The sequence below is a fragment of the Canis lupus genome, chromosome 8 (assembly GCF_003254725.2).
Source record: "Canis lupus dingo isolate Sandy chromosome 8, ASM325472v2, whole genome shotgun sequence".
NCBI classification, from domain to species: Eukaryota; Metazoa; Chordata; class Mammalia; order Carnivora; family Canidae; genus Canis; species Canis lupus.
In genome coordinates, this window is record NC_064250.1 from 72,514,002 (window position 1) to 72,743,270 (window position 229,269).

At 63.8% G+C, this 229,269-nt stretch overlaps 7 protein-coding genes across 22 annotated transcripts; 3 read left to right on the forward strand and 4 right to left on the reverse strand.

Moving 5' to 3' along the window:
* Positions 1 to 11,046: 11,046 nt before the first annotated feature.
* GPR132 (G protein-coupled receptor 132) lies at positions 11,047 to 160,700 on the reverse strand. Of its 4 annotated transcripts, none has more exons than XR_007412601.1 (4): positions 158,968 to 160,444; positions 154,334 to 154,443; positions 145,138 to 148,614; positions 11,047 to 12,138 (listed from the first exon to the last, which is right to left on the reverse strand). XR_007412601.1 is itself a non-coding variant. In XM_025443555.3 (4 exons), the coding sequence occupies exons 3-4, from the start codon at positions 154,338 to 154,340 to the stop codon at positions 147,485 to 147,487; spliced, it is 1,137 nt and encodes a 378-aa protein (XP_025299340.1). In that variant the 5' UTR covers positions 154,341 to 154,443; positions 158,968 to 159,161; positions 160,499 to 160,700; the 3' UTR covers positions 145,046 to 147,484. The 4 variants fall into 4 exon arrangements, 3 of the variants coding, with proteins under 3 accessions (XP_025299340.1, XP_025299342.1, XP_048969505.1); XM_025443555.3 differs by lacking the exon at positions 11,047 to 12,138 and adding an exon at positions 160,499 to 160,700 and having other exon boundaries at positions 145,046 to 148,614; positions 158,968 to 159,161; XM_025443557.3 differs by lacking the exons at positions 11,047 to 12,138; positions 158,968 to 160,444 and adding an exon at positions 160,499 to 160,700 and having other exon boundaries at positions 145,046 to 148,614.
* CEP170B (centrosomal protein 170B) lies at positions 26,931 to 52,879 on the forward strand. Its single transcript, XM_025442934.3, is given in 20 exon segments — positions 26,931 to 27,110; positions 29,781 to 29,912; positions 37,142 to 37,231; positions 38,824 to 38,902; positions 39,615 to 39,673; positions 40,717 to 40,855; positions 41,572 to 41,676; positions 41,823 to 42,305; positions 42,597 to 43,321; positions 43,401 to 43,571; positions 44,040 to 44,130; positions 44,309 to 45,528; positions 45,531 to 46,011; positions 47,184 to 47,427; positions 49,378 to 49,537; positions 49,836 to 49,979; positions 50,116 to 50,204; positions 50,559 to 50,652; positions 50,755 to 50,806; positions 50,936 to 52,879. Coding segments are annotated over 19 exon segments (4,767 nt in total). The 5' UTR covers positions 26,931 to 27,110; positions 29,781 to 29,807; the 3' UTR covers positions 51,172 to 52,879.
* On the forward strand, positions 63,470 to 70,890 carry PLD4 (phospholipase D family member 4). 2 transcript variants are annotated; one of them, XM_025443562.3, is made up of 10 exons: positions 63,470 to 63,626; positions 66,070 to 66,269; positions 66,737 to 66,920; positions 67,092 to 67,212; positions 67,740 to 67,867; positions 68,442 to 68,642; positions 69,280 to 69,419; positions 69,531 to 69,696; positions 69,777 to 69,873; positions 70,391 to 70,890. In XM_025443562.3, the coding sequence occupies exons 1-10, from the start codon at positions 63,600 to 63,602 to the stop codon at positions 70,591 to 70,593; spliced, it is 1,467 nt and encodes a 488-aa protein (XP_025299347.1). In that variant the 5' UTR covers positions 63,470 to 63,599; the 3' UTR covers positions 70,594 to 70,890. The 2 variants fall into 2 exon arrangements, with proteins under 2 accessions (XP_025299347.1, XP_025299348.1); XM_025443563.3 differs by having other exon boundaries at positions 63,478 to 63,626; positions 66,076 to 66,269.
* Positions 73,241 to 96,928, reverse strand: AHNAK2 (AHNAK nucleoprotein 2). Its single transcript, XM_049113555.1, has 11 exons — positions 96,333 to 96,928; positions 95,909 to 95,967; positions 95,698 to 95,796; positions 95,026 to 95,130; positions 94,258 to 94,399; positions 93,769 to 93,953; positions 90,285 to 93,613; positions 84,551 to 89,752; positions 83,501 to 84,019; positions 79,868 to 82,990; positions 73,241 to 79,357 (listed from the first exon to the last, which is right to left on the reverse strand). The coding sequence occupies exons 1-11, from the start codon at positions 96,625 to 96,627 to the stop codon at positions 73,630 to 73,632; spliced, it is 18,786 nt and encodes a 6,261-aa protein (XP_048969512.1). The 5' UTR covers positions 96,628 to 96,928; the 3' UTR covers positions 73,241 to 73,629.
* On the forward strand, positions 116,302 to 122,560 carry CLBA1 (clathrin binding box of aftiphilin containing 1). Its single transcript, XM_025443461.3, has 5 exons — positions 116,302 to 116,592; positions 117,723 to 117,868; positions 119,474 to 119,603; positions 120,719 to 120,829; positions 121,871 to 122,560. The coding sequence occupies exons 1-5, from the start codon at positions 116,317 to 116,319 to the stop codon at positions 122,033 to 122,035; spliced, it is 828 nt and encodes a 275-aa protein (XP_025299246.3). The 5' UTR covers positions 116,302 to 116,316; the 3' UTR covers positions 122,036 to 122,560.
* CDCA4 (cell division cycle associated 4) lies at positions 125,335 to 133,633 on the reverse strand. Of its 10 annotated transcripts, XM_049113550.1 has the most exons (5): positions 133,543 to 133,625; positions 132,928 to 133,124; positions 129,210 to 129,446; positions 128,376 to 128,686; positions 125,335 to 127,727 (listed from the first exon to the last, which is right to left on the reverse strand). In XM_049113550.1, exons 4-5 carry the CDS (start codon positions 128,595 to 128,597, stop codon positions 126,993 to 126,995), a joined length of 957 nt encoding a protein of 318 aa, XP_048969507.1. In that variant the 5' UTR covers positions 128,598 to 128,686; positions 129,210 to 129,446; positions 132,928 to 133,124; positions 133,543 to 133,625; the 3' UTR covers positions 125,335 to 126,992. The 10 variants fall into 10 exon arrangements, with proteins under 10 accessions (XP_048969507.1, XP_035575526.1, XP_035575527.1 ...); XM_035719633.2 differs by lacking the exon at positions 132,928 to 133,124; XM_035719634.2 differs by lacking the exons at positions 132,928 to 133,124; positions 133,543 to 133,625 and adding an exon at positions 132,582 to 132,919.
* A 42,305-nt stretch (positions 160,701 to 203,005) lies between the features above and the next one.
* JAG2 (jagged canonical Notch ligand 2) lies at positions 203,006 to 224,540 on the reverse strand. 3 transcript variants are annotated; one of them, XM_049113556.1, is made up of 26 exons: positions 224,343 to 224,540; positions 223,847 to 224,206; positions 217,300 to 217,357; positions 216,037 to 216,288; positions 215,875 to 215,935; positions 212,607 to 212,737; positions 212,412 to 212,531; positions 212,085 to 212,198; positions 211,763 to 211,876; positions 211,507 to 211,620; positions 211,376 to 211,422; positions 211,081 to 211,251; positions 210,036 to 210,186; positions 209,767 to 209,925; positions 209,549 to 209,662; positions 209,243 to 209,356; positions 209,048 to 209,161; positions 208,770 to 208,886; positions 208,338 to 208,365; positions 208,167 to 208,252; positions 207,638 to 207,751; positions 207,413 to 207,528; positions 206,768 to 207,016; positions 206,158 to 206,289; positions 204,470 to 204,626; positions 203,006 to 204,298 (listed from the first exon to the last, which is right to left on the reverse strand). In XM_049113556.1, exons 1-26 carry the CDS (start codon positions 224,418 to 224,420, stop codon positions 203,805 to 203,807), a joined length of 3,765 nt encoding a protein of 1,254 aa, XP_048969513.1. In that variant the 5' UTR covers positions 224,421 to 224,540; the 3' UTR covers positions 203,006 to 203,804. The 3 variants fall into 3 exon arrangements, with proteins under 3 accessions (XP_048969513.1, XP_048969514.1, XP_048969515.1); XM_049113557.1 differs by lacking the exon at positions 211,507 to 211,620; XM_049113558.1 differs by lacking the exons at positions 223,847 to 224,206; positions 224,343 to 224,540 and adding an exon at positions 220,579 to 220,731.
* Positions 224,541 to 229,269: the final 4,729 nt, after the last annotated feature.

The window sequence follows — 229,269 nt, forward strand, 5'->3', positions numbered from 1 at the left end:
GACATGAAGCTGGTGGCCCTCTGGGCACTCCCTTGAACTGTGCCTTTTTCACCTGGTCCTGGCCAAAGTGTCCTCCAGAAGAGCCAAAGCAGACCGAAGGGCAAGCCAAGGGGTCCCCAAAGGTGGTGCTAAAAAGGCTGCCACGCTTGGGCTATACTTTGAGGCCTTGACCCGTCCTGACCCCAATGTAGGTCACTGCTTCTGGAAGGTCGCGCCCGACACCTCCCCTCCCCCACGCAGCCTGCATCCCACTGAGCCTTCCTCCTGGACCAGGGCCACTGTCCTGCAGGGAGACCCTGTCATGTTCCCAGTTGGGCCTGTGACTCAGCCTTCTCAGAACCAGGGGAGGAGGCTGTTGCCATGCCAACCAGGCAGGGGAGGAGGGCGCCGAGAGGCCCCCTTGGGGGAGGACTGAGCTGGGACGGGGCTTCCCGGGGCTCCTCTCAGCCGCCCGGCACACTCAGCTCCCTGCCCCCTCCATCACCCAAGCCATCAGCCCCGTTCCTCGAGGGCTGGAGCCATCCGGCCAGACCCACTGGCTGGATGGTAAACTGAGGCGCGTGGAAGGGTCTGGGGCCTCCTCCTCCCTCCTATCCCCCGTGCCCCGCCAGCACTATCTCTACAGTAGATCCCCACAGAAACGGACCCTAAAATCTGGGCCAACTTTCAAGTGGGGGAAGACCTAGTGCTTGACTGCCTGCACGCTGACAAGGGGTGGGGAAGGGGTGAGCCGAGCCTGTGCCATTCCTCCTTCCCCTGCGGGCCCGCTTCCCGATGTTTCCATCCCACCGCACCTCCTTTGTCCATATCGAAGGGAAAGTGGGTCTGGGCCTCCCGTGCCCACCTGACCTCCCCAACACCGTGGGCAGCAGCCCTCCTTTGCCTGTCACAGAACCCTGCGGGGAGGGCCACCAGGTGCTCGTCCTCGTCCCCGTCCCCAGGGCACTTCCGTCCCTCAGTCTTCTCACGTGTCAGACGGGAATCACGGCCCAGCACTGCAGAGGGGCGTCGGGGTCGCGCCCGGTGGGCACACACGGGGGCAGCGGCCACTAGGTGCTGGCCAGCGCTGCCCCACGGATGATGACAAGGATGACACAGCTGGGTCCCCGCGGGCCGTCCCCAGCCCAGAGGGGCACCCGGGGCAGAGGGCTTTGGCAAGCGGGCCCCAAAGAGCAAGCCGAGCTCGTCCTGGGGGTGCTGGGTGCGCTGGCTTTCGGGGACCAGTGCCGGTCCCATTGGGCCCTGGGCTTTCTCGTGGAGTCACCAGCCCTGGTCATCCCTGCTGTGTGCCCCTGCAGCTGTCCGGGCAGAACCCCCTGCAGGGTTCTCCACGCACGGGGCGCTGTGGGAGGAGTACGGGGACAGCTGGCCGGGCCCTGGGGCGGGCGGGGTGGGAGGCCGTGTCCAGGCACGCATACCGCGCCCCCCGGCTCCAGCCTGGCTGCTGCTGGCCCTGCAGACCTGGTGGGTCTGGGGCATCCCCGGAAATCTAGGGGCGTGGGGACTCCCTGGAGCCAAATGGCTTTGTTTTCAGCAATTTGAACTGAAGCCTGTGTGCGGGGAAACCCACTGTGGGGGAGTCCGGTGCGCGCTGGCCGCAGCTCACAGCGCAGGTGGTTACACCCCCGACGCTCCAGGGGCTGGACGTGTGAGATCCAGGTGCTGCAGGGCTGCTCCTGGGCCTCTCCGGGCGTGTAGACGGCCACCCTCTCTGTGTCCGTGTCCTGATCGCTGCTCTTCTAAGGACACCAGTCCTAGTGCACTAGGGTCACCCTGGGAACCTCATTTTAACTTGATCACCCCTCCAAAGACCCGACTTCCAAATACAGTCACACTTCAAGGTGCTGGGGGGTGAGGCCCCCGACACAAATTCTGGAGACAGACGATCCAACCCCTGACAATCAACCCCTGGGGCTCAGAGGGACCCGGAGGCCCAGGTCTGAGCCGGCCACTGCGGTTTTCCCGTCGGCGAGGTTTGCGGAGGATCCAGCTCGCCCTCCGGGGCGCCGGGCAACCCACGGGCCGCTGGGCGCAGCTGCCTGCCGTCGTCCCGAGGCCAGAGCCACAGCTCGGGGAGGACTGTCCTCAGTGGGCCCGAGCCCGTCCTGCCCACACCTTCACGGGGCCCACACTGGAGTCTCACCCCCCAGCCTGGGTCGCACAACAGCCGCACCCCCTCTGGAACCCCAGGTCCAGCCCCTGCACCGCAGCACGAGCTCCGTTTCCCCGTCTGCCTGACGGAGCGGCTTCTCTGTCACGAGTCCTGGCCCGTGTCTGGAACCGCCGGCGTGGCCACCTCACCATGTCTGGCCCCTCCCTCTACCCGGCTCCCCTGCCCAGGCCTCAGTCTTCGGCGGCCTCTAACTCCTCGGGGACTCAAGCCTGAGTGGCCGCAGCCGCCCCCGACGCTGCGCAACCCGCAGGGAAGGATGGCGCGTCCGCTGAGCACATGCCCCCATCCTGGGCCGAGTGCGGGACGCACCGCCCGCGGCAGAGCCCAAGTGTTTGCAAGGCGGCGTGCAGGCCTGCGGAGCCAGGGAGGGAGGCCGGGCCGCCTCAGAAGCTCCCGAGGCCCCGGGCGGACCAGTAGCCACGAGGGGCACCGCGGTGGGGCTCAGTACGCGCCCATTCTGAAACCCAAAGCCCGACGCCCCGGGGCACGGGTGGGATGCGGCGCCCTGGACCCTCACACCACCGGCGGGAACTCAGGAACCGCACGCCACGTGGAGAAAGGAGGCCGGTTCCCGGGGAAGTGAAACATGCACCTGTCACGGGACCTTCCCCAGGGGTCCCTGGTAGTGATAGCCACGGTACCGGAGAGCTACGCAGCCCGAATGTCCACCAGCTGGAGCGTGGACGCACCCCTTGCGGAAGCCTCATCCCCCCTCGGGACGCCGTGTGACAATGAAGGGGGGTGGCTGGTGAAACGAGAGGACGAAGGTCCCTGTTCTGCTGGAGAGCCGGCAGGCGGGGGGGCTGCAGTGCCACCTGCGTGAAGCCCCGGGGCAGGCGAGGAGTGTCCACGGGAAAGATCGGACATTCGCCCCTGCGAGGGGAACGGGGATCGACTGGGGATGCGAGGGGACTCTTGGGGGCTGGTGGACAGTTCTTGAGGTTTATGGGGCGAGATGCCATGTAGCTACCAAAATGTACCCAATTTAACCGTCCATTTTGATGCATGTACATTTAAAACACCCGATAAAACGGCGAAAGGGCCCGAACAGAAGAGCTGACGGGACACGAGCCGCTGTGGGGGCGGGGCTGGGCGCGGGGAGCCTGTCGCTCCCACTACCGGCACCGAGAAACTTCCCGTAATAAAATGCTTAGAGGGATCCCTGGGTGGCGCAGCGGTTTGGCGCCTGCCTTTGGGCCAGGGCGCGATCCTGGAGACCCGGGATCGAATCCCACGTCGGGCTCCCGGTGCATGGAGCCTGCTTCTCCCTCTGCCTGTGTCTCGTCTCTGCCTCTCTCTCTCTCTCTCTCTCTCTCTGACTATCATAAATAAATAAATAATTAAAAAAAATAAATAAAATGCTTAGAGACACCATGCTACAGGCTGGCGACGATGGCAGCTTGGTCACACCCTTCATCCGTGAGGCCACAGGGCGGCGGCGCCGGGACCCGAGCCCGGACCCGAGCCCGGCGGCCCTGAGCTGGGGCCCTCTGATTCTGAGGGCACGACGGCCGCGCCACGGCCTGCACCCGGCAGGTCCAGGGGTCCGTCCCACAGAGAAGCTCGGGCGCGTGCGTGACGACGCGTCAGGCTGTCGTTCAACGCGGCAAAACGTCGGTGAGGGCTTAAGTGCCCAGCGGCAGGGGACCAAGCGGAGCGGCCGCCGTGCGGGTGTGGACGGGGCGCCACTCGGCCACCGTGTCCCCAGGCCACCGCTGAGAGCCACTTACAACGTCCCCCGGAGGCCTGCAGTTGTGCCCTCCCTCCAGGGACAGGGGAGGTGGGGAGACCTTGTTTTTGTTTGTTTTTAAAGATTTTATTTATTTATTCATGAGAGACACAGAGAGGCAGAGCCACAGGCAGAGGGAGAAGTAGGCTCCATGCTGGGAGCCGGCCGCAGGACTGGATCTCAGGACCCTGGGGTCATGCCCTGGGCTGAAGGTGGCGCTAAACCGCTGAGCCCCCCAGGCCGCCCGAGAACCTTGATTTGTTTTTGTTTTTTGTTTTTTGTTTTTTTTTAAATTATTTTTATTTATTTATGATAGTCACAGAGAGAGAGAGAGAGGCAGAGACACAGGCAGAGGGAGAAGCAGGCTCCATACACCGGGAGCCCGACGTGGGATTCGATTCCGGGTCTCCAGGATCGCGCCCTGGGCCAAAGGCAGCCGCTAAACCGCTGCGCCACCCATGAATCCCTTGTTTTTGTTTTTGTATTTTAGGTTTTCCAAGCGAACATTTTTTAATTGTTTTAAAAGATTTTATTTATTCATGAGAGACACAGAGAGAGAGAGGGAGAGAGGCAGGGACGCAGGCAGAGGGGGAAGCAGATGCGGGACTCGATCCCGGGACCCTGGCATGATGCCCTGAGCTGAAGGCAGACGCTCAACTGCTGAGCCGCCCAGGCGTCCCCGGGTTTTATTTCGAACCACACGACAGGTCATCAGTCCCCAACGTACAGGAGTTGGGTTAAACTTGGAACCCTCACCCCTTCCATTGTCACACGACTGCCTGAGCCCGCAACCGTCTCCCCTCCCTTGCTCCCTCCGTGGCGCCGTCCTTAAAAGCCAGACACCGGAGCTGCTTCCTCCGGCGCGTGCCCCGCGCCACCCCACGCGCCCCTGCCTTTGGGCTCCTGCTCCTACTCACTTCTTGGGCGTCTCCCAGTGTTCCCGTCAATACAGATGCTCCTTTCCCCCCGCCCTGTGTCGCCCAGAGAGGCCTCACACGGGAGGAGCCGTTCTCAACGGTGTTTTTCTTTTGAAAACAGAGGGTAGAGATCTTCCCGGAGCAGCTCATACGCTTCCCCGACGCCGTAACTTGTAAGAAGGGCCACGCCGTGTCGCATCGTGTGGTTGTCAGCACCTGATCTCCTGGTGTGGACACCTGGGTGGTTTCCAGAGGTTTTTAAACTTTATTTATTCATGAGCCGCACAGAGCGAGGTTTCCAGGGCTTTGCTCTTCTAAGCGCCGCTCTGTCAAGCAGCCGCGGTGGTGCAGGCTGGGCACGTGGAGGCATCAGGCGCCCGTCCTGGGCAGGTGGACGCCCTCGCAGTCCCGACAGGTGCCCGCTCACCGGCACAGCAGCGTCCTCACCTCCCTGGCCACGTGCCAACCACAGTGAGTTCCCACCCTGTGATTTTTTCCCCAAATCTAGTAGGTAAGGAGTCGCAACTCCGTGCGACTTTGTTTTTTTTTTTTTTTTTTTAATTTTTATTTATTTATGATAGTCACAGAGAGAGAGAGAGGCAGAGACACAGGCAGAGGGAGAAGCAGGCTCCATGCACCGGGAGCCCGACGTGGGACTCGATGCCGGGTCTCCAGGATCGCGCCCTGGGCCGAAGGCAGGCGCCAAACCGCCGCGCCACCCAGGGATCCCCAGATGCCTCCTGTGGCCGGTGCCGCCCGGCCGATGCCCTGGACCCGCCGCGCCCTCTCCGCCGCCCCTCCCCGCGGCCCGGCCCCAGGGCGCTGCCCCCACAGCGCCCCGCCCCCGCCCCCGCCCGCAGCCCACCCGGAAGCGCCGGCCTCGCCGCGCACGCTCGCCCCGCCCCCCGCGCGCTCCCCCGTCACGTGGGCAGCGTGCGCCGCGCCCGGAAGTCAGTCCCCCGGGGAACGCGAGCCGCGCGGCCGCGGGTTCCGCCCGGGCGCTCGGCCGTCGAGGGGCGCGGGGGCGCGGGGGCGCGGCGCAGCCGTGGGCGGAGCCGCCTTCCCACCCGCGGGAGGCCGGGGCGCGGCTCCCTGCACCGCAGCCCCCGCAGCCCCCAGAGCTCCAGGCCCGGCACCGCCCGCGCTGCGTGGCCGCGTCCTGTGCCCCCGGGTCCCGCCCAGGCCCTGCGCATCCCGACGCATCCAGTAGCCCAGGAGCTCCGCGGGCGCCGAGAGCCGCCGGCCCCCAGCACGGTCGGGGTCGCTCAGCGATGAGGCTCCGGCGGCCCAGAGCCCTCCCCGCGGGGGGCAGCCGCAGGACGGGAGGAGGCCTGGGGGGCCTGACCTCGGAGGGCCTGACCTTGGGGGGCCTGACCTCGGGGGGCCTGACCTCCCTGGGGGCCCTGACCTTGGGGGCCTGACCTCCCTGGGGGCCCTGACCTCGGGGGGCCTGACCTTGGGGACCTGACCTCCCTGGGGGCCCTGACCTCGGGGGGCCTGACCTTGGGGGGCCTGACCTCCCTGGGGGCCCTGACCTCGGGGGGCCTGACCTCGGGGGGCCTGACCTCCCTGGGGGCCCTGACCTCAGGGGCCCTGCTCGCGGTGGCTCAGCTGATTCCCCCCAGGCCCGAGCCAGGCGCTGGCCTCGCCCCTGCCCTCCCCTCCCCGCAGAGCGCATCACCCCCACCCTCCGCCCGCGCTCCTCCAGGGTGACCCCCAGACCGCGAGGCCTCTCAGGGCCGCCGGCACCAAACCCCGAGAGCTGCGTGTCCAGGCCTGGGCGGGGGGCAGGAGGCCGCTGGCATCGCAGCTCAGATGCACACGTGGGTGCCAGAGGGCGGGAGCAAGGGCACTACCGCCCTCAGAGCCGGGCCAGCCCAGGGGCCCCACCCGTCAGCCCTTCCAGCACCCCAGGGTGCGGGGACCCCAGAGGCACATGCACAGAGTCACAGGGTTTGGAAAATTGGTAAAAAGTTGTACAGAAAATAAATATAGACATAAAATGTAGGGTACATGGGAGAAGGGAAAGATGTGAAAGATAGAGACACACGTATGCACACGTACGCGTACACGCGCTCGAGCTGCCAACACAGACTAAGCGGTGTCAGCGACGGATACTTAGGGCCCCCGGGCGGCGCAGCGGTCGAGCATCTGCCCTCGGCTCAGATCATGATCCCGGGGGCCTGGGATCGAGGCCTGCTCACTGGGGCCCTGCTTCTGCCTCCGCCCCTCCCCATCCCCACTCCTGTGCTCTCTCTGTCTGTTTCTCAAATAAGTAAAATAAAGAACAACAAAAGTTCAAACGTCAGGAGCACACGTCAGCACGAGCTATACCCGCACGTACGCCGTATGCATGAAGCCGTACCCGTGTGCAGATGTATCTATGTCTACGCACACCTTTTTTTTTTCTCCTGAAAGACAAGCCCAGAAGTGTGTGCGTTTGGGGCCATACAGCCGTGCGGTGTCTGCGTCTGGACCCGGGTGAGGACTGAGGCCTGGAGAGCTGTGGGTGCGGAGGTTGGGCTGTGGGCCCAGCGCCAAAGCAGAGGGGTGGGCAGGGACGGCCCCGGGCCTGTTCTCACCCCACCCCACCCCCGACTCCTGCCTGTGACTCCCATGGCCTCCCCCCATGCAAATCCCGCCGGCCAAGGAGCCAGACCATGTGACATTCTGAGCCAGTGGTCTGGGGGTCGGGGGGAGACACAGAGCACCCGGCCAGGGCACACCTCTGAGCTCCGCGTGCACACCTGTCCTTCGCTGGAATGTGATCCTCGTACCCAAGAAGAAAGAAACGAAGTCAGAGAGGAGGGTCGGCGTGGGCCGTGCTTCCAGGTGAGCTCCAGGTTGTGTGTTAGCCCCAGCAAGCCTCGTCTTAGGAAGCAGAGGGAAGGAGAAGGTAAAAGAGGCCAGTGAACCTCAGGACATGCATCGCTGCTACCAGACTCACCCCAGCACCGCTGAGCGCCGGGCTAGGGCACGGATGGGAGTCTCCCCTGCACGTGGCCCATCCTGCACCCCTGACTTTGAGGGACCAAGACCCAGGAGAAGGAGGTAATCGCTGGTCCCAGCGGCGGCTCCACCTCGCTCCTCCTCGGCCCCAGGGGCTGGAGTGTGTGAGCGCCGGGACCACACCTCTGCCCGGGGTCAGCTGCCTTGAGTCGCGGGTAGGGCCCGCGGGGAGGACTAGCGGGCACGGTGGTGCTTACACTGGCTGTGAGACGGCTGCTTGTAACGAGCCGGGTTACTTTGCTGCCTGACCCGGCACACTCTGCCTGAGTCTGAGAGTAATACAGGTGGGAAAGGTGGGATCAGATGGGGCACACGGGGCTATCCCCCCCCCACGAGCTGAGGTGCCTCCAAACAGCAGGCATAGCTGGATGACCGGACGGGTTGAGAACGGGTGGTGGTGGAGGATGGAAGGATGGACGGACACGTGGATGGACCGAGATTGGTTGATGGACGCGTGGAGAGTTGTTCGGATGGAAGTGTGCACGGGTGTCCAGGGGCAGGTGCGTGGATTGGTGCCTGGGGGTGGACGCGTAGGAGAAGATGAACAGACGGAGGGAGGGATGTCGCCTGAGAACTCTGGAAGGTTTGGAAACTCCGCCTGCGTCCGTGGAACCCTGACTCAGCGTCCCGTCCTGCGTGCTGGGGGTGCAGGAGGGAGGAAGCCTTTCTCCTGGGCGAGGTCAGGGGGCCGTGGCCGGCGTGGAGCAGAGGCAGGAACGGGGTGAGGTATGCTCTGGGGCCTGGTCCGGGGGAGGTGGGGGGTTAATAACAGCAGGTGGCAGATTCCTGTGGCCCAATAAGGAAAGAGGAAAGGAAGTCTTTGGGGTGCCAGACGCTGACGGTGTGAGGTCGTGGCAGCGATGGCCTGGCTGCCTTGAGCAGAGGCTGAGGAGATTCAGGCCGAGCCTGCTGGGGCGCGGGGGTGCAGCAAGCTGGCCAGTATGTCTGGAGCTGGAGGAGGAAGGCGAGGGGGGCAGGGGACGGGAGAGGCTGCGGCCATTGGAGACATTTCGACTTTGACCTTGAGTGAGTGGGAGCCACTGAAGGGTTGGGTCCCTGAGTGACAAGCTCAGACTTGGCTTCTGGCCGCATCTCCCTCGCTGCCGTGTGCAAAGCCGAAGGAGTGGGGCCAGGGAGGGGGCTGCAGTAGTGCAAGACGGTAGTGCAGGGGGCAGGCGCCGGGGCTGAGGGGAGATGCCAAGGCAGGAGGCCCTTGGTCCTTGTGCTCAGGCTGCGTGGGCGCTGCCCCTGGGAGGGTGGCCACGCAGCTCACTCAACCAGGCCCTGCCGGGTAGGGTCGAGTGCTCTGCGGTTCCCAGTGAGGGCTCCCGGGGGAGAGGTTTGGTCCACTTGGAAAGCTGTGGGACTGGGTCAGCCAGGGGGCGGCTGGGGGACGGGGTCCTCAGTCATCCTCAGGTCCCGGGGGCCAGCCCTGTACCCTTGCTCTGCGGCAGCGTGGAACCAGGTATCTGCGGGGAGAGCCCCCCTTCCTGCAGGAGCTCGGGGCTGCATCCGGGGCGTTCCCAGCCTCCCGCGGCCCTCAGGATTGGGGGCTCTCTGCATCTGGGATTGGGGGGCTTCCGACCTCCTCGCAGCATCCTGGGACCTCCGGGGAGGCCTCGGACCTCGTCCCCGCGACCAGCGCGCCATCTGGCGGCCCGCGCAGGACCCGCCTGTCCCAGGGATGCGCTGCGGGTCCGCGCAAACCCCCTCCGCACCGAGCGCGGCTGCAGACAGCGCCCTCCGCCCTCCCAGTGCAGCTGGTGCGGGTGGAGGTTGGGGTCCCGCCCCGCTGGGTGGGGACTGGGGAGACCCGGCCGCGGGGGCTCCCAGGAGAAGGGCAGGCACGGGGGCTTTAGGCGACGCTTAGGCAGGTGGCTCTGCAGGCAGGGCGGGGGGGGGGGGGCGGGGGGCGCACTGGTCGGGGCAGGTGAGGCCTGGAATCCCCTCACCACTTCCACCAAGTAGGCGGTAACGGCCTTGCTGGGCTGCCAGTGTGGACGGGAGGCGGAGAGGCAGGTGGCCAGGGCCGGGATCTTACAGACAGGGACGGAGGGGGATGCGGGGGCACCAGGGTGGTGACCTGGGCTCTGACCTGGCCGGAAGAGAGAGGCGTGGGTGGGTCCTGGGAGTTGAGGGGGGGCCAGCACAGGCCTGGGTATTGAGGTTATGGGGGCCCGTGAGGGTGGGGGAGCCAGGGGGTCGGTGGGAGAGAAGTGGGCCCTGGAGAGGTGGTCTCGGTGGAGGAAGCAGCCGAGGGTCCCGGAGCCCACCGGGGGTCTCTGGGCAGCTTGGGGGCAGCAGTCCCAGGAGGGTGGGAGCTGGAGGGGCTCCAGGACCCCCAGGACCGCGGAGGGTCCACACCCAGCCGCCCTCTGCCCTGCAGGCCTGTCCCTCTGCTCAATTCTCCCCTACGGTCACTGCAGCCTGTCCCCCAAGCTGCTCCATCTGGGGCCTCTGGAGGGGGCCCCTCTGTGGGAACCCAGTCTACGTGCCTAGGATGCTGTCTCGGGGTGCCCTCAGGTGCCCTCAGAATCCCTCCTGGGATGCAGATCACTGCCTGCATCCTCCCCAGGGACCCAGCAAGCTGACCGGCTGCCCAGGGCCGGTGACCACAGGGCTTGCTGCCCCTCCCTGGGCCCTGGCGGGAGAGGTTTGGGGACGCGGAGGAGGGGAGAGAAGGGGCCACCAGGGCTCAGGGGCGGCAGGGCCAGGATGAGCTCCCCTTACACACCACCTCCCCGCCGTCCCTTCACCCCGACCTGTGATGGGGGGTGGGGGGCGGCGCTCCTGGCCGCGCCCGCTTGGGATAAAGTGATTATGTTTGTCTGAACAAGTGTTCAAGCTGGTTTCACGTGTGTGTTTTAAACTTACACGAATGGCACAGTGTTCAGAATCATGCTGGTCCTGTACTTCCCATTTGCCTTGAGGTGTGCCTGACACACGGTGCGGAGCCCCGAAGCTAGGCGTACAGTAGACGGCCCTGCGGACTCCAAGTGCATGGGCGCAGCGGGCACCCTTGTGTCCATTCTGGGGGCGCCCCGACCTTAACCGCACACACAGGCTCTGACTGGTTTGGAGCCTCATCCGAAGGGACTCGGGCAACATGCCCTCTTCTGCATCTCACTTGTTTTCACTTAGGAAGATGTCCACGAGATCCATCCATGTGTTGGATGGAGCAATAGTGGTTTTTTTTTTTTTTAAGATTTTATTCATTTATTTGAGAGAGAGAGAGAGAGAGAGCAGAGGGGCGGGGCAGAGGGAGAGGGAGGGAATCTCCAGCTGACGCCCCGCTGAGCACAGAGCCCGATGCGGGGATCGATCTCTCGGCCCTGAGATGGTGACCTGAGCCGAAACCAAGAGCCAGCTGACCGAGCCCCCCAAGCACCCCACGTAAGATACTGCTTGTAGGCAAAGCCTCTAATTCTCACTTTTCATTCTTTTTAAGAACGTAAAAAATTGAGATAGAATCCACATACCATAAAATTCACCCTTTCGGAGGGTACAGTTTAGGGGCTGCTAGTGTTCACAGAGTTGTGCCAACATCATCCATCACCATCATCTAATTTTGGAGCGTTTCGTCACCCCAAAAAGAAGCCCGGTCCCCATGTGCAGTCCCTCCCCCTCCGCACGGGCCGCCCCAGCTCTGCTCTCTGTGTCCCAGGACTTAACCTTTCATGTAAACGGAGTCACACAACAGGTGGCCTGTGGCGACTGGCTCCTTTCACGGCGCCAGTGCCTCGTTCCTTGTCATGTGTGAGTATGTTCGCCGCGCGCGGGGGCGGGGGGTACCGCACGTTGTTCATGCGCTCAGCTGCGGCGGGCATTTGGGCTGGTTGTCCCTTGGGTTATTGTGAATGCTGCTGCCGTGGACACACATGCACGTGCTTGTGCGGATGTATGTTTTTCAGTCTCGTGACTAGGTGTCTGGAAGCTGAATCTCTGGGTCGCACGGGAGCTGCTAGGCCTAAATTGTTGAGGGAGTGGTAAAGTGTCTCCAAAACGCCTGCACCGTGTGCTTTCCCAGCAGTGACATACGAGGGCCCCTGGGTCTACATCCTCACCGACACTTGTTACTGGGTGTCTTGGATGACAGCCGTGCCAGTAGGGGTGAAATGGCATCGCCTTGCGCTTTTATTTTTTATTTATTTATTTATTTATTTATTTATTTATTTATTTATTCATCTATTTATTTATTTAAAGGTTTCATTTATTTATTCATGAGAGACACACAGAGAGAGGCAGAGCCACAGGCAGAGGGAGAAGCAGGCTCCATGCAGGGAGCCCGACGTGGGACTCGGTCCCGGGACCTCATACACTTAGGGGTCCCAGGAGGTCACGCCCTGAGCCAAAGGCAGATGCTCAACCGCTGAGTCACCCAGGCGTCCCATTCTGTGTTTTCTTCTTAGGGTTTTATGGCTCTAGTCCGTACGTTTAGGTCTGTGATTTTTTTTTTCCTTTAAGAGAGAGAGGAAGAGAGAGCACAAGCGGTGGGGGAGGGGCAGAGCGAGAGGAGAGAGAGACTCCCCAGCAGGCTCCACGCCCAACACGGAGCCCGATGCAGGGCTTGATCTCATGACCCTGAGATGGTGACCTGAGCCGAAACCAAGAGTCAGAGGCTTAACCGACTGAGCCGCCCCAGGGGCCCTTAAGATACATTTTGGGGTAATTTTGTACATATTGGGAGATAGTGGTTCAAGTTCACTCCTTTGGTGCAGAACCCCAGTTGCCCCGGCGGCACTCGCAGAAGACCGCTCTCGTCCCACTTCTTGGCGCTCTCGCTGGAAATCAGTTCAGGATAAGTGTCTGGGTTCACATCTGGACTCTCGGTTCTGCTCTGGGGGTCCGGTCTGCGCATCGTCACGCCGGTGCCACACTGTCTGAATTACTGTCGCTTTGCATACATCTTGAAATCAGAAAGTGTGACTTCCCTTTGTTCGTTTTAAAGATTGGTTATTTGGGGGTCTTTTGCATTTCCACGAGAATTTTAGGATCAACTTGACTGTTTCTCCACATCTTCGCCAATATTTGTGGTTTTCCATTTCTAAATCATAGTCATCCTTGTGGGTGCATAGTGATGACTCATTGTGGTTTCACTGGCATTTCCCTAGTGACTAATGATGTTGAGCATCTTTTCATGTGCTCATTGGCCATCTGTATGTCTTCTTTGAGAAATGTTTGTTTAAATATTTTGCTTTTTTTTTTTTTTTTTTTTTAAAAAAAAAAGCAGGCTCCATACTCAGCATGGAGCCCAACATTGGGCTTGAACTCATGACCCTGAGATCAAGACCCGAACTGAGATCAAGAGTCAGATGTTCAACCAACTGAGCCACCTGGGTCCCCCTCTTTTGCTTATTTTTTAGTTGTCTTTTTAGTTTTGTTTTGTTGCTGCTGTCGAGTTGTACGAGTTCTTTATATACTCTGAATATTAATCTTTTTTTTTTAATTTTTATTTATCTATGATAGTCACAGAGAGAGAAAGAGAGAGAGGCAGAGACACAGGCAGAGGGAAAAGCAGGCTCCATGCACCGGGAGCCCGACGTGGGATTCGATCCCGGGTCTCCAGGATCGTGCCCTGGGCCAAAGGCAGGCGCCAAACCGCTGCGCCACCCAGGGATCCCTGAATATTAATCTCTTATCTGATGTAGGATTTGCAAATACTTTGCCCCATTATGTGGATTGCCTTGTCCTTTGATTTAGAAGGTTTTCTAATTCTTTTAAAAAGATTTTATTTATTTATTCATGAGAGGCACAGAGAGAGAGGCAGGGACACAGGCAGAGGGAGAAGCAGGCTCCGCGCAGGGAGCCCGACGCAGGACTCGATCCCGGGACCGCAGGATCACGACCTGAGCCAAAGGCAGATGCTTAACCGCTGAGCCATCCAGGCATCCCTTTACCCCATATTTTATTCTGAACTTTATAGCTTTAGTTCTTACGTTTAGGTCTTCGATTTATTTTGAGCCAATTAATTAATTATTTATTTAAAAAATAAGCTCTATGCCCAACGCGGGGCTTGAACTCATGACCCCAAGATCCAGAGTCGCATGCTGAGCCAGCCAGGGGCCCCCTGAGTTAATTTTTGATTATGACATGAGGTAAGGGTCCAACGTCATTCTTTTGCCTGTCAGTGGCCGGTTTTCCCAGCACCATTTGCTGAAGAGACTGTCCTTTCCCCACTGAGTGGTCTTGGCACCTTCGTCAAAAACCGAGAGGCCTACGTGTGAAGGTTTGTTTCTGGGCTCTCTGTCCTATCCCGTTGGTCTCTACACCCATCCTCGTGCCAGCGCTATGCTGTTCTAATCACTGTAGCTTTGCAGTAAGTTTCGAAGTCAGGAAGTGTGAGTCCTCCCACTTTATTGTTTTTCAAGACCGCGGGGGCTACTTCGGGCCCCTTGCAATTCCACGTGAATTTGAGGATGGGCCTTCCTATTTCTGTGGGAGAGGCTTCTGGAAGTTTCATGGAGACAGTGTTGATTGCTTTGGGTAGTCCTGACCCTGGACAATGTTGAGTCTTCTTTTTTTTTTGTTTTTTTTTTTTGTTGTTTTTGTTTGTTTGTTTTAATGTTGAGTCTTCAGATCAGTGGGCACAGGTGTCTGTTTATGCAGGTCCTCTGAAATTCCTTTCAGCCGTGCTTTATAGTTCTCAGCATTCAAGGCTTTCGCCTACTTGGGTAGGTTTATTCTTAAATAGTTAATCCTTTTTTTTTTCTTTCTATCAACTTGATGGATTTATTCCTAAATATTTAATTCTTTTCTTTCTTTCTTTCTTTCTTTCTTTCTTTCTTTCTTTCTTTCTTTCTTTCTTTCTTCTTTCTTTCTTTCTTCTCTCTCTCTCTTTTTATTTTTGAGAGAAAAAAATATTTTATTTTATTTATTTTTTTTATTTATTTATTTTTTTTATTTTGAGAGAGAGAGGATGGGTGCATGCACGCGGGAGGGGGGTGGTGCTGGTGGTAGTGGAGGGGAGCGGGGCAGAGGGAGAGGGAGAGAGAATCCTGAGCAGACGCCCTGCTGAGCTCAGAGCCCCAAGTGGGGCTCCATCTCACACCCTGGGATCGTGACCTGTGCGGTAAGGAAGAGTCAGACACGGAACGGCCTGAGCCAGCCAGTCAATATTTAAAAATAAATATTTAATTTGTTGACATGCTGTTGAGGATGGAATTGCTTTCTTAATTTCTTTTTGTCTCTTGAATTATTTTTTTGATCTTAGCACTTGCTACTAACATTTAAATATATATTTTCTCTCTCTCTCTCTCTCTCTCTCTCTCTCTCTCTCTTTTTTTACTAGAATAAAACTTCCATAAGGGCTGGAGCTTTGATTTGTTTACTGCCATAGTCTTGGATCTTAAAACAGTGTCCCGCCCAGAGTTCCGCACGTAACTGCTGAGTGCACGAATGGCCAGAGGACATGTCTGCCTATGTTGGCGTTCGCTCTACTGACCAGAGTTTTCCCCCTTGTGCCACCGTGAAGGCCGCTACACTAGGCGTCGGTCAACATGCTTTGTGCAATGGAGGTTTTATTTTTATGGCAGAAATTCTCAATCGGGGGAGTGATATCTATTTGTCTTTTTGATGTTATTTGTGGTTGACAGGCTGCTTTGCGAGGCGCCTCCACCGGCGTGAGGGTCCCTGACCCCTGCACCCCCAGAACCACGAGGCACTAGCCCCCGTCCAGTGTCTGGCGGCCTGAGGGTGGAGGCCTGTGTCACTGGTGCTGTACTGGGCATCTCCCCAACAGGGAGAGAATGCATGTGTGTAGTGACCACTTGTCTTTGTCTAACCTGAATTGCTTATTTATACCCTTTGTCCATCTTTCTTTCTTTCTTTTACATTTTATTTATTTATTCACAGAGAGAGGCAGAGACACAGGCAGAGGAAGAAGCAGGCTCCATGCAGGGAGCCTGATGTGGACTCGATCCCGGGACACCGCAATAGCGACCTGAGCCAGAGGCAGACGCTCAACTGCCGAGCCACCCAGGTGTCCCTTTCTTAAAAAAGTTCTTAAAAATCATTTCTTGGGGGCACATGGCTGGCTTAGTCGGAAGAGTATGCATCTCTCGATCTCAGGGTTGTGAGTTCGAATCCCACATCAGTTAAGTGATGACTTAAACAAATAAAACTTTAAAAAAAATTTGTTTCTTTTCACTTTCTCAAAGCCTTTTCTGATCTGAGTATCATAGATATTCATCATTTGTCTGTTGTCTGCTTTACAAATATATGTTTTTTTCCAAAGTTACCATATTTTAAAAAGTAATCTCTAATTCTAATGTGGGGCTTGAACTCACAGCCCTGAGATCAAGAGTCCCATCTCCACTGACTGAGCCAGCCGGGTGCCCCCCCCCCCCCGCCGTTTACCACTTTTTTTTTTCATTTACCATTTTTATATTGAACTTGTTTACTGTTTCCTGTTCTGTACAAAATGCAGTATTTCCATGGAGCAAATAATGTCTACCTTTCTTTTATAGTTTTAGGGGACCTTGCTTGGATTAATATGTTTTTTTCAACCTGAGTCACATATATGCTGATCTGTTTTCTTTCCCCTCCAATTTTTCAATTTCTATATTTAATGATTTAGTCAATCTGGTTTTGGCACTGACACGCTACAGGAGATTTTCCTACGGATGGTTGTCTCGTGCCAACACCACTTATGGAGCAGTTGGGCATTTCCCCCTGAAGCCACCTTCCTCTGCTGTCCTGGCTGAAATTCACCTGTAGATTGGTGACGATTTCTAGAATTTCCACTCTGGTAGGGGATTTGTCTGTCTATTCCTAAAACGGTTCCACATTTACTGGGTTACAGTAGCGTTAGAGGTTGGCCTAGTATCTGGGAAGGCAGACTGTCCTTTGCCCTTTTGCATCTTTTATACTTTATCCCCTTTTGCTCTTTTCTCAGCTATTGTGGGCATTTACTTGCATGCATCTTTATTTTTAAGATTTTATTTATTTATTCATGAGAGATAGAGATAGAGATAGAGATAGAGAGAGAGAGAGAGAGGCAGAGACACAGGAGGAGGGAGAAGCAGGCTCCACGCCGGGAGCCCGATGTGGGACTCGATCCCGGGGCTCCAGGATCGTACCCTGGGCCAAAGGCAGGCGCTAAACCGCTGAGCCACCCGGGGACCCCAGATTTTCTAGTTTAAAATCTCATTACTGGAATAGAAAAAAAGGGGCACCTGGGTAGCTCAGTGGTTGAGTGTCTGCCTTCAACTCAGGGCGTGATCCCGGGGTCCTGGATCGAGTCCCACGTGGGGCTCCCTGCATGGAGCCTGCTTCTCCCTCTGCCTGTGTCTCTGCCTCTCTCTCTCTCTCTGTGTCATGAATAAATAAATAAAATCTTTTAAGAAAATAAATAAAAGACTGATCATTCCATATGCTTCTCTTCTTGCCAATTCACCAGATTATTCTATTAATCCCAGTAGTTTTTACTAGAGTGTCTCAGGTTGTCCAGGTAGTCAAGCATCTCATCCTCCCATCGAGGTGGCTTTGTAATTTGCAATATTTATGCTAATTACCCTACTTCCATCTATATTCATAAGTGGGATGGCTATCTTCTTTTTCTTGTACCATCTGTTACCAGCGGGCTGGGGGGAGGGGGAGGCCCACCTTTCCCTGTGGGATGGAATAGGGTCAGTACTGCTCCTCCTGCATTTTTCCAGCCTCCTTTGCTCACCACCTGCTGTGGTCCCCGCAGGACAAGCCGTCTGCTCCCTGCCCACCCAGGGTGGTTGGGGGGAGGTGAGACTGGTCCCTGCTCGCCTGGATCCAAGAGTACTGTGTGGGACACCCGGCCCTTTCGCCGATCCCTCCCGTCAGCCTGGGGTGTGAGTGTGAGCCCCCAGTCATAGGCCTGAAGGCTGAGAAGGGGAAGCCTAGAGCCCCCTGCGCAGGGCCGTGAGGAGCCAGGCCGGTGCAGCTGTTGGGTGCACTGTCACCTACCCCAGCCCCCACCCCCCTTAGTGCAGGTGGTATGTGCCACCCCCGGGCATAAGGCAAGGCCAGGGCTTCCCAGAAGCAGGCATACAGTGGTGCTCAGTCTTGGAAGTGTCCCCCCCTCCTGAGCCGGCCCTCTCGGGCTCTCCTGTGCCTCCCTGCCACGCTCCCACGGAGTCCATCATCCTGCCCACCATCCGCACCTGTCAGGCTCCCCATCCTGAGAAACCAGTGAAGCCAGTGACATCCTGCCCCTCCCACCTTCCTGGCCATCGCCACCTCGTCCCAGCCTGCCCCCACACCTCCCTGACTTCCTTGGCCCCCCACGGTGGGCTGTCTGGAACCTCCTGCTGGCCCCCACTTGCTCTCTGTAGTCTGTGGTCTTTGGCTCTTCTGAGCTACCCAGGCTGGGCCAGGGGTGCCCACGACGCAGCATAGCGGGTACGTTCCTGGAACCTCTGTCCTTGGTGCATCGGGGCAGAGCTGGCGGGGTCCCCATTGGGAGAGTCAGGGGCTCACAGCCGGGTAGGGCTCGGGAGTCTTGCCGGAGCAGACTGGGCCGTGGCCTTGGCGCAGAGCTTTCAGGCAGGTTCCCTGACACCTCGGCTCTCTGCCACCGTGGGGATGCTGCAGTGCCCCCTCCCCTGGTGACCCGGCGCCTTCATGCCTGTCCACACCCCAGTTCTCCCCCCACTCCAGGGAAAAGCTCCCAGCTGAAAAGGATGAGCATGTTGGCTTTGGGACCAGGGTTTCCCTGTGGCTTTGGAAAGTCAGAAAAAGGTGACAGTTGTCCCTGGGGCCCCCCCGAGGTAGAGGGGCTGCATCTCAAATATGGTTCTTGGCCCCTCTCTTATAGGAAAAGAAAGCACATATCTAAAAACCTCAGCTGGGACGCCTGGGTGGCTCAGTGGTTGAACATCTACCTTCCACTCGGATCCTGATTCCTGGGGTCCCGGGATAGAGTCCCACGTCGGGCTACCTGCATGGAGCCTGCTTCTCCCTCTCCTGTGTCTCTGTCTCTCTCTGTGTCTCTCATGAATAAATAAATAAAATCTTTAAAAAAGAAACACAAAAATCTCATCTGTCCCCCTTCTGGGGCCAGTTCACAGCTCGCCCCTCCCCCAACCCCCAACTTAGGTGGCCGGGGCTCCTCTTGGCTCCTGTGGTTGCCAACCCTGCCAGGCGGGGGCTCTTTCCGGCCCCTCCCGCCCCCTCTTCCTTCGGCCCGGCCGCTGGCGCAGGGGCACCACGTCCAGTCTTCCTGATGGCAGGGTAAGGAAACTGAGTCCCAGAGAAGCCACGGGACTCCTCGCTGCAAACCACTAGCTGCTGGGTGGAGCACGAGTGCCTCTGGGACAGCAGGACCTGTGTCTGCGCACCAGGCTGGACGGTGGCTCCTCTGTCCCTCTGTGTTGGGGGGGGGGGCGGCCTCCAGGGTAGCTCTGTGAGCTCAGGCCCCTTCCCCACGCCTGTATTTCTGGCCGTGGGTTGGTCCGGCGGAGAGGTCTCTGATGCCGCAGGTCAGGACATCAGGTCAGGACACCGGCTCAGAGCGCAGTGGGTGCAGAGGGGACCTTGTGGCGCCCGGAGTCTGGGTGGGAAGGTGAAGGCGGTGACCCAGCGGCGGGACCCGCAGCCCCGGCCTCGGGCCTCCTCACCCAGCCAGCCGGGCCCTCGCGGGGTTTAACTGGGGGGTGGATGCAGTGTGACACACGTGCGACAGCAGGGCACGTCCGGGGCAGAGCGAGGCGGGTGGGCGAGTGCCCGCGGGAGGGGCCTTCTGCCAGGACAAGGGTGGGGGTGGCCGCCGCCAGCAGCAGAGGCCCGAGTGCGGAGGGGTGGCCCCGGCACTCACAGACTGGGGACGGGGCTGGAGGGGAGAGGCTCCCGCAGGCCCGGGTCTGCGGTGTGGCCCCGAAGGCCACGGGGAGTTAGGTTGTGTCTGCCGGGCAGGGACGGGGCCAGAGCCCAGGCCAGGCAGGGGCCGCCCCGGCCTCTGCTCACCCTGGGCCCCAGGATCCGGGGGAAGAGCCCCTCACCTCGGGAATGTTCTCTGGCGAGCTGGGGGGCTCGGAGGCCACGAAGGGGGGCTATGGGTCTTCTGCAGAAGGCCGGGCTCCTCCTTCCCCACCCAGAGACCCCCTCTTCCGGAGGCTGCCTCCCTCCCACAAGCCAGGCCTGTCCAGGCCCCTTGCCCACAGCCCTGCAGTGGCCGCCTCTCACCCCACCCTGCCCGGAGCGAGGGCTCCCTGATGCCGGGACGCCCCTGTCCGTACGGTGTCCCCGCAGCAGACCCTGAGGTGAAGGCCAGCGTGTGCGGTGAGGGAGGTGGGGTGGGGGGGTGAGCAGCCCCGGTGGGCCACGGGAACCCCTCTACCTGCACGGCTGTGCCACGGAGCTGGGGGCTAGCCTCCCAGGAGCAGGGGCGGGCTGGGGTGACTCCTTTGGCGTGGGGCTGACAGCCTCTCCTCCAGGGGGAGTCCACGGCTAACTGGCCATGGGACTTAGCCATCAAGCTCTTGGTTGCAGTTACTTGATTTTTTTGCATTTTTAAAGATTTTATTTATTTACTCATGAGAGACACAGAGAGGGGCAGAGACACAGGCAGAGGGAGAAGCAGGCTCCATGCAGGGAGCCCGACGTGGGACTCGATCCCGGGTCTCCAGGATCACGCCTTGGGCTGAAGGCGGCACTAAACCGCTGAGCCACCCAGGCTGCCCTACTATGTGCTTTTAAATGAAGCTTTTAGACTTGTTGTAGGCAGGTTTGTCTGGTATTTGCTATTCATCACAGCTCGAAGCCGAAGTTTGTGCTTTGTGCTGAGACTTTACTTTCGGGTGCATGGAGTTTCATGATTGTGATTAAAAATTAAATGGTCTAGGGACTCCTGGGTGACTCAGCAGTTGAGCGTGTTGCCTTCGGCTCAGGGCATGATCCTGGGGTCCCGGGATCGAGTCCTGCATCAGGCTTCCTGCATGGAGCCTGCTTCTCCCTCTGCCTGTGTCTCTGCCTCTCTCTGTGTCTCTCATGAATAAATAAAATAAAATAAAATAAAATAAAATAAAATAAAATAAAATAAAATAAAATAAAATAAAATAAAATCAAAAAATAAAAATTAAATGGTGTAATAAAGTATAATGAGTGCCATACATTTGACAGGGAGATGGTAAAATCAACCTACTAGATGACTTCATGTAAGAAATTATTAAAATTATATACATATTGTGTTTTAACTGTATAACAGAATAATGAGAGAAGTAGGTTGCATTCATTTTAGGTAAGAAACACATTAAGAAAGAAAACATGTCAAGATAGAGTATTTTTCTTTTTTTTTTCCTCCTTATACACTTGGACCTGAGAGCAAAACCCTTCATCAGGATTGTCTGACTCCCCTGGTACGTGGTTTCTCCGTGGGAATCTTGGACTCCGCTCAGCACTAGCACAATTCCAGAATAGTCCGAAAACTCCGGTTTATCTACTGCAAAGGAGAGCAGCAGGCACGCGTACATCTTGTTCTGATACTTGGGAGTTGGGCCTTTCGGTTCTGCCTGCGTCTGGGAGGCTGCAATCACTTATCTTCACTTGGAAGCACTTGGATTTCTGCCTCATTTGATTTGGGTCCAGTGTGAGGCCACAAAACCTTGCTACATTTTGTTCAGTACTCCCCTGTTGGAGCCATAGAACCAGGAAAACAGTGTGCGTGGCCTACGTGTTCGGGATGCAGCCAACACCCACGGGCTTTGTGATGTGTGTTGAAACTGTAGAGCGGGATGCCTGATTTGGGGCAGGAAGCACGCAGAGCTGGCAGGTGCTGCAAGGACAGGGCCCGAGGAGGTGCGGGCCCCAGGCCCCGGGAGTGGGGTGGGCTCACAGGGACGTCATGCCTAACGACATCCACATCTGCCAGTGTGATGCATTTTAAAAACATGTCGGCTTCCATTAGAAGTTTAAAACTGTACAAAGAGGGGTTCCCTGGTGGCTCAGCGGTTTAGCGTCTGCCTTCAGCTCAGCGTGATCCTGGGGTTCCAGGATCGAGTCCCACATCGGGCTCCCTGCGTGGAGCCTGCTTCTCCTCCTGCCTGTGTCTCTGCCTCTCTCTCTCTCTCTCTCTGTGTGTGTCTCTCATGGATGAATAAATAAAATCTTTAAAAAGAAAAACTGTACAAAGAACCCCTGTGCATGCGTCAAAATACACAAATCAATGTAGAGTGTCAAAATAAACATAAGTATCTAAAGCGTATAGAAGTAAAATGTAAATCTGAGACATGGAACCAAAAATTCCGTCATGTGAATCACGATAGAAAGGCATTTTGCTTAATAAAAAGTGACATTTCAATATCTTAAGAAGCCTTTGATGAGAGCTACAGCGGAAGCCTTCTCTGCCACCGTTCAGTAAGGGATGAGATGGGGCCTTCTGGACTATAGGACTGTAGAGGGGACATGGGCTATCCCACAGCGCCCTGCACCTGCCACGGAGGCCTGAGCTGCCGCAGGTGAGCAGCCCTCCTTGGTCCGGGACGGCCGCCCTGAGAGGACCCCGCGGCCTTGTCTGCCAGGGGAGCTGCAGGGCTGTGCTCAAGTGTCGGGGTGTGATGAGCCCGGGCTCTCAGCAGAGGGGCTCTGCGCTCCACCATGACGGCGCACGAGAGCAACGGGGCCTCCTGACCGGACCTTCTCCTAGCCCCTCACTGTCCTACTCTGTCCTATAGCCAGGAGCACGGGGGGGAGGGGCAGTGGGGACAGGGGTGTGGGGGGACAGTGGGACATGGACGCTGCCTTCACCTGTGGGTCACCTGTGCAGGGTCATGTCTGGGAGGGGTCCCAGCAGATTCTTTATTTTTTATTTTTTTAAGATTTATTTATTTAATTAATTAATTAATTAATTAATTTATTTATTTATTTATTTATTTATTTATTTATTCATGAGAGACACAGAAGGGAGAGAAGCAGGCTCCATGCAGGGAGCCTGACATGGGACTCGATCCCGGGACACCAGGGTCACGCCCTGAGCCATAGGCAGGCACTCAAGTGCTGAGCTGCCCAGGCATCCCTTTTTTCCTTCTTTAAAGATTTTATTTATTTATTCATGAGAGACAGAGAGAGAGAGAGAGAGAGAGAGGCAGAGACACAGGCAGAGGGAGAAGGTCCCAGATACACTGTCCTTATGGAAGGAGGCTCCGAGAGGGCCTCGTGGACACCACGTGGACACCGCCGCACAGCGCCCCCCCCTCCTCGGGTGTACCAGTCCTGGGGCTCATGCCATTTTGCTCCAGCCCAGCGCCCGCTGCTCCCAAGCTGGGCCCGGGAGGGCGGGTGCCCCCCCCCCAGCAGAGTGGTCTCAGCTGGCGTGAATAATTAACCGTGGACTCAATGCAGCTCTCCTGCTGCGTGCAGATAATTACCTTCAGCCCTGAGGCTGAGTCCAGAGGACTGGTGTCTAGGAGGCCAGCAAGCCTGGGTTGTGGGGGGAGTGGGGGGCTCCAGGCCTCTGTGGCGAGCGAGGCCAGTGTGGAGGCTCTGCCGGGGTCACCGTCTCCAGTCCCCGAGCATGGCCGCTGTCCCAGTGCTCAGGCCACAGGCAAGCCCAGAGGGTTCCCTAGCTGGGGACCCGTGGGCCCAGGGCCTGCAGACAAGTGTGGCCCCTGTCCCCTCCCGGGCCAGACAGGCCCATGGAGACCGGGCAGCCACACGGTGGATGCAAACAAGGAGGTGCCCCTGGCCCCACCTCCGGGGGACCCAGCGCCTGGCTACAGCTGACCTTTGGCTTCTGGTCACCAGCAGGGATGTGCCAGGCCCAGACAGACCGCTGGGCAGGGAAGAGCCGGTGGGGTCCGTCTGCTAAGTCTCCTGTGTTTTCTTGGAATGTTTTTGTGGGGTTTTTTTTCTTCTTCTTATGTTTCTGGACCACAAGGATTTTATTATGGAGATAGGAGCCCAATGCTTTTTTTTGCAGATGGCTGCCAGTTGTCCCAATACGCTTAATTAAATAATGACCTTTTCCTCATGGATTGTAAATGCCAAATAATCAAATGCTAAATGATGACACAAACCTCTGATCTGTGTGGCCAGTGAACTGCCCCTAACGAAATGTTCCGGTTGGTTCTAAGAGAGAGTCTGCCCTCCAGCACAACTAGAGCCTTCTGTTACAGAATTTTACAGGATTTTCTGCGGCTTTCTTTTTTCTTTTTTTGTTGTGGTAAATATATATGACATAAAATTTACCATCTGACCCGTTTTTACGGGTACGGTTCAGTGGCATTCAGTACATTCACATCACTGCGCAACCACCACCACCACCCTTTTCCTGAACCTTTTTCATCTCCCCAAACTGAAACTGTCCACTGAACACTCCCCGCCCCATCCCTCCACCCCCAGTAGGGATGGGTCCCCTTTTGCTCCTCCATCTGTCCATCAAGGGGCATTGGGCGCTGCCACCTCTTGGCTGCCGTGAGTAATGCTACTGAGCATAGAGACAGACGTCTGTCCCTGTCCCCGCTTTCAGCTCTTGGGTGAACACTCAGATGTGGAATGGCTGGATCATATAATAATTCTATTTTTAAGTTTTCAAAGAACTGCCATACTGTTCCCCGGAGCAGTTGTACCATTTTATATTCCTACTGACAGTGCACAGGGCTCCAATTTCTTCACATCCTTGCCAGTACTTATTTTATCTGTCTGTTTATCTATCTACCTACATTTCTTTTTTTTTTTTTTCTACCTACATTTCTTGATAGTAACGATCCTAATGGGTGTGGGAGGTTTTGCACCGCCCTAGAAGGGATGGTGTTGAGCCCCTTTCCATGTGCTGTGGCTCTCTGCGCATCTTCTTTGGGAACACGTCCGGTTCAGCACTTTTAGTCTATTTATTCTTTTTATTTTTTTAAATATATATATATTTTTAGATTTTATTTATTTATTCATGAGAGACACACAGGGAAAGAGAGAGAGAGGCAGAGACACAGGCAGAGGGAGAAGCAGGCTCCCTGTGGGGAGCCGGATGTGGAACTCGATCCTGGGACCCCGGGGTCATGGCCCAGGCTAAGGGCTAAGGCAGGGGCTCAACTGCTGAGCCCCCTGGGTGGCCCTATTTTTTTGAAAGATTTATTCATTTGAGGGAGAGAGAGCAGGGGGAGGGGTGGAGGGAGAGGGAGAAGCAGACTCCTCGCTGAGCATAGAGCCTGAGGACAAGGACGCAGGGCCTGATCCCACCACCCTGAGATCAGGACCGGAGCCAAAACCAAGAGTCGGACGCTCAACCCACTGAGCCACCCGGGCGCCCCTCAGCCTGTTTATTCTTGTACCTTTACTCTCCACATGAACTTTAGAACTCCTTTATGCAGTTGTAAAAAAAATATCTTGTAGCTACTTCTACTGGGTTGTATTCAGTGTACAAATCAGTTTGGGGGGGCTGTGGCCCCACTTGCCCTGTTTTCCTTTCCGTTGCTCCTCTGTGGGTTCCTGGCTGGTGCGCCTCATTCTTTCCAGGCCCTCCCTGTGGCTCTAGGTCTTCCCCCATTCCTGATGGCGCCTAGAGCTGCTCCCCAGTTCTGTCCTGGCCTCCCAGATGTTATTGGCTCACCTGCTTGTCCTCCGGGTCCTCACCCCGTGCCAGACTCTCAGCGGCTGACCCCTGCACACCTGATCACCTGTTTCCCAGGGACAGCAGGCTGTCCAGGTCACTGCTGGGAACCGTACTTGCCTCCCCTCTCCCTCTGCTTGGGAGAAGTCAGGATCCTGGCAGGAAAAAGACACAAAGAGAGAAAAGGACTTTTATTTAGGGCCATTTACCAAGGTGGGTGAAGCTCTGGGTGAGGGCTGGCCCCAGAGCCCTGAGAGGGTAGGAAAGGGCCACTGGGCAAGGGCTGGGGCCTCAGGGAGAGGGTTGGTCTGTGTCCAGCAGGTAGTTGGGGAAATTCCCCAACCTCTGGGCTGGAGGCCAAACTCACCCGGAAGCCGGGGGGTGGGGGATGGGGCCACCAGTGTAGTCGGGAGCTCAGGGCAGGGTGTAGGGGGGGCAAGCCGGGAATGCCCAGTCCAACCTCTTCCCTCTCCTCAGTCTCCACCTTGTCCAGCCCAGGGCCTCTGGCTGGATACCTGACCCTCCCCGCCCCCACCCACTCTCCCGGGCACCCAGAGCTCTCTAATACCCTCGTCAGGGCAGGTCTTGGCTGGCATCAAACCCTCCTGCGGCGCCACGTTGTCCTTGGGATGAAGTCCAAACGTCTTGATCACCCCTGCAGGTCCCTCCCCGGGCCTGCTCCGCCCACCCCCTCAAGCCCGGTTCCCACCGGGGGCCCGGCTGCCCGAGCTGGCACAGGGGGGCCTCAGGCCAGGCTCAGCGGCTCCCAGGCCTTCCCTCCACTGCGCACCCGGCCCTCGGCCAGGCCTTCCCCATACCTGGGAGGCATCGCCCCGCCAGGCGTCACCCACGCGGCCCCCGCCCCAGCGTCAGTCCTTCCCCCTCCCACTCCCGGTGCCCCTGAGCCCTAACCCCGGGAGGGGTGAGCACCCGAGTCCCGACCCACCCCGCCCCTCGACCCCCACCCCGGGCCTGGACCGCGGGGGTCGGCAGCATCCGGGCGGGCCTCTGGGACTCCCCCCCTTACCCCAGGCTCCCCCCTCACTCGGGCGGGCGGGGCTCAAGGTTAGGGGCTGGGGAAGGCTCCCGAGTCGGGTTAAGCGATAACCCGCCGGCCCGGGGCCAGGACGCGGGGGCAGCTCCCGGCCCTAGGTTCCTCCCCGCAAGCGGGGGCGGGTCCCCCAGCCAGGCCGTGGCGGGGCGGAGACCGGGAGGGGAGGGGGGCACGGGGGGCTCCGGGCGGGGAGGGAGCTAGTGTGGGGGGGCGGGCCGGGGACCCCGACCCAGACAGCCAGGGAGGCGTGCGGGGGCCGGGGGTGAGGGGTGAGGGTGGGGGCGGCCAGGCGGGGAGGGGGGCTCCGGCGGGCAGGGAGCTAGCGTGGGGGGCCGGGGACCCCGACCCCGACCCCGACCCCGACCGCGAGGGGGCCTGGGGCGGGCGCGGGCGGCCAGGCGGGGAGGGACCCGGCCCGGGCGGCGGGGGCAGGGCGGCGTGCACCTGGCGGCGGGGCGCGCCCTAACCTGGCTTCCGGGGGCGGGGCGGGGCGGGGCGGGGCGGGGCGGGGCGGGCGCCCGCAGACGTCAGGGACCCGCGCGCCAGGCCGGGGCCGCCGCTCGCCGTGGGCTCGGCCGGGGCTGCCGCGAGCGTGCTGGCCGCGCCGGGCATGTCCTAGGCGGCGGCCCCGCCCAGCGCTCGGCCGGCGGGCGGGAGGGCCGGGGCCGGGGCCGGGGCCGGGGCCGGGCCGAGCGGGGCCGCGCCGGGCCGAGCCGCAGGTAAGAGCGCGCCCCGCGCCCCGCGCCCCGAGCCCCGAGCCCCGCGCCCCGCGCCCGCCGGGGCCTCCTGCGCCCGCACCTGCGCCTGCGGGGCCGCGCGGGGGGCGGGCGGGGCGCGGGCCCTCGGGGCCGGACAAAGGCGTGGGCCGCGGCGCACCTGGCGGGGGGGGGGTCCCCGCCGGCGGGAGGGGCCGGGGCGCGGGTTCGCGGCCCGCGGGGGGCGCAGGCCGGGCGCCGGCGGATCCAGAGGGCGCCCCCGCCCCGCGGTCCCCCCCGCGGCCTCCCGTCGCCGTGTCGCCGCCGCCCCTGCCTCCTGGCGCGGCCCGGCCCGGCCTCCGTGGCGGTGCCCCCGCCGCCCGCCGCCCGCCGCCCGCCGCCCGCCGCCCGGCCCCGGCCCCATCCCGCTCCCCCCTCCCTCGGGCCGGGGCGCGGGGGCAGCTTGGGGTGTTGCCGCTCCCCCTCGCAGCGCCGGCCGCAGGCGGTGTGGGAACAGCCCAGCTCGCGGCCGAGCCGGTCGGGAAGGGCTGCTGGTGGCGGCGGGCCCGGCCCTGGCAGCGCCGCAGAGCCGGCTCGGGCCTGGGCCTCCCCGGGCTGTAAGGCGGCGCCCTCCGCCGGGTGGGGTCGCGGCCCGTGGGGGTGGCAGGTGATGGAGGAGGGGCGTGGGGGCTGGGAAGTGCGGTGATGGGGCAGGAGCTGGGCCCAGGCTTCCCCTCCCCCCACCGCGGGAGGAGGGGCCTTAGAGGAGGTTGGGGCTGCGGAGGCCTCCGGAGCCCTGGGGGGGGCAGGTCCCCACCCCCTCGGCCTCCAGGGCCCAGCGCTCCGGGTGGACTCTGAGGCCGCGCCTGGGCTCCGGGGAGGGGGTTCCGGCCGCCCTGTCCTGGGGCGCTGGGGCGGGGCTTTCCTGGTGTTCCCACCTGCTCCCCCAGGTGCCCTGTGGGTGTGCTGAGGGATACGCGGGCACTTGGACCGTCATGGACCGTGGTCCTGGTGGTGGCCTCGCTCACCGCCGCCCGGGAAGGGGGCTGAGGCTGGGCCTCTGGGGTGGGAACCGCAGGGGCGGGGGATTCCCCCCACTGCTCCCGCTGTCACTTCTCTCCCTCATCGTCTGACCTCCCTCTGTGCTCTGTCCTCGGAGTCCCATTGTGACCCCAGGACCTCCCCGGCTGGCCACCGCACCCACCCACGCCCTTGCGCCATGTGCTCTGCCCAGTGCTCCGTGCCCGGCATCTTTGAAGTTGTTCATGACTTATAGGCGAGGCGGCCACGTTTTCATTTTGTGCTGAGCCTCCCAGAGATGAGGCAGGTCCTGGAACTACCCTTTGGCTCCAGCACACGCCCAGGACTCCCCGAGCCTTGTGACCCCTGCATCTGCACCGGTTACTTCCTCTGCTTGCAGCGCAGTCCCCAGATGTTGACAAGCCCGCTTCCATCCATCTGCTTCCTCTCCTGCTCCTGCTCCTGGTGGGCATTGCTCAGATGATGCCTTCCCCAGGAGCCTTCCCAGACACCCCGCCCCGTCCCATCCCCCCACACCCACTGCTTCATTTTTCCTCTGGGACACTCACACCTTCTCAGAGCCTCTCACCTTTGCTGTCTGCCTCCCCAGCTGGCGGGAAGGCAGGTGATGCAGGTCACAGGGGGCTCAGAGCCCAGGGCACCCCTTGGCACACATGCAGTGCTCGGGGTGGGATCTATCCTGTGTGTGTGTTTGTGCAGAGAAGAGTGGCCAGGACGCCTGTGGGCGGTGCTCTGGGTATGCATGGAGGCCCTGTGCACACGTGTGTCCTGTGAGCGTGTGCATATTTGGTGCCCGTGCACCTGTGCTGCTGGAGCCACACAGCTCTGCCCTGGGTGAGCGGGGCGCCTATGTGAGAGCACGGGCAGGCTGGCTGCCCCAGAGCCTGGTGTCGAGGTGGCATCGGCCCTTGCTGTCACTCAGATTGCCCCCACCGTGCCTCGCCAGCTACCATGGCACTTGCCTGCCCGTCTTGACCATACCAGCCCTTCCTACCTCTCCTTCACTGATGCCCGCAGGGCCTTGTAGGCCCCGGAGCCTGATGCCTCCGTTACCTGGTGCTGTCCTGGCCTGGGGACCTCTGCGGGATGGCCACGGTGGCAATACAGGGATGTTGGATCTCCTGTAAGCGATCGCTGTATTGATGGCTCAGAGTTCCTGTCTTCAGCTGTCCCCCACCCCCTGGCCCTCCTGCCAGGCCCACCCCAGAGTGTCTGGTGGGGCAAATAGGTCCTCTGATTCAGAGTTTGTGTCCAGGGCGGGGTCAGGCCCTGTACACCTGGCATTGTGGGGACCCTGATGGCCATGGCAAGTCCCACTCGAGAGCTGTTCTTCGTTGGGTCATGAGGAAGTGTGCGGCTCCACACGTGGACAGTGTGGCCCGTGCCTCATGGACTCAACGCCGGGTACCTGGGTTGGGGGGACAGAGCACAAGGGAAGGCCAGGAGAACTTAGCTGGGGAAGGCGTCCACAGGGGCAGGCGCACTCCAGGGAGGGCGGTGGCCTCGTGCGGCTGGGCCCAGTGTCTCCAGTGGCGGCCGCTGTGCTGCCACGGGGGTGCTTGGACGTCAGGGGGCGGATCTGCGCCGGGCCTTTCGCGTCCAGGGGCTGGGACCCAGGAAGGGAAGCCTGCTCTGACGCCTCCTTCCCCTCAGGGCCAGACGGGCCTTGCCAGCGCCAAGATGAGTGTCACCTCCTGGTTCCTGGTGAGCAGCAGCGGCACCCGCCACCGGCTCCCGCGAGAGCTCATCTTCGTGGGGCGTGATGAGTGTGAGCTCATGCTGCAGGTGAGTGTGAGCATCTCTGGGGCAGAGAAGGCAGGGGCGGGCCCAGGGCAGGACAGCGCCCGTCCTCCCTGCTGCAGGAGCCTGCTGAGAGCCCTGGAGGCAGCCGAGTGCTGCGTGCCTCCGCCTGGGCCTCCGCCTCGCCTGGGACCCACGGGGGGCGAGTGCAGGCCTGCGTGTGCGCTCACAGGCCAGTCCCGCCTCCGCGTGTCGGGGCTTTCCTGACAGGAGGTCGTTCAGGCTTCTGTCAGGTTCTCAAGGCATCGGGCACCCACCTTTGGAAGGTGCTGGAAAGTGGACCTATCCGTGGTTTTGTTGTCTGGGGCCCCCCTGGGCCATGGCAGACTGGGGAACCGTGAGGCCCACTCTGGCCGTCAGAGCTGTCCGAGGGGAGGCTGGCGCCCCTTGAGGCACCCAGGTAGAAAAGGGTGGTGGCGCCAGCACCCCGTGCACTTGGCAAGCAGGACCTTTAAGCCCTGGTCTCAGAGTCTGGGTCTGGCTGTTTGGGAACGAGGATGGAGGGGAGGTGGACTGACCCTACAGGGTTCCCCTTAGTTCAGCCGTCCTTTGCGCTGCTCCCCATGGGGGTGGTCCAGCCGGGCCTCCTACAGCCCTGGCCCCTGCCCCCACGCTCACGCCCCCCATTATGGGACCCCCAGAAGGAGACACGTGTCCTGGGTGCAGGGTGAGGCCTCGCTCAGGCCCTGGTTCCCTGTGCCAGCCGGGCTGCTACTGCCCACTCCTGGGACGCGAGGGGCTCAGGCTGCAGACGGGGGGCTCAGGCCCCCCACACGCAGATGGCAGATGTCGTCTGTCTCCCTCTCCTGAGGGCGAGCCTGTCCCTGTCTGGACCCCCTGGCTTCTCCGCAAAGGTCCTCAGACTTGGTTGACTAGACCGGCCAAGCTCCCGCATCTGTCTGCTTGCTGGGCCGCCTGGTGTCTGCGGCTTGGCACAGCCTGTCCCCTTATTTCTCTTCCCGCTGTTGGACGCTGGAGAGGCCGCGTCAGGGACTGTCCGGGGACGGGCAGGTGTCTCTGTGAAGCCTGAGGTGTATCTCTGAGGCCTGTTGGGCACCCACCTCCTCGGTCACCGCTCAGGTTTGCCGGTGTTGGGAAGCAGTGGCCTGAGGACAGGGGAGCAGCAGGCGGGTGGCGCCAGTCAGGCTTCTTCACGGTGTCAAAACGTCCCTCTTCCTCTTCCGTTGTCGCCTGGCAAGAAGTAGTCTTGATTTAAAGACCGTTTACAAATATGAAGAGCAGGTGCAGGCTGCGGGGTGCACCCCTGGCACCCCGAGCCCCCAGAGCACGCGGTCCACACGGAGCAGGTGCAGGCTGCGGGGTGCACCCCTGGCCCCCCGAGCCCCCAGAGCACACGGTCCACACGGAGCAGCTGCAGACTGCGGGGTGCACCCCTGGCCCCCTGAGCCCCCGGAACACGCAGTCCACACAGAGCAGCTGCAGGCTGAGGGGTGCACCCCTGTCCCCCGAGGCCCCAGAGTAGCAGTCTACACAGCAGGTGCAGGCTGCGGGTTGTACCCCAGGCCCCCCGAGCGGCCCAGGTGAGGCCTGGATGTGGCCAGCTGCTCCCTCATGGTGTCGTGTAACATGACCCCCGTTCTCTGTCATTGGAAGCAGACCCGAAAGTGTGCTGGGTCCCTGACCCCTGGCAAGGTGCTGTGGCTGTGAGGCATGTTGATGCCTTCTCCGGTCTCCCTAGGGTGGCCAGGAGGACCTCTTGGAGGCGGCACTTGACAGGGGCCTGCAGATCCTGGAAGGCTGTGGGTGCCCGGGGCCCAGCGTGCGTGGTCTTCCCGCCCTGTCCTGCCCTTCCTGCTCTGTCCCCCCGCACCAGGCCCTCACTCTGTTTGCCGCCCTTCGCAGGTGCCGGTGGAGAGGCCTCTGGCTCGGGAGGCAGGGGTCAGGGCGCTCAGAGCGAGTTTGGGTCCAGTTCCTGGTTCTGGTTCGTCAGTGGTGGAGCCTTGAGCGGGGCAGGAGCAGCAGGGGCTTCTCAGCCCTTTATGCGGGGCAGCCCTTGGCTCGGCTGCACCCGTGTTCCTGCCCTGGCTGTCCTCCAGCAGTTGGGGAAACTGAGGCCCCAGGAGATCGTGTGGGTGTAGAGTGAGCACCAGGATGCTGTCCAGCCCCTGCAGCCTCCCGCTCTGCCTGGGCCCTGAGCATACTGGGCGGTCCCCCCCTGTGTCTCCTGGAGGTTCCGTCACACCCTTGCCTTAGATTCCACATCTGCTCAGGTGGCTCACACGGTGTCCTCGCCTGTCCTGTCCCCAGCCTCCAGCTCCCTGTGCCCAAGCTCTGTGCTACCGAGCAAAACCCATCAGCCCCCGTCCTCTGCAGCAGGGTCCCCGCCAGTGGTCCAGGGACGAGGCCTGACTTTCCCTCTCCCTTACCTGTGCTTGGGCATCCCCTGGTGGCGCTGCTGCCATACCCTGGGTCAGGGACACACACCAGTGGATCCCGGCCTCGTCCTACAGCTGCCTCATCGCAGCCCCTCTGCCGGGCGCCCTCCCCTGCGCGTCCTCACCAGCCCGCTCCTCCTCACCCCCTCCCTGCCTCGTGCTCCCGGAGGGCCCGGGCCTCCCCTCTGCGGGGTCCATGCTTCATACCCGTGTTGTCACTCAGCAGTTGTGATGGAGCACCACACTGTCCTGCCACCGGGAGGGCCACGCAGAGACCCTGCCCCTGGGGTCACCACGCCAGGGGTGGGGCCGGCCACACACATGTGAGCAGGGACCTGATGATTCCCCGGGGGAGAAGGTGAAGGAGGTGGCGCTGGGAACGGGATGGGGGACGAGGGGCCGACTGGACGCTCAGGAGGACAAGGGGCCCAGGGGGCCCGCAGGGGTGAGGCTGGGGAGCAGAGGCCTGTCCAGGGGGCCCGTGCCGCGAATTAGGCAAGAGGGGCTGTGGCTTGGACCTCAGGGGGCAGAGGGAGTGTGGGGGGCATCCTGGAGGCAGAGCCGGCCAGCCTGGCCCCGTGCCCCCCAGGCTCTCCAGCAGCCACCGTGTCCCGTGCAGTGCCAGCCTGGCCCCGAGCTGGTGCCCTGCCGGGGTGCTAGACGCCGCACATGTGCGTGGGTGCAGGCCCAGGTCTGCTGGGTGCAGAGCCGAGGCCACCTGCCGTGGGTCTTGCCCTGGGGTGGGGGGGCGCTCCGGGGCACGGCGGGTGCCTGTGCATGTGTGTGTGCGCCCACGTGCCATTGTGTGCTTGTGCACAGATGCCTGCCCTGCGACTGCCCAGTTCGCCCCGTAGGAGTGTGTGGCAGCCGGGCTCCGTCTGGAGACCCCCACCCCGAGAGGGCAGGCGGGGAGCCCCCTGGGTGCTTGCAGCCCCGCCAGGGCGATGTCGGGGTGCGCTGGCAGGAGGCTGTGCCCAGAGCCCCGGCTTCTGGCCGCTGCCGGGATCAGGCTGTTCCGGGCAGGGCCCTTTTTCCACACAGGGTCACATAAAGTTTGGAAACATGTCTTTATTCTTTTTAAAGTGAGTATAATTAGACCTTTTCCCAAAAATCTATGTTGGGAGCTTCTCAGGGCCCTTTTATTAGCCTGTTTCACAATATTTCCCATCACGCGTGGCACAGCTGCTTTCTGCATCTGTATCCTATTTTTTTTTTTTTAAGATTTTATTTATTTATTCATGAGAGACAGAGAGAGAGGCAGACACCCAGGCAGAGGGGGAAGCAGGTTTCCCACAGGAGCCCGATGTGGGACTCGATCCCAGGAGCCGGGATCACGCCCTGGGCTGAGGCAGACGCTCACCCGCTGAACCACGGGGCGTCCCCTGGTTTGTGTCCTGTTAAGTCTCTGATCCAGGACAAGGGGCTGCTCTGCCTTCTGTGCTGGGCTGCCCAGCCTCCGAGGTGTGGATCTGGGGCCGGCTGCTGGCTCGGGGCCCGGCGCTGGGAGGGTGGCTTCTGGAGCTGGGGCCCCTCTCTGCCTGTTCCCCACCGGGCCTGGTGCTACCTGCAGCCTGGGAGGGGGGCTTTGCAGGAGATGTGCCTGGTGCTGGAGCCCCAGTCATGGGTGGAGGGTAGGTCTGGGGACTAGATGGGGCAGCCCAGGCTCTGGGTGCAAATGGTGGGGGGCACTGCAGGGTCCAAGGAGCCAGAAGGCAGGGCGGGTGGGAAGGTGGGCACAGGCAGGGTGGCAGTCCTGGGCAAAGGACCCAGGTCCAAGAATGGGCATGGCCTCTCCAGAGCCCACAGGGCGGTCTGGCCAGAAGGCAGGGCAGGGCAGGGCAGGGAGGAGGTTTGGAGAGGCCTCTGGGACCTGTGGCTCATGGACGAGGCCAGCCTTTCCTCCCGGGCTGGCCGGGGGCCTCAGAAGTTTCTGCAGAAGAACGATGGGCTGGACCAAGGGCTGGGAGGATGGGAGAAAGGGGGCCGCAGGGGGTGATAGGTTGCAGAGGAGGGCCGGTGGGTGCCCGGGGCAAGGGGCTGTGTGGGAGCAGCCGGACGCCCGGCTACTGGCATTCCTAGGGGAAGGCTGCAGGGCCAGGGGGGCGGGGAGGGGGGTCTGGTTTGGCCCGGCCAGGCTTGAGCTGCCCAGAAGGTGCTGGGGTGTGTCCAGGGGCTGGAGGTCTGAGGCTCGGGGAGAGAAGGGAGTTGTTCAGGCTGGGAGGTCAGCCCGGAGGCCCCTGGAGGGGGTTCCTCCTTGGCAGAGGTGGCGTCCGAGCCTGAGGGATGGCGCGCCCTCCTGCTGCCCGCCCGGTCCGCCTTGGGCCAGCCTGTGTCACCCCGCGTGCTGGTGTGGAGCTGGCAAGAGCCCCGTGGCCACCCCTTCCCAGGCCTGCAGCACCCCCGAGCGCTGATACCTGGCGGCAAGGAGGCCAGGGCCCGCCCTCAGACAGGGCTGAGGTGGGCAGCTGGGCTGTTCTCGAGAAAGGGTGCAGAACCCCAGACCCCTCACCAGTTCTCTCAGCTGCCGGGCTGGACTGTAGGAGTCGCGGTCGCTGACTCACAGGGCGCCCAGAGGGGTGGTTCACTGGCTTGGGGGGAGACGAGCCCGAGCGCTCAGGCTCCCCCACGTGGCTGCTGGTTCTTGCCAACCCCACTGCAGCCAGGAGACCGAGGCCCAGGTAAGGGATGCCGGGGGCCCCCTGCACCCCAACCCCCGCCTGTGCCAGGTGGCGGGCCTGCCGTACAGAGTCACCCTTTGGGGGTAGGTGAGCACTGGGCGGAGCCACACCCGGCACAGGCAGGGGAGTCTGATGGAGGAGGGGGTGCCTGGCATCCAGGGAAGAGGCTGTGGCCGGAGTGGCCAGGAGCTGTCTGACCGTGAGCGCCAACTTTGGGTGAGGAGTTCGGGATGGGGGCAGAGGTGAGGTCTGGGGGGAGAGGCAGTAGGTCTCACGGTTGGACACGGGTCAGATACCCACTGCTGTGGGAGCAGATGAGTTGGCACCAGGACCCCCACCAGGCTATCCTGGGGGCTTCGTAGGGCAGATGCTTGCAGCGGGCTGTGCTGCTGACCCGTGCTTCCCTGGCTCCCTTGGGCAGCACTGGGGCACATGGCCCAGGGGTGGCCTCTGTGTCAGGGAGGCTCCGGCTGGCCCCACTGACCGCTCTACCCACTGGATCGCCCCTGCACCTCTGCTTCCTTCCAGAGGACTGAAGGTCCACGCAGGATGAGGTATGGGTCCTGCGTCCCATTCCCTCCTCGTGCCACCCCCCTCCAGCTCCCCCACTGCGGCAGCATCCCTGTGGGCCCAGCTGGCCACCTGGGGAGTGCAGGCAGGGCTGGAGCATGTTGCCTACTGCTTGGGCTGAGGGCCACAGCCCCTACAAGCCCTGCCCGCTGCGGGCTGCCCTCCAGGGCACCTGGCACGTCGGCCAAGCTGAGTGACCCGGGACAGGGCAGGGCTAGGCCACAGCCTATGCTCACGCCCACCGCAACCTTGCTGTGCCCTAGGGGTGTCTAGGCCTTGGGAGGGTGCTGGGGCCTCCCCTGGAAACCAGGGAGCAAGTGGGCTGTGTGGAGGGCTGGCCGCCTCAGGGAGGGAGGGTCTGGGCACACAGCTGTGAGCTGAGAGCCCTGGTGGTATGGTGACGCAGGGACTCAGGTGTTGGGCCACCCTCTCGCGGGTTAGGGGCCATCCTGTCCCTCGCCGTGGAGAGCTGGTGTGCAGCCCTGTCCCCATGCATGTGACCTGGAGGTAGGTCTGGGTGTCCTGTGGAGGCCCCGTCTGGCAGGACCACAGGGTCCCGTACTGTCATCCTGGCAGGTCTGGACATCTCCTAGGTTGGCCATTTCTGCTGGACTCTCCAGGGCCTGGTCCCCAGGCCTGTGTCTCCTTTGGTGGCGGAAGAGGGTTGCAGGGGCCACCCAGGGATGCCCAGGGCCTCCAGCAGAGTGGATGTGGGGTGGGCAGTGGTGCTGCGCTCTGTGCCAAGACCGCGGGCCTCGTGGCTGCGCTGGCCATGCCTGAGCAAACAATGTGACCCCATGAGCCCGTCCCTGTCTCTGCACCGCGAGCCTGGCAGTGGAGAGGTGTGGTGGGGACTTGCGTGTGCTCTTCTGACTGAGGGGGCGGGGTGCGTCCTGGGAGCTGTCATGGGAGGTCTGGTGGCCAGGGAAAGTTGGAAGTGCTCAGCTCTTATGTGTGCGCGCTTGCACGTGTGCACGCGCGCTTGCACGTGGGCGGCAGGGTGTGCTTAGGACATGTGTGAGCCCTGTGCATGCAGGCACATAGCTGTAGGGTCTGAGACCCATCCTGCATGTGTGTGACCATCGCTTGGAGAGGCTGTGCCCCTGAGGGGCTGCCCAGGAGTGGGGGGGCCTCTCCCTGAGCCCCCAGCCTCTCCAGCCCCCCTGTGGTCTCTGCCTGCCCTCACCCGCCCTTGGGAGTGAGCAGCATGTCCCAGATGAGCAGAGGTTCTCAGCCCTGCCCCGGCTGACCCAGGGATCTGGCCCACGGGTGCCACAGAGGGCTGCACAGAAGAGGAGGGGCTTGGGTGGCAGTGGGGCGGGAGCACCTGCCCTTGGCATCTCAGCAAGTCCCTGTGGCCTGTTCCAGCGGCTGAGACAGCTGGCGCAGTCAAGCCTGGGTGGGCTGTCCGGGTGTCGGGGCGCGGGCCGGGTGCTGCGGGCTCCCAGGCCCCGTGGCCAGTGTCGGCATTGCCGGGCGGTGGAGGAGGCGGCTCCCGTGGGGTGTTCCCCCGCCTCCTGGGCCTCACCTCGCCAGGAAGGCCAGCTGACGGCCGTCTGTGTGTCCCCAGTCCCGCAGCGTGGACAAGCAGCATGCCGTCATCAACTACGACCAGGACAGGGACGAGCACTGGGTGAAGGACCTGGGAAGCCTGAACGGGGTGAGTGCGAGAGGTGCTGGTGCTGCCCCCGCCCCCTGTGCCGGCCCCGCCCCTCTCGGGACCTGCCCCTTGCTGGCCCCGCCCCCTCCGCCTCTCTTCCCTGTGCCGGCCCCGCCCCTCTTCAGGGCCCCGCCCCTTGCTGGCTCCACCCCTCTCCTGGCCCCGCCCCCTTACTGGCCCCGCCCCCTCCGCAGCTCCCTTCCCTGTGCCGGCCCCGCCCCTTACTGGCCCCGCCCCTCGCTGGCCCCGCCCCCTCCACGGTCTCCATTCCCTGTGCCGGCCCCGCCCCCAGGACCCGCCCTTCTTTGGCTCCGCCCCTCCAGGACCCGCCCCCTTGCTGGCCCCGCCCCCTCCAGCACATCTCCATTCCCTTGCTGGCCCCGCCCCTCTCACGCCCTTTCTGCCTCCCTCCCTCTCCTGCGGGCCCCGCCCTCCCTTCGTGTTTCCCCCGTTCAGAACACCCTGTCCCCCATAGTAGCCCCGCCTGTGTTCCTCACCCCAGCTTCTTCCCCACCCTGCCCCTCACATCATGACCTACTCCTCCGCCTTGGCCCCCCCCCTCCTCGTGACCTCCTCCCTGTGCTGGCCTCCCCTCTCCGCCCCCCTGCAGCTCTGCCCACCTGCTCTGGTCCTTTCCCCTTGGGGACCGCATCCCTCTGCTCTGTCCCCACCTGGCCTCCTCCCGGATCTCGTGCTCAGGTGGGGGGAAGCCACCTTCAGGTGCAGTGGCTCCATGGCCTCCTTGGGAGGGCTTCCCGCAGGGCAGGGTTGTTCTGGGGGGAGGGCCCTAGGGTGTGCAGGGGAGGCGGGCCTCCTGCGGACTGGGATACCCCGTCCTGGGGGATGCGGGACCCCTGAGCAGGGAGGGGTCCAGTGTGGCGGTGCTCGGGTCTGCCTGCTGCCCTGTCCCGCCCAGCTCGGGCCGCCAGCCGTCTCCATCCCGAGCTCGCCTCCACTCGGGGCCCCCGGGCGGCGTCTGCCCCCCCCAGCCCCTCCTCTGTGGGCCCTCCTGTCAGATACAGTAGCCCGACCTGAGTGGGGCTGCGGGGGCAGTGAGCGTCCGTGTTGCCCATCCCTGCACACCACGGCCCTGGCCCGGGACACCGCCCTGTGCACCCACCTCCTGCTCGGCTCCCGGGACCCTCCTCTGTCCCGTCCCCAGTCCTCCACGCTTCTGGTTTCTTCCACTAAACTCTGGCACAGTGGCCCTGCCTGAGCCATATCTGTCTTCCCGCTGTCACCTGGGCTGCCGCAGAGGCCTCAGGCGTGTTGGGCGCTCACACATCTGGCCACAGCGTGGTGTCAGTGGCCAGTTAGAGCCCCTGGTGCAGGGAAGAGGATCTCTGGGGAGCAGGCATCACCTAGCCCAGCCAGCCCTGCCGCGGGGCCACTGCCACCCCAGGGTCCCGGGGTGCTGGGTGAGTCCAGTCCTTCAGCGGCCGCCTGTCCTGTGGTCCCTTCGGGGTGTGAGGCTGGGTGCACGTGCATCAGAGAGACAGTGCCTGGCCCAGAGCAGCTTGGAGGGAGGGGGACCCCAGAGCCGTTGCCCTGCCCGTTGCTGGCCTGGCCCTCTCAGCCGTCTCCCCCCGCAGACGTTCGTGAATGATGTGCGCATCCCGGACCAGAAGTACATCACGCTGAAGCTCCATGACGTCATCCGATTCGGCTACGATATCCTTTCCTGGCAGTGGTGGGGGCCTCAGTGGGCGCAGCAGGGGCCCGCCGGTGTGCGAGGGTAGTGGGCATGACCCCAGGCGGGGCTCCAGCCCCTTCCCCCGACAGAAGCCCCCCATCACAGGCACCTGCTTCCTGCCTCCTGGTCTGAGCTCACACAGGACTTCAGGAAAAGTGAGCCCTCCCTGGGACCCAGGGTCCCCAGTGACCTGGGGGCTGCCCGGATGTGGCATTCTGTGCTTCCGCCCCGAGGAGCATGCTTCCCCTGGGGCCCCACACGCATGGCGGGAGCGTGTCCTCTTCTCTGCCTGCCTCGGCTGCCACTCGTGGGCCCAGACACCATCTGAAGCCCCCCCCAACGCCTAGAACCTGGGGAGGCCAGGGCTGAGGGGTGGTTTGGGATGGGAGCTGGGGCCCCACCTGGCTTCGGGCACATCCCCTGCCTGCCCTGCCCTGTTCTGCCCTTGCGGTGAGGGGCTAAAGGACACAGTCATGCGCGTGTGTGCTGCTTGTCCGAGCAGGTGCAGTGTGGACACACGCTAGGTGCACAGGTGGGTGTGGGGGGCAGCGCGGTCCCCCCAGGCCTCCCCTCTCCGTCGGACTCGATCAGGAGCTGTCTGGTCTCTCCCTGCGGAGAAGGCCCGCCCCACGTGACCCCATGCCCCCGTCCAAGCTCTTCTGCTCCTGGTTCGCCTTAACTCGCTGTCACATTCCAACATGTACGTACTGGAGCGTGTGCAGCACCGGGTCCCCGAGGAGGCGCTCAGGGTCAGTGCCCGCACTCAGCCCAGGGCCCCGCGGCCCCGCACCCCGCCGCCCCGCCCCCGCCCGGCGCTCCCATATCTCTTGGCTGCCTCGGCCTGGCTGTGGTGCCATGAGTCAGCCTGGCCCGGCCTGTCCTGCAGGATGGCCCGGTCTAGCAGGTGGGGGAGATAGTCGCTCCCCGCCCTCCCGGCCGTCGCGGCTGGCGGGCGTGGAGAGGAGACTGCGGTACCTGGCTGGGGGCGGGGAGGACCGCGGCGAGGCTATCACAGGTGGTAGCCGGGAACCGGCAGGAGGGGAAGCCTCTGGGGACAGCCCTGGGGGGACTCCTGGGTGATGAGTGCCTTCGGGTACTCCCCGTTGGGGCTTGAGGGACCTGGGTCGGGGGCCATGGTGGGAGGACTCCGCTCTGGCTCGTTTGGTGGGAGTCATGGAGCATCGACCTGGGGCCACTGCCCAGAGCTTTGCCCAGGAACCCTGCGTGGAACCCTGCGTGGGGGAGACTAGCCTTGGCCCCGAGCTGTGGGCAGCACGGGCAGTGTGGGCGGCCTGCCCAGAGTCACAGGGCCAGTGTGACCCTGGCCCTGACAGCTGCAGAGCTCAGCCAGGTGGGGCCGCTGCACGCACACGCCCTCACAGGTGTGCACACACAGGCACACACACAGAGCTACACGGTGTGCCCACATAGACCACTGCTGCCCGCCTCTCGTGGCCCCTGAGCCGCTGACCCCATGGCCTGGGGCCTGTCCCCACCCCTCTGTGTCTCCTGAGTGGGGGTTATGAACCACCTTCCGATAGCTGCTGCCCACTCCAGGCTCCTTCCTGGAAGCTTTGTGTTCCTGAGGACCTCCCCCCCCCCTGCCCCCCGCCCAGGCTGGGGCAAGGACCCCTGGCTTTGAGCCTCAGGATGTCACCTCCACGGGAGTCATGAAGGAGACCTCCTGGCGTGAGGGGCAGTGCAGGCCGTCTCTGGACCAAGAGGGAGGCGGGCTGCCCTGGGTGTCCTCCTGGAGTGGGCCCTGCCCTCACCCCTGCCTCACTGCCCACAGCACGAGAAGTATACCAGCCAGCTGCAGGTGAGCATCAAGGGCCCGGCACCCAGGAAGGGCGAAGCGCTGCCCCAGCACCCCCCGTACTGCGAGTCCTTGGGTCCCAGGCCAGAGAGGGGGGACCGGAGGCCAGGAACAGGTAGGGCAGCATGGCATAGGGCCTGGGAGGGAGGTGCACACGGGCCTGCCCCCCACGGGCCTCCCCGTGACCTGCCTCATCTGGGTCACGCTCCCCTCCCAGCACAGCCCCTCCACCCGCCAGCCTCCTGGGCTCATGGCATCCCGGCGGGCACAGCACAAAGCTGCCCTCGGGTGAGCTCAGGCACCCATGCACCCACACCTCTGCACCCCAAGACACACCCACCTGTGCACACAGCACCCCTGAGACCCGTGTGGTCTGGTCAGCCTGCGGGGGGCCCAGCCTTCAGGGTCGGCCCTCTGTGACTTGAGTCGTTTACAGACCCTGGAGAGAGACCCGCCCTGGCTGTGGACTCTGCTGTCCTGTCCTTCTGGCAGGCAGGCTCTGGGGGCAGAGGGCTCAGGCAGGGCTGGGGGGTTGCCTGCCTCAGGATGGGGCAGCTGAGGACTGTCTGCCCCAGGTGAGCCTCCTCCACAGGGAGGCCTGGGCGGGGCTGGGGACAGCGAGGGTCACAGACTCACAGCGGTCGCTCACCACAGATGTGGAAACGGGCCTCAGGGTGATGACGCTGGAGCACTGGGGCAGGGGGGCCTGGGCTGAGATGGGAGGTGAAGCCAGGGCCTCTCCAGGACCCAGGGCTTGCCCAGCCCCGGGTCTCCCCTCCTGGTCTGCGTTGGGGCCACAGCGAGCCAGGGTCAAACGCTCTCCTTGTGCAGAGGCAGCGGCCTACCGCACCCCCCTGTACGGGCAGCCCTCCTGGTGGGGAGAAGATGATGGTGGCACCCCGCCCGAGGAGCGGCGCCAGGAGGAGCCCTACGCAGGTGGGTCCCAGAGGTCGCTAGAGCTCCTGAAGGCGGCCTGGCCTGGAAATGCCCGCTGGGGGAGACCGAGCGGACAGTCCTGGCGGGGCAGGTGGGCGGGCGTTGCCACCCTGGGGCCCCCAAGGACATGTTCCTCCCTCCCCCAGAGCGGCCCAAGGAGCTGGCGCAGCAGGACGGGGAGCTCCCCGGGACGATGCCTGGCTTCCGGGCCTCGGTGGAGCCTCAGAGCTACGCATTCAGGCGGGAGCCCAGTTACTTTGAGATCCCCACGAAGGAGGCCCCGCCGCCGCCGCCACGGCCCCCCGAGGTGCCGGCGCAGGAGGCACCCACCAAGGAAGGGGAGCCGGGCGGGGCGGCCCCCGTAGTGCAGAGCCACGCCTCCTTCACCATCGAGTTTGACGACTGCAGCCCCGGCAAGGTGAAGATCAAGGACCACGTGACCAAGTTCTCCCTGCGCCAGAGGAGGCCGCCGGGCAAGGAGGCCGCACCTGCGGAGGCCGTGTCCGCGGAGACCAAGGTGGCCGACTGGCTGGTGCAGAATGACCCGAGCCTGCTGTGCCGGGCCGGCCCCGGCGACGACCGTCACAGCACCAAGAGCGACCTGCCGGTCCACACCCGCACCCTCAAGGGTGAGTGCTGGGCTGGCGGGCCCAGCGTGGGGCTCCGGACCTGCCGCGGGGCGTCCCCACTGGCCTCAGTGCTTGCCCGCTGGCGGTTCCTTGCTGAAGACCTGCCTCCGCGAGGGGGCAGTCCCTCGTGTTCCCCTTGCTCATCTTGGCCACGCGTGGTGGCTTCCGTGAGATGGGCGCTGTGTCCCCAGCCACACGTGACAGCTTGGGCATGGGGTGAAGAGCCCCCCACCCCTCAGATCGCTGCATCCTTTCTCTTGGCCTGACGAGTTGCGGTTCCCCCACCCCCAGGCCACAAGCATGAGGACGGCACCCAGAGCGACTCGGAGGACCCCGCGGCCAAGGCGGCGGCGGCGGTGGTGGCCGGGGTCCCTGCGGAGGGCAGCGGGGCGCAGGTGCGGCTGCAGAGGCAAATGAAGCGAGATCCCCAGGAGCTGCTGCACAACCAGCAGGCCTTTGTCATCGAGTTCTTTGACCAGGACACGCCGCGCAAGAAGCGCTCCCAGTCCTTCACGCACACCCCTCCCGGGGACCCCAAGGCCGACAAGCGCCGAGGCCCCGGGCCAGCCGACAAAGACCGCTCGGGCGTCCCTGCCCCGGCGCGGGGCACAGGCGGCAGCTCGGGGCCACAGCGGGCCAGCTCGCTCAAGCGGGAGAGGACAGAGGAGCGGCTGGGGGGGCCCTCGCCCACGCCCCGGGGCTCCGCGCGGCCCTTCGGCAGTGTGGGACGCCGCTCCCGTCTGGCCCAGGACTTCATGGCGCAGTGCCTGCGGGAGGGCTCCCCGGCCGCCCGGCCCGGCCCTGACAAGGCACCCCCAGCATCACCGGCCCCCGAGACACCCCGTGGGGCCAGCCCCGTGGCCCCGGCGACCCCGCCACCACCCCCCGCCGACCCCCAGCTGACCAAGGCGCGCAAACAGGACGAGGACGACAGCCTGAGTGATGCAGGGACCTACACCATCGAGACAGAGGTGCAGGACCCGGAGGTGGAGGAGGCCCGCCAGATGATCGACCAGGTCAGCACGGCAGGGCGGTGGGGGCCGGGCCGGGGGTGGGCCGGCACTGACCCGGGGGCCTGGCCATCCCTCCTGGCAGGTCTTTGGGGTACTCGAGTCTCCTGAGCTCTCCAGGGTGTCCTCCGCCACCTTCCGTCCCGTCATCAGAGGGGACAGAGACGAGGCCGGCGACGGGGTAGCCCAGCGAATGGCCCTACTGCAGGAGTTTGCCTCCCGGTCAGCGGGCATGGCACCCCAAGGGGAGCTCCAGGTACCTGGGTCGCACGCTGCCTGGGGAGGGGCGGGGGCTCCTGCATCGGGGCCTGTGTGAGCTCGGAGGTCTTGCCTGTGTTGGATTCCAGGCCCCAGGGGAGGCTGGGTCCAACCTCCTGGGTAGTGTGCCCTGGCAGGTGGGCTGGGGCCCCCGTGTGGAGGGCTCAAGGGCGGGCCCGGAGGCCCCAAGTCAGGCTGGGCCCCTGGGTGTGTCCCGTGTACCCACAGGCAAGGCTGCGCTGAGTCACAGCGGCTGGCCTGTGAGCCCCTGAACCGGGCTCAGGTTAGGTAGTTGTGTTGGGGGCAAACGCAGGAGCGCATTGGGGTTTCCTGGCTGCGTCCGTGGGGGAGTGTGCCACGGGTAGAGATGGCATGGGTAGGGCCAGGTGTCAGGCGAGCTGCTGTGGCTGCCCGGGCACCTCCTGCCTCCCCTGCGGGAGACACACGCTTGCCCTTTGCTCTGCAGGGCCTCACGGTGCCGGGCTCTCCCGGGAGTCAGAAGTGGGTGTCCCGCTGGGCCAGCCTGGCCGACAGCTACTCAGACCCAGGCCTGGCAGGTGAGTGGTTCAGGCTCAGCGGTGGGCTGGGGCTGGGGCTGGGGCTGGGCTCAGGCCTTTTACTGGACCTGCTGGCGCGAGCGTGCCGGCCGAGTCTGGCGGAGGGCCGGGCGTCCCGTAGGCACCCAGGGCCCGCAGCCAGCGACCGCTCCCTACCAGGCTGCCCTTGTCTTTGCAGAGGAGAGCCCTGGGCGCAGAGCCGGGGAGCTCGAGGGGACCCTGCCTGTGCGCCAGCGACGGCTGCTCCCACAGCTGCCCAGCGACCGCGCAGACAGCCCTGGGGGCCCCGAGGCCACCAGGAGGAGCGGCCCCGGGCCACCAGAGCCAGGCAGTGAGCAGGCCGGCTGCTTCTTGGGCCAGGAGGACTTGGAGCCTGACAGCCTCAGCGATGCCAGCGGGTCGGACGGTGGGCGGGGCTCCGAGCGGGGTGGCGGCCCGCAAGAGGAGAGACGCCGGAGCCCCCAGGAGGGACTGGCATGGACAAAGGGCCGGCGCTCGCCGAGGGCCCCTGGAGAGCCAGCCCCCACCTCTTTCTTCATTGGGGACCAGAACGGGGAGACGGCCTTCCCCAGGAAACCTCTGGCTCCAGGGGAGGTGGAGGGCCCGGGGCGGGTGGCCCAGGCCAGCCCACCGGCGAGGGACAGCCTCTCCGTCGGCACCAGCGGGAGGATGGTGATCCAGCTGCGGACAGGGCGGTCCCCGGAGCCCGAGAGCCCCGCCCCGGCCTTGGTCCGGCAGGACAGCTTCAGCAAGGAGCCGGCTGGCGGCCCCCCAGCGCACGGCCAGCTGCCGCACATCTCCAGCCACCCCCTCCTGCAGGACCTGGCTGCCGCCCGGGCCTCGCGCATGGACCTGCACCCCCAGGACACCCACCTGATCCTGAAGGAGACAGAGACGGCCCTGGCCGCCCTGGAGGCCCGGCTGCTGTCCAGATCCGCGGAGGAGGCAGAGGGCCCCACGGGCAGTGCCCCCAGGCCGCCGGAGGACTCGCTGTCCGGGGACTCTGACGTGGACACGGCCAGCACTGTCAGTCTGCTCAGCGGGAAGAACGGGCCCAGCCCAACCAGCCCGCAGCCCGCGGGACCGCAGAGGGACAAGCCACCGTCCCCGCAGGCAGCACAGGACCCGGGGGGTGTCGCCTTGAACAGCGCCCGTGAGCGGCTCTCGGACAAGCAGCGGCGCCCGCTGGGCCCGAGCGACGTGGGCCGCGTGGAGCCGGGGAGGCGCCTGGCCGTGCGGCGTGGCCCCGGGCCCCGGGGCTCCTCGGACTGGCCTGACGACGATCGGGGCTGTGGCCTGGCGCCCCCGCCTGGCGCCGACGCGGTCACCTCTGACCACGAGGCCCCCGGGGCCGCTGGGGCGGGGAGGCCAGGCCCTCGGCGGAAACCCACCGCCCCCGCCCGCCGCCGCCAGCTGCCCGGGAGGAGCAGAGCCGCGGCCCCGCCGGCTCCCAGAAGGCCCAGCAGGTGCTGACCCGCTCCAACAGCCTGTCCACCCCGCGGCCCACGCGGGCCTCCCGGCTGAGACGGGCCCGGCTGGGGGAGGCCTCGGACACGGAGGCTGCCGACGGGGAGCGGGGGCCCCCCGCCACCCCGGAGCCGGCGGGGCGGCCCGCCCCCGAGCAGGCCAAGAAGCTGTCGCGCCTGGACATCCTGGCCATGCCCCGGAAGCGGGCCGGCTCCTTCACAGGGCCCAGCGACTCCGAGGCGGCCCCCGCGCGGGCTGGCTTCTCCGGCCGCAGCGTCGAGTTGTACTGCTCGGGCCGCAAGCCCGTCATGGCCGAGGCTCGGGCCGCCGCCAAGAAGGCCGCCAGCGCCACCGCGGTCCCCCGCCAGCCCTTTAGCAGGGCGCGCCCGGGCAGTGCCCGATACTCGTCACCCAGTGAGTGCCGGGAGCAGGCGGGTGGCCCCGGGCCCAGGCAGCCGGGGCGGAGGGTGCGCAGCTTGCCCCGTTCCCGTAGGCGGGCCCGTCTCCACGGATGCACACACCAACCGTGTGCATGTGTGACCACCCTCGGGGAGCCAGGATGGAGGGCTCCGCGGCTGCGCGCCAGGCCTCGGGCTTGGGGTGCTCTGCCCTCGGCTGCCCTGCCAGGGCGTGCGGGATGCCGTGGCGGGGGAGGGCTGTGTCCACCCCCCACACCCCCCAGGCAGAGGCCCCGTGCAGCCTGTGGCCTGTGCACGTGCGTGGCCAGCAGGGACAGTGCTGTGGCCGCGGGTGCTTCGCTGCTGCCCCGGGGGGCTGCGTGTGTGTGCGTGTGTGTGCGTGTGTGTGCGTGTGTGTGCGTGTGTGTGCGTGTGTGCATGTCTGCTCGTGTGCTCAGCCAGGCCGGTCGTCCGAGTGAGCTGAACATAGGCTCTGCTGGCCCAGCTCCTCAGGGCTCCTGAGGCTGCCGGGGTGGGGCTCCCCCTGCCTCCTGGGTCCACTAGGGGCGCCGAGTGCTGAGGGGCAGGGTCCGCTGCAGGCAGGGATGGGCGGGGACGGTGGTGGCAGGCCGAGGACCCCTGCTGGTGGGAGCCCGCTGCCCCTCCACTGCTTTTTTGGCTGCGTGTGTTTGCTGCCACTGCGGGGCCCCAGAGCAGGGTGGGTGAGGAGCCAGGTCCGAGGGGCAGGCGGGCAAGGGAGGGGGCTGCGGGGGCCGAGCTCAGTCACCCTCGGGTCCCACCCAGGCCTGGGGCCAGTCCACGTGGGGAGGGCTGCCCTGATTTGGGGCATCTCTGGGTGTAACGCTGCCCTGCCACCACGCCTGCCACCTCCCATCTGATGGGTACAGACCGTCCCCGTGGCCTCTGCCCATAGGCCGACCAGCCCCAGGCCCATGGAAATGCCAGGCTGCCCCCGCCCCCCGCCTCTGGGCCACTGGTGGCCTCCAGGCCCTGGAGCTCTGCAGCTGCTGGCGCTTCAGCTAAAGGGCCTCTGGGCATGGGTGGGGGGCCGGCGGCAGCGTGGCTTTGCGCAGCGTTGGGCCCTTGCCTGGGACCCCGGGGCTGCCACGGGGTGCTGAGCTGCCACTCTGTTCTGTTCTTGCTTCTGGAACCGATTCGCGCTCCCAGGCGCGCGCCGCCGGCAGCAGGGCTCGGATTGCACGTCCACGTCCGAGGAGGAGTACGGCTCCCACCACGGCTCCCCCAAACACACACGCTCCCATGCCTCTACAGCCACGCAGACCCCGCGGGCTGGCGGCTCTGGCCGCGCGCGACCCCGGGCGCCCGGCCTCCGGGACACGGATGACGAGGAGGAAGACCCTGACCCCTACGGCTTTATCGTGCAGACGGCGGAGATCGCCGAGATCGCCAGGTGAGCGGTGCAAGCGGAGCCGCTGAGCGGGCCGCGCCTCCCTTAGGGCCAGAGCGCCCCTTGGGCCGGGACTGGGCTGGAGGCTCTGTCCGCCTGAGCTCTGCTTGTCGGGGGGTGGGTGCGGTTATTGGGGGCTTGGATCCTGGGTGGGCGGATGGGTCCCAGGAGGGCGGATGAGTACTGGGTGTGTGGATGGATCCGGGAGGGCGGATGGATACTGGGTATGTGGATGGATCCGGGTGGGCAGATGGGTCCTGGGAGGGCAGATGGATACTGGGTGCGTGGATGGGTCCCGGGTGCATGGATGGATCCCGGGTGGGCGGATGGGTACCAGGTGTGTGGATGGATCCTGGGTGCGTAGATGGATCCTGGGTGGGTGGATGGGTACTGGGTGCGTGGATGGATCCCGGGTGTGTGGATGGATCCTGGGTGGGTGGATGGGTCCCAGGTAAGCAGTTGGGTCCTGGGAGGGCAGATGGGTACCAGGTGCGTAGATGGATCCTGGGTGGGCGGATGGGTCCCCGATGCGTGGATGGATATCAGGTGGGCGGGCAGGTGGGTGGAGGCAGATCTCAGAAGAATGCCGGACCTCTGGTATGAGGAAGAACTGTATTATTTTTGTTAAAGATCATGTTTCTCGTGTGGTCGTTCCCTGGGTCAGCTCCAGGGCAGGAGCTGGGAGGCTGGTGCAGAGGCGGTGGGACTAGAGGGCAGTGCTTGGCTGAGCAATGGTCAGTGCCACGGTGGTTGGGCTCTGCGGGGCTCGTGCAGGGGCAGGAGGAGTCCGGGGCTTTAGGGTGAACGGCGGGTGTTTGGTGCTGAGGCTGCTGAGCTTCTAGAAAGAGGTGACCAGAGGCAGGTGGTTCCTGGGCGAATGGCCCGTGGGGATGCAGGCACAGAGAGGACACAGGCCACGGTGGCTCAAGGTTGAGCGGGGAGGGCCTGCGGGGCATGAGGGGGGCCAGGGATGGCGGCTCCCAGGACACGGAGGGAGGGCAGCGGCTGACGATGGGGCGGACTGCCGAGGTGGGCTCCTCAGAGGTGAGGGGCGTGCAGAGGAGGGGGGGTGGGCGGCCCCTGTGGGCCTCGGGGTCTCTGCTTCCCGAGTGGGCAAGCTTGGGCATCCTGCCCGGCTGGGGGCTGGCACTAAGGCAGGGGTGCACGCCCATGTGGCATCACTGTGACTTTAGGGATGTCCTGTGTTTTTCAGTGTAGGGAGAGTGGGTGCAGTTGGGGGACCCCCATCTCGAGGGGTCTAGGTCAGCCATGCTGGGGGTAGGTGGCGGTTGGAACGGTTTTCTCCAGCCGTGCTCGGCATTTCTGGGAGGGACTGAGCATGGTGGCCGTGCCAGGCAGGGGTGCAGGTGCCATTCGGAGTGGATGGGCCCTCAGGGCCGGTTGGGAGGCGCCCTGGGCAGTGCTGGGACGATGGAGGCTGGAGGTCGGGGCCTTGTGGGCCTCGGAGGCCCCGTTGCTGGGGCAACTGCAGGCATCCATGTGCCAAGGAAGCTTCCAGGTGGAGCTCGTAACCCCTGTCGAGTGAAGGAGGTGGTGGTGCACAGTGACAGGGGACTCCTGTACCCCAGCCTGGGCCGAGGGCTCAGGTGACACAGGACAGGCTGGTTGTGGGACCTCTGTGCCTGCCCGCCCTTCCTGCCTGGCCCCAGCCCCACCCCTGCCACACTTCCTGGGACCTCCCTTCGGGGCCCTGTGAGGTCTGGCATTGCCAGTGGCCGGGTGGGCGCAGTTGGGGTCAGGCTGGAGGCTGCACACCCCCGACCCCTAACCCTCACCCAGCACCTGCCTCTGGGGCAGGACGCCTGCCTGCACCTGCGAGGGGAGGTCGGCCCGGGGAGGGATCCATCAGGCCGCTGCTTCCCGACCTCCCCAACACGGGCGCTCGGCCCAGGGGGACCCGACAGGACCTGCCTTCTTTCCTGCGGGCTGCAGGCTGAGCCAGACACTGGTGAAGGACGTGGCCATCCTCGCCCGGGAGATCCACGACGTGGCTGGGGACGGTGACTCGCTGGGCTCACCGGGGCCCGCCCGCAGCCCCTCTCTCAGCAACGTGCCCAGCACACCTGCTTCGACCATCTCTGCCCGTGAGGAGGTGAGCCCGGCCGCCACCCTGCTGAGGTCTGGCCCACCCCCGGCCTTCAGGCAGCTCCTTGCACAGGCAGTCTCAGCCAGGGGTACTCGCCGAGGCCGTGTGTCCTGTGCTCGGCTCCCCACACGGCCACCCCGGAGCACAGGATCCAGGACCCCCTGTGTTTGGGGGTAGGGGCATCCCGGGGCCCGAGTCTGCTCAGTCCCCCTACTGTCACGGCAGGGGAGGGACATGGTCTGCCCCTGTGGGTGGATGCCCCCTGCCCCCAGGAGGGCTGACACCACCCTGCCCCTGTCTACAGCTGGTACAACGCATCCCCGAGGCCAGCCTCAACTTCCAGAAGGTGCCACCCGGCTCCCTGAGCTCTCGAGACGTGGACCAGAACATGAACGACCGCTGTGAGGACCCCCTTGCCAGCAAGATGCGGCCCCGGAGCCGCGAGGAGGCAGGTCACCCCACCTACCCCGCAGAAAGCTGGCCTGGCTGCGCGCACAGGGCCCTCCAGGCTGGGTGTTGGGGTGCACCAGGGAGCAGGGCCTTCCGGGGGTCCCGGGTGCCACGCTAACGCCTGGTCCTTGCAGGTGATCTTTGACAACCTGATGCTGAACCCAGTGTCCCAGCTGTCTCACGCCATCCGGGAGAACACGGAGCACCTGGCCGAGAAGATGAAGTGCGTGGGGCCCCCGGGCTCTGAAGGGCGGTGGGAGCTGCCCCACCAGCCTCCCCTCAGACGCAGACGCTAACATGCGCCCAAAGCCAGGACCTCCCGGGGGGTGCTCATGCGCACGCGCGCACCTGGGCCTGGCAGCCGGCACCCCCTGCGCCCACCCCAGAGCCCCCGGGACGACCCCAGTACTCCCCATGTCAGGCCCAGAGATGGAGACTCTGCTTCTGGCCAGCCCACTCCTGCCCTGGGCCTCTGTTCCCCCGTGGGCACGGACGGGGAGGGGTGGGGGCAGCGGGCTGGGTGCGCTTGTGTAGGTTCCAACCTCCCTGTCCTGTTTGCTCCCCCCCTCGGTGGCAGGATCCTCTTTCAGAACACAGGGCGAGCCTGGGAGGAGCTAGAAGCCAGAATCAACTCGGAGAACGAGGTGCCCATCCTGAAGACGTCCAACAAGGTGAGGGCCGCCCCCGCCGCCGCCAAACAGCCTCCTGGCTGCAGGGAGTGGGGGGTCCCCGTGGCAGTCCTGCTCCATGCACCCCCTCCCACCCACTTCCAGGAGATCAGCTCCATCCTGAAAGAACTGAGACGCGTGCAGAAGCAGCTGGAAGGTGGGTATGGTCCAGATGTGCGGGCGAGGCCGCCGGTGCTGCTCGCCGTGGCGCCCGCAGAGGGAGGCCGGGTGGGTGTGGGAGGCAGGGCAGGACCCACCGGCCGGCCTGACCCTGCACCCCCCGCAGTCATCAACGCCATCGTGGACCCCAGCGGGAACCTGGACCTGCTGACCGGGAACCGCGGCTCCGGAGGCTCGGCCCAGCTTGGGAAGGGCCGGCCGGCTGCCCAGAGTCCGTCCTCGCCCCCCTTGGCCCTGCCTCTGAGGAGCTTCCCGCAGCGGGGCACCTGCGGGTCCCCTGGCCTCCCGGACCCCGCCTTCCTCCCCGACTTCCTCCCCGACGCAGAGAGGTTCCTGATCTAGGCGCGGGCCGGGGCGGCCTCCCCGTGGCCCCGGGTCTGGCGCCTCCAGCCTCTCTGCCGGCCGCTGCGGCCCCTCCCGGCTGCGGACGGGTCGCCACAGAGACCCCCCACATGCCAGGACCCCGTGGGCAGGGCCTCCGTGCCCAGACTCCCTCCCTCGCTCCCGGCCAGCACCCCAGCGGGATGGCCCAGCCCCTGGGCTGCCCCTGCTGGCCTTCCGGCCCAGCTCCTGTCGTGGCCACTGCCGAGGGCTGGCGTCACAGGTGTGTACCCCGCGTCCTCTCCACTGCTGTTATTTCTGTCTGTAGCTTTTAAGGAAAGGCTGGTCTGTGCCACGGCAGCAGCCCCCTGGGCCTGGAAGGCCCTCCTCCCGCCTCTCGCGCTGGGGTGCGTGCTCACCTGTCCCTCCCTGGGGGCTGGCCCGGGCCAGGCAGGGGAAGAGGGGCTGGGCCAGGGGTGGGGGGCGTCATTCAGTGCCAAACACGGAGCCGGGAGGGGCCCGTGAAGCCCCAGGACTCGAGGGCTCGGTGCGCCTGGCCAGGGCCCTCCAGCGGCCTCTGCCGCCTGGGCCCGGGCTGTGGCCCGTGGAGACGTTTGGGGCCGGAACCCCAGTACTTCAAGCCTTTGGTGCCAATGCAATTGCCAAACCTGCTGAGTGTGCAGGCTGCTGCCACACCGCTGTGCACACGGGCGCACACATGCCAGACACACGCGCCCACGCCCAGGCACACGTCCACACCGTGGGGCAGGTCTTCCCAACGAGGGCTGCGGGGCATCTGCACTTGGCTTCCTGCGGCTTTAGGCTGGGGGGGGGGGCAGCGAGCACTGGACCGCAGGGGCTGGAAACCAGGCTTCCGGCAGCTCCCTGGGCTGCACCCCTCCCCCAGCCCCCGTACCCCCTGACGCTGTGGGCATTACGTGGGTGCCTGCAGCCAGCTCTGAGCCCTGCAGGCTGCTGTGCTCCTGGTCCCGTGGGGGGTGGAGGGCAGGGAGAGGCCCCCAGGGACAGTTCTGCCTTCTCAGGGTTCTTTAAGCTGGGAACATGCCGGGTGGGCAGGGCACGCCTCCCCGGGGCAAGAGGAGGCTGCTTCTGGAGCCTCTAAGCCAAAGAGCCCGTGGGCTGGGGCAGGTGGGGGCGGGGCTGGCCCACCCCGGCCGTTCCGGGGGGTCACTCCGCACCGTGCCCGGCGCCTGTGTGAGTGGCGATTGCGGGATGGGGCCCGGGGGCCAGTGGGTGTGAGTCCGGGCCGCCACGGGTGATGCGTGTGTCCGTGTTTACATTTAGCTGACTTGGAGTTGCGTGCATGGGTCCTGTCCCCCCCCACCGCCCCCGTGATGTTTACGTATGTGTGTGAGTGGGGACGGGGTTCCTGCCAGGACCCCGCCCCCCGGGCCTGCTGTGTCCACACGGAGGAGGCCTCCTGCATGCCCCGCACAGTCCCCTCCAGCCTGTCCCCTGGAGACCAACAGTGGCCATTCTCATCCACACGCACCCTCAGTGATCGCTGTACACTTTTTTTTATTCACAAATTCCCGTTCCTCCCCCTCCAGCCTTTGACTTGGGATCGGTAACTTATTTGTCTGGCTTCTTGGAGGTACTTCTGTATGTTTGTCCTCAGGCGGTCTTACGGATGTCTTTCAGAAAATGGTTATTTTATATGAGTTGTCATGGAATTTGTTCTAATAAATCATTCTATCACATGGCGAGACCCCGGCGCCTGTTGCCTCGGCCTCTTTTCTCCACCCGAGGTGTCCGAGTGGGGGCGCCTGGCCCTGTGCTCTGGGTCGCCGCCGCCTGGAACACCCGATTTGACCCGAGGCCAGGGATGCTGCAGTGCGGAGACGCTGCCGCCAGGGAGCAGCGTAGGCGAGAAAGAAAACCCGGAAATTTCAGGTGTTTCCTCCTCAGAAAGGAGTTATTTAAAAAAAAGAAAAAAGAAAAAAAAGGCTATTTCATTCTAGCCACTGAAGGGTACGGCGACCAGAAGCACGCTCAGGGAGGCAGTCCTGCGGACAGGGGGGATGCGGGGGGTACAGGCACCGAGTGCCGAGCTCCAGCTTCAGGTGCCTTCACGCTTTTCGCAGCTTTGGAGCATCTCTGACTTTGCACCGCGACCGTGGTGACGTCACACTGCCGAGCACCTAGAGCCCTGGGTCTTCAGACCCGGGAAGGGGGGGGTCACATCCCCCAACTCTGGCTACAGGGAGGACCTAGGGGAGGTGGACGATGGGGCTGGAGCAAGCATTCACCCGCCGTCAGCCCTCCGGCTGGCTGCCAGCGACCCTGCGCACCAGTCACTCGACCCGGCTCGGGAGTCACCAGTGTCCCAGCCGTTCCCACGCCAGCTCTGTTCCCCACACGTGCATATTACACCTGCAGTAAGAATTCAGAGCAGCGAAGAGCAATAGGGAAAATGACTCTATTAACACAAAATTGTCGGGGCGCCGAGATTGCTCTTCACATCCTCTGGCTTCCGTGCTCTTGTTCCAGCCCATCTAGAGGGTTCCTTCCTTCACTCTCTCATGCTTGGTCCTGCTGGGGTCCCATCAGTTTTTTTTTTTTTTTAAGATTTTTTTATTTATTCATGAGAGACACACAGAGGCAGAGACACAGGCAGAGGGAGAAGCAGGCTCCATGCAGGGAGCCCGACGTGGGACTTGATCCTGGGACTCCAGGATCATGCCCTGGGCCAAAGGCAGGCACTAAACCGCTGAGCCACCTGGGCTGCCCTACTATTCTTTGTCTTATTATTCCATATTTCCCCATTTGCTTGTTAGTAATACTTTCATTATACTCTTAGTGGTCACCCTAACAATTATAAAATTCATCCTTCAGTTATTATGGTCTAATGTAAATTGTTTTTCCTAATTCCTGGCAATTACAAAATCATTCACAATTCTAAAATTCAATTATAAGGCAGCCCCGGTGGTGCAGCGTTTAGCGCTGCCTGCAGCCCAGGGTGTGATCCTGGAGACCCAGGATCAAGTCTGCATCGGGCTCCCTGCGTGGAGCCTGCTTCTCCCTCTGCCTGTGTCTCTGCCTCTGTGTGTGTGTGTGTGTGTGTGTCTCATGAATAAATAAGTAAAAAAATCTTTAAAAAAAATAAAATTCGGGCAGCCCTGGTGGCTCAGCGGTTTAGTGCCGCCTTCAGCCCAGGGCCTGACCCTGGAGACCCCGGATCAAGTCCCACATCGGGCTCCCTGCATGGAGCCTGCTTCTCCCTGCCTGTGTCTCTGCGTCTCTCTCTCGCTCTGTGTGTCTCTCATGAATAAATAAATAAAATCTTTAAAAAAAAAAAAGAATGCAATGCATGGGTTCACGGCCAATTGGACAAAGCTGAGGGAGGCCTAGTGAGCTGTAATGTCAGTCACTGGAGAATAAAAGATGGGACACAGGAAGAAAATGCATAGAAAACACAGAAAACAGCATGAGAGACACATGGGGCATACACGAAGGTTTAACACATGTATAAATGGAGTCCAAGCACGGAAAAGTTGGGAATGGGACAGAATTGTGTCTGAAGAGCAAGGAGACAAGGCTCTCCCCAAACTCCCAAACTAGTGAAAGCTGGACAACACCACTTTTAGAACAGCTACAAACCTCAACACAGATGAGTACAAAGATGCTCCTTATTATAGTAAAGCCACTGGAAAACTAAAAACAAAGAGAAAATCTAAAACAGTCAGAAAAAAGGACATCATTTAGAAAGGCAACAATAACACGTCTGACTGCTCTGTGGAAGCACTGAGATCCAGGAGACAATGGAACGATATGTTTTAAGTGCCAAAAAACAGTGACTGCCAACTTAGAATACTGTATCAATCTACCAGGTGAAAGGAAAAGGCAAAATAAAAACATTTCCCGACACCCCCTACTCAAGACATTGAGAGGTTTTATTGCAGCAAACCTATACCGAAAATAAACTCAGTGACAATCTGCTGGAAAATGATTCCAGATGGAAACGTAGAAATGCAGAGTGAAAGAAGAGGGTACCAGAGATGAAATATGTCAATACATTTAGGGCATGTTGACAACAGAAAGTAATAAAATAGTTCGTTGTGGGGTTTACAACATTTGCAGAATTAAAATGCCCGATCATGATAGCACAAAGGTGCAAGAGGCAATCAGATTTAAAGTGTTGGCAGGTCTTTACATGGTCTAGGAAGTGGTAAAACTGTAAACTTACATTAGGCCTTAATAAGTGAGAGAGAAATTTTATAATTGGATTTTATTTTTTTATTTTTTAAGATTTTATTTATTTGTGAGAGACACAGAGAGAAAGGCAGAGACATAGAGGGAGAAGCAGGTTCCTCACAGGGAGCCTGATGTGGGACTCAATCCCAGGACCCCGGGATCAGGACCTCAGCCAAAGGCAGATGCTCAACTGCTGAGCCACCCAGGCATCCATATAATTGAATTTTATTTTATTTTTTTAACATTTTATTTATTTATTCATGAGAGACACATACAGAGAGAGAGAGAGAGAGAGAGAGAGGCAGAGACACAGGCAGAGGGAGAAGCAGGCTCCACGCAGGGAGCCTGATGTGGGACTTGATCCCGGGTCTCCAGGATCAGACCCTGGGCCGAAGGCAGGTGCTAAACCGCTGCGCCACCCAGGGATCCCCCCATTGCATTCTTTATTGTATTTTTAGTTCCAGAATTTCTTTGACTTAAAAAAATATTTCAGAGACGCCTGGGTGGCTCAGTGGTTGAGCATCTGCCTTTGGCTCAGGGCATGATCCTGTGGGATCGAGTCCCACATCAGGCTCCCCGTGGGGAGCCTGCTTCTCCCTCTGCCTGTGTCTCTGCCTCTCTCTCTCTCTATGTCTCATGAATAAATAAAAATGTTTTTAAAAAACTTCATTTCTCTAAGTGAAAATTTCCATCCTGTCATTTGTTGTTCTGAGCATAGTCATCACAGCCATTTTCAAAGCTTGTTTGAGCCCCAATACCTGGATCCTTGTTTCTGCTCTTGGCTCAATGGTTTGATGTCTGGTGACTCTTGACTTATTTTTCAAAAATTTTTAGAGATTTTATTTGTCTATCTGACAGATCAGTGTAGGAGCAGGGAGAGGGGCAGAAGGAGAAGCAGACTCCCCGCTGAGCAGGGGGCCTGACATGGGGCTCCATCCCAGGACCCTGGGATCATGACCCAAGACGAAGGCAGATTCTTCACCAACTGAGCCACCCAGGTGCCTCTGGTGACTCTTGGTTTAAAGTGACTGACATTGAGAATGGAGAAGAACAGAGCTGGCCTGGATGAAGCCATATTTCAACAGAGAGGATCACCCAGCAGGGATAGGTCCCTTCAATGCAGCCAGGGACTGAGCTTTAGACATGATGGGGCTTGTTCTACCTCTGTGTCTTGTCTGCCCATCCTTGTAGGGCTCTGCTCTCCTGGAGTCCGCAAGAGCCCCACCTGTGAGTCAGGTGGGCTTACCAACACCCTCCTCCTTTGAAAGAGAGTCTGACCTCAATTTTGTGTCCCCAGAACCATATTATGGAGCTTTGTTTAGGTTTTCGGCCACTCTGCTCAGCCTCCTGTTCCTGCACAGCACACAAGTTGGCAAGTGCCCCGCTGTCCGCTCTGCTCTCTTTCTCCACAGCGCCTCGACCCCTCCAGTCCTAGAGGCCCTGGACCACGGGAATGCCCGCGTGTTCCTCTCCGGCTTCGTGAGTCTGCCAAAACTGGCTCTGTCTGCTTGCCTGGCTTCTCAGCCTCTCACACTTCTGCTTCATCTCTGCCAACCGGAACAGCTACAATTGTTGGCTGAAAGTAAAATTGAAACCAGATGCAAATGTGAGATTTTGGTAAAGAAAGGGAAGTGCCCGGTACTAGACGTGCAGCAGGAGCTGGGTCCTGGGAGCCGGAGTATGGAGCCTGCGGGGGCAGCTACAGGCCCAGAAACCTCCTCGTGGCTGAGCACTCGTGGTTTCTGTCCACACTCGCCCAGTAAGAGCGGAGGTGAAATTAGGAATCCTGCTCAGAGCCGAGTGTCCCAAGGCTGGTCGCACAGGGCAAGGGGTCAGAGCACCCCACCCAGGGCCTGGTGACAGGGCAGGGAAGGTCCTCTGCTGCCTGGCTCTGGGCAGGAGAAAAAAATCTGAGGTAAGAAGTGGGAACCTCAGGAATGCAGAGCAGCCGGTAAACCGCCAAAGATGCAGCTGGGTGGCCCGACGTCAGCCCGACCCGAAGGTTGAGGCGAAGACGTGCCACTGTGGAAGGAGTCTGTGGTGTGGGGTGTGGATGTGAAGGCTCCGTGCACACCTAACCCGAGTTCCACGCTGAGGGTACGGAAAATAGGCAGGGGCCGTCTCCAAAGAGATAATGGCTGAGAATGTTCTAGAAATGATTGCAGGCACAAATCCTCCAATTTAAGAGCTCCGAGCCCCAAGGGGGAGGGCGGTGGATGAGAACCGGCCTCACCTGGGCACAGCCACGCTGAAACACGGAGGACCCAAGATAAAGAGCAAACCTTCAGAGGAGACAGGTAGGAGAGCAGCCTCCAGGGGAGCAGCAGGTGGACGGACGCTCGTCCCCCCGGAGAGCCGTCGGAGGCCGGCCCTTCAGGCGCCAGGAGAGAATCGTCACCCGGCGAAACCGTCGTTCCAGAGTGACGGGGGAGAGACGTTTTCCACCGATGACGCCTGCAGCTTTACTGCTCTTCAGGAAGGAGCGGAGCTCTGCAGACTGCGCGTGCGAGCGGGTGCAGAGGCTGGTAACTATGTGGCAGATCCCCGTGCCCGTGATGGTGGCTGGGACCCGTCACCCCCCAAAAAACGTGGGGCTGGCACCCTGGAGAGGAATAAACGGAATCCCCAAGGCAGTTGGAAGCCAAGTTCCTTTCGTTGTTCAGAAGTGCGGGGAGAGCGGTTAGCAGCGGCCTCTGAAGTGCGGGGGGGCCCTGAGATGCCAGGTGCTGGCCAAGGGCAGGAAGGGGGGGCTCGCTTCCAGCCAGGGGGGATGACGGCTCCGCCGAGCAAGATGTGCCTGAAGGATGAGAGCGCGGGCCAACTCCGCGGAGCACGCCTCGGCTGGGGCTGCGGTGGCTGACGCCGGCTTGGCCGGTCCGCCCGGCGCTGGGGTCTGCCAGATGCTGGGGGGTCTGCCCAACATTGGGGGGTCTGCCTGATGCTGGGGTGTCTCCCCAACGCTGGGGTGTCTCCCCGATGCTGGGGTGTCTCCTGACACTGGGGGGTCCGCCCGACACTGGGGGATCCCCGTTGCTGGGTGTGTGTGAGCCTGTTGAGGGCTATTCTCCCCTCCGGGGCCAAAAGGCAAAAGCCCCACCAGCCCACGAATGAACTCAAAGAAGCCTGTTTGTGTCCACTCATGCTTTGGGTAAGACACCACTCGAAACAAACTGTGTTGTGTGAAGGGGGCAGGTAGACGTGGGTGGAGGCGGGTGACAGCTCCTGGGGCGTCCCCACATGCACCGCAGACTGACTGTTAGCCGCCCCCGGGAGGTGGCCTCCTCGTAGACCCCTGGAGCCCTCAGGGAGTCCCACCGTGGGGGACACGGCCTCAGGCTGCTCCCTCCCAGCTCCCCTTCCCGCAGGCAGCAGAGCCAGGCAGTGCTCCCCGCTGCCCGCTCCGCCCGTGGCCGGGTGCTGTGCTGCCTGGGGGGGTCTGGGGGAACCGTGGGGGTAATGAACCTTCAAACTTCCCCACCTGTGGGGGCTCCCGCCAGCCTCACCCGCAGGAACACGATTAAAGCAGCAAGTCAGACTGCACCCTTGAAGATGTGAGAGGATCAGGGCCCCTGGGTGGCCCTGCCAGTGGGGCCCCAGCCGGGTGACGGCCTCCTCATGAAGGGGACCTTCTGGGCCTTGGGACTCCGTACTCCGCTCCTTTCCTCGGCCTAACTCAGAGGCACTGAGCCAGCATCCTTCTAAGTTCTAGGAAGAAGGGATGAAGAGTCGTCGAGGCCGCCGGGTGTGCCAGGGGCTCAGAGGGACCCCGTGCCCACGCCTGGATTCAGGCCTTCCAGCCTCCAGTCGGTAGAGCAGGAGACTTGTTTTTTTAAGATTTTATTTATTTATTCATGAGAGACCCACAGAGAGAGAGGCAGAGACACAGGCGGAGGGAGAAGCAGGCTCAACGCAGGGAGCCCGACGCGGGACCCGATCCCCGGACCTGGGATCACGCCCTGGGCTGAAGGCAGATCCTCGCCGCTGAGTCACCCAGGGGCCCCGAGCATGAGATTCTTGATCTCGGGGTTGTGAGTTCCAGCCCTGCGTTGGGTGTAGAGATGACTTCAATAAGTGAACTTTAAAGGGGATCCCTGGGTGGCTCAGCAGTTCAGCGCCTGCCTTTGGCCCAGGGCGTGATCCTGGAGTCCCGGGATCGAGTCCCGCATCGGGCTCCCTGCATGGAGCCTGCTTCTCCCTCTGCCTGTGTCTCTGCCTCTCTCTCTCTCTCTCTATCATAAATAAATCTTTAAAAAATAAATAAATAAATAAAAAATAAAAAATAAAAAAGGAAACTGCACCTGGCTACACCCTGTAACACTGAAGAATGCCACGGACAAGTGGAATATTTAAAAACCAGCCACAGAAGAAAGAAATGCCTTAGAAAGGACTGAGGGCAGGTGTCTCAGCAATAACAGAGCCCTAAGGACCTCGGGATTCCAGGGAGAACAACTGTCTATCAAGAATCCTGTGGCTGGAAAGCTGTCCTTCAGTAACGGAGGGAAATTAGAGACATTTGCATGTCGCTAAGGACTGGGCGTCCCTCAGCACATTCCCACTGAAGGAAAATAACTGGCGGCCAAGAATGTTATAACCAGCGGAATTCCTATTAGGTGGGTCGTAGAGGACGTATTCAGGAGGCGGGACGCTGGGGGGGTCTGGAATAAGAGAAGGAAGGCTGAGCAGACAGAGACACAAGCAGATCAGTCTCACACAGCCTGACTGGAAAAACTGATGATAAGATGTGTAATGTATGGGGTTTAAAATCATAACATGACAAGACAGGACAGACGTGAGAGACAACATGCACTGCAGATCATCGGAGGTCGTGCCGATGTACCCCAAGGTCCTTGCGTCACCCAGGAGAGGGAAAGATGTTAAATATGTCCCTGCCTCCTTACGGGTGCAGGGGAGAAAGGCAAAGACAAGCTAGCGACAACGCTGGGGCCGCGGAGGTGAGTGCCTCAACACAACAAAAGAGTATTTATTGTGAAAAAAAAAAAAAAAGAATATTTACTGTGGAAGTAAAATGTGCCGTGGGTCCGAGTGGCCCTTTGGGGAAACCGTCCTTCAGGTGGGAAGCTGGTGCCCCCCGCTTCTGCGTCCATAGGAGCCCAGGATGTGGCAGGAGGAAGCGATGGAGGCCCCTTGACCAGACGTCTCCACTCGCGGTGCGTGGGTCGGAACGTGCCCTGGGGCCACCACGTGGACCACGGACGGCCAGGAAGGATGACCCTGTCTGCTCACGGAAAGGATAAGGGGGGCGTGGGTGGGCATCGGAACCAGACCACCAAGACAGGGGATAGCTGGACCGGGAGGGGGAAGCCGGAGAAAACTCAGGGGACCCGGGAGAGGCGCACAGAACCAAACGATGTGGGCCAAGCACACAATACAAGGAATGAAAAATAAATAACAATGTAGCTGTTATCACAATAAATGTAAATAGACTAAACTCAGCTGGAACAGGCAGAGATGGTCGGGTTAGATATGTTTTAAATTCCAACTCTGGGGGCGCCACTCAGGTGGTGAAGCGTCTGCCTCGGGCTCAGGTCACCATCCTGGGGTCCTGGGATCGGGTCCCGCGTCGGGCTCCCTGCTCAGCGGGGGAGTCGGCTTCTCCCTCTGCCCCTGCCCTCACTCGTGCCCTCTCATGCGCGTCCGCTCTCTCTCTCAAATCAATAAATAAGACCTTTAAAAAAAAAATAAATTCCAGCTCTGTTACTTACGAGACACAGATCTGAAGAGCAGACACATACCAACCTCAGGGAGAAGGATATTTTTAAAAGTCATGTGAGTGTTCATCGAGGCACAGCTAGCGCAGGGAAATTAAAGTCAGACAACGCAGGTTTTAAGACAGGAGCTGTTATTAGGGAAAGTGAGGGTCGTGCACGGTGGCACGTGGTTTAGTCAGGGGGGTAAAGAGACACCTGGCGTGCGGCCCTCCCTGCAGGAGGCAAGCATCCGCCCACAGACCAGCACAGACCTCCCAGCGACTCCGGGCCAGGGAGAGAAAATGTTAATAAATGATTTATAAGGGGCATGGGCGTGGCAAGACTTCACGTTCAAGTCATTGCTATTCTGTTGGAGCACCTGAGATTTCTACTAGGAATTATCAACATTCCAATAATTCTTTTCAGATGCCCTTAAGGTCTGGGGATGATTAAGACGCCTGGGTGGAAAAAAAAAAAAAAAAAAAAAAAAGACGCCTGGGTGGGTCAGTGGTTGAGCGCCTGCCTTCAGCCCGGGGCATGACACCGGGATCCGGATTGAGTCCCACATCAATCGGGCTCCCTGCATGGGGCCTGCTTCTCCCTCTGCCTGTGTCTCTGCCTCTCTCTCTCTCACTGTGTGCCTATCATAAATAAATAAATAAAGATTTTATTTATTTATTCATAGAGACAGAGAGAGGCAGAGACACAGGCAGAGGGAGAAGCAGGCTCCATGCACCGGGAGCCCGAAGTGGGACTCGATCCCGGATCTCCAGGATCGTGCCCTGGGCCAAAGGCAGGCGCTAAACCGCTGCACCACCCAGGGATCCCTAAATAAAATCTTTAAAAAAAAAAAAAAAAAAAAAGAAAAAAAAGAAAAAAAGAAAAAAAAAAGAAAGACTGACTTTAGAACACGGTGCTTGCTGTTTACATCCTTGGTCAGACATAATCGTTAGAAAGACCTTGCAGAGAAATCTTAAATTCCAGTTCGTAGTGTCATTGTTTGTAGTGGCGTTAGGACTGTTACTCTGTGGGACGCCGCTCAACCATGAGATAGAGGGGATCCCGCCCCCGTTGGACCTGGAGGGCGCACTGTGCAGGGAGCTGAGCCCCGCAGACTGGGAGGCGCCCAGGTGTGGAGTCTGCAAAACCCGAGCTCGTGGACAGAGCCAGGCGTGGCGGGCGCAGGGGCGGGGAGCGGGGACACACATCGGGCGTCCGGGGATCCCCGGGCGGGGGTGGCAGCGCAGGGCCGTGTGCTAGGAGGTGGCCAGGACGGCATGTCTTCCCCGTCCTCGCCACGACGAACAGTACCGGACCTGGAGATGACAGGTGCCACCCGAACCCATCGTGGTGGGCATTTTGCAGCATCTCCAAGTATCAACCGTGATGTCGTAGCCGGAAACGGACGTGCACATGGCAGGTGGGTCGCGATAAAACGGTGGGGCTGGGGGCTGGGGGAGTGGATAATAAAATTAAAAGCAAGAGAAGCAAGATAGCCCTTGCCACGTTTCGGCTGAGCTGGAACCTTCTTTCGGAAGGCGTTGGCGGCGCGGGCACCAGCGGGTGCAGGTCGGTAAGGGTCCGGGCGCCGGCAAGGCAGCGAGCGCGTTGTACTAACAAGCAGACTTAGCGTCACTAGTGGGGGAGCTGAGATCCAGCGGAACCCGTGGCTGTCGGGGCAGCCCCCCCCCCCCGACCGCACCCCTGCCAGGACGAGCGCCCCCCCCTCACTCGCAGGGCCCAGGTAGCAGGAAGAGGAGCCGAGACTCCGCGGGGAGGGAGGAGGTCAGGCGGGGAGGGTGGAGCCCCTGCCATGGGATTCGTGCCCTTAGGAAGGAGCCTGCAGCCCTTCGCCTCGGGAGGACGGGAACCAGACCATGACTGGCCATATCAAGGCACCACTGACTGTCAGGGCTGGTACTGGTGTTGCGACCCTGTAGGGAAGGTATTTGTTAAGTCCTGATGCCCGAGCGGGAGTGCCCCGTGGGACTTCCGGAATGTCTCCTCCGGGACGTCCCTTATGCTCCTAGGAACACGGAGGTGACGGCTGAACTCCAGCAGCCACTGTGGGCCCTCGAGGCTACAGGCCAACCCTAGGGATTGGGAGCGGGGATTCCCTAGGAGCGGCCTGGAGGACCTGGCACCCCATGGCCGTGGAGCCCACACAGCTCTAGGCCACCAGCCCCTAAACCTGGTTAGTGTGAGAGAGAAATGAACAATCTCGCTCCAGCCGGGCCTCCTTGGCTCTGTGTGGGGGGCACCGGGCCTAACCCACACCCGGGCCTGCGCTGGAGAACGCCTCTGCCTGGGCCATGGGGCCGGGGGAGAGAATCTGGAGGTGAACGTGCCCAGGCCTACGCTCCCGCTGGCCCACCAGGCTCCAGATGTGTGTCGGGGGAGCAGAAGGAGGTGCTCGGGGCCAAGAGGAAGTGGCAGAAGGGGAAGCAGCAGGCTGCAGAGAGGAGGCAGGTGGGCTCAGGCGGAGGCAGCCTGCCCGACCGGAGCTGCAGTCTGCGCTGCAGCGAGATGGACGCCAAGGCACGACCCCCCGAGGTGAGTCCAGGGGGCCCAGCGCAGGGGCAGAGCCAGCCCGAAGGCCGGGGAAGCCGGCTGCCAGCACCCCGGGCCCAGGGGATCACAGAGCCTCTGCGGGGCCTGCCGACCACCGTCCCTCCTCTAGTCTGCGCAGCAGGGACCACCGGGCCGGGAGCCTCCCCTCGAGCTGACAGCTGCACCCCACGTTCTGCAGGCAGGAAGCGCCACACCTGCCATGACCTCTGATGGCCGGGGGCCCCACGGCTGCCCCACCGGGTCCCCCAGCCCGCCACAGCTCTGAGACACGATCCCTAGTGGGCCACCCTCTCCCCACCGCGGGCCCCCCAGCCCAGGGACATGGGCTCCCCAGCGCTGCAGTGAGTGAGCGGGTCTGCAGCCAGGGCGGCCGGCCTCCCGGGCCCCCGTGCTGTTCCCAGAGGCCGAGAGAGGAGAGGATGTGCCCGGGCCTCGGTGGTCGGGGAGGTGCTAGGACAGCTCCAAGTCCCAGTGGGGCCGCAGGGCTCTCACCTGCCCTCTGCAGGGGACGTCTGGGTCTGGGGGATGGGCGCCTTTCCTCTGTGGTGCAGCAGGGGAGCAGCCAGTCCCAGGAGGCCCTGGTGCCCCCGCTTCACACCCACTGTCTCTCTTGAGGGTCAGGGAGGGCCTGATGAACCCGCGGAGGGGGTGGTGAGGCGGGGCGGCCCCCCGAGCCTGGCTCTGCCGGTGCAGGAGCACCTTGAGGCCCTGAGGCCTTGCTCTGGTCCCTGTTCTGGCTTCTGAGGCCCCCACCATCCTATAATGTTCTGGCTGAGGGCAGACACAGCCCCTCCAGCCTCCGTCTCCCACCCCGAGGCAGGCAGGGTGTCCCACGGGAGGGAGGACAGTCCTAGAGCAAAGCCCAGGGGCCTGGACACTAACCACAGATCCCACGGGGCCGGTGCTGACAGTCTGGGTGCACGTGCCTGGCCTAGCTGCCCACGAGGCCTGCAGCGTGGCCCCGGGCCCCGAGGTCCCCTCCCCACCACGGCCCAGGCCTGTGGACATCTGGACGGTGCGTGGCTAGCCAGGTGACCCAGTCACTGCATAGGGGGGCGTGCTGAACTCGGGGGCGCCCGGCTCGTGGTGGCATCGGAGGTCACGGCGGGGAGGGTCCAGCAGCGGCCCAGCCCAGCTGGCTCCCCGGTCTTTCTGGGAGTAGCTGCCCTGGGGGGACGTGCCCCGGCGGGTGACAGAGTCCTGCTGTGCGGGGGGAGCCCCCACACGGTGCCACGGGGTCCTCACTCAGCTCCCCCGACCCCCCGGGACAGCAGCGAAGGGCCCCAAGTCAGCCGCCCCACGCCCTCCCAGCCATGGGAAGGGTGGGGTGCTACCCGGGTCCCAGGAGGGCCTGCAGAGAGCGGGGCCGGGGCCCGGCCCTGGGAAGGGAAGCCGCGACTTACAGGCCCATCCGCTGAAAGCAGAAATGGCTCCGGGCCTCGCCACACGCGTGGCTGAAAGAAGGAAGCGAGATTCAGACACGCAGACGCCCCCGGGGACGGAGACGGAGAGGGGGGAGCAGCCCGAGGGCCAGGTGGGGTCGCAGGCACAGATGGGGACACACGTACACACGCGTGTGCGCACACGTGCACCCATGCACACACATGTACATGCACATGTACATATGCACACACCTGCATGCACACATGTACACGTGCACGCGCAAGGCACAGGTGGGGTCATACCTACACACATGCATGCACATGCACACATGCACACACCTGCGTGCATGCACACACACGCACACATGCACACACAGGGCACAGGTGGGGTCATATGTACACACGTGTGCGCACATGCACACACATGCACACATATGCACACACAATGTACACATGCACACGCCTGCACACACGCACACATGCACACACGCACACACACCCGTATACCAGCCTCAGGCTGCAGGCAGAGGGCCCCACCCGCAGCCGAGGGAAGCCTGGCACTGGCCTCACAGCCCAGGCACCACCTCGGGCAGCAGGCTCTGCGGGGTCCCGGCCCAGGCGGGGCTGGGCTGCGGGTGACGCCCGGTCGCCCCGTCAGGTGCTGAGGCCTCCACAGAGAGCGCCGGGGCCCCTGCCTGGCCGCTCCACACGCCCCACAGCCCGCAGGACAGAGAGGCCAGTGCGGGGGACCCGGGGGCAGGTGAGCAGAGCGGCCACGACGACAGCAGCCAGACTGGTGGGCTGCCCTCGCCTGTTCACGTCCCTGCTCAGGGGGAGCCGAGGGACGGCCCCAGGCCACCCGAGCCCCCCGACATGGGCAGCTTGGGCCCTGCTCCGTCCACCCTGCCCTCGCCCCGCTGCGGGCCTGGTCCCCTCGGGGAGCCGGGGACAGTCTCTGTCAGCACTGGAGGGGCTGTGTCAGCCCACCCCGAAGTAGGGCGCACCCGCGGCGTCCAGGGGCCCCGTGGTGACGCCTTCTCCAGTTGCAGGTGCTGGGAATGCTGGCCTCGCTGTGGCTCGGCGCCATGGCTCTTGCCTACGTCCTGTGGCAGGTGCACCTTCCTCCCACCTGCGGCCAGGTGTGCCCCGAGGAAGGGCCCAGCAGGTCCAGGGGCCACGGGGCCAGCCGGGCCTGGGAGCCCCCGAGAGGGGAGGCCCCAAAGCTGCCGCAGGACTCTTGCCGGTGAGTGAGCCTGCGATGCAAGGATGGGGGGGCGGGGGCGGCTCTCAGCGCTGCGCCTCTGGGTGCCTCCCGCTGTCCCTCCGCGGGAGGACACGGGCCTCTGGAAGATGCAGCTGCTGGTCCAGCCCTTCCTCGGGCTCAGCTTGGGCCGCCTCCAAGGGCCTGCCCCCCAGTAAATCTCCGCTCGGAGCCACAGCTCCCCAGGCTCCCAGGCTCTCCAAGGCGGTGCCTGGGATTGGCCCTCACCCGCCCTGCTCCCTCCTGGCTGTTGCCGCCCCCCGCCGGCTTGCTGGGCTCAGGCCTGCCCTGTCCAGTCTATTTGCCCCCCCCCACGCACCCTCGGCCTGGGCTCGGGCCCCATGTTGGCAGTGAGCCCCCCCGGTTTGGCCAGCAGGGACGGAACGGGTGATGCGAGGCAGGTTGGTGGCACCTGGGCTCCGCTCAGGCCCCATGTGCCCCTTCTGCAGGCTTGTCCTCGTGGAAAGCATCCCCCAGGACCTGCCCTCTGCAGCCGGCAGCCCGTCTGCCCAGCCCCTGGCCCAGGCCTGGCTGCAGCTGCTGGACGCCGCCCAGGAGAGCATCCACGTGGCCTCCTTCTACTGGTCCCTCACGGGGGCTGACATCGGGGTCAACGACTCGTCGTCCCAGCTGGTATGCCCGGGCCTCCCCACCCCGCTCGGAGGCTGCAGGCCGTCCCGCCCGGCCGGGTGCCAGGGCACAGCTCCCTGCCTCTGCGTGGGGGGGGCAGGGTGGCCTCCCGGGAGAGGTCTGGGCTCTTCCTAGCGGGCAGGGAGTCCGCTCACGGCTGGCCCCGCCTCACAGGGGGAGGCCCTTCTGCAGAAGCTGGAGCAGCTGCTGGACAAGAACATCTCCCTGGTGGTGGCTACCAGCAGCCGGTCGCTGGCCAAGAAGTCCACGGACCTGCAGGTCCTGGCGGCCCGAGGTAGGTGCCCGGCCGTCCTGGGCGCCTCTGCCCCGGGGGTAAGCATGTGCCTCCGGACAGGGACAGGGATGAGCAGAGCAGGGCGGCCTGGGGGAGGTGGGGAAAGGCTCCCCGCGCTTCCCTAGTTCCCCGGGACAGAGGGGACCCAGGGCGGCATGCTTGGGTCAGCTTCCCCCGGGGCCGGGGCTGGTTCCAGGGAGCCCGAGGGCCGTATTCCACGGGGCAGAGCCTGGCGTGGCCTTGGGGCGCCCCTGAGCCCCGCTGCTTAGACCTGCGGGTGGGCTCAGGCTGGAAGCTCAGCCGGGGAGCAGCCCTTGGTGACCCGGGCTCCGGAGCCGGGCTGCCCGGGGGGATCTGGGGCCAGTTGGGGCGTCAGGGCCTGCGTTTCCCCGCCCGTCAAGTGGGGACGATGATGGCATGAGCCCAGCAGCACTGCCGTGAGGGTCGTCGGCGCGAGAGTCGGGCTCGGCCCGTGAAGGCGACCCTGACACGAGCCGGTGGACCACGGGGTCCTGAACTCTCGCCAGGTGCGCAGGTGCGCTACGTGCCCATGGAGAAGCTCACCGGCGGTGTTCTGCACTCCAAATTCTGGGTCGTGGACGGGCGGCACATCTACCTGGGCAGTGCCAACATGGACTGGCGGTCCCTGACGCAGGTGAGTGCCGAGCCCCGGGAAGGGAGGCGCACCTGGCCCCGTCCCCGCCCGCGCCCCCGGGGGCTGGGCCTGGCGTCCCGTGCACCTCTGGGGCCTTCACCCCGGTGGCACTGGTTACGGAGTCACGCTCGGCTGTCGCGCCCGCCCCGTGGAACGTCACGTCAACCCCGTAGACGGACGTCCCAGTGTCTTTATCCGGGGAAACCTGCCGACCGCACAGCACCATCCCTTTAGGAGAAGCAACGCGATAAAAACCAGCTCAAGGACGGTGGCGGGAAAGGCAGCCGCGTCTGTCGCCAGACAGGGACGCAAAGAAGGAAATTTCTGGCTTTCTGGGGCTTTTATGCATTTTCTATCTTTTCACAAACACGTGTCTCTGTGCTCATTGGAAGGCAATGTTGAAGGCCGGCGGGGCACCCCGGGCCCCCACCTCCCAGCTCCGCCGAGCACCCTGTCTGCTGGGACTCCTGCGGGAGACGAGGTCCCGGGCCGGCGCGGTGGGGGGGGGGGGCGGGGGGCTACGCTCTGCCTGGGGGGCGGGGGGGGTCACACAGCCGCTGCCCCGTCCCTGCAGGTGAAGGAGCTCGGCGTCATCATCTACAACTGCAGCCACCTGGCCCTCGACCTGGAGAAGACCTTCCAGACCTACTGGGTGCTGGGGGCGCCGAAGGCTGTCCTCCCCAAAGCCTGGCCTCACAACTTCTGGTCCCACATCAACCGCTTCCAGCCCCTCCGGGGCCGCTTCGACGGGGTGCCCACCACGGCCTACCTCTCCGTAAGAGGGGCTGAGGGGCCGTCATGCCCCTGCTCTCCCGGCTGCCCGGGCCCTCGGGGAACCCGTCCTGCCGTCGTGCCCGCCGGGGCCTCCGGGCAGCGGCTGGGGAGCCAGTGCCCAGGACGGGGCCGTGGTCCCCTGGAGAGCGGCAGGCTGACGTGGGCAGGCCCAGCTCCAGGGGAGGACGCGGCCATGGCCATCGGGGGGACGGGGCTGGCAGGGCATCCTGCGGCCCGGGGCGGGGAGTCTCCTAGCGCGCTGCCCGGTGGGGCCGAGGTGGCTTCAGCTGGGGGCCAGGAAGTCGGGGAGGGCCGGCTCATCGAGTGGCTCTGTCCCTCCGCGGGGAAGGAAGGGCCAAGCGTCTCCGCGGCTGCCCCGCTGGCTGGTCTGGGCCCGGCACGGAGGGGGGTGCTCCTCCACCAGGCCCCGCTGAGCCCCCTTGTTCCGGGAAGTCCGACCAACCAGGAGTGGGGGTGGGGAGCGGGGGGGGGTCCAGTTTAGGCCCCCTCCTCCCTGCCCTCCTCTCCAGGTGGCGTCTCTTGCCTTCCCCCGGCTCCCAAACGCTGGAGGGTGGGCGCCCAGTAGGGCCGCAGTCGGGGGGCGCTCGGTGCCCTCAGTGACCGCTGCCCGTGCACAGGCGTCGCCGCCGGTGCTGTGCCCTCACGGCCGCACCAGGGACCTGGAAGCGCTGCTGGCAGTGATGGGGGGCGCCCAGGACTTCATCTACGCCTCGGTCATGGAGTACTTCCCCACCACGCGCTTCGTCCACCCCGCCAGGTGCGTGTGGGGCGGCCCGCCCTGCTGCTGGGGCCCGGGGCGTCCCCTGTCCCGCCGAGACCCCGCCCCCCACGGCTGCAGCCCCGGGGACCCTGAGCCTCCGTCCCGCAGGTACTGGCCGGTGCTGGACACGGCGCTGCGGGCGGCGGCCTTCAACAGGGGTGTGCGCGTGCGCCTGCTGGTCAGCTGCTGGCCCCACACGGACCCCAGCATGTTCCCCAGCCTGCGGTCCCTGCAGGCCTTCAGCAACCCCGCGGCCGGCGTCTCGGTGGATGTGGTGAGGACCCGCTCCCAGGGCCGGCTGGGGGAGGGCGCGCCCCGCTTTCCCACACGCTCCCCCCTCTCTGTTCCCCCAAGAAAGTCTTCATCGTGCCCGTGAGGAATCACACCAACATCCCGTTCAGCAGAGTGAACCACAGCAAGTTCGTGGTCACAGAGAAGGCGGCCTACGTAGGTGAGCAGCCGCGGGCGGTGGGCTCAGGCCCGCGGCCCCGGACCCTGGAGTCTGGGAGGGGGCCCAGCAAGTGCGCACAACCCGAGGCCTCACAAACCCGCAGGACGGGGACGTGAGCCCCGAGTGGAGGCCAGGCCGGGGTGCGGAAGGGGACGCTGCCCTCACAGGCCGCAGGGACCCCTCACGGCCCAGGGCAGCCGAGGGGGATTGGGATCTCCAGCGGGGCTCTAGGGACCAGGCCAGCAGCGCAGCCCCCACCCGGGCCCACGGGGAGGGCGGCAAGGCCTGAGCACTGGGTTTTCAGGCCCTCCGTCCCAGGATGGTGCGGATGGAGCCCCACGCGTGGCGAGCTCAGCGCCCCCCTGCGACCAAGGGGCTGCCCCGGCCGCAGCGTCCAAGCGCCGAGTGGCCGCTGTGCCCCCTCTGTCCCCAGAGCACGACGGGGCCGCACGGCTGCCCTGCAGAGGGGCCGCGTGAGCCCAGTCATCCAGGGACTCTCTCCCATCTCCGCCCCCAGGCACCTCCAACTGGTCGGAAGATTACTTCAGCAGCACCTCGGGGGTGAGCCTGGTGGTCAGCCAGAGGCCGCCCGGCGCCCGGCCAGGGGTGCGCACCGTGCAGGAGCAGCTGCGCCGCCTGTTTGAACGGGACTGGGATTCCCAGTACGCCGTGGGCCTGGACGGGCAAGCCCAGGGCCAGGACTGTGCTTGGCAGGGCTGAGGTCCAGCTCCGCACGGCGCCCCGGCCCCACGGCTCCCGGTGGACGCTGCTTCCCCCCGCACCTCCGCACTCGTCCTCGTCGGGGCTCCGAGCGGCCCATCCTCCCAGCCCTGCTCGGGGCCAGGACTTCCCGACCCCTGGCAGGTGGAGACTGCTTCCTCGCCCTCAGCTCTCCGCACCAGCCTCTCTTAAACCCCACCTCCTCGGAGAGCCCTCCGGGACGCTCCTCCCTGACCCACAGAGCCACCGTCCCCACCCGCAAAGGGGGGCCTCAGAATACAGACGCACCTCCCTGCCTCTCTGTGTGAGTCCCGCGTGGGCTGCAGGCCCCCAGCCCCAGCTTGGAGCTCAGCACCCCGACCGTGTGCGGGGCCCGTGTCCGCACGGCTGCCGGGCGCGGCTGCTCTGCCTGTCTGACAGTGCCCAGTGGCCACCCGCAGGAACCGGGGCAGGGGCAGGGGCAGGGGCAGGGACCCAGCCCGGTGGGGACGCGTCCTGGAGAGGGGAGGGTGTGCAGGGCTGCTGCCCGGCCCCTGGGACCTCGTGGTGGGTCTGGTGGGTAGTGGGCAGCACTGTGGGCACGGGATACCGCGCCCAGAGGGGAGGCAGCACAGGGGTCCTGATGGGGGCCCACCTCGGGGAGCCTCCTCCTCCTCCTCCTGCGGCAGCGCCGGGGAACAAACCCAGGTGGGGCAGCGGAGTGAGGCTCCCGGGTGTCCCACCGCCGCCCAGCTACCCAGCGTCCCTCTCCGCGGCTGGGGCGCTCTCCTGGCAGACCCCAGCGCGGCCTGCCCCACCCCTGCCAGGCCCGGGGCTCCTGCTCACCCGCCCCGAGGAGAATGGCTGCTCCCAGCTGTGGGGCAGCAGCAAGAGCTGGGCAGTGAGCCCCCCGCCCGCGGCTGGAGGGGAGGGTCACCCGAGGTAGGGGGTGGGGCAGGGATCCCCTGGAGAACGGGCAGTTCATGAACGAGGGCAGGAAGGAAGCCGCGGGGTTTGTCATGCGAAGCTGTGGGTGTCCTGCGAACACCGGTGGGGGTCAGCCTCCTCCTCCTCCGAAGCTCCAGTCGAGGCCTGAGCTCCCGGGCCTTGGTGCCCGAGGCAGGGGCCATAGTCTTCCCACGCGGCGTCCGTTCCCTGCATGACTTTTCCACACGTGATGGCGTTGCCACACATCGCGGCCGACGACAGCGCACGTTACGACCTCCCGGCCCCTCCGGACCCCTTCTCTGGGGCCTGTGCTCAGCGCCCCGCAGGCTGCAGTGGGGGTGTGAGTGGGGCTGGGGTCTCATCACCTGTCCCACCAGCTCCGTTCGGCCCTCGCAGGCCGGGTGACCCAGGGCTGCTTGTCCTGCTGGGCCCCCCTCTGTGCCCTGTCACAGGGGCTTCTCTGAAGGACCTGCCACGGCCGAGGAGCTTGCTTCATCAGCCAGCGAGGACACCGCGACAGACATCCGTCACATAATCACAGAAGGACGCATGTCACCTTTGTGCAAGCAAAGACGGGCTGTGCCCGCTCCCGAGGGGACGGGATCACACGGCGTGGGCTCCAGGGGGCAGGGGCAGGAGGGCCACGTTAGAGTCTGTCCACCGCGGCCACAGAAGGAGCCACGTGGAGGCATCCTGGGGGGGTGGGGGGGCTCTTGAGCCTCATCAAGCTAGGTCTCCCGCTGTGGAGCAGGCCTCCCGGGCTGCCGCTGAGGTGTGATGGCCCCTGGGCTGCTGGGTGGCCTCCACACCTGTCGTCGCAGCGTGGCCGGGAGCCCGGAGCCCTGCGAGCTCGGGGCTGACCCGCCCGGGACAAGGCGGCGGTGAGGCCAGGACCAGAGCGCCAACCCCCCAGGCAGCCCTGGAGAGCAGGGGGGGTCTGCGCGTATCTGCTCCTACGGGGCTCCCGCGCGGGACACGGGCAGCAGCCACGGCGGCCCCCGGGCCTTGGCTTGGGCCAGTGCCGCTCACGCACAGACGGGACCGGGAGGCTGTGGACGCCTTGCAGGGCTGCGTGCATCGCTGGCACCGTCCCGGGACCCTCGCAGGTCTGGGCAGGGCAGCAGGCTGAGCTCGGGGACCTTCTTCACCAGCGAGGATGCTGACGTGTAAGGGGCCGGCCGCAGCCTGTCGGCTCACCCGGGAGCAGAGAGAACGGGGGGACAGGGAGGGGCACCCCAGGGTGTGGGACAGCAGGACCCAGGTGTCCCACTCTGCTGTCCCTTGGGCCGCTGGCCAGCCCTGAGCGCCAGCGTAGGGGGCTCCCGCAGGGCAGGTGGGCTCCGAAGCTTTGGTCAGAAGCCAGGGGTCGAGAGAGGCCAGGGCCGCAGAGACAGGCTTCTGATCCAGCAGACGGGCCAGAACCCGGGGTCCACGCGGATTCCGATCCTGCCTCTGCAGGGCAGGTGCCTGGGTGGCTCCAAGTCCCCGTCCCAGCCCACTGCCAGCACCCAACCCGCTGCCAGCACCCTGCCCCGGCCCCGGCTCACGGCAGGCTCTCTCAGCTATGCCCACAGTGCGCCCACTACCCGCCCGGCCCACACGAGGTCCCAGGGGCCGTGCAGCAGCCCTGCTCTTCTAGGGCAGCCCGTAGAGATGAGTTCGGGGGGAGCACAAGCAGGGGTGTTCCGACCCGGAACAAAAGACCTCGCAGTCGGTGTGGTGGGATGCATCTTGTCCTTTATTGCCCGTCCAGGGGACAGCCGAGGAGGCTCCGCCCGCAGCCTGGCTGCATTGTGTACACTGCGGGGGGGGTGGGGGCTCAGGGACCACGCGCGGGGCTGCACGGGCACTGGGATGCACCAGACTTTAGCAACCCGACGTCTGCACCCGCGGACATTAGCAAGCCTCCGTCGAGGGGCTCTGCAGGGATGGGTCTCTGGAAGCGTGGGTAATGGAGACAGCACCCCAGCAGCCGGCACGGCCCCCGCCCCCCGGCCCCACGTGGGAGGGGTCCGGCGGCTGGCGTGGGGCCTACTCTGGGAGCGGGGTGGACGCGGGGTCGGGACTGCGAGCGGCGGGGCCTCCCCGGAGGACTCCGCCAGCCGGTGCTCACTTGCTGGCGGGCCTGGGCGCGGACGGCTGGCGGGCGGCCCCGTCAGGCTCCAGCAGGATGAGCTCGGTTCTCGCCGCCGAGGCCACCATGCTCCCCGGGGCCCGCTCCCCGGCGCCCCGCTCTTCGGGGGAGAAGCTTTCTTGGGCGTCATAGAAGGTACCCGCCTCGTCTTGGGGAGTTTGCTCGGTCGGACTCGCCTCTTCTTCTGCACTTTTGCTTTTCTTGGCAGGGGAGGAAGAGAACCCCAACTTGGGGAATCGGAACCAGCCCCCCTTCTCCTGGGAGGGAGGCGGCCGCGCCGCGGGCTGGGTCTGCACCGGGGCCGCGCTCGGGGCTTCCGCGAAGGCATCGGGGCTCGCCTCGGCCACGGAGGAAGAGAAGCCGACGCTCGGGAGCCAGAATCGGAACAAACCCGAGGCCCGTTTACCTTCCGGCCTTGCCCTGGGAGCCCTGCCCTCCCCTCCCAGGCCGGCGGCCGCCTCCTGGCCCTCCTCAGACGGGAATTCCAGAATTTCCGCGGGCTCCTCGTCGGAACAGCTGTCAGCAGGGACGAGGCCAGAGTGAAGGTCGGAGGAGCACTCTGGGGGTCCTGACAGGTCTACACTGGTGGAGATGATTTCAAATGGCTCTCCGGTGTCGGGCTGGAGGTCTCCAGAGACGGGGTCAGCTCCCGGGACCACTGGTTCAGGGGCCTCCGGAAGGCGCCCCCTCGGCCCGGAGTCGGCGGTCACCACGTGCACCCGCGCCCGAGCCGGGGCCTCTGGGACCCTCCCCTTCAGCAAGGAGAACCCATAAGAGGGTGTTTGGGTCTCAGACGCGGGGACCTCTGACTCCCGCACGATCTGGGTGGGAAAAGCCTCGGGCCCTGAGAGCTCAGTGTACACGGCCGTCACTGTGCTGTGCACGGTGACCTGGCGGCTCTCGGCCTCCGCGCCCTGGATGTGCACCCGGACCTTGCAGATGGGGGCGGCCTCCGAGGGGCCTCGGGCCTCGGCGGCTGTCGGGCTGCCGGGGGCCCGCACACCAGGGTCTTGCTCGTGCAGGGCCGTGTCAGGCCCGCTCTGCGCGCAGGGCAGCTCTCTGAGGCTGGGCACGAAAACATCAGCCTCCGAGCCGGGGGCCGGGAAGCTGAACCGCGGCACGGTTAAGGTGGGGAACTGCACGCTTAGCACAGAGTCTTCCCAGACTTGACCCACGTTGACCACGGAGACCTGAGACAGCACATCGGTGCTGGAAGCCCTCAGTCTGAGGGGGCCCTCCGGCTGGGAAGGCGGCTCCTCGGCACCCCCCGCCCCCCTGACCGGGCCCTGGCCTGCTGGCCCAGGAACAGGGGGCCGGCCTGCATCTCCCCGAGGGGCGCAGGGCTCTGCGGGTGCCCCGTGCACCTGGAGGGGCAGGGAGCCTGCGCCGGGCCGGACCCTGGCCTCGGAGGCCAATACCTCTGCCGCAGGGGCGTGAAGGTCCAGGTGCCTCTGTAGAACATCCGAGTAGGAGGGAGCCGGGCTGCCAGCAGCCGCCCCGTCTGCACCGGCCTCCAGGGGCTGCGGGGACTTAGGGGCGTCCACCTCTGACCCGGGTACACGGTCGTCCTGACCCTGCACTGCAGCCGGTGCCTCTCCTTCCCCTGGAGCGCTGGCAGCAGATGTGGGGCTCTGGGCCCCCAGTCCCGCAGACCCGGCTCTCTCCTTGGAGGGGCGTCTGAAGCCGGGCAGGCGGAGCGAGGGCATCCTAAACCAGCTCTCCCTGGACCCCGCCGGCGCCCCTCCTGCGGCCGCGGCCCGCTCCGGGCTCCCCACTGTCGGGGATAGCAGAAGGGGGTCTTCTGCTGAGGGGGCTGTCCCCTCCCCACAAAGCTGGCTTGTTGAGCTGTCCCCGAGCCCGGATTCCTTGGCGCTGCCTCCGAAAGACAGGCCGTGTTTGGAAACAGGAAGGTCACCCGTAGACAGGCTCCCCTCCACTGTGGCACCGCCGGGTCTGAGGTCAGAACTGGGAACACGGGCCGGTGGCAGGTGGAGGTTCATGTCCGCCCCTTCTGGGGGACCCGCGGCGGCGCCAGCACCCCCAATTCCACCCTCCCCGCTGGCCGTGTGGGCCCGGTCGGGGTCTCCCGGTAGCAGGCCGGCCCCTCCCGTGGAAGCCTTCACTCCAGGAGGGGCGACCGTCTGCAGGACCAGGGCCTGCGTTCTCACCCCTCCAGCCTCTCCCTCCTTCCCAAGAGCCACATCCCCATGCGCTTCTGTGGGTGGAACACGAACCCCAGGCGGGGCACCCAGAGCACCTGCATCTATAACCACGCTGACGCCAGGGTCGGCTTTGGACTCCGCCCCCTTCTTTGGGGACCAGCTGAAAGAGGGGAGCTTCAGCCTTGGTGCTTTTACGGGACTGCCTCTCCCCTTGCGCTCTGTACTGTCACCTGGGGCTTCCACGAGGGGCTCTGCTGAGGTGCCCGCGGTGGCGGCAGAGACAACTGCAGGTGGCAACTGGCTGCCTGGCATTGGGAACGCCGTGGCTTCCGTGGAGGAGGAGTCCGGCCCCTGCACAGGGAGGGGAGGAGACGTGGGGGACGCAAACTCTGCACCTCCAGGCTCCACTCCTCCAGGGTCCGATTTGGGGAGTGACACCCGGAACTTCGGTCGATGAAACTTCGGGAAAGTTACCCGGCCTAAAGATTCAGTAAGTGCAGTGTCCACTGGGGCCGTGGGACCTTCAGACTGGGACAGGAGAAGGCTCTCTCTGCAGGTGAGGTCAACATCACCGGCCGCGCTGGGCGGCTCAGATGCCGCTTGAGACACAGACGGAGTTTCACAAGGCAGCTCGGGGGAGATGGGGCCTCTGGGGACAGTGACCTGGAACTTCGTAAGAGTGACACCATCACAAGGAGCAAGGCTCGAGATCTCGACCTCAGATTCCCGGACAGAGGTTATGGAGCTTTTAGCTGTTTTACCAGTTGGAGAGAAGACTTTGGGCATTTTAAAAAGAGATTTTTTACTTTTACTTTTTTCGTCACTTTTTCCACCTGACAAAGAAATATCACTTTCCACGTGGAAACTGTGATGATCATGATGACTGACGGAGATTCCCTTGTCTCCCAGGGACAGGTCGGCCTCCAGCTTGGCGCCGGGCACCTGGGTGTCCACCTCCACGCTGGGCAGGGTCACGTCCACGTCGGGGCCGCTCACCTCGGCTTTGGGGCCCTTCACGTCCAGTTTGGGCGCCTTGATGTCCACCTGCGGCGCCTTGATGTCCACCTGGGGCGCCTTGATGTCCACCTGCGGGGCCGTGATGTCCACTTTGGGCATCTTGAGGCTGGGCATGTGGACCTTGGGCAGCTGTCCCTTGATCTTGACTCCTTCTGCTTTGCCCTTGAGCCCGGACACAGACACCTCTCCCTCGGGCAGGGACACCTCCAGCTCTCCCCCAGGGAGGTCCACATCGGCAGTGGGCAGTTGGACGGCAGCCTCGGGAGCTCGCATCTCCCCTCCCACGGAGGGCAGGGTGGCCTCCACTCCGACCTTGGGCACGGACACGTCCACGGAAGTTCCCAAATCCTTGCTCGGCGTCGACGCGCCAAAGGACGGCATCTTGAACTTTGGCATTTTGAACTTGCTGTCTCTGGCGGCCACCCCCTTGTCTCCCAGGGACAGGTCGGCCTCCAGCTTGGCGCCGGGCACCTGGGTGTCCACCTCCACGCTGGGCAGGGTCACGTCCACGTCGGGGCCGCTCACCTCGGCTTTGGGGCCCTTCAGGTCCAGTTTGGGCGCCTTGATGTCCACCTGCGGCGCCTTGATGTCCACTTTGGGCATCTTGAGGCTGGGCATCTGTACCTTGGGCAGGTGGCCCTTGAGTCCGGCTGCGGCCGAGGGCTCCTGGGGCTCCCCCTCGGGCACTTGGCCCTCAGGGAGCTTCAGGCCCGCCGCGGGGGTTGTGAGCTCTAGGTCGGCAGGTGGGAGCTCAACGGTCACATCAGTGGTCTTGACATCGGCCTCTACGGAGGGCACGGACACTTCGGCCTGGATCTTGGGCACGGACACGTCCACGGACGCCTCCAAGGACTTGCTCGGCGTCGACGCGCCAAAGGACGGCATCTTGAACTTTGGCATTTTGAACTTGCTGTCTCTGGCGGCCACCCCCTTGTCTCCCAGGGACAGGTCGGCCTCCAGCTTGGCGCCGGGCACCTGGGTGTCCACCTCCACGCTGGGCAGGGTCACGTCCACGTCGGGGCCGCTCACCTCGGCTTTGGGGCCCTTCACGTCCAGTTTGGGCGCCTTGATGTCCACCTGCGGCGCCTTGATGTCCACCTGGGGCGCCTTGATGTCCACCTGCGGGGCCGTGATGTCCACTTTGGGCATCTTGAGGCTGGGCATGTGGACCTTGGGCAGCTGTCCCTTGATCTTGACTCCTTCTGCTTTGCCCTTGAGCCCGGACACAGACACCTCTCCCTCGGGCAGGGACACCTCCAGCTCTCCCCCAGGGAGGTCCACATCGGCAGTGGGCAGTTGGACGGCAGCCTCGGGAGCTCGCATCTCCCCTCCCACGGAGGGCAGGGTGGCCTCCACTCCGACCTTGGGCACGGACACGTCCACGGAAGTTCCCAAATCCTTGCTCGGCGTCGACGCGCCAAAGGACGGCATCTTGAACTTTGGCATTTTGAACTTGCTGTCTCTGGCGGCCACCCCCTTGTCTCCCAGGGACAGGTCGGCCTCCAGCTTGGCGCCGGGCACCTGGGTGTCCACCTCCACGCTGGGCAGGGTCACGTCCACGTCGGGGCCGCTCACCTCGGCTTTGGGGCCCTTCAGGTCCAGTTTGGGCGCCTTGATGTCCACCTGCGGCGCCTTGATGTCCACTTTGGGCATCTTGAGGCTGGGCATCTGTACCTTGGGCAGGTGGCCCTTGAGTCCGGCTGCGGCCGAGGGCTCCTGGGGCTCCCCCTCGGGCACTTGGCCCTCAGGGAGCTTCAGGCCCGCCGCGGGGGTTGTGAGCTCTAGGTCGGCAGGTGGGAGCTCAACGGTCACATCAGTGGTCTTGACGTCGGCCTCTACGGAGGGCACGGACACTTCGGCCTGGATCTTGGGCACGGACACGTCCACGGACGCCTCCAAGGACTTGCTCGGCGTCGACGCGCCAAAGGACGGCATCTTGAACTTTGGCATTTTGAACTTGCTGTCTCTGGCGGCCACCCCCTTGTCTCCCAGGGACAGGTCGGCCTCCAGCTTGGCGCCGGGCACCTGGGTGTCCACCTCCACGCTGGGCAGGGTCACGTCCACGTCGGGGGCGCTCACCTCGGCTTTGGGGCCCTTCACGTCCAGTTTGGGCGCCTTGATGTCCACCTGCGGCGCCTTGATGTCCACTTTGGGCATCTTGAGGCTGGGCATCTGTACCTTGGGCAGGTGGCCCTTGAGTCCGGCTGCGGCCGAGGGCTCCTGGGGCTCCCCCTCGGGCACTTGGCCCTCAGGGAGCTTCAGGCCCGCCGCGGGGGTTGTGAGCTCTAGGTCGGCAGGTGGGAGCTCAACGGTCACATCAGTGGTCTTGACGTCGGCCTCTACGGAGGGCACGGACACTTCGGCCTGGATCTTGGGCACGGACACGTCCACGGACGCCTCCAAGGACTTGCTCGGCGTCGACGCGCCAAAGGACGGCATCTTGAACTTTGGCATTTTGAACTTGCTGTCTCTGGCGGCCACCCCCTTGTCTCCCAGGGACAGGTCGGCCTCCAGCTTGGCGCCGGGCACCTGGGTGTCCACCTCCACGCTGGGCAGGGTCACGTCCACGTCGGGGGCGCTCACCTCGGCTTTGGGGCCCTTCACGTCCAGTTTGGGCGCCTTGATGTCCACCTGGGGCGCCTTGATGTCCACCTGCGGGGCCGTGATGTCCACTTTGGGCATCTTGAGGCTGGGCATGTGGACCTTGGGCAGCTGTCCCTTGATCTTGACTCCTTCTGCTTTGCCCTTGAGCCCGGACACAGACACCTCTCCCTCGGGCAGGGACACCTCCAGCTCTCCCCCAGGGAGGTCCACATCGGCAGTGGGCAGTTGGACGGCAGCCTCGGGAGCTCGCATCTCCCCTCCCACGGAGGGCAGGGTGGCCTCCACTCTGACCTTGGGCACGGACACGTCCACGGAAGTTCCCAAATCCTTGCTCGGCGTCGACGCGCCAAAGGACGGCATCTTGAACTTTGGCATTTTGAACTTGCTGTCTCTGGCGGCCACCCCCTTGTCTCCCAGGGACAGGTCAGCCTCCAGCTTGGCGCCGGGCACCTGGGTGTCCACCTCCACGCTGGGCAGGGTCACGTCCACGTCGGGGCCGCTCACCTCGGCTTTGGGGCCCTTCAGGTCCAGTTTGGGCGCCTTGATGTCCACCTGCGGCGCCTTGATGTCCACTTTGGGCATCTTGAGGCTGGGCATCTGTACCTTGGGCAGGTGGCCCTTGAGTCCGGCTGCGGCCGAGGGCTCCTGGGGCTCCCCCTCGGGCACTTGGCCCTCAGGGAGCTTCAGGCCCGCCGCGGGGGTTGTGAGCTCTAGGTCGGCAGGTGGGAGCTCAACGGTCACATCAGTGGTCTTGACGTCGGCCTCTACGGAGGGCACGGACACTTCGGCCTGGATCTTGGGCACGGACACGTCCACGGACGCCTCCAAGGACTTGCTCGGCGTCGACGCGCCAAAGGACGGCATCTTGAACTTTGGCATTTTGAACTTGCTGTCTCTGGCGGCCACCCCCTTGTCTCCCAGGGACAGGTCGGCCTCCAGCTTGGCGCCGGGCACCTGGGTGTCCACCTCCACGCTGGGCAGGGTCACGTCCACGTCGGGGGCGCTCACCTCGGCTTTGGGGCCCTTCACGTCCAGTTTGGGCGCCTTGATGTCCACCTGCGGCGCCTTGATGTCCACCTGGGGCGCCTTGATGTCCACCTGCGGGGCCGTGATGTCCACTTTGGGCATCTTGAGGCTGGGCATGTGGACCTTGGGCAGCTGTCCCTTGATCTTGACTCCTTCTGCTTTGCCCTTGAGCCCGGACACAGACACCTCTCCCTCGGGCAGGGACACCTCCAGCTCTCCCCCAGGGAGGTCCACATCGGCAGTGGGCAGTTGGACGGCAGCCTCGGGAGCTCGCATCTCCCCTCCCACGGAGGGCAGGGTGGCCTCCACTCCGACCTTGGGCACGGACACGTCCACGGAAGTTCCCAAATCCTTGCTCGGCGTCGACGCGCCAAAGGACGGCATCTTGAACTTTGGCATTTTGAACTTGCTGTCTCTGGCGGCCACCCCCTTGTCTCCCAGGGACAGGTCGGCCTCCAGCTTGGCGCCGGGCACCTGGGTGTCCACCTCCACGCTGGGCAGGGTCACGTCCACGTCGGGGCCGCTCACCTCGGCTTTGGGGCCCTTCAGGTCCAGTTTGGGCGCCTTGATGTCCACCTGCGGCGCCTTGATGTCCACTTTGGGCATCTTGAGGCTGGGCATCTGTACCTTGGGCAGGTGGCCCTTGAGTCCGGCTGCGGCCGAGGGCTCCTGGGGCTCCCCCTCGGGCACTTGGCCCTCAGGGAGCTTCAGGCCCGCCGCGGGGGTTGTGAGCTCTAGGTCGGCAGGTGGGAGCTCAACGGTCACATCAGTGGTCTTGACGTCGGCCTCTACGGAGGGCACGGACACTTCGGCCTGGATCTTGGGCACGGACACGTCCACGGACGCCTCCAAGGACTTGCTCGGCGTCGACGCGCCAAAGGACGGCATCTTGAACTTTGGCATTTTGAACTTGCTGTCTCTGGCGGCCACCCCCTTGTCTCCCAGGGACAGGTCGGCCTCCAGCTTGGCGCCGGGCACCTGGGTGTCCACCTCCACGCTGGGCAGGGTCACGTCCACGTCGGGGCCGCTCACCTCGGCTTTGGGGCCCTTCACGTCCAGTTTGGGCGCCTTGATGTCCACCTGCGGCGCCTTGATGTCCACCTGGGGCGCCTTGATGTCCACCTGCGGGGCCGTGATGTCCACTTTGGGCATCTTGAGGCTGGGCATGTGGACCTTGGGCAGCTGTCCCTTGATCTTGACTCCTTCTGCTTTGCCCTTGAGCCCGGACACAGACACCTCTCCCTCGGGCAGGGACACCTCCAGCTCTCCCCCAGGGAGGTCCACATCGGCAGTGGGCAGTTGGACGGCAGCCTCGGGAGCTCGCATCTCCCCTCCCACGGAGGGCAGGGTGGCCTCCACTCCGACCTTGGGCACGGACACGTCCACGGAAGTTCCCAAATCCTTGCTCGGCGTCGACGCGCCAAAGGACGGCATCTTGAACTTTGGCATTTTGAACTTGCTGTCTCTGGCGGCCACCCCCTTGTCTCCCAGGGACAGGTCGGCCTCCAGCTTGGCGCCGGGCACCTGGGTGTCCACCTCCACGCTGGGCAGGGTCACGTCCACGTCGGGGCCGCTCACCTCGGCTTTGGGGCCCTTCAGGTCCAGTTTGGGCGCCTTGATGTCCACCTGCGGCGCCTTGATGTCCACTTTGGGCATCTTGAGGCTGGGCATCTGTACCTTGGGCAGGTGGCCCTTGAGTCCGGCTGCGGCCGAGGGCTCCTGGGGCTCCCCCTCGGGCACTTGGCCCTCAGGGAGCTTCAGGCCCGCCGCGGGGGTTGTGAGCTCTAGGTCGGCAGGTGGGAGCTCAACGGTCACATCAGTGGTCTTGACGTCGGCCTCTACGGAGGGCACGGACACTTCGGCCTGGATCTTGGGCACGGACACGTCCACGGACGCCTCCAAGGACTTGCTCGGCGTCGACGCGCCAAAGGACGGCATCTTGAACTTTGGCATTTTGAACTTGCTGTCTCTGGCGGCCACCCCCTTGTCTCCCAGGGACAGGTCGGCCTCCAGCTTGGCGCCGGGCACCTGGGTGTCCACCTCCACGCTGGGCAGGGTCACGTCCACGTCGGGGGCGCTCACCTCGGCTTTGGGGCCCTTCACGTCCAGTTTGGGCGCCTTGATGTCCACCTGCGGCGCCTTGATGTCCACTTTGGGCATCTTGAGGCTGGGCATCTGTACCTTGGGCAGGTGGCCCTTGAGTCCGGCTGCGGCCGAGGGCTCCTGGGGCTCCCCCTCGGGCACTTGGCCCTCAGGGAGCTTCAGGCCCGCCGCGGGGGTTGTGAGCTCTAGGTCGGCAGGTGGGAGCTCAACGGTCACATCAGTGGTCTTGACGTCGGCCTCTACGGAGGGCACGGACACTTCGGCCTGGATCTTGGGCACGGACACGTCCACGGACGCCTCCAAGGACTTGCTCGGCGTCGACGCGCCAAAGGACGGCATCTTGAACTTTGGCATTTTGAACTTGCTGTCTCTGGCGGCCACCCCCTTGTCTCCCAGGGACAGGTCGGCCTCCAGCTTGGCGCCGGGCACCTGGGTGTCCACCTCCACGCTGGGCAGGGTCACGTCCACGTCGGGGGCGCTCACCTCGGCTTTGGGGCCCTTCACGTCCAGTTTGGGCGCCTTGATGTCCACCTGGGGCGCCTTGATGTCCACCTGCGGGGCCGTGATGTCCACTTTGGGCATCTTGAGGCTGGGCATGTGGACCTTGGGCAGCTGTCCCTTGATCTTGACTCCTTCTGCTTTGCCCTTGAGCCCGGACACAGACACCTCTCCCTCGGGCAGGGACACCTCCAGCTCTCCCCCAGGGAGGTCCACATCGGCAGTGGGCAGTTGGACGGCAGCCTCGGGAGCTCGCATCTCCCCTCCCACGGAGGGCAGGGTGGCCTCCACTCTGACCTTGGGCACGGACACGTCCACGGAAGTTCCCAAATCCTTGCTCGGCGTCGACGCGCCAAAGGACGGCATCTTGAACTTTGGCATTTTGAACTTGCTGTCTCTGGCGGCCACCCCCTTGTCTCCCAGGGACAGGTCAGCCTCCAGCTTGGCGCCGGGCACCTGGGTGTCCACCTCCACGCTGGGCAGGGTCACGTCCACGTCGGGGCCGCTCACCTCGGCTTTGGGGCCCTTCAGGTCCAGTTTGGGCGCCTTGATGTCCACCTGCGGCGCCTTGATGTCCACTTTGGGCATCTTGAGGCTGGGCATCTGTACCTTGGGCAGGTGGCCCTTGAGTCCGGCTGCGGCCGAGGGCTCCTGGGGCTCCCCCTCGGGCACTTGGCCCTCAGGGAGCTTCAGGCCCGCCGCGGGGGTTGTGAGCTCTAGGTCGGCAGGTGGGAGCTCAACGGTCACATCAGTGGTCTTGACGTCGGCCTCTACGGAGGGCACGGACACTTCGGCCTGGATCTTGGGCACGGACACGTCCACGGACGCCTCCAAGGACTTGCTCGGCGTCGACGCGCCAAAGGACGGCATCTTGAACTTTGGCATTTTGAACTTGCTGTCTCTGGCGGCCACCCCCTTGTCTCCCAGGGACAGGTCGGCCTCCAGCTTGGCGCCGGGCACCTGGGTGTCCACCTCCACGCTGGGCAGGGTCACGTCCACGTCGGGGGCGCTCACCTCGGCTTTGGGGCCCTTCACGTCCAGTTTGGGCGCCTTGATGTCCACCTGCGGCGCCTTGATGTCCACCTGGGGCGCCTTGATGTCCACCTGCGGGGCCGTGATGTCCACTTTGGGCATCTTGAGGCTGGGCATGTGGACCTTGGGCAGCTGTCCCTTGATCTTGACTCCTTCTGCTTTGCCCTTGAGCCCGGACACAGACACCTCTCCCTCGGGCAGGGACACCTCCAGCTCTCCCCCAGGGAGGTCCACATCGGCAGTGGGCAGTTGGACGGCAGCCTCGGGAGCTCGCATCTCCCCTCCCACGGAGGGCAGGGTGGCCTCCACTCCGACCTTGGGCACGGACACGTCCACGGAAGTTCCCAAATCCTTGCTCGGCGTCGACGCGCCAAAGGACGGCATCTTGAACTTTGGCATTTTGAACTTGCTGTCTCTGGCGGCCACCCCCTTGTCTCCCAGGGACAGGTCGGCCTCCAGCTTGGCGCCGGGCACCTGGGTGTCCACCTCCACGCTGGGCAGGGTCACGTCCACGTCGGGGCCGCTCACCTCGGCTTTGGGGCCCTTCAGGTCCAGTTTGGGCGCCTTGATGTCCACCTGCGGCGCCTTGATGTCCACTTTGGGCATCTTGAGGCTGGGCATCTGTACCTTGGGCAGGTGGCCCTTGAGTCCGGCTGCGGCCGAGGGCTCCTGGGGCTCCCCCTCGGGCACTTGGCCCTCAGGGAGCTTCAGGCCCGCCGCGGGGGTTGTGAGCTCTAGGTCGGCAGGTGGGAGCTCAACGGTCACATCAGTGGTCTTGACGTCGGCCTCTACGGAGGGCACGGACACTTCGGCCTGGATCTTGGGCACGGACACGTCCACGGACGCCTCCAAGGACTTGCTCGGCGTCGACGCGCCAAAGGACGGCATCTTGAACTTTGGCATTTTGAACTTGCTGTCTCTGGCGGCCACCCCCTTGTCTCCCAGGGACAGGTCGGCCTCCAGCTTGGCGCCGGGCACCTGGGTGTCCACCTCCACGCTGGGCAGGGTCACGTCCACGTCGGGGGCGCTCACCTCGGCTTTGGGGCCCTTCACGTCCAGTTTGGGCGCCTTGATGTCCACCTGCGGCGCCTTGATGTCCACTTTGGGCATCTTGAGGCTGGGCATCTGTACCTTGGGCAGGTGGCCCTTGAGTCCGGCTGCGGCCGAGGGCTCCTGGGGCTCCCCCTCGGGCACTTGGCCCTCAGGGAGCTTCAGGCCCGCCGCGGGGGTTGTGAGCTCTAGGTCGGCAGGTGGGAGCTCAACGGTCACATCAGTGGTCTTGACGTCGGCCTCTACGGAGGGCACGGACACTTCGGCCTGGATCTTGGGCACGGACACGTCCACGGACGCCTCCAAGGACTTGCTCGGCGTCGACGCGCCAAAGGACGGCATCTTGAACTTTGGCATTTTGAACTTGCTGTCTCTGGCGGCCACCCCCTTGTCTCCCAGGGACAGGTCGGCCTCCAGCTTGGCGCCGGGCACCTGGGTGTCCACCTCCACGCTGGGCAGGGTCACGTCCACGTCGGGGGCGCTCACCTCGGCTTTGGGGCCCTTCACGTCCAGTTTGGGCGCCTTGATGTCCACCTGGGGCGCCTTGATGTCCACCTGCGGGGCCGTGATGTCCACTTTGGGCATCTTGAGGCTGGGCATGTGGACCTTGGGCAGCTGTCCCTTGATCTTGACTCCTTCTGCTTTGCCCTTGAGCCCGGACACAGACACCTCTCCCTCGGGCAGGGACACCTCCAGCTCTCCCCCAGGGAGGTCCACATCGGCAGTGTGCAGTTGGACGGCAGCCTCGGGAGCTCGCATCTCCCCTCCCACGGAGGGCAGGGTGGCCTCCACTCCGACCTTGGGCACGGACACGTCCACGGAAGTTCCCAAATCCTTGCTCGGCGTCGACGCGCCAAAGGACGGCATCTTGAACTTTGGCATTTTGAACTTGCTGTCTCTGGCGGCCACCCCCTTGTCTCCCAGGGACAGGTCAGCCTCCAGCTTGGCGCCGGGCACCTGGGTGTCCACCTCCACGCTGGGCAGGGTCACGTCCACGTCGGGGCCGCTCACCTCGGCTTTGGGGCCCTTCAGGTCCAGTTTGGGCGCCTTGATGTCCACCTGCGGCGCCTTGATGTCCACTTTGGGCATCTTGAGGCTGGGCATCTGTACCTTGGGCAGGTGGCCCTTGAGTCCGGCTGCGGCCGAGGGCTCCTGGGGCTCCCCCTCGGGCACTTGGCCCTCAGGGAGCTTCAGGCCCGCCGCGGGGGTTGTGAGCTCTAGGTCGGCAGGTGGGAGCTCAACGGTCACATCAGTGGTCTTGACGTCGGCCTCTACGGAGGGCACGGACACTTCGGCCTGGATCTTGGGCACGGACACGTCCACGGACGCCTCCAAGGACTTGCTCGGCGTCGACGCGCCAAAGGACGGCATCTTGAACTTTGGCATTTTGAACTTGCTGTCTCTGGCGGCCACCCCCTTGTCTCCCAGGGACAGGTCGGCCTCCAGCTTGGCGCCGGGCACCTGGGTGTCCACCTCCACGCTGGGCAGGGTCACGTCCACGTCGGGGGCGCTCACCTCGGCTTTGGGGCCCTTCACGTCCAGTTTGGGCACCTTGATGTCCACCTGCGGCGCCTTGATGTCCACCTGGGGCGCCTTGATGTCCACCTGCGGGGCCGTGATGTCCACTTTGGGCATCTTGAGGCTGGGCATGTGGACCTTGGGCAGCTGTCCCTTGATCTTGACTCCTTCTGCTTTGCCCTTGAGCCCGGACACAGACACCTCTCCCTCGGGCAGGGACACCTCCAGCTCTCCCCCAGGGAGGTCCACATCGGCAGTGGGCAGTTGGACGGCAGCCTCGGGAGCTCGCATCTCCCCTCCCACGGAGGGCAGGGTGGCCTCCACTCCGACCTTGGGCACGGACACGTCCACGGAAGTTCCCAAATCCTTGCTCGGCGTCGACGCGCCAAAGGACGGCATCTTGAACTTTGGCATTTTGAACTTGCTGTCTCTGGCGGCCACCCCCTTGTCTCCCAGGGACAGGTCGGCCTCCAGCTTGGCGCCGGGCACCTGGGTGTCCACCTCCACGCTGGGCAGGGTCACGTCCACGTCGGGGCCGCTCACCTCGGCTTTGGGGCCCTTCAGGTCCAGTTTGGGCGCCTTGATGTCCACCTGCGGCGCCTTGATGTCCACTTTGGGCATCTTGAGGCTGGGCATCTGTACCTTGGGCAGGTGGCCCTTGAGTCCGGCTGCGGCCGAGGGCTCCTGGGGCTCCCCCTCGGGCACTTGGCCCTCAGGGAGCTTCAGGCCCGCCGCGGGGGTTGTGAGCTCTAGGTCGGCAGGTGGGAGCTCAACGGTCACATCAGTGGTCTTGACGTCGGCCTCTACGGAGGGCACGGACACTTCGGCCTGGATCTTGGGCACGGACACGTCCACGGACGCCTCCAAGGACTTGCTCGGCGTCGACGCGCCAAAGGACGGCATCTTGAACTTTGGCATTTTGAACTTGCTGTCTCTGGCGGCCACCCCCTTGTCTCCCAGGGACAGGTCGGCCTCCAGCTTGGCGCCGGGCACCTGGGTGTCCACCTCCACGCTGGGCAGGGTCACGTCCACGTCGGGGGCGCTCACCTCGGCTTTGGGGCCCTTCACGTCCAGTTTGGGCGCCTTGATGTCCACCTGCGGCGCCTTGATGTCCACCTGGGGCGCCTTGATGTCCACCTGCGGGGCCGTGATGTCCACTTTGGGCATCTTGAGGCTGGGCATGTGGACCTTGGGCAGCTGTCCCTTGATCTTGACTCCTTCTGCTTTGCCCTTGAGCCCGGACACAGACACCTCTCCCTCGGGCAGGGACACCTCCAGCTCTCCCCCAGGGAGGTCCACATCGGCAGTGGGCAGTTGGACGGCAGCCTCGGGAGCTCGCATCTCCCCTCCCACGGAGGGCAGGGTGGCCTCCACTCCGACCTTGGGCACGGACACGTCCACGGAAGTTCCCAAATCCTTGCTCGGCGTCGACGCGCCAAAGGACGGCATCTTGAACTTTGGCATTTTGAACTTGCTGTCTCTGGCGGCCACCCCCTTGTCTCCCAGGGACAGGTCGGCCTCCAGCTTGGCGCCGGGCACCTGGGTGTCCACCTCCACGCTGGGCAGGGTCACGTCCACGTCGGGGCCGCTCACCTCGGCTTTGGGGCCCTTCAGGTCCAGTTTGGGCGCCTTGATGTCCACCTGCGGCGCCTTGATGTCCACTTTGGGCATCTTGAGGCTGGGCATCTGTACCTTGGGCAGGTGGCCCTTGAGTCCGGCTGCGGCCGAGGGCTCCTGGGGCTCCCCCTCGGGCACTTGGCCCTCAGGGAGCTTCAGGCCCGCCGCGGGGGTTGTGAGCTCTAGGTCGGCAGGTGGGAGCTCAACGGTCACATCAGTGGTCTTGACGTCGGCCTCTACGGAGGGCACGGACACTTCGGCCTGGATCTTGGGCACGGACACGTCCACGGACGCCTCCAAGGACTTGCTCGGCGTCGACGCGCCAAAGGACGGCATCTTGAACTTTGGCATTTTGAACTTGCTGTCTCTGGCGGCCACCCCCTTGTCTCCCAGGGACAGGTCGGCCTCCAGCTTGGCGCCGGGCACCTGGGTGTCCACCTCCACGCTGGGCAGGGTCACGTCCACGTCGGGGGCGCTCACCTCGGCTTTGGGGCCCTTCACGTCCAGTTTGGGCGCCTTGATGTCCACCTGCGGCGCCTTGATGTCCACCTGGGGCGCCTTGATGTCCACCTGCGGGGCCGTGATGTCCACTTTGGGCATCTTGAGGCTGGGCATGTGGACCTTGGGCAGCTGTCCCTTGATCTTGACTCCTTCTGCTTTGCCCTTGAGCCCGGACACAGACACCTCTCCCTCGGGCAGGGACACCTCCAGCTCTCCCCCAGGGAGGTCCACATCGGCAGTGGGCAGTTGGACGGCAGCCTCGGGAGCTCGCATCTCCCCTCCCACGGAGGGCAGGGTGGCCTCCACTCCGACCTTGGGCACGGACACGTCCACGGAAGTTCCCAAATCCTTGCTCGGCGTCGACGCGCCAAAGGACGGCATCTTGAACTTTGGCATTTTGAACTTGCTGTCTCTGGCGGCCACCCCCTTGTCTCCCAGGGACAGGTCGGCCTCCAGCTTGGCGCCGGGCACCTGGGTGTCCACCTCCACGCTGGGCAGGGTCACGTCCACGTCGGGGCCGCTCACCTCGGCTTTGGGGCCCTTCAGGTCCAGTTTGGGCGCCTTGATGTCCACCTGCGGCGCCTTGATGTCCACTTTGGGCATCTTGAGGCTGGGCATCTGTACCTTGGGCAGGTGGCCCTTGAGTCCGGCTGCGGCCGAGGGCTCCTGGGGCTCCCCCTCGGGCACTTGGCCCTCAGGGAGCTTCAGGCCCGCCGCGGGGGTTGTGAGCTCTAGGTCGGCAGGTGGGAGCTCAACGGTCACATCAGTGGTCTTGACGTCGGCCTCTACGGAGGGCACGGACACTTCGGCCTGGATCTTGGGCACGGACACGTCCACGGACGCCTCCAAGGACTTGCTCGGCGTCGACGCGCCAAAGGACGGCATCTTGAACTTTGGCAGTTTGAACTTGCTGTCTCTGGCGGCCACCCCCTTGTCTCCCAGGGACAGGTCGGCCTCCAGCTTGGCGCCGGGCACCTGGGTGTCCACCTCCACGCTGGGCAGGGACACGTCCACGTCGGGGGCGCTCACCTCGGCTTTGGGGCCCTTCACGTCCAGTTTGGGCGCCTTGATGTCCACCTGCGGCGCCTTGATGTCCACCTGGGGCGCCTTGATGTCCACCTGCGGGGCCGTGATGTCCACTTTGGGCATCTTGAGGCTGGGCATGTGGACCTTGGGCAGCTGTCCCTTGATCTTGACTCCTTCTGCTTTGCCCTTGAGCCCGGACACAGACACCTCTCCCTCGGGCAGGGACACCTCCAGCTCTCCCCCAGGGAGGTCCACATCGGCAGTGGGCAGTTGGACGGCAGCCTCGGGAGCTCGCATCTCCCCTCCCACGGAGGGCAGGGTGGCCTCCACTCTGACCTTGGGCACGGACACGTCCACGGAAGTTCCCAAATCCTTGCTCGGCGTCGACGCGCCAAAGGACGGCATCTTGAACTTTGGCATTTTGAACTTGCTGTCTCTGGCGGCCACCCCCCTTGTCTCCCAGGGACAGGTCGGCCTCCAGCTTGGCGCCGGGCACCTGGGTGTCCACCTCCACGCTGGGCAGGGTCACGTCCACGTCGGGGCCGCTCACCTCGGCTTTGGGGCCCTTCAGGTCCAGTTTGGGCGCCTTGATGTCCACCTGCGGCGCCTTGATGTCCACTTTGGGCATCTTGAGGCTGGGCATCTGTACCTTGGGCAGGTGGCCCTTGAGTCCGGCTGCGGCCGAGGGCTCCTGGGGCTCCCCCTCGGGCACTTGGCCCTCAGGGAGCTTCAGGCCCGCCGCGGGGGTTGTGAGCTCTAGGTCGGCAGGTGGGAGCTCAACGGTCACATCAGTGGTCTTGACGTCGGCCTCTACGGAGGGCACGGACACTTCGGCCTGGATCTTGGGCACGGACACGTCCACGGACGCCTCCAAGGACTTGCTCGGCGTCGACGCGCCAAAGGACGGCATCTTGAACTTTGGCAGTTTGAACTTGCTGTCTCTGGCGGCCACCCCCTTGTCTCCCAGGGACAGGTCGGCCTCCAGCTTGGCGCCGGGCACCTGGGTGTCCACCTCCACGCTGGGCAGGGACACGTCCACGTCGGGGGCGCTCACCTCGGCTTTGGGGCCCTTCACGTCCAGTTTGGGCGCCTTGATGTCCACCTGCGGCGCCTTGATGTCCACCTGGGGCGCCTTGATGTCCACCTGCGGGGCCGTGATGTCCACTTTGGGCATCTTGAGGCTGGGCATGTGGACCTTGGGCAGCTGTCCCTTGATCTTGACTCCTTCTGCTTTGCCCTTGAGCCCGGACACAGACACCTCTCCCTCGGGCAGGGACACCTCCAGCTCTCCCCCAGGGAGGTCCACATCGGCAGTGGGCAGTTGGACGGCAGCCTCGGGAGCTCGCATCTCCCCTCCCACGGAGGGCAGGGTGGCCTCCACTCCGACCTTGGGCACGGACACGTCCACGGAAGTTCCCAAATCCTTGCTCGGCGTCGACGCGCCAAAGGACGGCATCTTGAACTTTGGCATTTTGAACTTGCTGTCTCTGGCGGCCACCCCCTTGTCTCCCAGGGACAGGTCGGCCTCCAGCTTGGCGCCGGGCACCTGGGTGTCCACCTCCACGCTGGGCAGGGTCACGTCCACGTCGGGGCCGCTCACCTCGGCTTTGGGGCCCTTCAGGTCCAGTTTGGGCGCCTTGATGTCCACCTGCGGCGCCTTGATGTCCACTTTGGGCATCTTGAGGCTGGGCATCTGTACCTTGGGCAGGTGGCCCTTGAGTCCGGCTGCGGCCGAGGGCTCCTGGGGCTCCCCCTCGGGCACTTGGCCCTCAGGGAGCTTCAGGCCCGCCGCGGGGGTTGTGAGCTCTAGGTCGGCAGGTGGGAGCTCAACGGTCACATCAGTGGTCTTGACGCCGGCCTCTACGGAGGGCACGGACACTTCGGCCTGGATCTTGGGCACGGACACGTCCACGGACGCCTCCAAGGACTTGCTCGGCGTCGACGCGCCAAAGGACGGCATCTTGAACTTTGGCAGTTTGAACTTGCTGTCTCTGGCGGCCACCCCCTTGTCTCCCAGGGACAGGTCGGCCTCCAGCTTGGCGCCGGGCACCTGGGTGTCCACCTCCACGCTGGGCAGGGTCACGTCCACGTCGGGGCCGCTCACCTCGGCTTTGGGGCCCTTCACGTCCAGTTTGGGCGCCTTGATGTCCACCTGCGGCGCCTTGATGTCCACTTTGGGCATCTTGAGGCTGGGCATCTGTACCTTGGGCAGGTGGCCCTTGAGTCCGGCTGCGGCCGTGGGCTCCTGGGGCTCCCCCTCGGGCACTTGGCCCTTAGGGAGCTTCAGGCCCGCCGCGGGGGTTGTGAGCTCTAGGTCGGCAGGTGGGAGCTCAACGGTCACATCAGTGGTCTTGACGTCGGCCTCTACGGAGGGCACGGACACTTCGGCCTGGATCTTGGGCACGGACACGTCCACGGACGCCTCCAAGGACTTGCTCGGCGTCGACGCGCCAAAGGACGGCATCTTGAACTTTGGCAGTTTGAACTTGCTGTCTCTGGCGGCCACCCCCTTGTCTCCCAGGGACAGGTCGGCCTGCTTCCTTTGTCCGTCGGATCTTAGGTCCTCACCCACTGTTGGGTGTATCCCTGGGGTGTCAGGTTTTCTTTCCTCATCCTCTATCCGTGTTGTTCTTTCCTCAGTGTGCAGCGTGGACACTGTAATGGTGCTTCTTCCTTTTCTGTCCAGTTCCAGCTCTGGTTTTTCTCCTGCTGGTTTCCCATCCTTCCTGGGTGACCACCCAAAAGAGGGAATTTTGAACCTGAGCGTTGTAGTCCGGTCCTCCTTCCCATCTCTGTCCTTTTCTCCTTCTTTCTGGTGTCCATCCCCGTGAGCTGCTGCGGCTCCCTCAGCTCCTCCCTCTTGTTCTAGCAGGTGTACTGAGGGTCTCCTGGGTGCAGGTGCCTCGGGTTCCTGCCGCCCCTCCTCTGTGAAGAGGGCCTTCTCTGCCAGGGTCCCTGCCTGCCCGTGCACCTGTCCCTGCACTGCTGTGGCATCCTCTGTATCTTGTATTCTTTCCTTGGCAAATTTAAACCGCGGTGTTTTTAAGGTGGTGGGGATTTGGATTTGGAATTCTGGTTGGCGGCCCTGTGTGTCTCCTTTGCTCTGCAGAGCCGATCTGGCAATCCCAATTTCTATGCCGTGGTGTACCCCACCTTGTCGTGGGGCTGAGCCCGGCCCCGGCCTTCCTTCGGACACAGCGTCCTCCTGGTCCTTCGCCTCCTTTGTCTTCCTCCGGTGCCTGGATGCCTCGCTCGCGCCTTCCCCCAGGGCTCCCTGGCTGGGCAGAGCCAGTGGCCCCTCTGGCACCTCTGCCGTCCTGTCCTCTCTCCTGCTGTCCATGGTGGCCTCACTGGCCTTTTGGCTGTCCTCGTGGGATCCGGCCTCCTCCACAGCGCCGGCCGCGAGTGGTCCGACTTGGCCTGCCGTGCCCGGTCGCCCCTCCAGCGTGGGAGCCTTCCCTGAGCGCACCCTGAATCTCAGGTTCAGGAAGCTCCTCCTCCGCTGGTCGTCGGGGTCTGCCTTCTGCTCCTGCTCCTCTGCTGGCAGCTGTGCCTCCGTGTCTGTGCTTGTGGGGGACACTTCGGGGGCACCTCCCCGCCCATAGGCCTCGGAGGAGCTGTGTGACCTCCGCGGGCCTGGCCTGCGCTTGCTCGTTATTGATTGGAATTTGGGCCAGGAGAGCCTCTCCTTCTGGGGACGCCTGCCTCTGCCCTCCCTGGGCTTGGCGAGCAGTCTCTCCCGGTCTCCGCTCCCCTCCAGGGTCTGCGGGGGGGTCTCTCTGCACCCATCGGCAACATCTTTGTCCTGAAACACAAGGACAGTGAAGTTGGCGCTGCTGGAACAAGACATCTGAGCCCTGGGCTCAGAGCACAGAGGACGGTTTGGTGGCGCCCCCCAGCCCCAGTCCCGGGGGCGGGGAGGCCCGACGGGGCCCAGCCTCCGCGCCCGTGCTGCCTCACCTGCCCCTCGCTGCCCTCCGGGCCAAGCTGAGCCCCGCTCGAGGCCCCTTCCTCGTCCTCTGCGGCAGGATGTTTCCGTTTGATTTGGAACTGAACCTTGTAGGGCTCTGAGTACTGGAGAATTTTGAGAGCGTCTTCATATTTAATGTTGTCAAAGAATATGGTCGCGCTGAGCAGCTGATCGCCTAGAGAAAGACAGGGTGGGTCCTGGGCGTCAGCTCCCGGTCCCGCCATGACCTGGACAGATGCGACTCCAGGGGCACGTGAGACAGGCCCCCCTGACAGGGAGCCCACCCCGGCCTCCAGGGGCCCTGCTGGGAAGGAGGCCACCCCGCGGCCCCGGCGAGGAAGCCCTGCACGGCCGGTGGCCGCCGCCTGGACTTGTCTGGGCAGCGTCAACAGGGGCACCCCGAGGTATAGGTATGGCCCATTTCCCCCCAGGTCCCTCCCGTCCCGTCGGGGACCCCGAGGTGGGGGTGGTCAGCACACCTTCTCTTAGGCTGAAGAGCTTGGCAGCTGAGGAGTCCTTCAGCACTTGCTTAACAAAAATGCCCTGGTCCCCGCCACCTGTGACGCTGTAGCCGCTGGCCCCAGCTTCCACCTCGGTCTGCAGCGTCACCTCTGTTGCCTCCTGCGTGGACCGGAGCAGAAGCAGGTCAGGGCTATCGTGAGCTTCTTCCTATGCCATCGTGGGCATCGGTGTGGGGCCCTACCTCCCATGAGCACGGGGACCCCAGAGTCCCGCCCATCATCCGGGGGACACAGGGCACGAGTGGGAGCCCCCAGCCAGGGCCCAGGCCGCACCCCTCCTGCCAGCACTAGGGAGCCGAGTCCGGGCCCAGGAGGCTCGGTGAGCAAACAGGGGGGCCTTCAGCGGCCAAAGGCTTGTTCATTCTTCACACGCACTCCGAGCGTCAAAGGCACGCAAGGAGGCTGGTGTTCAAACACAGGAGGGTCACGAGGGCAAGTCTGACGCAGCAGACAGTGCGACCAGCGCTTTGGGTCCAGCAGAGCTTTAGAACTGAGGGAGCCACCGATGACAGCACATGCTGCCTCGGGGCAGGGCACCCTCCTCACTGGGAGGCCCCAGAATCTAGCACCTTCCACGCTTTGTGTAGGAAGCGGGCAGCACTTTGCCCATTGTAGAGCCGAGAACACTGAGGTCTGTGTGCCTGGGTCTGCCCGGCCGGGGGTCTGGCCTCCAGGGGCCCCTGCAGAGACCCCAGCTCCCTGACCCTCAGGCACTGCCTCACCCACCTGCCTACGACTCATCCTGGAGAACGTCCGTGAGTCCCCTGAGTCTCGCTTCCACCAGGATCTCCGTCCTCCAGAGCCCGAGGAAGCCCGCCTGCTTGGTGTGTCCTGCGGCCACAGATGCCAGAGGTCACCCCCTACCCGGCCCAGGGAAGGACTCGGGAGGCCAGGAGGCCCCAGAGCAGTGCTGCGTGCACAGGGCGCTGGTCTCATGGGAAGGGGGCTCGGTGACTCTCGGTCCTGCTGCTTCCTGCAGGGCCCGGCCTCGGGCCCCGCACCCACGCCCAGGGAAACCCCACAGGAACTGGGGTTTTGTGTGCAAGGTAAGAAGGAAACACGGCAAGAACAAGTCCTTTAGTAAATTCACCTGCTCCCATGCCCGCCCCCCGCCCCCGGGCCTCGTCTCCAGAGACACGCGAGTGCGCACACATCCAGAGCACTGAGCCTCTCTCCCACACGCGTGCACTACCTCAGCTGCGTCTTGGCCCACTGATCGGAGGGGTCCTGGGGGACGGAGGGGTCAGAGAGGATGGCGGGAGGGGTATAACTGTGGCCCAGTGGGCAGCAGGCAGGGCAGCGTGGCTGCACAAATGGGGGGGTGATGAAGGAGGCGCGGCTGCCCATGGCCCCAGCTGCCTGTCCCTCAGCCTGGGGGTCCCTGTCCAGCAGCCTTACCGGGAGTCCAAAGCTGGCACCCTCAGCGGCGTATTCATACACAGGTGAGGACCCCTGTGGGCGTGGCCGAATGATCTCGTCCACGGGTCCTTCCGTCACCTGGTGGGAGACAAAAACCAGGTAACCCTCAGCCACCTGGGCTCTGCCCGGGGCCCAGGAGAGGCTGGGGGCTGAGTGGCGAGGGCGTGCATGCTCCCGGGGCCTCGCTTACAGACTGGTCCTCTTCCGTTTCTGCATCTGGCTCCTCGGGCTGCAGCTGCCGGCCAGACACTGCAAAGAGAGAGGCTGAGTCAGTGGAGCCTTGTAGGTGGGGAGACCAGATGGTGGACCCCGGCGGGACGGGGGACGGGGCCCGGGCGAGGCCGTGCACTGTGTTTGTGCCCGCATTGCCCCATCCTGGACCCTGGGTCTGAGAGCACATGCAGGGGTGGGGAGGTTGTGACGTGAGGCCAGATGGCAGTGAGCCCGCACAAAGTGGACTTCACAGATGGAGGCCAAGGAAGTCGCTAACAAACCCAGGGTAACAACGATGACAGCCCTGGGGCGGCCAGAGTCCGCGGCGGCTGCGGAATCTCACCCGGTGTCCAGCACTCAGCCAAAAGTTACACGACACGCCAAGAGCCTGTGATGCATACCAGGGAACAGAACTCCCGGGAGCTCTCTGAATGCCCACGGAGGGGGCTGCGCACACTTCACGGCAACTGCTGTAGGTGGAAAATACCACCGCTCAGTGAAGGGAGGTTGTCGTCGAGGAAGAGCAACTGTAACAGGCTCCATGGATATTCTGGAGTCGACGGGACGCCTGGGTGGCTCAGCGGTTGAGCATCTGCCTTCAGCCCAGGGCGTGATCCCAGGTCCCGGGATCGAGTCCCCCGTCGAGGGAGCCTGCTTCTCCCTCTGCCTGTGTCTCTGCCTCTCTGTGTGTCTCATGAATAAATAATTAAAATCTTTAAAAAAAAAAAAAAACAGGCACGAGGTTGTAGGAAGCAGGGGTTGGGCAACTTTTCTCTAGAAGCCCAGACAGTGACTAGTCTAGGCTTTGCAGGCCACGTGAGCCGGGGCAGAGGAGCCACGTGAGCGCGGCAACAGCCTCAACTCCCCAGACCGGCAGGCGGGGTTAGTGCACAGGCCAGTCTGTCCACTCCCCAGATGGGAGGCGCTCATCCCGGGGCCGTCTCGTTGGAATCGCAGCATATACAGATGCGGCCCATATGTGACCACCACGGGAGGGGGCGGGGGCCAGCGCACACGCTGGATTGAAGTTTCTGTACTTTGCCAGAAGGAAGTCAACATTACTAGGGCTATGCGTGGACACAGGCGTGGACCGTAAACAGGCTCACGAGTCTGGGGCGACGGAAACGTCCCAGAACGGATCGTGGTGATGGTCGCACAACTCCATAAAGTCACTAAAAACGATTGAATTGTACATTCACAACTGGGGGGAGGGTTTATGGCGTGTAAGTTATCCCTCCACTGCGCCGTGAAAGAAAAACATAATCTGGGCAGCCCGGGTGGCGCAGCGGTTTAGCGCTGCCTTCAGCTCGGGGCGTGATCCTGGAGGCCCGGGATAGAGTCCCACGTCCCACGTCGGGCTCCCTGCATGGGGCCTGCTCCTCCCTCTGCCTGTGTCTCTGCCTCTCTCTCTGTCTCTCTCTCTCTCTCTCTCTCTCTGTCTGTCATGAATAAATAAAATTTAAAAATCTTTAAAAGAAAAAAGAAAAACATAATTGCACAAAATGAAAACGACAAAATGTGAAATTTACCACATGTAGACGTGAAGCAAATGACAACTGTAGCTTGAAGGATGGGGATGGGGAACGGAAGTTCCTGGTGAGTTCTAAGGTTCTCACGTTATACACGAGGCCAGTGCACTGCGACGGGTACAGAATACACCATATGAGCCACAAAGGAGGCATTACCGAAGACGCGGCGCTAATAAGCCAGGAGTGGAAATGACATGGAATCCTAAAACTACGTTATCTATAAATACCTACAATGCGTGTGTGGGTATATATATAACATATATTACTGCGCAGTTATATATGCGTAAATGTATTTAGTCAATCCCAAAATATAGTAAGGAAGAAGGGGGAACAGAGCAAGGATAAAATAGGAAGCCATTAGCAAGACGGTGGGATTTCAACCAACCACACGGACAATCACATTAACTATAAAGGGACTTAATAATTCTAACCAAAAGGTAGAGATTGTCAGAGGAGATTTAAAATAGCAAGACCTGGGATGCCTGGGTGGCTCAGCGGTTTAGCACCTGCCTTCGGCCGGGGGCGGGATCCCGGGGTCCCCAGATCGAGACCCACGTCGGGCTCCCTGCGTGGAGCCTGCTTCTCCCTCTGCTTGTGTCTCTGCCTCTCTCTCTCTCTGTGTCTTATGAATAAATAAATAAAATCTTATTTATTTAAAAAAAAAAGAAAGACCTATCCATATGCTATTTACAAGCACTGGGTTATAAACATGAAGCTTTAGATCGGCTAAAAAGTGAAAGGAAAGAAAAACATACACGATGCACTTACTATCCTCACATGTCATAGCAATGAAAAGTATAGGGGCCCCGGGTGGCTCAGTTGGTCAAGCGTCTGACTCTTGGTTTCGGCTTCGGTCACAATCTCAGGTTCCGCGTTGAGCACAGTCTGCTTCGGTTTCTCTCTCCCTCTCCCTCCGCCCCTTGCCACTACTCACTCTCTCGCTCTCAAATAAACAAATCTTTTTAAAAAGGGAATAATTCGGGGATCCCTCGGTGGCTCAGCGGTTTAGCGCCTGCCTTCGGCCCAGGGCATGATCTTGGAGTCGCGGGATCAAGTCCCACGTCAGGTTCCTTGCATGGAGCTTGCTTCTCCCTCTGCCTGTGTCTCCACCTCTCTGTGTGTGTGTCTATCATGAATAAATAAATAAATCTTAAAAAAAAGGGGAATAATTCTTAAAAAAAAAAAAACCAATGAACTTAATGTCTGTATCCACCTAATAACAGAGGGTATAAACACAGAAGAGAAAACTGGCAACCCTGACAGGACACTTAAATCCACAATTTGGACAGGAGATCCTAGTCCTCCTCTGGGTACAAAACAGGACACGTGGGATCCCTGGGTGGCGCAGCGGTTTGGCGCCTGCCTTTGGCCTAGGGCGCGATCCTGGAGACCCAGGATCGAATCCCACATCAGGCTCCCGGTGCATGGAGCCTGCTTCTCCCTCTGCCTGTGTCTCTGCCTCTCTCTCTCTCTCTCTCTCTCTCTCTCTCTCTCTGTGACTATCATAAATAAATAAAATTAAAAAAAAAAACAAAAAACAGGACACATAACAACAGGTGAACCACCTGTGAACCGGTGAGACCACACTGGCACTAAGAGACCACTCCACCTTCGGACAACAAAATACACCTCCCTCCTATGTGCACGTGGGACATTCACCAAGATAGACTATGTGCCGAAATGACTATGTGTCATTGAAAATGTCTCAGTAAGTTTAGGGGCAAAGGGGGGCCAGGGAGCACAGTGGTTTGAGCATCCGACTTTTCGTTTCAGCTCAGGTCGCGATCCCCCCTCCGTGCTCAACGGGGAGTCTGCTTGAGAGTCTCTCCTTCCCTCTGGCTCTCTCCCAGGCGAGGCCGTGCACTCCATTTCTTTCCCTCAAAAATAAATCTTTAAAAAAAAACTGAAATAAATAAAATGTTTCACTAAGTTTAAGAGAATTTGAATCACGCCCAGTGGAATCAACACAGTCTGATATAAATATAAAAGATCAATGAAACAGAATAGAAAGTCCAGAATTGGTCGATTGATTTTTGACAAAGTGGCCAGGTTATTTCAATAGGGAAATCACAGTCTTTGCAACAATGGTGCTGGGACAACTGGATGTGTGTTTGGAAAACAAAACAAAACAAAACAAAAAACCTGGACTCTTACATAAGACATAAAAATGAATTCAAAATGAATCATAGAGCTAAATGTAAAACCTAAAACTATAAACCTTGCAGAGGAAAACACAGGACATTCTGTGCCACCCTGGGGAGGCGATGTTTTCTTAGAACAGCAAAGGTGTGACTCACAAAAGAAAATGCGATAAATTATATTTCATCATAATTAAGTACGTCCGGTCTTGAAAGGCATTCTTAAGGAAATGCAAAGGCAACGTGTAGATCTGACAAAGGACTCGCATCCAGATAAACTCTGACAAATCAATACAAAAACACCAAACAAAAACAACCCCACCTCAGTTAAATATGGGCGAAAGCTCTGAACAGACCCTTGACAAAAGAAGCTGCACCGATGCCCACGAGAAAAGACGATCAACTTCCTTAGCCAGGCAGGAAAACGCCAATTAAAACCAACAGAACAGAACAAAGACCCCAGAACCAAACTCACAGATGCAAAGCTGCGGGAAATGGACGGTCTTTTCCGTCGCCCGTGTGGGGCCGTTGGCTATCCCCGGGAAAAACGTTAATCTCAACATTATGGCAGCCCCAGAAAGTAGTGATTCCGCGTGGGCTGTAGAACCCGAGCAGAAGGTCTCACGGCAAAGCTTCCAGCAGATAAATAGGAATGACTTTGGGGGAAGGGAAACAAATCCTAAGCAGCACAGCGAAGGCGCTGGGCCCACGGGGTATGGCTGAGAAAGTGGTCTAGGTCACGGCGAAGAGCCTCCGCTCCCCAGAAGACCCCGCGAGGGAGCCAGCCGTCAGGCCACGAACCGGGCGGAGATGTGCAACGCGCTGGCCGAACCAAGGCCTCCTCCCCAGAACGCACGAAGAATTCTTGCAGACCAGAAGGAAAAGACAGACAACCCAGTAGAAAAACGGGCAAGACTGGAGGGCGCAGTCTGTCAAGCACGACTCTTGATTTTGGCTCAGCTCACGATATCAGGGTCATGGGATCGATCCCTTCCTCAGGCTCCGCGCTCAGCGGGGAGTCTCCTTGGGATTCTTTCTCCCTCTGCCCTTCCCCCCACTCCTGCCTGCTCTCTCTCTCTCTCTCTCTCTTTCTCGCACGGCCAGCTCAGCTGCAGGCACAGACCCTCGGGGAGCGGAGGGGCTGCGCCTCGTCCCGGGGACACGTGTGTGGCCACCTGGGGAAAATGCCTCAAGCCGCACACTTACAACTTGCACTCCTTCTCGAGAGAGACTTTAAAAAATTCTCCATGAAACTGAAATGAGGAAATGGCAGACTTCATGGCCACAGGTTTGAACCTTCAGACGGGCAGGACCCACGTGCAGAGGAGCGCCGTGCCAACGCCGCACAAGGAGAAGCGGACTCTCCATGGTTGTGTCGTGGTTGAACAATGAAAGCCGTATTCACGGCCTTTCCAGCAACATGACTCCAGCCCCCCACCCCCGGGACCGTACTACGCATTCCAGGAAGAGACAGCGCTGGGGACACCCTGGCATGCCTGCCTGGGCCTGGGGACACCCCTTCTCCAGACGCCCACACTGCCGGGGACCAGGGGGACAAGCCCCCCCTGCCAACCACACAGGCGCCCGCCCACCCCCGCCAGCCCCGTGGGGTGGGCACCCCGCTTCGGGGACCGGGCAGGTCCTTGTCCCTGTGGAGCACATGGGGGCCCAGTCCCTGCAGGAGCGTGGGTTGGGCTACTGCACTCTGGCCAAGCTGCTATGTGGCCCTGAGCAAGGCCGTCCCTTCTCCGGGCCCTGATTTCCCCGTGGGCGTCTGAGGGCTGCTGCGTGTGCCCAGGAGAACCAGAGGGCCTGCCAGGGCGGGGGCACAGGGTGGGGACACAGAGTGGGGACAGCCCTGCCTCCGACTCCCGGCCTCGCCTCTTCTCCACGAGCCTGCTGCCCCCGCACAGCAGCTGACGCCGACGGCGGCTGACCCTACTCTCCGGCCTCAGTTTACCACCCAGGCCCCCCCAGGCCCTTACCCCCAACCCTGGGGTGGGGGGTCGCCGTGTGTTAGCAACAAGGAATGAGAATGCCCAGCCTGGAAGAGGGAGCCGCTTGCCCAGGGCGGCCACCTGGGGCGGGGCGCAGGGGCCGGCTGAGTCCCAGGGAGGCAGCACTCACACCACGGCCAGCCCAGCACACAGGGGACCCACAGGGGCGAGAGGAGGGTGTGCCCCGGGGAGGGGCCAGGGGCTTGGGGAGCCTGCCAAGCTCACCGCCGCCCAGCGCCTCCGCGGCCGCAGCCCTTTCTGTGAGTCAGACAACAAAACAAGATCCCGGTGGCCGCCCTCTCCCGGCAGGCGACCCGGAGAGGTGGGGGGGGGGGGGGAGTCCCACAGGCCTGGGACAGGACCCCCAGGCAGGGCCTCCAGCCGGCAGCCAGGCCGGGGGAGGGGGCCCACCGCAGGGAAGGCTCCCGGGCAGGGCAGGGATCGCCGGCCCTGAGAAGCTGCACCCCCAGATCGACCCCGGGGTGTCTCACGGGCGCGAGGGCCAGGGCGTAGGGAGCGGCGGTGTGGAGGTGGGCGCACACCTGCACCGGGATCCTGGGGACCCAGGCAGGCCCAGAAGCCCACTGCCCTGCTCCTGCGGGCCAGCGGGCCAGCTGCAGTGCTCGTACCCGCACCCGCACCCGCAGCCGCTGGGCGGTGAGGAGCAGGCCCTGGAGGGGCGGGCCCAGCCCGAGGCCACCGGCTGGAAGGTGGGGCTGCAGGGTTAAGCCCCGGGTCCCTGGGCGCCCCTCAGAGCCACCAGCTGGCCCCAGCCTGGCCCAGGGTCACACAAACAGGAAGGAGGAAATCCTGCCTGCTGCGGGGCAGAGCTGCCAGGGGCCTGCCGGCCTCGGACCTGCACCCCGGGGCGGGAGGCCAAGGCACCCCAGGATCCCCCAGAGCATCGTCCTGCCGGGCCCTGCGACCGGAGGGCCCCCCTCGGCCGTGAGTGCAGGGGCAGCGTCCTGTCAGCCTGACCCGGGCCCTGCCCCCTATGGCCCCACAGATGGGCTCTGTGGGGACTCGGCTCAGCAGCCACATCGAATAATGACTACTAATACTTCGGGGCGAGCCAGGGACTCTCAGGCAGCCCCCCACCAAGTGGGGGTTCTCAGCGGCAAGTGTGCTTAACCAAAGCCCAGTTTGCATGGAAACTGGCCGCCCTCCAGAGGGGCCAGGGACGGTGGGCGCATTTGCATGTCACCAGGGCAGTGGTGGGCCTGGGAACGAGGACACTGGCAGGAAGGGGAGCTGCAACCTGGACCGGCCGTGGCCTCAGAGATCCAGTGGGGCGTGTGTGCCTGCGCCTGGGACCCTCCCCAAGCACAGCGCACAGTCCCCCAGCCACCCAGGGTGCCGCGGGGCAGGACCCCACGAGGCAGGCTCACCCTCGGGCCTGGAGCCCAGTGGCCACACAGGCGCACGGCACGCTCAGGCCTCACCCCAGCCTGGAACTGCGCGAGGAAAGTGCTGGGCTGGGCTGACTGGTCATGAGACCTGCAGCCTTCCCACAGCAACAGCCGGCAGCGAGGCCCTCCCAAGGTAACTGCGCGGGGAGGCCAGCTCGGCTCCCGCTTCTGCCCCCAAGGCCCTCGCCTGGCCCTCGCCTGGGCGGCTGGGCCTGGGAGTGAGGGCTGGCACCCCCCGCAGCCACACCCCTCCCGCTGCTGCCTGGACTTTCCAGGACTTTTGGGTCACCCTGCAGCGCCCCCAGACCGTGCACAGCCCCCCCACCGCTGCCTGGGCCCAGACCTTCCAAACTGCGCTGCAGACCAGCAGCCTCCCCAGCCCCGGCACCTCGCTCTTCCACCCCGGCCAACTCTCAGACCAAGCCTGGCCACTGCCCCCCTTCCTCTCTGGTCCCCAGCACTCAGAGCCCTGCACACAGTAGGTGCATAATAAGTGCCAGTGCAGAGAGGAGATGGGGAAAGAAAGAGGAGGCGCGGGGCAGCTCTCCTGGGAAGGGGCAAGTCCACGGGCCTGAGGGTGCCGCCGAGCTGTGGGGCTGGGAGGATCCTTCTGAACCTGGAGAAACCGAGGCAGGCACGCCGGCCTCCGACTCCAGAGGGCCCAGCAGCCAGGACGGGAGTGGGCCTGAGCCTGTTTCTCTCTCTGAGCTGAAAGGCCGGTACCCTGGAGGTCCTGCCCACCGCTGCCCACCTGCCCCGCTGCAGGGGAGCCTGCACTCGCTGGAAGCGCCCGCCCCAAACTCCTGGGGTCTCCAGTGCACCAAACAAGGATGGTGGACGTCACCTGAGGAATCCTCCCCGGCCACATGGTCCCACCTTGGGGACCTGCCCTGGGATGGCGATGGCTGTGTTGGTGCCCTCGGCCACCACGACCTGGTGGCCCGTCCCACCAACGTGGGCTTGGGATGAGGCAGGGCAGGGGCTCTGGGAGATGACAGCCCGCAGCCCGCAGCCCGAGCCCCCACCCGGCCCCCACAGGCCTACTGGGTGGTGAGGGGTGCAGGTACCCTAGGGCTGAACCCCGGGAAGGGGGCTGGAGGCTGGGAACAGGGGGCAGGGGGCAGGGACAGGGGCAGGGGCAGGTACAGAAGACAGCTGCAGTGGCTTACCCAGGTCGACGTCCTCCCAACTTGCCCAGAGTGAAGATCCCAGCTGGCGCTCCCTCCGCTGCCCTCCTGGGTCCCTCCCCTCCAGAGCCCCGGCTCCGGCTCCGCTGCCCCGCCCTGGCCTCCTCCTCGCTGGCCTGGAGCCCCACCAGGGGGCTGGGCGGCCCCCTCACAGGCCCGGAGCCGGGCCAGGCCCCTCCCCCAGAGTGCCCCCCCCCCCCCCCAGCCCAAGCAGCTGACTGGGAAAGGAAACGCCCGCCTGGGGATGTCTGAGTCACTACCACCCGCCAGCGCAGTCCAGTCCGGTCCTGCTGTGTAGACAGGTAGGCAGCCGCAGATGTCAGATAGGATTCCCCCACCCCCGCCAGGCTGTTCGTTGGCCCCGTGCCTCAGTTTCCCTGTACGTGCAGGGACAGAGGCTGGAAGCTGGCCAGGCTGGGGGCACAGAGAAGGGGAGGCACAGCCCGAGGGGTACCCAGGCCCTTCCAAGAGAGCCCCACGCGGGGTGCTAACGCCTGCTCCACCTGCGACGTCGGGGCGACACGGCGCGTCAGGCTGTACTGAGACCCCTGCCCAGGGCACAGCCAGCCCCTTCCCCGGCAGAGACCACCGAGGCCGGAGCAGGACGAGCCCGAGCTCGCCGCGGCCCGGGCCAGTGAGTGACCTTAGGTCTGCCCGTGCCCCTCGGCGTGCACCCCGCCACCCTTGCAGCCCCTCAGCCAAAGCTCCGCAGCAGCCTCCGCCCAAAGCGGGGGCCTCCGACGAGCTGGGCGCCGCCGGGCCCTGGACCCCGCGTGTATGACCCGCGCCCGCGTCACCGGGGCCTGAGGGGGAGCTGAGACGCAGCCTCTCTGAGCCTGAAGACCCCAGCTCTGCCCTCCCCGAAGCGCCAACTGCCTGGCCTACCACCTCCTGTCACCTCCCGGGACCCCCAGGACCCAGCCCCCAGCCCAGGGGCCCAGGGGGCGGGTGGGAGGACGCAGTCTGGCTCCCCGGCCCCTCCAGCTCCCGGAGCCCTGGCAGGCCTGGGCAGGACCGCGCAGCCTGTGCCATCAGCAGATCTCTTGCTGGATCCCGAAGCCGCCCCGCCCTGCCCCAGGGCCCTGCGGGGTGGGGCTCAGCTGGCTGCTGGCACCTGCACCCAACAAGCAGGTCAGAGCAGGCCCGCCCAGCTGAGGGACCCAGCCTGGGGTTCCAGGGCAGTGAGGGGTCAGGCCCAGCCCTGGGGAGGTGGTGGTGGGATGGCTTCACCCCCACCCCTGCCCGCCACCCCAGGCCCGATCGGCAAGACAGCCACTAACTGGGGGCTCTGGGGACAGCCGAGGGCAGCGAGCCCCCCATGGGGACACGGAGGGGGTGACAGTAAGGGAAGGCACCTGGCCGCTCAGGGGGATCCCAGGTACACAGAAGGCTCTAGCCCGTCCCGGGGCCAGGGGTGCTCTTGGGTCAGGGTGGGCGAGAGGCCCAGGGTGGGCCCCCAGTCCAAGAAGGAGGTGCCGTACCCAGGCCTCTCCCAGCCTCCCCCTCTCTAAAAATTTAACGGTCACAAATGACTCTATTTACAGTGAGCCGGGAAAGCTGGCCAGGCCGGCTGGCGGTGACCTCACCCCTCCCACAGCCCCAGACAGTTCTCACCTGGGAACTCGCTGCCTGGCACCCCACGGCTCTCTCATCGCCCCCAGGCCAGGGCTGAGCCCAGCCGGAAGGAGGCTGCTGCGGGTTCAGAACGGGCCACGCACTCCTCTCTCCAGCCCGGGACCCCAAGCCCACAGAGCCACTCGTCCCCCTCCTCGGGAACCCCACTGCCCCCCAGCCATCTGGCCCTGGAGCACATGGGCCCCCACCTCGGCAGCCAGAGGGAGATGTGGCCAGGTCGCCCCACGCTGCGTGGCCTGCAGGCTGGGCCCGCCCCCGCCCCCTGACACCCTGTGCTCTGCTCCCCCCGCCCCCACATTGCCACCCCTCACCCCCCACCCCTGCCGCACCCAGGCTCCCTGCAGACTCCCAGTGAGCACATGCAGCTTGCTCTGCCCAAAGCGCTTTCCCAGCTCGGACCCTGGACTCCCTCCCCACAGGCAGCTGCCCGCAGCCCTTGGCAAGCGCTGTGTCCGGGTGAGGCCCCTGCAGACGGGAGGTGGGTGCCAGCAGGACCTGCAGATGTGGGGGCCAGCCGGGGGCACCGGTCAGGCAGGGACTCAGGCTGGAGGCTCAGGGCTCTGGGTCCAGGCCACCGTGACCTTGTAGGGCCAAGCGTCAGGGGCCGCCCTCCATACCTTGCCCCTGTGCTGGTGTCCAGTCCCACAGGGGTCATACCTGGCTCTCCTGCAGGTAAGGGGCCCCGAGTAGGGCCCCGCCCCATTGCCTCAGCAACCAAGGACCCCACCCGCCTGGTCCCCGGCCCCAGGTGGTGCTGGGCCAGCTGAAGGGTGTCTGCTGACCTGCCACACCAAGGGTCCTGAGATCCAGGCCGTCCAGCACACGCCTGCCAATGCCCACCTCACAGGCAGTCCTCGCTCAAAGCCCCCTGCACCCTGGGCTGCTGCTCAGTGTCACCACAGGAATTTGGGGGCTGGCAAGAGCTGGGCAGGGGCTGGGCAGGCCCACGGGCAGCTGATAGTGAATCAGCTGGGGAGGTGGCCAGGGCCAAGCACGGCATTCTCAGGAGATGTGTCACAGAGGAGCCCCCGGGGGCTGGTGCCACCCAGGAGTAAGGCCTGCCGGGGAGGGAGCTGCTCCTCCAGGGGTCCCGCACGTGGCCTAGTGCCCTGTGGGAGTGGGAGGCCATCCTCTGCCCCACCCAGGAGGGACCTCGAGCATGCATGGGAGACAGAGGTGCAGGGCCGGTGGGGGCGGGGGATGCAGAGCGCCCACACCTGATGCAGGCAGCCCATGGTCTGACCCCCACCAGGGGCTTGACCCCCAAACAAAGGGGACACGACCTGGCCCAGCGGGCCTGAGCCCCGGGCCTCCCGCCCAGCAGACAGCAGTGCCCACCAGTGCGGGGGCAGCCCCTCCAGCAGAAGCGGGTGTTGGCAGGGCAGGGAGGCCCGCACAAGGGCCCCAGGGCTCCTGTCCCCAGCCGCTCCTTTCTGAACCTCCACTGTCCCTTCAGCACCGGGCACCCGCATCCGGGGCTGTGTCCAGGCAGGCGCGCCGAAGGGCCCTTCTCAGGACTCCTGCCCTGGACCCCAGCGTCCACCCCGCAGGCAGGGGCGGCTGGCTGGGAGCCAGTCACCTGAGGGGGTTCCTCTCGACAACGGGGAGGGGGGCCCATGGCACCCCCCCACCCACACGGGTCAGCACAGGGCGGGAAGCGGGGTGGGAAGAGGGGGCTAGTGGGCTGGGCGTGGGCGGGGCCACCACTTGCCGCCCCCCTGCCCCAGCTCCTGGGACCTTTCCATTAGAGAAAGTGTCTCTAACTATTAAATATTTACCCCAGTGAGCTGGACCCTTGGCTCCCAGCGGCCGCGGCTTCCAAAAAAAGATAAACAAAGGGAAGCCTGGAGGTAGAAGCAGGAGCTGGGCGGGGCCCGGCCCATGGGGAGGCTCCGGGGAGGTCGGGCGCACACGGGGTCCCACCGTGCACCCAGCTAAGAGCCCCCCAGCTCTCCCCACTTCCCTGCTGGGCCCCTCTGCCTCTCCATTTCCCCTTCCTCTGCCCGGCCTCACCTCTTCCCATGGGGACTGCCCCGAACCCGTGTGGAGCCCCGAGCGCCCTGGGAACAAACCCCCCCAACCGCTGGCCCCTGCCCTCTCTACCCTTCTTCACCCCTACGCCTATCCCCAGACCCACCCTGTAAATCTGCTTGTTGTCCCCCGGCCAAGGCTCTCCAGGCCACACGCACGTTCCTCCAGGAAGCCCTCTCTGACTCCTCAGTGCAGCCGAGAGGTGCCTGACTCACCTTAGCCGAATAAACAATGGTACAGTGTTCCCTGATGTGTGACCTCCCAGGTCCCAGGGCCCCTGCCAGAGCCCGGGGTGCTCGGTCGCCTCCTCCTGCCTCCACCCAGAGGGCTGTGCTGGGGAGATCTGGGCTTTCATGCCTGGAGCGAGTGGCAGGGCCACCTGCTGGGTCCTTCCCCCTCACACTGACACTTCCTCACCCCCGGGCAGGCCAGCCCCAGGCTCAACCTGAAACAGAAGCCTTCAGCAAAAGGCAGTCATGGGAGAAAGGACTCAGCGAGGGCTGGAGCCTGAGGGTGAGACAGGGTTGGGCCCAGCAATCCTGGGGGCTTCCTGGAAGAGGCAGCTTCTAGCAAGTCCAGGGTAGGAGAGCTCAACCAGATGGAGAGAAGACCCCGCACTCACCACTCCTGGCACACGGGGAGGCAGGGGCTCCTGGGCCCTCCCCCCCCCCACTCTCCTGAGACCCTGGAGCAGTGGCAGAATGTCCAGCTTGAGTTTTCCTACAGGGAGAAGAGCTGGGGTGCTGTCAGGGACACATCTGCCAGCAGCACCTGCGGCGGCTGGGAGAACCCGCCTCACTAAAGCACAGGGAGGGGGGGGAGGCCCAGCCCAAGATGACCTTCACTCCTCCTCCTTGCTGCCGGCTCCTGCCACGGACACTCTGGGCAGGAGGGGGCACTCCAGAGCCCTGCCTGGTGGGGCGGCCAGGCCAGCACCTGCCGGACATCACCGCCCTCGGCCTGCGGTTTGGCCACTCCAGCCGCTGTAGAAGCCAGAAGGCTCGACCTCGACCTCGGTGCAAGGCCCTACCTCACTGCTCCAAGACTCAGCGTCCCTGTCTGCAAAATGGGGACACATCCCTGTGCCACTGGACAACCCAGGGCAAGCTGCCAGCACGGACACTGGAGACACTTGCCACCCGCGCCGGCACTTGGCCTCTCCGCCCGGCCTCTGCTGTGGGCGGCCGTGCTCACTCCCGTTCACAGGTGCTAGTCGCAGCCCACAGACCCCTGCAGCCCCAAGCCCAGGGCCCTGCAGAGGCCACCAGCCCCGTTCAGAGGAGGGAGGCCACTGCAGGGAGGCCCCACATTGCGATGAGCCTGGGAAGGGCCCCAGACTTACCACGGCCCCCCACAAGAAGAGACCACACAGACTCTCCTTCATGGTGGGCCCTCCCTGGACCTCGTGGGGGCTTATCAGAGTGGGGATGGGAGGGGGGCTCAGGCCAAGTCAGGGGCCTCAGGGGCAGGGCAGGGGCCCGGGGCAGGAGCTGGGGGCTCCCTGTCAGTCCAGCTGCCCAGGACCCACCTCTGCCTTGGGAAGAAACTGGCTGCCTCTGAGGGATGGTGGGGAGGCGCAGCCGCCAGGCCCAGCCTCCCAGTGCGGGTGGGGCAGGGCCTGGGGACCCGCACGCTGGACGGAACCCCCAGGGGCTCTGATGCACTAGGTCTCCTACCCACGCCCCGTGACAGCCCCTGACATTCCCTACGGGCTGCCCCACAGGCCGGCCCCAGGTCAAAGCAGAGAATAAGGGTCTCAACGGGGGAGGGCTGTCCCGACCAGGCCGTCTCGAGGCAGACGGGTGGAGGGGGTGGTCTTGCACCCTGTATCCCGGGCGCCTCTGGGCAGCCTGGGAGTGAGGGTATAGGCCGGTGGGAGATGCTGGAGGCAGAGCAATGGCCCCACGTCCCTCTGCCCCTCTCCTTTCCCTGTGATACAGCAGATCCCCAGGGATGCGGGCCAGGGCCGCCACGGTCAGGAGGAGGGGGCTGGGGACCCACAGCATCTATCATCCTCCCAAGCAAGCTTGTTCAGGGAACATCCCTGGGCCGAGGGAGGCCCTGACAGGAGGCCAGCTGGTGTTCAGCAGACAGACGGGCAACAGAAGGGACCATGGGGACTCCCGCTGCGGCTGCAGGGGCGTGCCCAGGCCAAGGGGCAGCCCTCCCCCTCTGCATCGGCAGCACCATCATCATCTTCCTCCTCTGCGTTCCTCAAGGAGTGGGGTCCGGTCTGCGCCACTGCAGCAAGGCCCAACCCTCCTTGCTGGCAACCGGCCAGATGCCCTGGGCGTGGCTGCCGCATCCCTGACCCAGAGCTGGGATAACTGCCCCTGCCTCACCCCACCTGCCCCCCAAGACTCTGAGACACGCAGACGCGGGAACCAGACCTCGAGCGGGGACAGACAGATGACAAAGCACCTGCTTCCCATTCTGCGGGCAGAGGCGAGGGCAACACCCACCTTCCCTTGCCCGGCACCGGGGACTCCGTGGCCCCTCACCCAGCCGCAGCCCTCGGGGCCAGCCCTGCCTGCCCCGCCGCGCCAGGGAGCCAGCCACACTGTGGACCCACCCAGCCCTAAGTCCGTGGTCCTCCGGCCCCAGAGCAGGGCCCCGGGCAAGCCTGGCTGCAGGTCCCCGTGCCAGGTGACCCACGGCCCCCACGCCCCACTCACACGCGCCGCCTCGCCGAGCGGCGCCTCTAGGGACACGGGGCAGTGACAGGGAGGGAAAGCCAGGCAGGGAGAGTGACAGAGGCGGGAGCGACAGAGGGAGTGGCAGGGATGAGTCAGCGACCCCGAGACGGTGAGCGGCAGAGATGGGAGAGCGAGGCAGGGCCAGGTGAGAGGCGCGTGCGGGGGGCAGCAGGCGGGAGGAGGCGCACCGCTGCCGGGGGCTCCGGGCCAGGAGGGCAGCACCACGTGGAAACAGTCGCACATCGCGGCGCCGGGCGGTGCGGGCCGGCGGGCCCGGCGCGTCCGGTCGCGGGTCTGGGCTCGGCGCGCGGGCGGCCGGGGAGCCGGGAGGGCGCTGCCGCGGGCGGCCGGCCTCGACTGCGGACCCCGCCGGCGCCCGGGACCCGCCGCCGCCCCGCCCCGCCCCCTCCAGCCCATTGGCTGCCGCGCCCCGGCCCCGCCCCCCGGCCCCGCCCCCGGCCCCGCCCCCTCCGCCCTCCGCCCCCCGCCCGGACCGCGCGCCTCGGGCCGCTGCCGGGCAGGGGTCCCCGCGGGGGCGGGGCCCGGGGTCACAGGGGCAGAGGGAGCCCGAGGGGCGACGGGCCGGAGAGCCGACCTCCCGGCCCCGCCCAGGGGCTCGCAGTCTAGACGCTGCTCTGCCCGGGAGCGCGCCGCCGCGGTTGGGGTGCGCGGGGGGTCCCAAGGGGCCGTCCAAGCTGGGACCCCAGGAGTGTGCGGGAAGAGTGTTCCCTCGAGGCCACAGAGGGCCCAGGCCGAGAATTAGGTGCAGCGGGGCGGGGGGCAGCGAGACCGGGCGGTGGGAGCTGAGGAAAGACCCTCCCCGGGGCGGCGGCGGGGGGCAGGGTGCGTGGGCCCTGCTGGAAGTCGGGAGCCCTGCAAGAGGGAGGGTGGGGCTGGGCCCGGGCAGCAATATGAGGAGGGAGACAAGGCCACAAGGCCCCGGATGCTCCAGAGGGCCTTGGTAAGGACTGGAGTGGGGATGGCTGGGGCCGCTGAGCTCCAGCCTGGGTGTTGTGCAGAACACCACACTCCTTGGGGAACCGGCAGGGAGTGGGAAGGCCCAGGAGAATTCTGTTAACACCAGAATTCGTAGGAGTTCGCTGAGGCCCAGCCTGGCGTAGACCTGAGGAAGGGCACCTTGGAGGTGTGGGTCCCACTGGGGCTGCGGGCGGGGAGCCTGGGCCAGAACAGACCCAGGAATGCATCGCTGTGCCAAGGAGGACCACGCCTGGGCGCCACCTAGGCATGGTGCCCGTGGTGCTGGGACGGACAGGTGGACACACACACATACCTGCTCCTGGAGCAGAGAGAGACGGGGAGCCACTCAGACACAGGGACGCACCTGAGACACACCCAAGACACACAGGTAGACGAGATGACGCACATGTTCACACCAATACACAGATGGGCTTGGATATGTCTCCGTGCACGGAGAGGCGCACACACAGTCCCACCCATGCTGACACAAGTGCACCCGTTGGACCCAAGAGCCCAGGTATGCACAACCGGACACAGACACACACATGCACACACAGGTGCACTCTCCTCCTGGGCCTCCTTGGGGATGCCGGCAGGGCCCAGGTGAGCCTGCCCAGCAGGATGACTCATGTGTGCCAGTTCCCGTTAGCTGGGCTGCAGCCAGGCAGCCTGCCAGCAGCAGGTCCCACAGACATGCACATCACTGCTGGGAAGAGGCTCTGCAGCCTCTCCTCCACGGGGCCCATGGACAACGGGGCACAGCTCTGTCCTTCAGGTGGGGACAATGGGGTGTGGGGTTTTCCCCATGGGCTGGGCAGCATTGCCCTGGAGCCACAGACCCTGCGCCCTCCTCCTTCCCTGGAGTCCTGCCCTGCTCTCTTCTTCTGGGAGTCAGCTGCTCATGGGTGCAGGGAGGGAGCACTTTTTGTGTCCCTGGGTGTGTCCCACATCTGTCCAGATCTGTTGGGATCCCAGCCTGCCCATCCGTGTATGTGAGTCTGGCATTGGGGGCCAGGGAAGAAGGGGCACTTGTCCAAGCGGGGACCTTGGGACACAGACCCAGTTCTGTGTCCCCCCGCCCCATTACATGAGTGACCTTGGCAAAGTGTGTGTCCAAATGAAGCGGTCTCTTTCCATGTGACATATCCTGATCGTCTAGCATGATGCACGTGGGGCTCTGAAGGGCAGAGGGGGATGGGTGGGGAGGCCAGGGAGCCGCCCCACCTAAGCAGAGGTCAGGAGGAGGGGTCTCACATGGCTGCTGACGGAGCAGCCCCCAGCGGGCCCGTGTGCAGCTGGGCGGTCCCTGGGACCCTGACTGGCCAGGGCCTGGGGGGCACCAGGGCAGGGACCCTCCCTGCAGCCACTTCTGCACCCGTCCTTGGTGACGCCTCGGTGGGCTTGCACTGCCCTGCTGGAGCCTCGCTTACCCTGCAGCAAGCGAGTTGGCTCGGCACTGACCCAGGGCCCTAGATCCAGGGCACTCCTGCCCCAGAGGCTGCCCCTCCCGTCTCCTGCAGAAGGCTGGCATCACCTGTTCTGCTCACCCCTGCACACTCCCCGGGGGACCCTGTGGGCCTCATTTCATCTCTAGGAGGGCCTGGCCCCTGTGTAGAGGAAGACGGCCCCTAAGTCGGCCCTCTCCGCCCTGGGCCAGCCAGACTGGGCCCTGCCTCCTGTGTCCACTCCCTCCTCCCACATACGGGGGCCTCAGAAGCCCCAGCCTGGCCCCAGGATCACAGGGTGGGCCCAGGGAGAAAGCTGCTCAGGTGGAGCCTGTGAAGCGCATCCAGGCCTCCCCACTCCCCGCCCGGCCCTCCCGCGAGCCGAAGCCTGGCAGTGAGCCTGCCGCAGAGCCCTGAGCTGCCAGAGCTGCTGTCGTCATGCCCCGAGACAGCCCGGTCCCCGTGGCCCCTCCGGGCACAGATGCCTGCTGGGGAAGGTGACAACAGTTGGACGGCTGAGGAGTCACTGTTCCCCCACAAGCACGGAGCCCTGGGCCCAGCCCGCCCACCCCTGGCCCCCACACGGCCCCCACCACTGAGCGCCGGGAGGGCCGTGGCGGTCGTGCAGTGCCCGGGCTCTCTCCCGTTGGCAGGCACAGGCTTCACCGCCTCCCTGGGACCACCGCGCCGCGGACCCCACGGCCCTCGTGATGCTCGGGGGTCTCCCGAGGCGGACTGCCTGGGAACTGGTGGGGCCAGGGTGACGGGTGGTGGCTGCCGACTCCACAGGCCGGGGTTCCCCAGCAGAGCCCCCCACCCCCACCCCGCGCCCGCTGGTCGCTCTCGGGCCTCTCCGGGCGGGCAGGGATGCCCGGAGCATCAATGATTCATGTCTCCATGCGGCAGCCGCAGCACCATAAGCAAAAATAGCTCTGCCATTGTACCGGCTGCGGCCTGGCCCAGCGCAGAGTCACAACGCAGGACCCCATCAGCCGCCATCTGCCCCCCACCGATCCTCACACAGCAGGCGGAGGGGTTTGCGGCAGCTTCAGGTCTCCTGACCCCTGGCTTCTGACTGCCTCAGTCTCCCCCGAACTGGGTGCCTGCTCCACGCCTGGGGGCAGCGGCCTCCTTGACGTACCCCAATGATCTGGGGCTGAGAACCCCAGAGGAGCAGGATACCTAGATGCTTCTGAGGGCTAAGGACACCTCCTCATCCCTCACCAGGCAATGGCCAGGGGGTGCCAGGCTACTGTGGGGCTCTGGGCCAAGTGGAGGCCGGCCCCTTCCTCCTGTTCAGAGGCTGGGACGTGGAGGCTCAGCTTGGCGGCAGAGAAGCTGTCCCCACCCATGTTGGGCAGGCTGGGGACCAGGGATGGACCAAGGTGTCCCAGGAGGAGTCGGGTGGGGGCATATGGACTCTTCCTCCTGACTACACTGCCTGCACCCCCTCCACGGCCCCTCAGGGCGTCCTGCATGTGTCCCCTGAACTCCTGCCTGGATGGCGCCATGCTCCCCACTGGCCAGTCTCCCCCAGCAGGTGAAGCCTTTTAAATTTGAACAGCTATGTGCCCCGCTGCCCCAGCTGGAGGCCTGGCCCTCGGCTGGTGGCCCCTCTCCTGCCCAGTCTGCCCAGTTGCTGGCTGGAGGAGCCAGGGGCCGCCTGTCGGCTATGTGGGTTACCCCCCTTCACCTGCAGCCAGGGCTGAGCACCCTATGTTGGGTCACCTCTGCCACTTCCTCTGAGTCTGGGCTCCCCCAAGGCAGCACCTTCCTAGTAGCCAAGGGCCACTGGCTTCTACTGGCTTCACATGGCCGCTAACAAATAACCACACAGTGGCTTAAACACACATTCAGTCCCTGCGGTGCTGGGTGCTGGGTGCTGGTAGGGCTGTTTTCCTTCTGGGGTTTCAGGGGAGGTGTACTTCCTCGCCCTTTTCAGATTCTAGGGGCTGCCCCATCCCCTGCTTCCTAGCCCTGCATCACCCTGACCTCTGCTTCTGTCTGTCCGTCTCCTCAGACTCTGACCCTCCTGCCTCCTCCTTGTAAGGGCATCGGGCCCAACAGCATGACCCAGGACTTACTTCTCAAAAGCCTTAATGCAATCATGTCTGTAAAGTCCCCTGTAAGGTGTCGCAGCCACGGGTTCTGGGGATCGGGGCGTGGACATCTCTGGGTGGCCTTGTTCAGCTGCCACAGCTGTAATGCAGACCAGCCCACCTGCACCCTGACACAAGGCCATCCTCACTCTCCACTGCGGCCCAGACAGGGCGTGGGAGACTGCTGAGCTCAGAAGACCTGGTTCCAGCCCAGCAACACCCCCTCTGGGCCCGGGCCTCAGTTTCCCCACCTGCGCACGAGTGCAACACTTCTCGTACCCCTTTCCAGCTCCCTGGACTATGAGGGCAGCAAGGACGATGGATGAGGAGGTCCAAGCAGTGGGCACACAGCAGAACTGCCTGGGACCCACAGTGTCCCTGGGGTGACATCCAGGCAGGAGAGCCGGCATCTGGTCACCTTCCCGCAGGGTCACCCAGGTGTCTGCCGGAGCTGGGTGCTCGCACACTGCCTGATGCACCCCTCGGGAAACAGGGCGGGGGGCCGGACTCTGCTGTCCCGCGGCCGGGGATGATCTCATCTGCTAATTTTCAAAATTAAAATGGTCAGTAGCGGGGAGGGCAGGTGACTCATGCCAGCGGGACAGGGCCCAGGGAGGTCGCGGGGCGGAGACGTGGGAGCACGGAGGGGGGCGGGGGAGCGGGCCGTGCATCCGGGCAGGATGGAGTCCAGTGCACGCATCAGGCTGGATTTCCCGGGCCTGGGGGCGGGCGCGCAGGGAAGGGTCTGGAAGGGCCTGGAAGGGCCGGCAGGGAGGCCCCGGGCGGGTGGCGGCGGCAGGTCCCCCCCAGCTGGCAGCAGCGCGCCCCGGGGCTCGCGGGGGCGGCGGGCGGCTCGGGGCAGCCCCTCCGCAGAGGCCGCGCGGGGGCGGGGCCTGAGGGCGGGGGCGGGGCCTGAGGGCGGGGGCGGGGCCGCGGGCGGGGGCGGGGCACACGCAGCACGCGGCGGGCGGGCGGGGCCGGCGCGCTGACGTCACGACGGCCGCCGCGGCGGGGTTGGCGCGCTCCGTTGCCGGGCAACGGGCAGGCGTGGGGACCGCGGCTCGCGCAGGCCGCGGCGGGAGCGGGCGGCCCGGCCCCCGGCTGCCGTCTGCCCCGCCCGGGGCGCCCCCGCCCCCGCCCCCGCCCCCGCCCCGCCCGTGCGGCCCCCGAGGCCCCCGCGCGGCGCTGCGGTGCACCTCCCCGGCTCCCCGGCGCGTGGACGCGGGCCCGGCGGCGCGGCCATGCAGGGCCAGCGGCAGCGGGGGGCAGGCCCTGGCCGCTCGCGCCCTCCCGGCCGGTGTCCCCGCGACCCCGCGGAGGGGCTGAGGACCGGCCCCCGCCCCCCGGGCGGCCCGGAGCCCGCGGAGCACGGCAGCGCCTGGGGCGAGTTCGAAGGCTTTCAGGAGGCCCCGGCCAAGGCTGGACAGTTCGCGGCAAACTCGGAGGCCCCGGAGAGCCCCCCGCATCCAGGGCGCCAGGCTGGGGGGACGGGAGCCGCGGGCAGCTCGCCTCGAGAGGTATCTGCGGGCCGACCCGGGCTCCCGGGAGGGCTCGGCTCTGCGTCTCCCCCGGGCCGTCCCTGCTGCCCTCCTGACGGGGCGGGGGTCCTCAGGGGCGGGGGCCCTGTGCCCGCTGCTCCCGCCCCCCCGGGCGCCCAGTCCGCCGCCCACTTTGCCCGCCGCAGTTCAGGGCACACTGGAAAGAGCTTTTCGTCCGAATTGTCACTCTGCTTCCTTAGAAAGCCTCCCCGAGAGTCCCTTCCAGCCTGCGGCCCATGCCGGGCTGGGCCCCTTGGCCCCTGGCTCTGCCCCTCCCGACCTCACAGCAGTTCCACCTGTCTTGTGACTGCACCTGATCCCTCCGTTTCTCCGCTTCTCTTCCTCCACCATCTGCTCCCAAGGGCTCCCCCCTCCCCCAGCACCAGGAGAACAAAAGCAGTCAGATGGGGAAGGGCCGGGAACAGGTTTCTCTGGTTCTAGGGGTGAGCTGTTTGCTTCCTGAGCCAGGCGGTGACCCCTGGACCTCGGCGGGGCGCCCTCTTCATCAGTCCACCCTGCTAGGACGCTTGTCTCGGAAACAGGACTTGTCAGGGAACAGTCTGAGGATAATGGGAGCTTTGCAGGAGACACTAGGGGAATAAGGAAGCCGCCCCCCGCTGCCGTGGATGCAGCTCTGCACACACGCACACCTCCAGCGCTCTCGGGGCCCCCAGGACCTCAGCTTGCACAGCCGCCCTCACCTCCACCTGCCCAGTGCTCACCCGCCCTCACCTCCAGCCCCCCGGTTTGCACTCCTGCACTTGCTGTCAGACTTTACACAGCCCTCATTCCAGCACTTCACACTAACTCCCACTTTCCGACCTCAGGTCTCCGTCAGGGAACGGCCACCCTTACTGTCGTGTGGCTAGATTTCCCAGACAGTTGACACGGGCGCCTCTTTCTCGTGAGTCACTGACGAGGCTTATGAGTATTGTGCCCTAACCCACTTTGCCTGCGCGTCTCATCGGGAGTGTGCATGGCGGAGACTTGTAGGAGCGAGCGTGTCCCGCCGTGGCAGCAGTAACGATGTGGTTGTTCACACGCTTCGTTTGCACCAAGACTGCGTGTTGGGTACAAGGTGACGTAGTGTGTGTGTTTCTCTCTTTCAGCTCGCGCTCAGCTACGCGGACGTTTTCAGGTTTGCATTTCAAGAAGTCCTGGTCCCGCAGGCCGCTGAGGGCATCTCTCCCTTAGACCACGTCTTAGACGCAAGCGGCGAAGGGAAGCCTGGCTGTGAACCTGTACACACACTGTGGTAATGAACTTACACGGGAACTGACATTTCTTTTTTTTTTTTTTTTTTTTAAAGATTTTTTTATTTATTTATTCATGATAGTCACAGAGAGAGAGAGAGAGGCAGAGACACAGGCAGAGGGAGAAGCAGGCTCCATGCACCGGGAGCCCAATGTGGGATTCGATCCCGGGTCTCCAGGATCGTGCCCTGGGCCAAAGGCAGGCGCCAAACCGCTGCGCCACCCAGGGATCCCGGGAACTGACATTTCTTACGGCGAATCTGAGTTTATACTTTTGGTTGATAAGTGGACCTTTCCCAAGAGCCTGTCTCTCCTGAAGTCCCCACAGCCTTGGAGTCAGGGGGTCCTCACACAGGGACTGGGTGCCACGGAGTGATGCCCACGGTCTGGCCATGGTTGCCCGCTGAGAGCCGCGTTCACCTGGAGCAAGGCAGACCGGGGGCGTCAGCTCCTTGTGTCTTAATGCGAGTGCTGGGGCTGTGGAAGGGCCTGGGGGCCTGGGCTGCGGCACAGCGCTGCCCCGGGGGACCTGACCCGCTGATCCTCAGCCACAGAGAAGACACGCCAATGCCCCGCAGGGACAGTCTGCACCCACAGGGTCAGCCAGCCTGAGCGCTCCGGGTGCTGCCAGCAAGGCTGGCGGTCCCCGGGACTAGTCCTATGGCCTGTCACAAACACAGCTGTTCCAGATGGCCATGTTCTCAGACACGCTTTCACTGGGCACCCGGGGAACCCACGTTTAGCTCACTGGATCCTGTGTAGTGGTCGAAAAGCCCGAGGTCCTCTGGGTCCAGGCCACAGGAGGAGGAGAGGGCTGGTGTGAGCTGGCTTCCCTGGCCCCTGTGCTTGACCTCTTTGTCAGGGAGTTCTGCAGACTGGCCCTTCTGGGCTCTGGCTTCGGCCCCAGTCAGGGCCACCGCTGGGGTCCAAGCCAGTGCCTGCCCCAGGAAACCCCCAGCAGGGACCTGGGGACAGGCCTGAAGCCCAGGAGGCTGTCACCACCTTAGCCCAGAGGACCATGTGCCCTCCAGATGTGGCGCTTCCCCAAGGTGTGGTCCAGGCCAGCAGGCAGGTGGAAGGACCTTCGGGGGCAGCATGAGCCTCAGACACCCAGAGACAGGGGCCCCCGGTGTCAGGTCTGGCGGGGCCAGACGGGACATTGCTGTTACTCTGGGGTGTAAATGCGTGAGGACGGCTTGGAAAGGAAGCAGGTGCTTAGCATGACTGCCCTACTGTGGTCCGTGGGCACCCCTCTCTTCCCTCGGAGGCACTGGGCTGGCAACTGTGGCCGCTGCGTGACGGACACCCAGCGGTCATCCTCTCGGCACCCCTCCAGCCCGAGTTGATGAGCATCTCTGGTACCCGAGATCATCAGGAACAAAAGTCATACCAGGCCTCCAGGAGCTTGTGCCCTTGGAGGAGCCGTTCAGCCATGACCATGAGCCTGGCGGTGCCAGGGGCAGAGGGTGGCGGTGCCACAAGTGCTGGGGTGTTCGCTGTCCCGGAGGAGGCGTGCTCTGTTCTCGCGGCCTCCGAGGGCAGGTACCCTCCGGCTGCTGTTCTGAAGGCTTCTCTGTCACCTCTTAACTAACGTATGTCTCTTCCAGTTCTGAATCTAGAGAACTCTGGAGAGCCCTTCAGAACACAACTGGCATGTCGGCCTCTCGATGCCTCTGGAGCAAGTCCCGTTGCCAGGAAAACTTCTTTCTTGTTCTTGGGATAGATGCTGCTCAGAAGGTGATTCAGGTGTACACGGGGCTCCTGGGGGTGCAGCTGGACTCCGCAGCGACTTTGCCGGCCACCCTGCGGCCGCAGGGAGCTGTCTACACAGCATGAGGGTAGGGGGGCCTTGCTGCCAGAAAACAGAGGTGGGGAGAAAATGCACAGGTTTCTGGGGAGGGGGGTGATGAGGCAACACAGGCAGGGAAGGGGTGAGACGGGTCAGCTCATCAGAGTCAGGCCCCTGCTCTGTGCCAGGCTGACAGATGTCCAAGTGCAGGCCAGTCCCCAGCACCCAGTGGAGGAGGTGTCCTGGCAGGACATTGGCAGACTGCAGGGATGGACACAGCATTGGCGGGGGCAGTGGGGGTGGTGGCAGGAGTGGTCTCTGCTCAGGGGCTGCAGGGGTGAGGGGGCACAGGAGTGGCCTCTGCTCAGAGGCTACAGGGGTGGGGAGGCAGGAGTGGCCTCTGCTCAGGGGCTGCAGGGGTGGGGAGGCAGGAGTGGCCTCTGCTCAGGGGCTGCAGGGGGGGGTGCGGGGAGGGGCACAGGTTCAGCAGAGCCACAAGTGCAGGCAGAGGTGGGTCCTAGCGCCTGAGGTGGAGCCAGTGGAGCTGGAGCAGAGGGGTGAGGGGTGGCCGAGGAGGGGCCACCGTGACATCAGAGACCCCACCAGTCGTATCCAGAACAGTCTCTGCGATCCAGTTGGCAAAGACCCTCCTGTGTCCCAAGTATTAAGGACATATTCAGATACGGGACACAAGAACGGGCTGGCGGCCTCGTGAACGGGGCCCTGGGACTGGCTGCTGCGTTGGCCTCGGGCCAGAGGGACCACGAGCAGTGGGGGCCCGGGGGCCCCGTGAGCCCACCCACGCGTTGCCTTTGTGCAAGGAGCACAGCCGGGAGGACGGGGAAGGGACAGGCTGCAGGGTGCGGCCGGGCTGGGGGTGCAGGGCTCACCCTGGAGCGGGGAGGACTTGAGGCAGAGGGCACTGGGGCCTGGCGGGAGGGGGGACGGTGGGACCAGCCCTGGTGCGGTTTCCCAGTGGCTGCGCAGAGGGGCGGGGGCGGGGAAAACCGGGGAAAGCGGCCCTTTAGCTTCCTTCCCGCTGGGTGACGGCTCGCCTCACTAGGACCTTTCCGGAGACCTGGGTCACATTCCCGAATGCTCCGACCTCAAAGAGCCTGAAGAAGCGGGCGCGCCCTCCCGTCTGCAGCCCTGCAGAGCCCTGATCCAGACCAAGGTGAGCCGCCCCCCGGGACAGGCGCGTGGGCCTCCGTGGTGGCACCTCCGACCTGAGGCTCATGGGCTCGGGACAAACGGGCACTGCCGCTGTCCGGGGGCAGCCGAGCACCTGGAGGGGAGCCGCTGTCACAGGACTGCTGGGCGGCAGCAGGGGCTGCAGGGAAGCCGAGGGGCCGGCGCACCTGAGGCTCAAGGGAGGGGCGCGCGGCCAGGGGCCCCTCCCACCCCCTTCTGAGGGCCGGCACAGCCTTTCCTGGGGCTGGGGCGGCCTGCACACTCGGGCCAGGCATTGCGGGGCCTGTTCCCCCAGGGCCCCGGGGCACAGGTGGGGTTCCCTCTGCCCGCACCCCTGCCCCGGAGAACACTGGCACCCAGGGGCGCCCACCGCAGGGTCTGCCCTGATGGTGCTTGGTGTGGAGAGCGTGTGCCGGGGAGGGGCCGGGCTGCTGCTGCGGCCGCTGGGAACACACAGGGCAGCAGGGCAGACGGAGCACAGGAGAGGCCCTTTGTCGTCCGGTCACACAGGCCGGGGCCCTCTCCAGGGATGCCCAAGCACGCTGCTCCATCTGCTCTTTGGGAACCCCAACAGGTGGGAGAGAGAAGCTTCTAGACGTGCAAGCAGGGGCCCCTTAGAGCAGCCAGTCTAGAAACGTCCACAGCGGCATCACTCAGAGTAGCCCACACGTCCCAGCAGCTGGTAGGCGGAAATCCGTGGATGCTGCGGACGAGAGCAGGACAGGCCAGGCCCCCAGCACCGGGGCCCTGTGACCCCACCTAGGCCCTCAGGCCAGCGTCCTAGCATCACTTGGGACCAGGAGGCCTGCGTGGCCCTGGGCCCGGGGACACAGCCCGCCGTCCTCCCAGCGTGGTGCCCCGTGCGCCGGGGGAAGCCGCGGAGCTAGCTGTGCGCTCCATCCCGCACACGTCCGGGGTGACGGCCCGAGGACAGCAGCTTGAGGCGGGGGGGGGGGCCCACGGGGCCGGGGGGCGGCGGCCGCTGGCGTCTGCGGGCCCTGACCGCGCCCTGCCCTTCCGTCAGCTCTCGGGGCCGTCCGGCGGCGGCCAGGGGAGCCTGCTTGCCTGCAGCCTCTTTCTGAGGACGCCCTTACGCAGAAGCGGGCAGTACGTCCCAATCCCGTGGAAAAAGAAGATTTTCAATCCACGTAACCTGAAGATCACCTTGTTTAATAGTGACGTCTGCTGAAACAGGAGCACTTGGTATTTTTATGAGGAATTTTATGTTTTCTTACTGGCTCAGCGGGGTAGCTGGAGCCCGGGACCGCGCCGTGGGCATGTTTCCTGGGACGCCCGGGGCAAACCTGTCCTGCGCCAACGGGCAGGGGTCTGACCGCTTTAGAAGACTGTGTCCTCGGGCAGAGCCGTCTCCACAGGAAGGGGCCGCCCAGGGTCCCAGGAGCTCCGCCCCCCCGACACGGACCACGGTGGCATGAGGGGCCTGGCTGCCAGCGTGGCACCGCCCGGGGCACACCAGGCTGGACCGTCACGGAAGGCAGCCGTTTGCAGCTCAGGAAGTCCCACGTGCATTGCTGTCACCTGGGGCAGGGCACCTGGTGGGTCAGAGCGAAGCGTGAGCACCTGCCTGCGGCTCTGCCCAGCCCGCGGCCTGGTCTGCGTCCGGACGTCCCCCCGACTCTGCGCAAGCTTCGCTGGTTCTGGCTGAGGCACGGGTTTTTGTAAAATTTTATTAAATAAAGTGGCCTGGATAAGCCCACGTTGTTGGCGACTCGTCTGCCGTCGAGGGACCGTGCCAGCAGTCCCGTTCCAGCCCGCCCCTGCCCGGGAGCCCGCCCGGCCCTCCGGGGGCGGCCTGGGGACCTGAGGCTGGCGGAGTGCCTGGCGCACGTCGCTGTCCTACCCGGGCCACGGTGCAGCTGGGAGGAAGCAGCTCCGCCAAGCCAGGGGTCAGACCCAGAGTGGCCAGCAGAGGGCACCGGCCTCAGCCCCCTCTGCCAGACCCGCCTGGTTTTGAGGCTCTCGTTGAAGGGTGACCAGATGATTTAGTGCCGGGTGTTTGGGAAACGTGCCCTAAGTCTTCACTTTCAGGCACAGAGAGATGGACACTTGGAAACTGCTTTTCTTCTACGCTTTCCCCAAAGGGCAGCATCCCCCCTGGGGACCCCTGGGGCCCCGCCAGCAGACCCGCTGCGCATCGTGTCCCAGTCTTTCCTTAAAGTCAGACGTGAACTCAAAATAGGCCATTCCATGGTCTGCTTCCTCCCACCAGTCACCCTGACCCGGCGCTGAACTCCCCCAGCTGCCCTCCCTGACCTCTCCTGACCCCCAGCCGGCCCAGCACCCCCCACCCTGCCCCCCAAGCCCCAGGCCAGGCCTGCCCCTCACTCCGCGTCCACGCAGACATCAAGTGTGGTTCTGATTCTGCGTCCTGATGTCTGGCCAGTCTGCTCAAGGAGGGCTTCTGAGCCGGGCGGGTGAGTGCCGACAGGTGCCCCGGCCAGAACGTGCCCCGTCAGCTGCCAGGGCAGCTCCAGAATAATCACAGAGCCGCGGATCCCAAGGAACCTACATTGATTAAATTCAGTGCCCCAGGGGCGGAGCGGGGGACCCCAGGGCGGCTCCATGCCCCTGGCAGGTCCAGAGTGGGGCCCGGAGAAGCACGAGACCCCCCGGGGGAAGCTCAAGGTCCTGCTGCTCGCTCCAGGGGCCCCGCAGGGCAGCTGGACCCTCGCCCCGGGCGCTCCCAGCCACGGCCTGGCCTCTGCCCTGCTCTCGGGCCTGTCATCCATCCGACGGGGGGACCTCCGTGGGGCGGCCCCTCCTTGGGCCCAGCGCCCCGCCAGCGGCTGCGGTCTTCCTGAGACCCCAGCCCCCAGGTCAGCTGGCCCGGCTGCCTCCCACGGCCTCATACTTGCACCAACGTGCCAGCAGGTGCCGGGAGAGCGCGCCCGTGCAGACGGTGGCCCCGGGCGGGCCCCATGCTCGGTGCTCCCGGGAGGACGCGCCGGTGCGGGGAGAGGAGGCCGCACGCCTCCCTGGGCGAGCTGGCTCCTGGGGCGGGCGGCAGCAGGCCTCCCCAAGGAGCGCTGGGCTGCAGTTTATACCTTCTGGGGCCTTTTCCCCAAAGACTACAAAAGTACAAGAACAAAATTAGCAACAGAAAGCAACTTGGAGCATGAGAAAAGGAAAAATGTAAAGAGGCCAGATCCAGAAACGTCACAGAGCGCAGGGCAGCAGCTCTCTGCGTAACGGCCGCCTGCCTCCGTCCACGCCTCTCCCGGGCTTCCTGACCGACGTCACCGCCTCCCTGCGACAGTACTTCCACCCTGTCACCTGCTCCCGGGAAGAACTCCCGGGAGACATCCGCAGCAGGTGCCTCAGGAGGCTCTTCCAACCACAGGCCCGTCTGGGGGCGGCGCTGTGACCTCGGGGCTGTGGGTCAGGGCGGTGGTCAGGGTCCCCTGCCACAGCCCGGACAGCAGGGGAGGTGGGGCGTTGGGGCCGGGGTATCAGGGAGCGGGGCGGGGGGGGGTCGGGGGGGGGTTGGGGAGTGGGGGAGGTGGGGGGTCAGGGGGCCGGGACCTCCTGCCCTCCAGCCCGAGTCCCCGGTCCAGGTGTGGTGGAGGCATGGCCGTCCTCAGCCCCGCTCCGGGGACTCTGCACGTGCCGCCCGCCTGGGGTGGCAGAGGGGCCTGCAGAGGGGCCCCAGGAGGGAGCTCTGGGTGGGTGCAGCAGGGGGGGCGGCACAGCCTTGGAACTGCCCTACCGACCACAGCCAGGTGGGCGCCCAGATGTTGACACAGAATGTGACCCTGAAAGACATGAAGTCTGTCCCCCAGATGGTAAGCCCACGCTTCTCCCTCGGGCAGGTGGATGCATCTGGGAATAACAGAACTCCCATCCAGGACGAGCCCCAGGAAGGCCACCCACAGTCCTGAGAGCAAAGCAGAGGCTCTTTGATGGGGCGGGTGGGGGCGTGTTGTAAACAGCAAGTCCATTGGAGGAAACTGGGAGCTTGGAGTGTAGACATTTCTCATTGCCTGGGGCGAGACAGTCTCCCATTGGCTGGGCTGTTGCCAGGGCAGGAGGAAACCTTCCTTCCTCCTGCTGGGATGGTAGCAGTGTGTCCAGGAGCAAGGGGCGCATCTTCCTGTGGGGTCTGCAGTGGTCAGTGAGTGGTGGGGCTGAGTGCTCCCCCTGATGCCATTCTAGAGGGTGTCCTGATTTTCACACCACTTCAGGTTATACCTTATAAAAAATACTTTATTTTCCACAAGAAAAACCTATGGAACCTGAAGGAGGCAGTGGGTGGAAGTCTCAGCCTGGTCCTGGCTCCTCCAAGGGCACCGTCCCCAAATCCAGCCCAAGACCTGGGGCAGGGAGGTGGGTGCAGAACCACAAAGTGTGGGTGGTCGGCAAAATGCTGACTTAACACACCCAAGTGCAATGGGTAATGCGGCCGCACTGAACTAGGAAAAAGAGATCCCCTGGAGAATTATGATGCAGCTGATAAAGAACACATTTCCATTTGGTTTGATGGATAATTTTTAATAAAGAGACGCATACATGGCTGATGTTAAAGAAAGGTCACATGTTGGAAAGAAACAGGTCTTTTTGGCCAAGGGCTGGGTAAGGAAGGAAAGGCAGAAGCAGGAGTGGGGCAGGAGTGGGGAGAGAGTGCGGTCTTACATGTAAACCAGTGAAACAAATAAAGGTCTGAGTGTTCCTAGCGTCCAGGACAGCGTCACGGGGTCACGCGCGCAGGTACCCCAGAGCCCACTTAGGTGGCCCTGCCCCACCAACCCCACCAACGGCCCCCAGGATTGGGAGGTCACATGTAGTGAGTGTCCAAATTTAATTCTAGACTTAACCTTGAAGTTCTGCCCAGCACCAGCGTCCCAGAGCAAGCGTGGCACTCTGCAGGCCCGCGGTACCCAGACAGCACCCTTCCCATGCACACCGGGCACCCAGCAGCCTGTGCACGCCAGCCCAGTAAACGTGGGTCCAGCAGCCAGGCGAGTGTTGACCGTTTTACCAGCAGAATGGGTTTATTCAGGAATAAGAGAATCGCAACCCACTATGGCAGAACCAGAGGCAAGGCCAACAAATGAGAGGAACGTTATTTATGGAGGAGGGAGGAAGTTGGAAGGGCTGTTCTGAACAGAAGTCCACAGGCGAGAAGTGGGAGTCCAGGATGACAGGGACTCGTCTCTGGCCGTTTCTGGTGGGTTTCTTCCCGTGGGGCCTGGAACCAACTCTCCGGCCGAAGCTTCTCCTGCTGGGCCAGTGACTTACGATCCTTGATGTCCAGTGGGACAGCGGGAGAGCCCCCCGGACTCCTCACTGCATTTTAATGACGCTTCCCTTGATCAATGTCCACGCCAGTCAGGGGCCTCCACGGTGGCAGGGCACGTACAGGAGGGGGCCCGGGAGTCAAGAGCCCCTGAAGGCACCGCCTGACGCCCCCGGGGGCCGGAGACCCTCGCCTCCAACACTGACACATAAATAGGCATAAATAAAACCCTCCGAGATCCACACTGGAGACATGGCTGGCACAGCAGATCTGGTAATGACACTCAAGAATAAGAGGTGGGGCAGCGCAAGGTGCTCTAATTGTAACAGGACGTGGAGAAGGCTCACGCCAACATAAAGAGAAAATTCATGATCCAGGTACGCTACACAGAACGTAGTGAAGCCTCGTGTAAAAAAGTCCTTATTTAAACCTTATAAAAAGAAATACACCGACTGCAACTGTTTAGGTTATAAGTTTCTAATGTAGCAGCAGAAAATGTTTATAGAAAAAATATACTTTTAAGAAAATAGCTGAAAAAATCTAAAAAGATAAAAGTATAAAAAGTTTAAAAAATATATCTTAAGACAAAATATTGCCCAAAACATATAAAACTTAATTTAAAAAAATTCACCTATCTAAAGTTAAACCAGGCTGGTCACGGAGCTGCAGCAGGACACCAGCGGCCGGCCTGGGTGACCAGCCCAATGGAAAACCACGCAGCCCCTTCAGGAAGAAAGGGGAGAGGGCGACTAGATGTTGTTCTGGAAGGTTCTCCTCATCACAGACAAACCAGGCGCTGAGCTCGCAGATGCACGGCAGCGAGCACTCCCGGCCACTCTGGACGCCTTACGAACCCATCCGTGAAGTGTCCCATCGGGGCACAGGGGCCCTCTCAGGTCTCCACCAGGATCTCCACCGCGTGGTCCAGCTCGCCCAGATCCGACCTGCAGCTGGAGCCGGGAGGCGGGGTGGCCGCAGCGGTGAAGGCCTGGAGCCCACTGCCGTGGCCCGACTGGGTGCTGCCCACCATCCCCGTGAGCACCGCGTCCAGGTCGTAGTAGGAGCTGTCCACGTCTGAAAACAGCTCCTCCACAGAGCCAGGGGTCTTACTCTCCAGCGTTTCAAAGATCTGATCTAGTGACTTCTGAAAGCCTCCTCTGTTCTCTCGAGAGCTGTCCACTTCCCAGAGGCTGCTCTGCGGGCTCCGCAGGGCCTGTGCAGATGGGACCGCGGAAAGTCCCGGGACCAGGCCTGGCGTGCGGCCATCTCCCACGTCAGCGGCAGGGCGCTCCCCCTCCTGCTCCCGCACCGAGCGACACAGGATCTCAGTGGACACGAGGCGGTCCAGCGGCGCCCGCCCTGCCGCCTGGGGTGCCAGCACCCGCCAGGTCCCGTCCTGGGTCATCTCTTCTTGGATCTGCCGGACCGTGTTGGCTATGAGGACCGAGCGACAGAGGTTGGGCTCGACCAGCATGTGGCACAACTGGAGTTTGACCAGGGACATGTCCAGGAGCGACTGGCGCTGCAGGCTGTAGGAAGGCGTGGCCTGGGTGCCCGCCAGGCCTCCTTCCACGTCCTCCCCGTCCTCGGCGCTTTTTCTCTTTAACCCTCGTGCAAACATCGTGCCCTGTGGAAAGCAAGGAGATGCCGTTTAGCACACTGCAGAGTCCCCAGCAGACGCTGCCCTGAGACTCAGTCTGCAACTGTCAAAGACGGGGTTCCTGGGAGGGGACGGCTGCAGTTACACGACCGCTGTGGCCCCGTGGGCATGTGTCCAAGCAGGGCCCAGCTCCTGGGACAGCCCTGACACAGAACAGAGGTCAAAACCACCACACGGCCCCCCCCCACCCTCTGCCTCCATCAGAAAAAAGAGAAAAGGACTGTAAGTAAGGGAACACACTCGCCGGGAACAAGGCTGGAACGCTACACCCGGATTCTGGGCACTGGTGCCCACTGGGCCCACAAGGGAGAAGAGTGGAGGAAGCGGGACAGGTGCCTGCCTGCCTGCTGCCACCTGCCTGTGCCCAAGCTGACAACTGTGAGTCCTGGGCACTGGCAGCCGCTCTTCCCTCAGGGCTCACGGCAAGAGGGCTACAAGGGCTCCCGCGGCCCAGAGCCCTGGCGGTGCCCCAGCAGCACCTGGGCGGCTTCCCGACAACCGTGTGCCCTCCCCCAAGGTACAGATGGGACTCAACCTCACCGGGTACCGGTGGGGCCAGGCACCTTGCGTAGGCTCTGGGGTGGCACTGGTGTCACTCACACAGCAGGCCATTACCTCTGCTCGCAGAAGCCAAAATACGAGCAAACTGTCCTTCGAACTGATTCTAGGCGGAGAGCTCCGGAGAATCACAAGGCAGAGCAGGACGGGTCTGGGGCTGCAGTGTGGCACCTGCACCCCCAGCCTGGCACCAGGAGGCTCCAGAGCCAGCGCGGGGCACACGGCGAGCAGCCTGAGGACCACCCTCTCTGGACCAGAGGCGGGGTAGGCATCAAGCATCTCTCTTCTCAGGTTTGTAGGTAGCTAACCGTGTTGGTTTCCAATAATTCATTTGAGTTATTCACGAAGAGGATTACGGTCTTTCAAATCTGCAAATTTTTGTATTTCCTTTTTTAGAAAGATCAATGCAGTGGCTCTCTGGGGCTGCTGCTGGCCGGACTTTGGCAAGCCCGGGGCCCCTGGAGACCCGGGTGGGGTGGGGCGGCGCCGGTGCTGTCTGCACTCAGGCCCCCAAGTTCGGCACCCCTGCCAGGAGCCCCTCTGAGAACCCCCTCCTGCCAGCCCCACCCTTCAACAGGGAGGAGGAGGAGCCCCGTCCCCTGGGTTTCCTTTCAGTGTCGTGGATCTCATCTCCTGGATGCTTAACATTTTAAGACATTTTTAAAATGAGGTGTTTTGGGGGCACTTATCCCAAACAAAGGAAAGCCAACATTCATGCAATAACCTGCACAGGAATGTTCACGGTGGCTCTACCCGTAAAGCCCTGCTCCAGGGAGTGGCTGACACCCGAGGGCACCGGCCGCACGCGGCCACTGGGCAGAGGGCAGAGGGCCCTAGGGACACCAGACTTGGAGGGATCTTAGGGGAGTTATGCTCCAAGAGAAAGCCAACCTCAAACTGTTGTGCGTGGTACGCATATTTGTGGAACAGGACATAGAGATGTGGTGGGTGTAGCGGGTCCAGGAGGCCGTGCATGTGCTCTAAGGGTGCAGAACCCGGTGTGAGCACGCAGGATCGCGACCGGCTCTGTGGTCACACACAGGACATGCTGCCTGGGCATCTTGCTGAAGCTCCGACACCAGGGAGGCAGGTGTTCTCCAGGCCGGTTCTTTACAGCGGCCCGTGCACCTGCATGTATGTATGTATTTATGTATTTATTTTAAAAGATTTATTCATGAGACACACAGAGAGGCAAAGACACAGGCAGAGGGAGAAGCAGGCTCCCCTGAGACCCGATCCCAGGGCCACGGGGTGGGACCCGATCCCAGGGCCAGGGGTCACGCCCTGAGCCGAGGGCAGATGCTCAACCGCGGAGCCACCCGGGTGTCCCACCTGTAATTATTTAAAACTAAGTTTACGATACGAAGCGCCTGTAGCTTGTTCCCTCCTGGAGCAGCAGACCGGTCTGACCTACCAACTCTGAGGCCGCTGAAGCCACCTGCCATTTCCACCACGACACCTGCCACACACTGACTTGTTGCCTATTTTTAAACAAACGAATGAAAGAGCTACTACCAACCACGTGAAGATTTCACTCACTACGACAGTAAAGGATCCGAATGTTTCATGGCTTCAAACTCAACTCTTACAGGTTTTTTCTGTCAATCTTTGTGTAAAGGTCACTTGCTTAACACTGATGAGCACATGGAGAATCTCGGTGAGATGATGGGGTACTAGTGCCGCCTGGGGAAGGACATGCAGGGTGCGGGGTGCCTGTCTCCAGGGTCTCAGATCCCAAGTCTGTAGGCAGCCCATTTCATATAGGCCCACTGAAGGCCCCGGAATCACAGGATGAGCCTGAGCCTCCGCTTCCGCCCCCGGCAAGACGAGTCAGCAGCAGGGCCCGGCTGTGGCCGCGGGGGCTCCTCGGACAGCATCCCTGTCCTCCGGACGGCCGTCGGGGCAGGGAGCCCGCGGGAGCCGGTGCACCCACAGCCGGGGCGGCCAACGCGGCCTGCGGAGCGGGAGCATCACGTTCCACCCAGAAGCCGGGATGGGGGGTGGGGTGGGTTACAGTCCGCTTCCAGAGCCCGAGTGCGCACCGGGCACCGGCTACACCCGCAGCCGCAGCAACAGCCGCGGGAGCCCAGAGGAGAGGCGGGGGCCACAGCGAGCACCAGAATGTGCCCAGGGTACCCCCGGCTCCCCCCCGCCCTCGCCACCCTCCGCTTCCTCGGATCCACAGCAGCCTCACGCCGGTTTACCATCTGTCATTGGCTGGGCCGGGACAGTCTCCCATTGGCTGGGCTGTTGCCAGGGCAGGAGAAAACCTTCCTTTGTCCTGCTGGGAAGGTAGCAGTGTGTTCAGGAGCAAGGGGCGCACCTTCCTGTGGGGTCTGCAGCGGTCAGTGAGTGGTGGGAGTGAGTGCTCCTCCTGCCCGCCTCCTGATGCCATTCTAAAAGGCATCGTTTTACTAATTTTTACGCCCTGAACTGCTATTGTTATTCCCAAATAAACCCATTTTTTGCTAGTGAAATAACAAACTTTCATTTTCAAGGTTAACACGGCCCAGGAAGTCAAACTTCTATCTCCATGACAGGCCAGGAAACCAATGACTTTTGTAACAATCACCCTCAAGGGTCTGGACTTCATCAATAACAGACAGCTTTCCTAGTATCTGTCCCCACCTCCTAGAGAAATCCAAACGTGCTCCCCCCACAAAGCCACCAGGGCGGCTGGCTCCTCAGGCTGCAACCCCATCAGGGGCCCTGGAAGCCCTTCCAGTCCGACTCCCCTGCCTGTCCCCAAGTGTCTTTCTGCAAGCCAGAAGGTGGTCCAATCCCTGGTGGCAGCCACTTCCAATAACAGCCTTTGCTCTTCTCATGCAGGCGCCTTCCCCTGTTTCCGCAGCTTACTGTACATAATTGGGAAGAACATCAGAAAGTACAAGACAAAAATCACCGTGGCCGACTCATCAGAGAAGCAGTCACCACACAGGTTCTTCCCAGCATCTCCCTAAGCAGCCTCCTCTCTGCATGAGAGCTCACTGCGAGCTGTTCTTGGTTACCGCATTTTCCATGTCAGCAAAAGCCGACCCTCAGGATAAACACAGCGCAGGAACTGAGCCTTACTCCCTGCATTTGTACCACTCACAATCTCCTCAGTTACAGTGATGCTCGGTTCCGACCTGGGGCTTTATTGACAGGCACATGATCCACATTATCAAGCTGCTTTCTAAGAAGCAGAATCAATTCACTCTCCACCAGGATTTTCTGTATGGACTTCCTCACATTTGCTGGCAAGTCCCCCCAACCACCACCACTTCACCCATTATCCCTGCTCCATACTCCTGCCACAAACCCAGTTCACCACCCCGGGTGTAAACATTATTTTCAGATTCAAAATAAGCAAGTCAAACATGTAAGCTGTGGTATGTCTGACAACCAAACACGATCCAGCAACAAAGTTCACGCTGATCTACGGAACGAGAGCAAACCTCGGACACCACGCCTAATCACAAAGCAAGAACAAAGAAACAGGTACCCTATAATTCTGTTCACATGAACTTCGAGAAGAGGTAAAGCTAACCTAAGGTGTAAAATAGCAGAATGGTTGCCAACGGAGGGGCAGGGATGGTCTGGAGGTCTCCAGGATGATGGAAATGCACCCTATCTAGACAGGTGCATGGTCCTGGTCAGATTCACACAACTGCACAACTACTAACTGCCCACTGCATTGTATTAACTAAATGATACCTTGGTTACAAAGAAAAATACAGAATCCAGTTGACGGGGGAGGCTACCACATTCATTTAAATTGAAACCATTTTAGGTAGTGCCTCCCGCGCATCACTAAGCGCTGGATCTCACTCGGCATGCCAGGACAAGTATGTGTTCAAAGTCACTCTAATTATTCCCTTCTGATGTTCCAACCCCTGAACAACTGTTAATTTTTGTTACGCTCGGGACCAGCCAGCGCTAGCCGATTAGGATTTCAGAAGGAGTAGCCGGAGGGCAGCACATCCAATTCCAGGAGCCGATGGAGGGTCCCAGAGCCTGTGTGGAGGTGATGCGTCAGGCTGAAGGGGGCCGGAGAGCCTCACCCTCCCCACACAGTCGTGTTCACAACAAAGTCAGCACGAGGTGGGCACACAGACCCCCGGGGCCCGGCTGGTCCAAGTTACAGCTCCTGGGGCAGCCTGTGACAGTGGCCTGGGGCTGGACGTTTCGAAATCAGCACACAAGACCCCACGCTTCCCAGGCTGCCCTAACTGCAGACCCAGACTCACCATTCAGTTCTGAACAAGAAAGCGCTGGTATTACCTCCATCCCCCCACACGCGGCCAGAGGGTCCTGCGGAGTTCAATCCCATCACCTCCTCAAGGTTAAGGGTGTTTTGCTCCAAACCCTCCAACGTCAGGGGACAAGCAGGCCATGGGTGTTCAGCCCTAGGTCAGAGCACAGCAGCCTCCAGACCAAGGGCTGATGGAGCAGAGATCACGGGAGGGGTCCCGCGTGGCGGGTGGGGCCTGGGGGGTGCTGTGCCCATCCGTCAGGGCGCCCCCAAGACAAAGGGGACCTCCCCGTCCTGCAGCGGCTCTCCCGTATGTGCCCAGCAGCCCAGGCTGCCGGCAGAGCCTGGGGGGCCTGGGGCAGCCTCGGCCCTGACCTGGCGCATCCCTACGACCTTCAGCCACCCGCAAGCTCGCTCCTGACTCAGGTCTTTCAGGCAAAATAACGTGAACGCTTCGGTCACACGCTCAGGCGGTCTCCGAGATATGTCATCCCAGAAGACCGGCAGGCAGGGCGGCTGCAGAAGGGCCTGGGGTCCCCGCGGGGCGTCTGCCGCGGCTGCTGCTCCTGGGCCTGGGGTGAAATACAGTGTCTGGGCCTGGAAACCCGGTCCGGACGCTGGGGGACACTTCCTGGCCCTTCCGAGACACGGTTCCTTCTCGGGAGATGCTAAAGCGGGACTTTGCATCCTGCATTTCCGCTTCGGGTGGAAAACACGGCAAAACTTGCCCAGAAAGTCCGTGCCCCGGGCCGCTGACCGCCCCCGCCCCGCCCCGGCCCGGCCCGGCCCGGCCCGGCCCGGCCCGCAGCACCCGCGCCCCGAGGCCCCTCGAAGCGGTGAGGCCGGGACACAAAGGACAAGGAGCCGGCGCGCAGGTGGGCTCGGCGGGAGGGCAGGGCCGGGCCGCGCGGCGACCCCCGGGCCGCGGGCCCCCCCGACCCGCCCCCGACCCGCCCCCGACCCGACCCGGGGCGCCCGCCCGCCGCTCACCTGGCCGCCGCCGTCCCCGCCGTCCCCGCCCGAGCCCGAGCCCGAGCCCGAGCCCGAGCCCGCCGCCGACCGAGGGGCGGGGCCGCGGGGGGCGGGGTCGCTCCGCGCCCACAAAGGGTCGCCAGGCGCCGGCCGCCCCGCACGCTGATTGGCCGAGCGCGGGGGCGGGGCCTCCGGTTCAAACCGCGGGCGGGGCCTGGCGCGAGACTTCCCGCGCGGACGCGTCGGCCGTTGGGGCCCGGCGCTGGCCACACCCCCGCCCGCCCCGCCCGCTCCCAGGTCTCCGCGCGCGGCCCCGGCGCGCCTGCGCAGGAGCGGGGGGGGGGGGGAGGGGGGAGGGGGGAGGGGAGGGGGAAAGGGAAGGGAAGGGGCAGAGGGCAGGGGAAGGGAGAGGAGGGGAGAGGACGGGGAGGGAAGGAGGGGGAAAGGGAGGAGAGGGGAGGACGAGGAGGGGGGGGAGGGCAAGGAGGGAAGGGGAGGGAGGGGGAGGGGGAAACGGAGGGGAGGGGAGGGGAGAGGATGGGGAGGGAGGAGGGGGAAAGGGAGGAGAGGAAGGGAAAAGGGGAGGGGGGGAGGGAGAGAGGGGAAAGGAGGAGGAGGGGAGGGCAGGAGGGGGAGGGTAAGGCAGGGGAGGGCAGGGAGGGGGAAAGGGGGAGGGGAGGGGAGGAGAGGGAAAGGACAGGGAGGGGAGAGGACGGGAGGGAGGGGAAGGGAGGGCAGGAGAGGAGGGGGATGGAGGGGAGGAAATGAGATGGAGGGGCGAGGAGGAGGGGAGAGGGGCCCTGAGAAGAGGGGTGCAGGTAGGAGTCAGAGCGGTGGGCGGGAGGGAAGAGGAGGGGGGGCAGCGGCTCGCGGACAGCCTAGGACCACAAGTACTTCCTAGTTTGTTTTGTTTATTCATGAGAGACAGAGGGAGAAGCAGGCTCCAAGCCAGGAGCCCGATGTGGGACTCGATCCGGGGCTCCAGGATCACGCCCTGGGCCGAAGGCAGGTGCCCAACTGCTGAGCCACCAGGCGTCCCAGTACTTCCTAGTTTACATGCAAGAAATGAAACCCTAAAAGTGCAAAGCAGGGGAGGTTTTGTAAAAATAATTTCTTAGCGGAAAAACGTCTTAAATAGAGTACGAGATCCTGACGGCATGAATTGACGCAACGTTGCCTGAGCGCAGGCTGGGCCGCAGTCCTGGGTGAGGGCCCCTGCGCCCTGCTGTCTGCTGATGGGGCTGAAGACATCAGGCCCCTGCACCCCACCCAGGGTGGGAAGTGCGGGGCACCCTGTGCAGACAGCGAAGTGGGGGGAGTCCCAGGCTGGAGACAAGGAGCCCTGGGGTTCCCGGGGAATGTGCAGTGGGGGGGTTGGAGACCCCAGAACCTGCTGTGGAGGCCGAGAAAATTAAGGCCACTCCACCTCAAGTTTAGCGTTAGCACAAGTATCGCCATCTCAGGCCCCTGTGAATAAGAGCTGAACTTTACAGGAAAAACCGCAGAGCACCCTTGACAGAGTCAGTCCCATAACATAATGAGAACAGAGCTTAATGCCCTTGACAGAAAATCCCGTATCAGAATGAAAACAGAGCTCAGAACGCCCTTGACAGAGACAGAAAGTCCCATATTGGAATGAAAACAGAGCTTAAGAAATTCCTCCACCCCTTCCAAAAATCCCCTAGACCAGCCCATAAAAACCCAGCTGCGACCCCCCCCTCCCCGGGGTCCAAGTCCCTGCTCCGCTGTGTCGGGTACACGTGGCCCCAGGCTCCAGCTTGTTAATAAACCCTCGTGTGTTTGCATCGGCGCCGGCTCCTCGGTGGTTTCTGGGATTCGCGATCTTGGGCACAACACTGCGTGTGCCTGGGGGCGGAGGGGCGCGTTCTCCGGGGGCTTGGAGAGCCTTGCTGTGGAGAACAGGGGTGCGGGGGATGACGGGAGAAGGAGAAAGGCCGCCCAGGTTACCGCCATGTGCTCTGACACATGGGACTTGCACACGTGTAGATGTTGGCGCATCCAACGGTGGAAAAGCTGGGGGAGCCCTTGTCCTAGCCATATGCCACACAAGGGATTAGATTCCCTGATACGGGATCCCTGGGGGGCGCAGCGGTTTAGCGCCTGCCTTTGGCCCGGGGCGCGATCCTGGAGACCCGGGATCGAATCCACGTCGGGCTCTCGGTGCATGGAGCCTGCTTCTCCCTCTGCCTGTGTCTCTGCCTCTCTCTCTCTCACTGTGACTATCATAAATAAATAAAAATTTAAAAAAAAAAAGATTCCCTGATACGCAGATACCCTCCCAACGAAAGCAAGATGAACAAACCAGTAGAAAGTGGGCAAAGGATATTAACACGCAGGTCAGAGCACAGGAGACAAGACTTCCCTTCTTGGTGGAAGGGCCTTGGCCTGGGAAGGAGAGCCGCGGTGTTACCGCTGAGCTAGGTGCGCGCCAGGCCCGCAGAGTGCCAGAAACCCAGAATCCTCTGCAGCATGTCTGTCTGCCACAGCCACCAGTCTTTTTGACCCCAAATGTCCAGCATCAAATGAAAAATTAATAGGCATCCTGGGACCCAAGCCCAGAAAATGGAAAAAACAAGGCAAAAAGACAAACAAAAACATACAGAGTATATAGTAATGGACTCACGGGGGATCCTGACATTGGAGCTTTCAGACTTTTTAAAATAGTGATCATTGGGCAGCCCAGGTGGCTCAGTGGCTTAGCGTCGCCGTCAGCCCGGGGCCTGATCCTGGAGACCCAGGATCGAGTCCCACGTCGGGCTCCCTGCATGGAGCCTGCTTCTCCCTCTGCCTGTGTCTCTGCCTCTCTCTGTGTGTCTTCCATGAATAAATAAATAATATATTTTTAAATAAAAACAGCAATCATTTTATTCACAAAAATTAGTGACAAGTGGAACGGGAATGTACTAAAATGACTCAAATGTAAAAAAAAATAAAATGACTCAAGGGGAGGAAATAACATCGATCTTACACAAAGTTTTCTGGATGAGAAAGAAGGAACTCTTCTCAATGAAAGGCCAGCAAGACCCCAACGCTAAAACCCCGAAAAGGAGGCCAGAAAGGACGAATCGTAGGCTGATGGCTCTCGGGGCCACACCGGGAACTTCCAACAGTATTAGCAGCTCAAAGTCCCAAGACACACAGAAAAGACGACGCAGCACAACCGAGTGAGGGTTGCTCCGGGAAAGAAGGTTAACCTTCCAGCTCAAACCAAGTAACTCATGACGTTAACGTGAAGGAGGCAAAATGGAACAGCCTGGTGGAGAAGAGTCCCCTGAAAACACGCAACCTGGGACTCCCGGGGGGCTCAGCGGGGGAGCGTCTGCCTTCGGCTCAGGGCCTCATCCTGGGATCTGGGATCGAGTCCCACATCGGGCTCTCTGCAGGGAGCCTGCTTCTCCCTCTGCGGCTCTCTATCTGTCTCATGAATAAATACATAAATCTTAAAAATAAAAAAACATGCAGCCCACGTTCATGATAAAATACTGAGCAAACTGAATATACGCAAGCGCAAGGTTAGGAGCAGCCCCCGCTCCCCCCTGACCTCGACACCCGCGGCAGGTTTGCGCCCACCAGGGCCGCCCTCGGTGCGGTGATGCACAAGGCCTCACTGGACAGACCCCTGCCCGGCGGGGGGAGGCCCAGGAGGGCCCAGACCCGGGGCTTCCAAGCACGTGGCCCCAGGCCCCCACATGGAATCACGCTCCCTGCGGCTGCCAACGGACGGGCACGTGGGTGTCCGTGCTCCCGGGGTCCTGGGCTCCCTGCAGTGCGGAGTGCCCCCCTCTGCCCCCGCCCCCATACTCTCTCTCTCTCTGTGTCAAATAAATAAATAAAATCTTTTCCGAAAGGGGGGGAGGGATACTCCATGAACAGCCCCAGGGTGAGAACAAGCCGAGCGCCGCGGCAGGAGAGCGGGCAGGCCGCCAGCTAAGAGCAAGCCAGGTCTACACCCGGCGGGTGGATCTCAGAACACAACAGACAGGGAAGCCTGACCGGTGGAAAGCTCAGAGCAGATGGAGCTGTTCTGTGGGAGGGGAACTGGGGGGGGGCAGGGAGATGTCTGGGACCCCGGACCCTCCATGCTCCATCTGAGTGCAGGGCCTTGACCTTAGGTTGACCCGTTCCCACGGGGAGCACCCTCCATCCGTGCTCTGATAGATAAGCTGATTAGGCATCTAAGGCCAGCCCCAGGCCCCAGGGTCGGGCGTCACACTGGCTGTGGGGCCCAGGCCGTCCGGGCGCCTCGTGTGTCTCTTAGACCCTTGGAATTACTGGCCCCACCCGTGTGCGACCTGGTCCAAGCGTCCAGTGTTTTCTGTAATACAGGAAACCATGCGTGTGGCTCCAGCCTCACAGCAGAGCCCCTTCCTACAGCCTCAGGGAGCACGTGCCGGCCTCTCCAGGCGGAGGAGGGGGGCCACAGCCCCCACCTGCCCCAGTCTCCGGGGTAGAGGCGGGCGGCGGGCGGTGACAGGCCCAGGCACGGAGGAGACTCGGAGGTCGTGGGCCAGGTGGCCCTGCCGCAGAGATGCTCCAGGCCCGCCCGCTGCCCTGGACCCTCGCCAGACCCCGGCACCCTTCCCGGGATCTCCTGTCCGCTCTTGGAGGGGGTCCCACGGAGCAGGGGACACGTTTGCTGCCACAAAGAATAGGTCGGGGGCTTATGGCCTCACGCATCTGGTTTCATTCCCCCCAGTCCTTTGGATGCGGCCGGACGTAGAATCACACTCTGAGAGGCCGACTTGATTTAAATAATGTCGTCGGGAACCTTGTACCTGTAGACGTAGACGCGTGCCCGGTTTTGGTGAACTTCCCGCCTGACACATCCTTGGGTAGCCTGGAAGGTTCTTCATTGCTCTCCGTGTTGTTTACAGGATAATGGAATGACGTTAAGAGATGTTCTCCTCTACGCGTCTGCTGTTTGCCTGGTTAGGGCCGAGCTGCCCCGTGAAGGGTGACCCACCTGGCAGCCGCTGGGTGGGCTGCAGAAACCCGCCCAGACCCCGGGCCCGGGAGGGGCAGCAGGTCTGCGGGGCGGGAGCCCGCGGACAGGAGGCACGTCCGGCCTTCCCCCTGCACCCGCCGCGGCCCTGCTCCTGCGCCCGGGGCTGTGCGGGGACCGTGCTGTCCTCTCCTGTACACACCCCGCTCCCAGCTCCCCGGCTTTCGCGTTCCTGCCCCGGTGAACAGCCCAGGCCCTCTCGGTGCCCCAAGAAATAGGTCTGCCGGGGCCAGCTGAGCAGCGGGCCCCCTCTGTGTGGGTCCAGGCCGCGGGGACGGGCAGGGGGTCATGGGCTGGCACCCCAACACTGCCCATGGCGGCCCAGCCCACCAGACAGCCTTGGGGTGCCCACAGGCAACACGGTGCTTGAACCGCAGATGCCACTGGGACTCGGGGTCCCCCGGCCACCGTCCCCCCACATCTCTGGGTGAGCCCTGTGGCTGGGCACCCTTGCGGGGCTGGGATGTGATGTTGTTGGAGGAGCCCTCCGTTTCCGAACACGGGTAGCTATTTCCGTGTGCACCTCCCCTGTCCGCATCCGCCGCCTGGTGGGCCCTCGGGACCCCCTAGAGGCCTGGTGGGCCCCCTCACTGGTGCCTCCTCTTCTCCCCCCTCCAGATGTTGGGGTATCCCAGGGCCCAGCCCCTAAACCCCTTCTGTCTACACCCACTCCCTGGGCTGCCTCAGCCCGCCCCCCGCTGAAGCACCAACTACCCCACACCGGAGACCTCACCCGCCCGGTAGCCTGGTCACCCCCGTTCCGCTCACGCACTGCAGAGCAGACGGGATCCTACGGGTGGTGCCCCTGAATCCCTGCACCCCAGGCCCTGCGACTGCCACCAGACGCCAGCCGGAGGCTGTGTTGTTGCGCAGCAGGGTGACCGAGTACCCAGACTTCGGGGGGGTGGCCCCCGACCTGGTCACAGGAGCCCTTGGGGAAAGCTGGGCGAAGCGGCAGAGGCCCAAGCAAGAGGAGGACGGGGGCGCCTGCCCCTGCTGGTTTGGGGGGGGCGTGTGAAGGCAGGTGGACCGCCCGCAGAGCAGGGAGCACCCGGCAGGGGAGCCGCAGGACCCACGGGCCTCCATCCAGTCCTACAACCTCAGGTGCCAAGCCCTGCCCCCAGTGAGCCAGCAGGACCCCGGCTACCTGGAGGCCCGCAGCGCCCCCAGCGCCCCCTCCTCTCCCGCCCTGAGCTCTCCTCACTCCCTCCGCGGCTCTCCGCCCAAACTAATGTCTGAAACAGAAGTCACACCCCGGCCCCGAAGTGTCCCGTTTCCATCGTCGGTTCACTCAGTCACTTGCAGCTCAGCCACGGACCTTTGGGTCCTCCTGCCCCCCACCCCCCACTTTGCTCATCTCCACCTCCAATCTGCCCCGGCTGTCCCGCTGGGACCTGGGCCGGGACCCTCCAGCCACTCCAGAGAGCCCCTCCCACACCCGGCCAAGCAGGCGGCGACCGGCCTCAGAACCCGGTGACGCGGGCCACCTGGTGTTCCAGGCCCTGGAGGGTACGGGCGGGGCTGCAGGGATGGAGCGCGCCTGGGACGGCTCCACCGCGGGGACAGCGCCGCCTGCTGCTCCCCCAGCACCTGGACCAGAGCTCAGTCGAGTTGCTGCCCCGGAGGCTGAATGAAGATCCAGTTTGAGCGCCGTCCGTGCCGTCCGTGCCGAGGCCGTTGGAAGCCGCAGCCAGTTCAGTGCGCGGGGAGCCAGCAGGTCCTGGAGGACCCGGTATGGACCCCTGGGCGGTCAGGTAGGGCCGGGAGGATTAGGGGGAGCAGCGGGCAGCAACACACGGAGTGTGCAGTTACCCCTGAGAATGAAACAGCGCAGAGGTGCCGGGGGGCTCAGTGCTGAGCGTCTGCCTTGGGCCCAGGGCGTGATCCCGGGGTCCCGGGATCGAGTCCCACGTCGGGCTCCCCGCATGGAGCCTGCTTCTCCCTCTGCCTGTGTCTCTGCCTCTCTTTCTGGGTCTCTCATGAATAAATGCATAAACTCTTAAAAAGAATGAAAGAGCACAGACGTGCATGGGCCCTGCGATCCACTGTCTTCCGAGCAGAGGCCCTGACAGCTCTTTCCAGGGGTGTTGTGAGCAGACCAACGGGGAGAAGAGAGAGCTGCGTCTCCCTGGAGGCGGAGGACGGATTTGCTGTCCCGGATCCCGACGACGCCTCTGTCCGGGGCCAGGATGGACAGGTGGGGCCACCAGCGCCCTGGGACAGTTGGTGTTTCCCAGACGCAGGCAGGCTTCCACCCTGTGTGCACCGCACCCACCTGGGCCGGAGGGCTGGCTCCCGTGTCCCAGGTCTTGGGCCGGTGCATCCGTCACTTGCAAGCAGGGTGAAATCTCAGACCCTTGGGGGTTTGACCCTCAGCTCCCCCTTTCCTCCTTCCCCTTCTCCCTGTGGGAACCTGCCCTGGGCCACCGTTGGGGAGCAAACAGGTGAATCCCGACCACATGCCGCAGGGCTCTGAGTCTCGTGGGGGTGAGTGGGTGCAAGGGAGAAGCCAGGGCCCCTTGGAGAAAAGGCTGAGCCCAGTAAACTCAGCATCCTGTGCCAGAAGGGGAGGCCGTGTCTAAACAAAACAAGGCGTGTCAGAAGGGACCCCGCAGGGGATCCCTGGGTGGCGCAGCGGTTTGGCGCCTGCCTTTGGACCAGGGCGCGATCCTGGAGTCCCGGGATCGAATTCCATGTTAGACTCCCTGCATGGAGCCTGCTTCTCCCTCTGCCTGTGTCTCTGCCTCTCTCTCTCTCTCTGTGTCTCTCATGACTAAATATAAAATCTTAAAAAAAAAAAAAAAAAGAAGGGCCCCCGCAGCCCACTGGAAGTTACAGGCGGTGGCGTCGAGTGAGCAGCAGTGCAGCGTCCGTGCTGACACAAATCCAGGCGTAGGAGCGTCCGTACCCATGACGGAAGGGAATGCCAGGCTGGAGGAAGAAATGTCAAGCTCTCCCCTCACAAACTGCTTAATAATGACTTATTAAGTAACGCATGGGAAGTGCTCACCGGCCGGGTTCACGGTGGGGGCTGCCGGCAGGTGCCATCCGACCCAAGCGACGAGAGGCCGCCGCCGCGGTGCTGCGCTGGATCGGCACTCGGGGCCTCCCCTCCCAGGGGCCCTGCAGAAAGGCAGAAAGTGCGGGAGGCAGACGTGGCTGAGGAGAGACCCCAGAGGCTGTCATCAGGACGGTGGCACGTCAGATCAGAGGGGATTTCCTGATCTTTGAGGTCACACCGTGGTTATGTAGGACACAGTCCCATGGCTCCAAAATCTCTCCGGTGTTAAGGGCAACAGGCATCACGTCTGCAACGTATTGTCAAATGGTGCAGACATAAAGAGTCACGGAAGAGAGAGCGAACAACAAGGCAAATGCCATAAAGTGCCGACAATCGGGGGACCTACAGAAAGAGAGAAAATATCCAGACTCTTTCTGTACTAAGTGTGAATTAGAAGCTGTTTCAAAATAAAAAGTCGGGTAAAAGGGGCACTCGGAGGGCTCAGCGGTTTAGCGCCACCTTCAGCCCAGGGCATGACCCTGAGGTCCCGGGATCGAGTCCCATGTCGGGCTCCCTGCATGGAGCCTGCTTCTCCCTCTGCCTGTGTCTCTCTCTCTCATAAATAAATAAAATCTTAAAAAAAAAAAAAAGTCGGGTAAAAGAAAACGATTCCACATGGTCTCTACAGGGGCCGACACAGACAGGTCAACGCTCAGGGGTAGTCGGGAGGGTGTGCAGAAGCACGGAACGGGCGGCCTCAGAGGAGGAGAGAGCGGGATGGCGGGCCGTGGTCGGAAGAGCTTCAGCAGGGCCCGTTGTCTGCAAGGAGGAATCACGGGCAGGGCAGCTCGTGTGAGCACACGTGGGCGTGACAGTAGGAGAGGAATCGCAGACACAGTGGGGGTGCCGGTGTGGGAGAGCCGAAGGAGGGGAGGGCTGGACGGGGACGGCTGCCCCGCCTTCCGAGGGGAGCAGCCCTGGGCACGGGAGCAGAGGTGGAGTTCAGGGGAGCATCACTTGCCCTGACGGGGCCAAGGAGTGGGATGGCAGGTGCGGGATGCAGAGGCTTTGTGCAGGCTTTCTGCTCCGACGGCTTTGCCCACAGCGTGGCAGAGTGGCTGCCGCAGCTCCGGACCTTACACCTGGCCTCGAAGTCCGTCCAAGGAGAGGGAGAGCCTTTCCTCCAGGACGCAGGAAGCCCCAGCCTTTCTCTGACACAGAAAGCATAGAGCTGCCCCCACCCCCCCACTGCCGTGCCTTCACAGGCCCCCTGCGTGATTTGGATGCAGGCTGCCCGGCCAGAAGCAATCAGAGCCCACCCCAGGCCCACCCCCAGGGGCGGAAGGGCAGCTCGTCCCAGGCCGGGCAGGAGTGCTCGTGATGGAGGAAGGTGGCTTCTGAGCCGCAGGAACAACGGGTGCCCCGCTGACCTCCACACCTGACCACCCCAGGCTGACCCCCACCCCCTGCTCGCTCTGCCTCCCTGTTGCCTCAGACGACACGGGGGGGGGGGGGCTCTCCCTGCCCCGGGGGCCAAGCTGTGGTGGCCCGGACTGTCGCCTCGGGGGCTTTAGGGCTGCAGTCTGATGTGTCTTGTTTTTGAACTCGTGGAGCCATACTCGCTCGCACACAGACTTCTCACTCTCTTAAAAAGCACAAGTCGGTGTTTCCAGCGAACCCACAGGAGGAACCCGGGCCCTCCATCTGCTCCATCCTGAGCAAATCCTACCCGCGGTGGCCTCCCGTGTCGCCTGTGTCGCTCGGGCTGTTTTCGGGTCGCTGGCGATGCCGCCTGGGTCGGGCTTCACTCCAGAGCATGGCTCGGTACTTCCCACGGTGGGAGAGACCACATCTTGTTCGGCCTGTCTCCAGCCTCCGGCCGTGGCCAGGGTGCCGCTGTGGACCTGTGTGTCCGTGTTCCCGCGTCGACCTGTGCTTTGGGCCCCAGGTGGCCCGAGGAGTGGTGCCACTGGGGCCCCGGTGACCCCCGCTGGGGTCGTTTCCACTACGTTCCCACCAGCGCCCCACAAGGGCTCAGGGCTCGGACTTTGCTCTCAGCAACACCTGTTACCACCTGACTTTCTGGTTCGGGTGCGCGAGGAGGCCGCCCCGTCCTGGAGGAGGCCCGCAGGGGGGCTGCCCATGCCCTGCCGCTGTTGTTCAGGGGGCACTAGGCACCCCTGGGGAGGGCTCCCCGCAGCTACCGCTCGGCCTCCACCAGGCTGCCCTGCCCCGGAGCTGAGTCTCTGCCCGGTGGCCTCCACCCACTCCCGGATGGGCCAGCGGGCTCCCTGCTGGCCTCTGGGCCCGCTCCCTCCGGAGCCCAGTCCTGAGGCCGCCCCTGGCCCAGCGGTGTCTCACCAGCCAGGTGGAGGAGGGCGGCACCGATGTCACTATCAATAATGCTGTGGCTGTCACTTGTCCCCAGGGCTCCAGGCTGCTCACCGGTCCTCTTCTCAGACCCCGCTCTGGCCCCCGGGGTTTGGAGGGGGCACTGGGCTCCGCCTGCCTGTCTGTGGGCCTTGAGCCGCTTCCTCCCTGAGGGTGGGGATGGGGATGGGGGGACCACTGGGGTGGTGCTGCCCCCTGGTGTCCGCGCACGGCACCTCCTGGCCGCCACTGGGCCACGTGGGCCTTTGTCAGGAATGAGCTTGGCATCCTTGCAGGACCTGAGAGTGTCTAGTGTACTTGGAGGGCACACTCGGTGTCGGGACAGCTTGAGCCAGGGACGCGATCATCTCAGCGTCCCCACCAGCCTGGCAGGCAGACAGGTGAAGACACGAGGGTGAAGTGACCTCTCCACAGTGAGCTGTCCTCAGGAGCCCTGTGGGTCGTGTTGGTGCACATCCCACAGCCAGCGCGCTCACTGCCCGTGCATCACTCCAGAGGGCGTGCGCACGTGCTGCCCCAAGGCCCTCCCCTGCAACAGCCCTTCCCGGGGGATTGGGGTCCGGAGGCCTTGGGGTGGGGGACGTGTCACCCAGCAGAACACCCAGCCACACCATCCTGAGCCCACCTCTCCTGAGGGGTCCACCCAGGGTGCGACTTGTGGACCGCAGCCACCTGCAGCCAGGACACTGCGGTGGGGGTGGGAGGTGCGTTTGTGGGGTCAGGAAGCTGCAGGGTGTCTGTGCACTGGTCAGTGAGTGAAGACAGCATCACGTCACTGGTCATCAAGGAGAGGAGCACAGCCTGGCAGGGGGGGACCGATGCAGGCTGGGCCTTGGGTCCAGCTGGGGTTCGGGCCTGGTACCCTCTGCCTGCTCCCCCCAGGCTCTCAGACTCAAGGCCATGTTGGTGTCTTAGAGCGGACACCGAGCTGGTTGGGCATCAGCACAGAGCTTGTCCTTGTCCCCCGTGGTCACTGTCCCTCCTCACGCATTTTCCAATCTCATGAGGCCCCAGCCGTCACTGCAGACACCCTCTGAGACGCCCCAGGGAAAGGAAGCCTCTAGGTCACCCCTTCTTTTTTTTTTTAAGATTTTATTTATTCATGAGAGACACACAGAGAGAGAGAGAGGCAGAGACACAGGCAGAGGGAGAAGCAGGCTCCCCGCAGGGAGCCCGATGTGGGACTCGATCCCGGGACTCCAGGATCACGCCCTGGGCTGAAGGCGGCGCTGAACCGCTGCAACACCGGGGCTGCCGTAGGTCACCCCTTCTGACCCTGGATCCCGGTTCACCCTGGTTCCAGCCACGGAATCCTGCCCCATATCTGGCCCCTTCCGCAGGCCCCGCCCCCACAGGCCCCGCCCATGGGCCTCCGTCCTGGGGCCCCTCCAGCGGGACCAGCGGGGAGGCTCATCCCAGCATCTCTGCGGCCGCAGCAGGCTCTGCGACTGGCTACCGCGGAGGCCTCCATCCAACATCACCCAGAGCTCAGGCCGCCAGCGCCCGCGAAGCTCAGCCCACCTGTCGTCTGAAAACGCTGGTCCTGGGGCAGTGCCGAGGCACCGGGACCAGGTGGCTTGTGGCGGTTTCTCAGGCTGAAGACCCCTCTCCCCTCTCCCCCGTGGGACACTTGTGCACCTGCCAGGGCCTTCAGGCAGCCTGGTCACCCTGGTGCCCGAGGGGCAGTGGGCCACGGCAGAGCACGCTGGGTCTGACGCTGCGCCCGGTGTCCAGGTGGCCACTGGAGGCCAGGGTGTGGCCGTGAGACAGAGGAGATGCAGAGAGGCTCCCAGAGGAGGGCACGAGAAGAGGGAGGCAGTGACGGCCGGCCAGGGATGGCCCCCTACGCCCGAAGCTGAGGGACGAGCCCGGACTGGGTCCTCCTGCAGAGCCCCCAGGAGGAGCCAGCGCTGCCCACGCCCTGGATCCTGGACTTCAGCCCCCAGAACCAGAACGAGGAGAGAACAAGCTTCGTTTCAAGCCCTGCCTCCCCGGCCCCGGTCTGTGCTAATGCGTTACAGCAGCTCCCCACAAACTGGCACGGGGGGGGGGGGGACACCATGGAAGCCCGACGGGCCCCTCCCGCCGCACCCAGCTCTCCTCCCAGTGCTGAGCATTCCCGACGGTTCCCAGAAGCCAAGCCCATCACTTCCGGAGCCCAGGGGCCCACACGCCTCCAGGAGAGCCCGAGAGGAAGACCCCGGCCCGGAGAGGGGCATGACGTTGTTTCATGAGAAGGAACTGGGGCCTGGCTTGCGTGTGTGCGCTCCATTTCTACTGACTTCTTAAACGTATCTTTTCAATGTCTCTTGCTCCAGGGAAGGGCGAAGGACAGCTAGCTGCCTCACAACTACCAGAATGCAACCTGGCACGACCTGGCGCGGCTCCTGTGAAGAGCAGGTGCCTGGGGCGCCTGGGCCCCTCCGCGGGCGAGCAGCCTGCTGGGCTCCTGTCTCAGGAGCCTGAAGCAGAGGCAGCGGGTCAGCCCCCACACTGACCCTCGAGGTACATGTCATTGACCCTGTTACAGACAGGAAACCAAGGCCTCCCAGGCTGGTCGGGGCAGAGCCAGGCCCTGGCCCAGGGCTATGGGGCTGCCAGGGAACCCACCTTCCAGGCCCCACGGGGACCTGGTTCCATGCCCCACCCATATTCCGTCCACACCTCCCAGGAGGCTGGAGGCCTGGGGCGTCACCTGCTCACTCCTGATCCCCCTATTCGAGCCTCAGGCGGCTTCTCCCCTGACCCTGAAGCCAGGAAGCCTTGATGAGAGGAATTCCAACTATCCTCTGAACCTCTCAGGCAGCCGTGTCACCTTCCTGGGGTGTCCACCAGCCTTTCCCGACCTGGGCACCCTACAGAGGATACGTCGGCTGCCCCGCTGGAAGCCAGAGCAGCCGGTCGCCCACCTCACGGCTGCCCTGTGGGGCTCACAGCAGCCTGCCGCGTCAGACGTGCTGGGCACAGAGCCAGCCCAGCCAGGGGCCGCCCCTCCATAGGCATTGGCTGTCCTGCTGCGACCTGGCACTGTGCGAAGGTGCCCGCTTTGCATGGGCATTTCGAGGCAGAACACGGTCGTGTTGTACTATCACAGTTATCCAAGCAAGGCTTGCAGAAAAGCACAGAAAATAAAGTCATCACTGTGGACAGTGACCAGGCACCTACCCCGTGTGTGGCGTGTGCCAGCTGCCGGCAGCACCAGGCAGGCACGAGGCCTCTGCCAGCAGCCCTGCTGTTTGCTAATAGCCGAGTGAGCCAGCCAGCACCAGTGCAGAGCAAGAGGCCGTCCTGCCTGCCCGCTGCCGGGGCACCTGTGCCTGGAAGCATCGCCCTTCCCGTGGGCTGTGTGGGACCCAGTGGGACAGCCTAGGAGGGCTGGGACCCCGAGGGGCAGGGGCTTACAGGGAACATGTCTCCAGCATGAGAAATCGGTGGCATGTTTTCAGGGCCAGGGTTGTGGACACCGGCCAGCAGGCTCAGTGGATGGGGAAGCCCCTGGCCCCTGGGCTCCCACGCCGGCCACCCTGCCCTGCAGGACCGTGGGCTCAGTGGGGCTCTTCACTCAGCCTCTCCAAAGTGCCCTGTGAGCTCCACGTAGCCAGCTCTGACTCTGGCGGGTGGACAGTCCTGGGCCACGTGGAGCCGTTTGTGAGTGACATGGGCAGTGGCACCTCCTCGGAGTCCTTCGAACTTGTGTGAAGCTTGGAGACGTCTGTTTTTGCGGAGCACTTTTTCCATTCCTTGTGGATTCTGGACACTTCCTGCCGCGAATGGTCCGTGGCCAGCACGTAGATGATGGGGTCAGCCACGCTGTTCACCGTGGACAGGCACAGAAACACCGCGGAGAGCGTGCACAGCCTGGCTTCATAGGTCCTCAGGGTGCCCGGGTCTCCCTTATAGTAGGAAAAGGCGACGGCTTTGGCGAGGAGCACCAGGTGGTAGGGGGCGAAGCACACCAGGAAGATGGTCACGACCGCGATGGCCGAGTGCTTCACCTTGGCCTTCTGGGCGGCGCTCAGGCCGGTGCTCAGCTTGATGCTCCTGAAGATACGCTGGTTGGTGAACGCGATGATGAAGAGGGGGACAGCGAACCCCAGGGCGAAGCGCAAGTAGTAGAACCCGGCGATCCTGGTGTTCATCGACCCCTCGAAGCACGTCCCCCTCTCTTCCATTTCAAACACCGGGTAGTGAACGAGCCCGACAACAACGAAGACGGACACGGAGATGAGGATGGCGGTCCTCTGGTGGCGGCGGCCGCGGCTCTCCAGGGCGTACACCACCGCTAGGAAGCGGTCACAGGAGATGCAGCACAGAAAGAGGATGCTCACGTACAGGTTGCAGAAAAAGATGTAGCCCGTCACCTTGCAGCCCCCGAGGCCCAGCGTCCAGCGGTGGTGGTTCTGGATGTACTTGATCCAGAGGGGCAGGGTGCTGATGTAGAGCATCTCGCAGAGCGACAGGCAGAAGAGGTAGACGGCCAGCACGTTGCCCTGGAGCACCTGGAGCAGCGTGAGCCAGGCGGTCAGGCAGTTGGCCGGCAGGCCCAGCACACACACCGCGCTGTACACCAACACCAGGGCCAGTCTGCTGTCCTCAAAGGACTCGTTGCAGTTTGAGGTGCTCATGCTAGGATCCAGGGTCACCAGGACGGGGCTGGTGACCGCGGTGGCGTTTCCTGTGGGACAGAGACAAGTGTGAGGACAGGCGTCCCTGGGAGCGACTTTCTGGCACTAAGAAAGGAGAAGGTTCAGGCTAACTCCAGATTCAACACACCAGAGGCTCACAAATAAACTTCCAAGTGGGTTTCTAAACCTTTTTTTGTTTTTGCTTTTAATTTTTATTTATTTATTTGAGAAAGAGAGCGAGCATGAGTGGGCTGGGGGGGGTGAGGAGGGGCAAAGAGAGCAGCAGACTCCCCGCTGAGCAGGGAACCCGATGTGGGACTCGATCCCAGAACCCTGAGATCATGACCTGGGCCAAAAGCAGACGCTTCCCCGACTGAGCCCCCCCAAGTGGGTTCCTAAACATGACCCTCAGATCTTTGGTCTCCAACCGACGACATCGTGGCCGGAGCCTGCGGGCTGGGGCAGTACCCAGTCCGCGCGACTCCCGAGGCCGGTCCTCAAACGGTCGTTTGTGGGCTTGGAAAGCAAGTTCCTTCTTTCATTGCTGAGTGAGTGTCGGCGTCCGCACATTTCCCACCATCTAGGTGCTCCACCCTGTCCCCTAGGGCCTGGCCTGTCTAACCTGTCACCTGTTTTGACTCTCAATTACTGAGAAAAATGATTAATCGCCCCTGTCGTGATGCTCCACTTGTCCACGTCTCCTCATGGCTCTTGCAAAGTTTGCTTTCCATACTGCATCTTACCGGTCAGGTGTCCAGGCTCTGGCTGTGCTTCCTGATGCACCCACCCCCGTATCATCGTGTCGCGATGCTCTCTATCTCCGTGGTAGGCAGAGTTCCCGCCCCCGCAGGGATGTGCCCGGGAGGTGGCAGCCTGATGGGCTTCCCTGTAACTCTGGCTACACGGCAAAGGGGACGTAAGGTCGCAGAAGGAGTTAAGTTTGCTAAATAGTGGACAGTAGAGAAAGACGGAGATGATCATGGATTATCACAGGGCCCTTGCCTGCAGAGGAGGGAGGAGGACGGACAGACAGGTGGAGGGACGTGACAACTCAGGCAGCCCCGGGCAGCTTCGACGACGGAGGAAGGGGCCGCGAGCCCCGGGATGCAGGGGAGCCCCGGGATGCTGGCTGGCCCCGGGATGCAGGGGAGCCCCGGGATGCATGCTGGCCCCGGGGTGCAGGGGAGCCCCGGGATGCATGCTGGCCCCGGGGTGCAGGGGAGCCCCGGGATGCATGCTGGCCCCGGGGTGCAGGGGAGCCCTGGGATGCTGGCTGGCCCTGGGATGCAAGCTGGTCCCAGGGTGCAGGGGAGCCCTGGGATGCAGGCTGGCCCAGGATGCAGGGGAGCCCTGGGATTCAGGAGGGCCCTGGGATGCAAGCTGGTTCTGGGATGCAGGCTGGCCCCAGGATGCAGGTGGCTTCCGGAGCCCAGAGCCCAAACCGGCGCGGAAACGGATCCTCCCCCAGAGCCTCCAGAAGGAGCGTAGCCAGCGCCACCCATCGAGCCCACCTCTCGCGGCTCGCCCCAGGACAATGATCCTAAGTCTGCACTTTGGAGTCTCTAAGCGCGCAGTAATCTGTAGCAGCACCGTAGGGAGGCGCTATAATCTCTATTAGTGCTTTTCGTATAAAGTCTCTTTTGATTCGTATCCATTTGGTGTATTTTCCCCGGCTGTCCACCTGCGAGGTCCCTGCAACCCAGGGCTTTAGCCGTGACACATACAAATCCTTCCACACTCTGGGCTCTCGGTTACCGAGCGGGTCCGTTTACACTGAGGCGGTTTGTTTCCCACACCTCCCGTTCTCCTCTGCCCTGTTTCTCTTCCCCTTTTGTCTTCTCTTAAGGGTTGAACTGTGTCCCCTATGCCCCCTCCACCCCCCCGCCAAAAGCCATGACGAAGCCCTGTCTCCCGCAGCTCAGAGCGTGGCTGTGTTTGGGGCTGGTCTTGACAGAGCTGGTAGGTGAGACGAGGGATCCGGGTGACGGCCCGGGACGTGCGCACACGGGGCAGCACACAGGGCAGCCGCAGGCCCCGGACAGCGTCTGGAACAGAGGCTCCCTGCCACGGAGCAAGTAAACACAACTTCTGGATTTGTTCCGCTCTTAAATTCTGTTCCCCCTCGTTGGTTTTGAAATGATTATTAGGTCCATTTTTTTGGTCTCTCGGAGATGACCCTAGAAATTTACTGTAGCAGCTGGAGCTCCTCAGAGCCTGCACCCTCCTGACCTGCGAGCGCCCCGACGGCCCCTGGGCCACTCCGGCTCAGTGCGCCACTCGTGTGGGGGCTCCTCCGTTTGTAGCCTCACATGAGGAGCCCAGAGGCAGCCAGTCTCCCCTCCCTTCCCCTCCAGCCCCGGGAGACCCCGCTCCTCCTGCCTCAGGACCTCCTCCGCCCGCACGTGTGCAGAACAGGAGCTGCCGGGACGCGCTGTTCACCCGGCAGGCGGACTCCCGGGGCTCTGCTTTAGCCTTCCCTGTCCTCCGTCCCCCGGAGCCCTGAGGAGCCCCGCGGGTCTGACTCTCATGCCTTTGGACCTTCTGCATCGAGAGCATATGGGTTCCGCCGTCGCACACGGACCCACGTTGGGCCTGTCAGGATTCTGCTGGTTGCATCAGCCGCCCCAGGCTTCCCCTCCCGCCATGGGAGCTCGGGGCCTCCACCCTGACCTCGACCCGCACGGCCGTCCGAGGAGTCTGGATGGATGCCCACCTACAGCCTGTGGCCTCTTGGTCCAAGTCGTGCTTTTTAAACACTCATTCACTGGAAAGTCAGTGATCCAGCTTTCCTTTGTGAAGGACCCCATCTGGGTCCTTCTCAGGTGTGTCTGGATGGCCTGCGGTGCGGTCCCCACCCTGACCATCCATGTTGCCCACGTGCCCGTGGCACCGCGTGAGGCCATCGGAGTGGCTGGCGCCGCGGAGCCAGGTCTCTACCCCCCCCCCCCACCCCCCCCCCCCCCGCGCTAGCTCTCTGTGCCCTGCCGTGCACCGCAGGGCCGGCTCCCTCGTAGCTGGGGTGGCGGTTCTGAGACCCCGTTTGGTGGGATGTGACCTGTGAGCATTGCCCGATGGAAGGGGCCATCCTCAGAGAGGGTTTGGGCTTGCTGCCACCAGTCACCGGGGTCCCCCACCTGAGCGGGGGCAGCCAGTGGGCAGGAGTCCTTGGACTCGTCCCAGAGCTGGTTTTCTAGCAGCCCTCACACTTGGGGCTGCTCTTTGGGGTGCACGGGGGACAAGTCCCACGCCAAGCCCCATGCCCACCCCTAGGCGAGAGCCTGGGGCTTGCCTGCTGTCCCCATCATGTGGGAAATGGACAGACATCAATCAGCACAGGGACATAAAACAGACTCTATGACGTCTTCTCACTGAGATTCACGGCACCATGACACACGGAGGCCGAGGTCCAGAGACGTTCCGGGGATCCCGACGCCCTGGGACTGGAGGGGCCTCGTCCGTGCACAGCCTGGGGCACTCTCCCAGCCCAGGCCCGTGGTGAAGACGCGCTTTCCTGGAGCTCTGCCAAGGGTGACCCAGGCTTCGGGGGACCTCATAGCCGGCTGACAGGCCGTGGCGTGGAGAACGGGGACCCCCAGTACTCACCCTAGTACCCACTCACGCCCACCTGCGAGTTGCCACCCTGTCCAACAGCCAGGAGGCCCGTGGGCAGAACCAGCCCCAGCCCCAGGCTAGAGCAAGCTGTTGGAGCCCGGGGCCGGTCCCGGCCCAGCAGTGGCCGCACACCTGCCTTCCCTCAGGCCTGCTCGGGAGTGCAAGGACAGACGGCCGTGCTGGGAGGGGCGGGCCCCCAGCTCGAAGGACCAGAGGGACCTGCTGTGACTCACCCGCTCTGGGGACCCGACCCGGGGAAGGAGGCTGCCACCCCCAGCCTCCCACGCACCGCACCGCCATCCCCTGCCCAGCCTGCTCTCCTGCACTCCTCCGTGACCTGCACCCGGAGCCACCCCGGCCCCCCTCCCTCCCTGGCCTCCTCTGGGACCTGTCGTGGAGATGAAGGGCTGCGGCCTTGGTGACACGTGCTCCCAGAGGCCGTGCTCCTGGGCTGAGCCTTTCAGTTCCTCAGGAGACGCCGTGACACCTCCGCACCTGGGCCCCGCGGTTCCTCCCCGGTGCGCTCCCGCTCCGAGGTGGACGGCGTCCGGGTCAGCGGGGAGCGTGGCCAGCCGCCAGCGGGCCACCGGGCGCAGGCCGAGCTTCACGGTGCCTTCACCGTCCGGCCGGGCCTGGCCTGGCCCTGTCACAGCACGGAAGGTGGCTTCTGTTCTCTAGCCTGGCGCCCCTGGGTCATGACCCCCTGACCTCTCCGCGGCCAGACCATAAGGAAAGCCGCGCGTTCCAAATGCTGAGCTCGCCCAGGGCGCCAGCCGGGGATCCCGCAGGCCATGCACCTGCCTTGAGGGCCATGCAGCTGCCTGCCCGCCCGCCGAGTGGGGGCCGCGGGGGGCGGAGTGCGCCCTGGCTTGTGCCCCTGCTGAAGCTTCATCGGCGTGTCCCCAAGCGACAGGGTCCGCCGTGCCACTCCCTGGTCGCCCCCAGTGCCCTCACTCCAGTAAAGTACACATAATCTAAAGGTCACCGTCTTCATCATTTTTAAGTGTGCAGCTCGGGGCGTAAGGACATTCACACTGTCCGCCCGCAGGACTCTCGTCATCTTGCAAAACTGACACCCTGTCCCTCGCTCCCAGCGCCCGGCCTGCTCTGGAGGTCCCGCACACTGGCTTCCCCCCCTGGCCGTGGCCCGGAGCTCCGCCCGTGTGGCAGCAGGTGCCGGAATGGTCTCCCTGGCCAAGGCGGGGTCCCAGTCCCGTGTGTGCCCGTTCGCTTGTCCGTCCTCCGGCGGGTGGACACCTGGCTTCCCTCCACTCTTAGTTCCCCGTGAGTCATGCTGCCCAGATTACGGGCACAGAGCTATCGCTGCAACACCCTACTTTCACTTCTTTTGGGTAAAAACCCAGAAGTAAAATTGCTGTATCACAGGGAAGTTCTATTTTCAGCTTTCTGAGGAACCGCGGAGCCCCCCGCAGGGGCTGCGCCCCCTCCCGCCCCCTCCCGCGCCCACCGGCGGCGGCGCAGAGGCTTCCAGCTTCTCCCGCGTCCTCGCCCGCACCCAGCCTTTGGTTTCTAGGAGCGGCCAGCGTCCCGGCTGTGGGGTGGTGCGCGCTGACCTCTCCGGGACCTCCCCTTCCTAAGGCCTGGGGACAGGTGCCGCCGTCCCCGCTCCCGGGTGAGGGGCTGGAGCACGGGCCGGGAGGTGACCAGGCCCAGGGGCCAGGGGCAGCTGGCCGCGGGGCAGTTCTCAGGGTGCAGGGCAGTGACGCCCTGTCTTTGCCGGGGCTCTTAACAGGTGCCCAGGGGGGCCCTGGCCTCGGGTGGAGGGGGAGCGCTTCCTGGGGGACCAGGTAAGGCCCAGGAGACAGGGTGACAGGCTCCTGCGGGGCCTCTGAGAGGCTCTGGGGGTTGGCCGTGGGCAGGAAACAGGGCGGGAGGCCCTCACGCCCACGCATCCTGCTCCGGGTTCCCTCCTCGCCCGTCGGAACTGAGGCCCCCCAGCTGCTTCCCGACGTCTCCATGGGAAGCCGACACCTCCCTCTCTTAGGAGTTCGTTTTCATTTTGATAAATCTGTTGCTACACGCTAAGTTTTGAAGGAAGTATCCCCGTTTGAGACGAGGCGCGTTGTAGAACCATCCTGACAGGCTCCCTCCTAAATGTGTAAAGTCGAAGGAGACGCGAAGGGAGGGCGCTCTCACCTGGCATATTGGGGGGCTCCAGCTTCACGGTGGCCCCAACGGCCTTTCTAGCACAGGTCGTACATCTTATCAATCCTACCGAGAAGCTTGCTCTGACGGTTTAAGATGACCTGGAGAAAGAGTAGGGTGAAATGACTTTGAGGAAATCAGATTAAATCACAAATCATTTGACAGATGCTCAGTGAGCATTTACTCTGTGCCATGTGTTGTGTTTATCCTGTGGGATACAACAGCAGGTCCTTCATGTAGAAAGAATATCTACAAATCAATAAAAACAAGAAGTTTCAAAGCCAAAGAGCAAATAATTCACAAAAGAAATAAAAACAGATCCTAAAACTCCAAAAAAGAAAAAGCTGGGCAGTCCGGGTGGCTCAAAGGTTTAGCGTCACCTTTGGCCCAGGGCCTGATCCTGGGGACCCGGGATCAAGTCCCACGTCGGGCTCCCTGCATGGAGCCTGCTTCTCCCTCTGCCTGTGTCTCTGCCTCTCTCTCTCTCTCTCTCTGTCTTTCATGAATAAATAAGTAAAATCTTAAAAGAAAAAGAAAAGAAAAAGCTCAACTCTACTTATAATCCAAGAAATGTGAACAGAAACATCAAAATGGCAGTCCTTTTTTGCCTATGAGACTGGCAAGAATAAAGAACTTTAATTCTTAGTGTTGCCAAAAGAGTGAGGAAGTGGGTACCCTTTACTGGGCTGATAGGAGCATAAAACATATTTAAAAAATATTTTTAAAGATTTTATTTATTTATTCATGAGACACACAGAGAGAGGCAGACAAAGGCAGAGGGAGAAGCAGGCTCCCTGCAGGGATATGGGACCCATCCCAGGACCCCAGGATCACGCCCTGGGCTGAAGGCTGATGCTCAACCACTGAGCCACCCGGGTGCCCCTGACACAAACGTTTCTGAGCACAATGTTGCAACGTGCTTCCCCAAATCCTCAATGTGCCTACCTTTGGATCATGTAAAATCCTTTCTAGGAATTTTTCCCTGGTGGAATAATTACCCAAGATGTGAAGTGCATGTGACCTGCGAGTACGTCTCTGCACATCGCCCCACGTGGGAGGGTCCAGGACCCCCAACCCCCAGGACAGCAGCACGAAGCCTGCAGAGCACAGAGGCTGGGGGGTCCGGAGGCACAGTGGGCCCTGATGGTGAGGGACTGTGTCCAGGGTCCTTATGTCTCTACATCCTTCCCTGAAATAGCCTCTGTCCTTGTGAGCCAGAGAGTGTCTGGGGGGAGGGAGGTGAGTGCTGTACACTGTCCTCCCAGAACCCCGGGGGCCCGCTGCTCCTGCTCCCTGAGGCTGGGCCCAGAGGGGCTCCTGCAGGGGCTCCCCATCCCACCCCAGGCCACCTGCTCAGAGGGAGACGCCCACCGAGAGCCAACAGCTGCACCCTAGGAGTGAGTGCTGTGGCCCAGCTGTCCCCAGATTAGCTGCTCAGCCCCTAGTCACTGTTTTCCCACCAAGCAGAAACAGCGGGAGGCCAGGACGCATGCCTGAAGCTACAGAAAGCTCACTTCCGACTGAGCAGGGACTGAGTACCTGGAAAATGCAGACAAAGGTGAGTCTAGAAAGGGTGTCTCCCATGTGATTAACCTTCTGGGGCTGACATTCCCCAATAGGCCGGCAGGCCTGGGCTTGGAGGGTCACTGGGCCTTGCCTGTCCCACCCCCGGGTCTCAGATCAGCCCCCCAACAGCTTGGGGCGCCCCTGGGGCTTGCAGCCTGGCCTAGGAGGACCGCACGCAGGACCTGCCCTTTAGAGAGCTGGACCAAGGTGTCCCGGCTGTCACGAGCAGGGCCCGCAGGACGCAAACCCCCAGAACAGAGACCCAGCGGGCTGGGGGCGAGGGGGCGGGCCCCCAAGGGAGGAGTGGCCCACAGGCCAGGCCACCTGGGAGGCATCCGGATGCTTCTGAGCCCCAGGAGCATGGGTGGGCCCTGGGCCGGATTTCCTCCATCCGACTAATAAACTGCCTGGGGCGGGGCTCCGGGGAGTGTGCGGCCTCCCTGAGGTACTCTAGAAGCTGGGTGCCAAGGTCTGACCCCTCTTCCCGAAGCACATGCCAGTGGGGGCGGGGGGTGTCTCTTGAAGCTGCTTCTGCAGATGCTGGAGGAAGTGGTGGCCCCACAGAAAATGTGCTCTGTCTTCCCAAGTGAGCCCGGGAGGCAGGCGGGCCCTTCCCAGGCTGCCTCCTGAGCCCCCCGGGGCCTGCGCTCTGAGGACACGGGCTGGCCAGCAGTGAGTGGGGGGCCTGGGGGCCTGGGGGGCCTGCCCACGTGGCCTGAGTAGTGCGGGGTGCTGAGGTCCAGGTCTGGGGCCATTCCACTGACCGTCAGGCACCAACAGCCTGGCTGGACAGAAGGCACAGGGAGGGGGCGCGAGCACCGTGAAAGGGCCAGAGGGCCGGCGCCAGGCCAGGCCGAGCAGCGGGTGCGGGGGTGGCCAGCAGAGCAGCTCGCGGCCCTCCAGGGCTCCGGGGCGTCTAGTACCACTGTCTCCCCGGCCTCTGAGGGCAGCAGGCCCCAGAGCAGGCCAGAGCCTCACTCCAGCCAAGCTCACTGGGTTCTTGCATCATCGTGGCTGCTGGGACACGGAATCCACTGGGCCTGGTTGTGGAGCCGGGGTGCTGACCGCAGCATCCGGCACGGCCAGGGTGGCAGTGGACTGCTCCCTCCCTGCGTCCCCACCCCGCCCACCCCAGAGCACCCTGGCTCCTCCGGGGGCTGGGTCGGGGCTGGGTCGGGGCTGGGGTTCGGGTGGGCCTGGGCCTCCCCTGGTGCTGGACGTTGAGTGGAAAGACAAGAGCGTGGGGGTGGCTCTCCTCGCTCCTGCAGGCCAGCAGCGGGCCACCCTGGGGACCCACAGGGGCGGATCTCAGCCGCGGCGCAGGTGGAGTGAGAGACCTAGGGGCTGGCCCGAAGCTCTTTCCACCTGCCCCTGCCAGCCCTAGACATCCCCAGGGGCCCCGGTCCCCACCGCCTCCTGCCTCCTGGCCAGCTGTAGCAGGTCCCCTCCCGGCTCCTTCCCCCCTTGGGGCTGACAGCTGGTTCCCCCCAGTAAATGCAGGGGCCGTGAGAGGAGCCCCACGTGCGCCGGCACTGCCCCTGCGCTGTGTCCTCATGTATTTGAAATGACCCTCAAGCTTTTCAACATACGTTCTCGAACTTTACTATGTTAACTTTTCAAGCAGACCCCAAACCACAGCCACAGGATACGCACAGTTTTTATCCTGCCCTGGCTCGCTTGACCTCTTGACCCGTGATTTCCCATCCTGACACGATGCTGTCCGCATTGGGGTAAAGGCTGGGGAGGGAGTTGCTGCGCTGCCGGCCCCAGGCACGTCGTCCATGTGTGCTTCCCACACTTCTATTCTTTCATTTTGATAGTTCTTTTTTTTTTTTTTAATTTATTCACGAGAGACACAGAGAGAGGCAGAGAGGCAGGCAGAGGGAGAAGCAGGCTCCCTGCGGGGAGCCCGACATGGGACTGATCCCAGGACCTGGGGTCACATCCTGAGCCTAAGGCAGATGCTCCCTTGCTGACCCACCAGGTGTTCCCGATAGATTTTTTTTTTTTAAGTAATCCCTTTTGTTTTCTTAAGTGATCTCCAAGCCCAGCAAGGGGCTTGAACTCACGCCTCCGAGATCAAGAGCCCCAGGCTCTACCCATTGAGCCGGCCAGGCCCCCAGTAGATTTTTACCTGCAAGGTTTAAGAACTCATTTGCATGTCTTTGATCGGTAATGAGGTTGACACACCCCCAGCGCGTCCGCCCCTACTTGTCCTGTCCCCCTCCGCTCCGGTGACTCTGTGTCCCCTCTCTGCCCGGTGGGTCCCCTAAAACACCATCGCATCACCCTCCCGGGCACAGACACGCCTGAAAGAACAGTGCAGGGATCCCTGGGTGGCGCAGCGGTTTGGCGCCTGCCTTTGGCCCAGGGCGCGATCCTGGAGACCCGGGATCGGATCCCACATCGGGTTCCCGGTGCATGGAGCCTGCTTCTCCCTCTGCCTGTGTCTCTGCGCCTCTCTCTCTCTCTGTGACTATCATAAATAAATAAAAATTAAAAAAAAAAAAAAAAAAAGAACAGTGCAGCCGCCTCTCCGCACTTGTTGCACTTGTCGTTGCACTTGTCGGCAGACCTGGGAACACCCACCGCCCCTGTCGGCATCACCCAGCCCCAGGCCCGCCCGCCGCCAGGCTGGCCGTCCTCACCCCTCCCCCTCCCCAGCCAGGCAGCCCCAGAGCCAAGGGAGCCAGGCCCTCGGTATCTCACCCACCAACACTCGGGGAGCCAGCCACAAGCCCAGCACCCAGGGAGCCCACCTGCCCTGGTGGCAGGAACCAGCCGGGCCCCGAGCTCTGACTCTCAGGCGCCCTGGACCACCAGCCACGGGGAGCACTTTACAGAAGAGTCTCAGGGTAGGCAGAGACTCGGGGCGCCGCGGAGCTGCCGTCCCTGCCCCCCCACAGCCGTGGGCACCGGCCCCTGGGTCCTCTCTTGGCGAAGGACCCCAGCCTGGGACCCCTGGCCAAGCCCCCACCCTTACCCACGAATGGCCTCCGCTTTGGGACTCCCACTGTCCCGCCTCCCTGCCCGCGCCCCGCACGTGGAGCCACACTTACACTTCTCGGGAGGGAGGTGTGCCTCTCAGCTCCGGGCCCAGCCGAGGCCTTCAGGAAGCAGCGGGGGCCCGAGCCGGGTCTTAGACAAAGCAGCCCCGCCTGGGCTTGGCCAAGCAGGGCCGAGTCTGCTGGGGCCGGTGCCTCGGAACTTCTCCCGGGCAGAAAGCCACAGCAAAGCAAGTCTACTTCTGGGGCTGTGACGACACACGACACAGGCTACGCCGTCATGGGCTCCCCAGCTGGGGCAGGCCGGTGGGGCCAGCCCCCCTGAGCCTCCCCAGACCCCGCAGGGCAGCCCTCGAGGGGAACTCCGGCTGGGGCTCTGCTCCCGGGGGCCCCCGTCCATGCCCCGGGCAGACCCAGCCACGTCACACGTGCCCTCCCTCCCCGCTTCCCGTCCTGGGGGCAGTGGGGGGGGCGGGGGTGTCCCTCGGAGGAAAGAGGCCTGCGCGTGGTGCCCTTGGCTCTGCCTCCAGGTCCCCGGAGCTGATCCCAGGGGGCCCTGTGGACCCCGCTGGTGGGTTTCTCCGCGAGGCCCCACGTGTGCTCCCCCAGCAAGGCGCTGCCCAACCCCGGGCCTCACGGCTGCTTGTCCCTCAGGCTAAAACCCCGTGGGTCCAAGCACCCGCCCCACTTCCTTGGAAAATGACACGGGCTGGAGGCGACCCCCGGCCTCACCCAACCACCCTCTGCCCTGGGTGTGCAGTGAGGGGAAACCGCTTCCCCGCCACCCAGGCCTGCCGCGGTCCTGGCTCTCCCAGCCATGGGGTGGGGGCTGGGGGGCTCTGTGCCCGGCCTGCAGCAGGGACAGTGAATGGTGGTGGGTTCAGGGCTGGGAGACCACCCCCCGCGGATGCACCCCCGCGCGCTGCACTCTCCCTAAGTGACCTTCGGGTCGCGGCCGCCCCCGGCAGAGCCTCGTGGCCCTGGGCGGTGTCCCACTCAGCTGCACCCTGAGCAGTGATTTCTCACTAGCGTGGGTGGCTGCCGAGGACCTAGAGAGCGCGGCACGGAGTCTGCCGGCGAACACAGGGCTTACTTCAGCCTTCCAGAAACACCCGCCCGGGGGCCGGCCGCTGCCCAGGGCAGTCCTTCCCAGGGGAGCGGCAGCAGGTGAAGCCAAGACTCCGGGCGGGGCTGGGACCCACCATCCCTGGGCAGCAGCCACCAGAGCCCGGGGGTCCGTGGGGGGCTGAGCCTCAGCGGGGCCAGGTGTCTCCGGGGACAGTGGGCGTCCACACGGGCGGCCCAGGCCCTCTTCCGGGACCTGCTCCCTTAGGACCCCCCCCCCCCAGGGATCCAGGTCTCCTGTTGTTGGGTGCGTGGCTCCAACCCAGACCATGATCAGCTCTGTGCCATGGTAGGTCTGGGAGGATGGCAGCTGACGCCTCCTCCCGAGGCACCGCGCCCGCCTCCCCGCCCAGGGCCTGCACCCCCTCTTCCCGAGCAGTAACTCCCGAGCATGGAAGGTCGGGCGTGAGAGGAAGGCTTCAGGGGAGGACGGGGCTGTGGGGAACCGGGAGGGGCTCACCTGGCCGGGGGCCTGAGGGCGCACCGTCTTCCAGGCAGGGGGAAGGGGGCCTGTAACCACCTGCCGACGCCCCCGGGCGTCACTGACTTCCTGACTTCTGGGCAGGTGCCACAACCTGGAAGGGCTCTTCGTTTATCCTGTTTACAACATCACACTCATCATCTCTCGAGAAGTGAAACTTCTTCACCATTTGAAATAGGTCCTACAGCTCTGAGTTTGAGGAGGTAGGAGGGGTGGGCGGTGACGGCTCTGCCCCCGCCCCCTCCCGGCTCCGCTGGGCAACTGCCCAGGGCAGGCACCAAACAGAGGTGCCCATTCGGCCCCCGATTTCTGAGGTCTTTATAACGAGGAGGGAAGGTGATGAGCCCCCGTGCAACCACCACCTAGAGTCAACAAACGTGAAGATCTGGGGCACCCGGGAGGCTCAGCGGTTTACAGCCTCCCTTCGGCCCAGGGCATGACCCTGGGTCCCGGGATTGAGTCCCATGTTGGGCTCCCTGCATGGGGTCTGCTTCTCCCTCTGCCTGGGTCTCTGCCTCTCTCTCCCTCTCCCTGTCTCTCATGAATAAATAAATAAATCTTTATTTTATTTTTTTTTGAAGATTTTTTAAAATTTATTCATAGAGAGAGGCAGAGACCCATGCAGAGGGAGAAGCAGGCATCATATCGAGAGCCTGATGTGGGACTCGATCCAGGGTCTCCAGGATCACGCCCTGGGCTGCAGGCGGCGCTAAACCGCAGGGCCACCGGGGCTGCCCCAATAAATAAATCTTTAAATAAAAAAAGCAAACGTGAACATCTTCGTTGGGCTTGATCAAAGCCCATCACGTTTCTAACTAGAATGCAGGCCCCCCACCCAGCACCCAGATACTCCCATGTCCATCTCCGGCAGCAAGCGTGAGCCCCTGCACGCCCCCTCCTCACCCCCGTGCACGGTGCCTGCCCGGCGTCGGCCTCCCCTGCTACCCCGGGTGGCCTGACGGTGGGTCCTCAGACCAGGGGCCGAGCATGAGCGGAGCCCAGCCCTTGGCTGGCAACTCCCCGGCCCTTTGGCAGGGAAGCGGCGCCCCCAGCCCACCCACAACGTTGACTTTTTAAGGTGACCTGGCCGGTGGTCTGTGAAACGTCGCGCGCTGTGGGTCTGTTAGCCTGGGTCCCCGTGTGGCCTCGGAACGTGTCCTTCTGCCGGCCACCTGCTTCCCGAGACCAGGAAGCGGGCTCCAAAGCCCCGGTTAGGCGCAGTTGAGCGTTTCTGGCCACGGTGGGTCCGTAGAGCGAGCGACAGCGCACCGGGAGCCTCGCCACCTCTTCCCCGACGGGTGCAACTGACCGCCCTTCCCCGCACCCTCCTCACCTGCCCTGGGAGCTTTGGCATCGCTCGCGATCCCAAGTCACCACTTTGCTCCTTCGCTTAGTGGAGATGTCCCAAAGACATGGTCCTGCCAACGCATCCGCCGGCAGGACGGCCCGCCCACGCCGCGCGGCTAAGGACCCGGAGTCCGCCTCGCGCTCTCCCTGGCACGGAGGACGCATACATTCGTTTCAAGGTGGTCAGTCATACACAACATCGACGACGTCAACCGCTTTTCAGTGTACAGCTCGGGGACATTAACTGCACTCGCTCACGATGCCGTGCGGCCGCCTCTGCCAGCATCTCCGGGGCACTTTCAGCTCCCTAAACGGAAGCCCTGTCCCCGTTAAACGCACACCCCCCTTCCCTGGCAAACACCATCCTGCTGTCTGTGTCCACAAATCTGGGCACTTGGGGGACTTCATATCTGTGGGTCATATAGGATGTCCTTCTGGGTCTGGCTCACTTCACTCACCTAGTGTCCTCGAGGTCTCCCCCCCCGCCCCCCGCGTCAGAGCAGGTGTCAGAACCTTCTTCCTCTTTTTTTTTTTTTTTTCTTAAAGATTTTATTAGGATCCCTGGGTGGCTCAGTGGTTGAGCGTCTGCCTTCAGCCCAGGGCGTGATCCTGGAGTCCTGGGATCGAGTCCCACATCGTGCTCCTTGCATGGGGCCTGCTTCTCCCTCTGCCTGTGTCTCTGCCTCTCTCTGTGTCTCTCATGAATAAATAAATACAATCTTAATTTTTTTTAATTTATTTGAGAGAGAGACAGAGCATGTGTGCATGCGAGTGGGAAGAGGGGGGCAGAGGAGAAGCAGACGCCCCTCTGAGCAGGGAGCCCGACGTGGGACTTGATCCCAGGACCCTGAGGTTGTGACCTGAGCAGAAGGCAGATGCTTCCCCACCTGAGCCCCCCAGACCCCCCCAGAACATCCTTCCTTTTTAGGGCACGGTAATGGTCCCTCGCGCGGACGGACCACATTTCACCCCGCCCATTCCTGTGCGAGTGGACACTGGGCTGCTGGGGATGCGGGGTGGGGAGGGGGGTGTGGGCACGAGGCTCAGGGGTCTTCACGTCCTCAGTGTCTCCACAAACCACAATCATCGTTCTGCGAGATACATTGTCCCAAATTTGGCAAAGGATCCCCTGGCCTCTGTGGGGTTGGTTACGTGGTTTGTCTCTTTCGATGAGTTAGTACGGTTAACGTCACCGCTCGGTTCTCAGGGGCCGCCCGCCTGGGGCAAACCCTACCTGCACGCAGCGCGCCGTCCACGGGCGTCCGATCCTGTTGGCTAAGACCATCCTTTTTCTTCTCCTTCCCACGGGTCTCCCAGCCTCCCCTCCCCTGACTCCTCTTGCCATCCCCCTCTGGCCCAGCCTCCTCCCCCTTGGGAACTTCGGATGCTGAGTCAGGGGCCGGAGGAGAGGGCGGCCGGGGGGCTGCCGGGGTTTCCAGGGACTTGGCCGTCCTCAGAGGAGGGCAGGAGTTCCCCAGGCACCAGCCCGGAAGGGGTTTTCGGGGCAGTTCCTACGAGAGCCGCCCTGAGAGGGAAGGGCTGGCGGGAGGACGGGGCTTTTGACAGGGGCCACCCCGAGGGCTCAGTGATTCTGAAAGTCTCACCATCAGGCCGTGTTCCTCCCACTGAGTGTGACACTCACCACGGCTGAGTGTGACCTGTGAGTCCCAGTTCAGCCCAGGTCGGGCTGCCCCCATCACCCCGGACAACCGGGCTGCCCCCAGGGGTGGCCTGGCGGCTCCCGCAGCCCCAAATCCCTGCCTTGTCTCGTGGCCACCCTTCAGGGGTCGGGAAGGAAGAAGGTGGAGGTGGCGGAGCCAGAACCCACCTGCCCTGGTCCTACGGCCCGGGACGCCGTGCTGGGACCACACCTGGCCGCGGGGGGGCTGGATGTGATCTTCTCTGCGCCCGCGGGGGCTGGGTGCTCCTCCTAAGCTCCGGGGGCAGTGGCTGCCCCGGGCACACGCTCTGAGCTGGCAGGGGCAGTCCTGGGCGGGGGTGGGTGCGCCCTGGCCCGGCCCAGGGGTGACAGGGCCCCCACACAAGGAGAGGGTCCAGAGAAGCTGGGGACACGAGTTCTGGGGGAGCTCCCCAGGGCTGATGGGCCAGAGCAGGCCCCGTGGAAAGCACAGGAGCAAGCAGGGGTCCTCCTGCCCCGGGGGCTGTCTGGGGTGCCGCAGGCCCGCTGCAGGGTGCACCGCCCCTCTCCTGGCGGGACGGGGGTCTAACGACCCATGAGCAGCACGAAGCCACAGAACCATAGAAGACGGCGCTGGATGACATCTCAGCTGCCCGGGACACCCAAGGACCTAAGGAATCCCCCAAAGCACGCCAGGGGGCCCCTCCTGCGGCCCGCCCCCCCCCGCTTGGGGAGGAGGCTCGAGCAGCGCGCAGCCGGGGCGGGGGGGGCAGGCAGCCACGGAGGCTCCGCTGGGAGCACCTCGCGGCCAGGCGGCCGGCGGGGCTCCCAGAACACAGTGCCCAGTGCCCGGCTTCTCCTCGGGCTCAGCCCCCCAGGTCCCCCATTGCCAAGGTCAGCAGCAGACCGGAAAGGAAAACCTGGTCCTTCCTGCTGGATTCGTCCTCAGGAGACCCCCGGCCACCCCTAATCACCCCCCCTGCAGCAGGGCCAGGCCAGGGCCTCATGTGGTGGCCCTGACAGGCCGATGCCTTGCCCAAGGAGTGCCAGGCCTTTCCAGAGACATTCTTGGGTTTCACAACTGGGGCAGGATGCTCCTGATGTCCAGGGGGGCCTACCCACGACACTACACATCCCATCAGGCCCGGGACAAGCCCCCCCCAAGCTGATCATGCTGAGGGGGCAGCCCGGTGGCCGGTGGGCCCAGGGGGCGTTTGGGATGGCTCTGCGCCTCCCCACCATGAAGAGGCTGCCCGCTGCAGCTAGGAGGGCCCCCACCCCAGGGAGCTGTGGACTTCCGGGCGGCCTGCCCTCGGGGCCTGGATCAGACCCCACTCGGGGGTCTTCCCCGGGGGGCTCTGCGACCCTGTGCCTTCCTCCTGCCTGTACCCTCTGCCGTACAGAAGAAAGCAGAAGTGTGCTGGGGAGGGAAATGCCAGGGGTGGGGCTGCTGCGGGGCTGCAGTGAGGCCACCTTCCCTCCCTCCTCACCCCCCAAGCCTCCCCAGAATGACTTCTAGACTACACAGAAAACACTGTTATCTGAGCCTGCCACTCACACCGGAAGCAATTTGGTTTCCTCTGCAGGGTATTGGGCCTCCAGGCAACCTCACTTCTTGACAGTCTGGGTATCACCCTGGTGAGGGTCGCAGGCTGCTGGGCTGGGGGTGCTTACAGAGCGCCTGCTGTATGCACCATCCTTGCAGGCTCTGGAGGGCAGGGGACCTCCACCGCTCCTCCAGGAGCCGGCAGTGCAAGGAGGGGGCCTCCCGTCAGCAGGTGCATCGTGGCTGTGGGAGCGTGGCCACAACCCTGGAGTGCGACGGGAGCACAAGCAGGGGAACTTGGAACCTGGAAGGGTGCAGGGGCAGAGGGACAGGGAGAGGGAGGCTGGGAGGGGTGAGTGCCCCCGGGGCCCGTGGGGAGGGAGGGGACCAGGACGTGCAGCTTGTCTCCCAGGGCTGACCATATGACCTTTCCATGGGGGCTGTGAGGTCAGGTCACATGCTGCTCTGAGGTGTCGCGGGGTGAGGACAGAGCCAGAGGGTGGCCAGAGGCTAGGGAGTGGCCAGGTCTGTGACCCCAGGGCCAGGAGACAGAGAAGGCAGGGGCAGGGGACCCGCTGGCCGTGGGCGGGGAGGCAGGAGCTGGGCACCGTGGAGTGGAGAGTATGCCGGGGGTGGGGGCACAGAGGGTTCCCCAGAGGAGACCCTGGGGCCTGAGGGCCTCAGAAGCCCCGCAAGGCTGACACTGCAGTCACCAGGCCACGGTGAGACGAACCAGGACAGAGGCAGAGAGGTGCCGCGGACCCACGGAAGGGGTTATGCCCAGGGCCGGCGGAGAGGCCGGGCAGGGGCCGGAGGGTGTAGGGAAGGGGTGCGTGGAGGGGGGTGAAGCCACGACTCCCACGGTGTGCGGCCCGGTTCCGTGACCATCTGCCGGGCTCCTGGGGCAGCAGAGGACGCCCCTCGGGCTCAGAGAATCCAGGTCAGAGGCACGAGCCGCCTCCACTTCCTGCCTTCACCTGCAGACTCCACCTGGGGCCCCGGGCTGCTTTCCGGAGGGGAGGTGGAGCCACACCACCTGGGCGGGGCGTCGGGACCCCCCCATCCAGGCTTGGTCATCTTCACACACGCGCACACACACACGCGTGCGCACAGACGCGCACTGGCACGCGCAGGCACCCTGCTCCGGGCTGCAGGTGGACAGGGGTGTGCACGGTGCTCAGGCCTGCGGGGCCCCTCCCTGCCGTGCGACCCCAGCGCACTGCCCGGCTCCTGGGTGAGGAGCGGGAGGGCAGAGGGCAGCCCCCCAGCGGAGGGCCGAGCTTTCCCCGCTGCCCCCCTGGAGCGGAGGCCGGCAGGGGCTGTGCTGAGCGGCGTCAAGCCTCACCCCGTGCCTCCCTGTCTGTCCCCCCCACGGCCCGAGTCTCCAGGGCCTGCACCTGCCCTCGGACCCCTCGCCCTGGTCTCTGCCGGCCAGGCCGGGGCCCGCGCGGAGGCGCCCGTCCCCAACGCCACCCCAGCATCACCTCCCTCCCTAGGTGGGGTCTCTTGAGACTCCGTGCGAATTTTAGGACGGATTTTTCTATTTCTGCAAAACACACATCATCGAGGTTTTGGCGGGGATTGCGGTGACAGGATCACACGGGGAGCGACTGGCCTGCAAGCTCCGGGTCTCCCACCCGCCGGCGCCGCGGGTTTCCATCGTCTTCCATCAGTTCTTTCCACACGAGGCGTAGCTTCGCTGTGCAAATCTGGTGGTTCCTCGCAAGACTTAACCCCGAGTGTTTTATTCTCTTTGATGTGATTGGCAAGGAAGCTGCTGTCCCGACTTCCGTTCCCTTCGGTTCATCGCTCCACGCACAGAAATGCCGCCGGTGTCCGTGGGCGCTCGGCCTCCTGCGACTTCGCCCACGTCGGTTCTCCTAGCAGGTTTCCCATGACGGCTTCAGAGTCTTCCACGCGTAAGATCACGTCATCTGCCAACCCAGAGTCTCTCTTCTTCCCGGCAGGGTGGCCGCCTCCGATGGCCCCCTCGGCCGTCCCGTAGGGCCCCCTCCTCCTGCTCACGTGCGTGACCCTGCCCGGCAAATCCGCATCCCAGCCTTACTCTGCAAAATAGCACCCCCTCCCCCTCCCCCTCCCCTTCTCCCCCTCTCCCCCCCTGCTGGCTGCAAACTTTCGTGTCTCTGTTGGAGGCCATGCACCACCCTTGGAGCCTCAGGTCCTCCCGGGTGGGTTCCCGGCACCGGCCGTCCAGTCCTGAGACTTTCCAGCAGGGGGAGGCGATAGCCCATCCAGAAGGCCCAGCACTCCTGCCACCTTCAGCCTCTGCCAGGTCCCACCTCACCTGCCTGCCCTCGAATGTCACAGTGGCTGTGATCAAACTGTCACAGGCCTCAGGTTGAACCTCAGAAACCCCAGTCAGCGCAGGGGTGGGGGTGGGGTGGGGCCTGCAGTCAGGCTTCCTCCCCAGCTGCAGCCCTGGCTCCTGGCCGCTGTGGCAGTGGAGCATCACCCGGCACACGCGGTCAGGAGAGCTGACCCCAGCCGGTTTTGGGGCCGCCGTGCTCTGGTGCGGTCACCTCCACCCTCTTCCGGCCCCAGGCGCCTCCATGGCACACCTTTTAGACATCGCCTCGATTGACCTGCTGCCCATACAACTAACTAGTCACACGTTTTATTTCTCTGTTTCTTTTTTGTTTTAAGATTTTATTTATTTATGCATGAGACACAGAGAGAGGGAGAGAGAGAGGCAGAGGGAGAAGCAGGCTCCATGCAGGGAGCCCGATGCAGGACTCGATCCTGGGTCTCCAGGATCAGGCCCTGGGCCGAAGGTGGCGCTAAACTGCTGAGCCACCCAGGGATCCCCTATTTCTATGTTTCTAACAATTATTTTGGGTCATCTATGTTTTCAGACACCCTGACACAGTTGTTTACAGCATTCTCCTGTTAATGCCTTTTTGGAATTGATTTTTTTTTTTTTTGCATTTTTAAATTTATGTGCAGTAGAGTTCACTCTGTGACGTTCAGTTCTATGTTTTTTTTAAAGATCTTATTTATTTATTCATGAGACATAGAGAAAGAGAGAGGCAGAGGCACAGGCAGAGGGAGAAGCAGGCTCCATGCAGGAGCCCGACGTGGGACTCGATCCAGGATCCCCGGATCACGCCCTGGGCCGCAGGCAGGAGCTCAACCGCTGAACCACCCAGGTGGCCCAAGTCCTACGGGTTCTGACAGACGCGCACAGCTGTGTCCCCACCACATAGCTCTGCCACCCCGAGCTCCCTTGTGCCACTGCCCCTTGGCAGTCAGCACCCCCTACCCCAGCCCCTGGCGACCCCTGGCCTGCTTCCCCTCTCCCTGCTCCTGCCCTTTCCAGAACATCGTGAGCAGAATTCCACAGCCTCTCGAATCTGCTCTTTCCCACAGAAGGTGCATTTGAGATCCACGCACGGTTTCCTCGGGAATGGCCCCTTCGTCTTCACGCCGGGACGGTACTGGGCTGTGCGCAGACACAGCAGGCCGTCCGTCTGCCAGTGGGAGAACCCCTGCTGTTGTTTCCCCCAGTTTTGGATGATCATAAACCACGCTCCTGTAGAGGTTCACGTACAGGCTTCTGCACGAACACGAGATTTCCTTTCCCTAGAGTGAACACCTGGGAGTGGAATTTCTGAGTCATCGCAGGGGGAGGAATGACCCGGCCCGCGCCCACAGCCGCACCGCCCGCGTCCTCACCGGCAGGCCACGAGGCTTCCTCTGGCCTCCGGTCAACTCTCCGCGGTGCTGGCGCGGCCCCTGTCCGGCCTAGTGGGGAAGCCAGGGGGACCACGCGGGGCTTTAATTTGCATTTGCCTGATGACAGAGGCCAGGCAACACCTTCTCAAGTGGTCGGGGCCACCTTCCTTCCATGCGCCCCCCTCGGTACCCCGGTCTGATCTCTGGCCCATTTTTAGTTGTTTATTTTTAAAAGATTTTATTTATTTATTCATGAGACAGAGAGAGAGAGAGAGAGAGAGAGGCAGAGACACAGGCAGAGGGAGAAGCAGGCCCCATGCAGGGAGCCCGATGGGGTCTCGACCCCCAGACCTGGGATCACGCTCGCCGAAGGCAGATCCTCGCCGCTGAGCCAGCCCCGCGTCCCTCTGGCCCACTTTCAAATCGGGGTGTCTCCACTCTGTTGAGTCCCGAGAACCCCTCGGCCGTGCTGCAGAGCTGTCCTGCGCCCCAAGGATGTCTGCAAGCATTTTCTGCCAGTCTGCGGCTTACTATCTTTTAAATCTGCAATTACAGCCTCTTGTCGGCTCATGTTATTTGTTGGTGTCTTTTCTTTCCTTTCCTGTTGTTTTTATTTCTCCCAGACGCTGGTCTGCTTCAGCGGGAGATGGATTTTTGGAAGAACTAACCTTGTCTCCCTCGCCCTCTAGCCCGTGGTGTCCTTCAGCTCCTTGATCTCCAGTCTTGTTTTTAATCTCTGGGTTTTAACTTTCTTCGGGCTTGTTCTGCTTCCCCCACCCCCACCCCGCCCCTCAACTTTTCTTTTTTATTTGATTTACACAACTGGGGATAACTTACACACGGTACGGGTCGCCCTTTCCGGGATGTGGCTCCGACTTTTGACAACTGCAACCAGGTGGGCAACTGCTGGCAGCACGGATGTAAAACACCTCCGTCACCCCGCTCACGGCCTCGAGCCCCTCGGCAGCCGCTGCCTCCCCCATGCTGGCCCCTGGCTTCCTAAGGTGGGGGCCAGCTTACCAATCCTGAGGCTTGCTTCCATTCCAAGGTAAGCGTCTGTCCCGGTTCCCTGGAAGCGCTGCTCTGCTGCCCTCCCCACGAGTCTGGACATGCACTGTTTTATTATCACTCAGTTCTGGGTATTTTAAATTTTTCCATTAAGATGTCGTCCTTAGGGCAGCCTGGGTGGCGCAGCGGTTTAGCGCCGCCTTCAGCCCAGGGCCTGATCCCAGAGACCCGGGTTCGAGTCCTGCGTTGGGCTCCCTGCAGGGAGCCTGCTTCTCCCTCTGCCTGTCTCTCTGCCTCTGTGTCTCTCATTAATAAATAAATAAAATCTTGGAAAACAAAAAGATGTCCTCCTTAGCTCCTGAGTTATTCGGCAGCTCGGGTGCATGTGTTACTGTGCTTGTCCATAAAAATTTCTCTGATGCTGGACTGTGTTTTCAAACACTCAGTGCAGTGAAAAGAGCCGTACAGTGAAACCCCACGTGCCCACCCTTAACATCGCACAGTTACCGCCTTGCTCCACCTGTCCTTTCACACGTCCCTCCCTCCTCCCGCTGTTGGGGAGGAAAACTTTTCCTCTCCCCTTCAAAGGTTCTTCCGGGTGGTCTAAGAATGAAATTGGCGTGAGACACACCGGCAGAAGAAAAACAAATTAATTTTGTATGTACAGGAAACCCCCCCCCCCCCCCCCGCCACCAGGGGAGGTTCCAGGACAGAAGGGTAAAGGCAGGCACTCATGTGACCCCGAGCCAAGGACTGGGACCGCACAGCGAGGGCAGCTCACAGGGTGGTGAGACGAACAGATGTCTGATAATTAGATGCTTGCCCTGCCACACGGATGGGTCACTCCCATAAACTGTATCTCTGATGATAGCTCTTATTGAGAAAGACTCCCAATTTAGGCTCTTCGAGGTTATTTAAGGAAACAAAAGTTTCACCTGAGCCCACAGGGTCTTAATTGCGTTCGGCTCTAAAACAGCCTTCATACCAGAGTGGCGTATTTCAGGGAGACTTGTCTGGAGCCTCCTCACATGCATCCACCCACCTATTCTTCTCTCCCTCGTCCCTCCCTCCCTCTATCCAACCATCCCCCTGAATTCCCTGCTCCACTTCTCCATCTACCTCTCAGTCCACCCACCCATCCACCCATCCTTCCACCTGCCCACCTCTCTATCCATCCACTCCACCCCCTCCCTTTCCTCCACGAGCCCCCTTCTTCCCGAGGCGGGGTGAGGGGCTGACTCCGAGTGAGAGTGCTGCTTGCAGGGCCTGTGCCCTGGTGAATGGGTCCTTGGGGCCGCCACAGATGGCTGCTGCCTGCCAGCCACCCACCCCCAAGGCCTGTATGGCCTCCTCTTGTGCCTAAATTCCTGACCAGCAAAGGGACAGGGGTCTCAGATATTCCAAGGGCTCAGAGGTTGCCTCCTAGGTGCCAGGCGAGGAGCAGACCTTCCTTTGGGCTGTGCGGGGTGTGGACAGCTCGGGCCTGCTGAGGTAACCCTACACTGCACAGGCTCGGGAAAGGGTTCTCAGATGTTGAAGCCCTGCTGGGTGAGTGGAGAGAGGATCTTGGGAAAGGTGGAGCCCTTGATGGCTGGCTGGGACACAGCGTGGGAGTGAGGTGGGCAGGAGAGGGACAGGTGGGCAGGGGCTGTGCATTCTGCTGAAGTGTGGATTCGGGTTTGGATACATCTCTTTACACCATAATAAATATCATTTCGGCTTGCCCAGGGGTCTGTGACAACATTTTTCTGCCATCAAGCAGTTGTGCCTTTCTCAGGATGGGGAGCATGTTAGAGTCTGTGCCCTGCCCTGTGATGCCCCAGGCCTGGGTCCTCAAGGCTTGGTTGGGGGTGAGGGGTCATCTGTTTGCTGATCATGCTCATTAATCCAGTCTTGGGGCAGCCACACCATGTGGCTTCCAGGGGTCACAGCAATCATTTCAGCCCAGAGTTGGGTTGGCAAGTAGGGCACAGAGGGATCAGGGACAGCCTGGGGGCTTCCTTGGGGACACCGACCTGCCCCTCCCCTCACCTCCTGCATCCCTACAGCTGCCAGGCCCTGACATGGGAAAATGAGGCCCCACATCCCTGCTCCCCTGCTGGCCCTGGACCACCCCCAACACCACCAGCCCGAGAGGAGAGGAGGGGCCAGCACTGGCTAGTACCTAGGACCCTCTAGATACAAAGACCCCCTGGCCCTTCCCCTCTCCTCTGAGCCTTAATCCTCTCCGTGTACAGAGGAGGGATGCTGCTGGCTCCAGCACAGGTGCAGCTGCCGGCCACCCGAACGTGGAAGCCCACCAACTCCTGTAATGACGGGGCCTCCTTCTGAGTGATGGCAGGACTCTAGGCAACCTGCTCCCCCCTCCAAGGAGCTGGGCCTTGGTTGGGCACCGTCTGGGGAGGGGTCCCCGGGGTAGGCTGGCAACCTCCACTGGAAGGGGAGCCCCACTCGGGGTACAGCGCCCTCAGGCTGGTGCCTATGGCAGAGCTTTGACACGGGCTGGGGCGTCCCTGCTGCAGGCTGCACCCCCCCCCCCCCCCCGCAGGCTGCTCTCTAGACAGTAAATGACTAATGACTCAGGCTGTGCGACTGCTGGAAAGTCTGCTGGAAACTTTCTTTTGTGATTCAGGGAATCCCCCAGCTGTCTTCAGATAGAAAGTCCAGCGGATCCCTTCTCTGCCGTGATTGACATGTCCCCAAACCACAGGCCAGGGCGGTGCCCGGCTCAGGGTCAGTTTCCCGGGCAGCCAGGAAGGTAGCCCAGGTGGCCCAAGGCACAGAGCTGTGTCCCTCAGAGACCCTGTCCTGGTCCCTCCGAGCTGTGGAGAGCCTCTGGCCCCCGAGCCCCTCCATGCCACCCCCTGGCTAAGTGCTTGTCTCTGGGGAGACTGGCCCGCCTTCCTGCCGGGCCACAGCGCCTGGGATGGGAGGGATGACATGCCAGCCAGCCTGGGACCCGTGGGTCCGGGTGTGCTCAGCGGCATCCCCATCTGTGAGTGGCCAGGCCCTGGCGGGAGACCCCGTGGCTGGGCCCTGATCAAAGCACCCCCAGAGGACCCGGGGCTCCCCTCCCCTCCTGTAGCTCAGCCTGGGTCAGCCCCTCTCCCCACCCCTTCTTCCTAGAAGCCAGGACAAACTGCGGCCTAGGAATTCCCGTATCCCTGACTCACATTTTCTTTTCTTTTTTCTTTTAATAATAAATTTATTTTTTATTGGTGTTCAATTTGCCAACATACAGAATAACACCCAGTGCTCACCGCATCAAGTGCCCCCTTCAGGGCCCGTCACCCAGTCACCCCACCCCCTGCCCAGCTCCCCCTCCACCGCCCCTAGTTCCTTTCCCAGAGTCAGGAGTGTCTCCTGTTCTGTCTCCCTCCCTGATATTTCCATTTTCATAGGGAACAAAAGCACAGGGGCCCCAAGCAAATGGCTCAAGGTCACCGCGGAGTGGCCTGGGCTGGGGCGGACCTCGGACCTCGAGTTTCTCTCCCCTGCCTGTGTCCCTCCCGCACAGGGACTCCAGGAGAGGGCTCGGGGCTCGGTGAGGGGCGGGGCTCCCCACCTGTCACCCCGCAGGCAGCTCCCTGGGGCGGTGCTCGGGCGGGACACCCAGGGCCCAGGGCCGCCCGCTCGGCGCTGTCCTGCCGCCTGGTGGCCGCTGCCCGCGCTGCGCCTGCGGGCCTGGCCGGGTCGGACCCGCACCCCGGGCTCCCCGCACCCCGCTCCCCGCGCGCCTGCGCCCCCAGGGGCTCGCTGCTCCCCTCCCGCCGCCGGCACTGCCCCTGAGCCCCCGGGGGCTCGTCAGCACCCCTGCGCTGGACACCACCCCCCCCCCCCGCGGACCCGGGGCCCCCACCCCCCACCCCTGCCCCGCCGCAGACCCGCGCCTCGGCTTCCCCTGCAGGGCCAGGGCGGGCGGCGCCGCAGGGAGGGGAGGGGCGGGGAGGGGCACCTGCGGGGGGCGGTCGGCGGTACCCGGAGGCTCCCCGCACCCCCAGGGCCCCTGCCCTGCAGCCCCCCCCCCCGCGGGCAGGCAGGGGGCAGGCGGGGGCAGGCGGGGGCAGGCGGGGGCAGGCGGGGGCAGGCGGGGTCCCCACGGGCCGCGCGCACACGGCCCCCTCCGCCCGCTCGAGCTTGCGGGGGCCTGTCGGGGGCCCAGGGCACAGCCCGGCCGGCGGAGGAGGGGGCTTCGGAGGTCGAGGGGCGGCCCTGGGGGCCCTGCTGGCCCCGGTCCCCAGGCGGGACCCCTGGCTGGTTGCGGGACGCTGGATGCGGGGCCCCGGGCAGGACGCGGGGCGCACCCAGGGCGCAGATGCCACCCGGGCACGGAGGGGTCCGCAGCAGCGGGGAGGGGGCAGCGGGGGGGGGGGGCACCAGGGCCCAGGAGCCCCCCCACCAGTGCTGGGCCTGCGCTCTAAGCCCTGGGGGCCGCCCCCTCTGGAATCCTGCATCCCGGGGGCGGGGGTGGCCGACACCTGCCCCTGGAGGTCCCGAGGGGGCCGCAGGGCCCTCAGGCCGCTCCCCAGCACCCGCACGAACCCCGCCCCGGGGCGGGCCCCCTCCCCACCGCCGCGGGCACGTGGCCCCCAGCAGCCTGGCCCGCCTGACCTAAAGGTCTGTGCCTCCGTTTCCCCATTGTGCAAAGGGCGTGCTTCCATCACAGCTCGCTTGCTGAGGACCCTGGGGTTACACAACCGCGTCTGGGCCCAGGTGCCCCGCGTGCCGCCCGGTTCCCGCTCAGTAAGGGAGTTCTTGGGACAACTGCCGGGAAGACAACCCGAAGCCTCGGGGCCCAGCTCTCCCCCGCCCCCGGGTTCCAGCGCGGGTGGGCTCGCGCTCCTGCGTGCTCCCGGGGTGTGAGGGCTGTGCTGGTGTGAACGCGTGCTCGTGGAAGCGTGCATGTGTCAGCTGAGCGAGCGTGTGTGTCTGTGTGCCCACAGGAGTAAGTGTACGTGTGCACACACGCGTGTTGTTGCCGGTCCCACTGCTTAGGAGGGGAGCCGCGTAGACACCCCTCAGGTGCCAGCCCCTGGAGCCGAGGGGCTCGCCCCCAGCCTGCCTCCTCCCCTCCACTGGTCCTGGTCCGCCCTCACCAGGGAGCACTTTCTCATCCGGGATTCCGGGGAAGTCTGTAGCACCCAGGTCCAAGGGAAGGAGGCCTGTGCCCCAAGCACAGATGTTCAGTCCGGGGTGCAGGTGACAACAGGGCCCAGGAAGGAGGGCTAGTCCTGGGACCATCCCCTGGAAGTCCACAGCCGGGCGCGGGCCGCAGGACAGGTGGGGGCCGTCAGCAAAGGCCTCTGAGACCCACCGGTCCCAGGGAGGAAGTGAGCTGGGCAGGCACGCTTGAGCTGGGGATGTACAGGGGGACCGTCACTGCCTAGACCCGAGGTCCTAGGGTGCCCGGAGCCCCGTCCCCCGGGGATGCTGACAATGCTCCTGGGGTGAGCAGGGAAGTCAGGCGCCCCTCGCCAACAGAACCCGTAGCTGCTTCTCAGACCTCTCCTGTGCCCGCCTTGCCACTCGGCCCCTGCCCTGTCCCGCACCCCCCTGCCCTCACGGCGGTGCTAGCTCAAGGAGCAGGGGCCCCAGGGCCACAAGCCAAGACCCGTCCCTTTGGCCTGTGCCAGAGACCAGGCAGGAACCGCCCCCTGCCCAGCCTGAACCCAAAGGCCAGGAGGCCCGTGGACTGGCCTGGTCCACCCGGGACCTGTGTCCCCTCCTCCGGCATAGCTCCTCTCTGCTCCCTGCTCCCTGTGCTGTGGGGGCACCGTGGATGACCTGGGTCTTACCCTCCCGCCGCCTCGTGCCTCTCCCCCCAGGTCCGGTGCTTGCCCATCACGGCCCACGGGCTCTGACCAGGAGGGGGCAGCACGGGGCCTGCAGGGGGGCCCAGGCTGACCGGAGGGGGGAGGGGAGCCCGCGAGGCCTGCGAGCCCCACAGGAGGCTCCTCATTGATCCGCTCATCAAAGCCCCACCCATCCATCCTCATCTCCGGCACAGGCCAGTGCCGTGGGGGCTGCCACAGAAGACGGCGAAGGGTCAGGGTGGGCCTCTGGGGCTGGGGGGCAGAGGAAGACCTGCCCACTTGGTACTTGGGTCTGAAGGGGGGTGAACGTCACCCAGAGGCCTCAGACTGACCACACTGCACGTCCGAGCCCCACTGGGGCCTGTGGGTCGCGTGCCTGGAGCCTCTCCGGCTCCCATAGCTGGGGGTGCCCTCCTCTCAGTGTAGGCCCGGCCCCGGCCCGCCTCCCCCCAGCCATCCTCCGGGGCCCAGTGCTCCTCAGTCCTAGTGGCCTTAAGCTGCCCAGGGATCCGTTCCAAGCTTTTGCCCCGCAGACCCCCCGGGGGAGCACGGCTGCCCCCAGGCCTCTCTGCCAGTGGACCCGCCCTCAGGGCGCCCCTCCGCTCTGGGGCCCCACGCTCCTGCCCCCACCAGGCCTGACCTATCCCCCTTCTTCCGGTGACTGCTCACCACCTGGCAAAGGCCGCTCGGTCACCCAGGGCAGAGGGCAGGTGGCGTCATCCCACCAGTGGCCACCAGGGGACGCCTGCGTCAGCCGTGGCCTTAGGGTGCATCAGGGCCGAGCAGGAGCTGGGATGGGGGTGGGAGCCGAGGAGGCTGGCTTTGGCCCCCGCTTCTGGGCTCCTGGGGACCTCTGCTCGGTGGTCACGGCCAGCCTGCCTGCCAGGGAGGAAACCGGCCAGAGAGCGCGGTGACACCCGCCCCGGCCTCGAGCGCGCAGGTCCAGGCCCTCAGGTGTCTCCAAGTCCACCTCGAATCAGCTGTGTTGCCTCTACCTTGCTGTGACTTTGGGAAGGCCACCTGGCTCTCTGGGCCTGTGCCCCCCCTGTGAACTGGCGGGGAGGTGGAAAGGGCCGCACCCAGGACGGGCTCCGATCGCCGTCGCTACCGCAGAGGCCCTGCTGGCTCCGCGGGCTCGGGGTCCCCAGGCCCAGGGGGCCCGGCTCCAGCCAGCGGGGACTGAGGCTCCGGGGGGCCGTGGGGCTGCAGCCAGGACAGGCGAGGCTGCTTCCCTGCCAGAGAGCAAGCTGCCGCGGGCTGAGTGTGTACGTGTGCGTGCACGTGTGAGTGTGCCAGGATCCTGTTGCTCCGGGTGACGCCTGCCAGGGACGGCCCACCCGATATGCCCTCCCTGCCCCTTGGCCGCCCGGAGTGCCCGGCAGGGGCCAGGCTGCGTCTCCCCCAGGGAAGGGAGGGTGAGGAGCCCCCTCTGCCAGCGGCAGACACTCGGTCCCCACCCTCCTTAGGGACCCCCCCTCCCGGCAGTGTGGACCCCTCCTTGGTCCTGCCGGCGCCCTCGAGGGAGGGCCGAGGGGGTAAAGGCCAGAGCCGGGGCCGGGCCGAGGGTGCCCGCCTACCTGGGAGTTGGCACAGGCATTGTTCCCACGCTCTGTGGTGCCAATCCTGGCATCGCAGCCCTGCCCCACCCTTGCCTTGTGGCGACCAGGGCACCCGGAATGTGGCTGTGGATTCCGTCCCCTGGGGCCACGGATTCCTGTCTCAGTGGGCGAGGGCGGAGGACGGCTTTCCGCCCTTTGATCCCTGCCAACTCCAGGGAGCTGGGCGCGCCCAGGCCTTGCCAGGCAGGCCACAGGGGAAGCTGGGAGGGGGGCCCAGGCGGGTGCCCCACGGGTTCCTGATTCCCGTCCTGCCGGCTGGGTGGTGGTCCTGGCCCCTCCCCTCACCTGCGGGCCCAGGTCAATTCCCCAGCTTGGGCCTGCAGGTGCCGCACAGCTCTGCCCGTCCCCCAGCCTGCCTCGGTGGGGCCGGGCCCCGACTCACTCCGCCAGACTCTTCTTTACCTGCCAGGGTGCTCTGGGCGCCTCCCACCACCCCCCATCCGCTCTTGAGCCCCCCGGGGGTCCCTGGTGCTGGTCAGGGCGCTGGACCAGGAGGGAATCCAGGTGTCCTGGCGTCACCCTTGCCTGCAAAGGAGCCAGCGTGCCGCAGCCCAGGGGCAGACCCGAAGGCCCTCACCCTCAAATGTGCTCGTTTCCCGCCCTTCTTAGCCTCTCTGAGCCTGCGACAGTCGCCCTGTCACTCAGGGGACCTTGTGTTCAAGTGCTACTGGGCCCCCCCGACCCTGGGACAAGGGGGGGGGCAGAGCGGGTCTCATCAGGAGCTCCTGAGAGGCAGAAGGACCCAGGAGGGCAGCTGGCCTCTGCTTGGCCACCTCTGCCAGTTGTGCCCCGGGTTCCCTCACCTGCCAGATGGAAATCGCAGCAATTAGCACCACCTCCCAGAGGCCTGTCTGGGGCCTGCTCCATCCGCCCCACGCAGCCAAGGAGAGGGGACTCCAGTTGGGCACCACCAGCGGAGGAAGGGGGCGCCCAGACCCCGGGCAGGAGCAGCTGGCCCTTGGGGACCTTCCTGCGAAGGTCTGGGCTCTGCATGGTGTCCCAGCAGGGCTCGGGGGTGCTCTATTGCCCCCCGTGTATGGGGACACTCCCCAGCCAATGGGTCCTCTGGCTACGGGACCGCCGGAGACCCGGAGTGTCCTTTCTCAAAGGGGTGCCTCCTTCCGGAGGTGGGAGAGGGGCGAGCCAGGCCGGGTCCTCAGGTGCACACAGGAGGGCGAGGCGGCCTGCACCCACTGAGCAGCCAGGGATGCTTCCTGGAGGAGGCACAGGGCAGCGACCCTTGGCCGCCGGGGGCACTCCTGACAACGCCTCCACCCACATGAAGGGATGAGGCAGGCCCAGGGGGAGTCGGGAGTCGGGGAGTCGGGGGCGGCGGGGCAGGCGGCAGAAGGTCTCTCTGTGCGCGGGTTCCTGGAGCGTGTCCCCGAGTGTGTCGCCAGGCCCGGGGCCCACTCAGCTCCAGGTCCCCCCTCCAGGCCCTCCCCCTGCTCACACCCCTGCCTGCACATTCCTGGGGAGGCTGGGAGGCCGGGAGGGGTCCCCGGGGGGGACGGGCAGGGCACCCCAGGGATGAGGTGAGGCCCTCTGGAGCACCCCACAGACAGCGGTGACCCGAGGTCAGGGTCCCTTCTGGCCGCCCAGGTGCTGACCTGCACAGGGGGTGCGGAGGGCGGGGGCTGTGGCTCGGCTGGCCGAGGGGCACGGGCGCTGCTGGGCCCCGAGCTGGTCGGAGGGGCAGGTGGGTGCCGGGCGAGGCAGGGCTGGAGGAGGGAGGTCTGGAAGCTTGTGTGGGGCTGGGGGCACCCGCTGCCACCCCGCAGCCCGCGTGGGGCCGGCTTCCCGGGGCAGGGGCTGTAGCTGCACCCCCTGCCTTCAAGGGGCATGGAGTCTGAGAGGCCTGCAGGAACCCCCGGGAGCTGGGGGTGCAGGGGCATGGGGGCCCTGGGGGACGGCCTGGGCGGGACTGGCTGCTGCAGACTGCTCCCCCCCCTCCCCGGGGCAGGCCCCCACTGCAGCCGCCTTTCCTCGTCACTCACCTGGGCTGACACCCCAGCCCCAGGACAGGACACACCTACATTCCACTGAGCCACCTGATAACAGAAGGGGTGCTGGGCGAGAGGAGACAGGAAGTGCTCAGCGCAGGGGGAGTCGGGCGTGGGTCTTGAAAGGTACAGGAAGGGGCCGAGGAGCGGAGCCGACCAGGAAGGTCTGCTGGCTTCCTGTGCAGCATGTAACTGTGGACGTCAGCGTGGAGGAGGAGGCCAGAGCGTGGAGCCTGGGCCCCAGCTGGGTGGGGAGCCCCGAGGCCGTTGAGCAAGGGGGGGTGACATGGCCAATGTGAGTCTTAGAAAGATCACCCCACAGACCCGGAGAGCGCACGCTGTATGGGGCTGCACCCGAGTCCATCTTTCAGGTAGGACCAGCTTTTACTGAATAAATCTGTCCTTAGATATTAAGGTGGTTTCCAGATAATTCTACAGTGAAAATCACTGTCCATCACTGTTTGCATCTTGACTCATTAGGGCAGATTTCCGCAAGCGAGTAACGACTCTTGACCATCTACGGCCGCGGATGGAGCCCTGCCAGCTTGACGCTCTACTGGCCCAGGGCCTCCCTCTGGCCCTCCCCCTGCCTCTTCTGTCACCGGAACCTGACGCCCCTCCCGGGAGACCTTGCGGGACCCCCAGAACGTGCCAGGGACTCCTGAGCCCCGAGGGGGCGTCGGCCAGCCTCAGGACCCTCGCAAGATCGCACCCACAGGTCCCAGACCAACCCCCGCTCCCACTCGGTCCTCTGTCCTCCAACCTCCTAAACCCCAGTCTGCTGGAGGCAATCCCTCCTCACCTGCCCCCGCCGTGCCCTCTTTCTGCTCCCCCACCCCCCTCCGTCCTGGCTGGCTGCCAAGAGACATCTGACAGGATCCTCCCCTGCTTTAAAGCCTGCAGCAGCTCCCCAGGGCCCACAGATCCCACTCCAGCTCCGGGGGCGCCCCTGCCCCACCCGCCCCACCCCACCTCTGCTCAGCTATCTGCAGATCCCCCTCCAGCGTCCCCCTCCCCGTCCCCTGCTGGAACTCAAGCACGGCCTCTTCTGCAAAGCCTGTCCTGCGGCTGCGCCTCCTCTGTATCCCTGGCAGGCTCCCCCTCCAGCCCCACACCTCCTCCCTGCCCTGGGACAGGAGGTTGCAGCTGCCCCTGGCTCGGGCTGCGTCTGAATCACTGGGAAGCCCTCTGGCCTCCCCAGGGCCTGCAGCATCACCGCACCCCGTGCCTGAGCCCAGGTCAGAGAAGAGCCCTCACCAAGGGTCCACAGAATGCAACCCTTGGCCAGGGCCTGGGCCCTAGCTGGGGCACAGCATCCCAGAGAGGTTTAGCGACTGGCTGAGGGTCACGCAGCAAGCCCAGAGTCCGGGTGGCAGAGCAGGAAGGAGCATCCCTGGGGCGCCGGTGCCAAATCCCCCCTGGAATTTCCAGCTCCCACATCCACCCCGGCTCTTTACACCCAGGAAGGAGCTGACTCCAGGTACGCCCTGGGCCCCCCATACCCACCACATCCACGGACACACACACACACACACACACACACACAAGCTCGGCTGAGCCCGGCCGTGGATGGGCATGCTCCAACACGCCTGGCATTCCTGGCCTCGCAGGCTGGGAAGAACCCAGGCAGGCCTGGTCACCACCCGGATGCCTCTCTCAGGAGTTCAATCCATGAAGGGCTGAGCACAGAATGCCAACACAGCCCACTGACCTGTGACCGGCTGTGTGGGGTAGAGGGCCCAGGGCGTCTTGTTCCGGGAGCCACGAGGCCCAGCATGGGAGGGGCAGCCTCAGGGAAGGCCAGGTCCCAGCACCACTGAGTGGGCTGGGGCCCAGCCTGTGGAGACTGGTGCTGGGGGCCAGGGCAACTCAATCCAGCCGTGGGCCAGCTGGGATCAAAGGCACACCCAGACGGGCCACGATGCCAGCAGAGCGGAGAGCTGCTCTACTGCTCAGAGCCTCCTGCACGCCTCCAAACCCACAGGAATTTGGGCACCAGACCTGGCAAGTATGGTTGAAGCAACAATGGACCAGAGCACCTTGGCATTGCCCTCACAGCCTGGCCCCACCCACTAGCGTGGCAGAAAGAGATCATCTATTCCAGTCTTCTATGAAGGCCTGGAAAGTTCTAGGTTTTTGGATTTTGGGTGGTAGGGGGTTCCCCTCATAAAGGACTTGTGGGTCCCAAATTCATTTTTTTCAAGATTTCATTCGTAAGTAATCTCCACACCCAACTCAGGGATTGGATTTACAATCCCAAGACCAAGAGTTGATGCTTCACTGGCTGAGCCAGCCACACGCCCCTGGACATATATGGTTTAAGTAACATCATCTTTCTGGGTTTTTTTCTAGTGACTTAGGGGAAGACCATTAATTTTTGTATCAAGCAGTCCTATTGAACTCAGATTAGTACCAGTAGTTAATCTGTTGATTATTTTGGCGTTTCAGTGTAAGCTATCATGTTATCTGAAAATACATATTGCAGTTTGGTCTCCCTTCATCTGGTTCCTAAACTGCTGATTTCTTTTTCTTGTCTTATTGCATTGGACATCCAGAATAACACTGAGCAGGAACCATGAGAGTGAGGGGCACCGGGGGGCTCAGCTGGTTGAGCATCTGCCTTCAGCTCAGGTCATGATCCCTGGGTGCTGGGATCGAGATTCACATCGGGCTTCTTGCTGAGCAGGAAGTCTGTCTGTCCCTCTCCCTCTGCCTCTCCCCCAGCTCATGCTCTCTTCTCGCTCTCTCAAATAATAAAATCTTAAAGAAAGAAAGAAACTATGAGAATGAACAACCTTATGCTACATGTAACGTGTTTCTGTTACACCTACCAGGTTTGAAGGAGGCGGCCCTCACCACGTTAAGGAAATTCCCTCTGGTTCTTATTTTTTAAGTTTTTATTTTTTATTTTTTATTTTTTTTAAAGATTTTATTTATTTATTCATAGAGACACAGCTAGAGAGAGAGAGAGGCAGAGATACAGGCAGAGGGAGAAGCAGGCACCACGCAGGGAGCCCGATGCGGGACTCGATCCCAGGTCTCCAGGATCACGCCCTGGGCTGCAAGCGGCGCCAAACCACTGCGCCACCAGGGCTGCCCTATTTTTTAAGTTTTTAAAAAAATCATGAGTATGTATTAAATTTTGTCAAATTCTTTAATCTGCATCAGTATAAGAATGATCTTAATTTTCTTCTTTAACCTGCTGAGTTGCTGTTAAGTCTTCTCATTTAAACTATGCTTCCATTCCTGAGAAAAACTTTGTGTGACCTTAACACGCTGTTGGATTTTAGTTAGCTAATACTTTAAGATTTTGAAAACTCATGCTCCTATGTGAAACTGGCTTAGAATTCACTGATCTGGTGCTTCCTATTCTATCTCTATACTGGCTTCATAAGATGGGTTGGACAACTTTCCCTCTATTTCTCCTTTTCTGGAACACTTATGCATCATAGGGGTTATCTGCTCCCAAGGGTTTGGAGGATCTCACTTGTGGTGCCCAGGGGACGAGGGGCTTTGGGAGGCATGGGTGTGCTGAGAGAAAAGTCTGCTTATTATTATAATTTTTAAATGATTATTAACCTTTTTATCTTTCTATTTCTTCTTGTCCTGATTTCAGTATTTTAAATTTTCTATAAATCTATGCATTTGCCTGGGCTTTCAGATTTATCGGTGTGTACTTTTAAAAAATTCTTCTGCACTTAAAATAACTCTGATACAGCTATAGTTATTCCCCTCTTTGTCTTACACTTTGTTATTTCTTTTGGGCAGTTAATCAGTTTTGAAATAAGGTTTCTAGAGAGTGGCTTTGATTTTGCCATCATTTCTTTTTTGTTTCTGTTCCATCTTGATCTGTGCCTCTGTTATTTCCTTCCTCCTTTATTTCTAACAAAGCTATACGATTGTCTCTAATGCTGTTTTAAACATGTCCCACAAATTTTAACTTGCAGAGGCTCCGTTGTTGTTAAATTCTAAGCATCTTGTGATTTACTTTATGAATTCCTCTTCAACCCGAACACTGTTTAGTACTTAAAAAAGAAAAAGTTTCTGAATGTGGAATTTTTAAAGCCATATTTAGTTACTGGTTTCTTTTTTGAAAAAAAAAATATATATAGAGAGAGAGAGGGGAACAGAAGGAGAGGGAAAGAGAATCCTAAGCAGACCCCACGTCCAGCACAGAGTCTGCTGCGGGGCTTGATTTCAAGACTCTGAGATCACGACCTGAGCTAAAACGAAGAGTCAGATGCTTAACCAACTGAGCCACCAGGAGCCCCTTGAAAACTGCACTTTTATGTATTCCTTGTGTAGGTAATAAATGCACCCGGCGTTAGACTCAGGGGATGGAGTAGAATGCCCCCTCGGCGCTCCAGACACCCTGTTTCCTTTCCAGAGCCAACTAGCAGCACCAATGCTGTATGTGTTCTTTTGAAGCCGTCTAGGTGCGGCCACATCGCAGCACACTCAGCCTCTGTCCTTGCCCTTACCCCGTACAGTCCCCGCGGTTGCTGGACGGCTGCGCCCGGCCTCCTGCAGCCAGGAGCGGGCGATACAAGCAACGCACACTGAGAGGAACAGAGAAAACATTTGCTTCCCCTAAGACACGGGACAGGTGTGCCTCTTCCTCTCCTCCTGTCAGACCCCTGCTGTGACCTGGGGAGACGAGGGCACCGTCTTGGATGATGAGGCTAGAAGGCCGAGGGGAGATGCCAGGCAAAGAGAGAGCCCATGGTGGCACTGCTTCGAGGTTGAACCAGGACCAGGCCACTTCCTTTGGGTCCCTTGGGAGGAAAAAAACTCCCTAATTGTTGACATCATGCTAAGTTAGGTTTTCTTTTGCTTGGAACCATCTCTAACACACACACACACCCCTCTCACAGCGATGGAACACCATCCCCCCGCATCTCCATCTTCTTCACATAGCCATCAATCTGGGAGACAGTCCTTTCTCAGTTCCCTGCAGCGGCCTTGCTCTTGCTCGTGGTGCCACACCGCCTGCCGTATCTGGGCCGTGGTTCACGTTGTCAGCCCACTGGCCGTGGACACGTCTCCAATCTTCTGTTGTTACAGACGAAACTGTGATGAATAGCCCTGCACATTCTTCATTCCACACACGTGAAATCACATCTGTAGGACACACTCCTGGGCGTGGAGATTGTTGTCTCTATGAGGTTGAAGCTCCTGATCCTACAACGTGCTACATCTTTCATTCATTCAAGTCTCCATGGGTGGCCCTCCCTGGGCTTGAGCTCACGTGCTCTGGATCTTATGAGTTTCTTGTTAACTTTATTCCTGGACACTTTCACTGTCCAGGTGCTATGGTCAATGGGATCTTTCATTACCCTTCGTGCAAACAAGCTGCTTTTTTGTATAGACCAAGGGCTAATAATTATGTTGCCTTTGTCCCGGCCACAGGACTGAGATACTGTTTGGAGTAGAATCTAAATCGATCTTCTTGGATTTTCCAGAGATTTAATCATATCATCTGCAAAAAGTAGTATTGTACTTCCTTCCCTCTTTGGGATTTTCAGGAAGAGTTTATTATTTATTTATTTTTAAATTTTACTGTTAAGTCATCTTTACATCCAGTGTGGGGCTCAAACTCAAAACCTAGAGATCAAGAGTTGCATGCTCCACTGACTGAACCAGCCAGGTGCCCCTATAATTTTTATACCTCATTTTTTTCTCTTCTCCTATTGCAAAAATATTAAGGACCAGCGATAACAGAAAGCAAGCCTCCTGAGACTTGACTTGAGTAGCCAGGGCTTCTGGGGCACCTGGGTGGCTCAGCTGGTTGAGAGGCTGCCTTCAGCTCAGGTCATGATCTCGGGGTCCTGGGATGGAGCCCCACATCAGCTCCCTGCTCAGTGGGGAGTCTGCTTCTCCACCTGCCCTTCCCCCAACTCATGCTCTCTCTCTCTCTCTCTCAAATAAATAAATAAAATCTAAAAAAAAAATAAAATAAAAGGGCAGGGCTTCTCCTGCCCCCCTCCCCCACTGAATACGGGGATGGCTTGAGGCTTGTACAAATGTATGGTTTCATATTGAGAAAGTTTGATCAAGAATGCACATTGTGGGCAGCCCAGGTGGCTCAGCACCGCCTTCCGCCCAGGGCCTGATCCTGGAGACCTGGGATCGAGTCCCACATCAGGCTCCCTGCATGGAGCCTGCTTCTCCCTCTGCCTGTGTCTCTGCCTCTCTCTCTCTCTCTCTCTCTGTGTTCTTTCATGAATAAATTAAAAAAATAATAAAAATCTTAAAAAAAAAAGAATGCACGTTGGTTCTGGCCTTCATGTTCTAACTGGAGTAATACTTACCCTCCTGCCATAAACAACTATAAAATTGAGCCACCGTGTGAGGCAATTATTTACAGGAATTGAACAACAGGCAGAGTAAGTTTGTGACCCTTGAGAGAAAGGAAATATGTTAGGTGAGCCCCATGTTTGCCCTGGTTTTTTTTTTTTTTTTTTAATCTTGAGTTTCTTCCAAGCTGCAGAGAGATGGAGCTAAAATGGTTTGGCAGCTTCACGGGCTGAGGGAGCAAGACCAGAGCTCGGTGCTGCTGGAGGGGGCAGTGGCAGAGGACAGGCTGGATGGGCGGGAGCTACGTGCCATAAGGACACGTAGTTCGAGTCTGATGCCAGCTCCCTTGGGAGGGGCTGTCCCCCACACCCCCCAATTCTCCCCCACCAGCGGGGCATCCTGAAATTCAGCTCAGTTTGGGCCATCTGGAGACAGCCCCAGATCCCACAGGACTGTCCCATGTCCTCTTCTTCAGACACCAGTTGCAACTCTAGATTGTCACCTGTCCTCTGACCGACTGGCTGTAAATCAGAGCTCTCATGACCCTCACCCCCTGACTTGGGTTCAGTTACTTTGCTAAGTGGCTCGAAGAACTCAGGAAACCAGTTTCTTAGAAAAGATATTAAAGGACGTGAATCAACAGCCAGATGAGGAGACCCACAGAGGTCCTGTGAGGAGCATCTGTCCCCACGAAGTCAGGGGCACGGCACAGGTGGCAGGTGGATGTGTCATGCATGGTTCACCAACCTAGAAGCTCACCGGCCACATCGTTTTGGGTTTGATGTAGGTTTCATTAAGTAGGTCGGCTTGATTAAATTGTTGGCCATGGGTGATAGATTCAGACCCTCTCTCCTCCCCAGAGGTCAGCGGTGGGAGGAAGGTGACAGCCCCCTAATCACTTGGTTGTTCCCTGGCAACCAGTGCCCATCCTCAAGTGGTTTGAAGTCACCTCATTAACATAACAGAAGGCATCGTTGTTGTCCTCCTCCCCGGGCATCCCAAGGGCTTTAGGAGCTCAGTGCCAGGAATACAGAGGAAGCCAAGTGGAGATTTCTCCTTGTAACTCACAACCACAGCATGTGTGCTGGGGGTTCTCCCTGCCTGGGGCCCAGGCTCCCGAGTGCAGGGAAGGCCTCCAGGAAGCCCCACAGAAGCAGTGCTGTGGGCTGAGAGCATGGCCCGGCTGGGCAGGAGTGTCCTCGCCGGGCACCTTGGGTAATCAGTGTGGATGTCCTGATTGGGATGGTTGTGTCGAGTGGATAGGACAATATCCTTCCTCGTGGGTACTATGTAATTAAATATTTGGGGGTGATGGGGCTCAGGTCAGCAACTCACTTTCAAATGGTGCAGGAAAAAAGCTCGAAATTCTTCTGTAGGTTTAAAACTTTTCCAGGACACCCAGTTGGCTCAGTCGGTGGAGTGCATGACTCTTGATCTTGGGGTCAGGAGTTCGAGCCCCATCTTTGGTGTACAGATTACTTAAAAAATAAAAAATACTAGGATAACTAACTAAATAAAAATGAAATTGCTTAAAAATTTGAAAGACCTGCCTATTTGACTATATGTAAATTTTACTTCAATAAAAAAATACAGGGTGGGTGCCTCAGTCGGTTAAGCGTCTGCCTTTAGCTCAGATCATGATCCCGGGGTCCCCAGGTCAAGTCCCACATTGGGCTCCCTGCATGGAGCCTGCTTCTCCCTCTGCCTGTGTCTCTGCCTCTCTCTGTGTCTCTCGTGAATAAATAAATAAACCTCACTTGATTTTTAAAAATTTCTTTAAAGATTTTATTTATTTAACCATTTGAGAGAGAGAGAGAGCACAGAGGCAGGGGAGAGGGAGAAGCAGGCTCCACGCTGAGCAGGGCTCAGCAGGGCTCATCCCCAACCTGGGGCTCCAACCCAGGACTCCGGGATCATGACCCAAGTCCAAGGGACACGCTTAACTAACTGAGCCCCCCAGACTCCCCAACTTTTTCTTTTTCATGAAGACTTGTCATCATTTCTCTACTTCATTGTGATTTTTGTCCACAAAGAATTAGCTCCTACGATTATGTATTAGTTCTAACCAACTTCTCGTTTTCAAATCCATTCATTTTTGCTTTTGTCTTTACTTCTGACCCTTTTAAAAAAGTCTGCCCATCATGGGCATCTCAACCGGCATGCCCATCTCCGCGTGGGCACCCTCCTCCCCGCACTGGAGAGGACAGCCCCCCAGCTCCCAGCGCCTTCTTCGCCTGTGCCCCTCAGGCCGTCGCCCACTGCAGTGAGCCCGGGGTCTCTGTGGGACCCCCCGTAGGAGGCCAGTGACCTCTTCCCCCCCTGCTCGGGACTCCTGCCTCTGCATCGTGCCCGGGTCCTCCAGTCTCTCAGTCTCGGCGAGCGGGTGCTCCTTGGGTTCAGGCTTTGCTCAACCCCCTAGACAGAGGGGAGCGCGCCCCCAGCTTCTGAGCTGAAAACACGGGATTCCGGATCCCCCGTAACTGCACACGTCTCGAAAGATTGATCCAATCCGCACGCCTGTTCTCGCCTCGCGGGTCTAGGACTTGCAGAAAGCCCCTCACGCGTCCCTACTCACCTGACAACATAAGTGACAAATCTTGCAGATCTTTAGATGTGAAGCCTCCTTTTCCCAAATTAGCTCCTGCTCGCCCCACCCGCGCCCCGGGACGCACTGGGATCTGATGCTAATTGTAGGTTTGGAAGCAGAGGGGGTGGTAGAGGTGGAAAATCCGCTCCTGCTCGCAGAGTAACCAGGTCAGCTGAGGGGGCTGGGGGGCTGGGAAGAAGGCAGGCCGGCCGTCGGAGGGGAGAGGCCGGTTCTGCTCCGGGCTCTCGGCCTTCCGCCCCGTGTCTGCCTCCCGGTTCTGGGCTCCAAGTCCATCCCGCCAGGGCCCAGCCTTTGCAGAGAGACCTGGGAGGGGACGTCGCTTCTGCCTGGACGGGGGCCGGCAGCCCCGGGGAATGCTGGTCTCAGCCACACGGCGGCCTTGAGAGACCGGAGAGTCTCGGGGCGCTCGTGGGACACGCTACTCTGACCGAGCCTCGAGCTCCGAAGTCAAAAACCCTGATTGCACCACGTTATTTTCCTTGGGCTGCAGCGCGGCCCGTCCCCCCATCCCCCCGTCCCCTGTCCCCCCGTCCCCCCGTCCCCCGTCCCATGCTGCTTGCGTCGCCCAAGAGGGTCCTTCATTCTGGTCACCAGGACCCTGGGCCCCAAATGACCCATCACCCCGTGTGCCTGGATTGCGGGACCCCCACGCCCAGTTGGGGGCCCACCCCAGAATCTCCCCTGGAGGGCCTGGGGTCTGCGCGCAGGGCCGGGAGCAGCTGTGGGCGTCGGAGGTCAGCAGCGGCTGACCAGGCTCCCCGGCTCTGCGGCCAGAACCCCGCGTGGCCGCCGGCGGAAGCTGGGACCTGCGGGCACGGGGCCCCCGCCACTGGAGACCAGCCTTGACGCGAGCTTCGGACACGTCGACGAGATGCGCCGCTTCTGCCCTCACGGTCCGGGGCGCGGGCTCCGCGGGGCCAAGCGTCGGCTGGCGGAGGAGCCGAGAGCACCGAGGGGCCCTGGTGACAACCGGCAGCCGCCAGGCCCTGTGTGCAAAGTGACTAAACAAACTCAGCCCCGAGGCCTGGGCTCCGGGGCCGCCGCGTCCGGGAGGACGGACAGAGGACAGACGGAGGCCTCGAGGCCCGGCGGCGCCACCCCGCCCAGAGTGTCTGATGAGGAATTGGACGTCGATGACAGTGACCTGACCCGGCCGACGTCCCTCCCGCGGAAGACCTTCCTGGGAGTTCCAGGGCCTTGTGCCAGTATCGCTTTCAAATGGTGCCCCCCGGGCGTGCTGGGGCCTTCGTTCTGAGTCTGGACAAGCAAGGGGGCTCTGGGGGCCCCGGGAGAGGCCATCACAGGGCAGTGGTGAAGGCAGAGCGACCCACCCACCCGGGGGGCTGGCGGAACTGACGGGCCGGAGCTCATGGCTCAGGGTTGCGCTTCATCACGCGCACGGACGGCAGCTCAAGGCGGCCGGGGAGGAGGTGCAGGGCAGGGTGCAGACGGGCCCCGGCCAGGCCCCCGGCTCCGGCCCCGCGCTGCCTTCCCGACGCCGACGAGTGCGGACCCGCAGTACTGCCGACCGGGGGAGCTGCCCCCAGCCTTGGTGTCCAGGGCCTTTGCTGATGCTCCAAGGGTGGATGACCCTCCGGAGGTCAAACTGACCCAAGGCCCCCACCCCGAGTCCCACTGTTGACCCAGACCCTTGGATTAAAAAAAGATCATCGGGATCCCTGGGTGGCGCAGCGGTTTGGCGCCTGCCTTTGGCCCAGGGCGCGATCCTGGAGACCCGGGATCGAATCCCACGTCGGGCTCCGGGTGCATGGAGCCTGCTTCTCCCTCTGCCTGTCTCTCTTTCTCTCCCTCTCTCTGTGACTATCATAAGTAAGTTTAAAAAAATAGAAAAATAAATAAATAAATAAATAAATAAATAAATAAATAAATAAATAAAAATAAAAATAAAAAAAGATCATCTTATCAGGCCGGATGCTCCCAGAGCCTAGAGCCCAAGCAGGGGCCTAGGGCAAGGCCGGACCTCCCCTGGGCACCATAGGTCAAGCAAAGGAAGGCGGGTCTACGCAGGCAGGAGCCTGGCGGGTGCTCTGGGCTCAGGGTCGCAGGTCGATTCAAGCCCCCCTGACGCTCCCACCCAAGCCCCAGGCCCCCACGCTACCGCGCACGTACATAAGCAGCTGAGCCTCTGCATCCACCTCCTGGTACTTACGCCACCTGGAAGGCGGCCGTGGTGTAAACAGAGAGCGGCGGCCAGGACGCGGAGCGACCGGGACCCTCATGCGTTGCACGTGGGAATGTAAGTGCAGCAGCTCGGCTGTTTCTTCTTCTTTTTTATTTTTTTAAAGATGTTATTTATTTATTCATGAGAAACAGAGAAAGAGAGAGAGAGAGGCAGAGGGAGAAGCAGGCTCCTCGCAGGGAGCCCGACGCGGGACTCGATCCCGGGTCTCCAGGACCACGCCCTGGGCTAAAGGCGACGCTAAACTGCTGAGCCACCCAGGCTGCCCAGCTCGGCCGTTTCTTAAAATATTAAACGCAAATTTGCCATCTAGTCCCCCAGCCCCACTCCAGGAATCCACCCGAGAGAAACCGAAACATGTCCACTCAAGCAGTCGTGCACGAATGTTCACGGCAGCTCGACTCCCCATAGCTAAAGACTGGAAACTGGTGAGCGGATGCGCCAAGTGTGATGTGTCCGCGCCGTGGGACAGGCCCGGCGGGTCCGATGAGCGGCACACGCTGACAGCACGCGAACTGAGGGAGGCCACGCGCAGAAGACCACGGGCCGTGAGACCGCATTCACAGGAAAGGTCCGGAGAGGGGAAGTCTACAGACACAGGTGGAGCAGCGGCTGCCGGGGCCGGGTCGGGACAGGCGTGACCGCCAGTGGGCACGAGCTTTCTTTTTAGGGGTGATGGAGATGTTCTAAAATGAGGCTGGGGTGATCCTGAATTTATGAAAAATGATTGGACTGTACGCTTAAGGCAATAGAAAATATGCCTCAATAAAGCTGATAAAAAGGAAGACCCAGAATGGAAGTGGGAGCATCTCTGCTCTCTCGCGCCCGCTCAGCCCAGGTGGGAACGGGCCCGGGGGCCCACTGGGTGACGGCGCCCGGGGCCCAGCCGACGGTCAAGCACCTCGCAGCCGTGTGTGGGGCCGTCCCAGCCAGCCAGCCCTCGGGTGACCTGCCTGGTGGGCCCCGACCTCACGAGCAATACCACGTGCAGGACGGCTCAGGCCTCGGGGGAGGGAGGGGCTCGTTACAGAGCGTAGCTGGGCGACACACCACCTGCCGGGCTGCGGCTGGGGTCATTTTGGTAACTGTGCTGCAGGTAGGGGCTCTCATCCCACCATCACGGGCCTGAGGGCACGACCATGCCGCCCCAGGGCGGCGGGAGGCCCCTTCTCCATCACAGCGAGGACTCCCTCTCCTCGCCCTCCCCGTTGCCCACACCGGCTGCAGGGCCGAAGCACAAGTGAGCTTGGGGTTTTACACTTTTCTCTGCAAACACACAGGAGCCAGTGCCAGAGCTCCCGTGAGCGCCTGTGTTTTGTTTTGTTTTAAAGATGTTATTTTATTTATTCACGAGAGACCCAGAGAGAGAGAGAGGCAGAGACACAGGCAGAGGGAGAAGCAGGCTCCATGCAGGGAGCCCGACGTGGGACTCGATCCTGGGTTGAAGGTGAAACTAAACCGCTGAGCCACCGGGGCTGCCCTGTTTTGTTTTGTTTTGAAACTTGGTACTCAAATTAACAACAACCACAAAACTGAAGGAGTCCAGGGATGCGGGGCCGGGAGCACCTGGTCGTCCCACTGTGTGCGCCCCTGCGGCGCACCGAACCAGGACAACGAAACACGCTTTCCTTAAAGGTAGCCTGGTATTTCTATTCTTTTTTTTTTAATTATTTATTAGCATGCACAAGAGAGGCCTGAGGGGACGGGCAGAGGGGGAGGGAGAAGCAGACTCCCCGCTGAGCAGGGAGCCCAACACGGGGCTCGATCCTAGGACCCTGAGATCATGACCTGAGCCGAAGGCACACGCCTAACTAACTGACTGAGCCTCCCGGGTGCCCCCGGCCTGGAGTTTCTCTTCACCCAGGATGCGTTTATTGAGCGCCTGTGAGCTATGGGTCCCTGTTTCACACCTGAGGGCGGGGCGTGGAGAAACAGCCCACCCGCCCGCTCGCCTGGAGCGCAGGTTCCAGAGGAGGAAACAGTAGACTCAGCCGAGAGTTCTACGGGGCGCTGTGTGCAGAGTCAGGGGCGGTGCGGGGGCAGGAGGAGGTTCGAAGGAAAACGGGAGTTGGCGAGTGCAAAGGCCCTGTGCCGGCTGTTCAGCTGCAGGCTGGTGTGGCTTCAGGGGAGAGATGGATGGGGACCAGAGGGCGATGTGGGCCGATTGTGTGGGACCCTTTAAGGACCTGGGCTTTTCTCCGGATAGGAGAGGAGCCAGCAGAGGGTTTTAATATTTCAGAGGCAGGAGGGGGAGGAGGAGCGTCAGGGGAGGCAGCCTGCAGGAAGGACAGCCCTTGGGGGCCACCACTCAGACTGGGCGGACCGGCCCTGACCCTGCTGTCTCCCTGGGGGCCACTGGCTCCAGCCCAGGGGCAGGACGGTGGGGGCAGACCTCAGGTGCCACAGGCTGGAGCCCGCATCGCTCTGACCTGCACAAGGCGATTGCCCAGGCTTGGATCCCACAGGTGGTGAGCCCTGCGGACCATGATGGCCACAGTGGGGTTCATGGACAGGCCCCTCCTGTCCGCCACTCTGGCCCGACCCTCCTCTAATGGGCTGCGGAGAAGACGCCAGGGCTGTGGTCTTGCTGCGAGCAGAGCTGTGCCCAGGGCAGGGGACCCCGCCGCCCGTGTGGCTCTGGACTGGGGGGCGTCGGGGGGAAGCATCTGGCCGCACGTGCTCCAGGCCCCACCTGCCCTGTGAGCTGGGGCTGAAACAGCAGGGCTGCTGGGTGAGGGGTGGGCACCTCCAGCCCCCGGGGCCTGTGCTGTTCCCACACCCGTAAACAAAGCAGCTACACACCCACCAAGTCAGCAAGGCTGCAGGACGCGAGGCCTTTAAACAAATGTCAACTGTGGGGGCGCCCGGGGGGGCTCAGTTGCTTGAGCCTCAGACTCTTGATTTTGGCCCAAGTCATGCCCTCGGGGTTGTGGGATCAACCCCCCAGGTCAGCCTCTGCACCCAGCGGGGAGTCTGCTCCCCACTGCTCTCTTCCCCTCTGTCTCTGTCTCTCTAATAAATAAATAGTCTTTAAAAAAAAATTCCTTGTGTATTTTATCACAACGGTATGTATATAATTGCACATGTATTTACTAGACCGACAAAAGAACAGAAAATTTAACCGTCCCCACAGATTAGCAGTGTTTGTTTCTAGGTAGTGAGACTATGACCTTCGTCCCTTCCCTTCCATATTTCACTGCATCGTCCACGTCGTCTCTCATCGGCAAGTACTACGTTAGGCCTAGAGGAGAACGAACTTAGTTTTTAAATTAAAAACAACTACAGGGGATCCCTGGGTGGCGCAGCGGTTTGACGCCAGCCTTTGGCCCAGGGTGCGATCCTGGAGACCGGGGATCGAATCCCACATCGGGCTCCCGGTGCATGGAGCCTGCTTCTCCCTCTGCCTGTGTCTCTGCCTCTCTCTCTCTCTCTGTGACTATCATAAATAAATAAATAAATAAATTAATTAATTAATTAATTAATTAAAAAAAAAAAAAAACAACTACAAATAGTGAGAGAAATCCACAAAGACCTCAACCGGCGGCGAGCTTGGCCGCGCTCTCAGGTCGGAAGGCTCAATTTCGTAAAATGCCGTGTCCCTGCAAAGCCGACAGAGTCCCAGTCAAAACCCCAGCGGGAGTGGCACAGCCGCCTGTGAATCAGTCGGACTCTCTTTAAGAATTGAAACCACACGAACCGCACAGCCGGGCACCCGCAGCCCCGGGACAGTTATCCCGGAGAAACGAAAGCTTACCTTCGTGCAAATCCCTGCACACTCCCGTGTGCAGGAGCCTTGGGCACAGCAGCCCCCAACTGCACACGGCCCCAGGGGCCTCAGGCGGCTGCCGGTGCCACAGACCCCACGGCCACGTGATGGAACGGCCCCGCGGACGCAGCTGCCCGGATGGACATTATGCTACGTGAAAAAAAGGCCAATCTCCGAAGGTATCGCAGAATGCGAGCGCCGAGGACATTCCTGGGATGACAAAAGCGTGGAGATGGAGAGCAGATTGGGCGGCAGGCACGAGTGGGACGGCGGTGGAGTCCTTGGCGGTGGCTGTGGCTGGATCTATATGGCAGTGGGGGGGAGGCTCTAACCTGTGATAAGGTACCTCGGGACCACGCGCCACAGAAGGCCCCTGAGAGACCGGCGTGTCCCCGGACGGCCGCGCAGGAGATTGCAGCATGCCCGCCGGCTCCTGGCCCGATGACACGTCGCCCTCCCCCAGGGCGCCGTGGGCCAAGGTAGGGTGCTGCGGACGCAAAACCTCTCTTCCGCTCCTTGTGGCTTCTCGTGACATTATAATCATTTCAAAATCGTTAAAAAACAAAACCAAATCCCTGCAGGTTCTTTTTCTCTTTCTTTTCTTTCTTTCTTTCTTTCTTTCTTTTTTTTTTTTTTTTTTGGTAGAAATTGACAAACTGATGCTAAAATTTATATAGAAATACAAGAGGACACAGAACGGCCACAGCTTTGGAAAACAGCTTTGGGAAAGGGGAACAGTGTTCCCGGATTTCGACTTATTATCATAAAGCTACAGTCATCCAAAAAATGTGGTTTTGGCATAAAGGCAGACAAGACGATCGCCTGATTTGTAACAAAAGTGTACAGGTGACTCAGTGGACAAAGGATCCTCTTTCTAAGAAGTGGAGCAGGAAAGCGAGCCGCCAGCTATGTGGGTCTTATCACATTACAAAACCTTCACCCAAAGCGGATCGTGAGCCTAAGAGCAAAACCTGGAGCTATAAAGGTCCTAGTTGGAAACTTTTCTGATCCGGGGTCAGATGAGGATTTCTGTTGCAACATCAGGAGTATGATTATCTCCAAAAGAAAAAAGTTGTAATCAGACTTCATCAAAATTAAGAGCATCCGCTCTCATAAGAGTTAAAAAAAAAAAAGAAAGAAAGAAATCTTACCCTTTGCAATGACGTGGATGGAACTGGAGGGTATCGTGCTGCGTGCGGTAAGTCCATCAGAGAAAGACAATTCTGTGATCTCACTCGTATGTGGAATTGAAGAAACAAAACAGAGGAGCATCGGGGAAGGGAGGGCAAGATAAAATACGATTAAATCAGAGAGGGAGATAAACCGTAAGAGACTCTTAATCATAGGAAACAAACTGAGGGTTGCTGGAGGGGAGGGGGGTGGAGGGATGGGTCACTGGGTGATGGGCATGAAGGAGGTGACGTGATGTGATGAGCCCTGGGTGTCCTATGCAGCCCACGAGTCACTGACCTCTACCTCTGAATCTAAGAATGCACTAAATGCTAATTAATTGAATTCAAACACAAAAACATTAAACTAAAAAAATTAAACAAATTAGTTAATCTTTTCAAAAAAGAAAAAAAAAAAAAAACACGGCGTCTTCAGAAGACTCTGTTAGAAGAATGGAAAGACCTTCCACAGCCTGGGAGAGAGAACTTGCTCGATGTGCGTCTGATAGAGAACGTGTATTCAGGATATAGGAAGCCCTCTCAGAACTCAACGATAGGGGATCCCTGGGTGGCTCAGCGGTTTAGCGCCTGCCTTTGGCTCAGGGTGTGATCCCACAGGTGGCACGGGTTCTGGGTGCGCTAACCCCGCGTGCTGGCGTGTGTGCACCTGCCGCCCGTCACGGCCAGGGAGGCAGCGGACGTGGCCGTCGTCCCCGGAGGGTCCTGCTGGCCCCTGTTCTGTAAGGCCCCGGACCCGGAGGCCTCCTCAGGCACCTGCTTTCGCCAGAGATCGGGTCGCAAGACTTTCATAGACGTGCAATCATTCAGCATGCTCTCCTTCTCCATTTGGCTTCTTTTTATTTTTTTTAAATTTATTCATGAGAGACACACAGAGGGGGGGGGCAGAGACACAGGCAGAGGGAGAAGCAGGCTCCACGCAGGGAGCCCGATGTGGGACTCGATCCCGGGTCCCCAGGATCACGCCCTGGGCCGAAGGCAGGCGCTAAACCGCTGAGCACACCCCCCCCCCCGCCCCGGGGTTCCCGTGCATATGTTTTTATTTCTCTTGAGGAAACAGCCCAGGATGGAACTGCCGGGTCCCACGGTAACCCCGCGCTTCACCCTTTGAGAGAACGCCAGAGTGGGAGTGTGTCTCAGGACGGTTGTGCGTTTCCTGCAATGCTGAGCGATGCCGAGCACCTGTAGGTGTGCCCGTCGGCCACCTATACTTCTTCTCTGGGGAAACATCTGCTCCGATGCTCGGCCCACTTTCCAATTCTGTTGTTCGTCTTTTTATTGTTGAATTCTAAGAGTTCTTTGTATATTGTAGTCTAGGTCCCTTACCAAACATATGATTTGCAAATGTTTTGTCCCATTCTGTGGTTCTTCCCTTCACTTGTTTCAATGGAGTCCCATCTATCGATCCGAGTGCCCCGCGTGGCCGCGTCGGAGTGAATGCAACCCCACGGGAGACCCCGAGCCACCACCGCCCCGCTAGGCTGTCCCGGATCCCCGGCCCTGAGAAACGGCAGGAGATGAGAAAGGTCCACCATTCGAGCCCTTGCGTTTGGGGCAAGTTGTCACACGGCGGCCGGTCGCCGGTACTGGCGCTAAGGACAGGCCTGAGGCCCCGACGTGGGTGCAGAAGGACGCGGCGGTAGCACGCACCCCGACACGCGCAAGGCTGACTTGCTGCTCGCGCTGAGGTCCCCCGCGGCTCCGGGCGGCTGTCCGTGGGGTGGCTGCGTGCCCCAGGCCTCAGCTGGGGGCCGGTCCCACTCACCGGGTGCCCCCACGCCAGCCTGGGCAGGGCAACGGAGGTGGAGACCCCGGCTCTGTAAGGCTTCCGCCCCGGGTGACGGGCTCCCCGCCAGCACGTCCCACCTGCCGGGGCCACTGCCTTGTGAGGAAATGCCAGGGAGCGCCAGCGACGCCCACCACTCAGCCCGTTTTACTTCATCCCCTTATCAGTTTGGCTCAGGCTCCCTGGATCCCTGCAAAGCTTCCCTTTTCCCAAGAGCTCGAGAGCTTCTGTAGGGCTTGCCGGCGGGCGAGCTTCTCTAGTGGGCAGCCGGGGATCGGGCCCTTCCCGCGGCAGGCGGGGGCTTTATTTAGCTCAGAGAAACGTGTTCTTTCATTTTAAACGACTGCTTCTCCCCATCTGCTCCTCACTCTCCTTCGGGAGCTCCTGTTATCCACCTTGCCTTCTCTCCATCTCCACCCCAAGAATTTTATCTCTTCCCTTGTGACCTTCCAGGCTCGTAAGTTGGGTTTCATCGCCGACCACCTGTTCCTTCCATCCACCCTCGAATCGCTGGGCTATCGAGTTTTAACTCCAGAAAGTCATTCTGGGCCCCGGTTGACCTCCTCTGAGGCTCGCTCCTCCATAAATCAGCCCGGTTGCCCTGCTGTCCTGCAGCTCTGTCTCGTGGGGCAGGGGCTGGGGTCCTGACCCGGCTGCCCACTGGCCATGGAGCCAGGGAGCTGTGTCAGCTGGCTCTGAGGCCCGAGGGTCCGGAGACCTGTGGACGTGGGAGGCCCAGGCAGCTGGCACCCAGTGCTGGTGGGGGGCACAACAGGCCCGGGCCTGGAGGGAATCCGGAAGGAGGCAGGAAGGCCGAGGATGTGAGGCAGGACTGTCCCACCTGAGGGGACACACTCCCACACCCTGCTCCTGTTCACACCTGGGCCAGGTGCACGGCGGCCACACTGGCCTCGTTGCTGCCTCAAGCCCCTCTGAATGTCCTCTGTGGATGGCAGAGGGCGAGCCAGCTGGGGCCTGGGGACAGCCGGAGTCGGGCCACCATGAGGCCCCACCACGCACCTGTAGCCTGGCCCGCAGGGGTTAATGGGCCCAGGTGGCCCAGGGACACGTGCGGAATCCCCCTCCCCCCCACTCCCCAGGGCTGGTTTCTTGGAGACTCGGCTGTCAGAGCTGTCGCCAGGCAGAGCCAGCTGGTGCGGTCCCCGGGGCCGAGCGCCAAGGGACACAGCAGGCGGCACCAGGGCGGCGGGTGCAGGAGGCGCTGGTCCCGGTCTCCAAGCCGCTCAGCGCGGTAGGCCGAGTGCCAGGGCACCGGGTCAGCCTGCTGGGGTGGGCCGTGCCGCTCGGTCCAGGCACCGCTCCCTGCTCGGCCACGAGGGGACGGGAGGAGGAGGGACACCACCATGACCCCAGGGGAAGCGAACACCTCCAGGGCACAGGGGAGGTGTGCGTGGATGCCAGCTTGTCCGTGCCGTGAACCTGCATCAGTGATCACTATGGATGGGCCACTCATCACCCAGTGGGCGCAGGCACGGCTCAAAGAGTGCCAGCTGCCTGGGGCTGCCCCAGCCTCCGCAGCTCCCAGCACGGCCTGGCCGGGCACCCACCTGGGCCTCAGACCTACCCCCGCCCCCAGCACACGTCTGGAGCCCATTCCCCTCCAAATCCCATCACCGCTTTCCCTGGACTGCGCTGCATTTGGATCCTAGACACAAATAGGGGGACACACACCCTGCTGGGCCCACGCAGCCTCCCCAGGCCCTCGCCGGGTGCAGGTCTGAAGGTCCTGGCTGGGCTGTCAGCTCTGGGGGTCCTGGGCCCCGACGCCCACGCCACTGAGCCTTGTGCCCCCAAAGCCCACTGTCCACCAGGTCCGGGAGGCCTGTGTTTGGTGACATGCGCCCCGGAGATTGTGGAGAGCTTCCTGACAAGCTGGAGCCTCACCCCTCTCGTGCCCAGTCCTCCCAGACCCGTCAGCCCGCAGGGAGAGATGGGGCCAGTGGGAGAGGCCCACCCGGGAGGAGGCAGGCGCGTGGTGCAGAGCGCAGCCGGCTCACGGGGAGGCGGCCGTGAGGGGGCCCCACGCCGGTCCCGGACTCGGCATCCTCCCAAATGGCCGAGCCTCAGCCACAGCCTCTCCCGGCTCAGCCAGCGGAGCCCCCGCGTCGGCACCAGCCTCGGGGTGACTGTGGCGTCTGCCGGCTGTGGGGGCATCTGTGCGCGTGTTTTCCTCTCTCTGAACTTCCAACGCAGCAGCTGCCCCTCTGGGGGCTCGTTACCCGCCCGCCCGCCCGCCCCGGAGAGCAGGGGGCACTGGCCGGCGCGGGATGCGGGGCCCTGGCCTCGGCTCGGTGGGCTAAGCCCGGGCGCAGGCGGCAGGTGGTGGTGCTCCGGGCTGCGGAGGGGGCCCTGGCAGCTGGGGGCGCGGGGGCGCTGGGCCGGCCACGGCGTGCTGGGCTGCACTCCCGGCCTGCTCGTCACGGCCACCCCAAGGGCGGTGGCCACGCTGCTGGTGAGGACGGGCTCACTGTCCGGGAGCCGTGAGGAACGCCCGCTGCGGACGGCCCTGCCCCCTGCCCCTCCAGGCTCCGGGTCACCCGGGCCGGGCCCAGTGGGGAGCGAAGGTGAGGACCTGAGGTGGGCTCGGGACTCGGGCGGCAGGCTCGGGGCAGGGCCTGGCTGCCGGGGTCGTGTGTACATGTGGGCACCGCGGCACAGAGGCATCTGCACCACCACTCACTCCTGTGCACGCAGCGTCCCGTGAGCCCCGGAGACCCCAGGCCATGCCCGCCCCTACTAAAAACTGTAAAAACAAAGACCCTCAACTTTATAAAACAGCTTAAAATCGCTTATTAATTAAAAGTCATCAAGGGTCTAAGAAATGACCAAGTCAGGGCGCCTGGGTGGCTCCGTCGGCGAAGCGTCTGCCTTCAGCTCAGGTCATGACCCCAGGGCCATGGGGGCCTCCTGCTGGAATCACCCACCTGCCCCCAGCTCCTGCGACTGGGCTCTGAGCAGCCTGAGGACGGCCCTCCCTGCCTTCTGCCGGCCCTGCTCCGCCGCTGACACCCTTCCCTCCTTTGGTCTCTCTGGACCACATCCTGGGTCATAGTCTTATGACCTGTCTTCTAGCTCACGAGTTCTGTCTACCACAGGGGCTCAGGGCGGCTGTGGAGCTCCTGGCTCCTGAGGATGCTGCTTGTCATTTCTAGAAGCTCCACCTGGTTCTGTATCAGATCTCCTAGGTGGCTTTTTCTTTTTTTTTTTTTTCCTTTTTTTAAGATTTTATTGATTTATTCATGAGAGGCAGAGACACAGGCAGAGGGAGAGCAGGCTCCCTGCAGGGAGCCCGATGTGGGACTCGATCCTGGGACCCTGGGGTCACGCCCTGAGCTGAAGGCGGATGCTCGAGAGCTGAGCCCCCCAGGCGTCCCTCCTAGGTGGCTTTTTCTTTTCTTTAACACTGAGAGCGTGTTTATTGACCTGTGTGCCCAGGAGGCTGGCCCCTGAGCTAAATATCAGCACGAGGCCTTGGCCCTCCTGGCCATTGCTGCTAGATCCAAGGAACCCTGGAGCAGAGTTGGGACACCCTTGACCAGCAGCTGCCAAGAGCAACAAACAGCAACAAGGAGGCGGGTGCAGGCACTCACCCCAATCCCAGAGGCACCAAGGCCAGGGCCAGATGCTCTGGGCCCCTCCAGCAGACTGAAGGGTGGCCGAGCTGGCGTGCACCCCTGTGGGACATAGGGAGGCCCAGTGCCATGGGCAAAGGCTGGAGCCGGGAGCCCACCCCAGTGCCAGCCAACCGGAGTCGGGAGAGAGGGGCCCAGGCCTCGCCTTCTTGTGAGGTGAGGCGGTAGGGGGGAAGCAGGCGCTGCAAGTCTGAGTACTTATTCGTGGCTGAGTTTCCAAGTGTTTTGCGTGGGTGCTTGTCTCCCCCACCCCCAGGCCCACAGAGGCTGATGCAGAAGGCGACCTGCAGCCGCTTATCAGGGCGTCGTGCGTCAGGGGCACTGTGAGGGCTGGGTGCCGGCCCGGGGGGCAACTGGCAGCAGGAGGCTCGTCACGGTCAGGCCAGTATCAGGCGGTGGGAGCTGTGAGGGCAGGGAGGACGACACATCCCGGCCCGGGCTCAGGGCTTGGGTTGACCCTTACGGGCTCCCCGGCTGGTGGGGCAGGGGCACGTGCAGGGGCCGCAGCCCTCTATGGCCTGGCCCGGCGCCGAGGCGAAGTGGACGGGACGACGCGGGCTGGGGGGACCAGAAGCCATCCTGCATCCCCGGTGCCCGCAGCGCAGCGGAGCCCGTGGGGTGCAGAGGCTGTGGTGCGTCGGGCACACGGTACGTGGGCTGTACACGTGCCCAGCTCCCCCCAAGAGCCACCTGAGTCACAGGGAACAGGGAGGGAGCCCAGCGCCTCGGCCCAGGGCGCCCATTCCTGGCCCGGCCCCCCAGACGGCGACATCTCCTTCCCTTTGACGCCCGGCCCGTGGGCCCAGGCCGCCCGCTCATCCTTCCGGACTCTTCCCAAATCCTGTTCTTTTCAAGCTCCTGCTGAGCCACCGGCATCGCCAGCCTGTCCTGTTGGAGCGAGGGAGCCCCAGTGGGTCACGGCCCGGTGCCCCGGTGCGAGCGCTGCACTGCGCCTGCCGTCCGGCGGGCTGTTCCCGAGGCTCTGCCCGCGGTGCCCGGCGCCCCGCGTGCTTGGGTTCGGGCCGTGCTCTGGTCCCTGACCTGGAAAACCCACCTACGAGGCATTTAGAGACCTAGGAGCAAAGCCTAGATTTATTCTGACCGGGCACCCAGGGGCCTGACTTGCATGTTTGCACAAGTCTGGCCGAAACCGTGACTTCTCAGTGGCAGACGTCCCACCGGATGTGCCGGGGACAAGCCCTTGGAGATAAGTGGGATGAGGGCCCTGCCCCGTCTGGAGGGCAGGGTCTCCCGCAGACCCATGGGCTTCAGGAGACAGCTCCTCACATGGCCGGAGGGCCGGCGACCAGAGGTGGCTGCAGGACGGGCGCCAGAACCACCCGCAGCCCCCAGGACACCCACGGCGCAGGTACTCACAGCCACTTCCAGGCCGTCTGCGGTTTTTTCCATGTTTCTGACAAGCATTATTCTCGGCTTTGCTCCCTGACTCCGTGACCAGCTGCCCCCTCAAGGGACAGCAAACAGCTCGTGCACAGGTTCCTGAGTCAGCCTTGGACAGGCAGCCCCGAGGCCACCGGGGCCAGGCCCGGTTCATCCCGCCAGCAAGGTGCACAGTGGCTTTTAGCCTCCTGTTGTCATTCTCTGAAGGTTTGACTTGGTCACTTTTTTTTTTAACATTTTATTTATTTATTTGAGATAGAAAAAGAGAGAGAGATAGCAGGGGCACAGGGAGAGGGAGAAACAGACTCCCCGCTGAGAGGGAGCCCAACGTGGGGTCGATCCCAGGACCCAGGATCATGGCCTGAGCTGCAGGCAGACGCTTCGCCGACGGGGCCACCCGGGGGCCCCAACTGGGTCATTTCTTAAACCCTTGATGGCTCTTAACTAATAAGCAACTTTAAGCTGTTTCATGAAGTTGGGTTTTTTGTTTTAGCAATTTTTTTTAATTTTTTTTTTTAATTTATTATAGTCTCACAGAGAGAGAGAGAGAGAGAGAGGCAGAAGACACAGGCAGAGGGAGAAGCAGGCTCCATGCACCGGGAGCCCGACTGTGGGACTCGATCCCGGGTCTCCAGGATCGCGCCCTGGGCCAAAGGCAGGCGCCAAACCGCTGCGCCACCCAGGGATCCCTGATTTAGCAATTTTTAGTAGGGAATGCAGAGCACCTCCTCCCCCCACGTCCCGGAAAGGTCGCCGAGCCTGGGTCAACCCCACAGGACAGCAACGCGTTGGCGGCCCGACCCCCGGGGGGCCCCGGGGCACACTGGCCACCTCCCTACCCGTGGCCACGACGGCCACACGGCCCGCCCGCCTGCGGGAAGCAAGGACCAGCACCGGAAAGAACAAGACAGGCCAGAAGGTTTAAGTTATTAAATCAAATATACAGAGTGATTCATTTAATATGTACATATTTACAAAAACGCACTTTCACGAGGAGGGGCCGGGGCCGGCAGGTGGGCAGCGGCCCGGAGCCCACGGCAAACGCTGACAGCCGCGAGGGGAGGGTCTGCGTGAAGGCACTTGTCGCGAGCTCCGATCCTGCCCCCGGCCGTCGGGGGGAACAGAGCAGTCGGGAAGGGCACTTCCGGAAACACAGTTGAGAGATCTCTGCGGCGGGGGCTCCGGGCGGGAGCCGGCCCGGGGGTCCGCCCACGGCCCCTGCGAGGACCTCGAGCCCCACTGACCACCACAGGTGCCACCCACAGCCTCGGGCCGCGCCGACGCCGTGGGCCACGCCGGCAGCCCCGGGTCCCGCTGGCTCTTTGGCCTGGAGCCACTGAACACCAAATGAGGAATAATAAGGAAGATTCTGTAAACAGTGCACCACCTCTGGTAACAAACAAACAACCTGGTGAGGACACGGACATCCTTCGCTCCCTCCTGCCACACAGCCAGTGCGACACACAGAAACATTACAAAAATAGCAACTATCCGAGAATACTCCATTGTTTTCTGCCTGACGGTCGTCGAATAATTTATACAAGGTTAAAGAAACGTAGAAAATAAACCTTTGTTTTTGGTTTTCGGTGGGTTTTTTTTTTTTTTTTTTTTACACAAAATAAAGAAACTATGCACACGGCCTCGGCCTCCTACGGTCTGGCGGGTGGTGCGGTGCCCGGTGAAGGGTCCTGGGTCCCGGCCCAGCTGCCGGCCCCTGCCCTACTCCTTGCCGGCGTGGCGTGAGTCATTGACGCTCCTGACGGCGCGGTTGTCCACCTTGGGGCCTGAGGCCCAGCAGGCCGGCCTCCCGGGTGAGCCGCTGGGGTCTTTGGTGAATTTGTGCGAGAGGAACTTCTCAGCCTCCAGGCAGCCGCCCTCCCCACGGCCGGGCTCCTCCTCCTCCTCCTCCTCCCCGCCTTCGCCGCGGCCCGCGGGCCCGGGCAGCGCCTCGCCCACCCTGCGCGGCGGCGGCGTGAAGTTCTTGCACGGGTACAGCACATCCTTGTGGCCGCCCCCCAGGCCGCCGCCCCCCAGCCGCTCGATGGGGTTGCGGATGGGGTTGAGAGGGGCCCACTGGTTGTTGGCGCTCTCCTCCCGCGGCAGCCGGCTCCTCTCCCGCTCTTTCCTGCGTTTGCGGGTCCACCACACGCAGATGGCCACACACACCAGACACAGCATGCTGAACACGCCGCACAGCACCGGCACCAGCAGACCTGGGGGGGCACGACGGGGCTGGCCGGGCGCGGGGGCCGGGCGCAGGCCCAGGCCTGGGGTGCCCCGTCCCTGCGGAGGGAGCCCGCGGGGGCGGCCCGGGGACTGCCCCCCACCCCCAGCCGCCCACGTGAGCCTGGACGACTCCCCCTCGGCCCCGGGCCCCTGCTCACCCGCGGAAGAGCCGCCCATGACGACCGTCTCCAGTTTGACCTCAGTGACAGCCAGCAGCACCGAGCTGTTGACCCGCTGGGTGATGGCGGACACGATGGCGTGGGCCGTGCTCTGGATCAGGCTGCTGTCGGCCAGGTCCCTGGCGGGGCTGAAGGACTGAGGCAGAGGACGGCGCTGGGAGGCCGCCACGGCCCGCCCGCCCTGCGCCCACACCCAGGGGACACCGGGGCTCCGGGCCAGCTGCCAGGGGGACGCTGGGGCCCCCGGGGCCTCTGCGGGGAGACTCGGTGGAGGAGAGGCCTGCGGAGGCGCGTCCCACCGCACGGCTGCGGCCCCGGGGCGCCCGGTCCGGTCTGGCCCACCCTGCCCCCCGCCCCCTGCACCCGGAACGAGCACGCGTCCTTCCCAGGTAGACGTGGCCCCAGCTGGCCGCGCCCCAGGCCTCAGGCCCTGCAAACGCATCACCGCCTCCGCCTCCGCCTCAGTGGCCCCTGCCACCCCGACGGCCAGCGGCCGGCGCCCCGCCTTTCCTCCCTTCTCTCTGCCCGCACTTCCCTGGGGCTCGGCCTCGCGACACTCGTGGCTCCATTTACACCTGATGCCCGCCCGGGGCCCAGGGACACCTGCTCGGCTACAGGCCGGGCCTGGACCACACGTCCCAGGGTGCCCTGAGCTGGGGCAGCCTTCTGCCCAGACGTCGGGGGACACAGCACCAGCGGAGCGGGGGGACCAGGCGAGGAATGGGCATCACCACCTATAACCCCACCTGGCCAGGCACCGACCCGCCTCTCTGACTCAGCCCCACGGCTCGGAGTCAGGGTTCCAGACGGCCCCAACCCTGGGCCGCACAGCCTCCCTCGTCCCTGTCCAGGAGGAACCCCGCTGCTGCACCCTATTGCGGTCCACCCTGGGCCCTGGACGCCGGCCTTCCCTCCCCATGTGCCTCTGGGCCTCCACTGCTGCTACCGGGGGGCCTCCCACAGACAGCTCCAGGGACCCCTGCCCAGAGCCCTGGCCTCCAGGGCCTCAGACGCCAGGCTGAGAAGGGATGGGAGCCAGCCCGATGTCCCAGCCGCCACTCCAGCAACACTGCCTCTGAAATCCCTGTGCCCGATACCCGCCCCTGGCCGCTCACGTGACCTGTTTCTGGAGCGAGCCTGGCCTCCTGGGACCTCCCCCTGCTGGCACCTGCACCCACGCTCCCCCTGCACGCCCGTGGGCACCACCTCTCACCCGCACATAAGCTTCCTCTGGCCTCCACCGGGTTGCTCCAGACCCTTCCTTCATTTCAGCTTGTGAGAGAGGTGACCCGACCCTACACCCTTGCTCCCGAGCCTCGAGAAGCAGACCCCACCAACTGCCGATCACCATGTCCGCCCCCCGGAGCAGCCTCCTGGCCCTCCTGCCCAGCCTCAGATGTCCCTCGCCCCCTCGGCCCTCCACCTCTGCCCTCCTCCCCCTGCCAGCCTCCGTACATGCTGGGCCTGCTGAGCTGCACGCGTGTCCAGCCTGGCCCCACCGGCCCCTGTCCCCCGACGTACAACTATGTAAGACCAGGTCCTGGGTCTGTGGGTCGCCCTGTCCCCCCAGGCACCTGGGGACAAGCCTGGCCGGGCGCCTCTGTCCCCGGCACCTCCCGCAAACTGGGACAGAGTAGGACAAGGGGAAGTGGGCAAGAGTGACTCACCATGGCCACCTCCACTGCACTGGCCCCTGACGACGGCCGCTCGCAGAGCAGCAAAAGCAGGCGGTCCCGGGCCACCGCCCTTGTGACCGGCAGGACGCGGATCCCGGAGCAGATGGCGCCCACGGTGGTGCCCTGGGCAGGGACCAGCAGCACATGAGTGGGACCCCGGAGGCCATGCCCCGAGGCTGCCCGTCCTCCAGCTGGCCCCAGGGGCGTGTGGCAGGAGACGCCTCACAGCCGCGCGAGGAGCAGGGCAAGGATGCAGGGGGTCCAGGAGGGAACGGACTTCCCACCCACTCCTGCACCGCGCAAGAGGCAGACCCCCATCAGGGTGCGCGGGGCCTGCAGGTGCCAGCCCTCACTGCCCTGGCCTCGCATTCCTGCCACAAGTAGCCCCACCTGCAGCCCAGAGGGAAGCCCCCCAGCCCTGAGCACCCCCACCGAGTGCTCACTGAGCTCCACCCTCCCTCCGCTCGGCTGACCCCACGAGGCCAGGCTCCCTGAGCGGTGCCGCGGACCATCTGAGTGACCGCGCCCAGGAAGGGCGGAGGCGTCAGGGCTCCGCAGACGCTCAGTGTGCCCATGTCTCGGGGCCACGGGGACTACGTACCTGTGGCACCTGGTCACGGTCAAGGTGCAACGTGAAGCGGGCACAGTTGTTGTCCAGGTGGCTGGAGCGCGGCAAGCACAGGGTTTCCGGCAGCAAGGGCTCCTCGGCGCCGCACTCCCCCCAGGCTGCACAGGGCGGCTGCAGGCACTGGTCTAGGGCCTTCTCTTGGCACCACTGCCCCGGTGGGCACGGGGTACTCAGGGATTCGGGCCGGCCGGCCAGCAGGCAAGGCTTGTGGCCACACCACACCTGGGTCAGGCACGCGTTCAGGACAAAGGGACACAGGCATCATGCAGGAGAGAAAGACACGGTCACGGTCAGCAAGACGCAGGTGCCCAGGCCCACTGTGGCCTCCCGGGACATACTCAGACCCTGAAAGGACCCCTGCCAGAGCAGCGGTAGCTGAAGAACAATGCCGGGCAGGGCCCCTGGGGGCGGCCTGGGGAGCCTCAGCAGGCTACTTCCCTGCCTAGGGCAGAGGAAGGGCCTGTTCCAGCCCCAGGAGGCCCAGCAGAGGCAGTGGACGTGGCAGCTGGAGCCCCCTGGCCTCACAGGCCAAACATCAGGGTGATGAAGTCTCGGCACCCCCGACCAGGGGCACCAGGACACGGGGCTGAGCGTGGAGGCTCTCAGGCGGCCCCGTACCTTGCTGCAGTCCCGGTGGCCGTCCATGCAGTGGCAGCTGTTACAATCCTCCACCCAGGAGCTCCCGTGTGCGAAGGGCAACCCCTGCGACCAGCAGGGCCTCCCAAAAAAAATCACTGTGGGGAGAAAGAGTGGGGGTCATCAGCAGGCCAGCCCTGGAGGCCAGGTCCTCCCCACACCCCCACACCGGCCCGGCCCCGGCTGGGCACGACGCCCCCCACCTACCTTCCTGGCACCGGGGGCCGGCCCGGCCCGGCGGGCAGCTGCAGTGATAACCGTTGATCTCATCCACACACGTGGCCCCGTAGGCGCACGGCGAGGACTGGCACTCATCGATGTCTGCAGACAAAGCGGCCCGGCTCAGGAGGCAGCAAGGGGGCCGATGCCCACACACAGCACCCAGGGGGACGCCCAAGCTTGGGCCAGGAGAGGGGACCCTGAGCGAACTGCTGGAGCCCCCCAGCCAGGGCCTCGGTGTGCCCTGTGGTCCTCTGAGCTGGACCGGTACCTGCTCTGCCAGCGGTGGAGGGCATCGATGAGCACCTGCCCCGTCCTCCCCCATGAGCCTCTGCACCAGATGGGCAGGAGCCTCCAGGGACCCCCGCCCTCACAGGGCAGCCCCCAGCTGCTGGGGTGCGGGCTGAGCACAGAGAACTGCCGGCGAGGCTGCACAACCGGGCCGGGCTGGGAGGAGCCCCCAGGGCTGGGCCCCACTGCAGACCCCCTCCCCGCCCAGGTACCCCAGGTCCCTCACTGATGCGGCAGTCGGGACCCGCGAAGCCAGGAGCACACTCGCAGCGGAACCAGTTGATGCCGTCGATGCAGACGCCACCGTTGTAGCTGCAGGGCAGAGAGCAGGTCTCAGGGAGGCCCCCCCGCAGGCCGAGCTCCCCTGGGTCAGCCAGCCTCCAGGGCTGCCACTCACCAAGGCAGGGGGTTGCAGTCGTTGGTATCTGCATTTGAGGAAAGAGAGGAAGATCGGCACCGCATCCACCCGCCCAGCACCCCTTGTGCCGGGCCTGGGGGGCAGCGGCTATGCCAGCCCACGGAGACTAGGCTGGGAGGCTGAGGATGGTGGGGCTGGGGGACTTAGCTCCAGGAGGCTCATCTCGGAGAAGCCGTGGATAGTGCCTGGCTGCAGAGTGAGCGCTGGGCACACCAATACGGGCCAGGACGCACCGGGAGTGGAGGGGAGGCTACGGGGCTGGGGACTGGAGCCGGCCGGGGGGTGCAGAAGTGACATGGCAAGTCCTGGGGTACAACTGGGCTTTGGTGGACAGGTGCAAGGCCTCCGCCCACTCCCTACAGCCCCCTCTCCAGCCCACAGCACCCCCGCACCCCCCACCCACAAGCTCACTGTGCGTGCAGGTGCGGCCTTCCCAACCGTCACGGCAGATGCAGGAGAACGAGTCCCCACTGCCCACGCACGTACCCCCATTCACGCAGGGGTTGGGGAGGCAGCTGCTGTTCTTAGCTGTGGAGGGGGCAGGGGAGAAGAGGTCCTTGTCGTCTGCCCTGGGCCGGCTGCGCAGGGTACCAGGGCAGAGGGGGCAGGGGTGGGGGCAGGCGGTGGGCTGGCGAGGGCGCGGGGTGTGTCTGCCCCACCCCTCCACCCCACCCCCCGGAGTCACTCACCGATGTTGCAGGTACTGCCCTTCCAGCCCGGGGGGCAGGCACAGCGGAAGGTGTCCCCACTGTCATAGCACGTACCGCCGTTGCTGCAGGTGTAGGCGTCGCACTGGAACTCGCCTGTGGGCACACTGGCCGCTCAGTGCGCACGCCCACGGCGGCGGGTGGCCCCGGCACGGCAGGGGCCCGGGGGGCACTCACGCGAGTGGCAGGTCTTGCCCTTCCAGCCGTCGTCACACGCACAGTAGAAGTCATTGACCAGGTCGTAGCAGCGGCCGCGGCTGTGGCAGGGATCGGGAAGGCAGTCGTTGAGATCTGGGGGCGAGGACGCCGGTCAGCGGGGGTCGCCGGCGCTCAGGGGGGAGCTGGGGGTGGGGGCCGGGGGGCCGGGGCAGAGACACCTGTGGAGCATCCCCCTCCCCCCGCCCAGGTCCCTCTGAGCACCAACCCCCGGAGCTGGGGACCCGCTGGGCGCTGGGACCGAAGGGGCGGCACAGGCCCACTCACTGGTGTCGCAGAGCTCGCCCTCCCAGCCGCTGGGGCAGTAGCAGCGGAAGGCGTCCACCTCGTCGATGCACGTGCCCCCGTTGCGGCAGGGCTGCCCCAGACAGTCGTTGATGTCTGCGGAGGCGGCAGGGAGAGGGGTCGCGGGGGTCGCGGGGGTCGCGGGGGTCGCGCGGTCCCGGGCAGCGCCCCCACCCTCCGCACGCCCCGCAGCTGCTCACTCTCATGGCAGTAGATGCCCGTGAAGCCGCTATCACACACGCAGGAGAAGTTCCCCCCGGGCAGACTGACGCAGTGTCCGTGGGGGCCACACACGCCCAGGGGGGCCGTGCCCGAGCCCGGGGTTCTGGTCCCCGCCTCGAACCCGCAGCCGTCAATCACTGCAGCAGACGGGGCGCGGTCAGCATGCCCCGCCCCCGAAGCGGCAGCCCCGCCCACCCGGCGGGCCCCGCCCACCGACAGGCCCCGCCCACCCGGCAGCCCCGCCCACCTCGGCAGGCCCCGCCCGGGCACGGGTCCCGGGGCACAGAGCAGTTCTTGCCGCCCACGTCGTCGGGGCACGCGCAGTAGTAATCGCCCTGCAGGTTGTAGCAGCGGGCGCCGTTCTGGCAGGGGCTGGGATCGCATAAGTCCAGGTCTACCTGCGGGGCGGGGGGCATCTGTGAGCGCCGAGCCCCGCAGCGGGACTGGGACAGCCACACCCTGTGTCCCCACGAGGAGTCCCGGAGGCCCAGGTCCCGCTGGGCCTGCACACCCGGCCTCGGCCGCCGTCTGCAGGAACGCCCATCGGAGACCCGCCAGGCCCATCAGCTGGACGGAAACACCTGCAGGCCACCAGGCCCCTCCCGCCACTCTCGGCTCCCTGGCGGCCGCTTCCTCTGCCTCACCAGGCAGCATCCGGCCTTTGCCCCTCCTGCTGGCGGGAAGGCCAGCTCCTGACCCCCTTCCCAGCCGCCCACGGCCACCCTGAGCCCAGTCTCTGGGGCTTTCCCAAAAGTGTCAGCACCCAGCTCACAGCCCCAGGCAGGACGACTACCAAGGGCCCAGGAAGCCTGCTGGTCAGGAGCCCTGTCCCTGGTGCCTCTGTACCCCCAAAAGGCCAGGGCAGGCCGGAGGAAGGTGGGGGTGGGGTCGTGAGGCGCCAGGGAATATCACCTACCCCTACTCGGACACCACGTGACAGCGTGGCTCCCCACACCCTCGGGCACCCCATCCCACCCCGGGCCCCGTTCATGCCGCTCACGTGCTCTACCCCATTAGGACCATACCGATCCCAGGGGAAGGCAGACGGGGCACCTGGGCAGCCAGCTGACCTGCCCAGGCTCCTGGCCCATTAGGAGGCACCTGTCGTGACAAGTAGCGACCTTATGACCCTCCCCCTGCCCCTCCCACCCAGGGCTCTGAGGCCAGGTCTCCCTCCAGAACTGAGCCCGGGGGAGTAGGATCAACCCCGACCGCAGCCTGTCCCGCTCATTTGGGCGGCCTGGGGACGATGGTGTGCCCCTGCGGCTCCCGGGGCAGTGCCCGAGCCTCACCTCACACAGTGGCCCAGAGGTGCCCTCGGGGCAGTGGCAGTGGAAGCCATCCACCAGGTCCTCGCAGAGGCCACCATGGCAGGGGTTGCTGGCACACGACCGCAGCTGCAGCTCACAGTGTCGGCCACCGAAGCCCCATGGGCACACACACTGGTAGCCGGTCATCAGCTCCTGGGGCAGAGGGAGGAAAGGAGGGGTGGTGTGAGCCTGGAGGGGCCACCGTCCCCCCCCCAGGGGCAACTCCTGCCCCCAGGGCCCTCCCACGTGTGTGCAGGGGCAGGGTGGCTGCTCTTACCTTGCAGGTGCCACCATGCTGACACTGCCCATGACAGTCGTTTACATCTGGGGACAAGGGGCAGGGTCACGGCCGGGTCCTTAAGCTCCCAGCCCCACCCACCTGCCACCCCCCCACCCCCCCGTACTGACTGATATGGCAGTTGACGCCCTTCCAGCCCGGGATGCAGTGACAGTAATAGCCACCAATCAGGTTTTTGCAAGAAAAAGCATTAACGCACGGCTTCCCTTCACATTCATTGGCGTCTGTGAAGTAGACAAGGGGGGGCGACGGGGCTCAGCCCCACCTGCCCCCACGCCTGGCACCCGCAGCACCAGCAGCACCAGCAGCAGCCACCACATGCACAGAGCACAGTCCATGCACACCAGTGCCCCTCGGGACCCTTACCCAGCTGGCAGGTGGTCCCCACCCACTGCTTGGGACAGATGCACTCGAAGCCATCCACCTGGTCCACACAGGTGCCCCCGGCCGCGCACGGGTTGGAGGCACACTCATCGATGTCTGCAGAGGCACAGAGGGAGAGGCGTGGCGGGCGGGCGCCATATGGGGAGGCGGGGTCCGTGGGGGAGGCAGGGCCATGTGCCCGTCACTCCCCCCCCCCCGCCCCGGCTACTAGGCCCACAGCTACATTTGGGGGACCCCGCTGCCCCATCCCCACTCCTAGACCCCCTCAGACACCAGGCCCCCCCACGTGTGGGTGAGCACTCACCAAGCGCACAGGTGGACCCGCTCCAGCCTGACGGGCAGTGGCACTCGAAGCCGGAGGGCACCTCGTAACAAGAGCCCCCGTTGGCGCATGGGTTGGAGGCACAGGCGTGCTCAGCTGCATTGGGAACCAGACGCGGGGGCGGGGGTTGGGGGGCGTGGCAGCGGGGGCTCCCCACCTTTGCAGCAGCGCTCCTCCCTCAGCCCCCAGGGCCCCAGGGCAGGGGTCAGGGCAGAGTACACGGCTTGCTGCACACACAGGCCGGAGGGACGGGGCCCCACCAGGCTCCGGGGGCACCAGCCCAAAGCCGGCCACCGGCCGCCGACGTACCCCGCTCACAGTTCTTGCCCGAGTAGCCGTCGGGGCAGACGCAGTGGTACTGGTCAGGCTCGGCGTTGATGCACGTGGCCCCGTTGGTGCAAGGGTGGTGGGTGCCGCAGTAGTTCAGGTCTGAGGACAAGAGGGCGCTCAGATGCCCGCTGTCCCCAGGGGGCGTCCCTCGGGCCGCCCGCCGACCCCGGCTACCTTTGTTGCAAAGCAGGCCGCCCCAGTTGGTCTCACAGTTACACTGCCAGGGGTCCACGCAGCTGCCGTGCACGCAGCCAGGGTACGGGACGCACTCGTCGCAGAAGCGTCCCTGCCAGCCGTAGCTGCACCTGCAGGGGCCGAGGGGCAGGAGGCCCGCTGGGGGAGGGTGCACTCGGGAGCCGTGGCCGCCGAGGGTGGCTCGGGTGGCCGGGCCGCGGCGCAGAGTCACGTGGGCCCCCCCGGGGCTGGCGGCCTCCGCCCTTTGAAGCAGGGCCGGGCGGGGGTGAGGGCCCTGCGGCCCGCCCGCAGCCTCACGGGCACTTCCCGGCCGCTGGCCTCGGATGGCCGGCTGCAGCTGCCCAGCCACTCCTCCCTGAGCTATTTTGGGACTCACCCCTGAGCAGGGCCCCAAGAGCAAGCGCCGGGAAAGGAAGGCCCTGCCGGGACCCCGGGAACGAGGGTGCCAGCCCCAGCTCGCCGGTGCCGCCTGGGCTGGGCAGCACCCGGGGCTGCGCGGGCTGACGGGGAGCCCGCACAGGGCTCCGGGCCCAGCCCCGGCGACCTCACCTGGAACCCCAGGACGACAACCTCTCTCCCGGCAGGAGCCCTACCGGGGCCCGCCCCGCAGACCGAGACACCAAGGCCCACGGGCTGCGACAGGCCAGACGCAGGGCGGCTCCTGACCCGGGAAGAGTCACCCGCTCCCTGGCAAACGGCCTAGAGGCCTCTTGGCGCCAAGGCCACGACCCCGAGGCCTGGCCCTGCCTCCAGCTGTGGGCCAGGAGTCTCTGGAAGTCCTTCAGGAGAAGCAGGCGACTGGGGCAGAAAGGGCACCCGGGCCACGGAGGGCGGCCCATTCCAGCTGTGGCCAGCCTCCCCAGGGCCCAGGACAAAGGGCCCGTCGTCCCGCAGTGGACGTCCCGGGACCAGCAGGCTGCCCTCCAGGCCCTGGGCAGGCCCCCGGGGGCCCCTTTCTAGAACTGGAAAGTCCCGAGGAATGGACCTGTCATCTAGGACTGTCATCTAGGCACTGTCCCTTCCAGGCTGGCACCTGCCACGCAAGTTTATTTTTGTAAAGGGAGGAGCCGTGGCCCTTCCTGGGCTGCCCCCGAGCCCCGCAGCCAAGGTGACAGGCTCCGAGGCGGGCCACAGAGAAACCCAGGCTGCAGCACGACGCTCCTCCGCCCAGCGCCAGGCGTGCCAGCAGGGCCCACGCACACACGAGCTGCGCATCCCCACCGGGAATCCTCCCTCCAGGTGACGCGAGGAGACCGTGACACGCCTTGGGTCACCCACCAGGAAGCCACGAGGCCAAGCACAGCGCCCGGACCCCGGCGTTCCCGGGATGTGCTCCCAGCCCTGGGTGGGGCCGCCTCCGCAGGCCCCACCTCCCCAGCGCCCGGCCTGCAGCTCCAGAAGCCCAGGGAGGAGGCGGCAGGAAGGCACGGCCATCTCCGCAGCATCCGGTGGGGGTGGTGGGGGTGTCCTGCAGTGAAACCTGAGCCCTGAGCCACCGCGAGCCACCACGGGCAGCTGGGCCTCACCCACAGCGGTGGGTGGGGGCGCACCTATGGCTCCCCATGGCCCACGCCAGCAGGGGAGGGCTGGGGGGCGGGGGCGTCCACTCCTCTCCCACCTTCCTCCTGCCCTGGCAGCGGGCACAGCGCCAAGGTCGTGCATGGCCCTAGGGGGCCGGCCAGAGTGCACGGGGCTGAGACCCTGCCGCACGGCGCTCACGCCCATGGACCGGTCTGCCAGGGTCCCCAGGCCCCCCCATCACAAGGATCAGAGGGCAGGGCCCGGAGGGTGGCCACCTCCGCCTCCCGGGATGTGGCTCCTGGGGCTGCCTGGCCCCCAAGATGTGAACCCACCCTGGGCCGGGCCCCCACCGGCTACCCTCTCCCCTGCTGTGCTCCTCCACTTGCCCAAAGGCCCCCTTGACTTGTCTGAAGCTCAGAAATCCGGCCTCACGGTGACGGGGCCGGGGACCCCCCTTCCAACCTCGGCCCCTGGGACCGGGGCGCCGCTCTTCGTGCCACCTCCCGGGCCAAAGCCACCAGAGGACAAGCAGAGGAGCCACCCCCCCTTCCTGTCTCCCGCGCCAGCCAGCTCCCCAACCTTGCCCTCCTGCCCAAACTCGACCCTGGGGGACTCTGGGCAAGTGGCCTCTCCTCTGTGCACAAGCCACCCCCGGGAGTGAGGCCCTGGGGTCAGTGAGCCCCGAGGCGGGCGCAGGGCGGCCCTCGCCCCTACCGGCCTTCCCATAGCCTGTGCCCCGCCGAGGGCTCCCGGAGAGCACCCCTGGGCCCCCAGCTCCCGGGCCACCCTGTGCACCCCCGGAGCCCCGGGTGCCTCCGCGCCGCGCCGGCCCTGCTCTAAGCCTCACCCGCTCCACACCCGGCCCCTCCCACCACCCCCTGCTCCAGCACAGCTCACCCGGGCTCCCTCCCACCCCGGCCCTGCCCAGACCCCCGCTCCAGGTCTCCAAACGCTTCCTGGCCTCGGGAGACGGCCAGGGTCTCTCCCTCCTGGGGCCCGACCCCCAGCCCGGCCGGTGTGTTGGCTCCCTGACCTCTCCTCTCCACCTGGAGCTTTAAACCCCCTTCCTGTCTGCCCCCAGCTCCCCACGGGTGTCTCAGGTCAGGTCTCCCCACACCGATCCCTCTGCGTTGGTGGCGTCCCCCAGGACACAGGAGACATGACCCCCCAATCTCAGTCACGCCATGGCCTCAGTCGCTGGCAGCTCTGCCGTTTGGCAGCACAGGCCGCAAGCCTCGGGGTCCTCCCTGCCCCCCAGCTCTTCTTCCCAGCCCTCGTTCAGACCCAAGCCAGGATGCCTGCAGGACTCGCCCACCTCCCCATCTCCTGCTGGTCATCGCCCACCACCTCCCAGCCCCACGTGGCTCCTCCCACATAGCAGCTGCCCTGGTGCTTCGTCCCACCTCACCCCCTGCAGCACCCCCTCTCTTTCCTAGGCCCCACTCCCACACCCACCACGAGCATGAGCCTGGGGGCCCTCCGTGCCTCCTGTGCTCCGGGCACCCGACTCTGGGTGGCTCCCGGCCCGAGGTCAGGTGGGGCGGCCCCTCACCATGCGACCCCGAAGGAGCTATGTGCGTCTGGCACAGCCCAGGCTCGAGGACCAGCGTCCGCCCCGTGTAACCCCCAGTGGCACGCGAGCAGGGCCCGAGTCCCTGCCACCCTGCTCGGCCACGAGGCCCCTGGCGCACGGGACGGGCAGGGGCAGGGGCAGGGGCGCACTCACTTGCACTCCCCGGGCACCGAGCATCCCCCGTGCAGCAGGTTACATCCTTGTTTGCACACGGCTGTGGACAGAGGGCACAGGGCTCCGTGTGAGGCTGCGCCCGGCTCCCCCGCAGCCCCGGGGAGGAGGTGTGCCCGGGCCCGGCCCGCGCCGGCCGCTCACCCTCTTTGCACTCCTTGCCCATCCAGCCGTCCATGCAGGCCTTGTTGCCGTACTGGTCGCAGGTGTAGTGGCCGAAGAAGTCGTTGCGCGGCCGGCAGAACTTGTTGCAGGTGGCGCTGTAGTAGTTGTCGTCGCAGCGCACGCGGATCTGCAGCTCCATGTGCGCCACGTGGCCGCTGAAGTGCAGGCTCTTCCAGCGGTCCTCGGGGTTGATCATGCCCGTGTGCGACACCCGCTCGATCAGCAGCTCCTCTTGGGGGGGCGGCACAGTCAGCCCGGCCGAGGCCGCCCTTCCCACGGGGGCGGCAGCCCGGGCCCCTGGGGTGACGGGGCGCCCGGCCGGCAGAGAAGGGCCGCCGTGGCCAGGGAGGGCGGCGGGGACACAGGTCGGGCCGGGGGCGCGCCCCGCAAGTGCATGGCTACCGCCCACCTCTGACCAGCCTCCTCTTGCCCCCCGACACGGGGGAGGACCCGCGATCTAACGGCTGGGCCGCACTTCACATGAAGCCACCGGGGGCGAGGGGACTGACCACCGTGGGCACACCGGGTCGTGAAACCTTCCCGTCACTTTCGTACAGATTCGGGATTTTCCCGGAGAAAAGGCTGAGGAATCCGGGGCACCTCACCCTCCTGCAGCAGCAAGCACAAGCCTGGGGACCACGCCGCTCCGGCCCTCCCCGGCGCCTCTCACTCCGCACCCCCCAGCCCATCTGGCCGAGGTGCATCCCCCGGTCCCCGCCGACCCGTGCCCCCAGCCTGGCCCCTTCTGGCCTCGGCGGCGGTGGGGCCTGGGTCTCTGCGTGACTCGGACCCACGGGACTCGGGCCTAAGCCATCCCCACGGCGGCCCCTCCGTGCCCCGCCTGCCCCTCGGGCCCTCTCCGACCCCCGACGTGAGCCAGCAGCCATGTGCCCCCACCCGCCCCACAGGCTGCCTCCGTGGCCTCCCGTCCACCAGGCGTGGCAGCGTTCTCAGGTCAACCCCCGCCACCTGACCTCGGCCTCGCCGACCCGCCACTCCCCCACCACACACGCCCACCTGCCCCTCCTGGTCTGTCCACAGAGACGCCCCTCCGCCCCGTGACCACATCACGCGAGATCCTTGGGCCAGGGGCAGCCCCGGGAAGCGAGCCCTCATCCCCAGCAGGCAGAGGACCAGGAATGTGGCCGCACATCGCTGTGGCTCAGGGGGTCAGCCTCCCTGGGTCCTGGGGGGCCCTGCAGGCGGCCGACCGCCCCGCCGCCCAGCCCCCGGCAAACTCACCATCTGGGGTGGTGTCGTTGTCCCAGTCCCAGGCCTCCACGATGAGGGTGAAGGAGCGCTGCAGACACGGGAGCAGCCGTCAGGCACCAGACGCCGCCCGTACGGGGGGCGCACCCCCACACCCCGGCCCCCAGCCCTGCCCTGGGTGGGGAGGGCTCTGCAGGCAGCTTCGTGCATGTCCCCACAGACCCCAAGGTGACCCAGAGGAGGGAGGCCGTGCCTCCGGGTCAGAGGCTCCGGGCACCCGTGGCGCGGCAGCCCAGTGGCCACGGCTAGCGCAGGCGGTGGACAGAGGCAGGACGGCCCCCCACAGCCCAGGGCCGCGCCCCCAGACCAGGCCCCCCCCAGGACGTCCTGTGGGAGCAGCCCTGGCCACCTCCCTGGACCTGGAAAAAGTGAGCTCCTGCTGCAAGCAGAGTCCCAGGGATCGAGGGCCTGTCAGCACCCCCGCTGCACCCCCACCCGGGGCACACAGGGGCGGGGGGCAGGGCGCACGGCCACCGCGAGGCCCCACACGGGCCGAGCTCCAGTTGCACAGCACTCGCCCCACAGACCTGCCTCCTCCTAGGAGCACAAGGGCAGGGAGGGCCCCGGCTGCACAGAGGGGGAAACCGAGGCCCAGGGACGGCCCTGCTTGCCACTCCCCCCTCCCTCCCGGGACAACGTGATGGGGTAATGTCACCAGGCAACCTCAGGACGCACCCTCCCCACGAGAGTAACCGGAGCCACGGAGCGGTCCTGCCCTTGTCATTCACGGACACGAGCTCGACAGGAGGCGCAGACCCAGCTCTGCCCTGGCCAGGCCCTTCCGTGGCTCCCACGCACACTGCTCGGCCCCTTCGGACCAGCCACGAACGTGCCGACCGCCCGTCCATCCAGCCCCGGCTGCCCCGAGTCGGGGACCCACAGGCAGGCTGGCTTCCACCCGCGGGGGCACCGCACCCCCAGACTCCCCCGCCCCCACCTCCCGCCCACAGTGGGGCCTGCGCTCCACAGCCCAGGGCCGCCCCCTGCCCACAGCCACCCGCCCGCTGATGCCCAAACCAGGCCTCTGGGTCCTGCCCCAGGTACGTGCCAGCCGCAGACAGGCCCCGGCCCCACTCCCACCCTCTGGCAGCTCTCCCTTGGGGACCCGCTCCCTGTCCCCACCCCAGGCCTGCAACCATCCCTCCAGGGAGACAGCCCCGGGACGCACTGACCCTCCTGCGGCTACGTGTGGCCTTCCCTGCTGCTGACCTGGCCCTGAGCACAGCCCCCCAGACGCCCCAGGATAACCCACAGGAACTCACACGCCCTCAGGAGCACAGACTGGAATCCAGGGGCCATGCTCCTCCCTTCTAGAACACTCCCTGTCCATGTCGCCAGTTACCAGGCTCCAGTCCTACTCCTCAAGGCTCCCTCAAACCCACTCCCCACGCCCACTACCAGGCCGGCTTCCCGCAGCCCCTGGGGCCTCCGCACACCCGACGACCCTCAGGGCTCTGACTGTGTCTTTCCCAGGGCTCGGAGCCCTCTTGGGGTTCCCATCTCTTGCCAGAGACCCAGCCCCCGCTCCGCCTCCACCTCAGTCTGCCCACCCTGCCCCAGGGCCTTTGCACACACAGTTGCCTCCCTCGGCCTAGAATGCCACCCTCAGGCCAGGCTTCCCCGGCCACTCCCACTCCTGGTGACAGCTGGAGTGCCCAGCTCCTTCCTAGGCCCCACTTCATCCACTCATTCGCCCAGCATGCACCAGGCGTGGCTCTGCTACTAGTGGATGAGTCAGCGGGGATCGAGGGGTCAGGGCAGGCCTTGGAACGGAGGGAGACCTGGAGACTGAGAAAGAACCCAGAAAGAACCGCACGGCGGGCCCACAGGGCTGGGAGAGCGAGGCCGTGAGGATGGAGGGACCTGGGTCAGACTGCCCGGCCCCAGGCCCCTCTCCTGACGTTGGCACCGACGCTGAGCAGGTGTGGCTGCTGGAGGGGCCAGTGAGGCCTGGGACCGACCGGCGGGGCTGCAGGAGCTGCTCCGGCCACTGTGCGCAGCGGGCCATGAGGGTGGGCACAGGCAGGAGCAGGGACCCAGGGGCCGGGCACGAGAGCACAGGCTAGGCCTGCGACCACCGCCGGCGGCACGAGCACCTGGGCTCCAGGTGAGCAGGGCGCTCCTCCGGGCTCCAGGGAAACCCCACGCCAGCCACTCAGGTAGGATTACCGCCACCTTCGTCCGAGCCCGGGGCTCCAGTTACCTGCTCCCACAGGAGGGGCACCCGCCCGCCCACCCAAAAGGGCCCCAGCGCCCGCCAGCTGGGCTCCCCGCACGCAGACAGCAGAAAGTCATCCAGAGAGAACCTGAGCCGGCAGGGGCACCTCCCCCAGTGCCCAGCCCCGGCCTCCTCTTCTCCCACAGCGCCGGCTCTGAGACTCAGTTTCCCCTATGCAAATGGCGACCTCTCAACCGGGGGCTTCCTGACACGAGTGCCCGGGGTCAGGATGGGGTTTTGTCAAGCCCAAATCCCCAGAGAGCAGGAGGGGCAAGAGGCCTGGGCCGCAGGGCTCGTGGGGCAGGGGCAGGGGCCATGAGAGCTGAGGGGCGGCGGCTGGGGCGGCTGCAGGGGTCAGAGGAGCCCAGGTCAGAACCCCACCTGCCTGCCCGGCCCGGAGAGGCCCAGCCACCCCTCTTCTGGGAAGACTGCCCTGACCCCCCGCACCCTGTAGGAGGACCCGCAGCCTGACCATCTGACTACCGTCTCCCCAGCCCAGCCCCTCAAGACCAGGTCCGAAGCCTGCACCTGACCCTCAGACGGGGATGACGGCGCAGCAGCCCAAAGATGCGCGAAGGCCAGCCCCCGGGGCCCCGGGCACCCGAGGGCCCAGAAGGCCCAGCGCAGCCCCCGGGGCGCCCTGCCCAAGTCCACGGCCCCACCCTGCTTTCTTCCCGCAGCGCCCCGCATCAGCACCCAGCCCCCCGAGGAGCAGGGCGCTCCGGCGCCAGGAGCTCTGAGCACAGATACATTTCCTGAAACCTGAGCCTCGGAGAAGCCAGGCCTCTGCCGCCATTGTCCCCAGGAGAGGGGGAGGGGGCCGCCTCCCCCCAAGGCACGAAGCTCGGATCCCTCGTCCACCCCCCACAGGGACCCAGACACCCGCACTCCACACGGGAGAGCAGCCAGGGCCCTGCCTGGTGCGCCCAGCCTGCCCACCCTCAGCCCAGGGTCTCCTCGTGCTTTGTCACAGGGCTCTTGTGCGTCCCTGCAGCAAAGCCCACAGGCTGCTGAGACGAGTCAGACTTCCTCACCTGGGGTCCTGGGGACAGGGACCCCAGCTCAGCTGCCGTCCTGGGCATGGGGATGTGGCTCAACAGGGTCTGGGATGAGGACTCTAGCTCAGGCCTGGAGACTGGAGATGCCGGCCACCCAGCGTGGCTCCCCTGAGAACCCCTCACCGGGCCAGTGTGCCCCCTCCCCCATCTAAATTCCCACGGAACAGCTGAGGGAGGCCCTCCCGCAAAGCCCCTGCCACCCGCCCTCCAGCACCCCCATCGTACCGCAACCTGCTCCCCAACCCGCACTCTCAAAGCCCAAGGACAAAGCCTCCGGGTCTACGCTTGGCGAGCAGAGCTCTGCCCTGCTGTCCCCACACCCGAGCCTCAAACACGACCCCGGACGCGGAGCAGGTGACTGACTAGGTGCGGAGCGGCGGCGTCATCCAAGCAGGCCCCAGCCCCTCTGGGATGGCGTGGACAGGATGCATGCACTGGGCACCAGGGGGCTCCAGGGGAGGGTTGGGGGGGCACAGGGCAGCCCTGGGCTCCTTGGGAGGGGCGGGAGCACAGGTGGGACGGAAACTCCCGCGGCAGCTGGCCACAGCAGTCAGGCCCCGCGTGCACATCCCACCGGGTCCTCCCTGACTGGCCAAAGGCCCCCCGCACACCCCTAAGCACATACCCACGGCCCCGGCGGGGCATCAGTGGGGAGAGGAAGCCAGGTGGGCCAGGGAGCCAGCCTGAGCCTGCAGCCCGGCCCCCTTCACGGGATCACATCGTTGCCCCGTTCCACGGGCGGGGAAGCCGGGCCCCAGAACCTGCTGCAGCCCAAGGTCTCCGGGGGCCGCACGTCAGCGCCAGGACCCCTCCAATGCGTGCACACATGCCCCACACAGCCGCCTCCGAGAACCCAGCATGCACACGACAAAGGACACCTGTGCGTGGTGTCCTGGGGTCCCGGGTGTGGGAAGGGGCGTGCCCCCTGCTGGCCCCTCTCAGGACGGGGCCCCGGCTGCCCACCACCCCTCCATCAGCCGGCCCCTCCAAACCCTCCAGTGGCTGCCTACCACACCTGGAGGAAGCACAAGCGGGCACACACACGCATGCACGCCTTCACGCGGGACCAGACGCGGTCTCCATCCTGTCAGCTACTGGCTGGCACCTGGGCCAACAAGGCATCACTGAATTCCTGGGGGGCCAGGGGAGGCACGGGGCATCCGCGAGGTGGGTCAGGAGAGGAGCAGCAGACACCCGGCTGCCCCCTGGCAGCTCAACCCCGAACCTCCCACGTCCCCCCTGGGCCCGCCCAACCTGGAGCCCCACGCCACACACAGCACGGCCCGTGCGGCCACGCGAGGACGTGTGGGGGCCGTGGGCAGGGCGCAGGAGGGGCCTTTCCCACACCGCCCACAGGTGCCCACCCTCCTGCCACCAGCCACTTTGGAGGCCCTCCTCGCACCCCCTACTCCAGGGTGCCCGAGGGCGCAGGCTGGCCCCCCACCCCCACCCTCCCCAGTGAAGCCCAAATGCAGTTTCCAACGAGCCCTGCTCACGGGACGGAGCCGGACTTGCAGCAAACCGAGGCAGCGTGGCCGCGGGGAGCGGAAATACCAGGGCGCTGGCATCACACACCAGCTACGCACCGGCAGCCGGGATGCGCTGCCGGCGGGGAGCGGACCCACCGCCGCCCCCCAGACACGCAGCTACCCCGCGCCCCGGGCTGCCCGGGACCGGGCCCCTCCTGAGGCCGCCGAGCAGCTCGCAGCAGCCGAGTCAGCTGCCCCGAGGGAGGGCGCCCCGAGTCGGGGCTCCCGGCAAGGCGAGGGCCTGCCCCGGCCCGCTCCTCCCCGGGCTGGCCCGTGGGGCCCGGAGCCATGAGGGACGCGCGTCGGCCCCGCCACATTCCTGCCAGGCCTCCCCGCCCCCACCCTGATGCTGCCAACTCGAGCAGAAAACACATCCTCAGGTAGCGATTTGGAACCGCGCTGGCGCAGGCCCAAGCGCAGATGACAGGCTGCGGGCTCTGCTCAGACCTGCCTGCTGCGCCGCTGCGGGGGCGCGGGCCGAGCTTATCGTAAGTGCCTGCGGCCTCCCAGGCCTGCCCCTGCCTTCTCCGTCAGGGGCACAGCCCCCCCCAGGCCCCGGGGTCAAGGGAGACCCCAGAGGCCAGGCAGGCAGGGGCAGTGCCGGGGCTCCTCCCTGCAGGCCGGAGCCCAGAGAGGAGCAAGAAGGGGCGGGCGGCAAGGCCGCGCAGGGTGACCGAGGAAGGGCGGCACCGGCCGCGGGGGCTTCAGCTCCGGGGCTCCCAGGACCCGGTGCCAGGTGGACACGTTCCTGGGGCTTCCCACCGCGCGGTCCAGCCAGGAGTCCTCGGTCAGGAGGTCGGGCCGTCAATCACAGCCTGGCAGGCTCTTCCAGCCCCTTCCTGCACACCCAAGCCCCGCAGCCGGCTCTGGCCGGTTCCCGCACACTGGGGTACCTCTCTGGGGTCCTCTCTGACTGCTGCCCAGACAGGCCTGCCCTGCACCCCTGGGTGTGGGGGCGGGGAGGGCCAGGCTCTGCTTCTGAAAGTGCATCCCCTGGGGCATCAGGAGGAGGCCCTGGCCGCTCCTTGGCTGCTCGGCCCCCTCCCCGGCGGCTGCGCACAGGGCTGGGCCACACAAGCCCGGGAGCCCGCCCGCCCGCCCGCCCGCCTGCAGCCCCGCAGCCCCCCGCAAAGAAAGAACAAACAGAACCAGGAGCCCCCAGCGGTGGAGGGTCACAGCAGCAGGGCCGCGGGCGGCGCGGGCGCGGGGGGCCGGAGGCAGCGGCCGAGGTGCCCGACGCGACACGCGGCCCCCGACCCCCGCCCGCCCGCCCGCGCGGCCCCCACCTCCACCCGCGGGCATCCAGGAAGCGGCGGGGCGGGCGAGGGCTGGCCGCGGGCCCGGGGCGGCTCCGCCAGGGCCTGCCCCGGACCAGCCCCAGCACGCGCGGCGCACATGCCTCCGCGGCCTGCCCGGGCCGGGGCGCCGCGCCTCGCCCCCCGCCCCCCGCCCCCGCCCCCCGGCAGACACGCGCGGGGAGGCGCAGGCACACGCCGCGGCCGCCGCCCCCGCCCCGCCGCGACCCCCGCGCGCCCACGTGGCCGGGCGCGGACCGAGCCCCACGGAGCACGCGCCCCAGCCGCCGCCGCGGCGCCCCCTGCCGGCCCCGCCCGTCCGGGTGCGCGCCGCGTGCAGGTGCCGGAGGGCGGCGGGGAGGGCGGCGGGGAGGGCGGCGGGAGGCGGCGGGGGGCCGGGGGCCGGGGAGGGGCACGTACCGGCCAGGCGAACTGGAAGGGGATGACGACGAGGCCGGGCTCCTGGGCGCCGCCGGCCCGCGCCCGCGCCCGCGCCCGGTCCCGGTCCCGGTCCCCCGCGGCGGCGCGCGGCAGGTAGAAGGAGTTGCCGCCCAGCACGGGCGTGGCGCCGTGGCCGTAGCTGCAGGGCCCCGTGGGCGTCACCTTGGCCTGGTACTCCTTGAGGCACACGCGCACGTACGTGTCGCACTCGTCGTGGCCGCAGCCCCCCGCGCGCGTCGTCCGGCCGTCGCCGTCACAGCAGGCGCCGCTCAGCAGCTCCCCGTTCGCGTTCCGCAGCGCGCTCAGCTGCAGCTCGAAATAGCCCATGGGCCGCGCCGCCTAAAAATAAGGCAGACGCGGGCGCGTGGAGGCGCGGGCCGGGGCCGGGGCCGGGGCCGGGGCCGGGGCCGGGGCCGGGGCGGGCCGGGGTCGGGCGCGGGGGGAGCCGTGCGCCCCGTCCGCGCCCCCCGCTCACCTGCACGCACAGCGCCAGCAGCAGCAGCAGCCGCCGGGGCAGGCGCCCCCGGCCCCGGCCCCGGCCCCGCGCCCGCATCGCCGCGCCCGCCGCCCCGGCCCGCGCCGGCCCCCAGCGCCCGCCCGCCTGCCCTCCGAGCGCCGGCGGCAGGGGCGGCAGAGGCGGCGGCGGCAGAGGCGGCGGCAGAGGCGGCGGCGGCGGCGGCGGCGGCGGCGGCGGCGGGCGGGGTCGGGGCGGCGATGCGGGCGGCGGCCTGGACGCGGGCCCGGGCGGCGGAGCGCGGGGCGGCGGGGCTCGGGCGGGCGGGCGGGCGGCGGCTCCCGGCTGGCGGCGGCGGCGGCGGCGGCGGCGGCGGCGGCGGGTCCCGGCCTCGGCTCTGCGCGCCCGCGCTCCCGGCGCCCGCAGCCAACAAGTTCGGGGCGAGACTGACAGCTCGCTCGCCCATTCGTCACCCGCGCACCTGCATATGCATGAGGGGGCGGGGCCGCGCCGCGGGGTGGGGCCGGGCCGGGGGCGCTCGGCTTTAAAGGCGGCGGAGGGCGCTGCTGCCCGCGCCCGCACTCGGCGCGCGCCTCGCGGGGCCCCGGGCGGCGCGAACGTCGCGCCTCCGCCGGCGTGCGGGGTCCCTCGGCCGGGCCGCGCCGGGAGCCGGGAGCCGGGGTGGGGCGCCCCTGAGGTCACCGCCGAGCTCCCCTCCCATCGGGGCGCCGCCGTCCCGGGGGAGAAGCCGCGGGCGGCCCGGATCCGGCCCCGCGCGCGCGGCCTGGGACCCCCCGTGGGGCGCCCCTCCGCGCGGCCGCAGGGGGCGCTGCTCGCCCGCGCCCCTGCCCTCCCGCCCCGCTCCCCGCGCCCCTGCCCTCGCGCCTGGCTCGGGCCCGGCGACAGATGCCCGGCGGCGTGGCGGGGCGCGCGGGGCCGCTGGAGACGGGGCTCGGGCGCGCAGCGGGCACGGCCCGGGAATAAAGGCGGAGGCGCGCGCTCAGGACGAGGTGAGAGCTGCGCACAGGCTCCTCCTGCTGTCCTGGTCACCAGGTCCCCGCGGCCCGCCCTCCGGCATCGCGTGCTGCCCTCTGCCGGGTAACCTCGCCGCCCCCCCACCCAGGGTCAAGCCCCAGGGCTCCTTGTCTGCAAGCACAGCTCCCCTCCGGCCTGCAGGGTCCCCTCTTGGGGGGCGGGCGGGCGCCCTGGCGGCTGGGGCCCCCTCCGCCACCGTAACCCGGCCGTCTTCTCTGCCCTGGCTGCCCGCAAGGCTGTCGTGAGCGCCCCAGGCAGGCGGCAGGGCTCTGGGTGCTGAGCGCTGGGAGCAGCCCCGGCCTGGTGCGCTGGGTGAGGGGGGCACCGAGAGCTTCCTGGGAGAAGCGGCTTTGCAGGCGGCCAGGCGCTGGGGCGGCAAGCCTGGCTGAAGGGGCTCCAGAGTGCAAACACCCCCCTCTCTGTCACCTGGGTGTGCAGCCAGCTGCCCCAGGGGCCCCGTCCTGGGAATGCCACCCCCACACGGGGGGTAGGGGCCGCTGCCACTAAGCAGCCCCTCCAGGATCCAGGCGTGCAGAGCAGCTGGAAGCCCCTGACAGGGTGGGCCTAGTGCTGCTGCCAGCGCCCCTGCTCCCTACCTGAGCCCCTCTGTCTGCTGGGATGAGGGGGCAGGACACAAGCCAGGCCCACCACGCACAGCGACCCCCACCAAATAAGGGCATGCAAGCTGCATGGAGCCCTCCTGTTACACCAGGGCCACTGTGGGGGTGCCTCCTTCCCTCTGCCCTGGCCCAGCCGCAGGCACCCACGTACTTCAGGCCCCAAGACTCATGAGGAGGCACCCCCCGACACACACACAGGGCTCCAGGGGCCCAGTCCATGTCCCCGTCCCCCTGTCCAGGGAAGGCCGGGGGGGCCTCTGCCCAGCATTCAGCCAAGTGGTAAACCCTTGGGGAGCCCTGGGTCCAGGGGTGAACAGAGCTAGAATGACAAACTGTAAGGGTGAGGCAGGCAGGGCAAAGGGCGTGGGGGGCCTGCTAAGACCCGAAGGCAGGCCGGGTCTGCAGGGGGAGACACTGGGAACGGTCCGTGCAAAGGCCCTGGGCTGAGGGAGCCTGACCCCAGGGGAGGCCGGTGAGGGAGACACAGTGGCAGAGGCAGAGGGGTTGAGGGGTCAGGTGAGGCCGCTGGTGCGGTGAGAGCCCGGCTACGCAGGGCATCTCCGCGGCCTCCACGCTGAGCCCAAGGGGAAGTCAGACAGGAACGCGCCAGGTTGGGCTGCACCACGGCCCGCCTGTTCACAGAGCCCCGGGGCCGCACGGAGAGGGGCCGGTGACCAGGCCAAGGCCCGGCCCAAGGGAGCCGGCAAGGGGAATTCCTAGGTAAGGGAGGGGCGGAATCCAGAGAACAATCCCCCGGCGTGCCCCTCCCTCAGCCACCGCCGAAGCTTCCTGCAGGGCCGCCACCGTGGGAGGGACGCGGGCGCCCCGAGACTCGCTGTGCCACTTCCAGAGGCCGCTGTTCAGTAGCGGCTCTTTCCCTGCTCAGAGCTGTCTGGGCTGGCGGCACCGGGGATGGACGCTCACTCCACCTCAAGATGCAAAAGATGCAGCCTCCCCGGGGCCCTTCCTGCCGGCCAGCCCTGCTTGGGGGTGCAGAGAGCCCCCACCTGCCCTGCGAAGCTAGGGAGACGATGGCCCGGCCCCATCGGCCTCCCTCTGGGCCTTTTGGGAGGAGGGCATGGGTCCTCCGGGCCCCGGGCAGCTGGGTGAGCATCAGGGCAGGGGCAGGGGCCAACCAATCCCGGAGGCCTGTCGGGGGGCCGGCCCCTTGCTCCCCTGCTCAGGGGCCACCCTGCAGGGCACACAAGCCTCCTCCCACTCACTGTTCCCCAGGAGCACAGGCCAGACTTAACACCCCGGAGAGGTTCAGGTCAGGGAGGCGGCCACTTCAGGCAAGGGCTGGGCCTGGGAGGCTGCTGGGGGAGGGGAAGTCCGCCCCTCTGGGGTCCCCCGCAGGGACTTCTGCAGCCCTCGCGCCAAAGGGCTGGGGATCTGAGAGGGGCCGGGCCCCGGCTTCCACCCCCGCTGGGCCAGGCTGCCCTGTCTCTTCCAGGAAGACCCCATCCCCGCTCTGGGGCCATCTCCCAGCTCCACCTGCCCCGCGGCCTGGGGGCTCCCTCCCCGAGCTCCCCAGTAGGAGGGGCTCTCAGGCAGGTCCTGAGAGATGGGGTGGAGGCCCCCAACCTGGCGGGGGTCTGCAGGGCCAGGCTGGGGTGCAGGCTGCCCAGAGTTTGGACAGAGCCGGCTTGGCTCAGGAGCGAGCGTTGCTTCCGCCCGTGTTCTGCGGTGCTAAATATAGCGGCCGGGAGGGGAGTTTCCGGTTACAGCCCCCCCAGCCCCCAGTGCCGGGAAATTGATGCCAGCTCCATTAGGCCCGGCGCAGTGCCTGCTGACCTGCCCGCCAGGCTGCAGAGCCGCGGGGGGCCTGGACTGCACCCACGGCCAGGGCTCTGTCCCTCGCCCCCCACCCTGCCAGTTCGGAGCCTCGGCCTGCTCCCCACCATACGGAGAGCCACAGGCGCCACCCATACCTGCCAGAGGCCCCTCTGGGCCCGCGGGCAATGCCTGCAGGCCGCCCAGGGACGGGGGAGCTCTAGGGGTGGGCACCAGGCAGGCCCAAGGGAGGGAGGCGGGGGGCTGGGTCCAGGCTGGGCAGGGGCCCTGCCCCGTGACCTGTCCTCCCGAGGCAGCGCAGCCCCGCTGGGGTGGGGCCGGGGTGCTCAGGACCCCACTGCAGCCCAGCCCCGCCCACCCCGCGGGCACACCCCACACTCGGGCCCCTCCTCAGCAGCGTGTCCCTCACCTGGCCGGGCTCCCAAGAGGCCCCACCTGGGTTGCCGCCACATTTGCATACAGGTGGTGCTGCGTGAGTAGGCCCCTTGGGCACGGCCTCCATGGCAGGCCCCGGGGCTGTCTGCACTGGCTGGTCCCAGGCCGCTGAGCCCCGGCACTCCCCAGGCCAGCAGGGAGGGAGGGACCCTCCACCTCCACGCACGCTCAGAAAACACCTGCCTGCATGGGGGCAGCTGGGGCAGCGCGGGGGATTATGGGCGGGAGGTGGACCCCAGCCCAAGTGCTGTGCCCCCGCCTGACAATGGGGTCTCGGTGAGAGGCAAAGGCACGTCCTTCCTGAGCATCTTCCCACCACGCCAGCCCGAGGCCCAGAGCACGGTCAGGTTTGCAGCAAAGCTCCTGGTCACTCCAGTCTCCACCTGCCTGTGGCAGCAACAGCCCCTGGACACCTTGCCCTCCCCAAGTCACCCACGACCCATCACCCACGGCATCGCCCATGGGGCTAGCCAGAGGACTTGGGAGGGCTCAGGGGAAGGGTCAGCCTGGGCCCCCATCCTACAAACGCCCCGGATGGCAGTGACTGGCACACACTCTCCACAACGGGCTCCAACCCACCCATAACGGATGGAAGCCTTACTGGGTGTGTAGCTGAGTGGGCACCGAGCCACCTGTGACCCCCCCCCCAGTGTTTAAAGGTCACAGAGGCAGCTCCCATAGTCTCTGACCCGCAAGACAGGCCAGCGTGCAGTGCAGGGCAGGGTCCTTCCGAGCTTGCAGGCCGTGGCCACGCACAGGCTGGCAGGCACAGTGAGATCTCAGCCCACACTTCCAATGGCCCAGGGGGTGCTGGGGCCGCTGGGGGCACTAGACCTAGATCCAGAGCAGCTGTGGCTTCGGGCTCCCGGAGAGGGGCTCCAGCCCACCCCGGAACTGGGGGCGTGTGCCCTCAAGAATGAACAGCCGGCAAGTCTGTCCCCACCTCCTCCTCCCGAGGGCTGGCTCGGCCACCACTCCCACGGCCACCCCGTGGCCCACCACGCAGTCCTCCCTGAGTGCTTGGCCTGGCTGGGCCCCCAACCCCACCTCTCCTGCCCCAAGGG

Excerpts from the sequence above, each read along its gene's own strand:
- PLD4 (XM_025443562.3), top strand. The coding sequence starts at position 63,600 with ATGGACGCCAAGGCACGACCCCCCGAG. Across the intron at positions 63,627-66,069 it reads CCAAGGCACGACCCCCCGAG|TTGCAGGTGCTGGGAATGCT; the intron begins GTGAGTCCAGGG and ends CGCCTTCTCCAG. Across the intron at positions 69,697-69,776 it reads CCGGCGTCTCGGTGGATGTG|AAAGTCTTCATCGTGCCCGT; the intron begins GTGAGGACCCGC and ends TGTTCCCCCAAG.
- AHNAK2 (XM_049113555.1), bottom strand. The coding sequence starts at position 96,627 with ATGAGACACACAGAGAGGCAGAGACACAGGCAGAGGGAGAAGCAGGCT. Across the intron at positions 95,797-95,908 it reads AAACGGAAGAGGACCAGTCT|GTGACGGAAGGACCCGTGGA; the intron begins GTAAGCGAGGCC and ends GTCTCCCACCAG. Across the intron at positions 94,400-95,025 it reads CCAGGATGAGTCGTAGGCAG|GAGGCAACAGAGGTGACGCT; the intron begins GTGGGTGAGGCA and ends CGGTCCACGCAG.
- CLBA1 (XM_025443461.3), top strand. The coding sequence starts at position 116,317 with ATGCAGGGCCAGCGGCAGCGGGGGGCAGGCCCTGGCCGCTCGCGCCCT. Across the intron at positions 117,869-119,473 it reads GAACCTGTACACACACTGTG|TTCTGAATCTAGAGAACTCT; the intron begins GTAATGAACTTA and ends TGTCTCTTCCAG. Across the intron at positions 119,604-120,718 it reads GGATAGATGCTGCTCAGAAG|GACCTTTCCGGAGACCTGGG; the intron begins GTGATTCAGGTG and ends TCGCCTCACTAG.
- CDCA4 (XM_025443250.3), bottom strand. The coding sequence starts at position 133,239 with ATGCAAAGTCCCGCTTTAGCATCTCCCGAGAAGGAACCGTGTCTCGGA. Across the intron at positions 127,728-132,927 it reads AGGTCGTAGGGATGCGCCAG|GGCACGATGTTTGCACGAGG; the intron begins GTCAGGGCCGAG and ends TGCTTTCCACAG.
- JAG2 (XM_049113556.1), bottom strand. The coding sequence starts at position 224,420 with ATGCGGGCGCGGGGCCGGGGCCGGGGCCGGGGGCGCCTGCCCCGGCGG. Across the intron at positions 224,207-224,342 it reads TGCTGGCGCTGTGCGTGCAG|GCGGCGCGGCCCATGGGCTA; the intron begins GTGAGCGGGGGG and ends CCTTATTTTTAG. Across the intron at positions 207,017-207,412 it reads GCCACCGGGACTGCAGCAAG|GTGTGGTGTGGCCACAAGCC; the intron begins GTACGGGGCCGC and ends TGCCTGACCCAG.